Raw genomic sequence first — 225,528 nt, forward strand, 5'->3', positions numbered from 1 at the left:
GACTCTTGTCTGCTGGAGCTAGGTGTGAATGTTTTAACTGACCACCTTGATTAGCATATAATGGTCTATATGCTAATACCATTATTTTAGCATATAATGGTATTAGCTTATAGTGGTCAGTTGAAACATTCACACCTAGCTCCAGCAGACAAGAGTCCTTTGTCTCACCCTGGTCATTCTACAGATATATAAACCCTTTTTCCTAGTTCCAACAGACCTCACTACCTCTGAGGATGCTTGCCATAGATGCAGGCGAAACGTCAGGAGAGAATGCCTCTAGAACATGGTCATATAGCCCCAAAAAACCTACAACAACGCAGTAATTCTGGTCATGAAAGCCTTCAACAATACATTGAAGAGAGAATTCTTGAAGGTAGTAGCTCTTCAGGTACTGGAGATAGTAACCCAACTATAGAGAGAAATGGGTAGGAAGTAAAAAAAAACTCAACAGTGAATGGGGAGAGGGGCCTCAATAAACAGTGAGGGGGAAATGGCCCATGATCTTAGTTAGCTCTACACTAAGGCAAAATAGGAAATAAACAAGATGAACTTGAACTCTTAATATCACAAAGCAAACATGAAAGGCAAGCATCATGGAAACCTGGTGGTACGAGTCTCCCAGTCATTATTAGAATGTAGTAATAGAGAGGTATAACCTATTTCTGAGAAATAGACCAAACAGGAAAGGGGGAAGAAATAGCATTATGTGTCAAACTTCCTAACAGTAAGAACTGTTTGGCCATGGAATACGCTGCCTGGGAGTGGTGAAGTCTCCTTCCATCTCTGGGGTTGATGGGGTTGATGGCCATCTGTCAGGAATTTGGATGGTGTCTTCCTGCCTGGCAGAGGAGGGTGGACTTGATGACATTTGGGGTCTCTTCAAACTGTATCAGTCTTTATGAGAGAAGGAGATTATCTCCAAAAACACAGCATAATCCACTGTCAAAAAGCTCTTACTGTCACAAAATTGTTCCTAAGATCTAGGCAGAAGCTCTTTTCCTGCCATTTGAACCCATTGCTTGCTCCATTGTGTCCTGGTCTCTAGAGCAGCACAAAACAGACTTATCCCCTCCTCAATGGGAAACATGGCTCTCATGTCCCCTTTTAACCATTTTGGTTGTCCTTCTCAGGACACAATCCGGTGTGTCCATCTTCTTGTATTGTGGCACCCAGAACTGGATTGTGAAGTCTGACCGAAGAAGAATAACGTGGGGCTATGACTTCCCTTGATCTGGAGTGACACTCAGTTATTGATGCAGCCTAGAATAGTGTTGGCTTTGTAGCTTATCCATCAGGAGGCCTACAGAGTCTTTGGTCGGGTCATTCTTTGAAGCTGGAGATCTGAAGGGTCCAGATCTTGATCTATCTAGCGTAGGTTCCACATCCACTTGAGGGAGTTGGGTTGTCAGGACACCCCTTGAGGGACTCTACTCCAGACCAGAGGCTGGTGCCAAGGGTCCAGATCTTGATCTATCTGGCATAGGTTCCACATCCAGCCCATAGACATCCACTTGAGGGAGTTGGGTTGTCAGGAAACCCCTTGAGGGGCTCTACTCCAGACCAGAAGCTGGTGCCAATGCAAACAGTGATGGAATATAGGTTATATGACACACAAGGGCCTATTACTTGGGATAACCCAAACAGAGTAGACTCAATGAATCAATGGAATGTATCTATATGCTGAACTAATATTCAGCAGTTCACTGAATGCAGAGGTGGGTTGTCTGCATCTGGATATCCCAGATGGAGACAAGGTGGCATCCAGATTGGTGTGGAAGGGCAGAGTTGTGGAGTTATATAATTTGGGAGGAGATCTTGGGCAAAGCAGATCTAGAGACCTTCCTACATAAGCTAGGAAAAGCGTCCAAGCAATTGTGCGACTTCTCAGTGACCAACTAATGAACTTCAGATTTTGGGTTCATTTCACCCTACATTTTTGTGGATTCCATGGAACCACCTTAAATGGACAACTGGGGGTCAAGCTGAGAGTCCTTCTTGGCAGTATTTGGTACAGAGTGAGTTTCAAGTGGCACGATTCCGTTTTGACTGCATCCTGGTGCTTCTTACATATCTCCCTTTATGGGCTGTGAGGAAGGGAGGATGTCGGTCTGTAACTAGTTTTAGATGTCCTCACCTTTCAATATCTCACATTGTCATGTTGCCTTCTTAACAAGACCATGGTTGACTGATTTAGACTGAACTCCTCCATTGAGAGGACAGAAGGTGGTGTCCTGATAGTGGCATGCCTCTGTGTACGTCATGCTACGTGTTTGGTCCAAAATATACACAAATGCGCCATGGAAAACTCTGTCGAGAGCAACGGGAATGGAGCTGTGCGTAGATCAATGCTGCACAGTGGGAATACGTGGCCTTTGGCATGTGTAGCACAGCATTACTTTCCTGAATGGGTAATGCTGGAATAAGTACATCCCGGCATGGGGATACGTATACTATGCTGATGTTGGACCATGGACAAAGCCACACCGCAGTGATGTGCTCGTAGATATATGGCAAAATGTGCAGTAGACGCTGTATGTGATTTGTGCAAAGGCAGCTCCTGTTCAACTCTGGCTCTGGGATCTTTAACTAAATAGCTGCTATGCTGTGGCCAAAATTGTACAACCCCAGGCACAAGGGAACATGAGATCCCTATGCGGCTCATGATTCACATGGAGAAAAGACTCTTGGCCAGATATCCAAGGCCCCATCCTCTCCATGCATTTACATTCTCAGGAAATTCAACATGCCTTGGTGGAAACAAAGCCAGCCAGATGTTTTATCATCAAAATATAGTGCATTGACATGGTAACTTTAATTCCTTATGACTCCCCCCATCTGCACTGTTCGTTCAACATCATTTAATATCAGTGTCGTTGTGTGCCTTCAAGTCATCGCTGACTTACGGAGACTCTAAGGCCAAGCTAACACAGGCAGAATTGGTTCAGAGGGGGTTTGCTATGTCCTTCTTCTGAGGCTGAGAGAACATGACTTGCCTAAAATAAGCTTCCATGGTAATGAGGGGAGTCAAGCCCTGGTCTCCCAATGCCCTAGTCCAGCGTTTCTCAACCTGGGGGTTGGGACCCATGGGAGATCATGAGGAGGTGTCAGAGGGGTTGCCAAAGACCATCAGGAAATACAGTATTGGGTTGTTGTAGGTTTTTTTAGGACTATATAGCCATGTTCTAGAGCAGTGTTTCTCAACCTGGGGGTCGGGACCCCTGTGGGGGTCACGAGGGGGGGGGGGGTCAGAAGGTCACCAAAGACCATCAGAAAACATAGTTTGTTTTCTTCCTATCAGCTTTCTTCACTGTTCAGCTGTTACAACCAAACAAAGGAATTGGAAATATGATAATATGGCATCACAACTTTTCCCCCAAACTCCACCAGTGTTCACATTTGGGCAATTCTATCATTGGTGGGGTTCAGAATGTTATTTCATTGTAGGTGAACTATAAATCCCAACAACTACAACTCCCAAATGTTAAGGTCTATTTTTCTCAAACTCCTCCAGTGTTCACATTTCAGCATATTGAGTGTTCGTGCCAAGTTTGGTCCAGATCCATCATTCTTTGCGTCCACAGTGCTCTCTGGATGTAGGTGAACTACAATTCCAAAAATTCAAGGTCAGTGTCCACCAGATCCTCCCAGTATTTTCTCTTGGTCAAAGGAGTTCTGTGTGCCAAGTTTGGTTCAATTTCATCATTGGTGGTGTTCAGAATGCTCTTTGATTGTAGGTGAACTATAAATCCCAGCCACTACCGCTCCCAAATGACAAAATCAATCCCCCAACCCCACCAGTATTCAAATTTGGGCATATTGGGTATTTGGGATTTGAAAATACATCCTGCATATCAGATGTTTACATTACAATTCATAACAGTAGCAAAATTACAGTTATGAAGTAGCAATGAAAACGTTATGGTTGGGGGTCACCACAATGTGAGGAACTATACTAAGGGGTCGCGGCATTAGAAAGGTTGAGAACCACTGTTCTAGAGGCATTCTCTCCTGATGTTTCGCCTGCATCTATGGCAAGCATCCTCAGAGGTTGTGAGGTCTGTTGGAACTAGGAAAATGTTCTGACATTGTTCTGACAAGACATTGTTCTGACAAGCAGCAGAGGTGCAATGTATCTTGACGACACAATCCTTAACTTGAACACATAGAGGGGAAATGAAGACCTGGATGCTGGTTGTCTTGGGGCATATACTCAGAGATTGGATAAGTTACTTTTGGGGATTGCAACACTCCTTTTTCCCTAGCCAGGGTGACAATGACAGTCTAAAAAAATGGAGTTCAAGGCATTACTGCAAAATGTAGCATAGTGCTTTGGGTGCTAGGCAAGGATTTGGGGAGATCAGAGTGAGACTCCCCATTTATCCATGGAAACTCAGTGGGTAACCTCAGGAAAGTCATACTCTCTCAGCCTCAGTGAGTCCAGATTTTGCAGTCCAACTTCTGAATGTGTTGACTTTGAGGTGCATCTTTGGGTGGCTGGTCTCAGGATCGGAGCCCAACCCATCTTCATGAAGGGCTTTGACGGGACGTTTCCTCCTTCGAATGCTTTCCATATCCATCCTTGGGACCTCCTCAGCTCCTGTCCCCTTCCTTGTGGCCGAACAGAGGCCACACTCCCCATTTTAGCAAAAGCAGACCTCTAGAAACCTGTTCGCTCCAACAAATCCCTGAACTGGGACTGGGCGGCAATCTTGCCAAACCTCATGTACATATTCGGTGCGATCGTCCTGTTGTGGTTGTCGCCATACTCTTCCCTCCGAACCACAGACAGCATGCCAGTACTGCGTTTTCCTTTTGCTTTGTTGAGAAAGACAGTTGTGTTGAGAGCTAGCATATCCTTCTTTTGGATGCCATGTTTCATTCATAGGTTACGATTTCGTTTTGCTTTAGTCAGTTTAACCAGGAGCATCAACAACCTGGAAATGGACTGAGAAATCAAATGTAATCACGTTGTGGAAAACAGGAGAGGCGAGAGACCTCAATTCTGAAACAAAACAACAAAAGGCGTGTCTGTAAATAAGTACGTGTTCCGATTTAGACTCCCTTCCCCTTAGAACTTTTGTAACGACGACAATGAAGATGAAGATGTCCCAGCGTTACCTTTACCTAATTTATTGAATGGGTGCTAATCTCGCGTTCATGCTCTTCGGTTTCTTTTGGCTGCGGAGGAGAACGCTTGCGGGGCAACGTGGATCTCCTTGCGGCCCCGGTTTCCCAGGGGCTTTGGTGGCCGGGCCACGACAGCCTCCATCGCCATCGCCATCGGTCCCGCTTTGTTCTGGTGCGTCCCCATCATGCGTAGAGTAGACCCCTTGTGAACGGTGACATGCCCTTCTTGGCAACGTGGTGCGACCCTTAGCTGCAAACCGACTCCCTCGGGCCCAAAGGGGTTCTGTAACGCTGTTCTAATAAAAAGAAAAGACTTTAGTCAAGACGACTGCAGGTGTTTCCAAGTGTTTTCTTGGGCAGGTTTGGATTGGAATGGGGACACTTTTAAGGGGATTTTATTCACTGCATTCATTTACCGCGTACTCACTGTTTTGTGGGTTTCCCTGCATCCTCACAGCCATTATTATTATTATTATTATTATTAACTTTATTTGTACCCCGCTAGCATCTCCCGTAGGACTCGATGCGGCTCACATAGGCCGAAGCCTCAAAACACAATACAGTAGAACATAATACAACAACAATACCAAGCAAATCAAACAGTAAGCAAAATAAACAACAACAATAACAATATCAGGACACTATTAAAACTGGGCTGGCCAGAGCAGTGGGTACAGGATTAAAAAGTGCTGAAGTGGCAGGAGGAATGTAGGATTATAAAATGCGGTGTGCAGCAATCTTAATTCAACTAAAGTGCTTCTGGGACTTGGTGATGGGGAGTCCTAATCTGAGAAGGCACATCGGAACAGCCAGGTTTTTAAATTCTTTCTGAAGACAGCCACTGTAGGGGCCTGTCTAAGATCTTTTGGGAGGGCGTTCCAAAGTCGGGGGGCCACCACAGAGAAGGCCCTGTCTCGCGTCCCCACCAGCCGCGCTTGCGACGCGGGTGGGATCACGAGCAGGGCCTCTCCAGATGATCGAAGTGAGCGTGTGGATTCATAGATGGAGATGCGGTCACGCAGGTAGAGTGGTCCCAAACCGTTCAGGGCTTTGTAGGTAAGCACCTGCACCTTAAATTGGGCTCGGAAAATAAATGGCAGCCAGTGGAGCTCCTTAAACAGAGGGGTCGGCCTCTCTCTGTAATGAGCCCCGGTTAGCATCCTGGCTGCAGCCCGCTGAACCAGTTGGAGTTTCCGAGCCATTTTCAAGGGCAGCCCCACGTAGAGCGCATTGCAGTAATCCAATCTGGAGGTGGCCAAAGCATGGACCACCCCAGCCAGATCAGCCTTCGCAAGGTACGGTCGCAGCTGGCGCACAAGTCTCAGTTTTTTTTCTTGTTTTTTTTAATGATTTTTTTTATTGAGAAAGAAAAATAATAACATATTTGAACAGATAATACTTGTCTATTATAGGCATACATTATAGTGACATATTTCAATATTATCTATTCGCATTCTTTACAAGTTTATTCATATTACATTTTTATTATTATTATTTTCTTCTTTCTTTTTTTTTCTCCCCCCTCCTCCCACCCCCCTTTTCCTACCCCTCCCACCACATTTCTCTCTATATCTTTATTTTTAACCACGCACACAACTTTTGCAATCTTTGTACAATTTCTATGCTGGCTTCACCTTCTTCTACCCATTTCATATATGTTGCCCATTTCTCTTTAATTTCTTCTGTTTTATCCTCCTGTGAGTCTTCTTGGGTTATACATTCAATAATATCTGATTGAACTTGTTCAAATAAATAATTATTCCAATTTTCCAAATTCCATTTTTTTTCATCTCTCCACCCCCAGGCTATTACTGCCTTACCTGCTAAAATCATTGCTTTAAATAAGTTTTGGTTCTTCGCATCAATATTTTTATTCCCTGTAATTGCCATTAACATAAATTCCATATTGGCTTGTATTGTTATTTTGAAAAGTTTCCCAATTTTTCTAGTTATCTTATTCCAAAACGTTTTTGCATTTAAACAGTCCCACCACATATGTGCATACCAGCCTTTCTCTGCTTTACAGTGCCAACACATTGGACTTAATCCTGTTCCCATATTTGCTAATTGAGCTGGTGTCCTGTACCATTTCCAGATAAATTTCCTTTCTAATTCTTTATATTTTTCCATTTTGATTTTATTTATCCCTTTCTTTAATTCCTCAATAGTTTGTTTTGTGAGAGTCCCCTCCTTCTGCCACTTATTTTGTAATGTTCTGACTACGTATTCATCGTCCTTTATCATTGTTTTGTATAATTCTCCTACTAAACCTTTCATTGTCTTCTGTCCTTTCTTAAATATATTTTCAAGCGCACTTTCCTTGTCTAGACATTCTCCATATTTCCCCTGTTTAAGTTTGTTATATAGGCCTAGTACTTTTATCCAGTTTTTATTTCCCATTTTTTCTATTATCCTGTCCATGGGAATCAGTTGACCATTTATATCATACATATCTTTAATGCAGTAGTAGCCTTTATCTTTCAAATCTTCCCACCATATAGGGCCAAACTCTTTTCCATATAAGCTTTCTAGTGGTGTCCACTTTACTATATTAGGCATCCAAATTGGTTTCCATTTTTTCCATATTTTTAATGCTAATCTTCTAGGACCTCTTGTTTTTTTAATTGAAGCCTCTAAATTTTCTTTAAAAATCCCAAATTTTCCTTCTCCATTGTTTACTGCATCTTCTATTCTGCACCATGCGCACAAGTCTCAGTTGTGCAAAAGCCCTCCCGGACACCACCGACACCTGAGCCTCAAGCGTGAGAGAAGAATCCAAGAGGACTCCCAAGCTGCGGACCTGTGGCTTCAGGGGGAGTGTAACCCCGTCCAACACAGGTAGCCACCCTATACCCCGATCCGGTTTGCGATCGACCAGGAGGACCTCTGTCTTGTCAGGATTGATTTTCAGCTTGTTCCTCCTCATCCAGATAGACATAGCGGCCAGGCACTCGTCCAACACCCAAGAGGTGTTCCACCTTGGAATTAGATGGAAAGGAGTAGTAGAGTTGTGCGTCATCTGCATAGAGATGGCACCCAACTCCAAAACTCTGGATGACCCCTCCCAGCGGTTTCATGTAGATGTTAAAGAGCATGGGAGACAGAATAGAGCCTTGCGGGACCCCACAGGTCTATCCTCCTCCTCCTCACCTTCCCTCCCTCCTTGCCTTTCTTCCTCCGCCATGATGACAGAGGGACCTTCCTTCTTCCACCATTGTGTCAGAGGGAGCTTCTTCTTCTCACCAGTGGAATGGTCAGCCAGTGGGAGGCAGACCTTGCTCTCCCTCGATTAGCTGGGCTGCGGAAAGCCACACCTGGCAGCATGCCTTCTCTCGATAGTGAACTTGGCGGCGGCGGCAGCATATTATTATTATTATTATTATTATTATTATTATTATTATTAGCTTTCTTTGTACCCCGCTAGCATCTCCCGAAGGACTCGATGCGGCTTACAAAGGCCAAGGCCTCAAAACATAGCGTAACAAATGCACAACTCAAAGCAAATCAAAACAATTAAAGCAATATCAAAACAACAGAACAATAAAATAATACACCAAAACACAATAAAACTGGGGCCAGGCCAAATGTAATGGGTACAGATTAAAAGTGCTGACGTGACAGGTGGTATGTCGGATTTTAGAATAAGTGCAGTGTGCAAGCAATCTTCAAGTCTAATAAAGTGCTACTGGGACAGGTTGTTGGAGTTTTCCTATTCTGGAAAGGCACATCGGAACAGCCAGGTCTTCAAGTTCTTCCTAAAGACTGCCAACGTAGGGGCCTGTCTAATGTCTTGGGGGGGGGGGGGGGGGTTCCAGAGTCGGGGGGCCACCACAGAAAAGGCTCTGTCTCACGTCCCCACCGGACACGCCTGCGACGCAGGAGGAATCGCGAGCAAAGCCTCTCCGGATGAACGAAGAGAACGCGTGGGTTCATAAACAGAGATGCGGTCATGCAGGTAGGATGGTCCCAAACCGTTTAGGGCTTTGTAGGTAAGCACCTGCACCTTGAATTGGGCTCGGAAGATAAACACAGCCAGTGGAGCTCCTTCAACAGGAGGGTTGACCTCTCTCTGTAGGGAGCACCAGTTAACATCCTGGCCACCGCTCATTGGACCAGTTGAAATTTCCGAGCCGTTTTCAAGGGCAGCCCCATGTAGAGCGCATTACAGTAGTCCAATCTAGAGGTGACCAAGGCATGGACCACCCTGGCCAGATCAGCCTTTGCGAGGTACAGTCGTAGTTGGCGCACAAGTCTCAATTGTGCAAAAGCCCTCCCCGACACCGCCGACGCCTGAGCCTCAAGCGTAAGTGATGAATCCAAAAGGACTCCCAAACTGCAGACCTGTGGCTTCAGGGGGAGTGTAACCCCGTCCAACACAGGTTGTGCAGCAAGTGGATTCTAGCCAACGTCCCATGCAAAAGACACAGAGACAAGAGGAAATATGAACAGAAACATCTTTACTCGTAATAGCCGAGGAGAAACATAAACTTGCAGTGTTGCATGCAAAAATCAAACGGTGCAACAAACTTTTATTTATTTATTTATTTATTTCGAACTTTTATGTACCGGTCTTCTCAACCTCCACAGAGGGACTCAGGCCGGTTTACAACAAAGGATTCATAAACAATAGTTTAAAATATCACATCACATAATGCACTAATACATAAATTACATTAAAATACAATCATATAATTACATAAGGCCAAGTCATCAGAATGAAATCACCAATTCATCACCATCCGTCTGTGTGGTCAAGAGTTATTGACTCACTCATCGAATGCTAAATTCCAGAGCCAAGTTTTCACCAGCTTTCTAAAAGTCAGGAGAGAAGGGGCAGTTCTAATCTCCAGTGGGAGAGAGTTCCGGAGCTGAGGGGCCACCACCGAGAAGGCCCTGTCCCTCGTCCCCACCAGGCGCGATTGCGAGGGTGGTGGGACCGAGAGCAGGGACCCTCCAGAAGATCTTAATAACCTTGATGGTTCATAGGGGAGAATCTGTTCGGACAGGTAAATTGGGCCGGAGTCGTTTAAGGCTTTATAGGTCAATGCCAGCACTTTGAATATAGTCCTTGTAAGAAACATAGAATAAGACAAATGCAAGATACTCCACTTTGGCAGAAAAAATGAAATGCAAAGATACAGAATGGGGGACGCCTGGCTCGAGAGCAGTACGTGTGAAAAAGATCTTGGAGTCCTCGTGGACAACAAGTTAAACATGAGCCAACAATGTGATGTGGCGGCAAAAAAAGCCAATGGGATTTTGGCCTGCATCAATAGGAGCATAGTTTCTAGATCTAAGGAAGTAATGCTACCCCTCTATTCTGCTTTGGTTAGACCACATCTGGAATATTGTGTCCAATTCTGGGCACCACAATTCAAGAGAGATATTGACAAGCTGGAATGTGTCCAGAGGAGGGCGACTAAAATGATCAAGGGTCTGGAGAACAAGCCCTATGAGGAGCGGCTTAGGGAACTGGGTATGTTTAGCCTGAAGAAGAGAAGGCTGAGAGGAGATATGATAGCCATGTATAAATATGTGAGAGGAAGCCACAGGGAGGAGGGAGCAAGCTTGTTTTCTGCTTCCTTGGAGACTAGGACGCAATGGAGCAATGGCTTCAAACTACAAGAGAGGAGATTCCATCTGAACATGAGGAAGAACTTCCTGACTGTGAGAGCCGTTCAGCAGTGGAACTCTCTGCCGCGGAGTGTGGCGGAGGCTCCTTCTTTGGAAGCTTTTAAACAGAGGCTGGATGGCCATCTGTCAGGGGTGATTTGAATGCAATGTTCCTGCTTCTTGGCAGGGGGTTGGACTGGATGGCCCATGAGGTCTCTTCCAACTCTTTGATTCTATGATTCTATGATTCTATGATCTTCATCTCCAATCACATGAGAGAGCAAAACATAAACCTTGAGCAGGCATGTAGCTGGGGGGGGCGGGCTTGAGGGGTTTCAGCCCCCCCCCCCTGAAATTCTCATGGTGGTCCACAAGAAGGCCTTACTGGTGCATAACTGTTATGCTTATTCATATCACAATCTGATCACCATGCTCAATATATCCCATATGCATGGGGGTATTGGGGTAACAATACAAAAGGTTTGCTAAGGTAGACCCTCTTTCACTCAGACTCAGCCCCCCACCCCCCACCCCCGAATCAAACTCAGCCCCTCCCGAATCAAAATCCTGGCTACGGGCCTGACCTTGAGTAAATAGCTATTCCATCATAGCCTCCTTCAGAGTAGCTTCTCCAAACTGCTCCCCAGAACAAAGCCGTTGAGCATAGATTTGCTCCTCAGAGCAAAATCTGAACTGTATTCTAAAACCCATACAGTTTTCTGCTTCCCTGGAGACTAGGACACAAGGGAACAATGGCTTCAAACTACGAGAAAGGAGATTCCACCTGAACATGAGGAAGCACTTCTTGACTGTGAGAGCTGTTCAGCAGTGGAACTCTCTGCCCTGGAATGTGGTGGAGGCTCCTTTTTTGGAAGCTTTTAAACAGAGGCTGGATGGCCATCTGTCAGGGGTGATTTGAATGCAATATTCCTGCTTCTTGGCAGAATGGGGTTGGACTGGATGGCCCATGAGGTCTCTTCCAACTCTTTGATTCTATGATTCTATGTTCAGGTTGTGGTGAGGAAACCACAGTTCTGCTATCAGGTATGAAGTAATATGCATCAACCCTATTTGCACAAAGCATGATGTTCAAATCATAAACAAAGCACAAATACGAGATATATTTTTCAACGCAAGGTTCTCTCATTGAGTTTCTTCTTCCTCCCTAAGGAAGATCTGGGGACCATAGACATTCAGTACATTTCCCCCATAATTGCTCAGCACGGCATTTCTCTGCTTACGACTGACGGATTCACTTTCTAGGAAATTCTGAAAGGTTTCCAGGCCTGTGACTCACTCCCTGTGGGGAACGGCAGCCATGTGAAGCAGCCAAGGTCTCTCTCATCTTCAGAACCTCGGGGCTCACGAATGAAATGTCAGAAGATATTAAATTCATGTTTGGGTCAGGAAGAAGGCTGACAGCTACGAAACTATTTGTCACGCAGAGGAGACAGAGGGGATTTCAAGGAAAGTGGGCTGAGGGCACCATGCCATCTGCATCCACAGATGCCACCATCCATGTCCTGAATATATTTTTAAAAAATCCCCAAAGTGAACTTTGATGTTGCCATTTTGTATAAAGCATTTTATTACACCACTAGCCGTCCCCTGCCATGTGTTGCTGTGGCCCAGTCTGATGATTTGGAAAATAAAGTAATGAGAAAGTGTTGGTTTCTAATATATGTAATTTCTTTATGCTTGTGGGTAAATAGTATCTCTTGCTGTGTCTTTGTCAGTGTTCATGTGGCCCATCTCTCTAATCTTGACAGATTAGAGAGATGAATGGCCAAAGCTAACAAAATGAAGTTCAACAGGGACATATGCAAGATACTCCACTTTGGCAGGAAAAACGAAATGAAAAGATACAGAATGGGGGGTGCCTGGCTTGAGAGCATGTGAAAAAGATCTTGGAGTCCTCGTGGACAACAAGTTAAACACGAGCCGACAATGTGATATGGCGGCAAAAAAAGCCAATGGGATTTTGGCCTGCATCAAGAGGAGCATAGTGTCTAGATCCAGGGAAGTCCTGCTCCCCATGCTCTATTCTGCTTTGGTTAGACCACACCTGGAATATTGTGTCCAATTCTGGGCACCACAATTCAAGAGAGATATTGACAAGCTGGAATGTGTCCAGAGGAGGGAGACTCAAATGATCAAAGAACTGGAGAACAAGCCCTATGAGGAGCGGCTTAAGGAGCTGGGCATGTTTAGCCTGAAGAAGAGAAGGCTGAGAGGGGATATGATAGCCATGTATAAATATGTGAGAGGAAGCCACAGGGAGGAGGAGGGAGCAAGCTTGTTTTCTGCTTCCCTGGAGACTAGGACGCAATGGAGCAATGGCTTCAAACTACAAGAGAGGAGATTCCATCTGAACATGAGGAAGAACTTCCTGACTGTGAGAGCCGTTCAGCAGTGGAACTCTCTGCCCCGGAGTGTGGTGGAGGCTCCTGCTTCAATTCCGTCATTGGTGGAGTTAAGAATGCTCTTTGATTGTAGGTGAACTATTAATCCCAGCAACTACAACTCCCAAATGACAAACTCAAAACCCCCTCCCACAACCCCACCAGTATTCAAACTTGGGCACATTGGGTATTTGTGCCAAATTTGGTCCAGTGAATGAAAATACATCCTGCATATCAGATATTGACATGGCAATTCATAACAGGAGCAAAATGACAGTTATGAAGTAGCAACGAAATAATGTTATGGTTGGGGGTCACCACAACATGAGGAACTGTATCCAGGGGTCGCGGCATTCGGAAGGTTGAGAACCACTGGTCTATTAACAGGACGTGCTCTCTATATGCCCAGCGGGACGCCTCAGCTGAGAGGCCCTATGAATTTCCCTATACAAAGTCTTTAGAAGCTTAGAAAGTTCTTTATTGGTGCTTAAATCTTCAACAAATCAATCAAATACTTCTTAGATCTTCAACACAGAGACTAAACACTTTAAAACTCAGGAAAATTGGTGGTTTTCTTAAATTGCCCACAATGGACAGGCAACTTGCTTCATGAACTGTTTTTTTCCTCTCTAAGGGAAATCCTTTGACCCCTCCCTGGGCAATCTGCTTTTTAGGCTTTGCTGGTCTGGGGCCCCTACTCCGGTTCCAATTTGCTTTATGGCTAGCTCGAGTGGTCCTTACCAGGCAAAGTCTCTGTGTAGATTTTCCAAGACGAAGGAAGTACTTTTCCTTCCAGCAAGGCTGGCTGTTTTTTCCCTCTTTTCCAGCGAAAGCTGGCTGTAGAGCTGTGGAACTACGAGGGGTATTTTTTAAGTAAGGTCTGTTTTGTTGTAGACACTAGTAGTTTGCGCGCATACCGCAACGAGCACATGCGTCGTGTACCGGCATGCCTCGGGAACAACTGTTTCCACTCTGTAGCTAACCTGTACAGTTCTGTTCTGTACTTTAAAAATGTTGAAGACTATCAACTCACCCTCTGCATGTGAGGTTCACTCAGTGATACGGTTTTTGTCACCAAGGAACCTGCCTGTTGCAGAAATTCATCGACAGATTTGAGAAGTGTACGGTGATACTGTTATGAGTGAAAGCAAAGTGCGTAAGTGGGTACGACAATTCAAAGATGGCCGTGACAACGTCCATGATGAGGACCGCTCCGGTCGCCCTTCTTTGATTACAGACAATTTGGTTATCGGAGCAGGCGGCAAGTTTTTATGTAGAGGGTATTTTAAAATTGGGAGGAGAGCAATGTCCAATCTTGATAAAATAGTAAAGAGTAGAGACATCAGACTGGCAACAAAGATCCGCCTAGTCAAAGCCATGGTATTCCCTGTAGTAACCTACGGATGTGAGAGCTGGACCTTAGGGAAGGCTGAACGAAGGAAGATAGATGCTTTTGAGCTGTGGTGTTGGAGGAAAGTGCTGAGAGTGCCTTGGACTGCGAGAAGATCCAACCAGTCCATCCTCCAGGAAATAAAGCCCGACTGCTCACTGGAGGGAAAGATACTAGAGACAAAGTTGAAGTACTTTGGCCACATCATGAGGAGACAGGAAAGCCTAGAGAAGGGAATGATGCTGGGGAAAGGCAAAAGGAAGAGGGGCCGACCAAGGGCAAGATGGATGGATGGCATCCTTGAAGTGACTGGACTGACCTTGAGGGAGCTGGGGGTGGTAACGGCCAACAGGGAGCTCTAGCGTGGGCTGGTCCATGAGGTCACGAAGAGTCGGAGACGACTGAACAAATGAACAACAACAACAACAAATTTTAAAATTGGTTCAGAGGTATGATAAGTGTTTGAACAAACTTGGCAACTATGTCGAAAAATAGAGTGAAGTATGTACTTTCTGAAAATAAATTTACTTTTTTGAAATAAACTTTTGTTGTGTACTTATGTTCAAACGGACCTTACTTTAAAAATACCCCTCGTATATTCCCCCAGACTGTATTCTCCAGCAAAAACTGTAGGACTGCTTTCCCTAGAAGCTGTGAGAAACGAAGCTTTCTACAGGTGGGAGAAATTCACACGTCCTGTAAGAAAGGCTTCACTGTACAAACTGAGCTTTTGTTGTTGTTGTTGTGTCAGGAGCGACTTGAGAAACTGCAAGTTGCTTCTGTTGTGAGAGAATTGGCTGTCTGCAAGGGCGTTGCCCAGGGGACGCCCAGATGATTTTGATGTTTTTATCATCCTTGTGGGAGGCTTCTCTCATGTCCCCGCATGAGGAGCTGGAGTTGATAGAGGGAGCTCATCCGCCTCTCCCCAGATTCAAACCTGTGACCTGTCGGTCTTCAGTCCTGCCGGCACAGGGGTTTAACCCACTGCGCCACTGGGGGCTCCACAAACTGAGCTAAAGGTCCCTTTTTCCCTCCATACCTGGAAAAGGGGGCAGAACGAAAGAACTTAACAATGATTGATGGATGAAGCTGCCCGATTGCAAAATGCATGCCCTAAAGGAATTCATGCAAAGAAAGAAAGAAAAAAAGGGGGGGGGGTTGAAGCTCCTGGCGCAGCTAGAGTTTGTTTTTTAATCACTGGACAATTTCATTTTTATAGGATTTTCAGCTAAAGAGGATGACCTTTTATTCCCCAGAAGATGGCACCATAATCACATTTTCAATGTATTTCAATGCAAAACCCTAACCATTTCTAACAGGAGGAAACTTATTTGAGTAAAATACAGTGGGCTCTTGGGATCTCCTGTGGACACCAAAATCTGTGGATACCCAAGTCCCATTTATGTACGACAGTGTAGTGAATTGTATCTATTATATAAAATTGCAAAATCAATAATTAAAAAATATTTTTTCAAACCGTAGAAGGTTGAATCTGTGGATAGCGAATCCATGCATACGGAGACCTTGTCACTGTGTGTGTGACACACAGAGAGTGTTTGAGAGCCGGGGGGATACCAAGTTGAGATACCAAGTTGAGAGCCGGGGGGATCCGTAGGGATACCAAGTTGCTTGTTTACAAAGCTATTGTCCTCCCAACCCTGCTCTATGCCTGCAAAATGTGGACTATCTACAGATGTCACACTCAACTCCTAGAACGATTCCATCAGTGCTGCCTCCAGAAAATCCTGCAAATCTCTTGGGAAGACAGGCGGACAAATGTCAGCGTGCTGGAAGAAGCAAAGACCACCAGCATTGAAGCGATGGTCCTCCACCATCAACTCCGCTGGACTGGCCACGTTGTCCGGATGCCCGACCACCGTCTCCCAAAGCAGTTGCTCTACTCCAAACTCAAGAACGGAAAATGGAATGAATGTTGGAGGACAGGAAAAGAGATTGAAAGATGGGCTCTGAGCCAACCTTAAAAACTCTGGCACAGACACTGAGAACTGGGAAGCCCTGGCCCTTGAGCGCTCCAGCTGGAGGCCAGCTGTGACCAGCAGTGCTGCAGAATTTGAAGAGGCATGAATGGAAGATTAAAGAGAGAAATGTGCCAAAAGGAAGGTGCATCAAGCAACCCCGACCGAGACCACCTTCCACCTGGAAACCAATCCCTTCACTGGGGAAGAAGATGCAGATCAAGAATAGGGCTCCACAGCCACCAGTAAGTAAGGTACCATCATTCAATGCATGTGTAGAAACACATTGGGAATTGCCCATGCTGCTGGGCATTGAACATTAGAGCTGTCCATTTCATGTTTGCTTGCACATTCAGTCACACAATGTTGCAGTTCACTGATATGCAATATTCATCCAATTCCCTAAGTGGCAAGTTAGATTCTCTTTGATGTAGGATATCTACCATCACTTATCCAGATACACCTGTTGACCAACAGGTAAGCCTGAGCCTGAAACACTGCCAACGGCTATCCCATGGCTTATTGCCCCCACCATCACATTGTTTGTGTGTGGTTGAGGCCAGAATGGCTGCATTCCTGATATGTGTGTACGTGCTTTCAAGTTGCCTGAAATTCATGAAAACCCCATGAATTTCAAAGATGTTTTATTGGCAAACAATCCTGAGAGGTGGTTTTGCCAGTTCCTTCCTCTGAAATAGAGCCAACAGCACCTGGGATTCATTTGCACTCTCCCAAGTATCAACCAGGGATAATCTTAAACCCATCTACACTGCCGTATAATCCAGTTTCGGAATCCACATTACCTCCTTTGACCTGGATTATATGGCAGTGTAGTCTCAAAACAGATAATATAAGAAGAGCTTGTCAAAGGCTTTCATGGCTGGAATCACTAGATTGTTGTAGGGTTTTTCGGGCTATATGGTCATGTTCTAGATCAGTGGTTCTCAACCTGGGGTCCCCAGATGTTTTTGGCCTACAACTCCCAGAAATCCCAGCCAGTTTACCAGCTGTTAGGATTTCTGGGAGTTGAAGGCCAAAGACATCTGGGGACCCCAGGTTGAGAACTACTGTTCTAGAGGCATTCTCTCCTGACGTTTTGCCTGCTTCTATGGCAAGCATCCTCAGAGGTTGTGACGTCTCACAGGATGCTTGCCATAGATGGTGAAATGTCAGGAGAGAGTGCCTCTAGACATGCCCATATAGCCCAAAAAAACAACCTATAAGAAGAGCTGTTCAACAGTGGAACTCTCTACCTCAAGGTGTGGTGGAAGTGCCTTCTTTGAAGGCTTTTAAAGAGCTTGGATGGCTATCTGTTAGTGCTGCTTTGATGGTACCTTTCCTGCATGGCACTTGGTTGGAGTGGATGGCTCATGTGGTCTCTACCAACTCCTATGTTTCTGTGATTCTAATTAATGGTTGAAATCTTGCATTGGGAAGATGGAGCATAGAATGATTCTCATGAAGCTTAGTGACAGTTGTGCATGAATGGTTTGCAACACTGTGCAACTCTGCAGACGAGGGTTCGATTCCCATGGAAACCCACCTGGTGACCTTGGGTGAGCCACACTCTCTCAGCCCGAGAAAACCTAACAATAGGGTCATCTTAGGATCACCGTACTTATAGGAAACTGAGAGAGATATATAGTTTTTCTCCACATTGGACAAAAAACTCTCCTTTAATTACATGCTCCTGGTCCATAGTGACTGCATTACTACCTGACACATCCTTATTAATTCAAAGTAAGAGCAGCAATCAAACAGAGGCTCACATTGCATGATTTTTGAATACCCTATCAGGTCCATTTCAGGTTTCTTTTCTGCTTGCACACATGTATTATAAGAATACATGCATGTCCATGTTTTGTTCCTATTCCTCATTGAGCACTGGATATCCTATTAAGTGAATTGGTGCAGTTGGTATTTTAGTGCTAATATATTGTCGAAGGATTTCATAGCTGGAATCGTTGGGTTGTTGCAGGTTTTTTGGGCTATATGGCCATGTTCTAGAGAAGCATTCTCTCCTGACGTTTCACCTGCATCTATGGCAAACATCCTGAGAGGTTGTGAGGTCTGTTGGAAACTTGGAAAGCAGCCACAGTTGAAACCTTGGATTTTCCCAGGCAGTAACAACAAAGGATTCCTCCAGGCAGTAACAACAAAGGATCTCCCCAGGCAGTAACAAGCCACACCTAAAAAAAGTCAGGCCATCAAATGCTAATCAATATGGCCAATTGAAACAGTCCCACCTACTTCCAACACACAAGAGTTCTTTCTCCCACCCTGGGATCGTTGGGTTGTTGCAGGTTTTTTGGGCTATAGGGCCATGTTCTAGAGAAGCATTCTCTCCTGACGTTTCGCCTGCATCTATGGCACGCATCCTCAGAGGTTGTGACGTCTGTTGGAAACTAGGAAAACAGTCACAGCTGAATCCTTGGATTTCCCCAGGCAGTAACAACAAAGGATTCCCCCAGGCAGTAACAAGCCACACCTAAAAAAATTCAGGCCATCAAATGCTAATCAATGTGGCCAATTGAAACAGTCCCACCTACTTCCAACACACAAGAGTTCTTTCTCCCACCCTGGGATCGTTGGGTTGTTGCAGGTTTTTTGGGCTATAGGGCCATGTTCTAGAGAAGCATTCTCTCCTGACGTTTCGCCTGCATCTATGGCACGCATCCTCAGAGGTTGTGACGTCTGTTGGAAACTAGGAAAACAGCCACAGTTGAAACCTTGGATTTCTCCAGGTAGTAGCAACAAAGGATTCCCCCAGGCAGTAACAAGCCACACCTAAATAATGTCAGGCCATCAAATGCTAATCAATGTGGCAAATTGAAACATTCACCCCTACTTCCAACAGACAAGAGTCTTTTCTCCCACCTGGACACAGATATATAAACCCCACTTGCCTAGTTTCCAACAGGATGCCTGCCATGGATGCAGGTGAAACATCAGGAGGGAATGCTTCTAGAACATGGCCATACAGCCCGGAAAACCTACAACAACCCTTAATGCTAATAACTTCCTGATGGCGAGACTGTTTAGCAGTGGAATCTGCTGCCTGGGAGTCCAGTGGAGTCTCCTTCTCTGGAGGCTTTTAAGCAGAGGCTGGATGACCATCTGTCAGGGGTGCTTTGAATGCAATATTCCTGCTTCTTGGCAAGGGGTTAGACTGGATGGCCCATGAGGTCCCTTCCAACTCTTTGGTTCTATGATTCTATTATCAGGGGGAAAGGGGGTCTCCACTGAAGCTGTGTCACCAGTCCTTATTTCCACAACAAGCCACAACCCGCTCCTTGCTTGGCAGAAGGAGGTTGGACTAGATGGCTTTTGGAATCTCTTCCAACTCTAGGCAAATGGCTATTCAAGAGATAAAGTAGGCATTAAAAAGGGAGAAGAAGGCCTCATTTTCTAGCAGAGCAGTTGTCTCTGTATCCTCCTCCTCTGAATTCTGGTATTATTTCCTTCCTTCAGCTCCTTGGAGGATAGTGTTTTGGTAAAGTGTCAGTATTAGCCAGGAGGTTCCTGTCTTCTCTGAGTTTGGCTTGCAAGACATGGATCTTCCCCAATTTTTCCAGAGGCCAGCACGTCCTCTTGTCTTAAGGAAGTGCCTGTTTTGCGGTGGAGATTGTAGGAGTTAGGTTTCAAGGGCTCTTCTCGTTTCTCCTCCATCTTTTACAGAGGTCAATTCCTCTCTCCGTCCAGGCCACTTTTGCTTTTTCCTTCTCTTTCCCGCAAATCAGCATTTCAAAGAAGCTGGGGTAGACAGGGGAAGCTCACGCCACTCCTTGGATTCGAACCTGCGACGTTTCGATCAACAAGCTCAACAACAGCTCAATGGTTTAACCCCCTGCACAACCAGGCTGCAACCCACCTCAAGCCAGGAGGAAAGGCAAATCTATATATATAAATCTGTTAGGTTGGTTCAACCGGACAGCAAAACTCCACAGCCCCCCAACGAAACTTAACCAAAATTCCCATGCCCATAACACAACCCACAAGGTACAAACATATCTACTCAAAATGAAAAACAACACAACAACACACTCACAAAATGGCAAAACAACAAAACTCAAAAAACCCCAACGAAACTTAACCAAAATTCCCATGCCCATAACACAACCCACAAGGTACAAACATATCTACTCAAAATGAAAAACAACACAACAACACACTCACAAAACGGCAAAACAACAAAACTCACAAACCCCCCAACGAAACTTAACCAAAATTCTCATGCCCATAACACAACCCACAAGGTACAAACATATCTACTCAAAATGAAAAACAACACAACAACACACTCACAAAACGGCAAAACAACTGAGCATGCACATTGGTGCCCAGCCGCAAGTTCCCTGGCGCGCGCACACAGCCTTCCAGCCAACGTTCCCTCTGCAGAAGCCATGCCCACTCCAAGCCCTGCCGCGCCGCTTCTCGCACACACACACCCCCTACCGCACGCACACACACACAACCCCACGCTCCATCACTCCCCCCGCCACCGCACACACAGATGCAACCCCACGCTCCATCACTCCCCCCGCTGCCACACACACGCAACCCCACGCTCCATCACTCCCCCCGCCGCCGCACACACACACGCAACCCCACGCTCCATCACTCCCCCGCCGCCGCACACACACACGCAACTCCACTCCCCCCGCCGCCGCACACACACACACGCAACCCCACTCCCCCCACTGCCGCACACACACGCAACCCCAGGCTCCATCATTCCCCCCGCCGCCGCACACACCCGCAACCCCACGCTACATCACTCCCCCGCCGCCACACACACACACGCAACCCCATGCTCCATCACTCCCTCCGCCGCCACACACACGCAGCCCCACTCCCCCCGCCGCTGCACACACACACGCAACCCCATGCTCCATCACTCCCCCCGCCGCCGCACACACACACACGCAACCCCACGCTCCATCACTCCCTCGCTGCCGCACACACACACGCAACCCCACGCTCCATCACTCCCCCCGCCGCCGCACACACACATGCAACCCCACTCCCCCCGTCGCCGCACACACACACGCAACCCCAGGCTCCATCATTCCCCCCGCCGCTGCACACACATAATAGTCCAGATATCTACCTCAACTTTGATAAGTTTTACTATAGGCCACAGCAACGCGTGGCAGGGCACAGCTAGTAAGAAATAAAATTGTTGTTCTTGTTATTTTAAATAGGTTGTTTTCTTCCTATCAGCTTTCCTCACTGTTCAGATGTTACAACCAAACAAAGGAATTGGAAATATGATGGTATGGGCCATCACAACTTTTCCCCAAACTCCACCAGTGTTCATATTAGGGCAATTTTATCGTTGATGGGGTTCAGAATGCTCTTTGATTGTAGGTGAACTATAAATCCCAGCAACTACAACTCCCAATTGTCAAGGTTTAATTTCCCCCAAACTCCACCAGTGTCCACATTTGGGCATATTGAGTATTTGTGCCAAGTTTGGTCCAGATCCATCATTGTTTGAGTGCACAGTGCTCTCTGGATGTAGGTGAACTACTCAAGGTCAATGCCCACAAAACCCATGGTCATGGGAGTTCTGTGTGCCAAGTTTGGTTCAATTCCATCGTTGGTGATGCTCTTTGATGGTTCATCGTTGGTGATGCTCTTCCTTCCTTCAGCTCCTTGGAGGATAGTGTTTTGGTAAAGTGTCAGTATTAGCCAGGAGGTCCCTGTCTTCTCTGAGTTTGGCTTGCAAGACATGGATCCTCCCCAATTTTTCCAGAGGTCAGCACGTCCTCTTGTATTAAGGGAGTGCCTGTTTTATGGTGGAGATTGTAAGAGTTAGGTTTGGTTCAATTCCATTGTTGGTGATGCTCTTTGATTGTAGTAAAGGTAAAGGTAGTCCCCTGACATTACGTCCAGTCATGTCTGACTCTGGGGTGTGGTGCTTATCTCCATTTCTAAGCCGAAGAGCCAGCGTTGTCCGTAGACACCTCCAAGGTCATGTGGCCGGCATGACTGCATGGAGCGCCCTTACCTTCCCACCGGAGCGGTACCTATTGATCTACTCACATTTGCATGTTTTCGAACTGCTAGGTTGGCAGAAGCTAACGCTCATGCCACTCCCCGGAATCGAACCTGCGACCTTTCAATCAACAAGCTCAGCAGCTCAGTGCTTTAACCCACTGCGCCACCGGTTGATTGTAGGTGAACTATAAATCCCAGCAACTACAACTCCCAAATGACAAAATCGTTTTTTGAGTGATGGTCACTCCTTGGCTTAGTAGGTGTCTTGTGACCAAATTTAGTGGCAATTAGTCCAGCTGTTTTTGAGTTATGATGTCACTCAAAATGAACAGAGCATTTTTATATATTTAGATGTATACATACTCCTTTTTTGGAAGGTTTAGAAACCCTACCTTGAAGGAAGGAAAGAAGGAAAGAAAGAAAGAAAGATCATCATCAGACTGGAAGACTCTGGGCAGAACCAGTGTTTGGTCTACATTCCTCCTTCGCTGTTCGTTGGCGCCAACCTCTCCGGTGTCTCCCAAATCTCCTGCGATTAGCCTGTCTCTGGTGCTTCACGTGCCCTTAATCTCTGCCCAGGCCCAACATCATGACAAGCTCATTTCCTCTTGTCACCTCTAATATCGCGCCCGTCGGTCGACCCTCTCAAGCGGCATTACGGCTGGTGTCTAACCGCGGCCGCCAGCCAAAGGACACCCTCTCCTTGACACCTAAAGTCCATTTAGAGCGTCCTGGGGAGCTTTGCCCCTGCCCAGAGTTAGCATCTCCTTGATGGGCAAATGGGATCAAGGATCCCCTTCGGACGCTAATCCCATCAGTGGGTCTTTGCTCATTTAGAGGCGGCGAGGTGCGGCAGGCTCACCTGGGCCACATTGCAGGCAGGCAGGCAGGGCAAAGGTGCAGGAGGAGTCCCCATTGCACCAGTGCGGCTCAATGGGAGGAAATGGGCCGCAGGCAGCTCCCAACCCAGACACATCATCAATTAAGTGCAATCTATTCTGGACAACAGTGCTGCCCTCTCCAAGGCTCTCAGGCCTCATCTTGACAAGCTGGACAAGCTGGAATGTGTCCAGAGGAGGGTGACTAAAATGATCAAAGATCTGGAGAACAAGCCCTATGAGGAGCGGCTTAAGGAGCTGGGCATGTTTAGCCTGAAGAAGAATAGGCTGAGAGGAGATATGATAGCCATGTATAAATATGTGAGAGAAAGTCACAGGGAGGAAGGAGCAAGCTTGTTTTCTGCTTCCCTGGAGACTAGGAGCATAGTGTCTAGATCTAGGGAAGTAATGCTCCCCATGCTCTATTCCGCTTTGGTTAGACCACACCTGGAATATTGTGTCCAATTCTGGGCACCACAATTCACAATTGACAAGCTGGAATGTGTCCAGAGGAGGGCGACTCAAATGATCAAGGGTCTGGAGAACAAGCCCTATGAGGAGCGGCTTAAGGAGCTGGGCATGTTTAGCCTGAAGAAGAGTAGGCTGAGAGGAGACATGATGAGGGCCATGTATAAATATGTGAGAGGAAGCCACAGGGAGGAGGGAGCAAGCTTGTTTTCTGCTTCCCTGGAGACTAGAACACGAAACAATGGTTTCAAACTACAAGAAAGGAAATTCCATCTGAACATGAGGAAGAACTTCCTGACTGTGAGAGCCGTTCAGCAGTGGAACTCTCTGCTCCGGAGTGTGGTGGAGGCTCCTTCTCCGGAGGCTTTTAAGCAGAGGCTGGATGGCCATCTGTCAGGGGTGCTTTGAATGCAATATTCCTGCTTCTTGGCAGAATGGGGTTGGACTGGATGATGGCCCATGAGGTCTCTTCCAACTCTTTGATTCTATGATTCTATGATCTACACTAACCATATTTATTTTTATTTATCGTCTCATCATCAACCAGACATTTGTATTACATTTTTAACAAAAACAAACAAACAAAACACAGAATTTGCAAGCCTGGTAGTTGATTAAATGTCCTTTGACCAGTATCTGGCCACTTGGAGTGCCTCTGGTGTTGCCACAAGGAGGTCCTCCATGGTGCATGTGGCAGGGCTCAGGTTGCATTGCAGCAGGTGGGACCCCTTGGGGGGATCATGAGGGGGTGTCCGAGGGCTCCCCAAAGACCGTCAGGAAATAAAGTATTTTCTGTTGGTCATGGGGGTCTCTGTGTGGGAAGTTTGGCCCAATTCTATCTTTGGTGCAGTAGAGAATGCTCTATGATTGTAGGTGAACTAGAAATCCCAGCAACTTCAACTCCCAAATTTCAAGGTCTATTTTCCCCAAACTCCACCAGTGTTCACATTTGGGCATACTGAGTATTCGTGCTAAGTTTGGTCCAGATCCATCACTGTTTGAGACCACAATGCTCTCTGGATGTAGGTGAGCTACAGCTCCCAAATTCAAGGTCAGTGCCCACCAAACCCTTACAGTATTTTCTGTTGGTCATGGGATTTATGTGTGCCAAGTTTGCTTCAGTTCCATCGTTGGTGGAGTTCAGAATACTCTCTGATTGTAGGTTAACTATAAATCCCAGCAACTACAACTCCCAAATGGCAAAATCAATTCTCCTCCCTCAGCTCCACCAGTATTCAAAATTTGGGCGTATCGGGTATTTGTGCCAAATTTGGTCCAGTGAATGAAAATGCACCCTCCATATTAGATATTTACATGACGATTCATAACAAGAGCAAAATTACAGTTATGAAGTAGCATGATAATTTCATGATTGGGTTGGAGGGGTTAGCACAACATGAGGAGCTGTATTAAGGGGTCATGACATTAGGAAGGTTGAGAAACACTGGTTCAACCCATTGCACCATTTATTTATTTATATTCCGCTTTCCCTGTCCTAAGGGACCCCAAAGGGCTTAACATTCTGCAGTGGCTCAGGTCCTTCCTAGAGGATTGTACTCAGAAGGTGTTGCTGGGGGACAACTGCTCTACCTCACAACCATTGTCTTGTGGGGTCCCGCAGGGCTCAATATTGTCCCCCATGTTATTTAACATCTACATGAAGCCGTTGGGAGAGATCATCCGGAGTTTAGGGGTGCAGTGTTATCTGTACGCAGATGACGTCCAACTCTGTCACTCCTTCCCACCTACTACTAAGGAGGCTGTTCAGGTCCTGAACCGATGCTTGGCCGCTGTATCGGACTGGATGAGGCCGAACAAATTGAAACTGAATCCAGATAAGACAGAGGCACTCCTGGTCAGTCGAAAGGCCGAACAGGGTATAGGGTTATAGCCTGTGTTAGACGGGGTTACACTCCCCCTGAAGATGCAGGTTCACAGCTTGGGTGTGATCCTGGACTCCTCGCTAAGCTTGGAACTCCAAGTTTCGGCGGTGTCCAGGGGAGCATTTGCACAACTCAAACTTGTGCGCCAGTTGCGCCCATACCTTGGGAAGTCTGACTTGGCCACGGTAGTCCACACTCTGGTTACATCCCGGATTGATTACTGCAACGTGCTCTACGTGGGGTTGCCCTTGAAGACTGCCCGGAAGCTTCAGATGGTCCAGCGCTCGGCGGCCAGGTTGCTAAAGGGAACGGCATTCAGGGAGCATACCACTCCTCTGCTGAACCAGCTCCATTGGCTGCCAATCCGCTACCGGGCACAATTCAAGGTGCTGGCTTTAGCCTATAAAGCCCTAAATGGTTCTGGCCCTGCTTACCTCTCTGAACGCATCTCTACCTATGAACCGACCAGAACATTAAGATCGTCTGGGGTGGCCCTGCTCTCGGTCCCGCCTGCGTCACAGGCGCGCTTGGCGGGGACGAGAGACAGGGCCTTCTCAGTGGTGGCCCCTCGGCTATGGAATGCCCTACCGGCAGACATCAGGCAGGCACCTTCGCTGCTGACGTTTCGGAGAAAGGTTAAGACCTGGCTTTATGAACAAGCGTTTGGTTAAGCAGTGCAACCAATCATAGGAAGGCGGTAAATGGAACATAGGATTGGCACAAGGATTATGAGAACGGATCTGATTTCAACTGAGGCGTTATGTTATGTTTGTCTTGTTGATCTGTCTTGTTGATTGTTAATTGTCGTGGATTGATGCTGTTGATCCTGTTTGTTGCGTTGTTATGTTTTAATTGCACTGACACTGTTTGATAATTGTACCATGTAAACCGCATTGAGTCGCCTGTTTGGGCTGAAAAAATGCGGTATAGAAATAAAGCAAATAAATAAATAATAAACATTGCACACATTTGCACACAATTTTAAATCTAATTTTAAATATGCAAACATTCAAACAGAATAGTGGCTTTTATATGTGGACATTTGTAAAGGGGTTGTTGTTATGCAGCCTCCAGCAGGTCTAACTTCTGGTGAGTTTCTCCTCTGTTTTCCTTGGCAAGATGTATCCAGTGCTATTGTAAATAGGGTGACCTGGAAAGACTGCAAATCGGAGCCAACTGGCAGCCGTTAACAAGAATCCCGAAATTCTAGAAACTGTCAGAAGTTGCTAAAAGGAGAAAACAAAGGCAAAAGGGAAAATAATTCCCTTTTTTCCCCCAGTGGAAACCAGAATCTATGAATACCCAATTCCCATAATATACAACAGCAGAATAAATGTCATGCCTTATACAAAATGGCAAAATCAAGGCTGGGAATGTAGCTATAGAAGGGAAAGTGGAAAACCCATTTCTCAAACACTCTTATCTGGGCTGGGAAGTATAAAGTTTAAACTGGGAGACTGGTGTGCGTCTCTGTGTTCAAACTACCTGCAGGGATAGATATACTACCCAGGTGCTGCATCTATAGATGTGTCTATACGAGGCATGGGCAAACTTGGGCCCTCAAGGTATTTTGGACTTCAACTCCCACCATTCCTAACAGCCTCAGGCCCTTTCCTTTCCCCCCTCAGCCGCTTAATGGCTTCTCTGTGTAGTCTGACATGGTGGTTGTGAGAGTGGTCCAGCATTTCTGTGTTCTCAAATCCTCTCACCTCTGCAGGAGTCTACCGTGTGCCATGCAGCTGTGGACAAGTTTACATAGGGACCACCAAACGCAGCAGCGTTGCCCAGACACGAATAAAGGACCACGGTATCCTTCTGGGGCGCCTTGCGGAAATGGGCCTTGGGGGCATTGCTTTGCAGTGGCTCCAGTCATTCCTGGAGGGCCGCACCCAGAAGGTGTTATTGGGGGACTCCTGTTCTACACCACAACCTTTGATTTGTGGGGTTCCACAGGGTTCCATACTGTCCCCCATGCTGTTTAATATCTACATGAAGCCGCTGGGTGAGATCATCCGGAGTTTCGGGGTGCGGTGTCATCTGTACGCAGATGATGTCCAACTCTGTCACTCCTTTCCACCTGCTACTAAGGAGGCTGTCGAGGTCCTGAACCGGTGCCTGGCCGCTGTAACGGTCTGGATGAGGGCGAACAAACTGAAATTAAATCCAGACAAGACAGAGGTACTCCTGGTCAGTCGCAAGGCCGAACGGGGTATAGGGTTACAGCCTGTGCTGGATGGGGTCGCACTCCCCTTGAAGGCACAGGTTCGCAGCTTGGGTGTGACCCTGGACTCATCGTTGAGCCTGGATCCCCAGGTGTCAGCGGTGACCAGGGGAGCATTTGCACAGCTCAGGCTCGTGCGCCAGCTGCGCCCGTATCTCGGGAAGTCTGACTTGGCCATGGTGGTACACGCTCTGGTCACATCCCGCCTTGACTACTGCAACGCTCTCTACATGGGGCTGCCCTTGAAGACGGCCCGGAAGCTTCAGCTGGTTCAGCGCGCGGCAGCCATGTTACTAACTGGAGCGGGGGGCAGGGAGCATACAACGCCCTTGTTGTCCCAGCTCCATTGGCTGCCGATTTGCTACCGGACCCAATTTAAGGTGCTGGTTTTGGCCTACAAAGCCCTAAACGGTTCCGGCCCAAAATACCTTTCGGACCACATCTTGGCCTACGAGCCCACGAGGACCTTGAGATCGTCTGGGGAGGCCCTTCTCTCGATCCCGCCTGCATCACAGGCACGGCTGGCGGGGACGAGGGAGAGGGCCTTCTCGGTGGTGGCCCCCCGGCTGTGGAACACTCTCCCTGCAGACATCAGACAGGCGCCCTCCCTCATGTCCTTCCGAAAAAGCCTCAAGACATGGCTGTTCAAGAAGGCATTTAATTAAGTGCTATAACAATGTGGTAAAGATGACTGGAATGGAACAAGGAATATGAGATTGGTTATGATTCCACTATGAGACGAAGCGGATTTTTAGTGTAGTTTTGTAATTGTTATGTAGTTTATATGTTGTTGTAATTGCCTCTTTGTAAATTGTCTTTTATATGTGTGTACACCGCCATGAGTCGCCCTAAAGGGCTGAGAATGGCGGTTAATAAATGCATCAAATAAAATAAATAAATAAATAAACATGAAAGGCACTGCAGACTACTCCAACCAGAGAAATCAGCCATAGCAGAGCACCTGATGAACCAGCCTGGACACAGCATATTATTTGAGAACACAGAAATGCTGGGCCACACCAACAACCACCATGTCAGACTACACAGAGAAGCCATTGAAATCCACAAGCATGTGGACAATTTCAACAGAAAGGAGGAAACCATAAAAATGAACAAAATCTGGCTATTAAAAAACTCAAAAATGACAACAGCAAAACAACAGAGAGTAAACAATCAGACACATGTATTCACCTCTCAACAAAATATTCCCCCAGGCACTGCCAGGCCATCAAATGCTAATCAAGGTGGTCAGTTGAAACATTCACACCTAGCTCCAACAGACAAGAGTCCTTTGTCCCACCCTGGTCATTCCACAGATATTTAAACCCATTTTCCTAGTACCAACAGACCTCACTACCTCTGAGGATGCTTGCCATAGATGCAGGTGAAACGTCAGGAGAGAATGCCTCTAGAACATGGCCATATAGCCCGAAAAAACCTACTACAACCCAATTTACCCTGATCTAAAAATCATAGTGATATTCATGAGGTTTGGGGGGGAAAGTTTCTAAAAAGTTTTCAAACGTTCTTAAAAGTTGACCAAAGTTCAATAAAAGTTTTCAGAATCTGTAAGAGCAAAAAGGGGAAGGTTTCCAGAGTTCATTGAGTTCCTGAACTGTGATGCCATCTTGACTATAGATCCCATCTCGTCAAGGACCAGGATAGCCCATTGGTGTCCCTCCCAAGGGGTGGGACACTCCTTGGGAACTTGCTGTGGTCGCCCAAGGGTGACCACAGCAAGTTCCCCAGGTCAACAGGCTCTCAGGCATCAATGAGACGGCGGCAGCAACGTTGGGGCAGCGGGGAGCCAGCTGGGCTCCATGTTGAGTTTTTGGGGTGCAAAAAGATTATTCCTGGGGTGGAGGGGTTAGTAGAGCAAAAGTGAGATAGCCATTAGTCTTAAAATTAGCTTAGGAGAAGAATGGCACTGATTTTGGAACGATCGGTTGACCTGCGGATACAGGGACCCGATGGGTTTCCATATCCGCGGTTCAGAGGGACGCAGTTTCGGCTTCCCTGGGACACAAGAATCGCATCCTGAGTGGGCCAGCAGCTACCTGTGGCCCAGGAGAGAAAGAGTTCATGCGGAAGAAAGTTTGGAGGCAGTAAAGGACACAAAGTAGCACTATGGAGAAGAAAAAATTACAATTAATTGATACTTTATTGGGGGATTTGTTACAATGTTAGATAAAGGGGGGGAAACCAAGGCAAAAAAGAGTCTTTGGTTGACGCAGCTGCTGTGGCCACTTTCCCATTGAGGTTGGCCCAAGCGGGCAACAGAGAACTGTGGAACTCCCTGCTGCAGGTAAGATGAGCTTGAAGGCAGAGAGTTCTGGGTTGTTCCTTCTCAGTGAGGGCCCAAGTTTGTCCATGCCTGATCTACACGGTAGAATGAATATAGTTTGGCCCCACTTTAGCTGCCATGGCTCATTGCTTCAGATATGTATTTTGCTGGGAGACAAGGCAAAAGGTCTTGGGAAACTACACCATTCGTTCTACAGTGGAGATGCATCTTGTCTGTGACTCACAACAAGAGGATTGTGCCTTTTCTGCCTCCTTCATTCTTGCAAACCAACCTCTGGAGGGGAAAGACTTCTCTTTCTGTTTCCAACAGCAGCCCATAAACAGCCATTCCTCCCACCCTAGATTGCACCAGTGAGTCATGAGCCTTTCCAGATACAGGCCGTCCCAGAGTTACAAACATCTGACTTACAAATGACTTCTGAGGCAACAGGAAGTGAGAGGAAGGGAAAAAAGGATGACCCAAACAATTACCGTCCGGTCAGCCTCACGTCGATACCAGGCAAGATTCTGGAAAGGATTGTGAAGGAAGCGGTCTGCAAACACTTAGAAACAAATTCAGTCATTGCTAATAGTCAACACGAATTTATCAAAAACAAGTCATGCCAGACTCATCTGATCTCTTTTTTCGATAGAGTTACAAGCTGGGTAGATGCGGGGAATGATGCCGTGGATGGAGCGTACCTGGATTTCAGGAAGGCCTTCTTTGACAAGGTCCCCCATGACCTTCTGGCAAGGAAACTAGTCCAATGTGGGCGAGGCAAAACTACGGTGAGGTGGGTCTGGAATTGGTTAAGTGGACAAACCCAGAGGGTGATTCTCCCCAAGGCTTCCTCTTCATCCTGGAAAGAAGTGACGAGTGGAGTGCCACAAGCAGGGTTCCGTCCTGGGCCCGGTCCTATTCAACATCTTCATTCATGGGCTAGAAGGCAGGATCATCAAGTTTGCAGACGACACCAAATTGGGAGGGAGAGCCAAGACTCCAGAGGACACAAGCAGGATTCAAAACGATCTTGACAGATTAGAGAGATGAATGGCCAAAACTAACAAAATGAAGTTCAACAGTGACAAATGCAAGATACTCCACTTTGGCAGGAAAAACGAAATGCAAAGATACAGAATGGGGGACAATGCCTGGCTCGAGAGCAGTTCGTGTGAAAAAGATCTTGGAGTCCTCGTGGACAACAAGTTGAACATGAGCCAGGAATGTGATGTGGCGGCAAAAAAAGCCAATGGGATTTTGGCCTGCATCAAGAGGAGCCTAGTGTCTAGATCTAGGGAAGTAATGCTCCCCATGCTCTATTCCGCTTTGGTTAGACCACACCTGGAATATTGTGTCCAATTCTGGGCACCACAATTCAAGAGAGAGATTGACAAGCTGGAATGTGTCCAGAGGAGGGCGACTAAAATGATCAAGGGTCTGGAGAACAAGCCCTATGAGGAGCGGCTTAGGGAACTGGGCATGTTTAGCCTGAAGAAGAGAAGGCTGAGAGGAGATATGATAGCCATGTATAAATATGTGAGAGGAAGCCACAGGGAGGAGGAGGGAGCAAGCTTGGAGACTAGGACGCAATGGAACAATGGCTTCAAACTACAAGAGAGGAGATTCCATCTGAACATGAGGAAGAACTTCCTGACTGTGAGAGCCGTTCAGCAGTGGAACTCTCTGCCCCGGAGTGTGGTGGAGACTCCTTCTTTGGAAGCTTTTAAACAGAGGCTGGATGGCCATCTGTCAGGGGTGATTTGAATGCAATATTCCTGCGTCTTGGCAGAAGGGGGTTGGACTGGATGGCCCACCAGGTCTCTTCCAACTCTTTGATTCTAGGATTCTATGATCCAGTCCAACCCCATTCTGCCAAGAAGCAGAAAAAATGCATTCAAAGCACCCCTGACAGATGGCCATCTAGCCTCTGTTTAAAAGCTTCCAAAGAGAGAGCTTCCACCACACTCCGGGGCAGAGAGTTCCACTGCTGAACGGCTCTCACAGTCAGGAAGTTCTTTCTCATGTTCTTGTAGTTTGAAGCCATTGCTCCATTGTGTCCTAGTCTCCAGGGCAGCAGAAAACAAGCTTGCTCCCTCCTCCCTATAACTTCCCCTCACTTCTTGACATCATGTCTCCTCTCAGCCTTCTCTTCTTCAGGCTAAACATGCCCAGCTCCTTAAGCGGCTCCTCATAGGGCTTGTTCTCTAGACCCTTGATCATTTTTGTCGCCTTAGTGAATATGAAGCAATGAGTTCAAATGATAGGAAAAGAGGTTCCAGGTAAACATTAGGAAGAACTTCCTGATGCTAAGAACTGCTCAACATTGGAGTCTACTTCCCTGGAGATTTTTAAGCAGAGGCTGCAAGTCAGGGGTGCTTTGATTGTGCATGGCACAAAGGGGTTCGACTAAATGACCCTTGGATGTCCCTTCCAATGATAGGGTGCTAAGCAGATTGTTGTTCCAAAACTTTGGCAAACTTTGACAAAAGCGAAAGCTCTTCCTCTTTGCCTTCTTCCTCTGCCTGGTCTTCTTCTCTTCACTCTGGAGCAATGTCCTGCCAATAGCAGAGGAGTCTCTTTGGGTTTGGGGGCCTCCCAAGGGGGCAGCCCAGCCCAAAAGCCCCGTCCCGGGCCGAAGAGGCGGGGCTTGGGACAAGATGGACACTCTCCCTAGCGAATAGCAGCCTGGCCAAAGCCTTGAGGAGGGCGGGGCTGCCTTTTTTCCGGGGCTGGCAATTAAAATAAGGAAGGAAGGAGGAAAGCGGGCCTCGAAGGCAAGAAACAGGCAAAGTCCTCTCATGGGGTTGCAGCTCTCAGCGTTGGGCTGGACTAGATGACCTCGAGGGGTCCCTTTCCGGCAAACAAGACAGCTTGAATCCCCGCCTCCTGCTCAAAGCACCGACCCACCTTCAGGCGGAAGGAGAAAGCCAGCCTTTAGCTGCAGCCAACGCCCTGACCCGCAGGTGGCAAGGCAGCGTTCACACGTGACGCGGTCCTGACACGGGTTTGCCGGAGAGCACACTTCCTCGGAGCTTGTCGGAATAAGTAAGTTCTCCAACACTTTTCGAAACTGCTTTTAAGCCTTACTGAACCCGAATAGGGCTGAAATCCCTATTAGTGTTAGACATAGTGGATTGTAATCTATGAGTATTGATCTATGTGCTTGGAATGGGGTTGTGTGGATGTGGATTGGGTTGTGGCCCAACTCAAGCCTTGGACATCTTCATTTCTCCCTCTTAGATTTTACATAAGGGTTGAATGATGGAGTGACTGACCCAGATTGGTGTTTCTGTTTTCTTTTAAGGCAGTGTTTCTCAACCTGGGGGGGTCCCAAGGGGGTGTCACAGGGGTCACCAAAGAAACATCAGAAAACAGTATTTTCATGATCATGGGCATTCTGTGTGGGAAGTTTGGCCCAATTCTATTGTCAGTGGAGTTCAGAATGCTCTTTGATTGTAGGTGAACTATAAATCCCAGTAACTGCAACTCTCAAATGTCAAGGTCTATTTTCCCCAAACTCCACCAGTGTTCACATTTGGGCATATTGAGTATTTGTGCCAAGTTTGATCAAGATCCCTCATTGTTTGAGTTCATAGTGATCTCTGGATGTAGGTGAACTACAACTCCCAAACTCAAGGTCAATGCCCACCAAAGCCTTTCAGTATTTTCTATTGGTCAAGGGCATTCTGCGTGCCAAGTTTAGCCCAATTCTATCGTTGGTGGAGTTCAGAATACTCTTTGATTGTAGGTGAACTATAAATCCCAGCAACTACAACTCCCAAAAGTCCATGTCTATTTTCCCCAAATTCCACCAGTGTTCACATTAGGGCATATTGAATATTTGTGCCAAGTTTGGTCCAGATCCATCATTGTTTGAGTCCACAGTGCTCTCTGGATGTAGGTGAACTACAACTCCCAAACTCAAGGTCAATGCCCACCAAACCCTTCTAATATTTTCTGTTCATCATGGGAAGTCTGTGTGCTTGGTTCAATTCTGTAATTGGTGGAGTTCAGAATGCTCTTTGATTGTAGGTGAACTATAAATCCCAGCAACTACAACTCCCAAATGACAAAATCAAACCCCCTTAGTATTCAAATTTGGGTATATTGGGTATTTGTGTCAAATTTGGTCCAGTGAATGAAAATACATCCTGCATATCAGATATTTACATTACGATCCATAACAGTAGCAAAACTACAGTTATGAAGTAGCAACAAAAATAACACAATCCCACAACATGAGGGACTGTGTTAAGTTGTTGCGGCATTAGGAGGGTTGAGAAACACTGTTTTAAGGCAATGGACACAGTTCACCTCTTTGAGAAGCTTTAGCTTTAGCAATGGGTGGACTGGATGACCTCTAGGGGACCCTTTTTCATTCTCTGGCTCTGCAGAGTGAATGCAGTTTGATATCCGTTGACCACACCTGGAATCACACTGTGTCCAATTCTGGGCACCACAATTGAAGGGAGATGTTGACTTTAAGCTGGAATGTGTCCAAAGGAGGGCGACACAAAGGATCAAGGGTTTGGAGAACAAGCCCCATGAGGAGCGGCTTAATGTTGATTCTAAACTGGAATGTGTCCAGGGAAGGGCGACCCAAAGGATCAAGGGTCTGGAGAACAAACCCTATGAGCAGCGTCTTAATGTTGACTCTAAGCTGGAATGTGTCCAGAGGAGGGTGACTCAAAGGATCAAGGGTCTGGAGAACAAGCCCTATGAGGAGCGGCTTAAAGAGCGGTGGCAAAAAAAAGCCAACGGGATTTTGGCCTACATCAATAGGAAAATAGTGTCTAGATCCAGGGAAGTCCTACTCCCCATGCTCTATTCCGCTTTGGTTAGACCGCACCTGGAATATTGTGTCCAATTCTGGGCACCACAATTCAAGAGATATTGGCAAGCTGGAATGTGTCCAGAGGAGGGGGACTAAAATGATCAAAGGTCTGGAGAACAAGCCCTATGAGGAGCGGCTTAAAGACTCAATTTTTAAATAGCCATGATGTGTAATTCTGTTTTAATGTTTATAATGTCCAGAGGAGGGCGGCTCAAATGATCAAGGGTCTGGAGAACAAGCCCTATGAGGAGCGGCTTAAAGAACTGGGCATGTTTAGCCTGAAGAAGAGAAGGCTGAGAGGGGATATGATAGCCATGTATAAATGCATGAGAGGAAGTCCTAGGGAGGAGGGAGCAAGCTTGTTTTCTGCTTCCCTGGAGACTAGGATGCGGAACAATGGCTTCAAACTACAAGAAAGGAGATTCCATCTAAACATTAGGAAGAACTTCCTGTGAGAGCTGTTCAGCAGTGGAACTCTCTGCCCCGGAGTGTGGTGGAGGCTCCTTCTTTGGAGGCTTTTAAACAGAGGCTGGATGGCCATCTGTCAGGGGTGCTTTGAATGCAATGTCCCTGCATTTTGGCAGAATGAGATTGGACTGGATGCCCCAGGAGGTCTCTTCCAATTCTAGGATTCTATGAACTGCTAATACTCAATGCTATGGAGTCCTGGGAGTTGTCGTTTGGAGAGGCACCAATACTCTTTGGACCTTGCAGAACTACATCTACCAGAGCATTAACCATTCAACTGCATTCTTTCTTCAGTGCAAGATGCGTTTGTGTTTCTTGATTCTATCTTGATTAAATGAGCTAATAATAATAATAATAATAATAATAATAATAATAATAATAATATCTTGATTCAATGAGCTTTTACTATTATTATTATTATTATTACTAATATTATTGATGCTTTGCATTGCAATCTCTTGCTAGGAGTCAATGTGACCTCATTGAAAAGTTACATCCAAGAAGACTTATTTGGATAAGCCATACTGCACACATTGTTCAGCTGCATCTACACTGTGGCTTAAAGACTCGATTTTTAAAGTGCCCATGATGTGTAATTCTGTTTTAATGTTTATAATGTCCAGAGGAGGGTGACTCAAATGATCAAGGGTCTGGAGAACAAGCCCTATGAGGAGCGGCTTAAAGAACTGGGCATGTTTAGCCTGCAGAAGAGAAGGCCGAGAGGAGACATGATAGCCATGTATAAATTCGGTTTTGGCACCACCTTAACTTCCATGGCTTACTAGTGGGGTTGCAGTTTGGTGAGGCAGAGAAGTCTTTGCAAGACCTTGCAAAACTACAACTCCCGGCATTCCATAGCATTGAACCCTGGCAGTAAAAATGTCATCAAACTGCATTAATTCTGCAGTGTAGACGCAGCTCGGTTCCAAACCAGGTTGAAATTTGGTTTCACCTCCAATGACCTTGGATGGGCGCTTTCTAGCCTGAGGGTTGCATTCCTTTTTGCATTTCCTGAGTCTGCAACTCTTCTTCTTTCTCCTCCTCCTCCTCCTTTTGAAATAACATGAAAGAAGCCATGAGGGGATATTATTATTATTATTATTATTATTATTGCCTTTATTTGTATCCTTTTGCAATTGCATGAGTGAAGCTAAAGCTATGAGCTGATATAATTATTATTATTATTACTGAACTTTATTTTTATCCCTTTGCAATTTCATCAATGAAGCTATGAGCGGATATTATATTATTTTTATTAATTAACTTTATTGTATCCTTTTGCAATTGCATGAGTAAAGCTATGAGTGGATATTATTATTATTATTATTATTATTATTATTAGTTGACTACTTGTATCCTTTGCAATTGCAAGAGTGAAACTATGAGCAGATATTCTATCGTTAATTGTCTTTATTTATATCCTTGTGCAATTGCATGAGTGAAGCTATGAGCAGATATTCTATTATTATTATTATTATTATTATTATTGCCTTTATTTGTATCCTTGTGCAACTGCATGAGTTAAGCTATCAGTAGATATTATTATTATTCCTCATTGCCTTTATTTGTATCCTTTTGCAATTGCATGAGTGATGCTATGAGCTGATATTATTATTATTATTATTATTATTATTGATGAACTTTATTTTTATCCCTTTGCAATTTCATGAATGAAGCTATGAGCAGATATTATACACTATTATTATTATTAATTGACTTTATTGTATCCTTTTGCAATTGCATGAGTAAAGCTATGAGTGGATATTATTATTATTATTATTTAGTTGAATACTTGTATCCTTTGCAATTGCAAAAGTGAAACTAAGAGCAGATATTCTATTATTAATTGCCTTTATTTGTATCCTTGTGCAATTGCATGAGTGAAGCTATCAGTAGATATTATTATTATTATTATCTTTCTTTGTATCCCTTTGCAATTTCAGGAATGAAACTATGAGCAGATATTATATTATTATTATTATTATTAATTGACTTTATTGTATCCTTTTGCAATTGCATGAGTAAAGCTATGAGTGGGTATTATTATTATTATTATTATTATTAGTTGACTACTTGTATCCTTTGCAATTGCAAGAGTGAAACTATGAGCATATATTCTATTATTAATTGTCTTTATTTGTATCCTTGGGAAATTACATTAATGAAGCTATAATCGGATATTCTATTACTACTATTAATTGCCTTTATTTATATCCTTTTGCAATTGCATGAGTGAAGCTATCAGCAGATATTATATTAATATTATTAATTGCCTTTATTTATATCCTTGTGCAATTGCATGAGTGAAGTTATCAGTGGATATTTTATTATTATTATTATTATTATTATTATTATTATTATTATTATACATTGCCTTTATTTGTATCCTTTTGCAATTGCATAAATGAAGCTATGAGCAGATATATTATTATTATTATTATTATTATTAATTGAATTTCCTTTATTTGTATCCATTTGCAATTGCAGAAGTAGAACCATGAGTGGATTTATTATTATTATTATTATTATTATTATTAATTGAATTGCCTTTATTTATATCCTTTTGCAATTGCAAGAGTAGAGCCATGAGTGGATATATTATTATTATTATTATTATTATTATTAATATTAATTGAATTGTCTTTATTTGTATCCTTTTACAATTGCAAGAGTGGAGCTATGAGAGGATAATATATTATTATTATTATTATTATTATTAATTGCTTTTATTTTTATTGTTTTGCAATTCCATGAGTGAAGCTATGAGCAACTACTATATCAATTGACTTTATTTTTATCCTACCTTTTGGAGGAAATTTAATCAAGAAAGGCATTTTTTTAAATTTGGGATGCAGTGTCCTTATAGGGAGTTGTGTAATATTTATTTGTAGCTATAAATCGCTCCCATAATTTGGAAATAAACTCTATTTAAAAGCCTTCTTCACTGTCAATTTCTCGCTCGTGTTGTGACCATGTTCGAAGGTGGCACAATTTTCAGATTACAAAAGAAAACAGAATCTGGTTGGCATTTGGCAAATATTACCATAAGGCAGAAGGGAAAAGGCATGTTGCAACCTGTGTAGTATTTATTTTAAAGCATAAATAAACTGGTCTTTTGCAAAAGGAAAACCAAAAGGGCTTAAGGAAGGACGAAATAGAATCCTAGAATCAAAGAGTTGGAAGAGACCTCCTGGGCCATCCAGTCCAACCCCATTCTGCCAAGAAGCAGGAATATTGCATTCAAAGCGCCCCTGACAGATGGCCATCCAGCCTCTGTTTAAAAGCTTCCAAAGAAGGAGCCTCCACCACACTCCGGGGCAGAGAGTTCCACTGCTGAAAAGGCAAGAGTTTTACAAAATTTACTTTTTGGAATCTCTCAGAAATTGCTTCATCATCATAATTGCATTATTATTATTAGTAGTAGTAGTAGTAGTAGTAGTAGTAGTAGTAGTATTGGGTTGCTGTTTTTCGGGCTGTATGGCCATGTTCCAAGTCGCTTCCGACAACTCCCAAATGTCAAGATCTATTTCCCCCAAACTCCACCAGTGTGCATATTTGGGCATATTGAGTATTCATGCCAAGTTTGGTCCAGATCCATCAATGTTTGAGTCCACAGTGCTGTCTGGATGTAGGTGAACCACAACTCCCAAACTCAAGGTCAATGCCCAACAAACCCTTCTTTTGGTCAAGGGCATTCTGTGCCAAGTTTGGTCCAATTATATCGTTGGTGGAGTTCAGAATACTCCTTATTGTAGGTGAACTATAAATCCCAGTAACTATAACTCTCAAAAGTCAAGGTCTATTTTCCTCAAACTCCACCAGTGTTCACATTTGGGTGTATTGAGTATTAGTGCCAAGTTTGGTCAAGATCCCTCATTGTTTGACTCCATAGGTGAACTACAACTCCCAAACTCATGATCAAAGCCCAGTACTTTCTCTTGGACTTGGGAGTTCTATGTGCCAAATTCGGCTTGATTCTTTTGTTGGTGGAGTTCAGAATGCTCTTTGATTATAGGTTAACTATAAATCCCAGCAACTACAACTCCCAAATGACAAAATGAATCCCCCCCCCAACCCCATCAATTTTCAAATTTGGGCATATTGGCTATTTGTGCCAAATTTGGTCCAGTGAATGAGAATACATCCTGCATATCAGATATTTACATTACGATTCATAACAGTAGCAAAATTACGGTTACGAAGTACCAATGGAAATCATGTTATGGTTGGGGGTCACCAACCCATGAGGAACTGCATTAAGGGGTCACGGCATTAGGAAGGTTGAGAACCACTGCTCCAGAAGGTCAAACTCCTCCTTTGCCACCTGAGCTCTCCTTCATCCAATCCCATCTCAGAGAAGGTGGAGAAAGGCAGAGGGAGGGGCACCAAGTCTTCTTGTTTCCTGGTGACCAGTGCCCATTCGGCATCTGTCGTTATCACTGTGGTCAGTCCCTGTGCCTGGTGTCTCCCTGCAGCCATGTCTCGTCCACTGACCGACCAGGAGAAGCGCAAGCAGATCAGCATCCGGGGCATCGTGGGCGTGGAGAACGTGGCGGAGCTGAAGAAGGGCTTCAACCGGCACCTACACTTCACGCTGGTCAAGGACCGCAATGTGGCCACCCCCCGGGACTACTACTTCGCCCTGGCCCACACCGTGCGTGACCACCTGGTGGGACGATGGATCCGCACCCAGCAGTACTACTACGAGAAGGACCCCAAGGTGAGCACCCATTGTGGGGGGGTGGGCAATGGACTCATTCTGGCTCAAATGGTGACCTTTGGGGGGGGGGGAGTGAAAGGGTGATATTTTGCAGTTGAAATGGAGATCTTTCAGTGGCTGAAAGGGTGGCCTTTTGGGTATTGAAGCAATGCACTTTTGGAGTTGAAACTGACCTTTTGTACCTGAAAGGTTCATCTCTTTGAGGCAAAAATGGTGGACCTGTTGGAGGCTGAAAGGGTGAACTTCAGGGGACTGAAACAGTGACTTTTCATAGCTAAAAGGTTGGTCTCTTTGAGGCTGAAATGGTGGACCTATTGGAGGCTAAAAGGGGACTGAAACTGTGACCTTTTGCAGCTGAAAAGGTGACCTTTAATGGTTGAAACAGTGGGCTTTGGGGGCTGAAACAGTGACCTTTTGCAGCTGAAAGGTTGGTCTCTAAAGCTGAAATGGTGGACCTGTTAGAGGCCAAAAGGGTAAAATTTAGGGGACTGAAACAGTGACTTTTCATAGTTGAAAGATTGGTCTCTTTGAGGCTGTTGGAGGCTAAAAGGGGGACTGAAATGGTGATGTTTTTGCAGCTGAAAAGGTGACCTTTTCTGGCTGAAACAGTGGACTTTTGGGGCTGAAATGGTGATCTTTTGCAGCTGAAGGGTTGGTCTCTTTGAGGCAAAAATGGTGGACTTCTTGGAGGCTGAAAGGGTGAACTTTGGGGGGCTGAAATAGTGACTTTTTGTAGTTAAAAGGTCTGTCTCTGAGGCTGAAATGGTGGACCTGTTGGAGGCTAAAACGGGGACTGAAATGGTGATTTTTGCAGCTGAAATGGTGACATTTTCTGGCTGAAACAGTGGGCTTTTGGGGCTGAAACGGTGACCTTTTGCAGCCGAAAGGTTGGTCTCTTTGAAGTTGAAATGGTGGACCTGTTGGAGGCTGAAAGGATGAACTTCAACGGACTGAAGTGGTGACCTTTTTCAGCTGAAAGGTCTGTCTCTCAGGCTGAAATGGTGGACCTGTTGGACGCTAAAAGGGGGACTGAAAAGGTGACCTTTTCTTGCTGAAACAATGACCTTTTGCAGCTGGAAAGGGGGCTTTTGTGGGGTTGAAAGGGTAACCTTTTTGGGACTGAAAGTGTCTCCATTTGGGGTCTTACAGTGCTTCCCCCATGTGGTCAAGTTGGGGGGGTTCTCTTCCAATTCTAGGATTTAGTGCTCCCTTGGGTGCTCCAGAAGCTTGAACTCCTCCTTTGCATTCCATAGCATTATTATTATTACTACTACTACTACTACTATTTGAAACACAAGATGAGTCCACAGCAGACACTCTGCTGGCTGTTGAATTGGATCACACATCGGACACTTCCCAAGTGTCTAGGACTGTGTGATGTATCGGCGAATAATGCATGCAGATCCCAGTAAGGTGGCCTTCTGCAGCTGGCAGATGATAATTTTGTCAGCACCAATTGTGTTTAAGTGCAGGCCGAGGTCTTTAGGCACTGTACCCAGTATGCCGATTACCACTGGGACCACCTTAACTGGCTTGTGCCAGAGTCTTTGCAGTTTGATCTTTAAATCCTCATATCGTGTCTTCTTCTTCTTCCTCTTCTTCCTCTTCTTCCTCTTCTTCTTCTTCTTCTTCTTCTTCTTCTTCGTATTGGAGCCCCCAGTGGCGTAGTGGGTTAAACCACTGAGCTGCTAAACTTGTTGACCAAAAGGTCACAGGTTCAAAGGTGAGCTCCTGCTGTTAGCCCCAGCTTCAGCCATCCTAGCACTTCGAAAACATGCAAATATGAGTAGATCAATAGGTACCGCTCCGGTGGGAAGGTAACGGCACTCCATGCAGTCATGCTGGCCACATGACCTTGGAGGTGTCTATGGACAACGCCGTCACTTCGGCTTAGAAATGGAGATGAGCACCACAATAGACCCCAAAGCGGCTTAACTTAAAAGTGTTAGCACTCAATTTAAACTATACCAATATGCAAGCATTAAAACAGGATTAAATATAAACAGCATTTTAAAATTCCCAGTCAAAAACTATTAAAATATATTCAGAATTAAAAACCAAAGTTAAAACTATGATAAAGTGAGGTCAAACGTGCACTCATTCTGTAGTGTAGATGCACCCAAAGCCAGCATGACTACAGTGGAATCTAGGAATTGTCACACCCCAAAAATGTGAAGGCAACATTTTCACTCTTTACTATTTGGGATTTGCAGGTATAATTGCCTTTGGAGGTGGAAGTTCCACATTCATTATAGTTAATGAAATAATTCCATCTAGCAACAATTCCCAGCTTTAAGTCACCATAAAAATTAGCAACAAATCTCCAAGGCTAAGTTTCCTTTCGGCATTAAAACTTGCAGAATCTAACAGCCAATATGGGGTGCGTCTACAATATTGAATGAATGCAACTGCCCAACACATTGGCTGCCATGACTCAATGCTATAAAATCTGTAAGCTGTAATTTTACAAGAGTCTCCTTTGTGGAGAGAAAGAGTGGATTATAAGCACACATAATAATAATAATAATAATAATAATAATAATAATAATAATAAAATACCCGTGGCCCTCTCTGCAAGAGAGTACTATTGCCTCTCCAAACTGTAAGTCCTACCATTCCATAGCATTGAACTATGGCAGTTTAAGTAGTGTCGAACTGCATTTATTCGACAGTGTAGATCAGTGTTTCTCAACCTGGGGGTTGGGACCCCTAAGGGGGTCGCCAAGGGGGTGCCAGAGGGGTCACCAAAGACCATCAGAAAACACAGTATTTTCTGTTGGTCATGGGGGTTCTGTGTGGGAAGTTTGGCCCAATTCTATCGTCGGTGGGGTTCAGAATGCTTTTTGATTGTAGGTGAACTATAAATCCCAGCAACTGTACTCCGAAATGTCAAGCTCTATTTTCCCCAAGCTCCACCAGTGTTCAGATTTGGGCACATTGAGTATTTGTGCCAAGTTTGGTCCAGAACCATCATTGTTTGAGTTCACAGTGCTCTCTGGATGTAAGTGAACTACAACTCCAAAACCCAAGGTCAATGTCAACCAAATCCTTCCACTATTTTCTGTTGGTCATGAGAGTTCAGAATGATCTTTGGTGGAGTTCAGAGTGCTCTTTGATTGTAGGTGAACTATAAATCCCAGCAACTACAACTCCCAAGTGACAAAATGAATCCCCCCAACCTCACCAGTATTCAGATTTGGGTATATTGGATATTTGTGCCAAATTTGGTACAGTTCATGAAGATACATCCTGCATATCAGATATTTACATTACAATTCATAACAGTTGCAAAATTACAGTTATGAAGTAGCAACAAAAATAATTTTCTGGTTGAGGGTCACCACAACTTGAGGAACTGAATTAAGGGGTTGCGGCATTGGGAAGGTTGAGAAACCCTGGTGTAGATGCACCCCATTTTGACAAGTGTGGGAGTTTTGCAGAACCCTTCACTCTGCATGATGAATCACTCTGTGGAAATCTTCCACCCGCTCCAAACTAATCTGTGTTCTTGAGTTCTGTGTGTTCTGTTCTGCCGACGATTTGGAGTTCTTTTCTTCATGGGATGAAAAGGGTGATGGGGAGTGGAGCTCAGGTGGAGAGAGAGATATACAATTGCCAAAGGGTGGAGAATTCGGGTAAATGTTGGTTTATTTTCCTTGCCAAGTCCTAGTAACATAAAGGAGGTACACATTGCAGTGTTAACTGGCTGTGACCTGCGGGCATGCAAACGAAAGCACTCATTTGCACTGTGCAGAATTAATTTGGGGCTTTTGCAAAGTTTAGAAAAACTATAACTCAAAAGAACTTTATGTTGAGTGGCAGGTTTGGCTCCAGACAAGAAACTTTTCCTTCGCCATTTGTCACTGAATTTTGTGTTGACTTGAAAATGGGATTAATTGCTGGAAAAAAATATTACAATGCCTAACCCTATTATTAAGGAGTCCTCGGTGGCACAGTGGGTTTAAGCGCTGAGCTGCTGAGCTTGTTGACCGAAAGGTCACAGGTTGGACCACAGGTTGGACCTAACTTCTGCCAACCTAGCAGTTCGAAAACATGCAAATGTGAGTAGATCAATAGGTACCACTCCGGCGGGAAGGTAAGGGTGCTCCTTGCAGTCATGCTGGCCACATGACCTTGGAGGTGTCTATGGACAATGCCGGCTCTCTGGCTTAGAAATGGAGATGAGCACCAACTCCCAGAGTCAGACATGTCTGGACTTAATGTCAGGGGACAACCCTTATTATTATTATTATTATTAAAATATTGCACACTTCTGTGTGCTCCCACAGAAGTTGGGGAAGCACGAAGCCATCTTGTTCCCTTCTGCTTCAGGATAAGCCTTGTCTTAAAGGGCGCTAGAAATCTGAGTAAGTGTTTAAAATTAGTCGCTTTGAGTGTTGCTTTGTTAGAGGCACTAGAAATTTGAGTAAGTGTTTAAAATTAGCTGCTTGAGTGTTGCTTTGTTTGAGAGGCGGGGCGAGGCTACATTCTTTTAGCCAGCACTGCAGGCCAGCAATTAGTGGCCCATTATTCTGCTTCCTGTTTACCATATATGAGCCAGGTCATTAGCAACCTATCTGCTAATTCCACCCTCCACTTTACCAGTTTAACTGGCATCAGTGGTTATGGATTGGGACTCAAGTCATAAGCTTCCTTTCTCTTCTTAACCAATTCAGCTACAAAAAACAAAGTTTCTGGATTAGAGCAACTACTTTCAAAGTAAGGACCATACAATTACATAGTGCTATCTTCAAGGGCAGCCCCAATACGGCACATGGTAGTAGTCCAGCATTGGGATGACTAGACTAGTTGTTGCAGTTTTTACCTTCAGACTTAAAAAGACAAGGGATTCAAAGGGGGATGAGACTTGTAACTGGGTCAAATAATAAGTCATAGGGAGGGCATTTGCAGAAGTGCTGTGTGTCTGCAGGTGTCCTGGCCATAGCCTCCAGACGGTCACGGGTTCAACGCCAGTTTAAGAAAAGGCTCTTGTGTAATAATAGGGTTGCAGGAGAAGAAAAAAAAACACATTGCCAGTCCTGGAAAGCAGACGGCGGACAAACGGATAGACCGGCACAAAAATGCAAGTCGCCTTCCTTGAATTGGATTGACTTAATGAACCATCTCACAGTCAGTTTTGGGCGGCTAACCACCTTTAATGGAGCTTTAGCCCTGCGGATTAAGGCGTAATCCCTTTTGTGTCATCAGGCGGAAGGTGAGGCGGGCAGGCCCCCCGTGGAGAGGCTCACCCCTCGTCCGGCCTCTCCAAGAGGTTCACGGCTTCTGGATCAGAGAACGGCCCTTCGTCTCCAACCTTTGCCTCTATCTATATTAGGAAAAAAATCTTTGGGGAGATTGAGGGGCTTCACGTTGGAGATCCCACCCAGGAACCTGGTTAGAGATGTTGGGCTGGGTTGGAAATATCAGCTCCGCATCTCAATCAAGAGGTGAAAGTGGGATATAAGTAAGTATAATCAGGTAAAATGTCTGCCTTTCTGTCTTTGTCCAAGTGGGAGAACCGACAATTCAATTCAACCACAATTCAAGAGAGATATTGACAAGCTGGAATGTGTCCAGAGGAGAGCGACTAAAATGATCAAGGGTCTGGAGAACAAGCCCTATGAGGAGCAGCTTAAGGAGCTGGGCATGTTTAGCCTGAAGAAGAGAAGGCTAAGAGGAGATATGATAGCCATGTATAAATATTTGAGAGGAAGCCACAGGGAGGAGGGAGCAAGCTTGTTTTCTGCTTCCTTGGAGACTAGGACACAATGGAACAATGGCTTCAAACTACAAGAGAGGAGATTCCATCTGAACATGAGGAAGAACTTCCTGACTGTGAGAGCCGTTCAGCAGTGGAACTCTCTGCCCCGGAGTGTGGTGGAGGCTCCTTCTTTGGAAGCTTTTAAACAGAGGCTGGATGGCCATCTGTCAGGAGTGATTTGAATGCAATATTCCTGCTTCTTGGCAGAAAGGGGTTGGACTGGATGGCCCAGGAGGTCTCTTCCAATTCTATGATTCTATGACAACAAACAAGAACTTTGGCCAAAGGGACCACCAAGCCCAGCCATGCTTTCCGACCAACCGACTCACAAAATAGATAAAGTTTATTCCAAATTTGAGTATTCTGTAGGACTTCAGATTTATACAAAGATCAAAGCTCACATCAGCAATATATGATATCAGTCTTAGACAGCAGTGGCTCCCAAAGTGACCCATTTAAGGTGGAATCAGGGATGTGTTATTGCCCCAACTTTATTTTCCACCTTCATCGCTATGATACTTCATCTTATTGATGGGAAGCTTCCCAGCGGAGTGGAAATCATCTATCGGACAGATTGCAATCTTTTTAACCTCAGCAAACTGAAAGCCAAACCCAATGTTACAACAACATCTGTTATAGAACCCCAATATGCTGATGACAATGTCGTCTGTGCACATTGAGAAGACGATTTACAAGCCACTCCAAACACCTTCGCAGAAGCATACGAGAAGCTCGGCCTGTCATTGAACATCAAGAAAACCAAAGTGCTCTTCCAGCAGACACCAGCCAATTGTCTACAGACGTCACATGCAACTCCTAGAATGATTCCATCAGTGCTGCCTCCAGAAAATCCTTGAAATCTCTTGGGAAGACAAGCAGACAAATGTCAGTGTGCTGGAAGAAGTCACCGGCCAGTCCCTCTCCAATGCCAGAGATACAGCTTAATGGTGTAACATTAGAAAGTGTTGACCATTTCCACTCCCTTGTCAACCACCTCTCCACAGAAGTCAACATTGACACTGAAAATCAACACATCCTGCGTTCTGTGAGTGCAGCATTTTTCCGAATGAAGCAGAGAGTGTTTGAGGACCGGGACATCCATAGGGATACCAAGATGCTTGTCTATAAAGCTATTGTCCTCCCAATCCTGCTATACACCTGCGAAACGTGGACTGTCTACAGACGTCACATGCAACTTCTGGAATGATTCCATCAGCGCTGTCTCCGGAAAATCCTGCAAATCTCTTGGGAAGACAAGCGGACAAATGTCAGCATGCTGGAAGAAGCAAAGACCACCAGCACTGAAGCGATGGTCCTCTGCCATCAACTCTGCTAGACTGGCCACATTATCCGGATGCTCGACCACCGTCTCCCAAAGCAGTTGCTCTCCTCTGAACTCAATAATGGAAAACAGAATGTTGGTAGCCAGGAAAAGAGATTGAAAGATGGGCTCAAAGCCAACCTTAAAAACTCTGGCATAGACACTGAGAACTGGGAAGCCCTGGCCCTTGAGCGCTCCAGCTGGAGGTCAGCTGTGACCAGCAGTGCTGCAAAATTTGAAGATACACGAATGGAAGGCGAAAGAGAGAAACGTGCCAAGAGGAGGTGCTTCAAGCCAACCCTGACCAGGACTGCCTTCCACCTGGAAACCATTGCCCAATGTTTCTTGGGAGTAGATGATCTTCCAGTTGGTCTCAAAGTAACTAGAAGATCCCGTTGCAAGCTCACATTTCAGATTAATATGGCCATGGCTTTGGGTGAAGACACATAAATCATTATTGCATGCCTACATCTCTCCTCAGTCATTGGAAAGATTCCTACTTTAGGAAATAGCCGTACACTGCTGGAGCACTGAGCTGATATTATTAAGTCAACCTAGTTTATTTGTATAGCGTCATCCATGCAAAGGGCGCTTTCCAAGTCAAATAACCCAAACACTGTGGGTCCTGCCAAAGGCGTGCAATCTGAAATAGATGTGTACACACACAGAGGGAAGGGGAGGATATTAAAATATAAAATTACTCAATGCGATAGTACAATATTTTCATGAGATGCAATAGAGGGTGCATCTACATTAGGCATGGGCCAACTTGGGCCCTCAAGGTGTTTTGGACTTCAAGTCCCACCATTCCTAACAGCCTCAGGCCCTTTCCTTTTCCCCCTCAGCCGCAAGCGGCTGAGGGGGAAAAGGAAAGGGCCTGAGGCTGTTAGGAATGGTGGGACTTGAAGTCCAAAACACCTCGAGGGCCAATGTCCTGGCGGTGGGTCCGTACATGACTGTGGAGCCCTATTCTTGACCTCCATGTTCTCCTGCAGTGAGGACATTGGTTTCCAGACGGAAGGCAGTCCTGGTCAGGGTTGGCTTGATGCGCCTTCCTCTTGGCACATTTATTTCTTTCACCCTCCATTTGTGCCTCTTCAAATTCTACAGCACTGCTGGTCACAGCTGACCTCCATCTAGAGTGCTCAAGGGCCAGGGCTTCCCAGTTCTTGGTGTTTATGCCAGAGTTTTTAAGGTTGGCTTTGAGCCCATCTTTGAATCTCTTTTCCTTCCCATCAACATTCTGTTTTCCGTTCTTGAGTTCGGAGTAGAGCAACTGCTTTGGGAGACAGTGGTCGGGCATCCAGACAACATGACTGGTTCAGCAGAGTTGATGTCGGAGGAGCATCGCTTCAATGTTGGTGGTCTTTGCTTCTTCCAGCACACTGATATTTGTCCACCTGTCTTCCCAAGAGATTTTGAGGATTTTTCGGAGGCAGCATTGATGGAATCGTTCCAGGAGTTGCATGTGACATCTGTAGACAGTCCACGTTTCGCAGGCATATAGTAGGGTTGGGAGGACAATAGCTTTATAAACAAGCACCTTGGTTTCCCTACGGATGTCCCAGTCCTCAAACACTCTCTGCTTTATTCGGAAAAAAGTTGCACTTGCAGAGCTCGGGTGGTGTTGTATTTCAGTGTCAGTATTTCAGAGGAGCAGGGCCTTCTCAGTGGTGGCCCCTCACCTGTGGAACTCACTCCCCGGGGAGATTAGATCAGCGACCTCCCTTCTGACGTTCAGGAAAAAACTGAAGACCTGGATATGGGACCAAGCTTTTGGACATGCTGGCAGCTAAAGGAAGATCTGACGACAAACAACCTCTGAGGATGCCTGCCATAGATGCAGGCAAAATATCAGGAGAGAATGCTTCTGAAACATGGCCAGGCAGACCAAAAAACTTACATTAGAAAATGTTGACCCTTTCTGCTACTTTGGCAGTCACCTCTCCACAAAAGGCAGACCAAAAAACTTACAGCAACCCAAAGAAAAAAATGAAATCCAAACTATTTCTGGACCCAAGCATTCTAGATAAGGGATACTCTGTATACATTGTGTTTCTTTATAAGCCACCTTTTTCCAGCTCAAGTTAAAGGTAAAGGTTTGCCCCTGACATTAAGTCCAGTCATGTCCGACTCTGGGGGTGGTGCTCATCTCCATTTCTAAGCTGAGGAGCCGGTGTTGTCCGTAGACGTCTCCAAGGTCATGTTGAAAGGGTCTTTGAGTGAAATTTGCATAGGAAGTTGTGTTGTGGTGGGGCCAAAGGTTGTGGTTGGGCGCGGAGTCTGCAGGTGCAAGAATGTGTTTCCATTGAAGGGTCAGGGGAGCAGGGCTGGAGGGAGAGTACTTTCCATGACCTATTGCTTGAGTGCGGAGGTCAGCAGAAACAGAGGAGGGGCGCAGCAGTCACTTGAAGGGTAGCATCTGCGTATGCTGCCAGGCTGTCCGTCTTCTTCATGAAGAAACTAAAATAAACCTTGTTTTTTGATCTTTTTTTGGGACTGTCTCCTTCCTTACGTGCTCCCGTGATGTGGACCTAAGAAGACCCAATTTAGGGTCTCTAACAATGTGGCTGGCATGACTGCATGGAGTGCCATTACTTCCCCACTGGAGCAGTACCTATTGATCTACTCACATTTGCATGTTTTTGAACTGCTAGGTTGACAGAAGCTGGGGGTGACAGCGGGAGCTCTTGCCACTCCTCAGATTCGAACCACCGACCTTTTGGTCAATGAGTTCAGCAGTTCTGTGGTTTAACCTACTACACCACCGTGACTAGCAAATATGAAGCCAGATATAGATAAATCACATTACTGTAAATAAACACAAAAATCCCAAACATCTGAAGACTTTTCGATAAGGGCTGCTCAGGCTGAATATTCCTAGGAAGGTCTAGGTCAGGGAATATTGGTGTTTTTAAAAATATGTCCATTGATCCCTGGTGTTCTTATCTCTCTTTCCAGAGGGTGTACTACCTCTCCTTGGAGTTCTATATGGGCCGGACTTTGCAGAACACGATGATCAATATGGGCCTGCAAAACGCCTGTGATGAGGCAATTTATCAGGTAAGGAGGTTTGGGGAACATCAATGCTTTGGCTTTTAATGTGAAAGGTCATCCATAGGTTTTTAAATTTTTGCGTGTTGTTGTTTATATGTGAGCTATATTAATTGTATTGTTTTATTTGCTTATTGCTTTGTTGCTTTTACTGATGTGTTGTTGGGCTTGGCCTCGTGTAAGCTGCCCTGAGTCCCCTTGGGGAGACTTACTTACTTACTTACTTACTTAGGCGATCCCTCGTTGGACGAGTAAGATGGTCTTCCATTATGCGTTTCCTTGTGGGTTTGTAGGTGGCTGTGGAGCCCTATTCTTGAACTGCATCTTCTCCCACAGTGAGGGCATTGGTTTCCAGGTGGAAGGCGGTTCCGTTTCACTCTTTCGCCCTCCACTCGTGCCTCCTTGAATTCTGCAGCACTGCTGGTCACAGCTGACCTCCAGCTAGAGCGCTCAAGGGCCAGGGCTTCCCATTTCTCAGTGTCTATGCCAGAGTTTTTAAGGTTGGCTTTGAGCCCATCTTTAAATCTCTTTTCCTGTCCACCAACATTCCGTTTTCTGTTCTTAAGTTCAGAGTAGAGCAACTGCTTTGGGAGACGGTGGTTGGGCATCCGGACAACATGGCCGTTCCAGCAGAGTTGATGGCAGAGGACCATCGCTTCAGTGCTGGTGGTCTTTGCTTCTTCCAGCACGCTGACGTTTGTCCGCTTGTCTTCCCAGGAGATTTGCAGGATTTTCCGGAGGCAGCGCTGATGGAATCGTTCCAGGAGTTGCATGTGACGTCTGTAGACAGTCCACGTTTCGCGGGCATATAGCAGGGTTGGGAGGGGAATGGCTTTGTAGACAAGCACCTTGAGATGGTGGCGGGGTATAATAATAATAATAATAATAATAATAATAATAATAATAATAACTATTATTATTATTATTATCTAGCCCTTACTTACTTACTTAGGCGATCCGTCATAGCTCAAGGATGATGGCCTTCCAAGTGTAGTGTCTTGGCGGTGGGTCTGTAGGTGACTGTGGAGCCCTATTCTTGATCCGCATGTTCTCCCGCAGTGAGGACATGGGTTTCCAGGTGGAAGGCGGTCCCAGTCGGGGTTGGCTTGATGTACCTTCCTCTTGGCACGTTTCTCCCTTTCACCCTCCATTCATGCCTCTTCGAATTCTGCAGCACTGCTGGTCACAGCTGACCTCCAGCTGGAGCGCTCAAGGGCCAGGGCTTCCCAGTTCTCGGCGTCTATGCCACAGTTTTTAAGGTTGGCTTGGACCCCATCTTTAAATCTCTTTTCCTGTCCACCAACATTCCATTTTCCATTCTTGAGTTGGCTTTCAGTCTGCTGAAGTTAAATAGCTAAGCTAGGTCTTTGAATTCTACCCGCCATGACATAATTTGTTGTTGTTGTTCATTCGTTTCCAACTCTTCATGACCTCATGGACCAGCCCACGCCAGAGCTCCATGTTGACCGTCACCACCCCCAGCTCCCTCAAGGTCAGTCCAGTCACTTCAAGGATCCCATCCATCCACCTTGCCCTTGGTCGGCCCCTCTTCCTTTTACCTTCCATTTTCCCAAGCATAATTGTCTTCTCTAGGCTTGGCTGTCTCCTCATGATGTGGCATTCAAAGTACTTCAACTTTGTCTCTAGTATCCTTCCCTCCAGTGAGCAGTCGGGCTTTCTTTCCTGGAGGATGGACTGGTTGGATCTTCTCGCAGTCCAAGGCATTCTCAGAACTTTCCTCCAACAACACAGCTCAAAAGCATCTCTCTTCCTTCGCTCAGCCGTCCCTAAGGTCCAGCTCTCACATCCGTAGGTGACTACAGGGAAGACCATGGCTTGGACTAGGCAATGGATCTTCGTTGCCAGTCTGATGTCTCTACTCTTCACTATTTTATCGAGATTGGACATTGTTCCCCTCCCAAGAAGGAAGCGTCTCCTGATTTCCTGGTTTCAGTCTGCGTCAGTAATAATCTTTGCACCTAGAAATACAAAGTCTGTCACGGCCTCCACGTTTTCTCCCTCTATTTCCCAGTTGTCAATCATTCTTGTTGCCATAATCTTGGTTTTTTTATGTTTAGCTGCAACCCAGCTTTTGCGCTTTCTTCTTTCACCTTGATTAGAAGGCTCCTCAGCTCCTCCTCGCTTTCGGCCATCAAAGTGGTGTCATCTGCATATCTAAGGTTGTTAATGTTTCTTCCAGCAGTTTTCACCCCAGCCTTGCATTCTTCAAGCCCTGCACATCTGATGGTGTGCATAGTGTCCTAACTTCCTGTATTTGCGCATGGTTTGGTAGGTACACAGAGGCAGATAGGAAGGGTCATCACTTCTGCCCATAGAATCATGGGTTGCCCTCTTTCTCTCCTCTTTGGAAGAACTTTATAAGTCTCACAGCCTTAAGGAAGCTCAGAGCATTCTTGGGGATCCATCTCACCCAGCATATTCTTTATTTTTGAATTATTATCATCTGGCAGACGGTACAGGGTGACAAAGGAAAGGACAAACATGCTGAGAGAGAGTGTTTATAGAATCATAGAATCCTAGAGTTGGAAGAGACCTCCTGGGCCATCTAGTCCAACCCCATTCTGCCATGAAGCAGGAATATTGCATTCAAATCACCCCTGACAGATGGCCATCCAGTCTCTGCTTAAAAGCCTCCAAAGAAGGAGCCTCCACCACACTCCGGGGCAGAGAGTTCCACTGCTGAACGGCTCTCACAGTCAGGAAGTTCTTCCTCGTGTTCAGATGGAATCTCCTTTCTTGTAGTTTGAAGCCATTGTTCCACGTCCTAGTCTCCAGGGAAGCAGAAAACAAGCTTGCTCCCTCCTCCCTAGGACTTCCTCTCACATACTTATACATGTGTATCATGTCTCCTCTCAGCCTTCTCTTCTTCAGGCTAAACATGCCCAGCTCCTTAAGCCGCTCCTCATAGGGCTTGTTCTCCAGACCCTTGATCATTTGAGTCGCCCTCCTCTGGACACATTCCAGCTTGTCAATATCTCTCTTGAATTGTGGTGCCCAGAATTGGACACAGTATTCCAGGTGTGGTCTAACCAAAGGAGAATAGAGGTGTAGCATTACTTCCCTAATCACCTCTCACACCAAACTACTGCCAGGCCATCAAATGCTAATCAAGGTGGTCAGTTGAAACATTCACTCCTAGCTCCAGCAGGCAAGAGTACTTTGTCCCACCCTGGTCATTCCACAGATATATAAACCCTTTTTCCTAGTTCCATCAGACCTCACTACCTCTGAGGATGCTTGTCATAGATGCATGCGAAACGTCAGGTGATAATGCCTCTAGACCATGGCCATATAGCTCAAAAAAACCTACAATAACCCATTTTCATACTTTTCTTGGAGGGCTCAACCCTTAAACTCCACTTGGATGAATCACACTTTCTCAGCCTCAGAGGACAGCTATAGCAAAGCTCCTCCAAGCAAACAATGTCACAGAAACCGTGTAATAAGGGTCACCATAATTCAGAAACAAACTAAAGATACACAGCAACAAATGGAGTGCCGATGCTCCTTGGTTGCAAAACGACGCTTCCTCCGTTCACCAGAATGGCCAAACAGGATGTTGTGGTTCAGCGCATTTCTCTTGCAATAAGACCTTCCCAAAAATGTGAAAGAAAAAGAGTGAAAGAAAAAGAAGGGAGGGATGCATCGGAGGTCACCTTCAGGTCTGGAAACTATTCCCATGTTGGCATAATAATGGGAAGTATGTTTTGCAAATTTGGTGCAGTGTGGATGGCACGCCATTGTCGACGTGAGCAACTCCACACTCTGCTGGAAAAGCCCCAATTCTGTAAATCCCTTGCCAGGTCCAGCTTGTCATAACCAGTTCAGACAGTATGCATTCCTTCCTCTACGAATGACCCTTTCTGTTTCCCCACTTAGGAATACTGGGATGCACCTGCACTGTGCAATTCATGCAGTTTGATGACCCTTTAATTGCCTTTGCTCAATGCTGTGGAATCCTGGGAGTTGTAGTTTGGTGAGAAACCAGCCCATTTTGGCAGAGAAGGCTACACATTTTGCAAAACTACAGCTTCCATAGTGGGATCAGATGGCATGATTTCTATAGTATAGATGCATCCTTGAAAGTAGCCAATAATAATGAGAGAAGAGCAGGGATATAAATAAATAAAATAATAGTATTATTAATAATAACAACATGTATAGTAGTAATAATACTAGCAGCAATAATAATTATAGCAGTAACAACAACATGCAGTGATAGAATCATAGAATCATAGAGTTGGAAGAGACCTCATGGGCCATCCAGTCCAACCCCATTCTGCCAAGAAGCAGGAATATTGCATTCAAATCACCCCTGACAGATGGCCATCCAGCCTCTCTTTAAAAGCCTCAGAAGAAGGAGCCCCCACCACACTCCGAGGCAGAAAATCATAGAATCCTAGAATTGGAAGAGACCTCATGGGCCATCCAGTCCAACCCCATTCTGCCAAGAAGCAGAAATATTGCATTCAAAGCATCCCTGACAGATGGCCATCTAGCCTCTGTTTAAAAGCCTGCAAAGAAGGAGCCTCCACCACACTCTGGGGCAGAGAGTTCCACTGCTGAACGGCTCTCACAGTCAGGAAGTTCTTCCTCATGTTCAGATGGAATCTCCTCTCTTGTAGTTTGCAGCCATTGTTCCGCGTCCTAGTCTCCAGGGAAGCAGAAAACAAGCTTGCTCCCTCCTCCCTGTGGCTTCCTCTCACATATTTATACATGGCCCTCATCATGTCTCCTCTCAGCCTTCTCTTCTTCAGGCTAAACTTGCCCAGCTCCTTAAGCCGCTCCTCATAGGGCTTGTTCTCCAGACCCTTAATCATTTGAGTCGCCCTCCTCTGGACACATTCCAGCTTGTCAATATCTCTCTTGAATTGTGGTGCCCAGAATTGGACACAATATTCCAGGTGAGGTCTAACCAAGGCGGAATAGAGCATGGGGAGCATGACTTCCCTAGATCTGGACACCATGCTCCTCTTGATGCAGGCAAAAATCCCATTGGCTTTTTTTGCTGCCACATCACATTCCTGGCTCATGTTTAACTTGTTGTCCACGAGGACTCCAAGATCTTTTTCACACGTCCTGCACTCGAGCCAGGCATCGTCCCCCATTCTGTATCTTTGCATTTCGTTTTTCCTGCCAAAGTGGAGTATCTTGCATTTGTCCCTGTTGAACTTCATTGTGTTAGTTTTGGCCCATCATCTCTCTAATCTGTCAAGATCGTTTTGAGTCCTGCTCCTGTCCTCTGGAGTCTTGGCTCTCCCTCCCAATTGGGTGTCGTCTGCAAACTTGATGATCCTGCCTTCTAACCCTTCATCCACGTCATTAATAAAGTCTACAGATGCATGCAGGTCTACTGAATTTTTCTGCATTTTTTATTTCCAAATTGCCATGAGATTTCCTATCTATTAGCAATGCTTGCATAGGCTAGTCCTACTCAAACTATGCAACTCCTCCCAAGACAAATTATGCTTCTTGGAGATTTGTCCAAGCTTGTGTGCTCTTAAATCTACAACATTTTCAAGTCTGGACAGCTAAAATATTACCGTTTGGCTTCCTATTTTCATGCTTTCCAACGGTCTCGTTTTGACAGCTAAAGTCCCAATTGATCTTCTACCATCCCACTTACACTTGCATCTACACTCTAGAATGAATGCAGTTTGACGCTATTTCAAGTTCGGTGGTTCAGCTCTATGGAATAATAGGAGCTGTAGTTTTACAAGGTCTTGACCCTACTCTGCCAGAAAGTTCTCATGCCTCTGTAGGCTACAACTCCCAAGTCTGTCTTAGCAGTTAAAGTGGTGCCAAACTGCGTTAATCCTATAGTGTAGATGCACCCTTAATCTTTAAAAACACACAAACGTTTTCTTTCCTTTTAATGAAAAGTCCAAATTGACAAGCTGGAATGTGTCCAGAGAAAGAGGGCGACTAAAATGATGATGATGATGATGATGATGATGATGATAATAATAATACTTTATTTATACCCCACCACCATCTCCCAAGGGGACTCGGCACAGCTTACATAAGGCCAAGCCCAACAATACAACAAAGTAAATATGCAGCATAAAAATACAACACTATAATATAATGCAAATAAAAATATAAAATGCAAAATAATACAAAAACAATAGAAGTAAACACACAAAGTGATATAACATCACAAAAATTAAAAACACAGCAGTTGAACACAGTGGGCAGGGCTGATTGCAAACATTAAAATATAAAACACTGGTGAGAAATTAATATAATGTATATGGAAGGAGGATCTGATGGGACGAAAGAAAACAATGGGGTTAATTGCACTAAGGGATAGTATAAAGGGATCAGGGGTCTGGAGAACAAGCCCTATGAGGAGCAGCTTAAAGAACTGGGCAAGTTTAGCCTGCAAAAGAGAAGGCTGAGAGGAGACATGATAGCCATGTATAAATATATGAGAGAAGTCACAGGGAGGAGGGAGCAAGCTTGTTTTCTGCTTCCCTTCGAGACAAGGACGCAATGAAGCAATGACTTCAAACTACAGGAAAGGAGATTCCATCTGAACATTAGGAAGAACTTTCTGACTGAGAGCTGTTCAGCAGTGGAACTCTCTGCCCCGGAGTGTGGTGGAGGCTCCTTCTTTGGAGGCTTTTAAACAGAGGCTGGATGGCCATCTGTCAGGGGTGCTTTGAATGTGATCTTCCTGCTTCTTGCAGAATGGGGTTGGACTGGATGGCCCGTGAGGTCCCTTCCAACTCTACGATTCTATGATTCTAGGATAAGTCAGGCATGGACATACTTGGACCCTCCAGGTGTTTTGGATTTCAACTCCCACCATTCCTAACAGCCTCAGGTCCCTTCTTTTTCCCTTTCCCTTTCCTTTTCCATTTAAGTAGCTGGGGGGGGGGGGGGGAGGTTCTGAGACTGTTAGGAATTGTGGGAGTTGGAGTCCAAAACACCTGGACGGCTAAAGTTGGCCCTTATTTAGGCGATCCCTCGTAGTCCGAGGATGATGGTCCTCCAAGGTCGGTGTTCTGGTGGTGGGTCCGTAGGTGACTATGGAGCCCTATTCTTGACCTGCATCTTCTCCCGCAGTGAGGGCTTCGGTTTCCAGGTGGAAGGCAATCTCGGTCGGGGTTGGCTTGATGCGCCTTCCTCTTGGCACGTTTCTCTCTTTCGCCCTCCATTCATGCCTCTTCAAATTCACCAGCACTCCTGGTCACAGCTGACTTCCAGCTGGAGCGCTCAAGGGCCAGGGCTTCCCAGTTCTCAGTGTCTATGCCACAGTTTTTAAGAGTGGCCCATGCCTGGGATGAATTAATACATTTCTATAGAGTTCCAGAACGGCGATGATCCAACAGTCTTGTTTTTCCATTTTTGCACATAGAGTGCAGCTAGAATCATACGGCATAATAACCAAAGAATCAAATTTTGTGTTTGTTCACTAGCTGTCCCCTGCCACACATTGCTGTGGCCAAGTCTGGTGATCTGGAAAATAATGTAATGAGAAAGTGCTGGTTTTTAATATATGTAATTCCTTTATGCTTGTAGGTAAAGCAGTATTTCTTGCTGTTTCTTTGTCAGTGTTGATGTGGAGATTGTTTGGTTTGCCTACTCGGAAACATGTAACATATAATTGTCCTTCTTTAGGAGTTCCTTTCAAATCTAGGATATTATATCTCTCTGTGTGTGAATCATATATATATCTATCTATATCTATGGCTGGATGGCTCTTTGTCAGGAGGGCTTTGATTACGTTTTCTTGCCCTGGTGAAGGGAGTTGGACTGGATGGCCTTAAGTATTTTCTGTTGCTCATAGGGGTTCTGTGTGGGAAGTGTGCCCCAAATCTGTCATTTGTGGGGATCAAAATGCTCTTTGATTGTAGGTGAACTATAAAACCCAGTAACTACAACTCCCAAATGTCAAGGTCTATTTCCCCCCAAACTCAATCTGTGTTCATATTTGGGCATATGGAATATTTGGGCCAAGTTTGGTCCAGATCCATCATTGTTTGAGTCCACAGTGGTCTCTGGATGCAGGTGAACTACAACTCCCAAACTCAAGGTCAATGCCCACCAAACCCTTCTGGTGTTTTCCGTTGGTCATGGGAGTCCTGTGTGTCACCTTTGGTTCAATTCCATCATTGGTGGAGTTCAGAATGCTCTTTGATTGTAAGTGAACTATAAATCCTAGCAGCTACAACTCCCAAATGACAAAATCATAATTATTGTCGAAGGCTTTCATGGCTGGAATCACTAGGTTCTTGTGGATTTTTTTCGGGCTATAGAGCCATGTTCTAGAGGCATTTCTCCTGACATTTCGCCTGCATCTGACGTCATTGCCTGCTTGCCATAGATGCAGGCGAAACGTCAGGAGAAATGCCTCTAGAACATGGCTCTATAGCCCGAAAAAATCCACAAGAACCTAAAAATCATAATTTTTTGAGTGATGGTCACTCCTTGTGTTGTGAGACGTTTTGTTGCTAAATTTGGTGTGATTTCGTTCATTGGTTCTTTTGTTTTTAAGGAACTCATTATGCACAGAGCATTTATATATATATAGATTAGGAATTCCCAATGAGAGGACGGTTGGATGGGGTGTTTATAGTTTATAGTAGGATTTAGTTCTGTTTTAATATTAGGTTACATTGCTACCTGCTTTAGAGATGAAAATGGATGAGGATGAGGATGATGAACCTTCACATCCACACATTTTGTCTTCTAACCTGTCAGACACACCATTCTGAGCATATCTTCCTTTTCCGTAGCTTGGCTTGGACATCGAAGAGCTGGAAGAGATTGAAGAAGATGCCGGCCTGGGCAACGGAGGTTTGGGAAGACTGGCAGGTAAGCTGGGACCAAATTCTACTGAGAATAGGTTGATCTGACATATTGGACTGAATGTACACAGTCGAATTAATGCAGTTTGATACCACTTGGAACTGCTCGGTGCTACGTAATCCTGGGAGTGGTAGCATGGTGAGACTTTAGGACTCTTTGGGAGAAAAGGCCGACAACCTTGCAAAACGACAACACCTGCGATCCATAGCATTAAACCATAGTGGTTGAAGTATTTATTATTTATTATTTATTAATGCACTTGTATACCGCTAATATCTCAGCCTAAATCGGCGACTCATTGCGGTTTACAACATTTAAAAAACAATATTCAGTTAAAAGCATAAAACACATATACAGTACAAATTATTGGGCCACCAATAACAATCCTATGCATCTCATAACTGGAATCGTAATCCAAAATTCATCGTCCGTGTATAACCAATCCTTAGTCATCACAATTCGTTACAACGGATTAACCGAATGCTTGTTTAAACATCCATGTCTTCAATCTTTTCCGAAACACCATCAGCGAAGGGGCTGATCGTACCTCTATGGGGAGGGTGTTCCAAAGCTGGGGGGCCACCACAGAAAAGGCCCTATCTCTCGTCCCCGCCAGCCGAGCTTGAGAAGCAGGCGGGATCGAGAGCAGGGTCTCCCCGGAAGATCTCAAACTCCTGGTGGGTTCATAGGCAGAGATGCAGTCAGATAGGTAGCTTGGGCCGGAACCGTTTAGGGCTTTAAAGGCCAACGCCAGCACTTTGAATTCAGCCCGGTAGCAGATTGGTAGCCAGTGGAGTTGGCGCAACAGGGGGGTTGTATGCTCCCTGCGCTCCGCTCCTGTTAAAATCATGGCTGCCGAGCGTTGGACTAGTTGGAGCTTCCGAGCTGTCTTCAAAGGCAACCCCACGTAGAGAGCGTTGCAGTAGTCTAAACGGGATGTAACCAGAGCGTGGACTACCGTGGCCAAGTCAGACTTCCCAAGGTATGGGCGCAGCTGGCGCACAAGCTTTAGCTGTGCAAATGCTCCCCTGGTCACCGCCGAAATTGCATTAATTCACCTGTGTAGATCAGGCTTGGGCAAACTTCGGCCCTTTGGGTGTTTTGGACTTCAACTCCCACAATTCCTAGCAGCCGATAGGCTGCTAGGAATTGTGGGAGTTGAAGTCCAAAACACCCGGAGGGCCGAAGTTTGCCCAAGCCTGATGTAGATGCACTATAGAACAAGATGGAAAGATGGCAAACCTCATTCAGATTCTTAGGACCGGGTTGTGGAGCAACTGGTTGGGAGTCAGCTGCATAAAAATCACTACTGACCGAGAGGTCATGGGTTCGAATCCAGCCCGGGTCAGAGTGAGCTTCCTGTCGACCTTTGCAGCCCGAAAGACAGTTGCATCTGTCAAGTAGGAAATGTAGGTACCGCTTATGCCGGGAAGCAAATTTAACTAATGTACGACGCCATAAAACTCTCCAGCAAGCAAGCAAAAGAATGAGGAAGTACTCCATCAATGTCACAAATGGACAGTTTGAAGCGACAGCTCCCCTGGTGGCCAGAATGCCCTAATGAAGCTGGAATGCTAAATAGCCTCTGTGTGTCTGTCTATAATATGTTGTGTGTCTGTGGCATTGAATGTTCGAAGCCAGCCCGGGTTGGAGTGAGCTTCCAACCATTTGTCTAGCTTGCTGTCGACATTTGCAGCCTGAAAGACAGTTGCATCTGTCAAGTAGGAAATTTAGGCACCGCTTATGCTGGGAAGAAAATTTAACGAATTTACGACACCATAAAACTTTCCAGCAACGTGCAAAAGAATGAGGAAGTACTCCATCAGTGTTACAAGTGGACGGTGAAGCAACAGCTCTCCCGGTGGCTGGAATTCAAAAAGCATACCTTCATGAAGCTGGAAAGTTAAATAGCCTCTATGTCACTGTCTATATAAGTTGCATGTCTATGGCATTGAATGTTTGCCATGTATATGTGCGTTGTGATCCGCCCTGGGTCCCTTACGACGCCATAAAACTCTCCAACAGCGTGAAAAAGAATGAGGAAGTACTCCATCGGTGTCACAACTCGATGGTGAAGCGATAGCTCCCCAAGTGGCTGGAATTCAAAAAGCATACCTTCATGAAGCTGGAAAGTTAAATAGCCTCCGTGTGTCTGTCTATATATGTTGTGTGCCTATGGCATTGAATGTTTGCCATGTATATGTGCATTGTGATCCGCCCTGGGTCCCTTACGACACCATAAAACTCTCCAGCAGCGTGAAAAAGAATGAGGAAGTACTCCATTGGTGTCACAACTCGATGGTGAAGCGATAGCTCCCCAAGTAGCTGGAATTCAAAAAGCATACCTTCATGAAGCTGGAAAGTTAAATAGCCTCTGTGTCTCTGTCTATATATGTTGTGTGTCTATGGCATTGAATGAGTGGGTATAGATCTCTGCAGACATTGGAAAGGTGTCGATCAGTGTTTCTCAACCTTCCTTGTGCTGCGACCCCTTAATACAGTTCCTCATGTTATGGTGACCCCCAACCATAACATTATTTTCATTCCTACTTCATAACTGTAATTTTGGTACTGTTATGATTTGTAATGTATATATCTGATATACAGGATGTATTTTCATTCACTGGACCAATTTGGTACATATACCCAATATGCCCAAATTTGAATATTGGTGGGGTTGGGGAGGAAATTATTTTGTCATTTGGAAGCTGTAGTTGCTGGGACTTATAGTTCACCTACAATAAAAGAGCATTCCGAACTCCACCAATGATGGAATTGAACCAAACTTGGCAGACAGAACTCCCATGACCAACAGAAAATACTGGAAGGGTTTGGTGGGTATTGACCTTGAGTTTTGGAGTTGTAGTTTACCTACATCCAGAGAGCACTGTGGATTCAAACAATAATAGATCTGGACCAAACTTGGCATGGATAGTCAATATGCTCAAATGTAGATACTGGTGGAGTTTGGGTTAAATAGACCTTGACATTTGGAAGCTGTAGTTACTGGGATTTATAGTTCACCTACAATCAAAAAGCATTCTGAACTCCACCAATGATGGAATTGAACCAAACTTGGCACACAGGACTCCCACGACCAACAGAAAATACTGGGTTAGGTGGGCATTAACCTTCAGTTTTGGAGTTGTAGTTCAACTCCATCCAGAGAGCACTGTGGATTCAAACAATGATGGATCTGGCACGAATACTCCATATTCCCAAATATGAACGCTGGGTGGAGTTTAAGGAAAATAGAGATTGGCCTTTGAGAGTTGTAGTTACTGGGATTTATAGTTCACCTACAATCAAAGAGCATTCTGAACCCCACCAACGATAGAATTGGGCCAGACTTCCCACACAGAAGCCCCATGACCAACAGAAAATATTGTGTTTTCTGATGGTCTTTGGTGACCCGTATGACACCCCATCATGACCCCCCCCCAGGGGTCCTGACCCCCAGGTTGAGAAAGACTGGTGTAGATTAAAGGTAAATGAATGCAGTTGACACATTTGAACTGTCATAGCTCAGCTCCATGGTTATGTCTCCGACTTCGGCCCGTCAATGGAGTTTCTCTTTCAACAGCCTGCTTCCTCGACTCGATGGCAACGCTTGGGCTTGCGGCCTATGGATATGGGATACGCTACGAGTACGGCATCTTCAACCAGAAGATCAGAGATGGGTGGCAGGTAACTTTGATGCCGGCATAGGAATGGTGGTAGTTGGAATCCAAAACACCTGGAAGGCCAAAGTTTGCTGGGTTAGAGGCATTGGTGAAGCTCAGGACCTAGATGTAAAACTAGGTGCCTTGGCTCATATTCAGGTCGGCTTATACTCGAGTATATACGGTATATGTTATTATTGTATTGTCGAAGGCTTTCATGGCTGGAATCACTAGGTTCTTGTGGGTTTTTTCGGGCTATAGAGCCATGTTCTAGAGGCATTTCTCCTGACGTTTCGCCTGCATCTATGGCAAGCATCCTCAGAGGTAGTGAGGTCTGTTGGAAGTAGGAAAAATGGGTTTATATATCTGTGGAATGGCTGGGTGGGGCAAGGAGCTCTTCCCTGCTGCAGTTAGGTGTGAATGTTTAGCTGATCACCTTCATTAGCATTTGAAGGCCTCCCAGCAACAGATTTTCCCAGGCTCAGGCAGGCCTTCAAATGCTAATGAAGGTGATCAGCTAAACATTCACACCTAACTGCAGCAGGGAAGAGCTCCTTGCCCCACCCCAGCCATTCCACAGATATATAAACCCATTTTTCCTAATTCCAACAGACCTCACTACCTCTGAGGATGCTTGCCATAGATGTAGGCGAAACGTCAGGAGAAATGCCTCTAGAACATGGCTCTATAGCCCGAAAAAACCCACAAGAACCTTATGTAATTATTAATAATACATACTATTATTTTATTTATTTATATCCCTGCTCTTCTCTCTTGATTGAAATTCAATATTGACGGCTACTTTCAAGGATACATCTGTACTATAGAAATAATGCAGTTTGATCCCACTGAATGCTGTGCTGTGCCATGGAAGTTGTAGTTTTGCAAAATTTGTAGCCTTTTCTGCCCAAGAGGGTTGGTTTCTCACCAAACTACAACTCCCAGGATTGCACAGCATTGAGCAAAGGCAATTAAAGGGTCATCAAACTGCATGCATTGCACAGTGCATATGCATCCCAATATTGGGGTGCATCTATACTGCCGAATTAATGTGGTTTGACTCCACTTTAAGCTTCTTGCCATCCAGTTGGAGCTATGGTTGGAGGTTTCTCCTGCACATTCCCTGAACACGAGCCCCTATCTACATCTTTATAATTTCCCTACAAAATGCCCATTATGGTATGATTCCCATGTCCACGGCACCAGTATCCTCAACTCCATTTATTCATAAAATATAATGACTCTTGGCATTTCCTTGTGGACAACAAGTTAAACATGAGCCAACAATGTGATGCTGCAGCTAAAAAGCCAATGGGGTTTTGAGTCTAGTGTCTAGATCCAGGGAAGTCATGCTCTATTCTGGCTCAGTTTGACCACACCTGGAATCACACTGTGTCCAATTCTGGACACTACAATTGAAGGGAGATGTTGACTCTAAGCTGAAATGTGTCCAGAGGAGGGCGACTCAAATGGTCAAGGGTCTGGAGAACAAGCCCTATGAGGAGCGGCTTAAGGAGCTGGACATGTTTAGCCTGAAGAAGAGAAGGCTGAGAGGAGACATGATAGCCATGTATAAGTATGTGAGAGGAAGTGACAGGGAGGAGGGAGAAAGCTTGTTTTCTTCTGCCCTGGAGACGAGGACGCAGAATAATGGCTTCAAACTACAAGAAAGGAGATTCCACCTGAACATGAGGAAGAACTTCCTGACTGTGAGAGCTGTTCAGCAGTGGAACTCTCTGCTCTGGAGTGTGGTGGAGTCTCCTTCTATGCAGGCTTTTAAACAGAGGCTGGATGGCCATCTGTTGGGGGTGCTTTGAATGCAGTTTTTCTGCTTCTTGGCAAGAGGTTGGACTGGATGACCCATGAGGGCTCTTCCAACTCTAGGATTCTGTGATTCTATGATTCTCTATAACAGGTATCCTCAAACTGCAGCCCTCCAGCAGTTTAGGCCTCCAACTCCCAGAAACCTTAACAATCTTGTTCAATTGTCAGGAATTCTGGGAGTTGAAGGCCCAAACATCTGGAGGGCCTCTGTTTGAGGATACCTGCTCAACAACAACAACAATGGTTGAAGAAGAACATGGAAAAGAGGGTCTTCCATGGCAGGAAGGTGGGTTGGATCCAGGAACTAAGATTACAAAGCTTGGCATGAGATATACCTCCTGTCTGGAAGAATGGGGTTAGACTAGATGGCCTTCAGGATCCCTTCCAACTCTAGAATTCTGTGATTGTAAAGGGTTCTGAAGGCACAGGAGCATTGGAAAGGACTTTGATGCCCACCTCATCCTAATGTGGGTCACTCCATATGAAGTTTCTCATGGGAAGGTTTATTAGGGAAGGAGGGAGATGTGTAGAAGAGCCAGGAGAATGATTGATAGAGAAGAGTCGGGTGAATGGATAACCCTGGCCCCAAGGGAGAGATTACAGAGCGGAGCTGTATTGGCTCCCACAGATGAGCGTGATAAGAGTGGCTTCATTGGCGTCGTTGGGTTGCATCATTTCCAAACACACTCTTGCGCATGTATCCATGCAAGGGAATCCTCGGGTGCAAAGGGCAGGTTGGGCCAGGCGAGAGGAGGGAATTCGGCATTTCAAAGGCTGCATCTACCTATTGACTCTAATCATAGAATCATAGAATCAAAGAGTTGGAAGAGACCTCATGGGCCATCCAGTCCAACCCCATTCTGCCAAGAAGCAGGAATATTGCATTCAAATCACCCCTGACAGATGGCCATCCAGCCTCTGTTTAAAAGCTTCCAAAGAAGGAGCCTCCACCACACTCCGGGGCAGAGAGTTCCACTGCTGAACGGCTCTCACAGTCAGGAAGTTCTTCCTCATGTTCAGATGGAATCTCCTCTCTTGTAGTCTGAAGCCATTGGGAAGCAGAAAGGAAGCTTGCTCCCTCCTCCTCCCTGTGGCTTCCTCTCACATATTTATACATGGCTATCATATCCCCTCTCAGCTTTCTCTTCTTCAGACTAAACATGCCCAGCTCGTTAAGCCGCTCCTCATAGGGCTTGTTCTCCAGACCTTTTATCATTTTAGTCGCTCTCCTCTGGACACATTCCAGCTTGCTCACCTTATTTTTGCTAATTGACCTTACCAGAATGAGGGTGCGCATCAATTCATGTAATATGGTCATCTTAGTGCTGAGCCAAAGATGAAGCTGTTATTTGAGAGACATCATCTCTCATTTAATTGCCATGAATCAATGCTATGCCATACTGGGATTTGTAGTTTGGTGAGGCATCAGCATCCTTTGGCAGAGAAGCCTCAAGCCCTTGTAAAACTACAACTTTCATAACTTTCCCTAACTTTCATAACATTGAGCCAAGGCAGTTAAAGTGGATTCATTCTACACCATCGATGCACTCCAAGGTTTTGTTTTCCATTCATGGAAGCTTTGCTCTCCTAACAACTTTTGTTTGCAAAGAAGGAATTCTAGACAGGCAGACACTGTAATCCTGACCTTTTTTTTTGGCCAAATTGCAAAGAGTGCACTTTTTGCCACTGTGTTCAGTATGAAGTGCTGTTTTTGGTTTCAGAGTTTTGGAAATTAGGGTTCATATTAGATTCAGTGGCGCATTAGACTCAAGCCAATAAGAACAAATGCAATTTGACAACACTTCAACTTCCATGGCTCCTGGGAGTCATAGTTTGGCCAGGTACTAGCACTTTCTGGGCCGATTGCAAAGCCTTCTTTGCCAGAGTGTACTGAACTCTAAATCCCAGGATTGCATCACATTGAGCCAGGGCAGTTAAAGTGGTATCAAACTGCATTATCTCTGCAGTGTAGATGCTCCCTGAGCTAGGTCTTTGAATTCTACCCGCCATGATATAATTTATTGTTGTTGTTGTTCATTCATTCAGTTGCTTCCGACTCTTTGTGACCTCATGGACCAGCCCACGGCAGAGCTCCCTGTTGGCCGTCACCACCCCCAGCTCCTTCAAGGTCAATCCAGTCACTTCAAGGATGCCATCTATCCATCTTGCCCTTGGTCGGCCCCTCTTCCTTTTTCCTTCCATTTTCCCCAGCATCATTGTCTTCTCTAAGCTTTCCTTTCTTCTCATGATGTGGCCAAAGTACTTCATCTTGGCCTCTACTACCCTTCCCTCCAATGAGCAATCGGGCTTTATTTCCTGGAGGATGGACTAGTTGGATCTTTTCACGGTCCAAGGCACTCTCAGGACTTTCTTCCGACACCACAGCTCAAAAGCATCTCTCTTCCTTCGCTCAGCCTTCCCTAAGGTCCAGCTCTCACATCCGTAGGTTACTACAGGGAAGACCATGGCTTTGACTACGCGGATCGTTGTTGCCAGTGTGATGTCTCTACTCTTCACTATTTTATCAAGATGGGTCCTTGCTCTCCTATCAAGAAGTAAGCATCTCCCGTTTTCCTGGCCACAGTCTGCATCTGCAGTCATCTTCCCACCTAGAAATACAAAGTCTGTCACGGCCTCCACGTTTTCTCCCTCTATTTCCCAGTTGTCAATCATTCTTGTTACCATAATCTTGGTCTTTTTTATGTTTAGCTGCAACCCAGCTTTTGCGCTTTCTTCTTTCACCTTGATGAGAAGGCTCCTCAGCTCCCCCCTCTCTTTCAGCCATCAAAGTGGTGTCATCTGCATATCTAAGGCTGTTAATGTTTCTTCCAGCCATTTTAATTCTAACCTTGCATTCGTCAAGCCCCGCACATTGCATGATCATAGAATCCTAGAGTTGGAAGAGACGTTGGACCAATTGAAGCCATCTTCAAGGGAAGCCCCATGTAGAGTGCATTGCAATAGTCCAGTCTAGAGGTAACCAAGGCGTGTACCGCCGCGGCCAAGTCAGACTTCACAAGGTATGGTCGCAGCTGGCGCACGAGTTTTAATTGTGTGAAGGCCCTCCCAGCCACCGCTGACACCTGCACATCAAGCGTCAGCGCTGAGTCCAGGAAGACCCCCAAACTGCGGACCTATGTCTTCAGGGGGAGTGCAGCCCCATCAAGCACAGGTTGCCACCCTATACCCCGGTCAGATGAAAAACTGTCCTGGTGGACCTCCGTCTTGTTGGGATTGATCTCCAACCTGTTCGCCTTCATCCAGATCATCACAGTAGCCAGGCACTGGTCCAGAATCCGAGGGGCTTCCTTGGATTCTGATGGAAAAGAGTAGTGGAGTTGAGTGTCATCCACATAGAGATGGCACCCAACTCCAGAACTCCGGATGACCTTACCCAGTGGTTTCATGTAGATGTTAAAAAGCATGGGGGACAGAAAGGAACCTTGTGGACATGCTGACTGTCGTATCCTGAGATATACGCTCTGTTTTTTAATGCAATTTTCCTGCTTCTTGGCAGAATGGGGTTGGACTGGATGTTCACAAGGTGTCTTCCAACTCTAGGATTCTATGATTTTATGATTCTATTTGTTCACAGAAAAATCCTGCCTTAGGTTGCAATCGAAGCATGTGAAACTGGAGTGGCTTTTAGTACTGAGCTCACCCTTTTTGGTGGGGGGAATGAGGGCATTGTGGGACTTCTTCGACTATTTCATAGAATCATAGAATCAAAGAGTTGGAAGAGACCTCCTGGGCCATCCAGTCCAACCCCATTCTGCCAAGAAGCAGGAATATTGCATTCAAATCACCCCTGACAGATGGCCATCCAGCCTCTGTTTAAAAGCTTCCAAAGAAGGTGCCTCCACCACACTCCGGGGCAGAGAGTTCCACTGCTGAACAGCTCTCACAGTCAGAAAGTTCTTCCCCATGTTCAGATGGAATCTCCTTTCTTGTAGTTTGAAGCCATTGTTCCAATGTGTACTAGTCTCCAGGGAAGCAGAAAACAAGCTTGCTCCCCCATATTTGTTCTTGTATGGTTCAGAGGTTGGACTAGATGGCCCTTGGGGGTCCCTTCAGCTTTTTGATATTGTGATTCCTTATTATATTGCTTCTGTCTTACAGGTGGAAGAAGCTGATGACTGGCTAAGACATGGCAACCCCTGGGAGAAAGCCCGCCCGGAATACATGCTCCCCATTCACTTCTATGGAAGAGTGGAACACACCCAGACCGGCGTCAAATGGGTCGATACTCAGGTATATAATGGAAAGATGGGCCTCAGAAGGGTTTAGCTTATGATGGGAGATGGGTTAGTAGGAATTCTCCCCAAAATACTTTTGGGGACATTTTTGCCACATTTGGCCTGCTTTGCAAGACTGTTGTGGGAGAAAACACCATTGTGCATCCCTTGCCAAGGATGATAGTAGGGATGGTGCAGAAATGTTAGTACTTTCCTATCGGTGTGGCAATGAATGGGTGCTAGGTTTTAGTCTGAAAAGGAGCTTTCCAAGATGCTCAACCCCTGAGTGCCCCCAATTGATTCAATACAGGTCCTTTAAAGTTCGTACTAAAACCCAATGGGTGTAAGAGCCAGCAGCTGCCGTTTTGGTAGGCAAGGAACCCATTCAGTCTAAGTGGGTGGGTTGTGCTTGGCCTAGTTCCAAATTTTAGACTTTGTTAAGGCATTTTTGGGTCTCCTTGTGGAGAAAAAAAGTGAAGTATAAATAAACATAATAATAATAATAATAATAATAATAATAATAATAATAATTTCAGTCCTAGACGCTTGGGAAGTGTTCAACTTGTGATTTTGTGATACAAAATCCAGCATGTAGATTTCGTTTGCTGTGACATACTGTGCTTTTGTGTCACTAAAATAATAATAATAATAATAATAATAATTATAATAATTATAATAATTATAATAATAATAATAATTATTATTATTATTGAGGGAAGTCAATAGTAGTGAATTGCTTCAAGTGCAAAAGACAAAGAGTAAATACTGTAAAAACACAATGCAGAGCAGAAGAGAAAACTGGCCAAAGAAGGCTCTCCATGGACAGTTCCTGGGGAAAATTGAGAGCCAAATTGACAAAGGAAAAACATGGCTGTGGCTCACAAATGGGACTCTGAAAAAGGAGACAAAGGAGGGCCTGATTCTGGCAGCCCAAAAACAAGCCATTCGAACCAATACTATCCAAGCCAGAATTGAAAAGTCAGCGACGGATCCCAAGTGTAGACTCTACTAGGAAGCAGATGAAACGATAGATCCCATCCTCAGCTGCTGCAAGAAAATTGTGCAGAGAGACTCCAAGCAGAGGCACAACACCCTTGCTCAGATGATTCATTGGAACTTGTGCCACAAACACCATCTGCCTGCGACAAAGAACTGGTGGGATCACCAGCCAGAAAAAATTACAGAAAATGAACACATCAAACAACTCTGGGACTTCGGAATTCAGACAGAGTTTTATTTATTTATTTATTTATTTAGAATATTTTTAACCCCGCCCTTCTCAACCCCCTAGGGAGGGCTCAGGCCGTCTTCCAGCCAGCAACAATTTGATGCCTCTATGTACACATAATAAAATAGATAACAAAACCAATAATTATACATAATTAAAACATTAAGTTAATACAATTAAAAACTACTAACAGGAGTTTTGGATCATAATACTCCTGACCTCACAATCATGTTAAAAAATAAAGTATGGATCATGGATGTTGCAATCCCAGGTGAGAGCAGGATTGCAGAGAAACAACTGGAAAAGCTGACACGATATGAGGATTTAAAGATCGAACTGCAAAGACTCTGGCACAAGCCAGTCAAGGTGGTCCCAGTGGTGATTGGCACACTGGGTGCAGTGCCTAAAGACCTTGGCCTACACTTAAACACAATAGGCACTGCCAAAATTACCATCTGCTAGCTGCAAAAAACCACCCTACTGGGATCTGCACGCATTATTCGCCCATACATCACACAGTCCTAGACACTTGGGAAGGGTCCAATGTGTCATCCAATTCAACAGCCAGCATAGTGGTCTTGTCTGTTGTGAACTCATCTTGTTGTGTTTCAAATGATGATGATGATGATGATGATGATGATGATGATGATGATGCCAGAGCCTGCAGAGCCTGTCCAGGTGGTCCCAGTGGTGATGGGCACATTGGGTGCCGTGCCAAAAGATCTCAGCCGGCATTTGGAAACAATAAACATTGACAAAATTACGATCTGTCAATTGCAAAAGGCCACCTGACTCGGATCTGTGCAAGTCATTCAAAAATACATTACACAGTCCTAGACGCTTGGAAAGGGTTCAACTTGTGATTTTGTGATACGGAATCCAGCATATAGATCTCATTTGCTGTGACATACTGTGCTTTTGTGTCAGTAATATAATAATAATAATAATAATAATAATAATAATAATACCAGTGTTCAATAAGTCCTATATCTTGTACAATATATCTTCCCCATAGTATGATAGACCATCTGCACAGTGGATTGCCATGGCTCAGAGGCTATGGAATCATAGGAGTTGTAGTTTGGTGAGGTGCCATCACTCTTTGCAGAGGAGGCTGGAGACCTTGGGAAACTACAACTCACACAATTCATAGCACTTAAAGTGATGCCAAACTGCATTCATTCTAGGGTCTAGATGCAGGTATGAGATGAGTATGAGACAAGAATGATCCCATTATGAGGCACCCACCTTAGGGGTTGGAAAAGGGCCCTTCAATTGTTTTGTCCTGGTCCTTAAATGGAGCATCATTCCTTTTCCATACTTAAATAGGGGCTAGCGAATTGCAAGACCCATTACAGTCAGAAAATGTGGGGCGTTGTGAAAGTAATGCCCAAGTCCTGCCAATGTGTCATAAGGTCTTTTCTGCCTTGCAGGTGGTCCTGGCTCTGCCTTACGACACCCCGGTTCCTGGCTACATGAACAACACTGTCAACACCATGAGGCTGTGGTCGGCTCGGGCGCCCAACGATTTCAACCTCAGAGACTGTAAGTACTGACTATCGCAGGCATGGGCAAACTTGGGCCCTCCAGGTGTTTTGGACTTCAACTCCCACAACTCAGTCCAAAACACTTGGAAGGCCCAAACTTGATACTACCAGTATCATTCCTAATTTTCATTTATTTCATGGTTATTTAATCCTTATTTTGTCCTGTTGTTTATGTATTATACATTTATTTAATTTGTTATTTGTTTAGCAATCAAGGGCCAGTCAACACGCCTCCCAAACAGGAAAGAAGGAAAGGAGAAAAGGTATGAGAGGAGAGAAGGGAGGAAAGAAAGAGAGAGAGAGAAGGAAAGAGGAAGAGAGAGAAGAAAGGGAAAGAAGGGAGAGGAAAGAAGAAGAGGAGGAAAGGTATAAGAGAAAGCAAGGAAAAAAGGAAGGAAGGAAGGAAGGAAGGAAGGGAAAAAGAAGGAAAGGAAAAAAGGTATCAGAGGAAGGAAGGAAAGAAAGAAAGAAAGAAAGAAAGAAAGAAAGAAAGAAAGAGAAGGAAAGAGGAAGGGAGAAAGGGAAAGAAGGGAGAGGAAAGAAAAAGAAGAGGAGGAAAGGTATAAGAGAAAGCAAGGAAAAGGAAAGGAAGGAAGGAAGGAAGGAAAGAGAAATAAGGAAGAGAAAGGGAGAGAAGAAAGGGAAAGAAGGGAAAGGAAAGAAAGAAGAGGAGCAAAGGTATAAGAGAAAGCAAGGGGGGAAAGGAAGGAAGAAAGAGTAAAAGAAGGAAAGGAGAAAAGGTATGAGAGGAGGGAGGGAGGGAGGGAGGGAAGGAAGGAAGGAAGGAAGGAAGGAAAGAGGAAGGGAGAGAAAAAAAATAGAAAGAAGGGAAAGGATAGGAAGAAGAGGAAAGAAGGAAAGGTATAAGAGAAAGCAAGGAAAAAAGAAAAGAAGGAAAGAAAGACAGACAGAAAGAGAAGGAAAGAGGAAGGGAGAGAAGAAGGGGAATGAAGGGAAATGAAAGAAAGAAGAGGAGGAGGAAGGGTATAAGAGAAAGCAAGGAAAAAAGAAAGGAAGGAAGAGAAAAAGAAGAAAAGGAGAAAAGGTATGAAAAGAGGGAAGGAAGGAAAGAAAGAAAGCAAAAGAAGGAAAGAGGAAGGGAGAGAAGAAAGGGAAAGAAGGGAAAGGAAAGAAAGAAGCGGAGGAGGAGAGGTATAAGAGAAAGCAAGGAAAAAAGAAAGGAAGGAAGGGAAAAAGAAGGAAAGGAGAAAAGGTATCAGAGGGAGGGAGGGAGGAAGGAAAGAGAGAGAAGGAAAGAGGAAGGGAGAGAAGAAAGGGAAAGAAGGGAAAGGAAATAAAGAAGAGGAGGAGCAAAGGTATAAGAGAAAGCAAGGGAAAAAAGGAAGGAAGGAAGAGAAAAGGAAGGAAAGGAGAAAAGGTATAAGAGGAGGGAAGGAAAGAAAGAAAATGAAAGAAGGAAAGAGGGAGGGAGAGAAAAAAGGGAAAGAAAGGAAAGGATAGAATAGAAAGAAGAGGAAGGAAGGAAAGGTTTAAAAGAAAGCAAGGAAAAAAGAAAGGAAAGAGAGAGAGAGAGAGAAGGAAAGAGGAAGGGAGAGAAGAAGGGGAAAGAAGGGAAAGGAAAGAAAGAAGAAGAGGAGGAAAGGTATAAGAGAAAGGAAGGAAAGAAAGAAAAAGAGGGAGGAAGGGTTTGAGGGAAATGGAGGAAGGAAAGAAAGATCCACAAACGCGGTCAAAATACAAAGATTAAAACAAAGAATATTAAAACATAATATTTAAAACCTTGATATCATTTATATTTATATAATAGTATAATTTTGAATTAATAGTCATTCATTGGCAGAATATTGGTTTGGTATGAAACTGATGATCCCTATTATCTATGTATTACTACAATGATCCCTATTATCTATGTATTACTGTAGATATGATAGTATATTTTGTTTCCTCTCTCCCTCCTTCTCTTTCTAGTTAACGTTGGGGATTACATCCAGGCCGTCTTGGACAGAAACTTGGCCGAAAACATCTCCCGAGTCCTGTATCCGAATGATAATGTAAGTCCCTAAGAAAAATGTTAGGAATTGTGGAAGTTGAGGTCCAAAACACCTGGAAGGCCCAAGTTGGCCCATGCCTGATATCTATATCTATATATATGTAAGGAAGCTGCTGACATATTTATTGCCCAAAGCGAAAGCCCTGACCTCCGTTCAGGACCAAACATGGAAGCAATCCGATCCCAAGCTCATAACTCTGCAGAAATATTTGTGTGATGAAACACACCAATAAAAGGCAGAGGAATGGCTTTGATCATGGGATGGTTGGTTGGCTGGGACCCAGTCCGCTTAAGAAAATCCCATAGAATTGAATGTGGGATTGGGAGAGAACTAGATTCACCCTTGAAGTTCCTATTCCTATTCAACGCATGGCAGGGGACGGCTAGTGTGTATATAAAAAACGTGATGCATAGGAGTTTTGTGCATGATTTTGCAAGAGGGGGGTGTTTCAAAGCATTTGACGTTGTCCCGTTTGACCCTTGCCCTCGCAGCCGGCCTGCCTGGTGAGGAGACGCCCGCTTCGGTCTGTGATTTTGGTGTCCGGCCTGGCAGATTCGTTGGCTTCCCTTTGGTGTAGCTGTGCCCTTGTGTTTGCTTAGAGAGTATTGGGTTGCTGTGAGTTTTCCGGACTGTGTGGCCATGTTCAAGAAGCATCCCTTCCTGACATTTCACCAATATTTATGGCAGGCATCCTCAGAGGTTGTGAGGTCTGTTGAAAACTAAGCAAGTGAGGTTTAGGGTTATTTATGAGCTTATATATAAGTAAACACTAAAAAAAAAACAAGAATCAATCAGGGCCAGCTAACAAAGGATTCCCCCAGGCAGCAACCAGCCAGGCTTTGAAGCTGATAGGCCATTACATGCTAAATGCAACTTTCACACCTGTCTGGAACATGGCCATACAGTCCGGAAAATTCACAGCAACCTAGTGATTCCAGCTGTGAAAGCTTTCGACAACATATTGCTGAAGGCTTTCATGACCAGAATCACTGGGTTGTTGTAGGTTTTTTCGGGCTATATGGCCATGGTCTAGAGGCATTCTCTCCTGACATTTTGCCTGGATCTATGGCAAGCATCCTCAGAGCATCCTCACTACCTCTGAGGATGCTTGCCCTAGATGCAGGCGAAACGTCAAGAGAGAATGCCTCTAGACCATGGTCATATAGCCCCCAAAACACTACAACAACCCTTTGACAACACTTAGAAAGCATTGTTTTCTGCCCTGGTTTGCACTGACATACAAACCTGTGTCTCCTTCGAAGCAGAAAAAGCACATGAAAAAATGCTCTTCCATGCTTCCAAAGAACAATTCTTGCATGTAGAAGGGTAGCATGAAAGGCAGGAAGAATTATTTGCACCTAGCATATATTACTATTGTTGTTATTATATTTATGTCCTGCTTTCCTCTCTTCAATGGAACTCAAAGCAGCTTTTGATAACACTATGCTCACTAATGCTTCCTCTTCCTCTTCATCCTGGAAAGAAGTGACAAGTGGAGTGCCGCAGGGTTCCGTCCTGGGCCCGGTCCTGTTCAACATCTTTATTAATGACTTAGATGAAGGGCTAGAAGGCATGATCATCAAGTTTGCAGACGACACCAAATTGGGAGGGAGAGCCAATAGTCCAGAGGACAGGAGCAGGATTCAAAACGATCTTGACAGATTAGAGAGATGATTGGCCAAAACTAACAAAATGAAGTTCAACAGAGACAAATGCAAGATACTCCACTTTGGCAGAAAAAATGAAATGCAAAGATACAGAATGGGGGAAAATGCCTGGCTCGAGAGCAGTACGTGTGAAAAAGATCTTGGAGTCCTCATGGACAACAAGTTAAACATGAGCCAACAATGTGATGTGGCGGCAAAAAAAGCCAATGGGATTTTGGCCTGCATCAAGAGGAGCAGAGTGTCTAGATCTAAGGAAGTCATGCTACCCCTCTATTCTGCTTTGGTTAGACCACATCTGGAATATTGTGTCCAATTCTGGGCACCACAATTCAAGAGAGAAATTGACAAGCTGGAATGTGTCCAGAGGAGGGCAACTAAAATGATCAAGGGTCTAGAGAACAAGCCCTATGAGGAGCGGCTTAGGGAACTGGGCATGTTTAGCCTGAAGAAGAGAAGGATGAGAGGAGATATGATAGCCATGTATAAATATGTGAGAGGAAGCCATAGGGAGGAGGGAGCAAGCTTGTTTTCTGCTTCCTTGGAGATTAGGACAAGGAACAATGGCTTCAAATTACAAGAAAGGAGATTCCATCTGAACATGAGGAAGAACTTCCTGACTGTGAGAGCCGTTCAGCAGTGGAACTCTCTGCCCCGGAGTGTGGTGGAGGCTCCTTCTTTGGAAGCTTTTAAGCAGAGGCTGGATGGCCATCTGTCAGGGGTGATTTGAATGCAATATTCCTGCTTCTTGGCAGAATGGGGTTGGACTGGATGGCCCATGAGGTCTCTTCCAGCTCTTTGATTCTATGATTCTATGATTTTTGCTCCTGGGTTATAAATGTCATTTCCTAATTGGGTCTATCATAAAAACATGGGGAAAGTTTGTGAAAGTGCAAAAACTTTGTTTCTGCAGAAGGGACATCCTGCAGCACATTTTGCTATAGTTTTCCAATGAATATCTCAACCAATTCAACATAGGGTTGTTGTAGGTTTTTTTGGGCTTTATGGCCATGGTCTAGAGGTATTCTCTCCTGACGTTTCGCCTGCATCTATGGCAAGCATCCTCAGAGGAAGTGAGGTCTGTTGGAACTAGGAAAAGGGGTTTATATATCTGTGGAATGACCAGGGTGGGACAAAGGACTCTTGTCTGCTGGAGCTAGATGTGAATGTTTCAACTGAACACCTTGATTAGCATATAATGGCCTGACAGTGCCTGGAGCAAACTTTTGTTGAGAGGTGATTAGATGTCCTTGTTTGTTTCCTCTCTGTTGTTGTGCTGGCGGAATCTCCATTGGCCTGGAGAGCCCAGTTTAGGTGGTTCCGTTCATCTTGAAGGAGGTGGGCTGCACAGATTCTTTTTGCAAAACCACCTAAACTGGGCTCTCTGGTACAATGGAGACTCCCCCTCAGACATCAGAAGAGCTGCAAGACCACTGAAAAGAAGCCATGAGAGTCAAGACAAAGATCCACCCAGAGGAAAAGTGTTCTTGCCATACATCAAGGGAACCACTGACCACAGAGGGAAGCTGATGAGGAAATACAACATACAAACAATCTACAGACCCACCAAGAAAATCCAACAAATGCTACGTTCAGCAAAGGACAAGAGGGATCCTCTCACCTCTGCAGGAGTCTACCGTCTACCATGCAGCTGTGGACAAGAAGTCTCCAGAGGGACCACCAAACGCAGCAGCATTGCCCAGACACAAAACAAGGAACATGAAAGGCACTGCAGACTCCTTCAACCAGAGAAGTCAGCCATAGCAGAGCACCTGGTGAACCAGCCTGGACACAGCATATTATTTGAGAACACAGAAATGCTGGACCACTCCAACAACCACCATGTCAGACTACACAGAGAAGCCATTGAAATCCACAAGCATGTGGACAATTTCAACAGAAATGAGGAGACCATGAAAATGAACAAAATCTGGCCGCCAGTATTAAAAAAAAAACTATAAAATCACAACAGCAAAACAGCAGAGAGGAAACAAACAAGGACATCTAATAACCCTCAACAAAAGATTGCTCCAGGCACTGTCAGGCCATCAAATACTAATCAAGGTGGTCAGTTGAAACATTCACACCTAGCTCCAACAGACAAGAGTCCTTTGTCCCACCCTGGTAATTCCACAGATATATAAACCCTTTTTCCTAGTTCCAACAGACCTCACTACCTCTGAGGATGCTTGCCATAGATGCAGGCAAAACGTCAGGAGAGAATGCCTCTAGACCATGGCCATATAGCCCGAAAAAACCTACAACAACCCAGTGATTCCGGCCATGAAAGCCTTCGACAATACATTCAATTCTACATAGTTTGTGCTACAAAAATGAAGTTTCTGGAGTATAACAACTACTTTCAAAGTAAGGACTGCACAATTAAGTAGGAAATAACACTTCCAAACCAGGAACAGAATTTTTCCCCCCCAAATGTTGTTGCATTGTGTAAAGCAAGTAATCTGGATTCAGAAACCGGATTATATGGCAGTGGAGACTCAGCCTGAGAGGCATGGGTCATGTAGCCAGGCTTCAAAACATGAATATGCCTACTTGCTGGCTCTGTGTGTTTGCGTTTGATTCCTGCAGTGTTTAAACTAGCTCTGAAACACAAAAGCTGCTTCCAACCAACAAATCTTCCGCCTCTCAAAACCACAGGAAGCAAAGCAAAGGCATGAAAGACAAAACTTTTGACTAAATAATAATAATAATAATAATAATAATAATAATAATAATAATAAGTAAAGGTAAAGGTTTTCCCCTGACATGAAGTCCAGTCATGTCTGACTCTGGGGTGTGGTGCTCATCTCCATTTCTAAGCCGAAGAGCCGGCGCTGTCCGTAGACACCTCCAAGGTCATGTGGCTGGCATGACTTCATGGAGCATCCTTACCTTCCCACTGGAGCGGTACCTATTGACCTACTCACATTTTCATGTTTTCGAACTGCTAGGTCGGCAGAAGCTGGGGCTGACAGCGGAAGCTCACACCGCTCCCCGGATTCGAACCCGCGACCTTTCAGTCAACAAACTCAGCAGCTCAGCGCTTTAACCCACTTTGCCACTGGGGGCTCCCAATAATAATAATAATAATAATAATAATAATAATAATAATAAATCCTTCATTGAATTGGGTTGTTGTAGGTTTTTTCGGGCTATATGGCCATGGTCTAGAGGCATTCTCTCCTGACGTTTCGCCTGCATCTATGGCAAGCATCCTCAGAAGTAGTGAGGTCTGTTGGAACTAGGCAAAAGGGTTTATATATCTGTGGAAAGACCAGGGTGGAACAAAGGACTCTTGTCTGCTGGAGCTAGGTGTGAATGTTTCAGCTGACCACCTTGATTAGCATTTGATGGCCTGGCAGTGCCTGGAGCTATCTTTTGTTGAGAGGTGATTAGATGTCTTTGTTTGTTTCCTCTCTGTTGTTGTGCTGTTCTAATTTTAGAGTTTTTTTTTAATGCTGGTAGCCAGATTTTGTTCATTTTCATGGTCCCCTCCTTTCTGTTGAAATTGTCCACATGCTTGACTCCATACATCCTTCCATTCATTCCCACACATCATATTAAATCCACATTTATAAAATCTGCACATTAAATTTTTGTGACACGATGGAATCCTGGAAGTTGTAGTTTGGTAGGGCCCCTGCATGCTTTCCCAGAGAGAGAACCTTGTAAAACTACATCTCATACAATTCCAGAGATCCATCCTTTCACTGGACTTTTTGGAGAGCTGCAATTGGATAGCACACTTTGGGAGTTGTAGTTTGGTAGTGCCCCTGCATGCTTTCCCGGAGAGAGAACCTTGTAAAACTACATCTCATACAATTCCAGAGATCCATCCTTTCACTGGACTTTTTGGAGAGCCGCAATTGGATAGCACACTTTGGGAGTTGTAGTTTGGTAGTGCTCCTGCATGCTTTCCCGGAGAGAGAACCTTGTAAAACTACATCTCATACAATTCCAGAGATCCATCCTTTCACTGGACTTTTTGGAGAGCTGCAATTGGATAGCACACTTTGGGAGTTGTAGTTTGGTAGTGCCCCTGCACGCTTTCCCAGAGAGAGAACCTTGTAAAACTACCTCTCATACACTTCCATAGATCCATCCTTTCACTTGACTTTTTGGAGAGCTGCAATTGGATAGCACACTTTGGGAGTTGTAGTTTGGTAGTGCTCCTGCATGCTTTCCCGGAGAGAGAACCTTGTAAAACTACATCTCATACAATTCCAGAGATCCATCCTTTCACTGGACTTTTTGGAGAGCTGCAATTGGATAGCACACTTTGGGAGTTGTAGTTTGGTAGTGCTCCTGCATGCTTTCCCGGAGAGAGAACCTTGTAAAACTACACCTCATACAATTCCAGAGATCCATCCTTTCACTGGACTTTTTGGAGAGCCGCAATTGGATAGCACACTTTGGGAGTTGTAGTTTGGTAGTGCTCCTGCATGCTTTCCCGGAGAGAGAACCTTGTAAAACTACATCTCATACAATTCCAGAGATCCATCCTTTCACTGGACTTTTTGGAGAGCTGCAATTGGATAGCACACTTTGGGAGTTGTAGTTTGGTAGTGCCCCTGCACGCTTTCCCAGAGAGAGAACCTTGTAAAACTACCTCTCATACAATTCCATAGATCCATCCTTTCACTTGACTTTTTGGAGAGCTGCAATTGGATAGCACACTTTGGGAGTTGTAGTTTGGTAGTGCTCCTGCATGCTTTCCCGGAGAGAGAACCTTGTAAAACTACACCTCATACAATTCCAGAGATCCATCCTTTCACTTGACTTTTTGGAGAGCTGCAATTGGATAGCACACTTTGGGAGTTGTAGTTTGGTAGTGCCCCTGCACGCTTCCCCAGAGAGAGAACCTTGTAAAACTACACCTCATACAATTCCAGAGATCCATCCTTTCACTGGACTTTTTGGAGAGCTGCAATTGGATAGCACACTTTGGGAGTTGTAGTTTGGTAGTGCCCCTGCATGCTTTCCCAGAGAGAGAACCTTGTACAACTACATCTCATACAATTCCATAGATCCAGCCTTTCACTGGACTTTTTGGAGAGCTGCAATTGGATAGCACACTTTGGGAATTGTAGTTTGGTAGTGCCCCTGCACGCTTCCCCAGAGAGAGAACCTTGTAAAACTACACCTCATACAATTCCAGAGATCCATCCTTTCACTGGACTTTTTGGAGAGCCGCAATTGGATAGCACACTTTGGGAGTTGTAGTTTGGTAGTGCCGCTGCATGCTTTCCCAGAGAGAGAACCTTGTAAAAGTACCTCTCATACAATTCCATAGATCCATCCTTTCACTTGACTTTTTGGAGAGCCGCAATTGGATAGCACACTTTGTGGGGAGCTTTAGCCATGAATTCCTGCCTTGGCAAGGGTTGGGTTACAAAACTTTTGACTATGAAGCCAAACCTATTGACCTATGGGTTCTTTTGAACATATCTGTGGGGTTAGGTGATGATGGGAGCTTATGGGTTCTCTTCTTCTGCTTTACTTTCCGTGCATGCACAGTGCATGCCTTGCCTCTTGTAGGTGTGCAGCCACACACAGCTACAATGGGATTGGCTGGAATAGACGCTCCTAGATGTGTATTTATTAATTATTTTATTTATTTGCCACACTTTTATCCCGCCCTTTTCAGCCCGAAGGCGACTCAGGGCGGCGTATAAACTGTCAACAATTAGATGCCGAACACACATCGGTTAAAACGAGTTAAATCACATAATAAAATTCATATAAAAACAATTTAAAACTATTAAAATCAATGACTTCTGGGTTTAAATCCATGTCCATTTGCATCGTTAAGCCATTCCATATTCGTTCACAATACCGAGTTTATCTGTTTACAACGAGGTTCCAAAAGCTTGCACGAAGAGCCAAGTTTTTGCTCTTTTCCTAAAGGTCAGGAGAGAGGGGCCAATCTAATATCCCTGGGGAAGGGAGTTGTACAGCCAAGGGGCCACCACTGAAAAGGCCCTGTCCCTCGTCCCCGCCAAGTGCGCATGTGAGACAGGTGGGATCGAGAGCAGGGCTTCTCCAGGACTCCTTTGCGATCCACTTAATATTTTTAAAACTGCCCAGATGTAAAACTGTCTTTGCAATCCCAAGTATCCAACCTTTTGCTATGTGGTTATGAGATGCTTTGGAAGCATTCCGGTTCTAGACTTGGCTGTCCTGGTTTGCAAGTGAACGTAAACAAGCCAAAACTGTCGCTCCCCCCCAAAAAGCCAACAATCCAGCCTTTGTGTTGATGTAAGTGTGTTTCTCTGTGCCAAAGTGTTTCTTAGCAGTTCCTCTTTCTTTAGTTTCTTGGAACCAACTGCTCAAAATTTAGTGTAGAGCCATGCAATGGAGTTTGAAAGGCTCTGAACCGCATTGTATGGGTATTATACCACACATGGGCAAATTTGGGCATTCTGGGTGTTTTGGACTCCCAACTCCCACAATTCCTAATAACCTGTAGGATATTAGCCTATGTTTTGTGCTTCCCTGGAGACTAGGACGCAAGGGAACAATGGCTTCAAAATACAAGAGAGGAGATTCCATCTGAACATTAGGAAGAACTTCCTGACTGTGAGAGCCGTTCAGCAGAGGAACTCTCTGCCCCGGAGTGTGGTGGAGGCTCCTTCTTTGGAAGCTTTTAAGCAGAGGCTGGATGGCCATCTGTCAGGGGTGATTTAAATGCAATATTCCTGCTTCTTGGCAGAATGGGGTTGGACTGGATGGCCCATGAGGTCTCTTCCAACTCTTTGATTCTATGGAGTTAAAGTCCAAAACACTTGGAGGGCTGAAATTTGCCTGTTCCTGTTGTAAACCATTGCCTGGAGATGCAATGTTGTCATTGTGCCATTGAAGGACATAACGATGGGCATTGCCTACGAAGTCTTTGGCCGTTAACTCCCAGGCCTTGGACTCTTCTTATCCCAGCTCGAAACCCAATGTTCTTTCCTCTTCTTTAGTTCTTCGAGGGGAAGGAGCTACGGCTGAAGCAGGAATATTTCGTAGTGGCGGCCACCCTGCAAGACATCATCCGGCGGTTCAAAGCCTCCAAATTTGGGAGCACCGAAAGCGTCCGGACTGCCTTTGATTCCTTCCCAGACCAGGTAAACCCTTTCGAGGATGCAAAATAGAACCTCTTGACCTTGTTGCATTTGCTATCTTCTGGAAAAATGGGAGCTAGTCTTGGAGTGTCACTCTGCTTTTGGAATACACTGTTCTACAAATTTTCAGTTTTTCTCAGTTTCGGAAACGAAATGTGCCGTTTCTTAATAAATTTAACATGCTGAATTCAAATATAATAATTAAATGTGTTAATTGGCTCTGGTTTTTATGCAACAGCTATTTCAATTTTCCCCACAATAGGTAATTGGTTAATATTATAATGCGCCTAGCCTTACTGCATGTATATATACCGTGAATATTTACTACATTTTAGTCAAATTATATTGCCAATGTTTATACATGAGAAATATTTATTTAATTAGTCTATTGTTTATGTTTGTGCAGCAAGAAACTATATTAGTAGGCCTAATGCAGTTGAAAAGTCTGAAACTTTAAATGTCGCTTTAATCGTGACTTTAGTTTTTATCCTGTTTGCTTCTCTTGACTTTTCTTTTGTATTCTCTTACAATGCTCCAGCAGGAGTCTGACAGCATTGACGGAGTCCATTGGCCTTGATATCTTTTTTCCATAGTGCTTTATTTACACACGTGCGAGGAGGCATAACTACAGTAAAAAGAACAATTTAAAACGATGTTTAACGAGACTGTCTCAGTCTTCAACTGACTGACCCTCACCGTTCAAAAGTCTGGCGTTATATAGGGCTTTCTGGATTTTGCACATGGTACTAATACTGTGTCATCAAACTTTCTAGAATATTCTAGAATCTTCCATAGTGTAAGTCGCAACATGCATTTTTTCAACCATACGTGATCACGTGATTGCTTATATCATAAAAACTAGAGCCGATATACATTTTTAAATGTCATTTTTGTTTTCAGCACCCCAAAATCATAAAATAACAACTATTTTCAGGCCCGCAACTTTTTCTCCGTTGAACAGTGATATCTACCTTTTTAAAATGGATTGGATGTTTATGATATTCTTCCTCTGAACATGTGCAGAGAGCTCGGTCTGTTGGAATTCTTCCCTCACAAAATAAGGAAAGGGTGGTTATTTTGTACCTGTTTTTCTGTGCGTCAGGTAGAAAATGCTGTATTAGATAGGAATGCACTGCATGTGTCTCCAGTGTGGAAAATACAGTTCTAATGCTCATGTGGTCACAGCACTGTAAGAGGTAAGGAAGTAGAGATGTGATACCAGGGACAGCTGAGTCTTTGTATTGTCGAAGGCTTTCATGGCCGGAATCACTGGGTTGTTGTAGGTTTTTTCGGGCTATATGGCCATGGTCTAGAAGCATTCTCTCCTGACGTTTCGCCTGCATCTATGGCAAGCATCCTCAGAGGATGCTGGCCATAGATGCAGGCGAAAAGTCAGGAGAGAATGCTTCTAGACCATGGCCATATAGCCCGAAAAAACCTACAACAACCCAGCTGAATCTTTTCCTGTGATCCCTGGAGGGAGGAACAGGAGTGGCTTTTGAATTTATTTAATCATCATGTCAAGAGCAAACCAAGCAGTTGTGTTGTATTTTTAAAAAACCCACAAAGTTTGCAAATTTGGCATTATAATAAATGTCCTTTGACCAGTAGCTGGCCATTTGGAGTGCCTCTGGTGTTAAGAAGGTCCTCCATTGTGCATGTGGCATGGCTCAGGTTGCATTGCAGTAGGTGGTCTGAGGTTTGCTCTCCTCCACACTCGCATGTTGTGGACTACACTTTGTGGCCCCATTTCTTAAGGTAGGCTCTGCATCTCGTGGTGCCAGAGCACAGTCTGTTCGGCGCCTTCCAAGTCGCCCAGTCTAATGTATTCCCAGGAGGGAGTCTTTTATTCAGTATCAGCCATGGATTGAGGTTCTAGGTTTTTACCTGCCACTTTTGGACTCTCGCTTGCTGAGGTGTTCCATCAAGTGTCTCTGTAGATCTTACAAAACTATTTCTTGATTTGAGGCGTTGGCGTGCTGGCTGATACCCAAACAGAGGATGAGCTGGAGATGTCTCTGCCTTGGTCCTTTCACTATTGGCTGCTACTTCCTGGCGGATGTCAGGTGGTGCAATACCGGCTAAGCAGTGGAATTTCTCCAGTGGTGTAGGAGAAGACACCCTGTGATAATGCGCCATGTCTCATTAAGAGTCACATCTACTGTTTTAGTGTGGTGAGATGTGTTCCACACTGGGCATGCGTACTCAGCAGTAGAGTAGCACAGCGCAAGGGCAGATGTCTTCACTGTGTCTGGTTGTGATCCCAGGTTGTGCCAGTCAGCTTTCGTATGATATTGTTTCTAGCACCCACTTTTTGCTTGATGTTCAGGCAATGCTTCTTGTAGGTAAGAGCATGGTCCAGAGTGACTCCCAGGTATTTGGGTGCGCTGCAATGCTCCAGTGGGATTCCTTCCCAGGTGATCTTCAGAGCTCGGGATGCTTGTCTGTTCTTGAGATGAAGGGCACATGTCTGTGTTTTAGATGGGTTGGGGATCAGCTGGTTTTCCCTGTAATAGGCAGCAAGAGTACCTAAAGCTTTGGAGAGCTTCTGTTCAACCATCTCAAAGCAACCATCTCAAAGATTGAGTGGTGATGGCACGATCGTCAGCATAGATTAAACTCTCTGTCCCTTCTGGCAGTGGATGGTCATTTGTGTAAATATTGAACATTGATGGCGCAAGCACGCTCCCCTGAGGCAGGCCGTTCTTCTGTTTCCGACTTTTGAATGACTACTTAGGAAACCCATTTTGTGAACTTGGGGAAATCACGCTGTCTCAGCCTCAGAGTCAAAGGCAACCCTCAAATCTTACCAAGAAAACTCTGTGATAGGGTTGCTATAGATCAGAAGCGACTTGAAACAAAAAAATCAGTGCTATCTTCTATAACACCGTGTCTCATTGCTGTTTGCAAGTCCATCAATAACCTCTGAATGGATCCGTCCCCAAATTAATACAGATGCAGCGTTGTATTTCCCAAATACTTACATTCAAGTTCTTTTCTTCTCAGGAATGAACCAGGTGGTTTAGGATTCTCCTGTTTTTCTCCACTTAATTTTTTCACGAAAATAGTGAGCCAGGGAGGTGCCGTAGGGTATTCAATTATTTAAAGAATTTTCAAACTTTAAAAAGTGGTTTTGATTGATTCGTATGTTTAATTCTGCCTTAATATTTGTATGTTATATATTTCAAATTGCATTGTTTTTTAATGTTGTGAGTTGCTTTGCATCTCAATCAAGAGATAATACAAAGACGTATATTAATAACAGCAGCAGCGGCAACAACAACCTTTTTCCTCCTCTCCCCGCTTGCTGTTTTTGCAGGTTGCCATCCAGCTGAATGACACCCACCCTGCCATGGCTATTCCTGAGCTGATGAGAATCTTCCTAGACATTGAGAGATTGCCCTGGGAGAAGGTAGGGAAGGCTTTCTAATTTGTATGCATGGCTTTGTTGCAGAGATACAGCTTGCTAATAGGGAGAGAAAGAATATTTTTAAATGATTACTAAAATGGTGAAGAAAATAAAATAAATAGGTGTTACAAAGGTCAAAGAGGTAACAGCACCCCCTTGTGGCTGGATTCAAACAGCACCTCCAAGGTGCCAAAAAAAGCTGGACAGCAACACAACATCCCTCCTTCTGTTCTGTCTTTCTCTGTCCTGTTTGCCGAGTATGTGTACTGTGATCTGCCCTGAGTCCCTTTGGGAGGATTGGCAGAATATAAATAAAGTGTAGTTGTTATTATTATTATTATTATTATTATTATTATTATTAAACCCTTTTTCCTAGTTCCAAAACACCTCACTACTTCTGAGGATGCTTGCCATAGATGCAGGTGGGAGAAGCCCTTGAAGTTTCCCCAGTGCCAGTGCTGTTTTTCCTTACTGCGCATGCGTGTCTGCCATTCGGAAATTTCAGAAGTTTCGGAAAGTTCCGAAACTTCAGATAAAATCTGAAGTAATTTTAGAATTGAACCACCAGCTCCCCCTAACTTCCGAACCGAGTTTTGAACCCTTTTCTTGGATCAACCAAGCCTACTATCTGCAGATGGGACCCTAGATCAGGCCTGGGCAAACTTGAGCCCTCTGGTAGGCAGTTAGGAATTGTGGGAGTTGAACTCCAAAACACCCAGAGGGCCGAGGTTTGCCCAGGTCTACCCTAGACCAACTAACCTCTATCATGCTGTGGCACCTTTATACTTTTCACAGCAGTTCTGCAGACATATTTCAGCATAGGAAATGCTCCTTTCCAAAAAGTGTACTTTCAAGGCAGTGTCCCTTCCAGGAGTGAAGTATGTTCCTCCTTCCCTCCATCTGTCTTCTCAGCCTGACCTTCTCACTTTCTCACCCTACATCCTAGGCTTGGGACATCACCACCAGGACCTTTGCCTACACAAATCACACCGTCCTCCCCGAAGCCCTGGAGCGCTGGCCGGTTGAGCTGGTGGAGAAGCTGCTCCCGAGGCACCTCCAGATCATCTACGAGATCAACCAACGGCACCTGGATGTAAGTCGGGCAGCGACACGGGTTGGTGGGAGCTTGAACTCTGTTTTAGCCTGAACATTAAAGGATCAATCTATCCAACGTGGTGAACCGTCTTCACCAGGTGGTTCCACAGCTTGGATAGCTCTTTGGAAGAGTGATATCCCACAACTACTGGGTCCCCAAGACAGGGCCTTCTTAGTGGCTGCCCGAAAAAACCTACAACAACACAGTGATTCCGGCCATGAGAGCCTTCGACAATACAGAAAATATTGTGTTTTCTGATGGTCTTTGGTGACCCTTCTGACACCACTCATGATCCCCCCCCCCCCCCCCCAGGGATCACAACCCCCAAGTTGAGAAACGCTGTTCTAGAAGCATGCTCTCCTGACATTTTACCTACATCTATGGCAGGCATCCTCAGAGATCTCACAACCTGCCATAGATACAGGCAAAATGTCAGGAAAGAATGCTTGTAGGACGTGGCCATATAGCCCAAAAAACCTACAACAACCCAGTGATGCCGGCCATGAAAGCCTTCGACAATATATTTATTTACTTCCTGAAAACATCCCTGAATGTGTATGAAACCAAATAGGTAGCAAACTAGGCGTTTTGCGTGATAAGTTTTAATTTTGAAGCTAGATTTGGTTGGTACATTTCTTCCAACCCTGACTCCAATCTGGGAGACATTAATGCATTAATGCAGTTTGACACCACTTGAACTGACATGGAATCCTGGGAGTTGTAGTTTGGTGAGGCACTAGCACTATTTGACAGAAAAGCTCAAGACCTTGCACAACTACAGCTAAGATCTGAAAAGAAACAACAATGTTCATGATCTCACCACATTCAGCCATGCCGGTTCAAAGGTTATCAAGCTGCATTAATTCTGCAGTGCAGATGCTCCCCTTGCATTGGATTCTCCCAGCTTATTTCCCGACCCCCAGATTGATCATTGCTTCTTCTTCCACCTCCATTCTCTACTTAGAGGATTGCGGCAATGTACCCAAAGGATGTGGACCGTCTTCGGCGAATGTCCCTCATCGAGGAGGAAGGATCCAAGCGTATCAACATGGCGCACCTCTGCATCGTGGGCTCCCATGCGGTGAATGGAGTGGCCAAGATCCACTCAGAGATCGTCAGAACCCAAGTGTGAGTAGCTGCTGCGTGAGTGTCAGGCTACTTTTCATCAGCATTTGGAGGATTATGCATCAGATTCAACCAATCTTGGGCTCATCAAAGGCTTTCACGGCTGGAATCACTGGGTTGTTGTGAGTTTTCAGGCTGTATGTCTATGTTCCAGTAGCATTCTCACCTGATGTTTTGCCTGCATCTGTGGCAAGCATCCTCAGAGGTTTGTTCAGAGGTCTGTTGGCAGTGAGACAAGTGGACCGTGTATATAAGGTAAAGGTTTTCCCCTGACATTAAATCCAGTCGTGTCCAACTCTTGCGGTAATGCCTCCACCTTTGTAACTCCTCAACAGATGCAAGTACTGGTATGCGGCAGGTACTGGCTTATTCAGTAGACACTCCTCTACAGTTCCATTTTTGGCAGGAAGCCTTAGGATTGAACAGTTGTGTTGTTAAAGTGTGAAGTATGGAACCCTGCGCAGATGGTCAGTCAATGTGACTTAAGCAACGTGAAGTCATTGAATTCTTGACAGCAGAAGGTTTCACCGCGAAGGAGATTAATCAGAGAATGCAAGCTGTTTATGGTGATTGTGTTGATGTGAGTACTGTGCATCGTTGGGCAAGTAAGTTTAAAGATGTTGAGGTGACACCTTCTTCTGTCAAGAATTCAATGACTGCACATTGCTTAAGTCGCATTAACTGACTGTCTGCGCAGGGTTCCATACTTCACACTAACAACACAATTGTTCAATCTTAAGGCTTCCAGCCAAAAATGGAACTGTAGAGGAGAGTCTACTGAACAAGCCAGTACCTGCCGCATACCATACTGCCATCTGTTGAGGCGTTACAAAAGTGGAGACATTACTTAGAATCATAGAATCAAAGAGTTGGAAGAGACCTCCTGGGCCATCCAGTCCAACCCTATTCTGCCAAGAAGCAGGAATATTGCATTCAAATCACCCCTGACAGATGGCCATCCAGCCTCTGTTTAAAAGTTTCCAAAGAAGGAGCCTCCACCACACTCCGGGGCAGAGAGTTCCACTGCTGAACGGCTCTCACAGTCAGGAAGTTCTTCCTCATGTTCAGATGGAATCTCCTCTCTTGTAGTTTGAAGCCATTGTTCCTTTGCGTCCTAGTCTCCATGGAAACAGTAAACACGCTTGTTCCCTCCTCCCTGTGGCTTCCTCTCACATATTTATACATGGCTATCATATCTCCTCTCAGCCTTCCCTTCTTCAGGCTAAACATGCCCAGCTCCTTAAGCTGCTCCTCATAGGGCTTGTTCTCCAGACCCTTGATCATTTTAGTTGCTCTCCTCTGGACACATTCCAGCTTGTCAATATCTCTCTTGAATTGTGGTGCCCAGAATTGGACACAATATTCCAGGTGTGGTCTAACCAAAGCAGAATAGAGCATGGGGAGCATGACTTCCTTAGATCTAGACACTATGCTCCTCTTGATGCAGGCCAAAATCCCATTGGCCTTTTTTGCTGCCACATCACATTCCTGGCTCATGTTTAACTTGTTCTCCACGAGGACTCCAAGATCTTTCTCACACGTACTGCTCTCAAGCCAGGCCTCATTGTCCCCCATTCTGTATCTTTGCATTTTGTTTTTCCTGCCAAAGTGGAGGAAAACCTTGTAGGTTGGCAGAAGCTGGGGCTAACAGTGGTAGCTCACACCGCACCCTGGATTCAAATCTGTGACCTTTTGGTCAGCAAGTTTAGCAGCTCACAACCTACGAACAATCTGCAGACCCAACAAGAAAATCCAACCAATTCTATGTTCAGCAAAGGATAAGAGGATCCTCTCACCACTGTAGGAGTCTATCACATACCATGCAGCTGTAGACAAGTCTACATAGGGACCCCCCCCCCCACACACAGCAGCATTGCCCAGGCACGAATCAAAGAGCATGAAAAGCATGCAGACTAATTCAGCCAGAGAAGTCAGCCATAGCAGAGCACATGTTGAACCAACCTGGACACAGAATATTATTTGAGAACACAGCAATGCTGGACCACTCTGACCACCATCATGTCAGGCTACACAGAGAAGCCATTGAAATCCACAAGAATCCACAGAGGATGCCTCCAGGCAACAGAGGCCAGGCTACCTCTATGCAGATACCCTCACTTAATTGACTTTGCAGCTTTGTGGCTTCCCCATTCTATTCAAACTCGTTAACTGCAACTTGCTTTAAATAGAGAAAGGTTCTTTCTCCCACCTTGGACATTCCACAGATATTTCATTTATTTATTTATTTATTTATTTATTTATTTACAGTATTTATATTCTGCCCTTCTAATCCTTCAGGGGACTCAGGGCGGATTACAATTTACATATACATGGCAAACATATGTAAACAGACACACAGAGGCTATTTAACTTTCCAGCTTCATGAGGGCGTGCTTCGAATTTTGGCAACTGGGGGCGTTGTCGCTTAACCTTCCACTTGTGACACCGATGGAGTACTTCCTCATTCTTTTGCATGCTTGTGGAGATTTTTATGGTGTCATAAATTAGTTAAATTAGCCTCACCACATAAGCAGTATCTAAATTTCCGACTTGACAGATGCAACTGTCTTTCAAGCTGCAAAGGTCGACAGCAAGCTAGACAAATGGTCAGGAGCTTACTCTGACCTGGGCTGGCTTCGAACTCATGACCTTTCGATCAGTAGTGATATTTAATGCAGCTGATTCCCAACCAGCTGTGCCACACTCTACTTGCCCTCACCTACGTCTGAAGATGCCATTTGCCACACATGCAGGCAAAACATCAGGAGAGAATGCTGTTGGAATAGGGCCAAACAGCCAGGAAAACTCACAGCAACCCAGTGATTATGGCCGTGAAAGCCTTCAACAGCACATGATTAGCATTGTTCCTTGATGGGAGTTGGTAGAACATGTGCAATTCACTGGCATTAGGGGAACTGGACTCCATAAAAATGTGGAAATGCAACTCTGGGGTCGACATCTCTGCACCAGTAGTAAAAGTCAAATCCACAAATATGGAGAGCAGAGGCCATGGAGTCCAACCTGTGACCATTGCTGAAAATCCACACTATCACTTTGATACGTCAGTCTTAATTGGCTTACTTGCATGCTATCCAGAGGACAGGAGCAGAATTCAAAACGATCTTGACAGATTAGAGAGATGAATGGCCAAAACTAACAAAATGAAGTTCAACAGTGACAAATGCAAGATACTCCACTTTGGCAGGAAAAATGAAATGCAAAGATACAGAATGGGGGACAATGCCTGGCTCGAGAGCAGTACGTGTGAAAAAGATCTTGGAGTCCTCGTGGACAGCAAGTTAAACATGAGCCAACAGTGTGATGTGGCGGCAAAAAAAGCCAATGGGATTTTGGCCTGCATCAAGAGGAACATAGTGTCTAGATCTAAGGAAGTAATGCTACCCCTCAATTCTGCTTTGGTTAGACCACATCTGGAATATTGTGTCCAATTCTGGGCACCACAATTCAAGAGAGATATTGACAAGCTGGAATGTGTCCAGAGGAGGGCGACTAAAATGATCAAGGGTCTGGAGAACAAGCCCTATGAGGAGCGGCTTAAAGAGCTGGGCATGTTTAGCCTGAAGAAGAAAAGGCTGAGAGGAGATATGATATGAGAGGAAGCCACAGGGAGGAGGAGGGAGCAAGCTTGTTTTCTGCTTCCTTGGAGACTAGGATGCGGAACAATGGCTTCAAATGACAAGAGAGGAGATTCCATGTGAACATGAGGAAGAACTTCCTGACTGTGAGAGCCGTTCAGCAGTGGAACTCTCTGCCCCGGAGTGTGGTGGAGGCTCCTTCTTTGGAAGCTTTTAAGCAGAGGCTGGATGGCCATTTGTCAGGGGTGATTTGAATGCAATATTCCTGCTTTTTGGCAAAATGGGGTTGGACTGGATGGCCCATGAGGTCTCTTCCAACTCTTTGATTCTATGATTCTATGATTCTATCAGTCAATACCTGCCCTTTTTTTAATTAGTGGTCTACTAATGTAGTTGCTTTTCTCACATCTTAAATCACCACCATCTCCAGCCAAAATATACAGTTTACACTATGCATGTAAGTTATGGGAGCCTTGAAGGGAGGTGCATTGTAAATTAAACAGAGCCTGTGGAAATCTCTTTCCTGTTGCAGTTTCAAGGATTTTGCTGAATTGGAGCCGGAGAAATTCCAGAATAAGACCAACGGCATCACTCCTCGGCGCTGGCTCCTGCTTTGCAACCCAGGACTGGCTGAACTGATTGCAGAAGTAAGGGGTGCTTGGTGTAGGGCTGGTTGTAGCTAGATCTTGAGTAGAGCTTCATTGTGTATTAGATGGGTTTTTACCATGAAATAATAAGTATTTTATGGTCTACTGCCTAGAAATGAAGGTGCTCTTTCTCACCTCGCTTGCAAATACACATTTCGGAGCCAGAGATGACCGGACGTCTACCTCTGCTTTTGATTACTGATGTTTGCTGTGTTTTATTATACCTGTCTTGTGATTTTCCCCTGTGTAAAAAAGAAAAGATAGGTCTTGGAAATGTGGACATTTCTTTAAAGTATCTGTTGCAATTATTATTATTATTATTATTATTATTATTACTAGCCATCCCCTGCCACGCATTGCTATGGCCCACTTGGGGTTTCTGTGTGGGAGGTTTGGCCCAGTTCTAATACTGGTGGGATTCAGAATGCTCTGTGATCGTAAGTGAACTATAAATCCCAGCAACTACAACTCCCAAATGTCAAGATTATATTATCCCCAAACTCCACCAGTGTTCACATTTGGGCATATTGAGCATTCGTGTAGAGTTTGGTCCGGATCCATCATTGTTTGAGTCCACAGTGATCTCTGGATGTAGGTGAACTACAGCTCCAAAACCAAAGGACACTACCCACCAAACCCTTCCAGTATTTTCTGTTGGTCGTGGGAGAACTGTGTGCCAAGTTTGGTTCAATTCCATCATTGGTTGGGTTCAGAATGTTCTTTGATTGTAGGTGAACTATAAATCCCAGCAACTCCAACTCCCAAATGTCAAGATTATATTATCCCCAAACTCCACCAGTGTTCACATTTGGGCATATTGAGCATTCGTGATCCAGATCCATCATTGTTTGAGTCCACAGTGATCTCTAGATGTAGGTGAACTACAACTCCAAAACCAAAGGACACTGCCCACCAAACCCTTCCAGTGTTTTCTGTTGGTCATGGGAGAACTGTGTGCCAAGTTTGGTTCAATTCCATCGTTGGTGGGGTTCAGAATGCTCTTTGATTGTAGGTGGACTATAAATCCCAGCAACTACAACTCCCAAATGTCAAGATTATATTATCCCCAAACTCCACCAGTGTTCACATTTGGGCATATTGAGCATTTGTGTAGAGTTTGGTCCAGATCCATCATTGTTTGAGTCCACAGTGATCTCTGGATGTAGGTGAACTACAACTCCAAAACCAAAGGATACTGCCCACCAAACCCTTCCAGTATTTTCTGTTGGTCATGGGAGAACTGTGTGCCAAGTTTGGTTTAATTCCATCATTGGTGGAGCCCAGAATGCTCTTTGATTGTAGGTGAACAATAAATCCCAGCAACTACAACTCTCAAATGACAAAATCAATTTTTTTTTGGGTTGTTAGGTGTCTTGTGTCCAAATTTGGTGTCAATTCGTCCCAGTGGTTTTTGAATTCTATTAATCCCACAAATGAACATTACATTTTTATTTATATAGATGATGATGATGATGATGATTATTATTATTATTATTATTATTATCATCAGAAACACAACAATTATTAGAGTCCACAGCAGACACTCTGCTGGCTGTTGTATTGGATCACACGTCGGACACTTCCCAAGTGTCTAGGATTGTGTGATGTATCGGTGAATAATGCGTGCAGATGGCCTTTTGCACCTGGCAGATGGTAATTTTGTCAGCACCGATTGTGTTTAAGTGCAGGCCAAGGTCTTGAGGCACTGCACCCAGTGTGCCGATCACCACAGGGACCCCCTTGACTAGTTTGTGCCAGAGTCTTTGCAGTTCAATCTTTAAATCCTCGTATCGTGTGAGCTTTTCCAGTTGTTTCTCTTCAATCCTGCTGTCGCCTGGGATTGCAACATCGACAATCCACAATGTTTTTTAACACGATCATGAGGTCAGGGGTCTGTAGTTTGCCCTTGCTGAAGTTGTTGATGGAGAGAAATAATTGAAATGGATACTGATACCCCAAGAAAGGCTTTGGATATGCCAGTCCCTGAGGACACGTATGACGCAATCTGTCTTTTTCAGAAAATAGGCGAGGAATACGTGAAAGACCTGAGCCAGCTGACGAAGTTGCACCGTTTTGTGAATGATGAGGTTTTCATCCGAGAGGTGGCCAAAGTGAAGCAGGTGAGTGGGAAGCAGGGGAGGCTGGACGCTTCATGGGAGTGGAACACCTCAATGGTCAGAGCTATTGGACAGTCAAATATGTTTTCATAGACTCATAGAATCAAAGAGTTGGAAGAGACCTCATGGGCCATCCAGTCCAACCCCATTCTGCCAAGAAGCAGGAATATTGCATTCAAATCACCCCTGACAGATGGCCATCCAGCCTCTGCTTAAAAGCTTCCAAAGAAGGAGCCTCCACCACACTCCGGGGCAGAGAGTTCCACTGCCAAATGGCTCTCACAGTCAGGAAGTTCTTTGGCCTGGGAGTTTGGTGCAGCCTCCTTCTCTGGAGGATTTACAGCTTAATGGTGTAACATTAGAAAATGTGGACCATTTCCGCTCCCTTGGCAGCCACCTCTCCACAAAAGTCAACATTGACACTGAAATACAACACCATCTGAGCTGTGCAAGTGCAGCATTTTTCCGAATGAAGCAGAGAGTGTTTGAAGACTGAGACATCCATAGGGATACCAAGGTGCTTGTTTACAAAGCTATTGTCCTCCCAACCCTGCTATACACCTGCGAAACATGAACTGTCTACAGACGTCACATGCAACTCCTGGAACAATTCCATCAGCGATGCCTCCAAAAGAATCCTGCAGATCTCTTGAGAAGACAGGCAGACAAATGTCGGTGTGCTGGAAGAAGCAAAGGCCACCAGCATTGAAGCGATGGTCCTCCGCCATCAACTCCGCTGGACTGGCCACGTTGTCTGGATGCCCGTCCACCGTCTCCCAAAGCACCATCTCCCAAATGTCTACCTTAGCAGCCACCTCTCCACAAAAGTCAACATTGACACTGAAATACAACACCATCTGAGCTCTGCGAGTGCAGCATTTTTCCGAATGAAGCAGAGAGTGTTTGAAGACTGAGACATCCATAGGGATACCAAGGTGCTTGTTTATAAAGCTATTGTCCTCCCAACCCTGCTATACACCTGCGAAACGTGGACTGTCTACAGACATCACATGCAACTCCTAGAATGATTCCGTCACGCTGCCTCCAAAAAATCCTGCAAATCACATGAGAAAACAGGCAGACAAATGTCAGTGTGCTGGAAGAAGTAAAGACCACCAGCATTGAAGCGATGGTCCTCCGCCATCAACTCTGCTGGACCGATCATGTTGTCCGTATACCCGACTACCATCTCCCAAAGCACCGTCTCCCAAATGTCTACCTTAGCAGCCACCTCTCCACAAAAGTCAACTTTGACACTGAAATACAACACCTTCTGAGCTTTGCGAGTTCAGCATTTTTCCAAATGAAGCAGAGAGTGTTTGAGGACCGGGACATCCGTAGGGAGACCAAGGAGCTTGTTTATAAAGCAATTGTCCTCCCAACCCTGCTTTACGCCTGTGAGACGTGGACTGTCTACAGACGTCACATGCAACTCCTGGAACGATTCCATCAACACTGCCTCCGGAAAATCCTGCAAATCTCTTGGGAAGATAAGCAGACAAACGTCAGCGCGCTGGAAGAAGCAAAGACCACCAGCATTGAAGCGATGGTCCTCCGTGATTAATTCTGCTGGACTGGCCATGTTGTCCGAATGCCCGACCACCATCTCCGAAAGCAGTTGCTCTACTCAGAACTCAAGAACGGAAAGCAGAATGTTGGAGGACAGGAAAAGAGATTCAAAGATGGGCTTAAAGCAAACCTTAACACTGAGAACTGGGAAACCCTGGCCCTTGAGCGCTCCAGCTGGAGGTCAGCTGTGACCAGCAGTGCTGCAGAATTTGAAGAGGCATGAATGGAGGGTGAAAGAGAGAAACGTGCCAAGAGGAAGGCGTGTCAAGCCAACCCCAACCGGGACCACCTTCCACCTGGAAACCAGTGCCTTCACTGCGGAAGATGCAGATCAAGAAGAGGGCTCCAGAGTCACCTATGGACCCACCAGAATACTGATCCTGGAAGGTTATCCTACTCGGACAATGAGGGATCGCCTAAGTAAGTAAGCCCTCCATGTAATAGCTTGCTTCGCTGCCAACAGAATCTATACAGATGCCATTAGTCACAAAGGAAGGCAAAATGTCAGAAAAGAACTGGAACACGGCCATACAGCCCGGAAAACTCATTGCAACCCAACTTCTTGACCCTTCCTGCTGTTAAAGAAGGACCTCTCTTGGGTCTGAAGAAAAATAAAATAAAAACATTACAAACATTCCACTATGGCCGCCAGAGGGCATGCGTAGACCATTTTACATTCCTGATCCGGAATCCAAAACACTGAAAGATCCAAAATAATTCAGACGGACATACTGATTTCTTTGCTTTCTAACGGTTCAGTGTTATTTGTTACTTAGGCGATCCCATGGTATCTGAGTAAGATTATCCTCCAAATTCGGTGTCCTGGCGGTGGGTCCGTAGGTGGCTGTGGAGCCCTATTCTTGACCTGCATCTTCTCCCACAGTGAGCGCATTGGTTTCCAGATGGAAGGCAGTCCCGGTCAGGGTTGGCTTGACGCGCCTTCCTCTTGGCACATTTCTCTCTTCTGGCCTCCATTCGTGCCTCTTCGAATTCTACAGCACTGCGAGTCACAGCTGACCTCAAGCTAGAGCGTTCTAGGGCCAGGGCTTCCCAGTTCTGACTTGGTGTCTATGTCACAGTTTTTGAGTTTTTGAGGCTAGCAGCTTGGAAGCAGTGCATTGGGATCACCCTCTTCTCCTAAAGGGCCTGGTCTAGGGGATGCTGGGAGCTGTAGTCCAGAAGAGAGTGTGGATATGCTATTGTGTGTTTTGTTTGCCAGGGGGAGTAGTTTTTGCGAATGCGCGGTAGTGTCTTTTTGCTTTTTTTTTTTGGCTTTTAAAGTCCATTCTGCTGTGTTTTCCAGCGTTTCTTTGAGTGATGGTCACTCTTTTGCCTGATAGGTGTATTCTGTCCAAATTTTGTGTCAGTTCGTCTAGTGGTTTTTGAGTTATGTTAATCCCACAAATGAACATTACATTATTTATTTATTTACTAGCCGCCCCCTGCCACGCATTGCTGTGGCCCGCTCTGGTGGTCATGAGGGTTCTGTGTGGGAGGTTTGGCCCAATTCTATCGTTGGTGGGGTTCAGAATGCTCTGTGATTGTAGGCGAACTATAAATCCCAGCAACTACAACTCCCAAATGTCAAGATACTATTTTCCCCAAACTCCACCAGTGTTCACATTTGGGCATATTGAGTATTCGTGTAGAGTTTGGTCCAGATGCATCCTTGTTTGAGTCCACAGTGCTCTTTGGATATAGGTGAACTACAACTCCAAAACCAAAGCACACTGCCCACCAAACCCTTCCAGTATTTTCTGTTGGTCATGGGAGAACTGTGTGCCAAGTTTGGTTCAATTCCATCGTTGATGGGGTTCAGAATGCTCTTTGATTGTAGGTGAACTATAAATCCCAGCAACTACAACTCCCAAGTGACAAAATCAATTCTTTTTAGTGAAGGACATACATTGGGTTGTTAGGTGTCTTGTGTCCAAATTTGGTGTCAATTCATCCAGTGGTTTTTGAGTTCTGTGAATACCACAAACGAACATTACAATTTTATTTATATAGATAACAGGCATGGACAAACTTTGGCCCTCCAGGTGTTTTGATAACTCCCACAATTCCTAACAGTTGTATATAATGTTACCTTTGGACTATGTGTATAAGAAAACATAATTGGATTTTATGTTTAGACTTGGGTCCCTTCTCTGAGATATTCTAGTGGAATCTCTTTTGCAGATTTTTAAGCAAAGATTACATGGGCATCTGTTAGGGGGGCTTTGATTGTGTCCTCCTGCCTGGCAGAATAATGGGGTTGGACTGGATGGCCCTTGGAGTCTCTTCCAACTCTAAGATTCTGTTGTTCAGTGTGTAAATCATGAAGCAGAAATGGGTTAACAGGATTGGGCTCTCATATCTTGACTTCACGAATCATAGAATCCTAGAATCAAAGAGTTGGAAGAGACCTCATGGGCCATCCAGTCCAACCCCATTCTGCCAAGAAGCAGGAATATTGCATTCAAATCACCCCTGACAAATGGCCATCCAGCCTCTGCTTAAAAGCTTCCAAAGAAGGAGCCTCCACCACACTCCGGGGCAGAGAGTTCCACTGCTGAACGGCTCTCACAGTCAGGAAGTTCTTCCTCATGTTCAGATGGAATCTCCTCTCTTGTAGTTTGAAGCCATTGTTCCATTGCGTCCTAGTCTCCAAGGAAGCAGAAAACAAGCTTGCTCCCTCCTCCCTGTGGCTTCCTCTCACATATTTATACATGGCTATCAAATCTCCTCTCAGCCTTCTCTTCTTCAGGCTAAACATGCCCAGTTCCCTAAGCCGCTCCTCATAGGGCTTGTTCTCCAGACCTTTTATCATTTGCCACGAAGTTGCCCGCTCCTCCATTTGAACTTGCCTTGTTGGCTGATTCTGCCTCTCCTTACTTCGCCCAGGAAAACAAGGTCAAGTTTGCCCAATACCTGGAGAAAGAATACAAGGTGAAGATCAACCCGTCCTCCATGTTTGACGTCCAGGTGAAGAGGATCCACGAATACAAGCGGCAGCTCATGAACTGCCTCCACATCATCACCATGTACAACCGTGAGTATGTTCTGCAGGTACACCACCTGAACGCTTTTGAGCAGGCATGGGCCAACTTGGGCCCTCCAGGTGTTTTGGACTTCAACTCCCACAATTCCTAACAGCCGGTAGGCTGTTAGGAATTGTGGGAGTTGAAGTCCAAAACACCTGGAGGGCCCAAGTTGGCCCATGCCTGCTCTAGAATGAGTATAGCTTGACACTCTTGAACTGCCATGGGTCAATGCTATGGAATACTGAGAGTTGTAGTTTTCCTTTATCCCTCTTGGTCAGAAATAAATAAAATTGCAGATATGGATTCAGTGGATAAGGGACTCTTACTGCATTGGCTATGATGTTCATCTTTGTGCACAAGTCCAGAAAAACTATTTTTGCAGTCTTGAAATGCATGCACTTTGCACCAAAATATTTATCTGCTTTGAATGAGGAAACTCGAGTCTGCGTCAGATACCAAAAGTATTCAGACAGTAATTTCGTAACTGCATTAAATTTATTTCAGCCACCTTTGAAAAAGAATTGTGATAGTTCAGAGCAATACTGTCATGGGGATTACAGCACATTTGCAGTTGCCCAAAGCCATGTGAAGCAGCATGCTGTCTTATAAAATATTCCAAAAATCTCGAGGAAATTTTGAAATACTGCAATGAGTTTCCATGTTGAGAATGAAGAAATTCCCGTTTGGGGCTTCGTTGATTTGCCCGCAGATATACTACAATTGAATTGAAAACTAAAGGCGAACGTGGCCTGTATGCAGGTGAAATGTCAGGAGAGAATGCCTCTAGAACATGGCCATATAGCTCGAAAAAACCTACAACAACCCATGGCCTGTATGCTCCACCATGGCTATTTTCCATCTTTATTTTTAGCCTTGGCTTAGTTTGTCAATGCAAAGCAGCATGATAATGAGCAGGAGCAGAAGAAGCAGAAGAGGAGGAGGAGGAAGAGGAGATGGAGGAGGAGGAAGAAGGAGAAGGAGAAGAGGAGGAGGAGGAGGAGGAAGAAGAAGAGGAGGAGGAGGGAGAAGAAGAAGAGGAGAAGGAAGAAGAAGAAGAGGAGGAAGAAGAGGAAGCGTAGGAAGAGGAAGAGGAGGAGGAAGAGGAGGAGGAAGAAGACAAAGGACAGGAGCAGGATTCAAAACGATCTTGATAGATTAGAGAGATGGGCCAAAACTAACAAAATGAAGTTCAACAGGGAAAATTCAAGATACTCCACTTAGGCAGAAAAAACAAAATGCAAAGAGACAGAATGGGGGACAATGCCTGGCTCGAGAGCAGTACGTGTGGACAACAAGTTAAATCTAGGGAAGTCATGCTCCCCATGCTCTATTCTGCTTTGGTTAGACCACACCTGGAATATTGTGTCCAATTCTGGGCACCGCAATTCAAGAGAGATATTGACAAGCTGGAATGTGTCCAGAGGAGGGCGACTAAAATGATCAAGGGTCTGGAGAACAAGCCCTATGAGGAGCGGCTTAAGGAGCTGGACATGTTTAGCCTGAAGAAGAGAAGGCTGAGAGGGGATATGATAGCCATGTATAAATATGTGAGAGGAAGCCACAGGGAGGAGGAGGGAGCAAGCTTGTTTTCTGCTCTCTTGGAGACTAGGACGCAATGGAACAATGGCTTCAAACTACAAGAGAGGAGATTCCACCTGAACATGAGGAAGAACTTCCTGACTGTGAGAGCCGTTTAGCAGTGGAACTCTCTGCCCCGGAGTGTGGTGGAGGCTCCTTCTTTGGAAGCTTTGAAACAGAGGCTGGATGGCCATCTGTCAGGGGTGATTTGAATGCAATATTCCTGCGTCTTGGCAGAATGAGGTTGGACTGGATGGCCCATGAGGTCTCTTCCAACTCTTTGATTCTATGATTCTATAAAAAGAAGAGGAAGAAGAAGAGGAGGAGGAGGAAGAAGAGGAGGAAGAAGAGGAAGCAGCAGCAGCAGCAGCTGGAAGAAGATCATGCAGACAGACTAAAAGCAGAGGCATAACACCGTTGCTCAGATGATTCATTGGAACTTGTGACACCAACACCATCTGCCTGCCACACTGATGTGATCACAAGCCGGAAAAAGTTACAGAAAATGAACGCGTCAATACTCAGGGACTTCCAAATTCAGAGTGACAGTTTTGGAGCACAATACTCTGGACCTCACTATCATATGGATTGTCAATGTCGCAATCCCAGGTGACAGCAGGATTGAAGAGAAACAACTGGAAAAGCTGGCACTATATGAGGATTTAAAGATCGAACTGCAAAGACTGTGGCACAAGCCAGTCAAGGTGTCCCAGTAGTGATCAGCACACTGGGTGCAGTGCCTAAAGACCTTGGCCTGCACTTAAACACAATCAGCACTGACAAAATTACCTGTCAGCTGCAGAAGGCCACCTTTCTGGGATCTGCACACATTATCCACCGATACATCACACAATCCTAGACACTTGGGAAATGTCTGATGTGTGATCCAGTACAACAGCCAGCAGAGTGATCTTGTTTGCTGTGGACGCATTGTGTTTTGAGATTAACTTCACAATTCAGCAGCAGATCAGTTGCACAACTTCAGCGCTTTCCAGTAGATTGTTCCTGCACAGTATTTTCAGTCAACTGCTCCCACAGCCTGCAGCCACGCTGGAACCTTTTACATACACTTGAGCACATGCCCGGCCATTGTCAGTTTTACCATTGTCTTTCCTCCAGTCTAGATGATATTACAAATTTACCACAGTGTAGGGGCAAAAACCAAAAAGATAATCCACAAATCCAAAATCCAAGAGTAGATTGCCCCTTCCCAAGGAGGGCGAGGAAGGACACCACGAAAGTTGAATCTTTAAAACTGCAAAATGCTATTTATTGCGCAGCTGAAGCAATAGTGACAAACATGCATATGGGTATGCAATAAAGGGGTTTGTCCCACCTAAAGTTGGTTGCATTGATTATTTATGACTTTCATTAAAACAGTTTGATTGGTACATAGAAATCAATCATCTCATTGGTTCCCAAAGACAAATCATTTCATTGGTCTAAGTTAGCTATGCAGTTGTTCATTAGTTGTTTATGATTTTGATTGACATTATAGCACACGTGGGATCCTAACAATGGCACAGCTAAAATATAACTATGGTCCATTGTTCTCTGACCATGACTGTATCTTATCTGTTAGTCTGTTGCAAACATGGCTTCAGAGCGACTGGGAAACTTGGGGGTTCTATCTAGCAAACAGCTAGCTGGTTTTGTCCGGATATGTTGTTACCCTTGAATAGTAACTTCTTCTTTGGAGCACTGATTTCTCAAACAATCAGCATTTTCTGTGAACAAAGGCCTACTGCAGAAATAGGCCAATATGGCAGTAAATCATGACATATGGGCATTGGGGAAATATATGAAAATTCGCTTTTTAAAACCACGTCCCCTCCAACAGCATACAGTTATATCTTGTCTTAGCAGACAGGTTCTTTAATTACATATAGCCTTCGACAAACAACATAACAGCACAAGGAGAGAAATACACTATACATGACTTCCTTATATACAATTCTATACAATTACACATAGCAATCTCTGATTGGTTCCCAACTCATTGACTTAACTCAGACTCAGGATTACATCATTCACAATCACCTGGACTAGGCCAGAACACATTCTCCAAATGAAGTTCTATATACAGTTAATGCATGACTCAGCATTTCCAATAGAAGCCCATTAGCAGTGCATGACTCAGCTATATTACACTGCAATACATTGTAAAACCTGACAAAATAACAACAACAACAATAGAAGGTGACGATGAAAACAACCTGAGAAACTAACTTGTCACATTGAAGGGTGCATCTACATTGTAGAATGAATGCATTGCTATGGAATCCTGAGAATTGTAATTGGGTGACGCACCAGGACCCAGGCAGAGAAAGCTAAGGACCTTTGGAAATGACAACTCACAGGATCCCGTAACATTGAACCAAGGCAGTTAAAGTAGTATTAAACTTCCTTAACTTTGCAGTGTAGAGGCATCCCATGGAACATGAACCACTTTTTCTTTTTTTGCAGGCATTAAGCGGGACCCCATGAAGCAGTTTGTGCCCAGGACAGTGATCATCGGAGGCAAAGTGAGTGGGCCACTGGCTCTTTGTGAAATGGAAATAAATAGCAACTAAACAGTTGTATTGCATTAAAAAAAACACAAAGTTTTCAATTAAATGTCCTCTGACCAGTATCTGGCCACTTGGAGTGCCTCTGGTGTTGCCGCAAGAAGGTCCTCCCTTGTGCATGTAACAGGGCTCAGGGTGCATTGCAGCAGGTGGTCAGTGGTTTGCTCTTCTCCACACTCGCATGTCGTGTATTCAACTTTGTAGCCCCATTTCTGAAGGTTGGCTCTGCAACTCATGGTGCCAGAGAGCAGTCTGTTCAGCGCCTTCCAAGTTGCCCAGTCTTCTGCGTGCCCAGGGGGGAGTCTCTCATTTGGTATCAGCCATTGATTGAGGTTCTGGGTTTTGAGCCTGCCACTTTTGGACTCTTGCTTGCTGAGGAGTTCCAGCGAGTGTCTCTGTAGATCTTAGGAAGCTATTTCTTGATTTTGTTTCATTGATTACACTATATAACAAAATTTGAAACATTTTCTGTTCCTGGTTTGAAAGTGTTATTTCCTGTTTAATTGTGTGGTCCTTACTTTGAAAGTAGTTGTTCTACTCCAGAGACTTGCCACAAAAAAGTATATTGAATTGACTCTATGAGATATTCATTGAAAACTAGAGCAATATATACTGCAAAAAACAAAGTTTTTGCAGGTTAATAAATGTTTTCCATGTTTTTATGACCGAACCAATTAGGAAATGACATGAACAAAAATCATGTTACATAGTGTAATTTTTAAGCCCTATATTGCGAGATTTCAGAGTGCTATAGCTTTATTAGAATATAATGAAATTAATGTAAAACAAGCATTAAACCAATGGTTCCCAAATGTTTTCAATCATGGAACCCTTCAATAGACATTTTCTGCAAAACCCTAACTTTGTATAATTATAACTTTACACTCATTCAAATATTTCTCCCAATTTGCTATTGAAAGTCTAGTTTTTTTGAGTAAATCCGACTCTAGTATTCTTGAGTAATATCCCAAATGTCTTGGATCTCAAAAAGTACAAGTAAGAAAAAAATTCAAAAATAATCAATGTGATAAATGAATGACATATGTGTCATAAATGACTTTTCAATAACTTAATAGGGTTTTTATTGCAATTTCCAGATATCAGATTACAGAAAAACATTTAGAAAAATTTGTGTTGATCTTATGTTGACTTCCTTCTTCACATTGTAAACATTTCTGTTATCACTCTCCCAATTCTTATCGGAGTTTACTTTTCAGTTCTTATTAGCAACTTTTTATTACAGTCCAGCAAGCAGGTAGTTAGTCATTGCAGGCCTTAATATATAATAACGCTGCTCTGAGTCGCCTTTGGGCTGATATGAGCGGAGTAGAAATAATGTAAATAAATAAATATTATACTGGTTGGTTGTTGTAGGGTTTTTCGGACTATATGGCCATGGTCTAGAGGCATTCTCTCCTGACGTTTTGCCTGCATCCATGGCAAGCATCCTCAGAGATAGTGAGGATGCTTGCCATAGATGCAGGCGAAACGTCAGGAGAGAATGCCTCTAGACCATGACCATATAGCCCGAAAAAACCTACAATAACCCAGTGAATCTGGCCATGAAAACCTTCGACATTATACTGGTGTCTTCAAAATTATTAACTCCTTCCATACATTCATCTTCCATTCTTCCATTCATTCCCCCACATCATATTAAATTCACATTTATCAAATCTGCACATTGAATTTCTTATTACATATGAATCACTTCTGTTGTAAAAGGTTGAAATGTGTCTCTGATAGAAATAGTTGTAGCACAAAATAGCTATTAAGGAGACTGTAAAGCACAGAGTTGGCCTCATGTGGTTCTATTTTTAAATCCATATGATTTTTAGGATTTTTAGTTGAACCCCAACAATGGTTTTGTTGAACCCTTGAAGTGACTGGACTGACCTTGAAGGAGCTGGGGGTGGTGACGGCCGACAGGGAGCTCTGGCGTGGGCTGGTCCATGAGGTCACGAAGAGTCGGAGACGACTGAACGAATGAACAACAACAACAGGGTTCTGGAGAACACCATTTGGGAAATGTCAAACTATTGTGTTGCTTTTGTTGTCAATGCAGTTTAACCCTATTTGAACTGCCATGGCTCAATGCTGTGGGTTCATGGGAGTTGTAGTTTGGTGAGGCACTGTTGGAGCTTAGCCTGTGATTGTGTTCCAGGATCAGGGTGCTTTGGATGTGGGGAGTGATGTCAACGAGTTTCAAGATGAGTTTCAAGCTGGCAATGGTTTGATCAGTGATCTTGATGCAGAGAATGACCAGGAGATCCCTGTTCAAAGGGTAGTTTCCCATGAGAATGTGCCTGAGGGGTGTGGGGATGATGGTGTACTTTCCGAATTGTTACCAGTGAGTTCCCATGATAGTGAACATGACAACAGCTCGGCACCTGGCCCAGCTGCAGAAATTAATGAGCAAATGGGTAATGAGCAAATAGATAGACACAAGAAGTTTAGTCAAAACAGGAGAGCCGAACAGTGGCTTCGGCGGTCTGCCAGGCTCTGAGAGAAAAAGATAAGTTCTCAGTTAAAACGAAACCAATTCCTGAATGCTAGAGACTTAGCTAACAAGGAGATAAAAGTCCCAAGTACAGGAGATGTAGTCAGATGAAGCATCATTTGGAATCAAGTCAAGGTCTCGCTCTTGTTCATGGAAGTTTTGCTTGGGAAATTCATGTTTTAAGTGCCTTTGTTTCATGGTTTTGATTCTTGGATTTTATGCTCTATATTCATGTCTTGGGTTCATGTTTCCTGATTCTTTGCATGTTATTTGGGAAGTTTTGCCTTTTTTTATGGACTTTGATGGACTATTACCCTGTTCCTGCTTATCTTCCTACCTAATTAGATTTACCTATTTCTTTAAAGTGCTTTTTACCTTAGTGATTTTTAATTATCTTCAACAAAAGGATTTTTTTCTATCCAGCGGTGTGGTGTTTAAAGTCAGAGGGCTTTTCCTGTCCTGGAGTGCAACAGGCACCAGTGTTCTTAAAGGTGTTGTCCAACTACCACTTCCAGACTTAAGATCTCTACTCCACAGTCTTGTGTGTCATTGAAATATTGCATTTTTGAGATGCCTTCTATCCAAGTTAAGTGGTCAACGTCAATGTGCCCTTTCCCTCTGATCCCTGACCCTGCTCTCCTTTCAGGCGGCCCCTGGCTACCACATGGCCAAACTGATCATCAAGCTCATCACCTCTGTGGGCCACGTAGTCAACAATGACCCTGTGGTTGGGAACAAGCTGAAGGTCATCTTCCTGGAGAATTACAGGGTCTCCCTGGCGGAGAAGGGTAAGGCCAGCCTCTTCAATGGTTTCCATGAATTTATTGTTTACTCTCATATATCCCCAGCATCATGGTTTCGGAGCAACCAATGCCCACCTGCTTACTCCCTTCTCCAGCTCCAAGAAGGCATTCCTCACAATGTCCAACATGCAAAACACTGCAAATCTCTTTGGACAGGCTCTCTTTGTGGCTCTTTCTTTCCTTCCTCCATTTCCCTCATACATCTTCTCCCTCTCTCTTTTCTTACATTCTTTCCTTCTACCCTTACTTTCCCACATAACCTCCCTCCCCCCTCTCTTCCTTCCTTCCTTCCTTCCTTCCTTCCTTCCTTCCTTTCCTTCCTTCCTTCCTTCCTTCCTTCCTTCCTTTTTCTTCCTCCTTTTCTCTTACCTTCTTTTCCTTTCTATCATCCCTTCTTTCATTCTGTCTTTTTCCCTTCCTTTCTCTTCCATTCTTTCTCATTCTTTCTCCCTCGATACATTTCCTTCTTCTCTTCTTTTTTTCTTTCTTCCTTCTATTCTTTCATCCTTTTTTCTTCCCTTCCTTTTTTCCCCATTTTTTCTTTTTTCTTACTTTCTTTCTTTCTTCCCTTGCTTTCACTCATAACCCTCCTTCCTTTTTCTTCCCCTTTTCTCTTGCCTTCTTTTCCTTTCTTTCTTTCTTTCCTTCCTTCCTTCCCTCTTCTCTTCCTTTTCCTTCCTTTTCCTTTCTTCCCCCTTCCTCTCCTCCTTTTTCTTTTCTTTCTCTTCTCTTCTTCTTCTTTCTTTCATACCTTTCTCCTTCCTTTCCTTCCTTCCTTTCCTCCTTTTTGTCTTTTGCCTTCTTTCCTTTCTCCCTTCCCCTCATACACATGTCACCTAGCCACAGTCAATTGCTTTGTTCCTTTCCTTTCCCTCTCCTCTGGGCCTGAAAGGGGTGCTTCTTTTAGTTCAAATTCCCCCCGTTATTTTACGTTGGATAATGAAGGGTCACCAAAGACCATCAGGAAACAAAGTATTTTCTGTTGGTCATTGGGGTTATGTGTGGGAAGTTTGGCCCAATTCTATTGTTAGTGGGGTTCAGAGTGCTCTTTGATTGTAGGTGAACTATAAATCCCAGGAACTACAACTCCCAAATGTCAAGGTCTATTCTCCCCAAACTCCTCCAGTGTTCACATTTGGGCATATTGAGTATTCATGCCAAGTTTGGTCCAGATCCATCATGGTTTGAGTCCACAGTGCTTTCTGGGTATAGATGAACTACAAGTCCCAAACTCAAGGTCAATACCCATCAAACCCTTCCAGTATTTTCTATTGGTCATGGGAGTCCTGTTTACTAAGTTTGGTTAAATTCCATCGTTGGTGGAGTTCAGAATGCTCTTTGGTTGTAGGTGAACTATAAATCCCAATAACTAGAATGACAACTCCAAACCCAAGGTCAATGCCCACCAAACTCTTCCAGTATTTTCTATTGGTCATGGGAGTCCTGCTTACTAAGTTTGGTTTAATTCAATTGTTGGTGGAGTTCAGAATGCTCTTTGATTGTAGGTGAACTATAAATCCCAGCAGCTACAACTCCCAAAAGACAAAATCTTTTTTTTTTTTTTTTAGGGATTGTTAGTAGGTGTCTTGTGGCCAAATTTGGTGGCAATTCATCCAGCAGATTTTTAGTTATTATGTCACTCAAAACAAACAGAGCATATATGTATATATATATGTGTGTGTGTGTGTATGTATATGTATGTGTATGTGTATGTATGTATGTGTATGTATGTATGTATGTATGTATGTATGTATGTATATACTAGCTGTCCCCTGCCATGCGTTGCTGTGGCCCAGTCTGGTGATCTAGAAAATAAAGTAATGAGAAAGTGCTGCTTTCAAATATATGTAATTTCTATATGCTTGTGGGTAAACAGTTCATGGGGTTCAGAATGCTCTCTGTTTGTAGGTAAACTGTAAATCCCAGTAACTACAATTCCCATATGTCAAGGTTTATTTCCCCTAAACTCTATCTGTGTTCATATTTGGGCATATTGAGTATTCCTGCCAAGTTTGGTCCAGACCCATCATTGTTTGAATCCATAGTGCTTTCTGGATGTAGGTGAACTACAACTCCCAAAGTCAAGGTCAATGCCCACCCAACCCTTCTAGTGTTTTCTGTTGGCCATGTTTACTTCAATTCCATCATTGGTGGAGTTCAGAATGCTCTTTGATTGTAGGTGAACTATAAATCCCAGCAACTACAACTCCCAAATGACAAAATCAATGATGGATCTGGTCCAAATTGGCAAAAATACTCAATATGTCCAAATGTGAACACTGGTGAATTTGGGGAAAATAAAACCTTGACAATTGGGAGTTGTAGTTGCTGTGATTTATAGTTCACCTACAATCAAAGAGCATTCTGAACTCCACCAATGATGGAATTGAACCAAATATGGCGCACAGAACTCCCACGACGAACAGAAAATATATATCAGTGATTGGTTGGGGGGGGGGGGGGAGAGGCGCCGAAATACTGTTTGCTTACCATTGAAAATTACCCTGTGCCGCCACTGGTTTGAGTCCACAGTTCTCTCTGGATGTGGGTGAACTACAACTCCAAAACTCAAGGTCAATGCCCACAAAACTTTGAGTATTTTCTGCTGGTCATGGGAGTTCCGTGTGCCAAGTTTGGTTCAATTCCATCATTGGTGGAGTTCAGACTGCTCTTTGATTGTAGGTGAACTATAAATCCCAGCAACTACAACTCCCAAATGACAAAATCATTTTTTTTTTAGTGATGGTCACTCCTTGGGTTAGTCGGTGTCTTGTGGCCAAATTTGGTGTCAATTTGCCCAGTTGTTTTTGAGTTATGTTAATCCCACAAATGAACATTACATTACGTGTGTGTGTGTGTGCGTGGACATTGCACATTACAAGTTAAACAGCCCCAAACCCAAGGTTTTGTAGGGTTTTGCAGTATTTCCAAAACTGCTTTGTGTCCCAATCTGGAGGCAAAGTCAAGTATTAAAAAAGCATTATGATGATAAAGACCTTTTTGAGCAGAAATGTTGGTGTGCATAATAGCCACAGATATTAAACACTTGTGCGTTTGTGGATGAGTCAATCCCTAGTATCTGATGAAAGATCCGAAAGATCCGAATTTCCTCATCGTGTCTGCATTGTAATGACAGGCTCATAAATTGAGCCACATGGGTGGTAATGAAGGATCTCAATCAGTGCTTCAAAGTGTGACTTCTCTGTGTACGGGGTTGTTTTTTATTGGACGTAAACATTGCGAGCTGGGCTTGAGGCAGCTGCTTCAAAGATGGTGTCTTCTTGGCAGTGATCCCCGCCACAGACCTGTCGGAGCAGATCTCCACCGCCGGTACAGAGGCCTCGGGCACCGGCAACATGAAGTTCATGCTCAACGGGGCCCTGACCATTGGGACCATGGATGGTGCCAATGTCGAAATGGCAGAGGAGGCCGGGGAGGAGAACCTGTTCATCTTTGGCATGAGGGTGGAGGACGTCGCCGAGCTGGACCGCAGGGGGTGAGTGGGGATGGAAGACGATGGCAAGAGTATTCATTCTACAGTGAAGACCCTCCCTCTAGTGTTAGAGACCCTAAATTGGGTCTTCTTAGGTCCACATCATGGGAGCACGTAAGGAAGGAGACAGTTTCAAAAAAGATAAAAAAATAAGGTTTATTTTAGTTTCTTCATGAAGACGACGGACAGCCTGGCAGCATACGCAGATGCTACCCTTCAAGTGATTGCCGTTGCCCTCCTGTTTCTGCTGACCTTTGTACTCAAGTAATAGGTCATGGAAAGTACTCTCTTTCCAGCCGCCCCCTCCCTTGACCTTTTGATGGAAAGTACCTTCTTGAACCTGCAGACTCTGCGCTTAACCACAACCTTTGGCTTAACCACAACACAACTTCCTATGTAGGCTTGAACTTTGTATGACCTCTACATGTGACATCTTGTTTCTTAAAAACATTTTCTTCCGTGTTGCTCTTTTTCGACAGAGAAAGGGTATATTTCTCTTTTGCTGTTAATTTCATTCAAAGCCCCTTGCTTAGCATTTGCAAATTTCACTCGAAGACCCTTTCACTAGGTGTTTTGGACTTCAGTTCCCAGAAATCCCAGCTGTTAGGAATGGTGGAAGCTGAAGTCCAAAACACTTGGAGGAGCAGAGTTTGAGAAACCCTGGTTTGGAGTATAGCCATTAGTTTAGGTAGATTTGCACCTACATTAACCCTGTTACTGAATCCAGGATAAACCCACATATATTTATTATTTATAGTTGTCCCTTCCCCATTTGCAATTTTGGCTTTTGTGGATTTGATTATTCATGAATTTGAATCAAAAACAGTTGATAAAGGACACCGCTCAGTAACAGGGGAATGCCAGACAGCAAACAATCAAGTGGCAGGAAGCAGCCATGCTTTGAAGCTGCAAGATCATTCAGTGCTAATTAAGGTGACCAATTGCAACATTCACACCTGGCTCAAGCATGTCAGAATAGTGTTAGTAACCAATATAAGGCCTCAGCCCCTTTTACTCTCAGTATGATAAAAACTCAAAAAATACACATGAGTCACTGGGTTGTTGTAGGTTTTTTCGGGCTATACGGCCATGTTCTAGAGGCATTCCCTCCTGAAGTTTCGCCTGCATCTATGGCAAGCATGCTCAGAGGCAGTGACATTCACACCTAGCTCCAGCAGATAAGAGTCCTTTGTCCCACCCTGGTCTTTCCACAGATATATAAACCCATTTTCCTAGTTCCAACAGACCTCACTACCTCTGAGGATGCTTGCCATAGATGCAGGCGAAACGTCAGGAGAGAATGCCTCTAGAAGATGGCCATATAGCCCGAAAAAACCTACAACAACCCAGTGATTCCGGCCATGAAAGCCTTCGACAATACATCACACATGAGTCAGTTGCTTTAAGCAGAAACAAAAATATAGTTCTATTCACTGTAGATCAAAAACACAAAGCAAAACAGAAGAATTGTTCTCACCAATATACAACAAACAATATCTCTGGTGAGTCTTCTTCTTTACACAATATGCAGACACACAGCAAAAATAATATAGTCTTTCTACTTAGTTTATCAGTAGAATGTCCTTATCTTGCCTCAAACAAGCAGTTTCCTTGGCACTCCAAACGGTCTAGTATTCAGCTTTCAAGACGCTGCATAACCACTCCCAGCAACAGCCAAAGGTTTCTTCAGCTCAAACGAGCCATCGAGCTAAGTTCAAAGCTTGCAAACCTAGTGCCTTGTTATATGCTGAAGTAGATAACACACCCAATTAACTTGTGGCAGCTGTAACAGAAAAGGTTCTGATCCTCCTTGTGACTTAGAAAAAGCCTGTTGTAAACCTCTAGTAGCAACAAAACAGACAAGAGTTCTTTCTCCCGCTCTGGACATTATTCCACAGGTATATAATAAATTCAACTTGCCTAACTTCACAACCCTTGTGGATATCTGTCATAGATGTGGGTGAAATGTCAGGAGAGAATGCTTCTGGAACATGGCCATACAGCCCAGAAAACTCACAGCAACCCAGTGAGTCCTGCCATGAAAGCCTTCAACAACAACTTTACTTACTTACTTAGGCAATCCCTCGTTGGATGAGTAGGATAGTCTTCCATGATCAGTATTCTTGTGGATCCGTAGGTGGCTGTGGAGCCCTATTCTTGACCAGCATCTTTTCCCACAGTGAGGGCATTGGTTTCCAGACGGAAGGCGGTCTCGGTCGGGGTTGGCTTGACGCGCCTTCCTCCTGGCACATTTCTCTCTTTCACCCTCTATTTGTGCCTCTTCAAATTCTGCAGCACTGCTGGTCACAGCTGACCTCCAGCTAGAGCGCTCAAGGGCCAGGGCTTCCCAGTTTTCAGTGTCTATGCCAGAGCTTTTAAGGTTGGCTTTGAACCCATCTTTAAATCTCAACATCAAATCAATTGCCAGTTAATACCTCCCAAACAAAGGATGCCTCCAGGCAACAATATTGATTGACTTTGCAGTTGCAAGGTTACTCAATGCTAATCAAGCTTGCCAATTGCAACATTTACATAGATGAGGGTTCTATCCACAGAGCTATATACACTCCACTTGTCAACAGACCTCTGAACAAACCTCTGAGGATTCTTGCCACAGGTGCAGGCCAAACGTCAGGAAAGAATGCTACTGGAACATGGCAATATAGCCCGAAAAAAACTCACAGCAGCCCAATTTGATTATAAATGTTCTCTTTAGGAATCTCTTGGTTCTCCTGTGTGACTCTGTGGTCAGCTTCCTCACTCACGTTGGAGGACCTAGAGCAGTGGTTCTCAACTTGCGGGTCCCCAGGTGTTTTGGCCTACAACTCTCAGAAATCCCAGCCAGTTTACCAGCTGTTGGGATTTCTGGGAGTTGAAGGCCAAAAACATCTGGGGACCCCAGGTTGAGAACCACTGACCTAGAGGTTTCTACGAGAGCCCATATCTAGGAATCTGAGCACCACATTTTTCTGGAAGTTGCCTATAGAGTCATAGAATCATAGAATCAAAGAATCAAAGAGTTGGAAGAGACCTCATGGGCCATCCAGTCCAACCCCATTCTGCCAAGAAGCAGGAATATTGCATTCAAATCACCCCTGACAGATGGCCATCCAGCCTCTGCTTAAAAGCTTCCAAAGAAGGAGCCTCCACCACACTCCGGGGCAGAGAGTTCCACTGCTGAACGGCTCTCACAGTCAGGAAGTTCTTCCTAATGTTCAGGTGGAATCTCCTCTCTTGTAGTTTGAAGCCATTGTTCCGCGTCCTAGTCTCCAAGGAAGCAGAAAACAAGCTTGATCCCTCCTCCCTGTGGCTTCCTCTTACATATTTATACATGGCTCTCATATCTCCTCTCAGCCTTCTCTTCTTCAGGCTAAACATGCCCAGTTCCCTAAGCCGCTCCTCATAGGGCTTGTTCTCCAGACCCTTGATCTGGCAAAAGCGGGAGGCGGGCGAGAGGGCTTGGCGCGAAGCTAGGCCTCGCGACGAGATCCCCTCGCCCGCCTCTTGCCCTCGCCGAATGGTTGAGAACTGCTGTTTTAGATCATAACCTTTTGGAAAACCAGAATTTCCAAAGCCTTTTGGAAGTGTGATCTTTTGGAGATTAATTGGCATTGACACCATTTGGAATTTATTTCTTTTTGTAAAGTATTATCTTCCTGAGAAGAGACAAAAACTTGTTTGACTATATTTTGTCTTTAGTGGTAAATATCCACTAGTATTCATGCAAGGCAAATTAGGTTTCTCAGCTGTTAGACTGATAAAATTAGCAATCTCTCTGAACTGTCAGGAACAAAGATTATGCCAATGCACAAAATACATATAGCAAATCTTCAGCAGTGTTATTTCAGTTGCCCAAAAACATCTACTCTCCCTTAAAACATCTTGATTTAAATCATGCTTTCAAGAGACAAAATTAAAGAAGACTTGGTTAAAAGTAACGTATCTGGTTTACTCATAACCTTCATGTATTCAGCATCTAGGTGCATAACTTGTCAATCCAGTTACAGATAGGATTTGAAGTAGTTTCTCTGTGCAGATAACACAGGGCATCTTTCTTATGATCTTAATAGTCCAAAGGTTAAAGCATCTCGGTGTTCTGATGGTGTCTGAAGTTTAAAAATGGAGTCTGAGATCTGAATAGTCCCAGATATAATCACATGGTCTATAGTTCCTTCCACAGCATAGAATTCAGGAAAACTGCATAGCAGTACACATATACAATACAGTAAGCTATCTTCATAGAATCATAGAATCAAAGAGTTGGAAGAGACCTCAAGGGCCATCCAGTCCAACCCCCTGCCAAGAAGCAGGAATATTGCATTCAAATCACCCCTGACAGATGGCCATCCAGCCTCTGCTTAAAAGCTTCCAAAGAAGGAGCCTCCACCACACTCCGGGGCAGAGAGTTCCACTGCTGAACGGCTCTCACAGTCAGGAAGTTCTTCCTCGTGTTCAGATGGAATCTCCTCTCTTGTAGTTTGAAGCCATTGTTCCATTGTGTCCTAGTCTCCAAGGAAGCAGAAAACAAGCTTGCTCCCTCCTCCCTGTGGCTTCCTCTTACATATTTATACATGGCTATCATATCTCCTCTCAGCCTTCTCTTCTTCAGGCTAAACATGCCCAGCTCCTTAAGCCGCTCCTCATAGGGCTTGTTCTCCAGACCCTTGATCATTTTAGTCGCTCTCCTCTGGACACATTCCAGCTTGTCAATATCTCTCTTGAATTGTGGTGCCCAGAATTGGACACAATATTCCAGGTGTGGTCTAACCAAAGCAGAATAGAGCATGGGGAGCATGACTTCCTTAGATCTAGACACTATGCTCCTATTGATGCAGGCCAAAATCCCATTGTCATGGCAGAAGACTTAGAAATTCACAGAAAGGTGTTCTCTCAGGTTAAAATAACAACAATAATTTGTCTGTTTGCAATTTTTCACTGTCATGGGGAGGGCTATATTCCACTCCTACATATATAAATGTTTTTGGTATAAGATCTTGGGTAGGTTGGGACCACCATTTCCCCTTCTGGTCTTAAAGCCCTGTCTTCCCACTGTTTTCCCTCCAGGTACAAAGCTCAGGAGTATTACGACCGGCTCCCTGAGCTCAAGCAAGTGATGGACCAGATCAAGAGCGGCTTCTTTTCACCCAAAGACCCCGACATGTTCAGAGACATCGTCAACATGCTGTTCCAACATGACCGGTCAGTGCAGAGAGATCAAATCTTTTTTTTCCCCCTTACAAGATAGCAGGTTAAGTATCTCTTATCCAGAATACTTCGGACCAGAAGCGTATTTTGGATTATTTGGGGTGTTCAAATACTTGGATATACATAATGAGAGATCTTGTACATGGGAACCAAGTCTAAACAATAAGTTCATATTTCATATGAACTTATGACTTGGTGTTTTATATGGTTTTATTCTGTTTGATTGATTGATATGTGTTTTAATTGCTTATATATTTAGATTGTTTATATTTTGATGAGATGTATTTTATTGTTTACCTTTGCGGCAGTTAATTTTTGGGCTTAAGTCCCCTTTGGGGCCAAGAAAGACGGGGTAGAAATTTATTTATTGAGGTTCTGGGTTTTAGCCTGCCACTTTTGGACTCTCGCTTGCTGAGGTGTTCCAGCGAGTGTCTCTGTAGATCTTAGAAAATTATGTCTGGATTTAAGTCGTTGACGTGCTGGCTGATACCCAAACAGGGGATGAGCTGGAGATGTCTCTGCCTTGGTCCTTTCACTATTGGCTGCTACTTCCCGGCGGATGTCAGGTGGTGCAATACCGGCTAAGCAGTGTAATTTCTCCAGTGGTGTAGGGCGCAGACACCCCGTGATAATGCGGCATGTCTCATTAAGAGCCACACCCACTGTTTTAGCGTGGTGAGATGTGTTCCACACTGGGCATGCGTACTCAGCAGCAGAGTAGCATAGCGCAAGGGCAGATGTCTTCACTGTATCTGGTTATGATCCCCAGGTTGTGCCAGTCAGCTTTCGTATGATATTGTTTCTAGCACCCACTTTTTGTTTGATGTTCAGGCAGTGCTTCTTGTAGGTCAGAGAATGGTCCAAAGTGACTTCCCAGGTCATCCTCAGAGCTCGGGATGCTTGTCTGTTCTTAAGGTGAAAGGCACATGTCTGTGTTTTAGATGGATTAGGGATCAGTTGGTTTTCCCTGTAATAAACAGTAAGAGCACCTAGAGCTTCGGAGAGCTTCTGTTCAACCATCTCAAAGCTCCCTGCTTGAGCGGTAATGGCACGATCATCAGCATAGATGAAACTCTCTGTCCCTTCTGGCAGTGGCTGGTCATTTGTGTAGATGTTGAAATGAGGGGTAGAAATGAGGTAAACAATAATAAATAATAAATAGTAAACAACAATAATAGGGTTGTTGTAGGTTTTTTCGGGCTATATGGCCATGTTCTACAGGCATTTCTCCTGATGTTTCGCTTGCATCTATGGCAAGCATCCTCAGAGGTAGTGAGGTAGTCACCTCACTTCCTCTGAGGATGCTTGCCATAGATGCAGGCAAAACGTCAGGAGAAAATGCCTCTAGAACACGACTATATAGCCCGAAAAAACCTACAACAACCCAATGATTCCGGCCATGAAAGCCTTCGACAATATATTGAACAATAATAATAGGTAATAATAATAATAATAATAATAATAATAATAATAATAATAATAATCAAAGCCAGAATTGAAAAGTCGACGACACATCCTAAGTATAACTCTGCAAGGAAGCAGATGAAACAATAGATCACATCCTTAGCTGCTGCAAGAAGATTGGACAGACTACAAGCAGAGGCACAACACCTTTGCTCAGGTGATCCATTGGAACTTGTGACACAAACACCATCTGCCTGCGACAAAGAACTGGTGGGATCACAAGCCAGAAAAAGTTACAGTAAATGAACACATCAAGCTACTCTAGGACTTCCGAATTCAGACAGACAAAGTTTTGGAGCACAAGACTCCTGACCTCACGATTGTGTTAAAAAACAGAGTGTGGATTGTCGATGTTGCAATCCCAGGTGACAGCAGGATTGAAGAGAAACAACTGGAAAAGCTGGCACGAAATGAGGATTTAAAGATCAAATTGCACAGACTGTGGCACAAGTCAGTCAAGGTGGTCCCAGTAGTGATTGGCACACTGGGTGCAGTGCCTGGCCCTTGAGCGCTCCAGCTGGAGGTCAGCCGTGACCAGCAGTGCTGCAGAATTTGAAAAGGCACGAATGGAGGGTGAAAGAGAGAAACATGCCAAGAAGAAGGCGCGTCAAGCCTACCGAGACCAAGACCGCCTTCCACTTGGAAACCGATGTCCTCACTGCGGGAGAAGATGCAGATCAAGAATAGGGCTCCACAGTCCCCTACGGACCCACCAGAACACTGATCCTGGAAGACTATCCTACTCGGCCAACGAGGGAACGCCTAAGTAAGTAAAGTAAGTAAGTCCCTGATTTTGAACTTTTACAGAGTCCTGGGGGGTGGGTGTCACCTCCGATCTCAGGATTACTTCATAGTTCCATCAGACGATGAATTGCCTCGTGGTTACATCAGCCACTAAGGCTTGCCTAGTCATCCTGACTTTGGAATGACTCATGAATATACTTGACTTACACACAAATTCTCTCTTTCTTTGGACAGGTTCAAGGTCTTTGCAGACTACGAAGCCTACGTCAGATGTCAAGACAAAGTCAGTCAGCTCTACATGGTAAGCAAGGTCTGGGAGGTGGCATCTTTGTGGCCAGACTTTGGATGGGCAACCCAAGCATTCTCAATTGGCCAAGCCAAGCATTTCCAGTGGTCAACTACAATGCCATTTCACTCTGGGCCACCATAGTTCAAGACAGATATTGACAAGCTGGAAAGGGGTAACAAAGGATGCATCTGCATTGTAGAATAAATGCAATTTGACGACACTTTGATTGTCGTGATTGCCATGACTGCCATCTTTACATAATTGAAAATATGTTATTTAGGAAATGGAGTGAGCTTGTTTTGCTTTTTCCAGAGATTAAAATAGTGGAAGCATGTGTTCGAATTGCAAGAAGAGATTTGATGTAAACATTTAGAACAGGCATGGGCAAACTTTGGCCTTCCCTCCATGTGTTTTGGACTTCAACTCCCACAATTCCTAACAGCTGGTACAGTTAGTTGTGGGAGTTGAAGTCCAAAACATATGGAAGGAGGGCCCAAGTTGACCCATGCCCTTGTTCTCTTTGAACCGGGCACTTAAGTCAATCAAGGGATCATCTGCATACCCATGTTGTGGGAGTTGAAGTCCAAAACACCTGGAGGGATGGCCCCAAGTTGGTCCAGGCCCTTGTTCTCTTGGAACCGGACACTTAAGTCAATCAAGGGATCATCTGCATAGCCATGTTGTGGGAGCTGAAGTCCAAAACATATGGAGGGAGGGCCCAAGTTGACCCATGCCCTTGTTCTCTTGGAACCGGACACTTAAGTCAATCAAGGGATCATCTGCATAGCCATGTTGTGGGAGTTGAAGTCCAAAACACCTGAAGGGAGGGCCTGAGTTAACCCATGCCCTTGTTCTCTTGGAACCAGACACTTAAGTCAATCAAGGGATCATCTGCATACCCATGTTGTGGGAGTTGAAGTCCAAAACATATGGAGGGAGGGCCCAAGTTGACCCATGCCCTTGTTCTCTTGGAACCGGACACTTAAGTCAATCAAGGGATCATCTGCATATCCATGTTGTGGGAGTTGAAGTCCAAAACACCTGGAGGGATGGCCCAAGTTGACCCATGCCCTTGTTCTCTTGGAACCGGGCACTTAAGTCAATCAAGGGATCATCTGCATAGCCATGTTGTGGGAGTTGAAGTCCAAAACACCTGGAGGGATGGCCCAAGTTGACCCATGCCCTTGTTCTCTTGGAACCGGGCACTTAAGTCAATCAAGGGATCATCTGCATAGCCATGTTGTGGGAGTTGAAGTCCAAAACATATGGAGGGAGGGCCCAAGTTGACCCATGCCCTTGTTCTCTTGGAACCGGGCACTTAAGTCAATCAAGGGATCATCTGCATAGCCATGTTGTGGGAGTTAAGTCCAAATCACCTGGGGGGGGGGGGGGGGGCAAGTTGGTCCATGTCCTTGTTCTCTTGGAACCGGGCACTTAAGTCAATCAAGGGATCATCTGCATACCCACGTTGTGGGAGTTGAAGTCCAAAACATATGGAGGGATGGCCCAAGTTGACCCATGCCCTTGTTCTCTTGGAACCGGGCACTTAAGTCAATCAAGGGATCATCTGCATACCCACGTTGTGGGAGTTGAAGTCCAAAACATATGGAGGGATGGCCCAAGTTGACCCATGCCCTTGTTCTCTTGGAACCGGGCACTTAAGTCAATCAAGGGATCATCTGCATACCCATGTTGTGGGAGTTGAAGTCCAAAACACCTGGAGGGATGGCCCAAGTTGACCCATGCCCTTGTTCTCTTGGAACAGGGCACTTAAGTCAATCAAGGGATCATCTGCATAGCCATGTTGTGGGAGTTGAAGTCCAAAACACCTGGAGGGATGGCCCAAGTTGACCCATGCCCTTGTTCTCTTGGAACCGGGCACTTAAATCAATCAAGGGATCATCTGCATAGCCATGTTGTGGGAGTTGAAGTCCAAAACACCTGGAGGGATGGCCCAAGTTGACCCATGCCCTTGTTCTCTTGGAACCGGGCACTTAAGTCAATCAAGGGATCATCTGTATAGCCAGGTTGTGGGAGTTGAAGTCCAAAACACCTGGAGGGATGGCCCACGTTGACCCATGCCCTTGTTCTCTTGGAACCGGGCACTTAAGTCAATCAAGGGATCATCTGCATACCCATGTTGTGGGAGTTGAAGTCCAAAACATATGGAGGGATGGCCCAAGTTGACCCATGCCCTTGTTCTCTTGGAACCGGGCACTTAAGTCAATCAAGGGATCATCTGCATACCCATGTTGTGGGAGTTGAAGTCCAAAACACCTGGAGGGATGGCCCAAGTTGACCCATGCCCTTGTTCTCTTGGAACCGGGCACTTAAATCAATCAAGGGATCATCTGTATAGCCATGTTGTGGGAGTTGAAGTCCAAAACACCTGGAGGGATGGCCCACGTTGACCCATGCCCTTGTTCTCTTGGAACCGGGCACTTAAGTCAATCAAGGGATCATCTGCATACCCATGTTGTGGAGTTGAAGTCCAAAACACCTGGAGGGATGGCCCAAGTTGACCCATGCCCTTGTTCTCTTGGAACCGGGCACTTAAGTCAATCAAGGGATCATCTGCATAGCCATGTTGTGGGAGTTGAAGTCCAAAACATATGGAGGGATGGCCCAAGTTGACCCATGCCCTTGTTCTCTTGGAACCGGGCACTTAAGTCAATCAAGGGATCATGTGCATAGCCATGTTGTGGGAGTTGAAGTCCAAAACATATGGAGGGATGGCCCAAGTTGACCCATGCCCTTGTTCTCTTGGAACCGGGCACTTAAGTCAATCAAGGGATCATCTGCATACCCATGTTGTGGGAGTTGAAGTCCAAAACACCTGGAGGGATGGCCCAAGTTGACCCATGCCCTTGTTCTCTTGGAACAGGGCACTTAAGTCAATCAAGGGATCATCTGCATAGCCATGTTGTGGGAGTTGAAGTCCAAAACACCTGGAGGGATGGCCCAAGTTGACCCATGCCCTTGTTCTCTTGGAACCGGGCACTTAAATCAATCAAGGGATCATCTGCATAGCCATGTTGTGGGAGTTGAAGTCCAAAACACCTGGAGGGATGGCCCAAGTTGACCCATGCCCTTGTTCTCTTGGAACCGGGCACTTAAGTCAATCAAGGGATCATCTGCATACCCATGTTTGGGAGTTAAAGTCCAAAACATATGGAGGGATGGCCCAAGTTGACCCATGCCCTTGTTCTCTTGGAACCGGACACTTAAGTCAATCAAGGGATCATCTGCATACCCACGTTGTGGGAGCTGAAGTCCAAAACACCTAGAGGGAGGGCCCAATTTGGTCCATACCCTTGTTCTCTTGGAACTGGACACTTAAGTCAATCAAGGGATCATCTGCATACCCATGTTGTGGGAGTTGAAGTCCAAAACACCTGGAGGGAGGGCCCAATTTGGTCCATACCCTTGTTCTCTTGGAACCGGGCACTTAAGTCAATCAAGGGATCATCTGCCTACCCATGTTGTGGGAGTTGAAGTCCAAAACACCTGGAGGGAGGGCTCAAGTTGGCCCATGCCCTTGTTCCCTTGGAACCGGACACTTAAGTCAATCAAGGGATCATCTGCATACCCATGTTGTGGGAGCTGTAGTCCAAAACATATGGAGGGAGGGCCCAAGTTGACCCATGCCTGGTATATAGAAATCAGACATTTCTCCTGATGTGGGTCGGATTTCTAAGAGGTGGTTTCCTTTGCAGAACTCCAAGGAGTGGACCAAGATGGTGATCCGGAACATTGCTTCCTCGGGGAAGTTCTCCAGCGATAGGACCATCAAGGAGTACGCGCGGGACATCTGGGGCGTGGAGCCCTCCGACCTGCGGATCCCGCCTCCCAATGTGCCCCGGGACGTGGCCGACGAGATGCTGGCCAACGACGCCACGGGGAAGCTGCACATGTGAATCCGGAGAGGGATGGGAAGCACATCCCCATCGTCGCCTAGTGAATAACAGTAGTAGATGCTACCTGTTGTTTCTTTACATTGCGTGTAATGGGAGGGGCTTTGGGCGAAATGCAGAAATGCAGACTGGGCGGCAAGTGCATGCTTTGCAGATTTTAAATTTAGTTTCGGTGCGGCACAAGAGTTTTTCCCATTTGGAGTCTCTGTGCATTCTTTGCAAAACCAGTTTCCATGATCCTAGAGAGGAAGAGACGGGTGTGGGGAAGTCAAACATTTGCTGTCTTTGAAGCCAGAGATAAGAGCAGGGCAAAAGTTATTGTGTCTGTCATTAATCCGTTGAGAGTTTAGATTAACAGCCAGCTCCACCTTGCCTGTATCTTTCCAAATAGCCTGACCGATGTGCTTTAAACAATATACCCTGCGGTATATCACAGGTGCGGTCTACCTATCAGGTGCTACGACGTTTCTTCGGGAAATTGCCATTTGTGTGCTCAGCAGCTCCCGGCTTGGTCCACGTGTAGTGGCATCTGTGCAAAGCATCCCAATTTTTGGCAGAGCCCCAAAACATCTCTCTGTGTTGTTACCGCCCCATTCATCGCACACCGTCTAGTTGCTTCCAATGTAGGATCGTACATTCCTGGAAAAAAAAATCTGCATGACAAAAATAAAACGAAACCCACATTTGTTGTCGTAGTTTCTTTTATTTAGAATAATAATTATTATTATAATATCAGTGGCAGTTCTGGAATGGAAAGTCTTCTTGCTGGTGTGCGAGGATGTGATGCGTGGTCTCAAAGTTGTGAGCGGATTTGGCAAAGAGGGTGTCACTTAACGCTCTTGAGGAAGTTTCTGTTAGGGCAGAAAAAGCAAATTGGTTTAGTCAGAGACGCTGTTACACAATGTCCCCAGTTGTTTGGCTCACTTTTACCACTTCATCACATTTATTTATTTATGTATTTACTAGCTGTGCCCTGCCACGCGTTGCTGTGGCCTTTAGTAAGAGTTTTGAAGTCTCTGCCTGGCCTCTCTTCCTTCCTTCACTCGCCCTCTTTCCCTCTTTCTCTCTCTCTTTCCCTCTTTCTCTCTCTCACACTCCTTCATTTCCCCTCTTTCTCTCTCTTTCCCTCTTTCTCTCTCTCACACTCCTTCCTTTCCCCTCTTTCTCTCTCTCTTTCCCTCTTTCTCTCTCTCACACTCCTTCATTTCCCCTCTTTCTCTCTCTCTTTCCCTCTTTCTCTCTCTTTCCCTCTTTCTCTCTCTCACACTCCTTCATTTCCCCTCTTTCTCTCTCTTTCCCTCTTTCTCTCTCTCACACTCCTTCCTTTCCCCTCTTTCTCTCTCTCTTTCCCTCTTTCTCTCTCTCACACTCCTTCATTTCCCCTCTTTCTCTCTCTCTTTCCCTCTTTCTCTCTCTCACACTCCTTCCTTTCCCCTCTTTCTCTCTCTTTCTCTCTCTGGCATCCCTCCTTCCTCCCCCTTCTTTATGCTTGTGTGTAAACTTGAGTATCTTCTGTTGGTCATGGGGGTTCAGTGTGGCATGTTTGCCCCAATTCTGTCGTTGGTGGGGTTCAGGATGCTCTTTGAGTCTTGGTGAACTCTGAATCCCAGTGACTACAACTCCCAAATGTCAAGGTCTATTTCCCTCAAGCTCCATCTGTGTGGATATTTGGGCGTATTGAATGCTTTGGTCCGGATCCATCATTGTGTCTTCAAAGTTGCCCCCTCCCTTCTCCCCACCCCTTTGCGCCAGTGCTCATGCTCAGTTGTTTTGCCGTTTTTTCTGTGTGTGGTTGTGTTGTTTTGATTTCTGACTGGATTAGTTTGTACCTAGTGGGTTGTCCTTGGGGCATGGCAATTTTGGTGGAGTTTTGTGTAGGGGTTTTAGAGTTTTGCTTCCCCGTTGGATGCCAGTAGGAAGTTTATAGATATAGATTATTTACAACACATTCTACCCCGCCCTTCTCAACTCAGAGCAGCTAACACTGGCAACAATTCGATGCCGCACTGGACAAATGGACACTAATTTTGGACACAAGACACCTATCAAGCCAACAAGTGACCATCACTCATAAAAACACTGAAAAACACCGCAGAAGGGACTTAAAAAGCCAAAAAAACTCCCAAAAAACATTACAACGTATGCGCAAAACCACATATACACATATATACACACACAAAACACATATACGCAGACTGGGCCACAGCAACGTGTGGCAGGGAGTGGCTAGTAATAATATAAAACCATAAAATACACAATTGATTAAAAACAATAACATTAGTTATACAATCATATGATTCCACCAAAGCCAGCCAGGAAATAAACGTGAATTTAATATGGTGTGTGGGAATGAATGGAAGAATGTATGGATGGAGTTAATAATTTTGGAAACACCAATAAAGGACCAAGGCCTGCAATGACTAACTACCTGGTTGCTGGACTGTAATTAAAAGTTGCTAATAAGAACTGAAAAGTAAACTCTGATAAGAACTGTGATAATGGTTCTTTCAAGTTAAGGAAATGTCTATAACATGTGTTATGTTAAAAAGGAAGTCAACACAAGCCTTGTGTTTGTCACCATCAATCAAGAAGAGTCAACATCTGGCCAGGAAACTGAGATGGAGTCAGGATGGAAGACGTCTATCATTCATTTACAACCTTGGGACGACATCAGCAGAATATTCCTATAAAAGATTCAGTTTAATAATGCTCAAAGTGTGGCAGACCTGAGGAGTCTGGTCCACCTGCCTCTGCTCCATGGGAAGGAGAGAGATGGTGTATTCGGAGAGTGTCATATATGCAATGGGAAAGCACGATTCTGGTCACTTTGGGGCTTCTTTCTCAAGGGAAGAGGAAAAATTGCGCTTTTGGGAGTCCCAGGATTCTATAGTGTCACAAAAATTTAATGTGCAGATTTTATAAATGTGGATTTAATATGATGTGTGGGAATGAATGGAAGGATGTATGAGGCTAATAATTTTGGAAACACCATTAAAATACCCAGGCCTGCAATGACTAACCACCTGCTTGCTGGACTGTAATTAAAAGTTGCTAATAAGAGCTGAAAAGTAAACTCTGATTGGGACAGTGATAACAGAAATGTTCATGCCCAGCACTTTTTGATTTTAAATTTGAATTATTACATTTGGCCCGGCCATAGTTTTTTAAATGCTGTATGTTGTGATATGTTATTGTTATTGCTTATTGTGTATTTTCTGTTTTGAGTTTATTTTAACTGTTTTGTATTGATTATTGTTATTGCTTTTATTGTATGTGTTGTGGGCTTGGCCTCATGTAAGCCGCACCGAGTCCCTTGGGGAAATGGTAGCGGGGTACAAATAATGTATTATTATTATTATTATTATTATTATTATTATTATGTTTACAATGTTAAGAAAGAAGTCAACATAAGATCAACACCAATCAAGAAGATCAACATCTGGCCAGGAAACTGAGATAGAGCCAGGATGGAAGACGTCTATCATTCATTTACAACCTTGGGACGACATCAGCAGAATATTCCTATAAAAGATTCAGTCTAATAATGCTCAAAGTGTGGCAGACCTGAGGAGTCTGGTTCACCCGCCTCTCTGCTCCATGGGAAGGACAGAGATGGTATATTCGGAGAGTGTCAGATAAGCTATGGGAAAGCATGATTCTGGTCACTTTGGGGCTTCTTTCTCAACGAAAGAGGAAGAAGTGCGCTTTTGGAGTCTTGGATTTTGTGCAGGGAGTCAGGTTCTGCTCTACAGAAAACAGAGATCTGATCCTTGGCATTGTGCTTAGGAAAAGGATGCATTTTGGCATTATGGAGTTACTAGCTGTCCCCTGCCATGCGTTGCTGTGGCCCAGTCTGTGGCCCAGTCTGATTACTTTATGGAAAATAAAGTAATCAGAAAGTGTCATTGTTTTTCTTCAGGGGTCCCTTTCAAATCTATGATACTATATTTGTGTGTGTGAATCGTATCTATCTATATCTATGGCTGGATGGCTCTTTGTCAGGAGGGCTTTGATTACGTTTTCTTGCCCTGGTGAAGGGAGTTGGATTGGATGGCCTTAAGTATGGGGTTTCTGTGTGGGAAGTTTGCCCCAGTTCTGTTGTTGGTGGGGTTCAGAACATGCTTTGATTGTAGGTGAACTATAAATCCCAGTAACTACAACTCCCAAATGTCAAGGTCTATTTTCCCCAAACTCCATCTGTGTTTATGTCTGGGCATATGGAATATCCGTGCCAAGTTTGGTCCAGATCCATCATTGTTTGAGTCCATGGTAGTCTCTGGATGTAGGTGAACTACAACTCCCAAACTCAAGGTCAATGCTTACCAAACCCTTCTAGTGTTTTCTATTAGTCATGGGAGTCCTGTATTCCCCGGATGGTTCAATTATATCATGCTATTTGATTGTAGGTGAACTATACATCCCAGCAACTACAACTATCTATCTATCTATCTATCTATCTATCTATCTATCTATCTATCTATCTATCTAATCTATATCTCTATATCTATATCTATATCTATATCTATATCTATATCTATGGCTGGATGGCTCTTTGTCAGGAGGACTTTAATTATGTTTTCTTCCCCTGGTGAAATGAGTTGGATTGGATGGCCTTAAGTATTTTCTGTTGGTCATGGGGGTTCTGGGTGGGACGTTTGCCCTGATTCTGTCGTTGGTGGGGTTCAGAATGCCCTTCGATTGTAGGTGAACTGTGAATCCCAGTGACTACAACTCCCAAATGTCAAGGTCTATTTTCCCCAAACCCCATCTGTGTTCATATTAGGGCGTATTGAGTGCGTGTGCCAAATTTGGTTTGTTTGAGTCCACAGTGCTCTCTGGATGTAGGTGAACTATAACTCCCAAACTCAAGGTCAATGCCCACCAGACCCTTCCAATATTTTCTGTTGGTCATGGAAGTTCTGTGTGCCAAGTTCGGTTCAATTCCACCTTTGGTGGAGTTCAGAATGTTCTATGGTTAGAGGTGAACTATAAATCCCAGCAACTACAACTCCCAAATGTCAAGATTAACAGGTGCTTCTCCAAAGAGGGAGAAAAGGATATGATACATTTTGGATGCATGAGGATCAATGTCATTCTTCGTGTCAAAGTTCTGTCAAAGTTCAGACCTACCCTCTCACACTGGAAATTGCAATAAAAAGAATTGATGCTTTAAAGTGATTGAAAAGTCATTTCTGACAATTTGGTGTCAGAAGTGGGATATTCTTTTCCAATGTGGGAAAGTTATTCTAGACATACTTACTTGAGAATAGATGCAAGTTCAGGGTTGGCGGCAATGTAGTCGTGGCCCAAGCCCATGGAGGCAGGGAAGGGAATAAACTGGACGTGGTCTTTCTTCTCGGAGGCGTTGTGAGCAATTTCAAAGACCTACGAGTGTAGAAAACATGATTGTTTTGAATGTCAGACTTCTAACACCCAAGCAGACTCTAGATCAGGCATAGTCCAACTTTGGACCTCCAGGTGTTTTGGACTCCAACTCCCACAATTCCTAATAGCTTCAGGCCCTGAGGTGTGAGGATTTGAAAAAGGCTGCTGCCTCTGGCTTGTTGCTGAGACCAACGGTTCTAACTGCTATTTCTCACAATTCCTAACAGCTTCAGGCCCTGAGGTGTGAGGATTTGAAAAAGGACACCATGATATGGTGGGTTAACTCGAGAGACATATGTCAGCAGCTGATTGACTGAGCATGGTTCTAACTGCCATTTCTCACAATTCCTAACAGCTTCAGGCCCTGAGGTGTGAGGATTTGAAAAAGGACAACGGTTCTAACTGCCATTTCTCACTATTCCTAACAGCTTCAGGCCCTGAGGTGTGAGGATTTGAAAAAGGACACCATGATATGGTGGGTTAACTTGAGAGACATGTGCCAGCAGCTGATTGACTGAGCGTGCCAGGGGCCAGCATTCTGATTGGCTGTTGCCTCTGGCTTGCTGCTGAGACCAACGGTTCTAACTGCCATTTCTCACTATTCCTAACAGCTTCAGGCCCTGAGGTGTGAGGATTTGAAAAAGGACACCATGATATGGTGGGTTAACTCGAGAGACATGTGCCAGCAGCTGATTGACTGAGCGTGCCAGGGGCCAGGATTCTGATTGGCTGCTGCCTCTGGCTTGCTGCTGAGACCAACGATTCTAACTGCCATTTCTCACAATTCCTAACAGCTTCAGGCCCTGAGGTGTGAGGATTTGAAAAAGGACAACATGATATGGTGGGTTAACTCGAGAGACATATGTCAGCAGCTGATTGACTGAGCATGGTTCTAACTGCCATTTCTCACAATTCCTAACAGCTTCAGGCCCTGAGGTGTGAGGATTTGAAAAAGGACAACGGTTCTAACTGCCATTTCTTACTATTCCTAACAGCTTCAGGCCCTGAGGTGTGAGGATTTGAAAAAGGACACCATGATATGGTGGGTTAACTTGAGAGACATGTGCCAGCAGCTGATTGACTGAGCGTGCCAGGGGCCAGCATTCTGATTGGCTGCTGCCTCTGGCTTGCTGCTGAGACCAACGGTTCTAACTGCCATTTCTCACTATTCCTAACAGCTTCAGGCCCTGAGGTGTGAGGATTTGAAAAAGGACACCATGATATGGTGGGTTAACTTGAGAGACATGTGCCAGCAGCTGATTGACTGAGCGTGCCAGGGGCCAGCATTCTAATTGGCTGCTGCCTCTGGCTTGCTGCTGAGACCAACGGTTCTAACTGCCATTTCTCACTATTCCTAACAGCTTCAGGCCCTGAGGTGTGAGGATTTGAAAAAGGACACCATGATATGGTGGGTTAACTTGAGAGACATGTGCCAGCAGCTGATTGACTGAGCGTGCCAGGGGCCAACATTCTGATTGGCTGCTGCCTCTGGCTTGCTGCTGAGACCAACGGTTCTAACTGCCATTTCTCACTATTCCTAACAGCTTCAGGCCCTGAGGTGTGAGGATATGAAAAAGGACACCATGATATGGTGGGTTAACTTGAGAGACATGTGCCAGCAGCTGATTGACTGAGCGTGCCAGGGGCCAGCATTCTGATTGGCTGCTGCCTCTGGCTTGCTGCTGTGACCAACGGTTCTAACTGCCATTTCTCACTATTCCTAACAGCTTCAGGCCCTGAGGTGTGAGGATTTGAAAAAGGACACCATGATATGGTGGGTTAACTTGAGAGACATGTGCCAGCAGCTGATTGACTGAGCGTGCCAGGGGCCAGCATTCTGATTGGCTGCTGCCTCTGGCTTGCTGCTGAGACCAACGGTTCTAACTGCCATTTCTCACTATTCCTAACAGCTTCAGGCCCTGAGGTGTGAGGATTTGAAAAAGGACACCATGATATGGTGGGTTAACTTGAGAGACATGTGCCAGCAGCTGATTGACTGAGCGTGCCAGGGGCCAGCATTCTGATTGGCTGCTGCCTCTGGCTTGCTGCTGAGACCAACGGTTCTAACTGCCATTTCTCACTATTCCTAACAGCTTCAGGCCCTGAGGTATGAGGATATGAAAAAGGACACCATGATATGGTGGGTTAACTTGAGAGACATGTGCCAGCAGCTGATTGACTGAGCGTGCCAGGGGCCAGCATTCTGATTGGCTGCTGCCTCTGGCTTGCTGCTGTGACCAACGGTTCTAACTGCCATTTCTCACTATTCCTAACAGCTTCAGGCCCTGAGGTGTGAGGATTTGAAAAAGGACACCATGATATGGTGGGTTAACTTGAGAGACATGTGCCAGCAGCTGATTGACTGAGCGTGCCAGGGGCCAGGATTCTGATTAGCTGCTGCCTCTGGCTTGCTGCTGAGACCAACGGTTCTAACTGCCATTTCTCACTTTTCAACAGTGAAGAAGAGATTGCTGGCTGCCAACTATCTTAAACACTGATCATTTTAAGGCAGGAGGCTTATTTTAAAGACTATTTAAAAGGAATATTCTATTCTTTCTGAATTCAGAGAGACTGATGTGTGTGTGTGTGTGTGTGTGTGTGTGTATTCCTACCCTGTTGGAACTTTTGAACTAATGTAAAGATACTGTTCCCTGTTACACGAGCCTGAGTGACATTTTATTATACTGCGGGGTATATCTTGGGCTTAAATACTGTGGTAAAGCTTCTGCTTATTCACATTTACCATCCAGCACATGAGGAATTGTGAGAGTTGGAGTCCAAAAAACACTTAGGAGGGCCTAAGTTTACCCATGCCTGATCTATACTGTAGTGTTCATGCAGTTTGGCAGCACTTGAACTGCTATGGCTTCAGATTATGGAATTCTGGGAGCTACAGTTCTACAAGGGCTTTAGCCTCCTCTGCCACCCAAAAAAAGAGTTCTGGTGCCTTACCAAACTACAAATCCCAGAGTCATAAGAAGGAATGGCAGCATGCTTCAGGAAACAACACAAAGTGAAATGTATGGTGAGCAGGTGGTGACAACCAACCAGCCATATATTTTCACTTGTGAAAATTTGAAAACGCCATTTGAAAACAAACCGAAATACCTCTAGAGATTACCTTTTTCCCCAACTGCACAGGTATGACTTTATCATCTTCCGAGTGCAAGATCAAGAGAGGACTGGACAAGATTTTGACACTGGAGGGAGATTAAAAAAAAAGGAAATGGGGACTATTTTGGGTTTGTTCAAAGTCATCTCCGACATACAATGTGATTCTATCTACTGTCTTCTATATAAATAAAAATGTAATGTTATTTCGTGGGATTAACATAACTCAAAAACCACTGCACGGATTGACACGAAATTTGGACACAAAACACCTATCAGGCCAACGAGTGACCATCACTCATAAAAACACTGAAAAGCACAGCAGAAGAGACTTAAAAAGCCAAAAACAAAACAAAAAATACAACACATGTGCAAACCACATATACACACAAACACACATATATACACTTATACACAAATACACACACACATATATACGCATTAGGCATGTACAATCCATGGTTCTAAATCAGTGGTTTTCAACCTTCCTAATGCCGCGATCCCTTAGTACCATTCCTCATGTTGTGGTGACCTCCAAACATAACGTTATTTTCGTTGCTACATCATAATTTTAATTTCGCTCCTGTTATAAATCATAATCTAAATATCTGATAGGCAGGATGTATTTTCATTCACTGGACCAAATTTGGCACAAATACCTGATACACCCAAATTTGAATACTGGGGGGGTTGGGTGGATTGATTTTGTTATTTGAGAATGTTGGGGTTGCTGGGATTTATAGTTCCCCTAAAATCAAAGAGCCTTCTGATCTCCACCAATGAGGGAATTGAATCAAACTTGGCACACAGAATTACCACGACCAAGAGAAAATACTGGGAGGGTCTGGTGAACAGTGACCTTGCGTTTTTGGAGTTGTAGTTCACCTACATCCAGAGAGCACCGTGGACGCAAACAATGATGTATCTAGGTCGAACTCGGCACAAATACTCAATATGCCAAAATATGAACATTGGTAGAGTTTGGAGAAAATAGACCTTGCCATTTGGGAGTTGTAGTTGTTGGGATTTATAGTTCACCCACAATTAAATAGCATTCTGAACCCCACCAACAATAGAATTGGACCAAACTTCCCACACAGAACCCCCATGACCAACAGAATATACTATCTCAGTTCTTGTGGGTTTTTTCGGGCTATATGGCCATGTTCTAGAGGCATTTCTCCTGACGTTTCGCCTGCATCTATGGCAAGCATCCTCAGAGGTAGAGGTCTCTTGGAATTAGAATTAGAATTCCAACAGACCTCTACCTCTGAGGATGCTTGCCATAGATGCAGGCGAAACGTCAGGAGAAATGCCTCTAGAACATGGCCATATAGCCCGAAAAAACCCACAAGAACTGAGTGATTCCGGCCATGAAAGCCTTCGACAATACATAGAATATACTATGTTTTCTGATGGTCTTTGGCGACTCCTCTGACACCCCCTCGTGACCCCCAGAGGGGTCCCGACCCCCAGGTTGAGAAACACTGTTCTAAATGGTTCTAAAGTACTTACAAAACTAAAGTTCTGGTGGTGAAAACTAGGGGGCGCTGGTGCTTTGCTTCTACAGTCTTGCTAAAGTTCTGGTGGTGAAAATTTCAGAACTCTAACACAACTTTCAAAATTTCATTATTATTTCGTTATTGATGATTTTTATGACAGAACCTATTAGGAACTGCCATTTATAACGAAATTTCGAAAGTTCTGAAAGTTCTGTGAGTTCTGAGGGGAAGCTTGCACACAATACAAAACAAATGGCAGAACGAAGGCCCACTCATGAATCAAACAATACAGAATATAGTGAAGGGGATAAATAAAATAAAAAGAGTACGGGACTCTGGCTCAATTATCAGACAAGATAAATTATCAGATAAAGAAATTAAGACCAATGTACTGGCATGGTGGAAAAAATAAAGGATGATATTCCCACAGCCAAAACAAAATATTTTTTAAAGTCTGCCGGACAAAGAGAACAATAGGGCAAGTGTGCATTTCATAGCTGACCACACCATCAAGTTGCCATCAATAGCGCTCTGAAAAACAAACTGCTCTGGTTCCAGCACAAACGCAGTCTCAGTGAAACGGTGCAAGGCAAAACACTGGCACTTCCCTTTCCTGAAGGATTGTGTGTTTACATGCATTTTCATTCCCTATTTTACAGGGACGGTCCTGAGTCATCCTCTGCCACCCCACCTTTTTGATCTAACTATCCATCTGTCCATCTGTCCATCTATCTATTTATCCAAATATAATAATACAGGGTTAGTCAAAATGAATAGGCCAATAAGAATATTAATTGTACCCGAATTGGCCTATTCATTTTGACTAACCCTGTATTATAATAATAACTTTATGTTTATACCCCGCCACCATCTCCCCGAAGGGACTCGGGGAGATGGTGGCGGCGTATAAACTTACAAGACACACTTATGTGTGTCTTAATCTATTTTTTGGGCTTACAAGGGGATAAGCCCAAAAATAGATTAAGACACACATAATAAAATAAAATACGACAAAATAAAATCAACCACATCCATTGATCTAACTACCCATCTATCTGTCAGTCTGTCCATCCATCCATCCATCCATCCATCCATCCATCTTTCTATCCCTCATTCCATCCATTTATCTATTTATTTATCTATCTATCCATCCATTGATTTAACTATCCATCTATCCACCCGTCTGTCCATCCATCCATCTATCCATCTATTGATTGATCTAACTGTCCATCTATCCATCCATCCATCTGTCCGTTCATCCATCCAGCTGTCCTTCTATCCATCCATCCATTTTTCCACCCATCCATCAATCCATCCATCCCTCTATCTATTTATCTATCCATCCATCCATTTAACTATCCATCTATCCATCTGTCTGTCCATCCATTCATCCATGCATCTATTCATCAATTTGTCTGTCCATCCATCTATCCATTGTTCTAACTATCCATCTATACATCCATCCATGCAACTACTTATCCATCCATCCATCCATCCATCCATCCATCCATTGTTCTAACTATCCATCTATACATCCATCCATGCAACTACTTATCCATCCATCCATCCATCCATCCATCTGTCTATCCATCCTTCCTTCCTTCCATCTATCTTTCTATCCATCCATCCACCAATCCATCCATCTATCTATTTATTAGATAAATGGATGGATGGATAGATAGATAAAGAGATGGATGGATAGATGGATGGATGGATGGTCGGATGGACAGACAGATGGATCAATAGGCGACTCAACCGCATTGAGTCGCCTGTTAAGGGCTGAAAAATGCGGTATAAAAATGAAGCAAATAAATAAATAAATAAATAGATAGATCATGGATGGATGGCAGGATAAATAGATGGATGGATGGATGGAAGGATGGATGGATGGATGGACAGATGGATGGACAGACAGATCAATAGATGGATGGATAAATGGATAGATGGATGGACAGACAGACGGATGGATAGTTAGATCAATGGATGGATGAATGGACAAATAGATAGAAATAGATAGATGGATGTAGGGAGAGAAGAATGATAGAGAGGCAGACAGATAGATAGATAGATAGATAATTGGATGACTGGCTAGCTAGATAGAAAAGAGATAGGTAGGTACAAACACGGACAGATAGGCAGGAAGGAGGGCAGGCAAACAAGAGCTTACTTTTTATCATTTTCAAAGTACATGTCAGCTCGGGCCATTGTGTCCAAGACAAAATATTTAAAACCAGGAAACTTGCGGTAGATCTGTTGGGAAAGAAAGGGGAAAAAATGTCATGGAAGGCACGAAACTGACGGTTTTCCACTGATGGAAACTCCAAAGAGCCATTGCAGGCATACTTTTCCAGCCCCCTGCATTGTCCTTTGCAATAGAAATGGCGAAAGGATTGTGGCTTCACATACAATAGCTTTGATGATAACCCTTTTCCACAGAGAGTCACTTCTGAATGGGTGGCAACGGAACAGAACCTTTTGGGGTGCTTTTGAATCCCTCAACATGCATGACCACCAACCAGCCTGCCTAGAGGATTGTGGAAGTTGCAATCCCAAAAAGGTGCAAGTTTATTTGTTTTGTTTTGTGCAAATAAATATTTATTTTATTTTCAAAAAAAAGAGAAAAAAGTAACTCAAACGAACTATTTTAAAAGGGGGAAAAAGAAAGGAAAGATGGGAAACATCACAGGGCTGCTGTGAGTTTTTCAGGCTGTCAGGCCATTTTCCAGAAGCATTGTCTCCTGATGTTTCACCCACATCTATGGGTGCTCTGCCAGGCTTTGAAGATGCTAAGCTATTCAATGCTAAGAATAATTCCCCTCGGGCAGGAAACAGCCAGGCTTTGAAGATGCAAGGCTATTCAATGCTAAGAATAATTCCCCTCGGGCAGGAAACAGCCAGGCTTTGAAGCTGCAAGGTTATTCAATGCTAAGTATTCCCCTCAGGCATGAAGCAGCCAGGCTTTGAAGCTGCAAGGTTATTCAATGCTAAGGATTCCCCTCTGGCATGAAGCAGCCAGGCTTTGAAGCTGCAAGGCTATTCAATGCTAAGGCTTCCCTTCAGGCAGGAAGCAGCCAGGCTTTGAAGCTGCAAGGTTATTCAGTGCTAAGGAATCCCCCAGGTAAGAAGCAGCCAGGCTTTGGGGCTGCAAGTTTATACAATGCTATGGCTTCCCTTCATGCAGGAAGCAGACAGGCTTTGAAGCTGCAAGGTTATTCAATGCTAAGGATTCCCCCAGGCAGGAAGCGGCCAGGCTTTGAAAATGCAAGGCTATTCAATGCTAAGGATTGCCCCAGGCAGGAAGCAACCAGGCTTTGAAGCTGCAAGGCTATTCAATGCTAAGAATGATTCCCCTCAGGCAGGAAGCAGACAGGCTTTGAAGCTGCAAGGCTATTCAATGCTAGGTATTCCCCTCAGGCAGGAAGCAGCCAGGCTTTGAAGCTGCAAGGTTATTCAATGCTAGGGATTCCCCTCAGGCAGGAAGCAGCCAGGCTTTGAAGCTGCAAGGTTATTCAATGCTAAGGATTCCGCCAGGCAGGAAGCAGCCAGACTTTGAAGATGCAAGGCTATTCAATGCTAAGGATTCCCCCAGGCAGGAAGCAGCCAGGCTTTGAAGATGCAAGGCTATTCAATGCTAAGGATTCCCCTCAGGCAGGAACCAGCCAGGCTTTGAAGCTGCAAGGTTATTCAATGCTAAGGATTCCCCCAGACAGGAAGCAGCCAGGCTTTGTAACTGCAAGGCCATTCAATGCTAAGAATTCCCCCCCAGGAAAGGAGCAGCCAGGATTTGAAGATGCAATGCTAAGGATTCCCCCAGGCAGGAAGCAACCAGGCTTTGAAGCTGCAAGGCTAATCAATGCTAAGAATAATTCCCCTTGGGCAGGAAGCAGCCAGGCTTTGAAGCTGCAAGGCTATTCAATGCTAAGGATTCCCCTCAGGCAGGAACCAGCCAGGCTTTGAAGCTGCAAGGTTATTCAATGCTAGGGATTCCCCTCAGGCAGGAAGCAGCCAGGCTTTGAAGCTGCAAGGCTATTCAATGCTAGGGATTCCCCTCAGGCAGGAACCAGCCAGGCTTTGAAGCTGCAAGGTTATTCAATGCTAGGGATTCCCCTCAGGCAGGAAGCAGACAGGCTTTGAAGCTGCAAGGCTATTCAATGCTAGGTATTCCCCTCAGGCAGGAAGCAGCCAGGCTTTGAAGCTGCAAGGTTATTCAATGCTAGGGATTCCCCTCAGGCAGGAAGCAGCCAGGCTTTGAAGCTGCAAGGTTATTCAATGCTAAGGATTCCGCCAGGCAGGAAGCAGCCAGACTTTGAAGATGCAAGGCTATTCAATGCTAAGGATTCCCCCAGGCAGGAAGCAGCCAGGTTTTGAAGATGCAAGGCTATTCAATGCTAAGGATTCCCCTCAGGCAGGAACCAGCCAGGCTTTGAAGCTGCAAGGTTATTCAATGCTAAGGATTCCCCCAGACAGGAAGCAGCCAGGCTTTGAAACTGCAAGGCCATTCAATGCTAATAATCCCCCCCCCCCAAGGAAAGGAGCAGCCAGGATTTGAAGATGCAATGCTAAGGATTCTCCCAGGCAGGAAGCAACCAGGCTTTGAAGCTGCAAGGCTAATCAATGCTAAGAATAATTCCCCTTGGGCCGGAAGCAACCAGGTTTTGAAGCTGCAAGGCTATTCAATGCTAAGAATAATTCCCCTTGGGCAGGAAGCAGCCAGGCTTTGAAGATGCAAGGGTATTCAATGCTAAGACTTCCTTTCAGGCAGAAAGCAACCAGGTTTTGAAGCTGCAAGACTATTCAATGCTAAGGCTTCCCTTCAGGCAGGAAGCAGCCAGGCTTTGAAGATGCGAGGCTATTCAATTCTAATAAGTCTTGCCAATTGCAACAGTCACATTTGCCTCAAACAGAAAAAGAGTTCGGCCATAGATGCGGGCGAAACGTCAGGAGAGAATGCTTCTGGAACATGGCTATACAGCCCAGAAAACTCACAGCAACCTATTCTCACAATGTTTATTCATTCACCGCTTTTTCTCTTTCCAAACACAACAAAACAGGAGGTGCAGAGCAGGCCTGGGCCAACTTGGGCCCTCCAGGTGTTTTGGACTGCAACTCCCACAATTCCTAACAGCCGGTAGGCTGTTAGGAATTGTGGGAGTTGTAGTCCAAAACACCTGGAGGGCCCAAGTTGGCCCAGGCCTGCTCCAGAGCCATTGCTCCAACTCTTGGCCATTCAGCCCAGCAAAGACTTACTTTGGTAAAGGGAATATTGGCTGCGGCGTCTCTGATGTTGGTATAAGGAGCCTCCAAGACAATGGCGTCCACGATAACTCCATCTGTGGGGTGGGAAAGGAAGCACAAAGGGTTAAACTTGCAGGAAAAGGCTTTTGAGATCTCATCCTTGATGCTTTTGGACCGAGGGCACCCATCCCCACCCTGCCGAAAGCCAAAAGCAAAGCAAGGGAGAACCTGCAAAACAAGACACTCGGGTCGAGCAAAGGTGTCGCAGGTGGAACTACATTGAGTCAATCTGCAATTAAAGGGAAGGGAAAGTCACTGGAGCCCTAAGGCCAAGATGAAAAACAACACAAAAGCAGACCTCTGTTGCAAATTCTGTTTCGGGTGCAATTCTCACACCTATCTTGAATCCCATTCACTGATTTCCTAATCACTGATTTCCTAACATCTTTGCAACACGTCGCTTTGCCAAATTATATTTTGGATGCAAATTATATTTTGCAAACTATATTTTGGGTGCAATTATCACACCTATCTTGAATTCCATTCAATCTATTTAATAATGACTGATTTCCTGAGATCTTTGCAACTCGTCGCTTTGGCAAATAATATTTTGTGTGCAAATTATATTGTGGAAATTATATTTTGGGTGCAAATTATATTGTGCAAATTATATTTTGGGTGCAAATTATATTGTGGAAATTATATTTTGTGTGCAAATTATATTTTGTGTGCAAATTATATTTTGTGTGCAATTCTCACACCTATCTTGAATCCCATTCAATCTATTAATCACTGGTTTCCTGAAATCTTTGCAACTCGTCACTTTGGCAAACTATATTTTGGGTGCAAATTATATTTTGCAAATTATATTTTGGGTGCAATTATCACACCTATCTTGAATTCCATTCAATCTATTTAATAATCACTGATTTCCTGAGATCTTTGCAACTCGTCGCTTTGGCAAATAATATTTTGGGTGCAAATTATATTGTGGAAATTATATTTTGGGTGCAAATTATATTTTGGTTGCAAATTATATTTTGCAAATTATATTTTGGGTGCAATTATCACACTTGCCTTGAATCCCATTCAATCTATTAATCACTGGTTTCCTGAGATCTTTGCAACTCGTCGCTTTGGCAAACTATATTTTGGTTGCAAATTATATTTTGGAAATTATATTTTGGGTGCAATCCTCACACTTATCTTGAATCCCATTCAAACTATTAATCACGGATTTCCTGACATCTTTACAACTCGTCACCTTGGCAAATTATATTTTGGATGCAAATAATATTTTGGGTGCTTATTATATTTTGGGTGCAAATGATATTTTGGAAATTATATTTTGGGTGCAATCCTCACACCTATCGTGAATTCCATTCCATCTATTAATCACTGATTTCCTGAGATATTTGCAACTCGTCGCTTTGGCAAATTATATTTTGGTTGCAAATTATATTGTGGAAATTATATTTTGGGTGCAATTCTCTCACCTATCTTGAATCCCATTCAATCTATTCATCCCTGATTTCCTGAGATCTTTGCAACTCATCACTTTGGCAAATTATATTTTGGTTGCAAATTATATTTTGGAAATTATTTTTTGGGTGCAATTTTTGCACCTATCTTGAATCCCATTCAAACTATTAAATAATCACTGATTTCCTGAGATCTTTGCAACTCGTCACTTTGGCAAAGTATATTTTGCGTACAAATTATATTTTGGGTGCAAATTATTTTTTGGAAATTATATTTTGGGTGCAATACTCACACCTTTCTTGAATCCCATTCAATCTATTAAATAATCACTGATTTCCGGAGATCTTTGCAACTCGTCTCTTTGGTAAATTATATTTTGGGTGCAAATTATATTTTGGGTGTGAATTATATTTTGGGTGCAAATGATATTTTGGAAATTATATTTTGGGTGAAATCCTCACACCTATCGTGAATTCCATCCCATCTATTAAATAATCCCTGATTTCCTGAGATCTTTGCAACTCATCGCTTTGGCAAATTATATTTTGGGTGCAAATGATATTTTGGAAATTATAATTTAGGTGCAATTCTCACATCTATCTTGAATCCCATTCAATCTATTAATCACTGGTTTCCTGAGATCTTTGCAACTCGTCACCTTGGCTAATTATATTTTGGATGCAAATAATATTTTGGGTGCTTATTATATTTTGAGTACAAATTATATTTTGGAAATTATATTTTGGGTGCAATTCTCGCACCTGTCCCATTCAATCTATTAATCACTGGTTTTCTGAGATCTTTGCAACTCATCGCTTTGGCAAATTATATTTTGGTTGCAAATTATATTTTGGGTATGAATTATATTTTGGGTGCAAATGATATTTTGGAAATTATATTTTGGGTGAAATCCTCACACCTATCGTGAATTCCATTCCATCTATTAAATAATCACTGATTTCCTGAGATATTTGCAACTCATCGCTTTGGCAAATTATATTTTGGGTGCAATTCTCACACCTATCTTGAATCCCATTCAATCTATTCATCCCTGATTTCCTGAGAGCTCTGCAACTCTTTGCTTTGGCAAATTATATTTTGGGTGCAAATCATATTTTGGGTGCAATCCTCACACTTATCTTGAATTCCATTCAATCTATTAAATAATCACTGATTTCCTGAGATCTTTGCAACTCTTCGCTTTGGTAAATTATGTTTGGTTGCAAATTACATTTTAGGTGTAAATTATATTTTGGAAATTACATTTTGGGTGCAAATTATATTTTGGAAATTATATTGTGGGTGCAATTCTCATACTTCTCTTGAATCCCATTCAATCTATTCATCCCTGATTTCCTGAGAGCTTTGCAACTCGTCGCTTTGGCAAATCATATTTTGGGTGCAAATCATATTTTGGGTGCAAATTATATTTTGGGTACGAATTATATTTTGGATGTGAATTATATTTTGGAAATTATATTCTGGGTGCAATTCTCACACTTATCTTGAATCCCATTCAATCTATTCATCCCTGATTTCCCAAGAGCTTTGCAACTCGTCGCTTTGGCGTCTTTCCTTTTCCTTCTAACCAAGAGGAGGAGACACACAGGCTTCATAGTATAGCATCCACCATGTGTCATCACTAGTTGTGGTCCTTAGGCCAATGGGCATTGCAGTCTAAAAACACCACTCAGAAACAGGAGAACTCCAGACAGCAACAATTAAGTGCCAGTTAACATCCCCTAAACAGGGGGTGCCTCCAGGAAACAAAGGACAGGCGACCTCTGTGCAGATACCCTCACTGATTGACTTTGCAAAATTCATGGTTATCTCCAGGGTAGAGAAAGGCAGGGTAGAAATGCCGTAAAGAAACAAATAATCAATAAAGGCTAATTCAAGCTTGCTAATCACAACAAGTTGAAGTCCTTTGGCCACATCATGAGGAGACAGCAAAGCCTAGAGAAGACAATTCTGCTGGGGAAAGTGGAAGGCAAAAGGAAGAGGGGCCGACCAAGGGCAAGATGGATGGATGGCATCCTTGAAGTGACTGGACTGACCTTGAAGGAGTTGGGGGTGGTGACAGCTGACAGGGAGCTCTGGCGTGGGCTGGTCCATAAGGTCACGAAGAGTCGGAGACGACTGAACGAATGAACAACAATCACAACATTCATCCTGGACATTCCACGGGTGTATATAATCCACCTGCTCCACTGTGAACAGAAAACTCTGAGTATGCTTACCACAGATGCAGGCGAAACATCAGGAGACAATACTACTGGAACATGACCACACAGCCCAAAAAACTCACATCAGTCCACTGAATTTGCTATTCATATTACTGAGAGACACATTTCCTACTGCTAAATTGGCTAAGCATACAATTTGGATTCTCTGACATTTCTCTGCTCTTTTGTAGACTGGGTCATGCTGTCCTAGGTCAGCATTAGGAGTAAAAAAATCAGGTGTGGTGTCTCTCTCTCTCTGTGTTAATACATCTGCACAATTTCAGGATGCAGGAGAATCAAAGGGGGATACAGGTATTTGACAACTGGTATTTTCATTGCCAAATTATGTGGGAGGAAAGACATGGGGCTATTCTATGAGTTACTGCACTGGGTGACATGAAGCCTATTGATTTATTATTGATTTATATTATATTATATTATATTATATTATATTATATTATATTATATTAATTAGCTGCCCCCTGCCACACATTGCTGTGGCCCAGTCTGTGTTTATGTGTGTTGTGTGTGTATATGCATGGACAGGGGGAGTGTGTGCCTGTTGGTTCTGCTGGACCTCTCATTGGCCTTCGATACCGTCGACCACGGTATCCTTCTGGGACGCCTCGCGGGAATGGGTCTTGGGGGGACTGCTTTGCAGTGGCTCCAGTCCTTTCTCGTGGGGCAATCACGGGTTTTTTTTTTTTTTTGGTCGTGTTAGGAGCGACTTGAGAAACTGCAAGTCGCTTCTGGTGTGAGAGAATTGGCCGTCTGCAAGGACGTTGCCCAGGGGACGCCTGGATGATTTGATGCTTTTATCATCCTTGTGGGAGGCTTCTCTCATGTCCCCGCATGAGGAGCTGGAGCTGATAGAGGGAGCTCATCTGCCTCTCCCTGGATTCGAACCTGCGACCTGTCGGTCTTCAGTCCTGCCGGCACAGGGGTTTAACCCACTATGCCACTGGGGGCTCCATCCCAGAAGGTGTCGCTAGGGGACTCCTGCTCGACCCCACGGACATTGTACTGTGGAGTCCCGCACGGTTCAATACTGACTCCTATGTTGTTCAACATATACATGAAGCCATTGGGAGAGATCATCCGGAGTTTCGGGGTGCGGTGTCATCTCTACGCAGATGATGTCCAACTCTGTCCTTCCCACCGGCTACTAAGGAGGCTGTTCAGGTCCTGAACCGGTGCTTGGCCGCTGTGATGGACTGGATGAGGGACAACAGATTGAAACTAAATCCAGACAAGACAGAGGTACTCCTGGTCAGTCGAAAGGCCAAACAGGGCATAGGGTTACAGCCTGTGCTGGACGGGGTCACACTCCCCCTGAAGGCGCAGGTTCACAGTTTGGGAGTGATCCTGGACTCATCACTGAGCCTGGAAACCCAGGTCTCGGCAGTGGTCAGGGGAGCTTTTGCACAATTAAAACTTGTGCGCCAGCTGCGCCCGTACCTTGGGAAGTCTGACTTGGTCACGGTGGTCCACGCTTTGGTTACATCCCGTTTAGATTACTGCAACGCTCTCTACGTGGGGTTGCCTTTGAAGACTGCCCGAAAGCTTCAATTAGTCCAACGTGCGGCAGCCAGACTACTAACGGGAGCGGGGTACAGGGAGCATACTACTCCTCTGTTGCGCCAGCTCCACTGGCTGCCAGTCAGCTTCCGAGCACAATTCAAAGTGCTGGTCTTAACCTATAAAGCCCTAAACGACTCCGGCCCAATTTACCTGTCCGAACATATCCTCTGCTACAAACCATCAAGATTGCTAAGATCGTCTGGAGGGGCCCTGCTCTCAATCCCACCGGCCTCACAGGCGCGGCTGGTGGGGACGAGAGACAGGGCCTTCTCGGTGGTGGCCCCTCGACTTTGGAACTCCCTTCCACTGGAGATCAGAACTGCCCCTTCTATCTTAACGTTCAGGAAACAAGTGAAAACTTGGCTATGGCGATTGGTATTCGACAAATGAGCCATGATCCTGTGATATGGATGGACGACGACGAATAATGATTTATGATGACGACTGACCACTGTAATTATATGATTGTATTTTGCTATTTTAATGTTTTAGTGTGATGATTTAGAATATGATTTTTAATGACTGTCTGTAATATTGATGTTGGAAACCAGCCTGAGTCCCTCGAACGGAGGTGAGAAGACCGGTATACAACACTGCTAAATAAATAAATAAATAAATTATATGTGTATATATTTGTGTTTGTGTGTATGTATATATATGGTTGTAATCATAGAATCATAGAATCCAAGAGTTGGAAGAGACCTCATGGGCCATCCAGTCCAACCCCATTCTGCCAAGAAGCAGGAATATTGCATTCAAATCACCCCTGACAGATGGCCATCCAGCCTCTGTTTAAAAGCTTCCAAAGAAGGAGCCTCCACCACACTCCGGGGCAGAGAGTTCCACTGCTGAACGGCTCTCACAGTCAGGAAGTTCTTCCTCATGTTCAGGTGGAATCTCCTTTCTTGTAGTTTGAAGCCATTGTTCCATTGCGTCCTCGTCTCCAAGGAAGCAGAAAACAAGCTTGCTCCCTCCTCCCTGTGGCTTCCTCTCACATATTTATACATGGCTATCATATCTCCTCTCAGCCTTCTCTTCTTCAGGCTAAACATGCCCAGCTCCTTAAGCCGCTCCTCATAGGGCTTGTTGTCCAGACCCTTGATCATTCTAGTCACCCTCCTCTGGACACATTCCAGCTTGTCAACATCTCTCTTGAATTGTGGTGCCCAGAATTGGACACAATATTCCAGGTGTGGTCTAACCAGAGCAGAATAGAGCATGGGGAGCATGACTTCCCTAGATCTAGACACTATGCTCCTATTGATGCAGGCCAAAATCCCAAAATCCCACAGCACGGGAGACAAGGTGGAACTGTCTTCCTGGCCCCCTCTCTTCAGCCTCAAGAAACATTTGACAAGCTGGAATGTGTCCAGAGGAGGGTGTCTAAAATGATCAAGGGTCTGGAGAACAAGCCCCATGAGGAGCGGCTTAGGGAACTGGGCATGTTTAGCCTGAAGAAGAGAAGGATGAGAGGAGATATGAAGCCACAGGGAGGAGGGAGCAAGCTTGTTTTCTGCTTCCTTGGAGACTAGGATGCAATGGAACAATGGCTTCAAACTACAAGAAAAGAGATTCCATCTGAACATGAGGAAGAACTTCCTGTGAGAGCTGTTCAGCAGTGGAACTCTCTGCCCCGGAGTGTGGTGGAGGCTCCTTCTTTGGAAGCTTTTAAGCAGAGGCTGGATGGCCATTTCTCAGGGGTGATTTGAATGCAATATTCCTGCTTCTTGGCAGAATGGGGTTGGACTGGATGGCCCAGGAGGTCTCTTCCAACTCTTTGATTCTATGATTCTATGATTTTCTTGGAAGGCCTTTTGCAGAAGATGGAAAAGGCCTTCCAAGAAGTTGGAAAAGTTACTTTGTGTGACCACAATGCCCAGAATCCTCCAGCCAAGATGACCACACTGGCAGGGAAGACACAGATCCTCCCCATCCTCTTTGCAGAGATTGGGAAAGTTACTTTATTTGACAATATCTCCTAAAATCCTCTTGCAAAAGTCACTCTCCCAAGCTCCCCTCGAAAGTTGGACCCTTCCCTTCCCGCTCTTATTTGCAATTACCTATTTCTTGCAGCTTCTTTGCCGTGTTGGTCGCAATTCTGCAAGGAAATCAGAAATAGGGAGGTTAGATTCTCCTACCAGTAGTAAAATGCAGTTTGTGAAGAAACCAGTCAGCCTATCAACAAATACCATTTAGACCAGGCATGGGCAAACTTGGGCCCTCCCTCCAGGTGTTTTGGACTCCAACTCCCACAATTCCTAACAGCCTACCGGCTGTTAGGAATTGTGGGAGTTGAAGTCCAAAACACCTGGAGGGAGGGCCCAAGTTTGCCCATGCCTGCACTAAAGCTCCAAAGCCAAACGCACCCCGTGCCGAGGGAGTGACCCCAGAAGATGACGGTGCTGTTCCCGCTCCGTGCTTTGACCCAGTTGTAAACGCAGAGGATGTCCGTCGTGAACCCGTTCTCGCTCGGATGGCCGGTGGAATCGGCATAGCCTGCAAGGCAAAAAAATCGCAGACTTTATTTATTTATCGTGTCAGGAGCAACCAGACAGTTGTATTACATTTTTAACAAAGCAAACAAACAAACAGACAAAACACAAAGTTTGCAAGCTTGAGAGTTGATTAAATGTCCTTTGACCAGTATCTGGCCACTTGGAGTGCCTCTGGTGTTGCCGCAAGAAGGTCCTCCCTTGTGCATGTGGCAGGGCTCAGGTTGCATTGCAGCAGGTGGTTAGTGGTTTGCTCTTCTCCGCACTCGCATGTCGTGGACTCCACTTTGTGGCCCCATTTCTCGAGGTTGGCTCTGTATCCCGTGGTGCCAGAGCGCAGTCTGTTCAGCGCCTTCCAAGTTGCCCAGTTTTCTGTGTGCCCAGGGGGGAGTCTCCCATTTGGTATCAGCCACTGATTGAGGTTCTGGGTTTGAGCCTGCCACTTTTGGACTCTCGCCTGCTGAGGTGTTCCAGCGAGTGTCTCTGTAGATCTTAGAAAACTATTTCTTGATTTAAGTCGTTGACGTGCTGGCTGATACCCAAACAAGGGATGAGCTGGAGATGTCTCTGCCTTGGTCCTTTCACTATTGGCTGCTACTTCCCGGCGGATGTCAGGTGGTGCAATACTGGCTAAGCAGTGTAATTTCTCCAGTGGTGTAGGGCGCAGGCACCCCGTGATAATGCAGCATGTCTAATCAAGAGCCACAACCACTGTTTTAGTGTGGTAAGATGTGTTCCACACTGGGCATGCATACTCAGCAGCAGAGTAGCACAGCGCAAGGGCAGATGTCTTCACTGTATCTGGTTGTGATCCCCAGGTTGTGCCAGTCAGCTTTCGTATGATGTTGTTTCTAGCACCCACTTTTTGTTTGATGTTCAGGCAGTGTTTCTTGTAGGTCAGAGCACGGTCCAGAGTGACCCCCAGGTATTTGGGTGTGCTGCAATGCTCCAGTGGGATTCCTCCCAGGAAATCCTCAGAGCTCGGGATGCTTGTCTGTTCTTAAGGTGAAAGGCGCATCTCTGTGTTTTAGATAGATTAGGGATCAGCTGGTTTTCCCTGTAATAGGCAGTAAGAGCACCTAGAACTTCGGAGTGCTTCTGTTCAACCATCTCAAAGTTCCCTGCTTGAGCGGTGATGGCACGATCATCAGCATAGATGAAACTCTCTGTCCCTTCTGGCAGTGGCTGGTCATTTGTGTAGATGTTGAACATGGATGGAGCAAGCACGCTCCCCTGAGGCAGGCCGTTCTTCTGTTTCCGCCATCTGCTTCTCTGGCCCTGGAACTCAACAAAAAAGCTCCTGTTTTGTAGCAGGTTTCCTATGAGGCGGGTGAGGTGGCCGTCCTTTGTGATATTATACATTTTTCTCAGGAGGAGGCGGTGGTTCACAGTATCATAGGCTCCTTCCCACCGAGAGTACTAAATGATACTGTTCAGCCAGTATTGCACCACTGGACATTCGTCGGGAAGTAGTAGTCAGTAATGAAAGAACCAAGGCATTGACATCTCCGGTTCATTGTCTGTTCGGATATCAGCCAGCACAGCAACGCCTTAAATCCAGGTCTACAAAGAGACTTGCAGGAACACCTCAGCAAACTAGAGTCCAAAAGTGGCAGGCTAAAACCCGGAATCTCAGTCAGTGGCTGAGACCGGATGAGAGGCCCCGTCCTAGGCATATAGAAGGACATTTAATCAACTACCAAACTAGTATAAAATAAATAAATACAGACTAATAGGAATATATGTCAACCATTGAAGTTTCCAGATCTCAAATCTCCAAGTCTCTGTTTTCTGTGGGCAGAACTTTGCATTTTGGGGGGAAACAACTCTCTGGGCAAAAGCAAACAAGCTAGATGGAAATCTACAACTCTGGAGAGCATGGCTTGATTCCCCGCTTGGCCACGCAACCCATGGGGTGGCTATCTCAGCCTGGCAAACCTGTTCTGAACAAAGATTGCAGATGTGCCTCAGGATGGCCTGAGATCATAAACAACTTGAGGGCAACCAACAACAATGCCTGGGAGCACTTTTCAGATTCTATGTATTTATGTGGTTAACCCATTTTCCCCTCCAGGTGATGGAGCAAGTAGTGGTTCTTATGCCATCTCCCTAAGTATATAGTACGGGACAATCCCCACATTTCAGCTATCCCTGCAACAACAACAACAACAAAATTTCTGTTCCTGGTTTGAAAATGTTATTCGTGCTTAATTGTGTGCTCACTACTTTGAAAATAGTTGTTATGTCAGTATATGTTGAAGAAGGTAATGTGTTTTAAATGTATTTTCATGCAGTAGAAATATGGATGCCACAAGATTGTATTGCTGTGATGTATGTTTATGTTAGAGGCTGTGAGAAAGTAACCCTGAGATACTCTCTGTCTAGAGCAGTGTTTCTCAACCTGGGGGTCGGGACCCCCATGGGGGTCGCGAGGGGGTGTCAGAGGGGTCGCCAAAGACCATCAGAAAACATAGTATTTTCTGTTGGTCATGGGGGTTCTGTGTGGAAAGTTTGGTCCAATTCCATCGGTGGGGTTCAGAATGCTATTTTATTGTGGGTGAACTATAAATCCCAACAATTACAACTCCCAAATGGCAAGGTCTATTTTCTCCAAACTCTACCAGTGTTCACATTTGGGCATATTGAGTATTTGTGCCAACTTTGATCCAGATCCATCATTGCTTGAGTCCACAGTGTTCTCTGGATGTAGGTGAACTACAACTCCAAAAAACTCAAGGTCAATGTCCACAGACCTTCCCAGTATTTTCTCTTGGTCATGGGAATTCTATGTGCCCAGTTTGATTCAGCTCCATCATTGGTGGAGTTCAGAAGGCTCTTTGATTTTAGGTGAACTATAAATCCCAGCAACTCAAGCATTACCAAATGACCAAATCAATCACCCCCAACCTCACCAGTATTCAAATTTGGGAGTATTGGGTATTTTTGCCAAATTTGGTCCAGTGACTGAAAATACATCCTGCATATCAGATATTTAGATTACCATTCTTAACAGTAGCAATATTACAGTTGTGAAGTAGCAACAAAAATAATATTATGGTTGGGGGTCACCACAACATGAGGACCTGTACTAAGGGGTCGTGGCATTAGGAAGGTTGAGAACCACTGGTCTAGAGTTGTGAGAAAATTAGGGAGTGTCTGGTATCTGCCAAGCAGCTGCAGAATTGTTTACACTTCTACTTCCTTTGTCCTGCGTACTGTGTACTTCATGTCTGCTCGCTTATTGTAATTGATGTGTTTGGAACTGCTCTAAGTAAATTGAACCAGACGTCTCCAGAATCCATGTTTTCTTCTAAACCTGTGCAAATCTTCCGCGAACGCTAACATGTTATACTCCGCAAACGTTGTTTTTGTGGCTGCCACAAACTAGATTGAATTGGTTTAGACTCCATGAGATACTCGTTGAATAACAACTACAAACAAACAACAGGAAAAACTCAGCCGTTATCAGGACCTCAAAATTGAACTGCAAAGGCTCTGGCATAAGCCAGTACAGGTGGTCCCAGTGGTCATTGGCACACTGGGTGCCGTGCCAAAAGATCTCAACCTTATTTGGAAACAATAAACATTCACAAAATCATGATCTGTCAACTGCAAAAGGCCACTTGACTTGGATCTGCACGCATCCTTCAAAAATACATCACACAGTCCTAGAGGCTTGGGAAGTGTTCGACTTCTGATTTTGTGATACAAATCTTGTTTGTTGTGACATACTGTGCTTTCGTGTCAGTAAAAGGATTTGACAATGTGGAATGAATTTATGGATTCTGAGCTGGCGAACGTTGAGCATTAGATTGGTTTCATTGATTGTGATGCAGAATTGATTGTTTTAATTGTTTTATAATTGATGTTGATATATGTTTTTATCTTATTGTTTGTGTTGGCATCGAATTGTGCCTTTTGTAAGCCGCCCTGACTCCCCCCTCGGGGGTTGAGAAGGGTGGGGTAGAAATGCGCAAAATAATAATAATAATAATAATAATAATAATAATAATAATAATAATAATAATAATATAATGGGAAAGTTTACACAATACAAGGATTTAAAGATCAAACTGCAAAGACTCTGGCACAAGCCAGTCAAGGGGGTCCCAGTGGTGATTGGCATACTGGGTGCAGTGCTTAAAGACCTTGGCCTGCACTTAAAAACAATTGGTGCTGACAAAATGCTACCCCTCTATTCCACTTTGGTTAGACCACACCTGGAATATCGTGTCCAATTCTGGGCACCACAATTGAAAAGAGATAATGCGTCCAGAGGAGGGCGACTAAAAGGATCAAGGGTCTGGAGAACAAGCCCTATGAGGAGCGGCTTAAGGAGCTGGGCATGTTTAGCCTGAAGAAGAGAAGGCTGAGAGGAGATATGATAGTCATGTATAAATATGTGAGAGGAAGCCACAGGGAGGAGGGAGCAAGCTTGTTTTCTGCTTCCTTGGAGACTAGGACACGAAACAATGGCTTCAAACTACAAGAAAGGAGATTCCATCTGAACATGAGGAAGAACTTCCTGACTGTGAGAGCCGTTCAGCAGTGGAACTCTCTGCCCCAGAGTGTGGTGGAGGCTCCTTCTTTGGAAGCTTTTAAACAGAGGCTGGATGGCCATCTGTCGGGGGTGATTTGAATGCAATATTCCTGCTTCTTGGCAGAATGGGGTTGGACTGGATGGCCCAGGAGGTCTCTTCCAACTCTTTGATTCTATGATCCTATGAACCACAAACTGATAGTGTTGTGACTCAGATGGGGTCTCAGAGTGACTCTGACGAGGATGATGGGATTCAGGTTCACCATCAGGTTCAAAATGTTCCTGTTGTAGACAATGAGGAATAGGGTGTACAAGTTCAGTTTCCCACAGCAGAGGATGATGTTTTTGATACTGAAACTAGCCAGGTGCAAATTGACTCAGAAAAGGAGGACAGTTCTCAGCCTAATAGTAAGCAAGAAGGCAACCAGGCTGACCCTAATAAGCAGCCTGACCTTGATGAAACGGGAATCTTAGATCGGGCTGACCATTTAGATTCAGAGTTCGAAGGAGTGTGAGAATAGCCAACAAGAAGGAGGTCAGAGGCCAAAGAAATGCTTTCATGTATTTCAAAGGGTATTAAGCAGTGTGTTTGAAAACAAACCTTTGTCAGAGCAACTTTGCGCTCAACCAAGCAGCTTGTGCTCGTTTGCCTGGATTATCTTGTAGTTCTTGTGTCCATGGCCTCGGGACTTGGTCATGTTCTCATGAGAGATTGTTTTGTTGGTGTCTCTTGGAATCCTGCTTTACAGTGCTATGTTTTATTGATCTTTTGGGACATTACTTGCTTTTAAGAACTCTTTATCTTTGACTTTTCAATAAACGACAAAGACTTCAGTCCATGTGCAGCTTGGTGATTGGCAGACCGTGCAAAAAGAATCTGCGAAGGCCACCTCCTCCAAGATGGACTGAACCAATGAAACTGGGCTCTCCAGGCCAATGGAGACTCCACCTCAGACATCAGAAGAGCTGCAAGACCACCGAGAAGAAGCCACGAGAGTCAAGACAAAGACCCACCCAGAGCAAAAGTGTTCTTGCCAGATATCAAGGGAACCACTGACCGCATAGGGAAGCTGATGAGGAAACACAACATACAAACTATCTACAGACCCACTAAGAAAATCCAACCAATGCTACGTTCAGCAAAGGACAAGAGGGATCCTCTCTCTTCTGCAGGAGTCTACCGTATACCATGCGGCTGTGGACAAGTCTACAGAGGGACCACCAAACGCAGCAGACTTGCCCAACACACGAATCAAGGAACACGAAAGGCACCTCAGACTACTTCAACCAGAGAAGTCAGCCATAGCAGAGCACCTGATGAACCAACCTGGACACAGCAGATTATCTGAGAACACAGAAGTGCTGGACCACTCTCACAACCACCATGTCAGACTACACAGAGAAGCCATTGAAATCCACAAGCATGTGGACAATTTCAACAGAAACGAGGAAACCATGAAAATGAACAAAATCTGGCTACGAGTATTAAAAAACTCTAAAATTACAACAGCAAAACAGCAGAGGGGAAACAATCAGGGACATCTAATCGGCTCTCAACAAAAGATTGCCCCAGGCACTGCCAGGCCATCAAATGCTAATCAAGGTGGTCAGTTGAAACATTCACACCTAGCTCCAACAGACAAGAGTCCTTTCTCCCACCCTGGTCATTCCACAGATATATAAACCCTTTTCCTCGTTCCAACAGACCTCACTACCTCTGAGGATGCTTGCCATAGATGCAGGCGAAACGTCAGGAGAGAATGCCTCTAGACCATGGCCATATGGCCCGAAAAAACCTAGAACATCCCAGTGTGAGAAAAGCCAACAAGAAGGAGGTCAGAGGCCAAAGAAATGCTTTCAAGTATTGCAAAGGGCATTAAGCAGTGTATTTGAAAACAACCCTTTGTCAGAGCAACTTCTCGCTCAACCAAGCAGCTTGCACTCGTTTGCCTGGATTATCTTGTAGTTCTTGTGTCCATGGCCTCGGGACTTGGTCATGTTCTCATGAGAAATTGTTTTGTTGGTGTCTCTTGGAATCCTGCTTTACAGTGCTATGTTTTATTGATCTTTTGGAACACTACTTGCTTTTAAGAACTCTTTATCTTTGACTTTTCAATAAACTACAAAGACTTCAGTCCAGGTGCAGCTTGGTGATTTCAGCAAGGTGAATCTACTCTGAGGTGCGACAGATACATCACACAGTCCTAGACACTTGGGAAGTGCCCAATGTGGGATCGAATACGACAGCCAGGAGAGTGATGTTGTTTGCTGTGTACTCATCTTGTTGTGTATCTAATAATAATAATAATAATAATTATTATTATTATTATTTTAACCCACCTTTCCTCATTGCTCAAGGTGGGTAACAGCATAATTAAAACACATAAGCACTGAAAAATTCTGTAAATGCACATGTTAAAATCTATATAAATAAAAACGTAATGTTCATTTGTGGGATTAACTGAACTCAAAAACCACTGGACGAATTGACACCAAATTTGGACACAAGACACCTAACAACCCAATGTATGTCCTTCACTCAAAAAAATTAGATTTTTTCATTTTGGAGATGTATTTATTTATTTATTTATTTACTGCATTTGTTGACCGCCGTTCTCAGCCCTAGGGCGACTCACAGCGGTGTACAACATATAAAAACAGTTTACAATAAGGCAATATCACAACAAAATATCAACATAACTATCAATAATACAAATTACACTAAATCATCCGCGCCGTCTCATCATAGAATCATAAACCAATCTCATTATCCATATTCCGTTCCAGTCATCATTGCCAATTGTTGTAGCACTTAGTCGAACACCTTCTCAAATAACCATGTCTTTAGTCTTTTGCGGAATGACATAAGGGAGGGCGCCTGTCTGATGTCTACAGGGAGGGTGTTCCACAGCCGGGGGGCCACCACTGAGAAGGCCCTATCCCTCGTCCCCACCAGGCGTGCCTGTGAGGCAGGCGGGATCGAGAGAAGGGCCTCCCCAGACGATCTCAAGGTCCTCGTGGGCTCATAGGCCGAGATGCGGTCAGAAAGGTATTTTGGGCCGGAACCGTTTAGGGCTTTGTAGGCCAAGACCAGCACCTTAAATTGGGCCCGGTAGCAGATCGGCAGCCAGTGGAGCTGGAACAACAAGGGCGTTGTGTGCTCCCTGCGTCCGCCTCCTGTTAGTAACATGGCTGCCGCGCGCTGGACTAGCTGAAGCTTCCGGGCCGTCTTCAAGGGCAGTCCCACGTAGAGAGCGTTGCAGTAGTCAAGGCAGGATGTGACCAGAGCGTGTACTACCGTGGCCAAGTCAGACTTCCCGAGGTACAGGCGCAGCTGGTGCACGAGCCTGAGCTGTGCAAATGCTCCCCTGGTCACCGCTGAAACCTGGGGATCAAGGCTCAGCGATGAATCCAGGATCACACCCAAGCTGCGAACCTGCGCCTTCAAGGGGAGTGCGACCCCATCCAGCACAGGCTGTAACCCTATGCCCTGTTCGGCCTTGCGACTGACCAGGAGTACCTCTGTCTTGTCTGGATTTAATTTCAGTTTGTTCGCCCTCATCCAGACCATTACAGCGGCCAGGCACCGGTTCAGGACCTCAACAGCCTCCTTAGTAGCTGCTGGGATTTATAGTTCACCTACAATCAAGGAACATTCTGAGCATTCTGAACTCCACCAACGAAGGAACTGAACCTGTCTTGGCACACAGAACTCCCATGAACAACAGAAAACACTAGAAGGGTTTGGTGGGCATTGACCTTGAGTTTGGGAGATGTAGTTCACCTAAATCCAGAGAGCACTGTAGACTCAAACAATGATGGATCTGGACCAAACTTGCCACAAATATTCCATTTCCCCAAATATGAACACAGATGGAGTTTGGGGGAAATAGACCTTGACATTTGGGAGTTGTAGTTCACTGAGAGTTATAGTTCACCTACAATCAAAGAGCATTCTGAACTCCAGCAACAACAAAATTGGGCCAAAGTTCCCACACACAAACTTCATGACCAACAGAAATACTTAAGGTCATCCTGTCCAACTTCCTTCACCAGGGCAAGAAAATGTAATCAAAGTTCTCCTGACAAAGGGTCATCCAGCTATATAGATAGATATGATTCACACACAGAGAGAGATATAGTATCATTGATTTGAAAGGGACTCCTGGAGAAGGCCAATTATATGTTGCATGTTCCAGAGTAGGCAAACCAGACAATCTCGACATCAACACTGACAAAGAAACAACAAGAAAGAACATTTACCCACAAGCAGAAAGAAATTACATATATTAGAAACCAACATGCTCTCATTTTTTTTCGAGATCACCAGATTGGGCCACAGCAATGTGTGGCAGGGGACGGCTAGTATCTATATAAAGAAAAATGTAATGTTCGTTTGTGGGATTAACAGAACTCAAAAACCACTGGACGAATTGACACCAAATTTGGACACAAGACATGTATTGGGCCAAGAAGTGACCATCACTCATAAAACCACTGAAAACACAGCAGAAGAGACTTTAAAATCTAAAAAAAAAAATGCTACATGCGCAAAAACAACTCCCCCAGCAAGCAAAACACACAATAGCATATCTACACTTTCTTGTGGACTACAGCTCCCAGCATCCCCTAGACCAGGCCCTTTAGGAGAGGGGGATGATCCAAATGCACTGCTTCCAAGCTGCAAGCCTTCTTCTCATTGGATTTCTTTGAGAGCATCCCAATACCGGCATATTTCCAATTTCCTATTCTTGGACTGCAACTCCCAGCAATCCTCCAGATAGATAGATTAGATAGAGATAGATAGATAGATAGATAGATAGATAGATAGATAGATAGATAGATGGAATCAGGAGAACTCCTAGGAGTTGCAGTCCAAGAATAGGCAGAGAAGGAAGAAAGGGGAGAAAGGGGAAGGGAAAGAAAAGTGTAATGTTCGTTTGTGGGATTAACCTAACTCAAAAACCACTGGACGAATTGACACCAAATTTGGACACAAGACACATATCGGGCCAAAAAGTGACCATCACTCATAAAACCACTGAAAAACACAGCAGATAGGACTTTAAAATCCAAAAAACAAAAAGACGCTACAGCACATGCACAAAAACAACTCCCCCGGCAAGCAAAACACATAATAGCGTATCCACACTCTCTTCCAGACTACAGCTCCCAGCATCCCCTAGACCAGGCCTTTTAGGAGAGGAGGATGATCCAAATGCACTGCTTCCAAGATGCACGTTTTCTTCTCCTTGGATTTCTTTGAGAGCATCCCAATCCCTGCATATTTCCAATTTCCTATTCCTGGACTGCAACTCCCAGCAATCCTCCAGATAGATAGATTAGATAGAGATAGGTAGGTAGGTAGGTAGGTAGGTAGGTAGATAGATAGATAGATAGATAGATAGATAGACAGACAGATGATAGATAGATAGATAGATAGATAGATAGATAGATAGATAGACAGATGATAGATAGATAGATAGATAGATAGATAGATAGATAGATAGATGGATCAGGAGAACTGCTGGGAGTTGCAGTCCAAGAATAGGTAGAGAAGGAAGAAAGGGGAGAAAGAGAAAGGGAAAGAAAAGGGGGGAAGGGAAGGAAGAGGAAAAGAACAAAGGAACGAGAGAAGGAAAGGGAAAAAAGGGAAGGAAGGAAGGAAGGAAGGAAGGAAGGAAGGAAGGAAGGAAGGAAGGAAGGAAGGAAGGGAAGGGAAGGGAAGGGAAGGGAAGGGAAGGGAAGGGAAGGGAAGGGAAGGGAAGGGAAGGGAAGGGAAGGGAAGGGAAGGGAAGGGAAGGGAAGGGAAGGAAGGAAAGGAAGGAAAGGAAAGGAAAGAAGGAAGAAAGAAAGAAAGAAAGAAAGAAAGAAAGAAAGAAAGAAAGAAAGAAAGAAAGGAGGAGAGAAAGAGGGAGGGAAGGTTGGCCACAGCAACGCATGGCTGGTACAGCTAGTCTATATAAATAAAAATGTAATGTACGTTTGTGGGATTAACATAACTCAAAAACCACTGGACGAATTGACACCAAATTTGGACACAATAACACCTCTCAGGCCAATGAGTGACCATCACTCATAAAACCACCGAAAAACACAGCAGAAGAGACTTAAAAAGACAAAAATTACATTACAGTGCATGAGCAAAACCACATATATATACACAAACATACATATATACACTAGGCTTGGGCAATCCATGGTTCTAAATGGTTCTAAAGTACTTACAAAACTAAAGTTCTGGTGGTGAAAATTTCAGAACTCTAACAAAACTTTCATTTTTAATTATTATGTCATTATTGGTGATTTTAATGACAGAACCAATTAGGAACTGCCATTTATTATGAAATTCTGAGAGTTTTGTTAGAGTTCTGAAATTTTCACCACCAGAACTTTAGTTTTGTAAGTATTTATTTATTATTTATTTATTTGCTTCATTTTTATACCGCATTTTTCAGCCTCAATCGGCGACTCAATGCGGTTTACAGTGCAATTTATATAACAATGACAGATTAAAACACAACATACACAACAGACAATACAAGACGAACAACGTGGTCATCAACGCCTCAGTAAAATCAGATTCCGTTCTCATAATCCTTCAACCGTTCCTTGTTCATTTATACCGTCTTCATGAGTTCAGTTGCCTTGTTGACCGAACGCCTGTTCATAGAGCCACGTCTTGACCCTCCTCCGGAACTCCAGCAACGAAGGGGCCTGCCTGATGTCTACGAGTAGGGCATTCCATAGCCGAGGGGCCACCACCGAGAAGGCCCTGTCTCTCGTCCCCACCAGCCGCGCCTGCGACGCAGGCGGGACCGAGAGCAGGGCCTCCCCGGACGATCTTAACATCCTCGTCGGTTCATAGGTGGAGATGCGTTCGGAGAGGTAAGCAGGGCCAGAACCGTTTAGGGCTTTATAGGCTAAAGCCAGCACCTTGAATTGTGCCCGGTAGCAAATTGGTAGCCAGTGGAGCTGGCTCAACAGAGGAGTGGTGTGCTCCCTGAGAGCCGCTCCCGTTAGTAACCTGGCTGCCGAACGCTGGACCATCTGAAGCTTCCGGGCAGTCTTCAAGGGCAGCCCCACGTAGAGCGCGTTGCAGTAATCAATCCGGGATGTAACCAGAGCGTGGACTACCGTGGCCAGATCTGACTTCCCAAGGTATGGGCGCAACTGGCGCACAAGTTTGAGTTGTGCAAATGCTCCCCTAGACACTGCCGAAACTTGGGGTTCCAAGCTTAGCGAAGAGTCCAGGATCACACCCAAGCTGCGAACCTGCGTCTTCAGGGGGAGTGTACTTTAGAACCATTTAGAACCATGGATTGCCCAAGCCTAAATACACATATACACAAATATATACACACGCATCTATGCATATATACATACACAAAACACATATACACAGCAACACCCAGCAGAGGACGGCTAGTTCCCAATAAGAATGGCTAATAGTTCACCTTCTAGACCAGTTTTGGGCAAACTTTGGCCCGCCAGGTGTTTTGGACTACAACTCCCACAATTCCTAACAGCCGGTTGGCTGTTAGGAATTGTGGGAGTTGAAGTCCAAAACACCTGGAGGGCCCAAGTTTGCCCATGCCTGTCCTAGCCTTTATTTGTCCAGCCCCACTTACCTCTGTAGTCAACAGCCAGCACATGGAAGTCATTATCACTCATGACCTGTTGAAGAAGGCAGTTTGGGTTAGAGTCCTTTCAAAGAGGAAATACTATTTGTATTTAAAGGTGACCAAAAAAGCAAGTGCAATGCAACTTCCCAGCCGATATTAAACTTCCCATTTGGAATAATAATAATAATAATAATAATAATACTTTATTTATACCCTGCCACCATCTCCCCAAGGGGACTCGGGGCGGCTGACATGAGGCCAAGCCCAACAACACATCAATAAAAACAAAACAGCAAGCAAATAAGACAATACAATTAATATACCGTATATACTCGAGTATAAGCCGACCCGAATGTAAGCCGCTGCACCTAATTTTACTACAAAAAACTGGGAAAACGTATTGACTCGAGTATAAGCTGAGGGTAGGAAAGGCAGCAGCTATTGGTAAATTCCAAAATAAAAATAGACATAATACAGGGTTAGTCAAAATTCATAGGCCAATAAGCCATTCAATTGAATGGCTTATTGGCCTATGCGTTTTGACTAACCCTGTACAATTACATTAATTGAGGCCTCAGTAGGTTAAATGTTTTGAATCTATATAAATAAAAATGTAAATTTTGTTAGTTGGGATTAACAGAACTAAAAAAACCACTGGACGAATTGACATCAAATTTGGACACAACCCAATGTATGTCCTTCACTCAAAAAAGATTGATTTTGTCATTTGGGAGTTGTAGTTGCTGGGATTTGTAGTTCACCTACAATCAAAGAGCATTCTGAACCCCATCAACAATAGAATTGAACCAAACTTGGCACACAGTTCTGGGCACACAGTTTGGTGAGCAGTGTCCTTTGGTTTTGGAGTTGTAGTTCACCTACATCCAGAGAGCACTGTGGACTCAAACAATGATGGATCTCGACCAAACTCTACATGAATACTCAGTATGCCCAAATGTGAACATTGGTGGAGTTTGGGGGAAATAGAATCCTGACATTTGGGAGTTGTAGTTACTGAGATTTATAGTTCACCTACAATGAAAGAGCATTCTGAACCCCACCAAGGATGGAATTGAACCAAACTTGGCACACAGTTCTTGGTGGGCAGTGTCCTTTGGTTTTGGAGTTGTAGTTCACCTACATTCAGAGAGCACTGTGGACTCAAACAATGATGGATCTGGACCAAACTCTACATGAATACTCAATATGCCCAAATGTGAACATTGGTGGAGTTTGGGGGAAATAGAATCCTGACATTTGGGAGTTGTAGTTGCTGGGATTTATAGTTCACCTACAATCAAAGAGCATTCTGAACCCCACCAAGGATGGAATTGAACTATACTTGGCACACAGTTCTCCCATGACCAACAGAAAATACTGGAAGGGTTTGGTGGGCAGTATCCTTTGGTTTGGGAGTTGTAGTTCACCTACATCCAGGGAGCACTGTGGACTCAAACAATGATGGATCTGGACCAAACTTGGCACAAATACTCAATATGCCCAAATGTGAACATTGGTGGAGTTTGGGGAAAATCGAATACTGACATTTGGGAGTTGTAGTTGCTGGGATTTATAGTTCACCTACAATCAAAGAGAATTCTGAACCCCACCAAGGATGGAATTGAACTATACTTGGCACACAGTTCTCCCATGACCAACAGAAAATACTGGAAGGGTTTGGTGGGCAGTGTCCTTTGGTTTGGGAGTTGTAGTTCACCTACATCCAGAGAGCACTGGGGACTCAAACAATGATGGATCTGGACCAAACTCTACACAAATACTCAGTATGCCCAAATGTGAACATTGGTGGAGTTTGGGGGAAATAGAATCCTGACATTTGGGAGTTGTAGTTACTGAGATTTATAGTTCACCTACAATGAAAGAGCATTCTGAACCCCACCAAGGATGGAATTGAACCAAACTTGGCACACAGTTCTTGGTGGGCAGTGTCCTTTGGTTTTGGAGTTGTAGTTCACCTACATTCAGAGAGCACTGTGGACTCAAACAATGATGGATCTGGACCAAACTCTACATGAATACTCAATATGCCCAAATGTGAACATTGGTGGAGTTTGGGGGAAATAGAATCCTGACATTTGGGAGTTGTAGTTGCTGGGATTTATAGTTCACCTACAATCAAAGAGCATTCTGAACCCCACCAAGGATGGAATTGAACTATACTTGGCACACAGTTCTCCCATGACCAACAGAAAATACTGGAAGGGTTTGGTGGGCAGTATCCTTTGGTTTGGGAGTTGTAGTTCACCTACATCCAGGGAGCACTGTGGACTCAAACAATGATGGATCTGGACCAAACTTGGCACAAATACTCAATATGCCCAAATGTGAACATTGGTGGAGTTTGGGGAAAATCGAATACTGACATTTGGGAGTTGTAGTTGCTGGGATTTATAGTTCACCTACAATCAAAGAGAATTCTGAACCCCACCAAGGATGGAATTGAACTATACTTGGCACACAGTTCTCCCATGACCAACAGAAAATACTGGAAGGGTTTGGTGGGCAGTGTCCTTTGGTTTGGAGTTGTAGTTCACCTACATCCAGAGAGCACTGTGGACTCAAACAATGATGGATCTGGACCAAACTCTACATGAATACTCAATATTCCCAAATGTGAACATTGGTGGAGTTTGGGGGAAATAGAATCCTGACATTTGGGAGTTGTAGTTGCTGGGATTTATAGTTCACCTACAATCAAAGAGCATTCTGAACCCCACCAACAATGGAATTGAACCAAACTTGGCACACAGTTCTCCCATGACCAACAGAAAATACTGGAAGGGTTTGGTGGGCAGTGTCCTTTGGTTTGGGAGTTGTAGTTCACCTACATCCAGAGAGCACTGGGGACTCAAACAATGATGGATCTGGACCAAACTCTACACAAATACTCAGTATGCCCAAATGTGAACATTGGTGGAGTTTGGGGAAAATAGAATCCTGACATTTGGGAGTTGTAGTTGCTGGGATTTATAGTTCACCTACAATCAAAGAGCATTCTGAACCCCACCAAGGATGGAATTGAACCAAACTTGGTACACAGTTCTTGGCACACAGTTTGGTGGGCAGTGTCCTTTGGTTTTGGAGTTGTAGTTCACCTACATTCAGAGTGCACTGTGGACTCAAACAATGATGGATCTGGACCAAACTCTACACAAATACTCAGTATGCCCAAATGTGAACATTGGTGGAGTTTGGGGAAAATAGAATCCTGACATTTGGGAGTTGTAGTTGCTGGGATTTATAGTTCACCTACAATCACAGAGCATTCTGAACCCCACCAAGGATGGAATTGAACTAAACTTGGCACACAGTTCTCCCATGACCAACAGAAAATACTGGAAGGGTTTGGTGGGCAGTGTCCTTTGGTTTGGAGTTGTAGTTCACCTACATCCAGAGAGCACTGTGGACTCAAACAATGATGGATCTGGACCAAACTCTACACAAATACTCAGTATGCCCAAATGTGAACATTGGTGGAGTTTGGGGAAAATAGAATCCTGACATTTGGGAGTTGTAGTTGCTGGGATTTATAGTTCACCTACAATCAAAGAGCATTCTGAACCCCACCAAGGATGGAATTGAACCAAACTTGGCACACAGTTCTTGGCACACAGTTTGGTGGGCAGTGTCCTTTGGTTTTGGAGTTGTAGTTCACCTACATTCAGAGAGCACTGTGGACTCAAACAATGATGGATCTGGACCAAACTCTACAAGAATACTCAATATGCCCTAATGTGAACATTGGTGGAGTTTGGGGGAAATAGAATCCTGACATTTGGGAGTTGTAGTTGCTGGGATTTATAGTTCACCTACAATCACAGAGCATTCTGAACCCCACCAAGGATGGAATTGAACTAAACTTGGCACACAGTTCTCCCATGACCAACAGAAAATACTGGAAGGGTTTGGTGGGCAGTGTCCTTTGGTTTGGAGTTGTAGTTCACCTACATCCAGAGAGCACTGTGGACTCAAACAATGATGGATCTGGACCAAACTCTACACAAATACTCAGTATGCCCAAATGTGAACATTGGTGGAGTTTGGGGAAAATAGAATCCTGACATTTGGGAGTTGTAGTTGCTGGGATTTATAGTTCACCTACAATCAAAGAGCATTCTGAACCCCACCAAGGATGGAATTGAACCAAACTTGGCACACAGTTCTTGGCACACAGTTTGGTGGGCAGTGTCCTTTGGTTTTGGAGTTGTAGTTCACCTACATTCAGAGAGCACTGTGGACTCAAACAATGATGGATCTGGACCAAACTCTACAAGAATACTCAATATGCCCTAATGTGAACATTGGTGGAGTTTGGGGGAAATAGAATCCTGACATTTGGGAGTTGTAGTTGCTGGGATTTATAGTTCACCTACAATCACAGAGCATTCTGAACCCCACCAAGGATGGAATTGAACTAAACTTGGCACACAGTTCTCCCATGACCAACAGAAAATACTGGAAGGGTTTGGTGGGCAGTGTCCTTTGGTTTGGGAGTTGTAGTTCACCTACATCCAGAGACCACTGTGGACTCAAGCACTGATGGATCTGGACCAAACTCTACACAAATACTCAGTATGCCCAAATGTGAACATTGGTGGAGTTTGGGGGAAATAGAATCCTGACATTTGGGAGTTGTAGTTGCTGGGATTTATAGTTCACCTACAATAACAGATCATTCTGAACCCCATCATTGATAGAATTGGGCCAAACCTCCCACACAGAACCCCCATGACCACCAGAGTGGGCCACAGCCACGCGTGGCAGGGGAACAGCTGATATTTACATAAAACTATAATTTAAGATAAGACTGTGGAACTCTGATTAAACCATTGTTCTAAACTTCTTCAATGTAAATAAGCTTGCATATCCTTCCAATAAAATAGAGTAAAATAATAAATGTAATAATACTACTAATAATAGAGTAAAATAATGGAAATGTAATAATAACAGTAATAATAGAGTAAAATAATAAATATAATAAAAACAATAATAAAGTAGAATGATCAATGTAACAACAACAACAACAACAACAACAATACATTTATTATACAACAATATATTTATTATGTATTTCTAACAGGATAAAATAATAAATAACCTTGACTCGAGTATAAGCCGAGCGGGACAACACCTACCTTTGTGAAAAGGACTCTGTGGCTTGTTGCTCTGCAAAAGGAATTCAGAGATGAGCCGGATTAGCAGTTGCACTACAGAACGGAAGTGGTATTGCATTGAGAAAAACTGATGCTGAATACATGGGACACGTTCCCAGGCTCCTAGGATTCCCTAGCATTGGAGCACAACAGTTTGCAGTACTGTGGGGCAGCTAGTTAGAAGCCAGCCTGGGTGGGAGTAAGCTCCCAACCATTTGTCTAGCTTGCTGTCGACCTTTGCAGCCTGAAAGATAATTGCATCCGTCAAGTAGGAAATTTAAGTAGGAGTCATCTGCATTAAATCATTACTAACCAAGAGCTCATGAGTTCAAAACTAGCCTGGGTTAGAGTGAGCTCCCGACCATTAATAGTCTAGCTCACAACCATTAATAGTCTAGCTTGCTGTTGACCTCTGCAGTCTGAAAGACAGTTGCATCTGTCAAGTAGGAAATTTAGGTAGGAATCAGCTGCATTAAATCACTACAGACCAAGAGGTCATGAGTTCGAAACCAGCCCAGGTCAGAGTGAGCTCCTGACCATTAATAGTCTAGCTCACAACCATTAATAGTCTAGCTTGCTGTTGGCCTCTGCAGTCTGAAAGACAGTTGCATCTGTCAAGTAGGAAATTTAGGTAGGAGTCATCTGCATTAAATCACTACAGACCAAGAGGTCATGAGTTCGAAAGCAGCCTGGGTTAGAGTGTGCTCCCGACCATTAATAGTCTAGCTTGCTGTTGACCTCTGCAGTCTGAAAGACAGTTGCATCTGTCAAGTAGGAAATTTAGGTAGGAGTCAGCTGCATTAAATCACTACAGACCAAGAGGTCATGAGTTCGAAACCAGCCTGGGTCAGAGTGAGCTCCCGACCATTAATAGTCTAGCTTGCTGTTGACCTCTGCAGTCTGAAAGACAGTTGCATCTGTCAAGTAGGAAATTTAGGTAGGAGTCAGCTGCATTAAATCACTACAGACCAAGAGGTCATGAGTTTGAAACCAGCCTGGGTCAGAGTGAGCTCCTGACCATTAATAGTCTAGCTTGCTGTTGGCCTCTGCAGTCTGAAAGACAGTTGCATCTGTCAAGTAGGAAATGTAGGTAGGAGTCGTCTGCATTAAATCACTACTGACCAAGAGCTCATGAGTTCGAAACCAGCCCGGGTCGGAGTGAACTCCCGACCATTAATAGTCTAGCTTGCTGTTGACCTCTGCAGTCTGAAAGACAGTTGCATCTGTCAAGTAGGAATTTTAGGTAGGAGTCATCTGCATTAAATCACTACAGACCAAGAGGTCACGAGTTCGAAACCAGACTGGGTCAGAGTGAGCTCCCAACCATTAATAGTCTAGCTTGCTGTTGACCTCTGCAGTCTGAAAGACAGTTGCATCTGTCAAGTAGGAAATTTAGGTAGGAGTCAGCTGCATTAAATCACTACAGACCAAGAGGTCATGAGTTCGAAACCAGCCTGGGTCAGAGTGAGCTCCTGACCATTAATAGTCTAGCTCCCGACCATTAATAGTCTAGCTTGCTATTGGCCTCTGCAGTCTGAAAGACAGTTGCATCTGTCAAGTAGGAAATTTAGGTAGGAGTCAGCTGCATTAAATCACTACAGACCAAGAGGTCATGAGTTCGAAACCAGCCTGGGTCACAGTGAGCTCCTGACCATTAATAGTCTAGCTCCCAACCATTAATAGTCTAGCTTGCTGTTGGCCTCTGCAGTCTGAAAGACAGTTGCATCTGTCAAGTAGGAAATTTAGGTAGGAGTCAGCTGCATTAAATCACTACAGACCAAGAGGTCATGAGTTCGAAACCAGCCTGGGTCAGAGTGAGCTCCTGACCATTAATAGTCTAGCTCACAACCATTAATAGTCTAGCTTGCTGTTGGCCTCTGCAGTCTGAAAGACAGTTGCATCTGTCAAGTAGGAAATTTAGGTAGGAGTCAGCTGCATTAAATCACTACAGACCAAGAGGTCATGAGTTCGAAACCAGCCTGGGTCACAGTGAGCTCCTGACCATTAATAGTCTAGCTCCCAACCATTAATAGTCTAGCTTGCTGTTGGCCTCTGCAGTCTGAAAGACAGTTGCATCTGTCAAGTAGGAAATTTAGGTAGGAGTCAGCTGCATTAAATCACTACAGACCAAGAGGTCATGAGTTTGAAACCAGCCTGGGTCAGAGTGAGCTCCCAACCATTAATAGTCTAGCTCACAACCATTAATAGTCTAGCTTGCTGTTGACCTCTGCAGTCTGAAAGACAGTTGCATCTGTCAAGTAGGAAATTTAGGTAGGAGTCAGCTGCATTAAATCACTACAGATTAAGAGGTCATGAGTTTGAAACCAGCCCGGGTCAGAGTGAGCTCCTGACCATTAATAGTCTAGCTTGCTGTTGACCTCTGCAGTCTGAAAGACAGTTGCATCTGTCAAGTAGGAAATTTAGGTAGGAGTCAGTGGCATTAAATCACTACAGACCAAGAGGTCATGAGTTCGAAACCAGCCTGGGTCAGAGTGAGCTCCCGACCATTAATAGTCTAGCCTGCTGTTGACCTCTGCAATCTGAAAGACAGTTGTATCTGTCAAGTAGGAAATTTATGTAGGAGTCATCTACATTAAATCACTACAGACCAAGAGGTCATGAGTTCGAAACCAGCCTGGGTCAGAGTGAGCTCCCGACCATTAATAGTCTAGCTTGCTGTTGGCCTCTGCAGTCTGAAAGACAGTTGCATCTGTCAAGTAGGAAATTTAGGTAGGAGTCATCTGCATTAAATCACTACAGACCAAGAAGTCATGAGTTTGAAACCAGCCTGGGTCAGAGTGAGCTCCTAACCATTAATAGTCTAGCTTGCTGTTGACCTCTTCAGTCTGAAAGACAGTTGCATCTGTCAAATAGGAAATTTAGGTAGGAGTCATCTGCATTAAATCACTACAGACCAAGAGGTCATGAGTTCGAAACCAGCTTGGGTCAGAGTGAGCTCCTGACCATTAATAGTCTAGCTTGCTGTTGGCTTCTGCAGTCTGAAAGACAGTTGCATCTGTCAAGTAGGAAATTTAGGTACCGCTTTATGCAGGGAGGCTAATTTAACTAATTTATGACGCCATAAAAATCTCCAACAGCATGCAAAAGAATGAGGAAGTACTCAATCAGTGTCACAAGTGGACTGTGAAGCAACAGCTCCCCCTGTGGCCAGAATTGAGCATAGCCTCATGAAGCCGGAATGTTAAATTGCCTCTGTGTCTGTCTATATATGTTGTATGTCTATGGCACTGAATGTTTGCCATGTATATATGCATTGTAATCCGCCCTGAGACCCCTGCGGAATGAGAAGGGCGGAACAGAAATACTGTAAATAAATAAAATAAATAAAATAAAATGATTCTACAATGCAAGTGCACCTAAAGACGGAGAGAAAGGCCTGCCTCTGAGGAAACAAAGTTGGGACTTGTTAATGGCTCTTAATCCTTTTTGCAGCCAAATTTTGTTTATCCATTTTTAATCACTTTGGAAACTTTTAGTTCAATTATCTATAGTCTCTCAGAGTTATCCTTTCCTTGGCATTCGTTTTAATGAGGTCCTCCAATTGACACTTAACTCTGATCTTGTCCTCTGGAGTATTAGTGCTTCCTCCCAATTTGGTATCACCTGCAAACTTACTAAATAAGCCCTCTATTCTATCATCCAAGTCATGAGCATGATATGAGAGACATGTGGGAGGCCTCCCCGCAGGATTGCAACACATCCAGGCGTCCCCTGGGCAACGTATTTGTAGATGGCTGATTCTTTCACGCCAGAAGTGCCCAAAGTGATTTGCAGCAGGATGTCTACCACTGGAGAAATTACACTGTTTAACAGTCTCACACCACCTAACATCCGCTGGGAAGTAGCAGCCATTAATGAAAGGACCAAGGGAGTGACATCTCCGGCCCATCCTTTGTTTGGATATCAGCCAGCACGCCAACACCTTAAATCAAGGAATAGTTTTCTATGATCTACAGATATACTTGCAGGAACACCTCAGCAAGCAAGAGTCCAAAAGTGGCAGGTGAAAACCCGGAGAATCAATCCATGGCTGATACCAAATGAGAAACTTCCTCCTGGGCACACAGAAGACTGGGCGACTTGGAAGGCTGCGCTCTGGCACCACGAGATTATTATTATTATTATTAAACTTTATTTAGCATCTCCCGAAGGACTTAATGCGGCTTACAAAGGCCAAGGCCTCAACACAACAACAGCATAACAAAACAACTCAAAGCAAAATCAAAAACATAAAGCAATAACAACAAAACAATTACACCATAACACAGTAAAAACTAGGGCCGGGCCAAGTAATGGGTACAGAGTTAAAAAGTGCTAGGTGTGGCAGGTGGTATGTTGGATTTCAGGGCAAGTGCAATGTGCAGAAAATCTTAAAATTCTAATAAAGTGCTTCTGGGACATGATGCTGGAGTTTTCCTATTCCGGAAAGGCACATCGGAATAGCCAGGTCTTCAAGCTCTTCCTAAAGACTGCCAACGTGGGTGCTAGTCTGATGTCTTTGGGGATGGTGTTCCAAAGTCGGGGGGCAACCACAGAAAAGGCCCTGTCCCTCGTCCCCACCAAACGTGCCTGCGACGCAGGTGGGATCGCGAGCAGGGCTTCTCCGGATGAACGAAGGGAACGCGTGGGTTCATAGACAGAGATGTGGTCACGCAGGTAGGCAGGTCCCAAACCATTTAGGGCAGTGTTTCCCAACCTTCCTAATGTCGTGACCCCTTGATACAGTTCCTCATGTTGTGGTGACCCCCAACTACAACATTATTTTCGCTGTGACTTCATAACTGTAACTTTGCTCCTGTTATGAATCATAATGTAAATGTCTTATATGCAGGATGTATTTTCATTCACTGGGCCAAATTTGGCACAAATGTCCAATATGCCCAAATTTAATACTGGTGGGGTTGGGAGAGGGGCGATTGATTGTCATTTGAGAGTTGTAGTTGCTGGAATTTATAGTTCACCTACAATCAAAGAGTATTCTGAACTCCACCAAGAACAGAATTGAACCAAACGTGGCATACAGGACTCCCATGACCAACAGAAAACACTAGAAGGGTTTGGTGGGCATTGACCTTGAGTTTGGGAGTTGTAGTTCACCTACATCCCAAGAGCACTGTGGACTCAAACAATGTTGGATTTGAACCAAACATGGCACAAACACTCTATATGCCCAAATGCAAACACTGGTGGAGTTTGGGGAAAATAGACCTTGACAGTTGGGAGTTGTAGTCGTTGGGATTTATAGTTCACATAAAATCAAAGAGCATTCTGAACCCCATCAATGATAGAATTGGGCCAAACTTTCCACACAGAATCCCCATGACTAACAGAAAATACTGTGTTTTCTGATGGTCATTGGCGACCCCTCTGATACCCCCTCGCGACTCCTCCAGGGGTCCCAACCCCCAGGTTGAGAAACGCTGGTTTAGGGCTTTGTAGGTAAGCACCTGCACCTTGAATTGGGATCGGAAGGTAAACAGCAGTCAGTGGAGCTCCTTAAACAGGAGGGTTCACCTCTCTCTCTAAGGAGCACCAGTTAACATCCTGGCCGCTGCCCGTTGGACCAGTTGGAATTTCCGAACCGTTTTCAAGGGCAGCCCCACGTAGAACGCATTACAGTAGTCCAGTCTAGAGGTGACCAAGGCATGGACCACCCCGGCTAATGCAGATGCAGAGCCAACCTTAAGAAATGGGGCCACAAAGTGGAGTCCACGACATGCAAGTGTGGAGAAGAGCAAACCACCAACCACCTACTACAATGCAACCTGAGTACATGCACAATGGAGGACCTTCTTATAGCAACACCAGAGGCACACCAAGTGGCCAGATACTGGTCAAAGGACATTTAATAGAATGCCAGGTTTTTAAACATTATGTTTTTTAAATACATTACAACTGTACCCTTGGTTCGCTCCCGATACAATCAATAAATAAATCCAAGTCAATGATAAACATGTTGAATACCCCTGAATGGCCCAGGGTGGGACCTCACACTAGGTTGAAGCGGAGCTATTGGGAAGCAGCTCTTGAAGCCACACAAAGAACAAACAACACAATGGGTGCATCTACACGGGGCATGGGCAAACTTCGGCCCTCCCTCCAGGTATTTTGGACTTCAAATTTCACAATACCTAACAGCTGGTAAACTATTAGGAATTGTGGGAGTTGGAAGTCCAAAACACCTGGAGGGAGGGCCAACATTTGCCCATGCCTGACCTGAATAGTCTTCTCACAGGGTTGCTGTGAGTTTTCTGGGATCACAGTCTTCCAGGTTGCTGTGAGTCTTCTCACCTGTTGCCCCCATTGCCATGGAGATAGATAATGATGGGATTATCATCTGCGAGAGCCTCTTCATACCAAAGATGGCTTTTCCCTTCAGATTCCTTGCGCCTGTTGTCAGGCAAAGCGTGCCTAAGGGAAGAAGCAAAAGTATTCAGCTATATTTCCACTGATGATCAAAATGAGACATTGCGGTGAGTTTTCCAGGATGTATGACCATGCTCCAGAAGCATTCTCTCCTGATGTTTTGTCCACATCTGTGGCAAGCATCCTCAGGGGTTCTGAGGATGCATGCCATAGATGTGGGTGAAATGTCAGGAGAGAATGCTCCTGGAGCATGGCCATACAGCTCGGAAAACTCACAGGAACATGAAAGCCTTCGACAACAACATAAAAATCAGTTACAGTGATTAAGCATGAGGATAATGAAATCCTGAAGTTTGCATCAGGTGGATAAGGTAATAAAAGCATAAATGGAACATCACATCATGTAAGTGTATATAAGAACATCGAGAAAACCACACTGCTCTTTGTCCCAGGATCTGATTCCAGGTTTTCTGCTTTAAACTGGAATATATGAGTCTTCACTGCCAGATAATCCTGAGATAAACATAATAAAGGGGCAGTGTGTAAGGGCCCTTAGATTGTAGGGATCTGGGAGAAGTAATGGGGTGGGAATGATACAGGATGAAGACCAACAAAGCTGCTTTGTTATTTTGGCAGGACACGACCACCTGGGCATTGTTGTTGTTGTTGTTACACCAAAGGAAGGAATGCAGAAAGGTCTCTACAGAAACAAAAACAAAACAGTAAAGTAAAAAAAGCACTTTAAAGAAATAGGTAAATCCAATTAGGTAGGAAGATAAGCTGAAACAAAGTAGTCCAGGGAAATAGTCCATCAAAGTCCACGAAAAACAAAGGCAAAGGATAACTCACCAGATGCCGATGTTGATCCCAGGTTCAGAGGTGAGATAGAAGTTCCTGGTGTGGTTCAAATAGACTTCGGGCTTCTGGTAGTCCACCCAAAAGGGATAACTCACTGCAAAAGGAGCTCGGTTTCAGGTTTGTATTTTATTTTATTTACAGTATTTATATTCCGCCCTTCTCACCCTGCAGGGGACTCAGGGCGGATGACAATGCACATATATATGGCAAACATTCAATGCACACAACACACAACATATATAGGCAGACACTCAGAGGCTATTTAACATTCCAGCTTTTCATGAGGGTATTCTGGCCACCGGGGGAGCTGTCGCTTCAACATCCATTTGTGAGACTAATGAAGTACTTCCTCGTTCTTTGCATGCTTGCTGGAGATTTTTATGGCGTCGTAAATTAGTTAAGTTAATTAAATTAAGTTAGGTTAATTAATTAAGTAAATTAGTTAAGGAGCCCCCAGTGGCGCAGTGGGTTAAAGTGCTGAACTGCTGAGCTTGTTGACTGAAAGGTCACAAGTTCGATTCCGGCGTGAGCTTCCGCTGTCAGACCTAGCTTCTGCCAACCTAGCAGTTCAAAAACATGCAAATGTGAGTAGATCAATAGATACCGCTCCGGCGGGAAGGTAACAGCATTCCATGCAGTCATGCTGGCCACATGACCTTGGAGATGTCTAGGGACAATGCTGGCTCTTCGGCTTAGAAATGGAGATGAGCACCACACCCCAACGTCGGACACAACTGGACTTAATGTCAGAGGACAACCTTTACCTTTTTAAATTAGTTAAATTAGCCTCCCCACATAAGCGGTACCTAAATTTCCTACTTGACAGATGCAACTGTCTTTCGGGCTGCAAAGGTTGACAGCAAGCTACACAAATTGGTGGGAAGCTCACGTTTTTATCATCCTTCTAAAGGACAAGAGGGAGGGGGCTGACCTGATCTCATTAGGAAGGGAGTTCCATAGCCGAGGGGCAATTACTGAGAAGGCCCCGTCTCTCGTCCCCGCCAAACGCGCCTGTGATTGTGGTGCGACTCTGGGGGTCGGTGCTCGCCTCCATTTCTAAGCCAAAGAGCTGGTGTTGTCCGTAGACACCTCCAAGGTCATGTGGCTAGCATGACTGCATGGAGCGCCATTGCATGTTTTTGAACTGCTAGGTTTGCAGAAGCTGAGGCTAACAGTGGGAGCTCATGCCGCTCCTCGAATTAGAACCTTTGGATCAGTAAGTTCAGCAGCCCAGCAGTTTAACCCACTACTCCACCGGGGGCTCTTGGGATTTATAGTTCACTTACAATCAAAGAGCATTCTGAACCCCACCAACAATAGAAATCGGCCAAACTTCCCACACAGAACCCACAGGACCAACAGAAAATACTCTGTTTTTTTGATGGTCTTTGGTGACCCCTCTGACACCCCCTCTGACACCCCCCGGGGTCCCGACCCCCAGGTTGAGAAATGCTGTTGTAGAAGACCTTGTCAAGCTAAGACGCAACTGTTGGGGTTCAGCCTGAGTTTGAACTTGAACCTGATTCTCTGTTTGCTCCTCCTGATGCTAATGAAAGTATATTTACTGATGCTAATGGAAATGTACCTCTTGATGCCAATGCTCCTGAAATTAGTGAGGAAGAAACTTCTGTAGGTTTGAAAAATGCCAATGTTCCTGAAATTAGTGAGGAAGGAACTTCTGTAGATTTGGAAGATGAAAGTACCAGTGTTCATGAGAATGTCTCAGAGGGAAGCCATGACCTTTCACTCCCTTCTGCACCTGGAAACCTTAATGAGAACAGAAGGGGCCAGATCTGGCAAGACAGAAGTAAATCACTCAGCTTGCGAAGGTCTTCCCGATTAAGAGAAATACAAACAACGGCTTCAAAGCAGAGGGGCGGTTCACGGAACCAATTCTTCGGCTTTAAATGCCTTCTGCCGGGCTGACTTTCTCAGTTCAGGCATCGTTTCAGATTGATGAAGACCTTGGCAGTTCTCCCGGTTTCCCTGGCCATGGTCTTGAAAGATTTCTAGGATATCAAGCACTGTTAGTGGATTGCTAACAGGTTCCAGTATTTTACAGTGTGGCTTTGGGTTTTGTTTTGTCCATTTAAATTCATGTTTGCTGATTTTGCTGTGACTTTTGACTTTGCATTTTTCCTTTATCTTGTAACCATTTTTCTTCAATAAAAAAGGATTGTTTTTCACGGTCAAGTGTGGTGGATGGTTATCTTGGGGCCTCGTTCCCTGCTCTGGATTGCAACAGCAACTTGACATCTTGGAGTCCTTGTGGACAACAAGTTAAACATGAGCCAACAATGTGATGTGGCGGCAAAAAAAGCCAATGGGATTTTGGCCTGCATCAATAGGAGCCTAGTGTCTAGATCTAAGGAAGTAATGCTACCCCTCTATTCTGTTTTGGTTAGACCACATCTGGAATATTGTGTCCAATTCTGGGCACCACAATTCAAGAGAGATATTGACAAGCTGGAATGTGTCCAGAGGGGGGCGACTAAAATGATAAAAGGTCTGGAGAACAAGCCCTATGAGGAGCGGCTTAACGAGCTGGGCATGTTTAGCCTGAAGAAGAGAAGGCTGAGAGGGGATATGATAGCCATGTATAAATATGTGAGAGGAAGCCACAGGGAGGAGGGAGCAAGCTTGTTTTCTGCTTCCCTGGAGACTAGGACGCAATAGAACAATGGCTTCAAACTACAAGAGAGGAGATTCCATCTGAACATGAGGAAGAACTTCCTGACTGTGAGAGCCGTTCAGCAGTGGAACTCTCTGCCCCGGAGTGTGGTGGAGGCTCCTTCTTGGGAAGGAGCCTCCACCTGGGCTGACTTTCTCAGTTCAGGCATCGTTTCAGATTGATGAAGACCTTGGCAGTTCTCCCGGTTTCCCTGGCCATGGTCTTGAAAGATTTCTAGGATATCAAGCACTGTTAGTGGATTGCTAACAGGTTCCAGTATTTTACAGTGTGGCTTTGGGTTTTGTTTTGTCCATTTAAATTCATGTTTGCTGATTTTGCTGTGACTTTTGACTTGCATTTCTCCTTTATCTTGTAACCATTTTTCTTCAATAAAAAAGGATTGTTTTTCACGGTCAAGCGTGGTGGATAGTTATCTTAGGACCTCGTTCCCTGCTCTGGGTTGCAACAGCAACTTGACATCTTGGAGTCCTCGTGGACAACAAGTTAAACATGAGCCAGGAATGTGATGTGGCGGCAAAAAAAGCCAATGGGATTTTGGCCTGCATCAATAGGAGCCTAGTGTCTAGATCTAAGGAAGTAATGCTACCCCTCTATTCTGTTTTGGTTAGACCACATCTGGAATATTGTGTCCAATTCTGGGCACCACAATTCAAGAGAGATATTGACAAGCTGGAATGTGTCCAGAGGAGGGCGACTAAAATGATAAAAGGTCTGGAGAACAAGCCCTATGAGAAGCGGCTTAAGGAGCTGGGCATGTTTAGCCTGAAGAAGAGAAGGCTGAGAGGAGATATGATAGCCATGTATAAATATGTGAGAGGAAGCCACAGGGAGGAGGGAGCAAGCTTGTTTTCTGCTTCCTTGGAGACTAGGACGCAAGGGAACAATGGCTTCAAACTACAAGAGAGGAGATTCCATCTGAACATGAGGAAGAACTTCCTGACTGTGAGAGCCGTTCAGCAGCGGAACTCTCTGCCCCGGAGTGTGGTGGAGGCTCCTTCTTTGGAAGCTTTTAAACAGAGGCTGGATGGCCATCTGCCAGGGGTGATTTGAATGCAATATTCCTGCTTCTTGGCAGAATGGGGTTGGACTGGATGGCCCATGAGGTCTCTTCCAACTCTTTGATTCTATGATTCTATGACAGATGCAAAATGCTAGATCCACCAGACACAGCTCTGTAAAATCATGGACTCTGGAGACGTCAGGTTACAAGGAAAACTCAGTTTACTAAGCACAGAGCAAAAAGTACATCCATCTTCAGCGAGCGACACACAGGAACAGACAAAGCAAACTGAAAACCAAAACAGTTCTTTTGCAGCTGCTTCTGCTCCACCAGAGAGCTTATCTTAAGGTCACTCAATCACAGCCTCAACATAAACATTTCAGCATAGCTTTACACTCTAAGTGGCATCCATATTGGCAATGCAAGAATTACATTTAAAACACACAATTATATCTCAATAAATCCTGACAGATCTCAATAAGGAAGCAGAAGCTCTTCATAATTGATATCACTACTTTTTTTTTAAAAGACTATAATCAGTATTGTGAACTTTGGCCCTCAAGGTGCAATGGACTCCAACTCCCACAATTCCTGGCAGCCTCAGGCCCCTTTCTTTCCTCCCTCAGCGCTTAAGTAGAAAAGGAATCATAGAATCATAGAATCATAGAATCAAAGAGTTGGAGGAGACCTCATGGGCCATCCAGTCCAACCCCATTCTGCCAAGAAGCAGGACAATCATGTTCAAAGCACCCCTAACAGATGGCCATCCAGCCTCTGCTTAAAAGCTTCCAAAGAAGGAGCCTCCACCACACTCCGGGGCAGAGAGTTCCACTGCTGAATGGCTCTCACAGTCAGGAAGTTCTTCCTCGTGTTCAGGTGGAATCTCCTCTCTTGCAGTTTGAAGCCATTGTTCCATTGTGTCCTAGTCTCCAAGGAAGCAGAAAACAAGCTTGCTCCCTCCTCCTCCCTGTGGCTTCCTCTCACATATTTATACATGGCTATCATATCTCCTCTCAGCCTTCTCTTCTTCAGGCTAAACATGCCCAGCTCCTTAAGCCGCTCCTCATAGGGCTCGTTCTCCAGACCCTTGATCATTTTAGTCGCCCTCCTCTGGACACATTCCAGCTTGTCAATATCTCTCTTGAATTGTGGTGCCCAGAACTGGACACAATATTCCAGATGTGGTCTAACCAAAGCAGAATAGATGGGTAGCATTACTTCCTTAGATCTAGACACTAGGCTCCTATTAATGCAGAGAAAAGGAAAGGGCCTGAGGCTGTTCAGAATTGGTTACATCCCGTTTAGACTACTGCAACGCTCTCTACGTGGGGTTGCCTCTGAAGACTGCTCGGAAGCTGCAGCTAGTCCAACGCTCGGCAGCCAGACTACTAACGGGTGCTGGGTACAGGGAGCACACCACTCCGCTGTTACACCAGCTCCACTGGCTGCCAATTAGCTTCCGAGCACAATTCAAAGTACTGCTGCTGGCCTATAAATCCCTAAACGACTCCGGCCCTGTTGACCTCTCCGAACGTATTCTCCCCTATGAACCATCAAGATTATTAAGATTGTCTGGAGAGGCCCTGCTCTCGGTCCCATCGGCTGGTGGGGACGAGGGACAGGGCCTTCTCGGTGGTGGCCCCTCGACTCTGGAACTCGGTTGGTATTGTCTTTATTTACTGTACACTGTCTTCTTGTTGTTGTTGTTCACCGCCCCGAGTCGCCTCCGGGCTGAGAGGGGCGGTCAATAAATGCAAGAAATAAATAATAAATAAATAAATAAATAAACTCTCTCCCACTGGAGATCAGAACCGCCCCTTCTATCCTGACATTCAGGAAACAGGTGAAGACGTGGTTATGGAGACAGGCATTCGACGAGTGAGCCAACACACTGAGATATGGATGGAGGATGATCTACAATTGATTTTAGTATGATGACTGACCATTGTAGTTTTGAATATATTTGCTGTTTTAATGTGTTATTGTAATATGAATTATGTTGTTTTACTGACTGTATGTGATTTTATGGTTGGAAACCGGTCTGAGTCCCTCAAAAGAGGTGAGAAGGTCGGTATACAAAACGTTTAAATAAATAAATAAATAAATTGTGGGAGATGGAGTCCAAAACACCTGGAGGGAGGACCAAAATTTGCCCATGCCAGGATTATACAATAGCACGCACATACTATTTCAGTAGGAATACTTACAAAAATTGAGGTAGACAAACTTTTGCAACAGGGGAGGAAACAGCCGGATGAGGAATGGCAAGGAAGCATACAAAACGAAAAAATTCAGCAGCCCCGTCTTGATTTTATGGGCTTGGAACCACTCCAGAAATTCCCTGGGGAGGAAAAAAAGAAAAGGGTTAATACGTGCCTTGATTACAATCATTGCCATCAGCATTATGTTCTCTCCGGGGTCTCCTTTCATCTCCTACCTGATCCTTTTCAACTGGCAATGCCACAGACACAAATGGGGACCTATATATTCTGATCATGCATCATAGGATTCCCTGGACTTCAGGGATTTAGGTATGGAAGAGAAGCACAATGAAAGCATGACCACCCTGCTCCCATGTAAACATTCTGCCCCACCAATGTTATTCCCTTTCATGGTTTCGTGCCAAGTTTGGTCCAGATCCATCATTGTTTGAGTCCACAGTGCTCTCTGGATGTAGGTGAACTACAACTCCAAAAATTCAAGGTCAATGCCCACCAGATCCTCCCAGTATTTTCTCTTGGCCATGGGAGTTCTGTGTGCTAAGTTTGGTTCAATTTCATCATTGGTGGTGTTCAGAATGCTCTTTGATTGTAGGTGAACTATAAATCCCAGCCACTACAGCTCCCAAATCAACCCCACCAGTATTCAAATTTGGGCATATTTGGGCAGGATTTGAAAATACATCCTGCATATCAGATATTTACATTACAATTCATAACAGTAGCAAAATTACAGTTATGAAGTAGCAATGAAAATGTTATGGTTGGGGGTCACCACAATGTGAGGAACTCTACTAAGGGGTCGCAGCATTAGGAAGGTTGAGAACCACTGGATTAAGGCCTGCCATGACTAACTACCTACTTGCTGGACTATAATTAAAAGTTGCTAATGAGAACTGAAAAAGTAAACTGTGATAAGAACTGTGACAGTGATAAGAGAAATGTTTACAATGTTAAGAAGGAAGTCAACACAAGGCTAACGCCCATCATGAAGAGTCAACATCTGGACAATATCTGAGATGGAGTCAACCTATTCCAGGATGGAAGACGTCTATCATTAATTTACAACTTTGGGACGACATCAGTAGCATATTCCTATAAAAGACTCAATCTAATAATTCTCAAGTGTGACAGACAGAGAAGCTGTTCACCTGCCATGCTCTGCTCCCTTGGGAAGGAGAGAGAGAGTCTATGTATGGAGAGTGTCAGATCTGCTATGAGAAAACAGGATTCTGTACACTTTGGGCTTCTTTCTCAAGGGAAGAGGAAGGAGTGCATTTTGGAGTCATGATATAATGTGTTCTTGCCATCAAGGGAACCACTGACCACATAGGGAAGCTGATGAGGAAACACAATATACAAACATATCTATAGACCCACCAAGAAAATCCAACAAATGCTCCGTTCAACAAAGGACAAGAGGGATCCTCTCACTTCTGTAGACAAGTTTCCATAGGGACCACCAAACGCAGCAGCATTACCCAAACACGCATCAAGGGACATGAAAGGCACTGCAGACTACTTCAACCAGAGAAATCAACCATAGCAGAGCACCTGAGGAACCAACTTGGACACAGCATATTATTTGGGAACACAGAAATGTTGGACCACTACAACAACCACCATGTCAGACTACACAGAGAAGCCATTGAAATCCACAAGAAGCATGTGGACAATTTCAACAGAAAGGAGGAAACCATGAAAATGAACAAAATCTGGCTACCAGTATTAAAAAACTCTAAAATTACAACAGCACAACAACAGAGAGGAAACAAACAAGGACATCTAATCACCTCTCAACAAAAGATTGCTCCAGGCACTGCCAGGCAATCAAATGCTAATCATGGTGGTCAGTTGAAACATTCACACCTAGCTCCAGCAGACAAGAGTCCTTTGTCCCACCCTGGTCATTCCACAGATATGTAAACCCATTTTCCTAGTTCCAACAGACCTCACTACCTCTGAGGATGCTTGCCATAGATGCAGGCGAAATGTCAGGAGAGAATGCCTCTAGAACATGGCCATATAGCCCGAAAAACCTACAACAACCCAGTGATTCTGGCCATGAAAGCCTTCAATAATACAATATAAATATTATTTATTTATTTATTTATTTATTTACTACAGTCTGACTTCCCAAGGTACGGGCGCAACTGGCGCACAAGTTTTAATTGTGCAAAAGCTCCCCTAGCCACCGCTGAGACCTGGGAATCCAGGCTCAGCAATGAGTCCAGGATCACTCCCAAACTGTGAACCTGTGCCTTCAAGGGGAGTGTAACCCCCTCAAGCACAGGCTGTCACCCTATGCCCTGTTTGGCCTTGTGACTGACCAGGAGGACCTCTGTCTTGTCTGGATTTAGTTTCAATTTGTTTGCTCTTATCCAGTCCGTTATGGCTGCCAAATGCCGGTTCGGGACTTGAACAGCCTCCTTAGTAGCAGGTGGGAAGGAGTGACAAAGCTGGACATCATCTGCGAACAGATGACACTGTACCCTGAAAATCTGGATGATCTCTCCCAATGGCTTCATGTAGTTGTCAAACAACATAGGGGACAGTATTGAGCCCTGTGGGAGCCCACAGTACAATGGCCGTGGGGCCGAGCAGGAGTCCCCTAACAACACCTTCTGGGAGCGACCCTCCAGGAAGGACTGGAGCCAATGCAAAACAGTACCTCCAAGGTCCACACCTGTGCGGCATCCCAGGATACCGTGGTCGACAGTATCGAAGGCTGGTGAGAAGTCCAGCAGAACCAATAGAACCAACAGGGACAACTGATTTCTTTCACACCAGAAGTGTGACAGACCTTTTCAGGATCAACCATGACAATGATCTCAATCAGCATTTCTCAACCTGGGGGTCGGGACCCCTGGAGGGGTCGCTAGGGGTTGTCAAGAGGGGTTGCCAAAGACACAGTATTTTCTGTTGGTTATGGAGGTTCTGTGTGGGAAGTTTGGCCCAATTCTAACCTTGGTGGGGTTCAGAGTGCTCTTTGATTGTAGGTGAACTATAAATCCCAATAACTACAACTCCCATTGTCAAGGTCTATTTTCCCCAAACTCCAGCAGAGTTCACATTTGGGTATATTGATTGGCATGCCAAATTTGGTCCAGATCCATTATTGTTTGAGTCCACAAAGCTCTCGGGATGTAGGTGAACTACAACTCCCAAACTCAAGGTCAATGCCCATCAAACCCTTCCAGTATTATCTGTTGGTCATGGGAATTCTGTGTGCCAAGTTTGGTTCAATTCCATCCTTGGTGGAGTTCAGAATGCTCTTTGATTGTAGGTGAACTATAAATCCCAGCAACTACAACTCCCAAATGACAAAATCAATCCTCCACCCAACGCCACCAGTGTTCAAATTTGGGTGTACTGGGTATTTTTTGCCAAATTTGGTCCAGTGAATGAAAATACATCCTGCATATTAGATATTTACATTATGCTTCAGAACAGGAGCAAAACTGCAGTTGTGAAGTAGCAACGAAAATAATGTTATGGTTGGGGGTCACCACAACATGAGGAACTGGATTAAGGGGTTGCCGCATTAAGAAGGTTGAGAACCACCGATCTCAATCAACATCGAAGGTATTCGGTTGCCAAAGAACAGCTGCTTTATAAACTGTGCTGAGATCAGAAATCAAACAGTATTTTATTCCATGAACGAGAAATGATTTGCCATTTCTGTCTAATATGGATGGCCATCTGTCGGGACAGCTTGGATTGTGGATTCCTATAAGGCAGAACAGCATTGAGCTTTTTCTTCACACTTTAGTTTTCTCTGATTCTGAATTATTCTGAGCATCTCACTTTAAGCACTGCTAGAAATGCGAGGAATGCTGGAAAATGTCAGGCGGAGGCAAAATTCTTATTTGGAAAGGCGATGCCCTCATTTTGCCTGCCTCCAACCAACTCAGAACTACACTCCATTCAATCTGGGTATGATAATCGGGTTTATTATGTAACGGCATAGGCTGGATTAAGGCTGCTAACGAGCAAACCCAGCAATCCTTGGAGAGGCCAAGGAGGGGAAATCACTAATCCAGATTTGAATGCAGGTTTGTAGTCAAACTACACAAGGAAACTGTGCTGGCATGCGCTGGGCCTATAGCAAATGGCTTTTGAACAGGACGTGCTCTTTGTGCCCAGTGGGAAGCCGGGGTGCCTCAGCTGAGGGGCCCTAAGGATTTTCCTATACAAAGTCTTTAGATGTTTGAAAAGTTTAAGAAGGTCCTTATTATTGTTTAGGTCATCAATCAAATGCTTCTCAAATCTTCATAGAATCATAGAATCAAAGAGTTGGAAGAGACCTCATGGGTCATCCAGTCCAACCCCATTCTGCCAAGAAGCAGGAATGTTGCATTCAAATCACCCCTGACAGATGGCCATCCAGCCTCTGTTTAAAAGCTTCCAAAGAAGGAGCCTCCACCGCACTCCGGGGCAGAGAGTTCCACTGCTGAACGGCTCTCACAGTCAGGAAGTTCTTCCTCGTGTTCAGATGGAATCTCCTCACTTGTAGTTTGAAGCCATTCTTCCGCGTCAACAAGATAAACAAATACTTCAAGGCTTTGAATCAACTGGTGGCTTTCTTAATCTTGTCCACAAGGGACAGGCAACTGGCTTCGTGAACTGTTTCTTTTCTTTGGGCAATCTACTTTCTAAACTTTGCTGGTGTGGGCTCTACTCCCGGCTCCAAACTGCTTATTGGGTCCCGAGTAGACCTACCAGTCAAGGCTTTGTAGATTCTGACTGCTGGAGTCCTTTGGGACTGTTTTCCCCCCAGAATTTCTCCCGGATGCTGTGAGAAATGAAGCTTCTCTACAGGTCAAGCTGATCCACGTCCTGTAGCTAAGTTTTCCAATGCAAGGCTGACCTAAAATAGCTCCCTCTCCTCCCAGAGCCCTGGGGAAAGGGACGGAGCCAAAACTTAACAATGATTGATGGGTCATTGGCCCTATAATTGCAAACCAAGGGAAGCCACCTTATTGCAAAATGCATGGAACTTTGGAATACATTCAAACACTCAAAGAAAGAAAAGGAAGTTGGAGCTTTTGTTACAGCCGTACCAGCACAGAAACCGTGCCTTCAATGACTAGAAGAGGAAATGCCATCAGGCATTGCTTGTCATGTGTCCAACCATTAAAGCAGTGGTTCTCAACCTTCCCAATGCCGCAACCCTTTAATACAGTTCCTCAAGTTGTGGTGACCCCCAACCATAATATTATTTTCGTTGCTACTTCCTAACTGTAATTTTGCTCCTGTTATGAATTGTCATGTGAATATCTGATATGCAAGATGTGTTTTCATTCATTGGACCAAATTGGCACAAATATGCCCAAATTTGAATACTGGTGGGGTTGGAGGGGGGTTGATTTTGTCATTTGGGATTTGTAGTTACTGGGATTTATAGTTCACCTACAATCAATCAAGAACTGTGAGAGCTATTCAGCAGTGGAACTCTCTGCCCCGGAGTGTGGTTGAGGCTCCTTCTTTGGATGATTTTAAAAAGAGGTTGGATGGTCATCTGTTGGGGGTGCTTTGAAGGCGATTATCCTGCTTTTTGGCAGAATGGGGTTGGACTGGATGGCCCATGAGGTCTCTTCCAACTCAATGATTCTATGAGTTTGGGGGTTGTAGTTCACCTACATCCAGAGAGCACAGTGGACTCAAACAATGATGGATCTGCACCAAACTTGGCATGAATATTCCATATGCCCAAATATGAATAACAGGTAGAGTTTGGCGGAAATAGACCTTGACATTTGGGAGTTGTAGTAACTGGGATTTATAGTTCACCTACAATCAAAGAGCATTCTGAACCCCACCAACGACAGGACTGGGGCAAACTTCCCACACAGAACCCCCATACTTAAGGTCATCCAGTCCAAGTCCCTTCACCAGGGCAAGTAAACGTAATCAAAGCCCTCCTGACAAAGAGCCATCCATAGATATAGATATATATGATTCGCACACAGAGATATACCGTAGTATCATAGATTTGAAGGGGACTCCTAAAGAAGGACAACTATATGTTGTATGTTCCAGAGTAGGTAAACCAGGCACTCTCCACATCAACACTGACAAAGAATCAGCAAGAAATACTGTTTATTATTATTATTATTATTAGCTCGATGCGGCTTACAAAGGCCAAGGCCTCAAACACAGTATAACAATACACAACCTAAAGCAAATCAAAAACAGTTAAGCAATATTAAAACAACAAGCAATAGAACAATACACCAAGACACAAATAAAACTGGGCCAGGCCAGAGTAATGGGTACAGAATAAAAGTGCTGATGTGACAGGTGATATGTAGGATTATAGTGCAGTGTGCGGTGTGCGGCAATCTTAGTTTCTACTAAAGTGCTTCTGGGACTTGGTATTGGAGTTTTCTTATTCTGGGAAGGCACATCGGAACAGCCAGGTCTTCAAGTTCTTTCTAAAGACTGCCAACATAGGGGCCTGTCTAAGATCTTTGGGGAGGGTGTTCCAGAGTCGGGGGCCACCACGGAAAAGGCCCTGTCTCGCGCCCCCACCAGACGCGCCTGCGATGCAGGCGGGATCACGAGCAGGGCCTCTCCGGATGAACGAAGTGAGCGTGTGGGTTCATAAACAAAGATGCGGTCACGCAGGTAGGATGGTCCCAAACCATTTAGGGCTTTGTAGGTAAGCACCTGCACCTTAAATTGGGCTCAGAAAATAAACGGCAGCCAGTGGAGCTCCTTGAACAGGAGGGTTGACCTCTCTCTGTAAGGAACACCAGTTAACATCCTGGCCGCCGCCCGTTGGACCAGTTGAAATTTCCAAGCCGTTTTCAAGGGCAGCCCCACATAGAGCGCATTACAGTAGTCCAATCTAGAGGTGACCAAGGCATGGATCACCCCGGCCAGGTACGGTCGCAGCTGGCGCACGAGTCTCAATTGTGCAAAAGCCCTCCCGGACACCGCCGACGCCTGAGCCTCAAGCGAGAGCGATGAATCCAGAAGGACTCCCAAACTGCGGACCTGTGGCTTCAGGGGGAGTGTAACCCCATCCAACACAGGTTGCCACCCTATACCCCTTTATGCTTGTTTACCCACAAGCATAAAGAAATACCATAATTAGAAATAAATACTTTCTTATTACTTTCCAGATCACCAGACTGGGCCACAACAACGTGTGGCAGAGGACGGTTATTTATATAATAATAACAAAAGCCCCCTCACTAGAAACATTCAAAAAGGACCTTAAAACCTGGCTCTTCCGTTGCGCCTTTGGCGAATAGATGTATAACATGATACTATTGCTCCCCTCAACACTTCTTCCACTGGAGTACACGTCCTCCAAATGGGAAGTTTAGTTTCACAACTCTGTTTGTTTTTAAGAGCTCCCTGCAAATAACCTGCTCCTATTTTTATCTCATTAGAATCTTTTAATTGTTTTATCCTGTACATATGGCCTGCCCACTGTTTTTGTAACTGGGTTTATTGGAAAGTTTTTTAAAAATAATTTTGATGATGTTGTTTGTTGTTTATGTTTTTGGTTTTATTCTGCTGCAATATGTTATCCGGGCTTGGCCCCATGTAAGCCACTCTGAGTCCCCACTGGGGAGATGGTGGCGGGGTATAAATAAAGATTATTATTATTATTATATTTAAATCTATTTGAAAGTTGGAGTGAACACAAGTTTGGAAAAGCCACAGCAGCCCCTCCTGCAAATTAATCACAGCGGAGGAATCTGCACACCTACAGATGTTACCAAAGTGCAACTCCCATAATCCCAGGGCAATTCAGGTGATGCCAAACTGCATTGACTCCATAGTATAGCTGCACCCTTGATGTTGCATAGCCATTGTTTTCATGCGTCGAATGTTGGAGAGCATTCAAGGGAGGCCGAGATCTTTCCCTTTACACAAAGGGGAAGTTGGCACAAAGGGAAACATGAAATTAATGAGTCTGAATCCTGACGCAAGAGCTGGCCGGGAGAAAGGAGTCGTTTAGTAAGGTTGCCCAAGGCTTTCTTTGGCTCTGGGAAGGCATCCAAGGAGGAATGTCTCAACATGTTTGGATCTGGTTTGGTTGGACTGAAGAGAGTAAAGGGAATCCAGTGTGGATTTTTTAAGTCTACTGTGAAGAACTGTTCAATGATAAGGAGCCATGTGTTGTCGAAGGCTTTCATGGCTGGAATCAATGGGTTGCTGTCTGGCCATGTTCCAGAAGCATTCCCTCCTGACATTTCTCCCACATCTATGCCAGGCATCCTCAGAGCTTGTGAGGTCGGTTGGAAACTAGGCAAGTGAGGTTTATATATCTGTGGGAGAAAGAACTCTTTATCTGTTGGAGGCAAGTGGGAATATTGCAATTGGACACCTGGATTAGCACTGAATGGCTTTGCAGCTTCAAGGCCTGGCTGCTTCCTACCTGAGGGAATCCTTTGTTGGGAGTTATTTATTTATTTATTTGCAGTGTGCTGTCACACACTGGGCCTGTACATAAAACTATAGACAGGACATAAATTCTGTGTGCCCAATGGGACGCCGGGGCTGCCTCAGATTACAGGCCCTTGAATTTCCTTAAAATAGAGTCTTTAGATTGCTTAAAGGTTCAACAAAGTTCTTTATTAATGAAAACAAACAGGTTCTTTAAGGCTTTCTTAACACTCTATTGGCTCTCTCTCAATCTTGTCCACAGGGAACAGGCACTATCTTCATAAACTGTAATTTAACTAATGGGGAAATCCTTAACTTCTAATCTGGACAGTCTGTCTTTGCCTCTGTTGGCGTGGAGCCCCTGCACCCGGTACCAACTGCTTCTGGCTTCCGCGAGTGACCCTTACCAAGCAGAGCTTTGTAGACTTCCAGGGGAAAAAAGAAGGAATTCAGGCTTCGGTGATGGCTGACTGAAGTCCTTCAGCAAAGGAGCTGTAGGGCTCTATAACCCCGGCCAAGCTGTGGGCTGTATATCTCCCCGACCAAGCCGTAGAAGACGAAGCTTTCTACAGGAGCTCTTGGTATTATGTCCTGCATGAAAGGCTTCTCTGTGTGGACTGAACCCAAACTGGCTCCTATTCCCTCCAAAACCCAAAAAGGGGGCAGGACCAGGGAACCTAACAATAATTGACAGGTGGCTTGCCCTATGATTGCAGCCAAAATAAGCCACCTATCTGCAGAGTCCTTAAAACGTAGGACTACAAACAAACATTCAATGCAAAGCAAACAAAATTGGAGCTCCTGATACAGCTGTACCTGCGCATGCAGTATTTATATACCGCTTTTCTCATCCCAAGGGGGACTCAAAGCGGGAGTTGTTAGCTGACCCTGATTGTTTCCCACCTGGAATTGCCCTGCTTTTGGAGTCTTGCTCTTTATTTACTTTTCTGATTTTAGAGTTTTTTTTAATACCAATAGCCAGATTTTGTTCATTTTGATGGTTTCCTCCTTTCTGTTGAAGTTGTCCACATTTAAGCATATTCATCATCATAGTCGATCCCTCCTGACTGAATACGACTGCCCTCCAAGTGTAGGGTCTTGGCAGTGGGTCTGTAGGTGAGTGTAGAAACCTATTATGGATCTGCATGTTCATCGGACTCCAGGTGGAAGACTATCCCGACAATGGTCTCCCTTCCGCCCTCCATTCATGCCTCTTCGAATTCCACAGCACTACTGGTCACAGCTGACTTCCAGTTCCAAAACCTGAGGGCAAGGGCTTCCCAGTTCTCTCTGGGTGTCTATGCCACAATTTTTAAGGTTGCCTTAACCCCATTTTTATATTTCTTTTCTTTTCCGTCAACATTCTGTTTTCCATTCTTGAGTTGAGCGTATAGTAACTGCTTTGGGAGACGGTGATGTTCGGGCATTCGGACAACGTGGTATTCGATCCAGCAGAGTTGATGGCAGAAGATGATGTCTTCAATAATGGTGGTCTTTAATTCTTCCAGATGCTGACCTTTATCTGCCTGTCTTCCTCCCAAGTGATTTGCAGGATTTTTCGGAGGCAACGCTGATTAAGTCATTCCAGGAGTTGAGTGTGATGTTTGAAAGTTGAGTGGAGTGGTCCACGTTTCACAGGCACAGAACAGGGTTGGCTTTGTAAACAACTAATATCCCAACCCCCAAACACACTCTAACTCATTTGGAAAAATGCTGCACTTGCAGAGCTTAGATGATGTAGTACTTCAGTGTCAATGTTGCAGAAGTATTGGCTGATGCCTTTTTGCTAGATAAGCATTTAGGTTTCCACAAAGTTCAGTAAGAGGCCAAGCTTTTCATTGTTATTGTTGTTCATTCGTTCAGTCATCTCCAACTCTTCGTGACCTCATGGACCAGTCCACGCCAGAGCTCCCTGTGGGCCGTCACCACCCCCAGTTCCTTCAAGGTCAGTCCAGTCACTTCAAGGATGCCATCCATCCATCTTGCCCTTGGTCGGCCCCTCTTCCTTTTGCCTTCCACTTTCCCCAGCATCATTGTCTTCTCCAGGCTTTCCTGTCTCCTCATGATGTGGCCAAAGGACTTCCACTTTGTCTCTAGTCTCCTTCCCTCCAATGAGCAGCCGGGCTTTATTTCCTGGAGGATGGACTGGTTGGATCTTCTCGCAGTCCAAGGCACTCTCAGCACTTTCCTCCAGCACCACAGCTCAAAAGCATCGATCTTCCTTCGCTCAGCCTTCCCGAAGGTCCAGCTCTCACATCCGTAGGTGACTACAGGGAAGACCATGGCTTTGACTAGGCAATGGATCTTGGTTGCCAGTCTGATGTCTCTACTTTCTTTGCGGCTACTATTGCGTCTGCAAAAAACCGTCCGGCGGAGTTGTTTCGGATTGTCAGAGGTCTTTTAACTCCCCCTATTTCAGGCGGGAGCCCTGACAACTCGGACACGCGCTGTGAAGCATTTGCTCGGTTCTTTGCAGACAAAGTCGCTTTGATCCGCTCTGGGCTGGACGCCACATTAAATGCAGTCTCCGTGGATGTGACACAAGCACCTGCTTGTCCTATTTTGATGGATTCTTTTCAGTTTGTGAAACCCGAGGATGTGGACAAGATACTTGGAGGAATGAGGCCCACCACGTCCATCCTAGACCCCTGCCCATCCTGGCTTCTGAAAGAGGCCAGAGGGGGATTGGCTGAGTGGGTAACGGTGGTGGTTAATGCCTCCCTTCGGGAAGGCACGATTCCAGCGAGCCTAAAACAGGCTATTATAAAGCCGCTGTTGAAGAAGCCATCACTGGACCCCACTAAATTGGACAACTTTCGGCCTGTTTCCAATCTCCCCTTTTTGGGCAAAGTCATGGAAAGCGTGGTGGCCTCACAACTCCAGGTATTCTTGAGAGACACGGATTATCTGGACCCGTCACAGTCTGGCTTCAGACCGGGACATGGTACCGAGACGGTCTTGGTCGCCTTAGTGGATGATCTCCGCCGGGAGCTAGACAGGGGGAGTGTGTCCCTGTTGGTGCTTCTGGACCTCTCAGCGGCCTTCGATACCGTCGACCACGGTATTCTTCTGGGACGCCTTGCAGAGATGGGTCTTGGGGGCACCGCTTTGCGGTGGCTCCAGTCATTTCTGGAGGGTCGTACCCAGAAGGTGTTATTGGGGGACTCCTGTTCAACACCACAGCCTTTGACCTGTGGTGTTCCTCAGGGCTCCATACTGTCCCCCATGCTGTTTAACATCTACATGAAGCCGCTGGGTGAGATCATCCGGAGTTTCGGGGTGCGGTGTCACCTGTACGCAGATGATGTCCAACTCTGTCACTCCTTCCCACCTGCTACTAAGGAGGCTGTCGAAGTCCTGAACCGGTGCCTGGCCGCTGTGACGGTCTGGATGAGGGCGAACAAACTGAAATTAAATCCAGACAAGACAGAGGTACTCCTGGTCAGTCGCAAGGCCGAGCAGGGTATAGGGTTACAGCCTGTGCTGGACGGGGTTGCACTCCCCTTGAAGGCGCAGGTTCGCAGCTTGGGTGTGACCCTGGACTCATCGCTGAGCCTGGATCCCCAGGTTTCAGCGGTGACCAGGGGAGCATTTGCACAGCTTCGGCTCGTGCGCCAGCTGCGCCCGTATCTTGGGAAGTCTGACTTGGCCACGGTGGTACATGCTTTGGTCACATCCCGCCTCGACTACTGCAACACTCTCTACGTGGGGCTGCCCTTGAAGACGGCCCGGAAGCTCCAGCTAGTCCAGCGCGCGGCAGCCATGTTGTTAACTGGAGCGGGACGCAGGGAGCGCACAACGCCCTTGCTGTCCCAGCTCCACTGGCTGCCGATCAGCTTCCGGGCCCAATTCAAGGTGCTGGTGCTAACCTACAAAGCCCTAAACGGTTCCGGCCCAAAATACCTTGAGTACCGCATCTCGGCCTACGAGCCCACGAGGACCTTGAGATCATCCGGGGAGGCCCTTCTCTCGGTCCCGCCTGCCTCACAGGCACGCTTGGCGGGAACTAGAGAGCGGGCCTTCTCGGTGGTGGCCCCCCGGCTGTGGAACTCCCTCCCTGCTGAAATTAGACAGGCGCCCTCCCTCTTGGCCTTCCGCAAGGGCCTGAAAACCTGGCTCTTCGAAAAGGCCTTCAATTAAGTGCTATGTTTTGGAATGACCACCGGAATGGACTATGACGATGAGATTGATTATGACTCAAACAAGACGAAGCGGATTTTTAGTTTAAGTAGCTGTGTGTTAGTAAGATGTGTGTCATGGCCCTGAATTTACTGTAACTGTTGTCTTTATGTTCTATGTTCTGTACACCGCCACGAGTCGCCTCCGGGCTGAGAGTGGCGGTTAACAAATGCAAATAATAAATAATAAATAATAATAGTCTTTACTATTTTATCGAGACTGGACCTTGCTCTCCTCCCAAGAAGGAAGCGTCTTCTGATTTCCTGGCCACAGTCTGCATCTGCACTCATCTTTGCGCCTAGAAATACAAAGTCTGTCACGGCCTCCACATTTTCTCCCTCTATTTTCCAGTTGTCAATCATTTTTGTTGCCATAATCTTGGTTTTTTTGATGTTTAGCTGCAACCCGGCTTGTGCGCTTTCTTCTTTCACCTTGATTAGAAGGCTCCTCAGCTCCTCCTCGCTTTCGGCCATCAGAGTGGTGTCATCTGCATATCTGAGGTTGTTCATGTTTCTTCCAGCAATTTTCACCCCAGCTTTGCATTCCTCCAGCCCCGCACATCCTCGCATGATGTGTTCTGCATACAAGTTAAAAAGGTTGGGTGAGAGGATGCAGCCTTGCCGTACGCCTTTCCCAATCTTGAACCAGTCTGTTGATCCGTGGTCAGTTCTGACTGTTGCTACTTGGTCCTTGTACAGATTCCTCAGGAGAGAGGGAAGGGGGCTTGGTAGCTTGGTGAGAAGGTGAGAAGACTGGTATACAAAATTGCTAAATAAATACTTTATTTATATACCGCTTTTCTCAGCCCTCAGGCGACTATTACTTTTAATTGCCTTTCTTCTTTTGCTGAAGCTACATTTAATCATCAACAAACTGCTTTGCTTATTCATTGGATTCTGGAGTGTGAGTCTGGCTCAGAGGTGCCTTCCCCGCTCTGGTGTGCGACAGTCGAAGCTGCAGATGGTTGAATTGGTGGACAAGGAGGGTCCACTCTGTTGTCCAAAGACCCTGCCACCAGCTGGAAAGGTTTGTCTTCTCCGAACTCTTTGTTGCGTAAGCTTTTCATTGCTGCCAATGGCTTGAAGCAGAACAATAAGGCTCTGCAGGGAGTTGTGCATGAATCATAAGTAGGCAGAGATGGGCAAATGAATGGGAGGAACGCCAATCCGAGGGAACACACACACACAAAAACCCAACAACAACCTTTGGCCTTTTTGTTAGTTGCAGCTGCCAGAGCTTGCTTCATAAGAAGATCTGCGCAACACCCTCCTGCCGCCCAGTTTTAATCAACCCTTCGACAATGTTGGGTTTTGGAGCAGCATCTCCAAACAATGGGAGCTCGGCTTCTTTTGTTGCTGTTGTTGTTTTAAGCCTCATTAAACTCACCGGATGCAAAAGAGGGGGAAAGCTCAGCCACATGAAGGTGAGGATGGATTAATCTCCACTCCCATCTGGAGATTGCAATAATGCAACACCAAGCACGCCTCGTCGTGCTCACAGCGTGGAAGGGCTTCTTCTCAGGGACAAGATTCACGTGGGCAGGTATTTTGAGATGATCAAGGTTATAATATCAGTTTATCTGGGCTGGGCGAGAAAAGGTACGTATAATCAAAGAGATCTTGTTTCTTCTTCTTCATCATCATCTTCCTCTTCCTCCTCCTCCAAAGTTTTGGAATACTAAATAACTCTGATAACCTCAATCTACATTTCTAATCAACTACACATCTCTCTCCCTCTCTTTCTCTATCTATCTATCTATCTATCTATTTGTTGTTGTTTATTCATTCAGTCACTTCCGACTCTTTGTGACCTCATGGACCAGCCCACACCAGAGCTCCCTGTCGGCCGTCACCACCCCCAGCTCCTTCAAGGTCAAGCCAGTCCCTTCAAGGATCCCATCCATCCATCTTGCCCTTGGTCAGCCCCTCTTCCTTTTTCCTTCCATTTTCCCCAGGATCGTTGTCTTCTCTAAGCTTTCCTGTCTTCTCATGATGTGGCCAAAGGACTTCATCTTTGTCTCTAATTCAGAAGAAGACCTATAAGTCACCTTTGCAGAAGCACATGAGATACTCCAGTATGCTGATGACAACGTCATCTGTGCGCATTCAGAAGAAGACCAACAAGCCACTCTAAACACCTTTGCAGAAGCTCAGCCTGTCATTGAACATTGAGAAAACCAAAACTCACCACTTTGAGTCACCTGAGGGCTGAGAAAAGCGGTATATAAATAAAGTAAATAAAAATAAATAAATAAATAAATAAAATAAAGTGTTCTTCCAGCAGTCACCGGCCAATCCCTCTCCAATGCCAGAAATACAAATTAATGGTGTAACATTAGAAAATGTTGACCATTTCCGCTCCCTTGGCAGCCACCTCTCCACAAAAAGTAGTCAACATTGACACTGAAATTCAACACCGTCTGAGCTCTGCGAGTGCAGCATTTTTCCGAATGAAGCACAGAGTATTGTCGAAGGCTTTCATGGCCGGAATCACTGGGTTGTTGGTTTTTTCGGGCTATATGGCCATGTTCTAGAGGCATTCTCTCCTGATGTTTTGCCTGCATCTATGGCAAGCATCCTCAGAGGTAGTGAGGTCTGTTGGAACTCGGAAAAGGGGGTTTATATATCTGTGGAATGACCAGGGTGGGACAAAGGACTCTTGTCTGTTGGAGCTAGGTGTGAATGTTTCAACTGACCACCTTGATTAGCATTAGATTGCCTGGCAGTGCCTGGAGCAATCTTTTGTTGAGGTGTGATTAGATGTCCTTGTTTGTTTCTGTTAACTGGCTGTTGTACACAAATATGAATGTTTTGTTTACATTTATGTGGTTATAGAATTTGGTCTGTCTATGTATAGTTTAATGTATTGGTGTCATGTTTAATTTAAGCTACACAGTCAGACAAAAATCTATAATTTTAAGAAGGTGAAGAGCTTGAACATTGTTTCCATCCTAAATATCTCGGTGTCACCTTAGATGGAATGCTAGCATATAGGAAATACTGCTTGAACACAAAGTAGCTGCACGCAATAACATCCTGCGGAAACTTACTAGCAGCACATGGGATTCAGACCCAAAATTAGTAAGAACATCAGCCCTGGCCTAGTCTTACGCAACTGCCTAGTCTTACGCAACCTGTTTGGCATAGGTGATGACAATGTCGTCTGTGCGCATTCAGAAGAAGACCTACAAGCCACTCTAAACACCTTCACAGAAGCATACGAGAAGCTTGGCCTGTCACCGAACATCGAGAAAACCAAATTGCTCTTCCAGCAGTCATCAGCCAATCCCTCTCCAATGCCAGAAATACAGTTTAATGGTGTAACATTAGAAAATGTTGACCATTTCCGCTCCCTTGGCAGCCACCTCTCCACAAAAGTCAACATTGACACTGAAATTCAACATAGCCTGAGCTCTGCGAGTGCAGCTTTTTCCCCGAATGAAGCACAGAGTGTTTGAGGACCGGGACATCCGTAGGGAGACCAAAGTGCTTGTTTGCAAAGCCACTGTCCTCCCAACCCTGCTATACACCTGCGAAACGTGGACTGTCTACAGACATCAACATTGACACTGAAATACAACATTGCCTGAGCTCTCCGAGTGCAGTTTTCCGAATGAATCACAGAGTGTTTGAGGACCGGGACATCCGTAGGGAGACCAAGGTGCTTGTTTATAAAGCTATTGTCCTTCAAACCCTGCTATACGCCTGCGAAACCTGGACAGTCTACAGACGTCAACATTGACACTGAAATACAACATTGCCTGAGCTCTCCGAGTGCAGTTTTCCGAATGAATCACAGAGTGTTTGAGGACCGGGACATCCGTAGGGAGACCAAGGTGCTTGTTTATAAAGCTATTGTCCTCCAAACCCTGCTATACGCCTGCGAAACCTGGACTGTCTACAGACATCAACATTGACACTGAAATACAACATTGCCTGAGCTCTCCGAGTGCAGTTTTCCGAATGAATCACAGAGTGTTTGAGGACCGGGACATCCGTAGGGAGACCAAGGTGCTTGTTTATAAAGCTATTGTCCTCCAAACCCTGCTATACACCTGCGAAACCTGGACTGTCTACAGACGTCAACATTGACACTCAAATACAACATCGCCTGAGCTCTGCGAGTGCAGCTTTTTTCCCGAATGAAGCAGAGAGTGTTTGAGGACTGGGACATCCGTAGGGATACCAAGGTGCTTGCTTATAAAGCTATTGTCTTTCAAACCCTGCTATACACCTGCGAAACGTGGACAGTCTACAGACGTCAACATTGACACTCAAATACAACATCGCCTGAGCTCTGCGAGTGCAGCTTTTTTCCAAATGAAGCAGAGAGTGTTTGAGGACCGGGACATCCGTAGGGATACCAAGGTGCTTGTTTATAATGCTATTGTCCTTCCAACCCTACTATACGCTTGTGAAACGTGGACTGTCTACAGTCCAGTTGGACTGGATGGCCCATGACGTCTCTTCCAACTCTTTGATTCTATGACATCACATGCAACTCCTGGAACGATTCCATCAGCGTTGCCTGCAGAAAATCCTGCAAAATCTCTTGGGAAGACAGGCGGACAAACGTCAGCGTGGTGGAAGAAGCAAAGACCACCAGCATTGAAGCGATGCTCCTCCGCCATCAACTCCGCTGGACCGGCCACGTTGTCCGGATGCCTGACCACCGCCTCCCAAAGCAGTTGCTCTACTCTGAACTCAAGAACGGAATGTTTTTGGGCAGGAAAAGAGATTTAAAGATGGGCTCAAAGCCAACCTTAAAAACTCTGGCATAGACACTGAGAACTGGGAAGCCCTGGCCCTTGAGCACTCTAGTTGGAGGTCAGCTGTGACCAGCAGTGCTGCAGAATTTGAAGAGCCACGAATGGAGGGCGAAAGAGAGAAACGTGCCAAGAGGAAGGTGCGTGAAGCCAACCCCGACTGGGACCGCCTTCCGTCTAGAAACCGATGCCCTCACTGCGGGAGAAGATGCAGATCAAGAATAGGGGTCCACAGTCACTTACATACCCACCGACAGAACACCGACTTTGAACTATGAGGATTACCTAAATAAGTAACTAAGTCCATGCAAAGCAGGTGAACACAGCATTGAATGAAACATGCAGAATAATCACAGGATATCTTAATCCTACACCTGTTGATAAACTCTACAAACTAGGTGGCATTGCCTCCCCTGATGTGCAATGGAAAGTTGCTGCTAAATAAGGTTGAGCCCTGTGAAAGCCCCCCACTACATGGCTACCAGCCTCCTCCCAGTAGACTCAAATCAAGGAAAAGCTTTATGAGAACGACCACTCCTCTTGGTGTCCTCCCAGCAACAGCAAGGGTCTCCCTCTGGGCAGCTAGACCAGGAAATCTCAACTAGATGGCCCCCCACGAGAGAGAGTCTTCATCCACGGGAAAACCAACTTGGAAGTCCCTGAGCAGACTCAGAAGTGCAGTGGGCAAATCAAAAGACAAGCTGGCAAAATGGCCTGACCTAAAAGAATCCCACACCTTGTGTGACTGTGGAGCAGAACAGACAACTCCGCACCTGTATGCTTGTCCACCATGCCCTGCCTCATGGACAGAGACTATGGACTATGGACTATGTCCATAGGCTAGATATGTATATATATCCACATAATAAAAATAATATTATATCCAATATCTATCTATCTATATTATATACATATTATATATATGGATATATATATATATATATATATCCACATAATATAATAATAATATAATATAATAATGTTATATCCAATATCTATCTTTCTATCTATATTATATACATATTATATATGGATATATATATATATCCACATCATAATAATAATAATTATATAAGAATAATAATATTATATTATATTATATCCAATATCTATCTATCTATATTGTATACATATTATATATATGGATATATATATATATATATATATATATATATATATCCACATAATATAATAATAATAATAATAATAATAATATAATATAATAATGTTATATCCAATATCTATCTTTCTATCTATATTATATACATATTATATATGGATATATATATATATATCCGCATAATAATAATAATAATAATAATAATAATTATATAAGAAAAATAATATTATATTATATTATATCCAATATCTATCTATATTATATCCATATATATATATATATCTCATAATAATAATATAATATAATATAATAATATTATATCCAATATCTATCTATCTATCTATCTTGTATACATATTATATATATGTATATATATGTACGTATATATATATATATCCAAATAATAATAATAATATAAGAATTTTAATATAATAATATAATAATATAAGATAAGAATATTATATTATATAATAATAATAAGAATATAAGAATATTGTATCCAATATCTATCTATATTATATATATATATATATCCACATAATAATAATAATATAAGAATAATAATATATTAATATTATATCCAATATCTATCTATCTATCTATATATCTTATAAACATATTATATATATGGATATATATATATATATCCACATAATAATAACAATAATATTATATATTACATCCAATATCTATCTATATTATATACATATTATATATATGGATATATATATATATATACACATATATATCCACATAATAATAATAATAGAATATATTATAATAATATAATATAATAATATTATATAACAATAATAATCATCATATTATATCCAATATCTATCTATATTATATACATATTATATATATGGTTATTATATATATATATATATATCCACATAATAATAATAATAGAATATATTATAATAATATAATATAATAATATTATATAATAATAATCATCATCATATTATATCCAATATCTATCTATATTATATACATATTATATATATGGATATTATATATATATATATATACACATAATAATAATAATAGAATATATTATAATAATATAATATAATAATATTATATAATAATAATAATAATCATATTATATCCAATATCTATCTATATTATATACATATTATATATATGGATATTATATATATATATATATACACATAATAATAATAATAGAATATATTATAATAATATAATATAATAATATTATATAATAATAATCATCATCATATTATATCCAATATCTATCTATATTATATACATATTATATATATGGATATTATATATATATATATATCCACATAATAATAATAATAGAATATATTATAATAATATAATATAATAATATTATATAATAATAATCATCATCATATTATATCCAATATCTATCTATATTATATACATATTATATATATGGATATTATATATATATATATATACACATAATAATAATAATAGAATATATTATAATAATATAATATAATAATATTATATAATAATAATAATAATCATATTATATCCAATATCTATCTATATTATATACATATTATATATATGGATATTATATATATATATATATCCACATAATAATAATAATAGAATATATTATAATAATATAATATAATAATATTATATAATAATAATCATCATCATATTATATCCAATATCTATCTATATTATATACATATTATATATATGGATATTATATATATATATATATACACATAATAATAATAATAGAATATATTATAATAATATAATATAATAATATTATATAATAATAATAATAATCATATTATATCCAATATCTATCTATATTATATACATATTATATATATGGATATTATATATATATACACATAATAATAATAATAGAATATATTATAATAATATAATATAATAATATTATATTATTATTATATTATAATAATATAATATTGTATCCAATATAATAATTTACCTCCATCCTTATACATTTCCTATTGGGACTATTCATATAAAATCCCAAACCAAATAATATTTCTCATGTTTGTCCTTAGAAAAGGCCTCAGTCGGGCATAGCTGGGTTCCTAAATTAGTAATAATCACTAATAATCACACTAATAATAATAACAATAATGGTAATTACCAGGCGTATTGCTGGGGATCCCCTGCAGAGGAGGCAGCCTGTCCCATGGAGAAGGAATGGGAGGAAGCAGCAGATCCTGCGTTGCTCTCAGCCGGGCTTTCTGCCGGCTCTCTGCCTGGAGGGTTCATGCCTGGCATGAAAAAGAAAACAGAAAAGCAGGGGGAGAGGCCAGCCACGCCTCCAATCTCGGAGGGGGCGTGGTTTTGGGAAAGCCACGCCCCCTGCTTGCCCAACTGCTTGGCGAAGGCAGGCAGAGGAGCCGAGGGAGGGGGAGGAAGCCACGCCCCTTGCCCAATCAGAGGCCAGAAACCGCGCCGAGGGAGGACGAGAAGGCCACGCCCCTTGTCCAATCAGAGGCATGGAACAGCTCCGGGGAAGGATAAGGCCACGCCCCTTGCCCAATCAGAGGAATGAAACTGCGCCAAGGGATGATAACAAGGCCACGCCCCTTGCCCACTAAGAGCAATGAAACCGCGCCGAGGAAACATAAGGCCACGCCCCTTGCCCAATCAGAGGCCTGAAACAGCGCCGAGGATGAGAAGGCCACGCCCCTTGCCCAATCAGAGGCATGAAACCACGCCTCAGCCCCAAAGCGGGGCGTGGCTTAAGCAAGCCACGCCCCTCCCTCCTTTTTATTTACTTCCAAAAGCACTGCATCAATATAGATAAACAAATATAACACTGATAATGGAGAAAGGCAGGGATTTTCAGAAAAACATCTATTTCTGCTTTATTTATTTATTTATTGACTATTATTTATTAATTATTATTTATTAATTATTATTTATTTATTATTTATTATTATTTATTATTATTTAATATATATTTTTATTTATTATTATTTAATATATATTTTTATTTATTATTATTTATTATTTATTTGTTATTTTTTATTATTTAATATTTATTTATTATTTATTATTATTTAATTTTAATTTTTTATTATTTAATATTTAATATTTATTTATTATTTTTTATTTTTTATTTTTTATTTTTTAATATTTATTTATTATTTATTATTATTTAATATTTATTTAATATTTATTATTATTTATTATTATTTAATATTTATTATTATTTATTATTATTTATTATTTATTTATTATTTATTATTATTTAATATTTATTTAATATTTATTATTATTTAATATTATTTAATATTTATTTATTATTTATTATTATTTAATATTTATTTATTATTTATTATTATTCAATATTTAATATTTATTTATAATTTATTTATTATTGACTTTGTGTTCTGGAACGGCTTGTTCCAGGGGCTCCAATTCTGCGTTTTGCACTGAGTGTTTGTTCATAGCCCTAAGTTGCAGGGACTTTGCAGATAGGTGGCTTCCTTTGGCTGCATTCATAGGGCAAGCCACCTGTCAATCATAGTTAGGATCCCTGGTCCCACCCCTCTCTGGGTTTTTTGGAGGGAAGGGGCCATTTTTCAGTCAGTCTCAAAAAGGAAGTCAATGCAGAGGATGTACACAAACGTCCTCCTGTGCAAAGGCTTCGTCTGTTAAGACTTCCCGGGGGAAAACAGTTTTAAGAGCCTCTACAGATTCCCAAAAGGTTCCAGGGAAACAGCTTTACCGCCCTGAGGACTTCCGGAGGGAATAACAGCTCTGCTCATCTCCAGCTAAGTGACTACAGGCCTGCTGGTACGCCTGCTAGGTTCTGAGACAGTTCAGCTGGTAGTAGACTCAAATCAGTCAGGTTTAGGTTCACAGCAGCCTGGGAGGAGCTAGAAAGGGGGATTTCCCTTTTAACAAAGTTTTTGAAGATAGTGCCTGTTTCCTGTAAACAAGATTGCAAGAGCTAATAGTCTGTTAAGAAAGCTTACAATTCCTGTTTGTTCATTAATAAAGAACTGTTATATTTAAGCTCAAGCCTCATAAAGACTGCTTAATAAGGGGAATTTTCATAAATGCTTCTTTTTGGGCCCCCTGGCTTCCCGCTGGATGCAAGCCTAACATCCTCATAGAATCCAAGAGTTGGAAGAGACCTCCTGGGCCATCCAGTCCAACCCTATTCTGCCAAGAAGCAGGAACATTGCATTCAAATCACCCCTGAAAAATGGCCATCCAGCCTCTGTTTCAAAGCTTCCAAAGAAGGAGCCTCCACCACTCTCCGGGGCAGAGAGTTCCACTGCTGAACGGCTCTCACAGTCAGGAAGTTCTTCCTAATGTTCAGATGGAATCTCCTCTCTTGTAGTTTGAAGCCATTCTTCCGCGTCCTAGTCTCCAGGGAAGCAGAAAACAAGCTTGCTCCCTCCTCCCTGTGGCTTCCTCTCACATATTTATACATGGCTATCATATCTTCTCTTCTTCAGGCTAAACATGCCCAGCTCCTTAAGCCGCTCCTCATAGGGCTTGTTCTCCAGACCCTTGATCATTTTAGTCGCCCTCCTCTGGACACATTCCAGCTTGTCAATATCTCTCTTCAATTGTGGTGCCCAGAATTGGACACAATATTCCAGGTGTGGTCTAAACAAAGTGGAATAGAGCATGGGGAGCATGACTTCCCTAGATCTAGGCACTATGCTCCTCTTGATGCAGGCCAAAATCCCATTTCCTTTTTTTGCTGCCACATCACATTGTTGGCTCAGGTTTAACTTGCTGTCCACGAGGATTCCAAGGTCTTTTTCACACGTCCTGCTCTCGAGCCAGGCATTGTCCTCCATTCTGTATCTTTGCATTTCGTTTTTCCTGCCTAAGTGGAGTATCTTGCATCCTCTCTTAAAAACACCTCATTTTGGCTCCAGCGGTGACAGAACACTTTGACTGTGTGGATCATAATAAATTGTGGCAAGTTCTTGGTGGTATGAGGAGACCAAGCCCCCTTCCCTCTCTCCTGAGGAATCTGTACAAGGACCAAGGAGCAACAGGAAGAACTGACCACGGAACAACAGACTGGTTCAAGATTGGGAAAGGCGTACGGCAAGGCTGCATCCTCTCACCCAACCTTTTTAACGTGTATGCAGAACACATCATGCAAGGATGTGCGGGGCTGGAGGAATGCAAAGCTGGGGTGAAAATTGCTGGAAGAAACATTATCAACCTTAGATATGCAGACGACACCACTTTGATGGCCAAAAGTGAGGAGGAGCTGAGGAGTCTTCTAATCAAGGTGAAAGAAGAAAGCGCAAAAGCTGGGTTGCAGCTAAACATAAAAAAACAAGATTATTGTGCAGGTACTACTGTACCAGGAGCTCCAATTTTGTTTGCTTTGCATTGAATGTTTGTTTGTAGTCCTAAGTTTCAGGGACTCTGCAGATAGGTGGCTTCTTTTGGCTGCAATCATAGGGCAAGCCACCTGTCAATTATCGTTAGGTTCCCTGGTCCCGCCGCCTTTTGGGTTTTAGAGGGAATAGGAGCCATTTAGGATTCAGTCCACACAGAGAAGCCTTTCATGCAGGACATAATACCAAGAGCTCCTGTAGAAAGCTTCGTCTTCTATGGCTTGGCCGGGGAGATATACAGCCCACAGCTTGGCCGAGGATCATACAGCCTTGCAGCTCCTTTGCTGAAGGACTTCAACCAGCCATCACTGAAACCTGAACTCCTTTTTCCCCCTGGAAGTCTACAAAGCTCTGCTTGTTAAGGGTCACTCACGGAAGCCAGAAGCAGTTGGTACCGGGTGCAGGGGCTCCACGCCATAGAGGCAAAGACAGACTGTCCAGATTAGAAGTTAAGGATTTCCCCATTAGTTAGTATACAGTTATACTAACTAAGTGCCTGTTCCCTGTGGACAAGATTGAGAGAGAGCCAATAGACTGTTAAGAAAGCCTTGAAGTACCTGTTTGTTTTCATCAATAATAAAGAACTTTGTTGAACCTTTAAGCAATCTAAAGACTCTGTTTTAAGGAAATCCAAAGGCCTTTAATCTGAGGCAGCCCCAGCGTCCCGTTGGGCACACAGAATTTATGTCCTGTATATAGTCTTATGCACAGGCCCAGGGTGCGACAGCACAATTATGGCAACAAGAATGATTGACAACTGGGAAATAGAGGGAGAAAACATGGAGGCCGTGACAGACTTTGTATTTCTAGGCGCAAAGATGACTGCAGATGCAGACTGTGGCCAGGAAATCAGAAGACGCTTCCTTCTTGGGAGGAGAGCAATGTCCAGTCTCGTTAAAATCAGGAAATAAATAAAATAAAATAAAATAAAACCAGGAAATCAGGAGACACTTAGGAGGAGAGCAATGACCAATCTCGATCAAATAGTAAAGAGTGGAGACATCACACTGGCAACAAAGATCCGCATGGTCAAAGCAATGGTATTCCCCAAAGTCACCTATGGATGTGAGAGCTGGACCTTAGGGAAGGCTGAGCGAAGGAAGAGAGATGCTTTTGAGCTGTGGTGTTGGAGGAAAGCTCTGAGAGTGCCTTGGACTGAGAGAAGATCCACCAGTCCATCCTCCAGGAAATAAAGTCCAGCTGCTTACTGGAAGGAACGGTAGTAGAGGCAAAGATGAAGTACTTTGGCCACATCATGAGAAGAAAAGAAAGCTTGGAGAAGACAATGGTGCTGGGGAAAATGGAAAGAAAAAGGAAGAGGGGCCGACCAAGGGCAAGGGGGATGGATGGCATCCTTGAAGTGACTGGATTGAAGGAGCTGGGGGTGGTGACGGCTGACAGGGAGCTCTGGCGTGGGCTGGTCCATGAGGTCATCTAGAGAAGACAATGATGCTGGGGGAAATGGAAGGAAAAAGGAAGAGGGGCCGACCAAGGGCAAGATGGATGGATAGCATCCTTGAAGTGACAGGATTGACCTTGAAGGAGCTGGGGGTGGTGACGGTCGACAGGGAGCTCTGGCGTGGGCTGCTCCATGAGGTCACAAAGAGTTGGAAACAACTGAACAAATGAACAACAACAACAACCCCAAATAACCAAACCGAATCTGACCTTGACCAAAAATGGATTCGTAACCCTTTTGGTACTAATGTTGGAGAGTGGTCCCTGATCAAAGTTGTCCCTGGTCCAAAAAAGGATTGGGAGCCACTGCTTTAGAATGATGGAAGTTTTTTTTTGTCATGTCAGGAGTGACTTGAGAAACTGCAAGTCCCTTCTGGTGTGAGAAAATTGCAGACGGCCAATTCTCTCACACCAGAAGCCACTTGCAGTTTCTCGCTCCTGACACGATACAAAAAAAAACCCATCCTTGTGGGAGGCTTCTCTCATGTCCCCACATGGGGAGCTGGAGCTGACAGAGGGAGCTCGTCCGTGCTCTCCCCACATTTGAACCTGCTACCTGTCGGTCTTTAGTCCTGCCTGTGCCACCGGGTAACACGTGACTTCTTAATGCCCTCTTGTGTAAGGTCTTTGTATTACAGTGTATATAGTATACATTTATAATATATCATTATTTTAATTGCATTAATTTTAATGAATATATACATGCTCCCTTAATGTCATCTTTCTGTCACTCCTCACCTTTGATGTTTCTCTCCTCCATTAAAATGCAAAGGAGGAGAAACCTGTTAGTTTGACTTAGTGGTTTTGTTTTTAATAGCATACGACAACACCCTATGTGCATGTCAATTGACAATTTTTAATATATTTCCATGCCCAATAGCGCAAACAATTAACCGATCCAAGCTGTGACTCATTCCCTTTCCCTCATGATGTTGCCTGGATTGCTGCCCTTTGTTATTATTCAATATTAATCTTATCTCTTTTTTGACAGGCTTGATAGATGCAGGGGATGCTGTGGGTGGAGCAGGTCCTTTGACAGAGTCCCATATGACCTTCTTGCAAGCAAACTTGTCCACTGTGGGCGAGGCAATGAGCTATTAGGTGGATCTGTCGCTAGTTAAGAGACCGAACCCAAGGGTTCCTCTTCTTCATCCTGGAAAGAAGTGATCACTGGAGTGCCATAAAGAGGGTTCTGTTCTGGGCCCAGTTCTCATAGAATCATAGAATCCTAGAGTTGGAAGAGACCTCCTGGGCCATCCAATCCAACCGCATTCTGCCGAGAAGCAGGAATATTGCATTCAAATCACCCCTGACAGATGGCCATCCAGCCTCTCTTTAAAAGCTTCCAAAGAAGGAGCCTCCACCACCAAAGAAGGAGCCTCCACCAGCCTCCGGGGCAGAGAGTTCCACTGCTGAACGCCTCTCACAGTCAGGAAGTTCTTCCTCATGTTCAGATGGATTCTCCTCTCTTGTAGTTTGAAGCCATTGTTCCTTGTCCAAATCTCCATGGAAGCAGTAAACAAGCTTGCTCCCTCCTCCCTGTGGCTTCCTCTCACATATTTATACATGGCTATCATATCCCCTCTCAGCCTTCTCTTCTTCAGGCTAAACATGCCCAGCTCCTTAAGCCGCTCCTCATAGGGCTTGTTCTCCAGACCCTTGATCATTTTAGTCGCCCTCCTCTGGACACATTCCTGCTTGTCAGTATCTCTCTTGAATTGTGGTGCCCAGAATTGGACACAATATTCCAGGTGTGGTCTAACCAAAGCAGAATAGAGCAGAATAGACACTATGAGCAGAATAGACACTATGCTCCTCTTGATGCAGGCCAAAATCCCATTGGCTTTTTTTGCCGCCACATCACATTGTTGGCTCATGTTTAACTTGCTGTCCACGAGGACTCCAAGATCTTTTTCACACGTACTGCTCTCAAGCCAGGCCTCGTCCCTCATTCTGTATCTTTGCATTTCGTTTTTCCTGCCAAAGTGGAGTATCTTGCATTTGTCCCTGTTGAACTTCATTTTGTTAGTTTTGGCCAATCATCTCTCTAATCTGTCAAGATCGTTTTGAATCCTGCTCCTGTCCTCTGGACTACTGGCTATCCCTCCCAATTTGGTGTCGTTTGCAAACTTGATGATCCTACCTTCTAGCCCTTCATCTAAGTCATTAATGAAGATCCAGAGCAGGACCGGGCCCAGGAGGGAACCCTGCAGATGGCACTCCACTCGTCACTTCTTTCCAGGATGAAGAGGAGGAAGCCTTGGGGAGAATCATCCTCTGGGTTCATCCATTTAACCAATTACAGATCAATCTCACTGTAGTATTGTCTAGCCCACATTGGACTAGTTTGTTTGCCAGAAGGTCATGGGAGACCTTGATAAGGTAAAGTTGGTCCCCTGACATTAAGTCCAGTCATGTCTGACTCTGGGGTGTGGTGCTCATCTCCATTTCGAAGCCGAAGAGCCAGCGTTGTCCGTAGACACCTCCAAGGTCATGTGGCCAGCATGACCGCATGGAGCGCCGTTACCTTCCCGCCGGAGCGGTACCTATTGATCTACTCACATTTGCATGTTTTTGAACTGCTAGGTTGGCAGAAGCTAGGGCTGACAGCGGAAGCTCACGCCGCTCCCCGGAATCGAACCTGCGACCTTTCGATCAGCAAGCTCAGCAGCTCAGTGCTTTAACCCACTGCGCCACCGGGGGAGATTCCCTCTGAACATGAGGAAGAACTTCCTGACTGTGAGAGCTGTTCAGCAGTGGAACTCTCTGCCCCGGAGTGTGGTGGAGGCTCCTTCTTTGGAAGCTTTTAAACAGAGGCTGTCAGGGGTGCCTTGATAGTAATAGTAATAATAATAATAATAATAATAATAATAATAATAATAATAATAAATTTATATCTCACTTCCTCTCCCGAAGGGGACTCAGAGCAGGTTACAACAAGGAAACACAATATAAAATAATAATAAACACATAACAATTTAGATATTAAAACAACTAACAAAGTATATAAAATTTTAAAAAGTTTTATATGTTTGCCTTCAGCGATCAAGTGAATCAACTGTTTTTCAGATGCTGATAGTGGGCGGACTTAATATCACTTGGTACTGAATCTAAATCATAGAATCATAGAATCACAGAGTTGGAAGAGACCTCATGGGCCATCTAGTCCAACCCCATTCTGCCAAGAAGCAGGAATATTGCATTCAAATCACCCCTGACAGATGGCCATCCAGCATTATGAACATGAGGAAGAACTTCCTGACTGTGAGAGGCGTTCAGCAGTGGAACTCTCTGCCCCGGAGTGTGGCGGAGGCTCCTTCTTTGGAAGCTTTTAAGCAGAGGCTGGATGTCCATCTGTCAGGGGTGATTTGAATGCAATATTCCTGCTTCTTGGCAGAATGGGGTTGGACTGGATGGCCCAGGAGGTCTCTTCCAACTCTAGGAATCTATGATTCTATGATTATTATCACTGTAATAAATTAATGGGAATGAATTGCTTTTGGGAAGTCATTTTTTGCTAGCTTTGGTCAAATCAAGCATCTTTTCCCCTCTGCACAGATGTGTGAAGAAGTCATCACAAAGCCAAGGGAAGGATTAATGCTGTGGCAATTGGGGTGAAACCATATGGTCGGTCTTGCAATCTCTCCTGGCATCTGGATGACTTCATTTGGGAAGGCGCCAACTGGGTTTAATGCTGGGTGATCGGCAAATATTATGCAAAGGGAGGGCGGCTTACACTCCGTCTGTGCCCTCCTTTGTGATGGATCCCTGAAGTCATTCAAGGTACCACGTGTTCAATAGAAGAATGTCAGCCATGAAAGAGGAGTCTGGATGTTTAAAAATGCAAGCTTTGGAAACAGAGCTTATTCCTTTAAAATGGGCTATATGGTGTTAGTGGAAGTACTTTACTTACTTACTTACTTACTTAGATGATCCCTCGTAGTCCGAGGAAGATGGTCCTCCAAGTTCGGTGTCCTGGCAGTGGGTTCGTAGGTGACTGTGGAGCCCAATTCTTGACCTGCATCTTCTCCCACAGTGAGGGCATCGGTTTCCAGGTGGAAGGCGGTCTCGGTCGGGGTTGGCTTGTTTCACCTTCTTCTTGGCATGTTTCTCTCTTTCACCCTCCATTCGTGCCTCTTCAAATTCTGCAGCACTGCTGGTCACAGCTGAACTCCAGCTGGAGAGCTCAAGGGCCAGGGCTTCCCAGTTCTCAGTGTCTATGCCAGAGTTTTTAAGGTTGGCTTTGAGCCCATCTTTCAATCTCTTTTCCTGTCCTCCAACATTCCGTTTTCCGTTCTTGAGTTCGGAGTAGAGCAACTGCTTTGGGAGACGGTGGTCAGGCATCTGGACAACATGGTCGGTCCAGCAGAGTTGATGGTGGAGGACCACGGCTTCAATGCTGGTGGTATTTGCTTCTTGCTGACATTTGTCCGCCTGTCTTCCCAAGAGATTTGCAGGATTTTCTGGAGGCAGCACTGATGGAATAGTTCCAGGAGTTGCATGTGACATCTCTAGACAGTCCACATTTCGCAAGGGTTGGGAGGACAATAGCTTTATAGACAAGCACCTTGGTATCCCTTCGGATGTCCCAGTCCTCAAACACTCTTCTTCATTTGGAAAAATGCTGCACTCGCAGAGCTCAGGCGGTGTTGAATTTCGGTGCCGATGTTGAGCTTGGTGGAGAGGTGGCTGCCAAGGGAGGGGAAATGATCAACATTTTCTAATGTTACACCATTAAGCTGTATCGCTGGTATTGGAGAGGGGTTAGTGGAAGTAGCAAAAAGGGAAGAGGAGTGGCACGTGTAACCTCAGAAACTTATTTTCCCAAAACTCCACTCATAGAATCATAGATGAAAGGGTGTCATAAGCAAGAGGGAGTGTTTCCTTTCTGCTCCTTTTCTGCTGCCCTGGAAACTAGGACTCAATGGAGCCATGGGTTTAAAATACAGGAGAGGGGATTCCATTGAACGTTAGGAAGAACTTCTTGTCTGTAAGAAGAGCTGTTCAGCAGTGGAACTCCCTGCCTCAGAGTCTAGTGGAAGCTTCCTTAGAAGTTTTTAAACAGAGGCTGGATGGCCATCTGCTGAGTATGCTTTGTGCTTTTTCTTCAAAGACTGGCACAAGCCAGTCAAGGTGGTCCCAGTGGTGATCGGCACACTGGGTGCAGTGCCTAAAGACCTTGGCCTGCACTTAAACACAATCAGCGCTCACAAGATTACCGGCTGCAAAAAGCCGTCCTACTGGGATCTGCACGCATTATTCGCCAATACATGACACAGTCCTAGATACTTGGGAAGTGTCCGACGTGTGATCCAATACAACAGCCAGCAGAGTGACCTTGTTTGCTGTGGACTCATCTTGTTGTGTTTCAAATAATAATAATAATAATAATAATAATAATCCCAAATGTAGACTCTGCAAGGAAGCAGATGAAACAGATCACATCCTCAACTGTTGCAAGAAGATCACAGACAGACTACAAGCAGAAGCACAACACCGTTGCTCAGATGATTCATTGGAACTCGTGCCACAAACTCCACCTGCCTGCGACAAAGAACTTTTGGGATCACAAGCTGGAAAGAGTTACAGAGAATGAACACACCAAACTCCTCTGGGACTTCCAAATTCAGACTGACAAGAGTTCTGGAGCATAATACTCCTGACCTCATAATCGTGTTAAAAAAACAATGTCTGGACCGTCGATGTCGCAATCCCAGGCGACAGCAGGATTGCAGAGAAACAACTGGAAAAGGTGACACAAAATGAGGATTTAAAGATCGAACTGCAAAGACTCTGGCACAAGCCAGTAAAGGTGGTCCCAGTGGTGATCGGCACACTGGGTGCAGTGCCTAAAGACCTTGGCCTGCACTTAAACACAATTGGTACTGACAAAATTACCATCTGCTATCTGCAAAAGGCGACCCTACTGGGATCTGCATGCATTATTCGCCGATACATCACACAGTCCTAGACATTTGGGAAGTGTCTGACATGTGATCCAATTCAACAGAGTGTCTGCTGTGGACTCATCTTGTTGTGTTTCAAATAATAATAATAATAATAATAATGCTTTATTTACATCCCGCTCCCTCTCTCCAAGGGGACTCAGAGTGGCTAACAACAGGGAAACACAATATATAATAATAATAATAATAATAATAATTATTATTATTATTATTATAATTATTATTATTATAACAATAACAATAAACACAAAACAATTTAGAAATTAAATCAAACAACAAATAAAACAAAATGTGATATAAAAAAAATCACAAAAACATGTTTGTAACTTGGGGGCTGCCTGCAAAAACATAAACATTTGAGTACAATTTAGAAAAAAAAAACCCAATTCTGCCCTTTGTGTCATTAAACCAATTAAACATAAACAATATTAAAGTGAATTAAGAACTGCTTCATTGACTCTTCTAAAGCCTTTGACTGTGTGGATCATAATAAACTGTGGCAAGTTCTTGGTGGGATGGGCATCCCAAGCCCCCTTCCCTCTCTCCTGAGGAATCTGTACAAGGACCAAGTCGCAACAGTAAGAACTGACCACGGAACAGGAGACTGGTTCAAGATTGGGAAAGGCGTCCGGCAAGGCTGCATCCTCTCACCCAATCTCTTTAACTTGTATGCAGAACACATCATGCGAGGATGTGCGGGGCTGGATGAATGCAAAGCTGGGGTGAAAATTCCTGGAAGAAACATTAACAACCTCAGATATGCAGATGACACCACTCTGATGGCCGAAAGCGAGGAGGAGCTGAGGAGCTTTCTAATCAAGGTGAAAGAAGAAAGCGCAAAAGCCGGGTTGCAGCTAAACATAAAAAAAAACCCAAGATTATGGCAACAAGAATGATTGACAACTGGGAAATAGAGGGAGAAATTGTGGAGGCCGTGACAGACTTTGTATTTCTAGGCGCAAAGATGACTGCAGATGCAGACTGTGGCCAGGAAATCAGAAGACGCTTCCTTCTTGGGAGGAGAGCAATGTCCAGTCTCGATAAAATAGTGAAGAGTAGAGACATCAGACTGGCAACAAACATCCATTGCCTAGTCAAAGCCATGGTATTCTCTGTAGTCACCTACGGATGTGAGAGCTGGACCTTCGGGAAGGCTGAGCGAAGGAAGATCGATGCTTTTGAACTGTGGTGTTGGAGGAAAGTGCGGAGAGTGCCTTGGACTGCGAGAAGATCCAACCAGTCCATCCTCCAGGAAATAAAGCCCGACTGCTCACTGGAGGGAAAGATACTAGAGACAAAGTTGAAGTCCTTTGGCCACATCATGAGGAGACAGGAAAGCCTAGAGAAGGGAATGATGCTGGGGAAAGTGGAAGGCAAAAGGAAGAGGGGCCGACCAAGGGCAAGATGGATGGATGGCATCCTTGAAGTGACTGGACTGACCTTGAAGGAGCTGGGGGTGGTGACGGCCGACAGGGAGCTCTGGCGTGGGCTGGTCCATGAGGTCACGAAGAGTCGGAGACGACTGAACGAATGAACAACAACAAGAACTAAAAGCCATCACAACATTCCCAATCCACCCTGAGTCCTTCCGGGGAGATATAGCGGAATATAAATACAGTTCTATTATTATTATTATTATTATTATTATTATTATTATTTATCGCATTTCCCCCAGCAGCTGGAAACTGTAAAACTTACTTTTCAAGGCTCTGTTTTAGAGAATGAACTTGGTTTGCAAACATTTGGAGGCAAAGATTTTAACTGACGTGGAAATAAATGCCATCATTGCGACAGCCTTCACCATGTGTTGCTACTGAAATCATAGCTCAAGTATCTGTGTGAGAAACTGGCAAATTTGTCAAACTTTTAATCCTGGGAAGTCGGAGAAATAATCTTGACTTAGTCCAGAGTGCCATCTGCTGACAGTTAGCTCATCCTTGTTGTTGGGGAGCAATCCCACTTCCTGTCAACAGAGGTCGCTGTGGTATAAGGTAAACATGGCAATCCAAGAGAAACCTGGACAATGATCCCCAACCACATGCCCAGTGTGGAACACATCTCTCCATACTAAAACAGTGGATGTGGCTCTTAATGAGACATACCGCATTATCACGGGGTGTCTGCGCCCTACACCACTGGAGAAATTACACTGTTTAGCCGGTATTGCACTACCTGACATCCGCCGGGAAGTAGCAGCCAATAGTGAAAGGACCAAGGCAGAGACATCTCCAGCTCATCCCCTGTTTGGGTATCAGCCAGCACGTCAATGACTTAAATCTAGAAATAGTTTTCGAAGAACTACAGAGACACTCGCTGGAACACCTCAGCAAGCGAGAGTCCAAAAGTGGCAGGCTCAAACCCAGAACCTCAACCAATGGCTGATACCAAATGAGAGACTCCCCCCTGGGCACACAGGAGACTGGGCGACTTGGAAGGCGCTGAACAGACTGGGCTCTGGCCCCACGAGATGCAGAGCCAACCTCAAGAAATGGGGGTACAGGGTGGAGTCCTCGACATGCGAGTGCGGAGAGGAGCAAACCACTGACCACCTGCTGCAATGCAACATGAGCCCAGCCACATGCACGATGGAGGACCTTCTTGCAGCAACACCGGAGGCACTCCAAGGGGCCAGATACTGGTCAAAGGACATTTAATCAACTACCAAACTCACAAGTTTTGTATTTTTCTGTTTGTTTGCTTTGTTCTGTTAGAAATGTAATATAATGGACTGGTTGCTCTGACATGACAAATAAAATCCCCAACCTGGCCCAGTCTAATGTTGAAATATCATTTGTGATGGATACATAATATTGGCTGCAAAGTCTGTTTCACACCTAGCTCCAAACAAAACAACTTTATCGTGTCAGGGGCTTTACTTTACTACTTAGGCGATCCCTCATTTTCCGAGGAGGATTGTCTTCCAGTATGGATGGATGGATGAATGGATGGATGGAAGGAAGGAAGGGAAGGAAGAATAAAAGGAAAAAGAGAAGAAAGAAAGAAAAGAAGGAAAGGAAGGAAGGGTGAAAGGGTAGAAGAGAAGGAAGCATAGAAGGGAAGGATGGATGGAAGGGAAGGAAGGAAGATTAAAAGGAAAAAGAGAAGAAAGAAAGAAAGAAAGAAAGGAAGGAAGAAAAGAAGGAAAGGAAGGAAGGATGAAAGGGTAGAAGGGAAGGAAGGATAGAAGGGATGGATGGATGGATGGATGGAAGGAAGGGAAGGAAGGAAGATTAAAAGGAAAAAGAGAAGAAAGAAAGAAAAGAAGGAAAGGAAGGAAGGGTGAAAGGGTAGAAGAGAAGGAAGGAAGCATAGAAGGGAAGGATGGATGGAAGGGAAGGAAGGAAGATTAAAAGGAAAAAGAGAAGAAAGAAAGAAAGAAAGAAAGAAAGGAAGAAAAGAAGGAAAGGAAGGAAGGATGAAAGGGTAGAAGGGAAGGAAGGGTAGAAGGGATGGATGGATGGATGGATGGATGGATGAATGGATGGATGGATGGAAGGAAGGAAGGGAAGGAAGAATAAAAGGAAAAAGAGAAGAAAGAAAGAAAAGAAGGAAAGGAAGGAAGGGTGAAAGGGTAGAAGAGAAGGAAGGAAGCATAGAAGGGAAGGATGGATGGAAGGGAAGGAAGGAAGATTAAAAGGAAAAAGAGAAGAAAGAAAGAAAGAAAGGAAGAAAAGAAGAAAAGAAGGAAAGGAAGGAAGGATGAAAGGGTAGAAGGGAAGGAAGGGTAGAAGGGATGGATGGATGGATGGATGGATGGATGGATGGAAGGAAGAGAAGGAAGGAAGATTAAAAGGAAAAAGAGAAGAAAGAAAGAAAAGAAGGAAAGGAAGGAAGGGTGAAAGGGTAGAAGAGAAGGAAGGAAGCATAGAAGGGAAGGATGGATGGAAGGGAAGGAAGGAAGATTAAAAGGAAAAAGAGAAGAAAGAAAGAAAGAAAGAAAGGAAGAAAAGAAGAAAAGAAGGAAAGGAAGGAAGGATGAAAGGGTAGAAGGGAAGGAAGGGTAGAAGGGATGGATGGATGGATGGATGGAAGGAAGGGAAGGAAGGAAGATTAAAAGGAAAAAGAGAAGAAAGAAAGAAAAGAAGGAAAGGAAGGAAGGGTGAAAGGGTAGAAGAGAAGGAAGGAAGCATAGAAGGGAAGGATGGATGGAAGGGAAGGAAGGAAGATTAAAAGGGAAAAGAGAAGAAAGAAAGAAAGGAAGAAAGGAAGAAAAGAAGAAAAGAAGGAAAGGAAGGAAGGATGAAAGGGTAGAAGGGAAGGAAGGGTAGAAGGGATGGATGGATGGATGGAAGGAAGGGAAGGAAGGAAGATTAAAAGGAAAAAGAGAAGAAAGAAAGAAAAGAAGGAAAGGAAGGAAGGGTGAAAGGGTAGAAGAGAAGGAAGGAAGCATAGAAGGGAAGGATGGATGGAAGGGAAGGAAGGAAGATTAAAAGGAAAAAGAGAAGAAAGAAAGAAAGAAAGGAAGAAAAGAAGAAAAGAAGGAAAGGAAGGAAGGATGAAAGGGTAGAAGGGAAGGAAGGGTAGAAGGGATGGATGGATGGATGGATGGAAGGAAGGGAAGGAAGGAAGATTAAAAGGAAAAAGAGAAGAAAGAAAGAAAAGAGGGAAAGGAAGGAAGGGTGAAAGGGTAGAAGAGAAGGAAGGAAGCATAGAAGGGAAGGATGGATGGAAGGGAAGGAAGGAAGATTAAAAGGAAAAAGAGAAGAAAGAAAGAAAGAAAGAAAGAAAGAAAGAAAGAAAGGAAGGAAGGAAGAAAAGAAGGAAAGGAAGGAAGGATGAAAGGGTAGAAGGGAAGGAAGGGTAGAAGGGATGGATGGATGGATGGATGGATGGATGGAAGGAAGGAAGGGAAGGAAGGAAGATTAAAAGGAAAAAGAGAAGAAAGAAAGAAAGAAAGAAAGAAAGAAAGAAAGAAAGGAAAGGAGGGAAGGGTGAAAGGGTAGAAGGGAAGGAAGGGTAGAAGGGAAGGATGGATGGATGGAAGGAAGGGAAGGAAGGAAGATTAAAAGGAAAAAGAGAAGAAAGAAAGAAAGAAAGAAAGAAAAGAAGGAAAGGAAGGAAGGGTGAAAGGGTAGAAGGGAAGGAAGGGTAGAAAGGAAGGATGGATGGAAGGAAGGGAAGGAAGGAAGGAAGAATAAAAGGAAAAAGAGAAGAAAGAAAGAAAGAAAGAAAGAAAGAAAGAAAGGAAAGGAAGGAAGGGTGAAAGGGTAGAAGGGAAGGAAGGGTAGAAGGGAAGGATGGATGGAAGGAGGGAAGGAAGAATAAAAGGAAAAAGAGAAGAAAGAAAGAAAAAGAAGGAGAGGAAGGAAGGGTGAAAGGGTAGAAGGGAAGGATAGATGGATGGAAGGAAGGAAGGGAGAGAAGGATAAAAGGAAAAAGAGAAGAAAGAAAGAAAGAAAGAAAGAAAGAAAGAAAGGGAAGGAAGGGTAGAAGGGAAGGAGGAAGGAATGAGAGAAGGAGGGAAGGACAAAAGGGTGGAAGAGAAGGATGGAAAGAAGGAAGGAAGGATAAAGGAAAGAGAGAAGGAAGGAAGGACAAAAGGGTGGAAGAGAATGGAGGGAGAAAGAGGGAGGGGAGGGAGGAAAGAGAGAAGGAAGGAAAAACAAAAGGGAATGAAAGAATGAAGGAAGGAAGGAAGGAAGGAAGGAAGGAAGGAAGGAAGGAAGGAAGGAGAAAGAGGGAGAGAGGGAAGGAAGGACAAAAGAGCAAAAGGGAAGAAGAAAGAGGGAGGGAAGGAGGAAGGAAAGAGAGAAGGAAGGAAGGCTAGGATGGTGAGCGAGAGGAGGGCCTGAGGAAAGAGCCCAAGGGGCCACATCCAACCCCTGGGCCTGGGTCTCCCCATACCTGCTGTAGAAGAACTTTGATCAGCAGGAAGTTCTTCCTAGTGTTTAGGTGGAATCTCTTTTCTTATAGTTTGAATCCATTACTCTCTTTAACATGTACACACATTATGACCTCTCTATCCATGGAACAAGTATCCATGGTTTCATTTATCCACGTCTTACTCCAGTGTGAGTCTATAGTATTATTGGACCAGAAGGTCTTCATGTCAATATGGTTGACTATGATCTGAAATTTTGGGTATCCAAGTGAAGGCAAGGAATGGATTTCCAGAAGATACAGGAGCTATATTGTGTGTATGTTTGTATATACATTGATTTTATACCCCACCTTTCTCTCAAAGTGAGATCCAAGATACCTTCCATGGATATAGGATGGGCTGGCTCCCGGGCTTGTAGTAGCAGGTCTTCCTGCCCTATTTTGGAAGGCAGCAAAGGAAGACCCACAAGCAGAGCCGCCCTAAATACCAGATGATCACTGCCTATGAGAGCAGATCAAACAAGCTAATCGCCTTTAATCTTCCTTCGCGCACACACCCATATTACCAGAATTAAGAAGCCACACGGCGCAATGGGGAGGCATTTCATCTAGGGCAGGAAAAGGCTTGGATGGAAGTTCTACCACCCCAAAGGGCAGCCCAGACACCCATTCCACCGTCCAAATACCTCTACTCCCTTTTCTTGCAATTCAAATGCAATGATCTTGCAGTTTCTGGATCAGCAGAAAACAAATGTGGTTCATTTTATGCATGACACCCCTTTAGATCATGCATGGGCAAACTTTGGCCTTCCAGGTGTTGTGGACTCCAACTCCCACCATTCCTAACAGCCTCGGGCCCCTTCCTTTTCCCCCCTCTGGACATCAAAATTGAAGAGAGATGTTGACAAGCTGGAATGTGTCCAGAGGAGGGCAACTAAAATGATCAAGGGTCTGGAGAACAAGCCCTATGAGGAGCGGCTTAAAAAGCTGGGCATGTTTAGCTGAAGAAGAGAAGGCTGAGAGGAGACATGATACCCACGTATAAATATGTAAAGGGGAGTTATGGGGAGGAGGAAGCAAGCTAGTTTTCTGCTGCCCTGGAGACCAGGACACAATCAGGGGTGGCTCAACCTATTACGTAAAGTAAGCATTTGCAGTATAGTTGATTTTGCCCAGGGGCGCTCTTGAGGCGCTCTTGGGGGGGAAATAGACCTTGACATATGCGACTTGTAGTTACTGGGATGTATAGTTCACCTACAATCAAAGAGCATTCTGAATTCCACCAATGATGGAATTGAACCAAATATGGCACACAGAACTCCCATGACGAATAGAAAATATATATCAGTGATTGGTTTTGGGGTGGGGGGGGGGCGCCAAAATACTGTTTGCTTACCACTGAAAATTACCTCGGGCCGCCTCTGGACCCAATGGAACAATGGCTTCAACCTACAGGAAAGGAGATTCCACCTGAACATTAGGAAGGACTTTGTGACTGTGAGAGCTGTTCAACAGTGGAACTCTCTGCCCAAAAGTGTGGTAGAGGTTCCTTCTATGGAGGCTTTTGTGCCTCTGTTTGTAGTCCGTCTGTGTGATTTCGTGCAACAACTGAGAATATGGTCCATGGTTTCATCAGCTTCCTTGCAGAATCTGTATTTTGGGTCATCGGCTGATTTTGCAATCCTGGCCTTCATGGCCTTGGTTCTGATGGCTTGCTCCTGGGCTGCAAGAATCAGGCCTCCTGTCTCCTTCAGGGTTCCATTCGTGAAGGGTCTTCTCCTTGTCAACTTTTCCTTCAATCTTCTCGAGGAACTGCCCACGCAATGCTTTGTTGTGCCAGCTCTCAGCTCTGGTTTGGAGTGCAGTTTTCTTGTACTGGTTCTTTGTCTGCTGTGCTTTGAGAAGTTTCTGATTCTTGACTTCAATTGAAGCAGGTTCTTGGTGTTCCTTTACATATTCTGCCAGGGCATTTTTTATCTTCTTCAACAGCTTGTTTCATCATCATCATCATCATCATAATTATTATTACAAACTGCCTATGTGGAGGCCTGGCTATAATGCAGTTTCACCCCACTGGAACTGCTGTGGCACAATGTTATGGAATCAGAGGGTTTGGGGTTTTGCAAAGCCTTTAGCCTTGTCTGCGCTCTCGAGTGCTTGTTCCTCACCAAACTACAAATCCCAGGATTCCATAGCATTGAGCCATGACAGTTAAAACGGGGTCAAAGTTAATTAACAGCATAGATGCATCCTCAGCTGCTGGCAGCAAAAGCATCAAGCTGAAATAGGCTGGTGTTTTTGCCCTGTCCTTTTAGACTCATAAGAATTAGAAAAGACCCCACAGGCCAATCAAAGCCTTCCCAACAGATAGCCATACAGAGTTAGGCTCTCATGTGGAAAGCTCTCCTTTCTTGCACTGAAGACAACCCACACTGTTAAATCCTGGCATTAAGCCCAGGAACTTGGGAAGCATATCTGCTGTTGGAAGCTCCAGCCAATCTGAATTTCCCCCGCAGTTTCAAAAAGCGACAGAGCTGGCCAATGGCGAGACTGGAAATCCATGCGCACTGTGCTTCAAAAGCTGGCAACCCTTCAACGACACCAGAGGCTGCGGTTGTCGGAAGAGGGAAGTGACATGACTCAAAAAATGTATGAAAGCAACTGAGTTACTTCATTGTGTTCAACTGACTCTCTCATATGAAATTGAGCTTTTCGGTGGGCAGTTTCCAAGCTGAACTGCTTAAAAAGGAACTTAAATCACTTGTTTTGTGCTGACCATCCAGTAAACAAATATGAATATATTTAGGTTAAAAAAAGATTTAATCCAACTATTTGGGACAGTCGCATAGTTACAGTGGGCAGTCAAAAGAGTGCATGAGCACTGTAACATTAATGCATCACCACTGTCCTATCTGAATGCTAGGGAATCATAGGAGTTGTAGTTTATCAAGGTCTTGAGCCTTCTCTGGTCGTAGGGCTGGGGCCTCACCAAACTCTAGAATGCTTCTAGAACATGGTCATATAGTCCCAAAAACCTAGAACAACCCATTATTATTATTATTATTATTATTATTATTATTATTATTATGCTATAAACACAAATCAACAAGCCAAAGTCCCAGTTTTATACATATAAATCCTGAGTAATTCAACAAATATTAAAGACCTTATGGTAATTTACACTGGTGTAGATTACATTTTTTTAAATTATTATTATTATTATTATTATTATTATTATTATTATTATTTGATACACAACATGATGAGTCCACAGCAAACAAGATCACAATGCTGGCTTTTGTATTGGATCACACAAAGGACCCTTCCCAAGTAAAGTGGCCTTCTGCAGTTGGCAGATGGCAATTTTGTCAGCACTGATTGTGTTTAAGTGCAGGCCAAGGTCTTGAGGCACTGTACCCAGTGTACCGATCACCACTGGGACCCCTTTGACTGGCTTGTGCCAGAGTCTTTGCAGTTCGATCTTTACATCATCATCATCATCAGAAACACAACAAGATTAGTACACAGTAAACAAGATAACTATGCTGGCTGTTGTATTGGATCATACAACCTTCCTAATGCCGTGACCCCTTAACACAGTTCCTCATGTTGTGCTGACCCCCAACCATCAGAGGAACCCCGGACAGTCCCATCATGCTTGTAAACAGAGGAGTGGACTCTGTAATCTTTTCAGGGAGGCGAATACACTCTGCTTATGTTCAAAGGAACTGTCTCATCTTTGCGGCATAGAATCCTAGAATCATTGAGTTGGAAGAGACCTCCTGGGCCATCCAGTCCAACCCCATTCTGCCAAGAAGCAGGAATATGCATTCAAATCACCCCTGACAGATGGCCATCCAGCCTCTGCTTCAAAGCTTCCAAAGAAGGAGCCTCCACCACACTCCGGAGCAGAGAGTTCCACTGCTGAACGGCTCTCACAGTCAGGAAGTTCTTCAGGCAGACTCCAATCTTTCCTCAGTGGAGGCGCAAATGCACTCTGTGTAGACTTGGAGGAACCTTTGACAGCCTCATTATCCTTGTGTGCAGAGGAGAGGACTCGGCCATCTTTGCAACGAAGCACATGCCCTCTGGGTATGTTCACAGGAACCTCCGACAGTCTCCTCATCGTTGTGGGTAGACAACAGGACTCTGGGTATGCTCAGAGGAACAGTCTCACCCTTGTGGCAGACTCTAATCTTTCCTTAGTGGAGGAGCGAATGCACTCTGCATATGCTCAGAGGAACAGTCTCGTCCTTGTGGCAGACTCTAATCTTTCCTCAGTGGAGGAGCGAATGCACTCTGCGTATGGTCAGAGGAACCCTGGACAGTCATTGTAGGCAGACGACAGGACTCAAATCTTTTCAAGTGAGGCGAATGCACTCTGTGTATGCTCAGAGGAATTGTCTCGTCTTTGCGGCAGACTCTAATCTTTCCACAGTGGAGGAGCGATTGCACTCTGCTTATGCTCAGAGGAACCCTGGACAGTCATTGTAGGCAGACGACAGGATTCTGTTATCAGTGATGTGAATGCACTCTGCATATGCTCAGAGGAAACTGGCAGTCATAGAACCCTAGAATCCTAGAGTTGGAAGAGACCTCCTGGGCCATCACCCAGTCCAACCCCATTCTGCCAAGAAGCAGCAATGTTGCATTCAAATCACCCCTGACAGATGGCCATCCAGCCTCTGTTTGAAAACTTCCAAAGAAGAAGACTCCACCACACTCCGGGGCAGAGAGTTCCACTGCTGAACGGCTCTCACAGTCAGGCAGTTCTTCCTCATGTTCAGATGGAATCTCCTCTCTTGTAGTTTGAAGCCATTCTTCCATTGTGTCCTAGTCTCCAGGGAAGCAGAAAGGAAGCTTGTTCCCTCCTCCTCCCTGTGGCTTCCTCTCACATATTTATACATGGCTATCATGTGTCCTCTCAGCCTTCTCTTCTTCAGGCTAAACATGCCCAGCTCCTTAAGCCGCTCCTCATAGGGCTTGTTCTAGTCTCCAAGGAAGCAGAAAACAAGCTTGCTCCCTCCTCCTCCCTGTGGCTTCCTCTCACATATTTCTACATGGCTATCATGTCTCCTCTCAGCCTTCTCTTCTTCAGGCTAAACATGCCCAGCTCCTTAAGCCGCTCCTCATAGGGCTTGTTCTCCTCATGATAATAGGCAGACGTCAGGACTCAAATCTTTCCAGTGAGGCGAATGAAGTCTGCGTATGCTCAGAGGAACAGTCTCATCCTTGTGGCAGACACTCAGTGGAGGAGCGAATGCCCTCTGCGTATGCTCAGAGGAGCCCTTGACAGCCTCCTCTTCCTTGTGGGCGGAGGAGAGGACCCTGCAACCTTGGCAAGGCAGTGCATGCCCTCTGGGTATGCTCAGAGGAACCCTCTCCACAGGCTCCTCCTGCTGCTGCTGGAGGAGTCCCCGCCTGCGAGGAGGAGGAGGAGGAGGAGGAGGAAGAGGAGGAGGTGGGCCTGGCTGGGGCCCTTCCCTCCCTCTCTCCCTCCCTCCCGGCCGGCCTGCTCGGGCTTCCTTCCTCGGCGGCACCGGCGATGACGGCGGGTCCGGGGCCCAGCTGAGCCGGGGAGCCCTCTGGCCGGAGCCATGCCGGACCTCAGCCCGCCTCCCGGCTGAAAGAAGGAAGGAAGGAAGGTACGGAGGTACGAAGATGCGAAAGCCTGCGGGAAAGGGCTCGGGAGACTCCCCGGGGCTTCTGGGGTGGCTTGGAGGGTCTTCCTCAGCTGCAGGACGCCTCTGGGGGGTCCCTGGCAGGCATCGGGGGTCTAGGGAGGAAAGAGGAGGCAGCCTGGGTTCTCTTTGGGGGTCTCCTCTGGAGACACGTGTGCTTTGGGGTGCCTCAGAAGGTATGAACAAGCATGTGGGTTGTTCTGGGTGTTGGGGGTCCCCATTCGATGTGCAGAGGCAGGAGGGTCTTTGCAGGACCTCTGTGGGTCCCTCTAAGGCTTGCAAAGGCATGAGGGGCTTTGGGGTGTGTTTTGGGGGCTCCTTGGAGGATGTAGAGAGGCAAGAGGAGTTTGGGGGTCTGCTTCAGGGATCCTTGTGTGGAGGCACCTGTGGTTTGGGATCCTTGTAAGGCCAGGGGAGGCCTTGGGGTGTTTTGGGGGTCCTTGTCGAGGTGTAGGCATTTTGGGGGCACCTTTGGGGGTCCCTGTGAGGCGTGCTGAGGCATCGGGGGTCTTGGCAAGGTATCGGGAGGAAAGAGGAGACAGCCTGGGTTCTGTTTGGGGGTCTCCTGTGGCTGTTCTGGAGTATTGGAGGGTCCCCATTAGATGAGGGGATTTGGAGTACATTTGGGGGTCCCTCCTGGGCATGCAAAGGCAGATGTGTTTTGGGGCTCCTTGGAAGGTGTCAGGAGGCAAGAGGACTTTTTGGGGTATGCTTGAGGGTCCTCTTGTGAAGGCACCTGTGGTTTGGGATCCTTGTAAGGCCAGGTGAGGCCTTGGGGTGTTTTGGGGGGTCCTTGTCAAGGTGTAGGCATTCTGGGGGCACCTTTGGGGGTCTCTGTGAGGCCTGCTGAGGCATCGGGGGTCTTGGCAGGGTATCAGGAGGAAAGAGGAGACAGCCTGGGTTCTGTTTGGGGGTCTCCTGTGGATATATGCGTGCTTTGGGGTTCCTCATACACCTGGGCGTCCCTGTAAGGCTTGCAGAGGCACGAGGGGCTCTGAGGTGTGTTTTGGGGGCTCCTTGGGAAGTGTAGGGAGGCAAAAGGACACTTAGGGGTATGCTTTGGGGGTCTTTATGTGGAGGCAGATGTATTCTGGGGTCCTTGTAAGGTGTGGGATGCACAAAAGGGGTTTGGGGTCTCCCTGTAAAGCATAGGGAAGCTTCCAGGATTTTCTGGGGCTTGAGGACCCCATGAGATGTGCACGAGGGGCCTTGGGGGCACTTTTGGGGGTCCCTGGGAGGCCAGCAGAGGTATCAGGGGTTTGGAGGTGTGTTTTGGGAACTCCTTGTAAGGAGAATGGAAGCAAAAAGAGTTTGGGGGGTGTTTGGGGGTCCTTGTAAGGTCTGGGGAGGCTTTAAGTGGTGTTTCGGGGCCGGGGGGGGGGGGTCCTTGGCAGGTGTAGGGAAACACCTGAGGTTTTGGGGTGTCTTTTGAGGGTCTTCATTAAACGTAGGGACCCATGAGGACTTTGAGGTGTGTTTTGGGGACTCCTTGGAAAGGACATTTTGGGGTCTGCTTTGGGGTCCTCACGTGGAGGCACATGTGGTTTGGGATCTTTGTAAGGCCTGGGGAGACATGAGGGGATGTTTTAGGGGGTCCATGTAAAGGTGTAGGCGTTTTGGGGGTCCCTGTGAGGCCTGCTGAGGAATGGGGGTGTTGGCAAGGTATCAGGAGGAAAGAGAAGGCAGCCTGGGTTCTGTTTGGGGGTCTCCTGTGGAGACATGTGTGCTTTGGGGTTCCTCATAGGGTATGAGCAAGGATGTGGGCTGTTCTGGAGTGTTGGAGGGTCCCCATTAGATGTGGAGGGGCATGAGGGACTTGGGTATGTCTGGGAGTCCCTCTAAGGCAGTGTTACTCAACTTGGGGGTCGGGACCCTTGGGGAGGGGGTCCCGAGGGGGTGTCAAGGGGGGTCACCATCAGAAAACACAGTATTTTGTCTTGGTCATGGGGGTTCAGTGTGGGAAGTTTGGCCCAATTCTGTCCTTGGTGGGGTTCAGAATGTTCTTTGATTGTAGATGAACTATAAATCCCAGCAACTACAACTCCCAAATGTCAAGGTCTATTTTCCCCAAACTCCACCAGAGTTCACATTTCGGCGTATTGAGTATTTGTTCCAAGTTTGGTCCAGATCCATCATTGTTTGAGTCCACAGTGCTCTCTGGATGTAAGTGAACTACAACTCCAAAACTCAAGGTCAATGCCCACCAAACCCTTGCAGGATTTTCTGTTGGTCGTGGAAGAACTGTGTGCCAAGTTTGGTTCAATCCCATCGTTGGTGGAGTTCAGAATGCTTTTTGATTGTAGGTGAACTATAAATCCCAGCAACTACAACTCCCAAATGTCAAGGTCTATTTTCCCCAAACTCCACCAGAGTTCACATTTCGGCGTATTGAGTATTTGTTCCAAGTTTGGTCCAGATCCATCATTGTTTGAGTCTACAGTGTTCTCTGGATGTAGGTGAACTACAACTCCCAAACTCAAGGTCAACGCCTACCAAACCCTTCCAGGATTTTCTGTTGATCATGGGAGTCCTGTGTGCAATATTTGGTTCAATTCCATCATTGGTGGAGTTCAGAATGCTCTTTGATTGTAGGGGAACTATAAATCCCAGCAACTACAACTCTCAAATGACAAAATCAGTCTCTCTCCAACCCCACCAGTATTCCAATTTGGACATATTGGGGATTAACAGCTAGTAGGCTGTTAGGAGTGATGGGAGTTGGAGTCCAAAACACCTGGAGCGCCCAAGTTTTCCATACTTGTTGTAAAGTGTAAGGCGTGAGGTTTGGAGTTTTCAAACTCATGTAACTACTCCTTGACACATAGTTAAACAACCCGAGACTCTGTATCACACCCCTTCCTCGTGTATCGATTGTATTCAGAAAATGACCACAAGCACAAAACAAAATGCACAACCATTCAAATATATTCAAATTTGGGCTTACTCTTTCCCTGTGGCTCAATGTGTGTGTGTGTGTCCCTCGTGGGCCACATAAAAGGACACAGAGAACCAGCTTTGGACCGCAGGCCTTGAGTTTGACACATTATTTGCAAGCTGGAATGTGTCCAGAGGAGGGCGACACAAATGATCACGGGTCTGGAGAACAAGCCCTATGAGGAGCGGCTTAAGGAGCTGGGCATGTTTAGCCTGAAGAAGAGAAGGCTGAGAGTGGATATGATAGCCATGTATAAATATGTGAGAGGAAGCCACAGGGAGGAGGAGGGAGCAAGCTTGTTTTCTGCTTCCTTGGAGAATAGGACGCAATGGAACAATGGCTTCATAGAATCAAAGAGTTGGAAGAGACCTCATGGGCCATCCAGTCCAATCCCATTCTCCCAAGAAGCAGGAATATTGCATTCAAATCACCCCTGACAGATGGCCATCCAGCCTCTGTTTAAAAGCTTCCAAAGAAGGAGCCTCCACCACACTCCGGGGCAGAGAGTTCCACTGCTGAACGGCTCTCACAGTCAGGAAGTTCTTCCTCATGTTCAGATGGAATCTCCTCTCTTGTAGTTTGAAGCCATTGCTCCATTGCATCCTGGTCTCCAGGGAAGCAGAAAACAAGCTTGCTCCCTCCTCCCTGTGGCTTCCTCTCACATATTTATACATGGCTATCATATCTCCTCTCAGCCTTCTCTTCTTCAGGCTGAACATGCCCAGCTCCTTAAGCCGCTCCTCATAGGGCTTGTTCTCCAGACCCTTGATCATTTTAGTCGCCCTCCTCTGGACACATTCCAGCTTGTCAATATCTCTCTTGAATTGTGGTGCCCAGAATTGGACACAATATTCCAGATGTGGTCTAACCAAAGCAGAATAGAGCATGGGGAGCATGACTTCCTTAGATCTAGACACTATGCTCCTCTTGATGCAGGCCAAAATCCCATTGGCTTTTTTTGCCGCCACATCACATTGTTGGCTCATGTTTAACTTCAAACTACAAGAGAGGAGATTCCATCTGAACACAAGGAAGAACTTCCTGACTGTGAGAGCCGTTCAGCAGTGGAACTCTCTGCCCCGGAGTGTGGTGGAGGATCCTTCTTTGGAAGCTTTTAAACAGGGGCTGGATGGCCATTTGTCAGGGGTGATTTGAATGCGATATTCCTGCTTCTTGGCAGAATGGGGTTGGACTGGATGGCCCAGGAGGTCTCTTCCATCTCTTTGATTCTATGCTTCTATGGAGACAGGTGTGAAAGTTGCAATTGGCCAGCTTGATTAGCATTGAATACCCTTGCAGCTTCAAAGCCTGGCTGATTTATGCCTGGGGGAATCCTTTGTTGGGAGGTGAGGGTTTGTTTTTTTTTTTGGTTGGGTCAGGAGTGACGAGAAAATGCAAGTCGCTTCTGGTGTGAAAGAATGGTCAGTCTGCAAGGACGTTGCCCAGGGGACATTGCCTGGATGTTTTGATGTGTTACCATCCTTGTGGGATACTTCTCTCATGCATCCGCAATGGGGAGCTGGAGCTGACAGAGGCAGCTCACCCTGGAATCAAACCTGCAACCTGCTGCTGGACATCCTTTGTTGGGAGGCCCTGATTGATTCACGTCAGGAATTCCCTTGCATTTTGAGTGTTGCTCTTTCTTAACTGTCCTGATTTTTAAGCATCCTCAGAGGTTGTGAGTTCTATTGGAAACTCAGCAAGTGGGGTTTATATACCTGTGAAATGATGTCCAGGGTGGGGGTTAGGGTTAGCTCGATTAGCATTGAATAGCCTTGCAGCTTCATAGCCTGGCTGGTTGCTGCCTGGGGGATCCTTTGTTGGGAGGTGTTAGAACTCTTATCTGTTTGAGGCAATTGGCCAAGTCTATTAGCACTGAATAGCCTTGCAGCTTCATAGCCTGGCTGGTTGCTGCCTGGGGTTAGGGTTAACTCGATTAGCATTGAATAGCCTTGCAGCTTCATAGCCTGGCTGGTTGCTGCCTGGGGGACACCCTTTGTTGGGAGGTGTTAGAACTCTTATCTGTTTGAGGCAATTGGCCAAGTCTATTAGCACTGAACAGCCTTGCAGCTTCAAAGCCTGGCTGGTTGCTGCCTGGGAGAAATCCTTTGTTGGGAGGTGTTAGAACTCATACCTGCTTGAGGCAATTGGCCAAGTCTGTTAGCACTGAATAGCCTTGCAGCTTCATAGCCTGGCTGGTTGCTGCCTGGGGTTAGGGTTAGCTCGATTAGCATTGATTAGCCCTGCAGCTTCATAGCCTGGCTAGTTGCTGCCTGGGGGACACCCTTTGTTGGGAGGTGTTAGAACTCTTATCTGCTTGAGGCAATTGGCCAGGTCTATTAGCACTGAATAGCCTTGCAGCTTGAAAGCCTGGCTCATTTCCACCTGGGGGAATAGCCTTGCAGCTTCAAAGCCTGGCTGGTTGCTGCCTGGGAGAAATCCTTTGTTGGGAGGTGTTAGAACTCTTATCTGCTTGAGGAAATTGGCCAGCTCGATTAGCACTGAATATCCTTGCAGCTTCAAAGCCTGGCTGGTTGCTGCCTGGGGTTAGGGTTAGCTTGATTAGCATTGAATAGCCTTGCAGCTTCATAGCCTTGTTGGTTGCTGCATGGGAAAAATCCTTTGTTGGGAGGTGTTAGAACTCTTGTCTGCTTGAGGCAATTGGCCAGCTCGATTAGCACTGAATATCCTTGCAGCTTCAAAGCCTGGCTGGTTGCTGCCTGGGGTTAGGGTTAGCTTGATTAGCATTGAATAGCCTTGCAGCTTCATAGCCTGGCTGATTGAATAGCCTTGCAGCTTCATAGCCTGGCTGGTTGCTGCATGGGAAAAATCCTTTGTTGGGAGGTGTTAGAACTCTTGTCTGCTTGAGGCAATTAGCCAGCTTGATTAGCACTGAATAACCTTGCAGCTTCAAAGCCTGGCTGGTTGCTGCCTGGGAGAAATCCTTTGTTGGGAAGTGTTAGAACTCTTGTCTGCTTGAGGCAATTGGCCAGCTCGATTAGCACTGAATATCCTTGCAGCTTCAAAGCCTGGCTGGTTGCTGCCTGGGGTTAGGGTTAGCTTGATTAGCATTGAATAGCCTTGCAGCTTCATAGCCTGGCTGATTGAATAGCCTTGCAGCTTCATAGCCTTGTTGGTTGCTGCATGGGAAAAATCCTTTGTTGGGAGGTGTTAGAACTCTTGTCTGCTTGAGGCAATTGGCCAGCTCGATTAGCACTGAATATCCTTGCAGCTTCAAAGCCTGGCTGGTTGCTGCCTGGGGTTAGGGTTAGCTTGATTAGCATTGAATAGCCTTGCAGCTTCATAGCCTGGCTGATTGAATAGCCTTGCAGCTTCATAGCCTGGCTGGTTGCTGCATGGGAAAAATCCTTTGTTGGGAGGTGTTAGAACTCTTATCTGCTTGAGGCAATTGGCCAGCTCGATTAGCACTGAATATTCTTGCAGCTTCAAAGCCTGGCTGGTTGCTGCCTGGGGTTAGGGTTAGCTTGATTAGCATTGAATAGCCTTGCAGCTTCATAGCCTGGCTGATTGAATAGCCTTGCAGCTTCATAGCCTGGCTGGTTGCTGCATGGGGAAAATGCTTTGTTGGGAGGTGTTAGAACTCTTATCTGCTTGAGGCAATTAGCCAGCTTGATTAGCACTGAATAGCCTTGCAGCTTCAAAGCCTGGCTGGTTGCTGCCTGGGAGAAATCCTTTGTTGGGAGGTGTTAGAACTCTTATCTGCTTGAGGCAATTGGCCAGGTTGATTAGCACTGAATAGCCTTGCACCTTCATAGCATGGCTGATTGAATAGCCTTGCAGCTTCATAGACTGGCTGGTTGCTGCCTGGGGGACACCCTTTGTTGGGAGGTATTAGAACTCTTATCTGCTTGAGGCAATTGGCCAGGTCGATTAGCACTGAATCGCCTTGCAGCTTCATAGCCTGGCTGATTGAATAGCCTTGCAGCTTCATAGCCTGGCTGATTGAACAGCCTTGCAGCTTCATAGCCTGGCTGGTTGAAGCATAGGGAAAATCCTTTGTTGGGAGGTGTTAGAACTCTTATCTGCTTGAGGCAATTGGCCAGGTCGATTAGCACTGAATAGCCTTGCAGCTTCAAAGCCTGGCTCCTTTCCACCTGGGGGAATTCTTTGTTGGGAGGTGTTAGCTGGCCCTGATTGATTCTTATCTGGAACTCCTGTTTTTTGAGTGTTGCTCTTTCTTTACTCTCCTGATTTTAGAGTTGCCGGAGATTGTGTTCATGTTGATGGTTTACTTCCTTTTTGTTGATATTCTGTTGCAAGGAGGAAGGAAACAGTGGAAGGGGAATCCAAGCTTGTGGGAGGGGGATTCGCCTGGGCTGGGCTGCCCCCTCCTCCTCCTCCTCCCCCCACTTTCCCCCACTTTCCCTCCCTTAGAGATGCTAATGTGGCTCTGTCTCTCCTGCCTCCTCCTCCTACTACTCCCTCCCTCCTCCTCCAAGGACCCTGGGCCCCAGGGATGGGATGGGACTACTACGCATCTGAGTCTGCTAACAAAAGCCTTTCCCCTTTCCTCTGCTGGCAGGCTGGGCAGCGGTGGTGCTGGGGAGAAGAAGCCAAGCACGAGGCTGGAGTTGGAGGAGCCAAGGTGGAGGAGCGCCGTTCCCTGGGCAGGTGAGTC

The 225,528-nt window shown here is 44.7% G+C and overlaps 3 protein-coding genes across 13 annotated transcripts in view; 2 read left to right on the forward strand and 1 right to left on the reverse strand.

The window, feature by feature from the left end:
- Positions 1 to 32,984: 32,984 nt before the first annotated feature.
- PYGL (glycogen phosphorylase L) lies at positions 32,985 to 122,344 on the forward strand. 2 transcript variants are annotated; one of them, XM_060753120.2, is made up of 21 exons: positions 32,985 to 33,290; positions 40,023 to 40,267; positions 50,311 to 50,412; positions 59,169 to 59,247; positions 62,825 to 62,928; positions 68,847 to 68,978; positions 71,624 to 71,735; positions 73,667 to 73,749; positions 82,379 to 82,522; positions 85,839 to 85,931; positions 86,875 to 87,021; positions 87,989 to 88,152; positions 92,278 to 92,392; positions 94,411 to 94,512; positions 98,965 to 99,112; positions 103,149 to 103,207; positions 106,396 to 106,537; positions 109,841 to 110,048; positions 115,110 to 115,244; positions 117,693 to 117,759; positions 121,464 to 122,344. In XM_060753120.2, the coding sequence occupies exons 2-21, from the start codon at positions 40,025 to 40,027 to the stop codon at positions 121,662 to 121,664; spliced, it is 2,580 nt and encodes an 859-aa protein (XP_060609103.1). In that variant the 5' UTR covers positions 32,985 to 33,290; positions 40,023 to 40,024; the 3' UTR covers positions 121,665 to 122,344. The 2 variants fall into 2 exon arrangements, with proteins under 2 accessions (XP_060609103.1, XP_067319223.1); XM_067463122.1 differs by lacking the exon at positions 40,023 to 40,267.
- On the reverse strand, positions 122,345 to 195,923 carry ABHD12B (abhydrolase domain containing 12B). The gene is made up of 13 exons (XM_067463123.1): positions 195,786 to 195,923; positions 175,158 to 175,291; positions 169,250 to 169,352; positions 168,326 to 168,445; positions 161,996 to 162,026; positions 156,846 to 156,891; positions 144,549 to 144,678; positions 144,243 to 144,280; positions 136,907 to 136,989; positions 133,827 to 133,909; positions 130,168 to 130,246; positions 126,922 to 127,046; positions 122,345 to 122,512 (listed from the first exon to the last, which is right to left on the reverse strand). The coding sequence occupies exons 1-13, from the start codon at positions 195,920 to 195,922 to the stop codon at positions 122,488 to 122,490; spliced, it is 1,134 nt and encodes a 377-aa protein (XP_067319224.1). The 5' UTR covers position 195,923; the 3' UTR covers positions 122,345 to 122,487.
- Positions 195,924 to 217,765: 21,842 nt separating this feature from the next.
- The window catches only part of NIN (ninein), a 188,166-nt gene continuing 180,403 nt past the window's right edge, over positions 217,766 to 225,528 (forward strand). For 7 of the 10 annotated variants that reach the window (XM_067463124.1, XM_067463128.1, XM_067463125.1 and 4 more), the window contains exons 1-2: positions 217,831 to 217,918; positions 225,433 to 225,521. The gene's annotated coding sequence lies outside the window, so the exon portion shown is untranslated. Of the gene's footprint in view, positions 217,927 to 225,432; positions 225,522 to 225,528 lie in introns of all 10 variants that reach the window. The other 3 variants (XM_060753002.2, XM_067463133.1, XM_067463134.1) reach the window with 1 other exon arrangement.

The sequence above is a fragment of the Anolis sagrei genome, chromosome 1 (assembly GCF_037176765.1).
Source record: "Anolis sagrei isolate rAnoSag1 chromosome 1, rAnoSag1.mat, whole genome shotgun sequence".
Lineage (NCBI taxonomy): Eukaryota > Metazoa > Chordata > Lepidosauria > Squamata > Dactyloidae > Anolis > Anolis sagrei.

Excerpts from the sequence above, each read along its gene's own strand:
- PYGL (XM_060753120.2), top strand. The coding sequence starts at position 40,025 with ATGTCTCGTCCACTGACCGACCAGGAGAAGCGCAAGCAGATCAGCATC. Across the intron at positions 68,979-71,623 it reads TCAAATGGGTCGATACTCAG|GTGGTCCTGGCTCTGCCTTA; the intron begins GTATATAATGGA and ends TCTGCCTTGCAG. Across the intron at positions 117,760-121,463 it reads AAGTCAGTCAGCTCTACATG|AACTCCAAGGAGTGGACCAA; the intron begins GTAAGCAAGGTC and ends TTTCCTTTGCAG.
- ABHD12B (XM_067463123.1), bottom strand. The coding sequence starts at position 195,922 with ATGCCAGGCATGAACCCTCCAGGCAGAGAGCCGGCAGAAAGCCCGGCT. Across the intron at positions 144,679-156,845 it reads GCTGGCTGTTGACTACAGAG|GCTATGCCGATTCCACCGGC; the intron begins GTAAGTGGGGCT and ends TTTGCCTTGCAG. Across the intron at positions 144,281-144,548 it reads GGTCACTCCCTCGGCACGGG|AATTGCGACCAACACGGCAA; the intron begins GTGCGTTTGGCT and ends ATTTCCTTGCAG.